Genomic DNA, 241,167 nt, shown 5'->3' on the forward strand with positions numbered 1-241,167 from the left:
ACAAATCTTTTACATTAAACAACTCTATGAAGTTTACTTTGAGTTGTATGATAGTAGCATTTTGGTAACAATGTTTAACATGAATTTAGAATATGAAATGGGTGAGACACGTTGTTACTTAATCACCATCACCTTTCAAAAGGGGAAAGCTATTTAATATAACGTGTCTAGGGAAACCCCAAGAGGGAGAACCAAGGTTTTCAAAGCATATATTTATGGACCTATAAAAAAATGTGCATATGTTTATTTTTTTAATACCAAACTGAGGAACCCGATGAACCATAGAACCAGACCAATTCCTATCGAATGTTCCAATGGATTGAAGACACATTAGATAATACTTTTAAATGCTTCAGAAATAATTTGTAATTAGTTTTGGTTAACCTAAAATTATGCTTAATGGATTTCATTATCAATCACGTCACCTTATCTTTACGCAAAATGGCTAAATAATTGTGCAAAAGTACGCACAAAGTGCCATAAAACTAGCTGTACTCGGATAATAAGACATTTATATAATGGTGTTTGGGATGGAACATGGAACTGTGATATTTATTTCATTTTTCTTAGTGGGAAAGTCTTTTGGAATTATGGTATTTCGTGGTAGTTTATAGAACCATAAATTAACTAGTTTAAGTTAGTTTTAGTTCTCATTTATCAATACAATATCCTTAAATGTATATACTTTTAGTGTCTAAGAGTTCATTGAATATTAAGATAGGCACACGTTTGGAAAACAAAATTTCCAATTTTACTTTATTATAATATCAAAAACCATGTTTGTGTTTAATCTTGTCACGATAAATTTATTTAGCATCTCCTTCCTTGATTGATATATGGTTTTCAAATATATTCTTTGTAAATTATATCGGTCGGTGTCAAAACATATTTTAAAGCACTTAATAAATGAAAACAACGATACTTATGAACAAAATTTATGAGACATAATCATGTCTCGGGTAATGCAGGTGACATCATCTTCGAGAGATCATATAAATAGTGATTTCAGTCAATTAGATTCTTAGAAATTCCCACTTACTCCTGTAAATGTAAAAACTTCTTCCCCCTCAAAATGCAATTCCACGGTAAGATGTTGGAGATATTTTCCAAATATCAAATATACATATATACCAATATGCTGATAAAAAAATACATATATACTAATATATCTTCCTATAAATCATAAATTATGCTACACATAAGTTAACAACTGATATTCGACTCATCACAACAAAAATCCATGACTGAACATTATAAATAAACCCTTGACAAAGGTGTAAGGTCAACCGACAACAAAAAGAAGAAACTTGAAAGAAGGAACGAAGAGGCAATCGGCACGTCAACAATTATACAATTAACACCAGATACTATCTAAGTCCACTTTACCTATACAGATACAAATGTTTAATTAATATGTAATTTATTTTAAAAAATAATTAAAACCAGCAAAATTCTTTTCAAGCAAATATTAAATGAAAAATAGTAAACTTACTTTGCGTGCTTTAAAAACTAGCTAAATCCTTTTTTTCTATAAATTTAATATTGTGTGATAGTAGTCAGAGGAAAATAGATTAAATTAATGAACTTAATTATCGTATACAGAAATTTTCCACACCAATATTTGGCCATAATTATATAGGTCATGATTATGTAGTATGATTTGTTGACTTTTGAAGAAATAGTTTAAGAAATGTATTTGACATAATTTGAAATTAATTAATAGTGTGAGCATTGATTAATTTATCAAAATAAATGCACTATCTAACTAGTACTTAAATTCAACTTAACCTAAATAAGCATAATTTCAATTGAGGTGGCAACTAATTTAAGATCTTGGTGTTACTTAGGAGTCAACACAAGTTATATATGTACCTGTATTATACGTATCTAACCTTTTAAATTTTGTTCTCCTCAATATATGTTCAAATTGAAAACGAGCCCTTACCAAATGACATCATTTTTATTCCAATTTGTTTCATTTTCTCAAATTTAATCATGAGATTAATTGTCAAGTCGGGAACAATAATTAGTAGATATTTTATTAAGGTACAGATTTTTAAAATTATATTTTCTTTATAAAATATCTATTATTTGCACATTTTTTAATTTAAAGTTTTATAAATAATATTACAATTAAAATATTACTGGCATACAAGGGATGAAGTTATATTTTTAATATTTTAAAGAAATACCTAAATATTTTAATTTTATTTCATTTAAAATAGGTTGACTGTGTTAAAAATGTCACATCAATTAGATATAAAATTATTTTGTAGTATATAAGTAGTTAAAAATTTTATTTTACAAATTGATCTTATAAGATTGAATTATACTTAAAATCCATTATGTGAAATACACATCCCTCGCACCAAGGCTACTAACTCGTGTGTGCAAATATATATTATGGGTGGTCTGGTAATAGTCCGATAACGAGTAACACGATAAGTCCAACAAACTCTCGTTAAGATAGACTTTAAATGACTCTGATACAATACTAATAGTGACTTTTAAGTTTACACTCACTTATAAAAAATAAATATCTTAATCGATGCAAGATCTCCAACATATACTTAAATACGATAATAATAAGATGTTATATTATCAATTATATATCACTAGGTTTTTGTTAGTTTATCTCATTGATTGTTACATGTTAGTTTGAATAAATGTATGATTTTGTTTATGTTTTTTTTTTTTTAAGATTATACACGAATCATAACATTTTTTTAATAAGATTTTAACCTTAAAACACTCCATAATTTATTATTAAAATTTTGCCAAACGAACTTGTGATTAAGGTTTGGGATTAGGTCTAACAAACACACATAGGAGAACAGCATATTATGGGTTGTGAATATAGAATGTGTGTTTCCAACTGTATTAACCCTGTTATCCATTTTTAAGACTTATTTTTCCCCAAGCAAAACCAAATACACAAACCATTAGTTTTTCTGAATAAACTATGTGAGAGGGATAAGAGAAGCCATTTTCTTGTTGAATGGTCCCAAAACAAATACAAATGATAATTTGGCAGAAGATCAAGATTTGGATATGATGTTGGTTTATTGGTTTGGGCAATTTTGTTGGGAACCCTAATTTGGATTGATGAATCCCAAGAACAAGGGTATTCATGTCCATATAATAATTAATTGCAAAATCTGTATAGAATATGTTTTGGGACATTAATAAAAAAAATAACAATAGTCACGAGACATTAATAAAACATTGAAAAATAAAATATGTTATGGGACAAAGTTTCCTAGTGCAGCCAAACAATCCACATTGAAAACCTTGCCTCTTTCTTCGGATTCCACATTTGTGTATGTTGTTGGAAGATGAAAACACATATAAGTCTCCATAGCAACTAAAAAGTAGAATTGCTTCAACTATTAAAAGGAAAAAAGAAAAATATATAAATCATAAATATAAAGGAATAGTGGACACAACTAAAATATCATTTTAATATATTTTTTTATATAGGTTAAATATGTTTTTCTCAATTTACTCTAACACAACATTAGTTTTAATTTTAACATTAGTTTTAATTTTAGTTTAAACTTTAGATCATTCAAATATTTATAGTATAAAAATAATTAAAAATAAATTATTATGTATATAAACTTGATTTAATTTGAGGTTCACTTAATTAGGATGACTACTTTCACATTTTATTTAGTTTTTATCATCCATTCCTGTTCAAAAAATTAAAAAAGAAAACAAAAATATCAAAAAATATATAACGAAGAAAAAAAACGAAAGAACTAATATCCAATACAAAATGTCAAAAATCTAATAGTGGAAATTTATTTTTGTTAACATGTGACATGTCTAGAAAAATTCTCATGTAAATTTTAAAGGGTTTTTGGTAGGATTAATATGTTCTTTAATTTTATTATTTTTAATTAATGTCGTATTTCGATTTATACTTAGATTCATACTCTTTTAATTTGATCACTAAGATATTAGAGACTTTGATCTCAACGTTGAATCTTTTAAAGAAGATTCATTTGAGAAATTTCAATTCCAACAAATCATGATTTCAACTCATATAAGATATATAAAGTCGTCTTCTATTTAAAACCTTAAATGATAAAATGAAAATTATTTTAATAAAAAATACTATAAATTAAATTTATACATGTATGGGTCGGGTCCGCACGACCGGGTGAAAGTCCAATATCCGGTCAAGATCGACCGACACTAACATATTAACAAGATTAATTAAAAATCAAAACTAGGTAATACATTCTTAATCACTATTCATATTCTTAATTCGATCCAATAACAAACGACTCATGATAATCATATAAATAGACACAGATTTTAAGAATCAAGTTCGTCATCATTTCGTACTAAATTCTCAAGTTTCTAACACCGAAATCTTATTTGAACGTCAGGTGTTTTTTGCAGATATCATCCGAATCCAGAATTCACAAAAACAATAAGCAAAAAGATTAAAGGAATACGAAGAGATCATTTAAGCAGAAAGAAGAAAAGATAGACCGACCAATTGACTAAAAATAAAGATAATCATCCTCTTAACTCCAACCCCAATCAAAAATCATACATGAATTAAATCAGTTTAACTCTAAATCGTAAACTCTAAACTTCCTTCGTATTTTAGTTTTATTTTATAAATGTTTGAAAAGAATTTGTAAAAGGAGGAAAATTAATGAAGGAGAAAAGGAATATTTATGAAGGAGTAAAGGTAGGTTGCAAAGGGGCATAGGGACACACGTGGTGATAGAGAGAGAGGGGACCAAACATAGGCTATAGATAGCACACGTGTCATCCCACACTCTCCTCTTTTCTCTCAAACCTCAAACCTCTTTCACTGCGTCGGCAGAGACACTGTACTTTCTTTAATCATTCTAAATAAAACTCCCTAACCAAAACTGCTTCATAACCATAACACCATAACTTCACCAGTAACTTTTCTTCTTCTTCTTCTCTCTCTCTCTCTGTCTCCTGTGCCCTACAAACCAACCCTTCTTTTTTACCACAACCACAAAAACACCATTCTCCAACCCCTCTCACTTTCTCTCTTTCCCTGCTACACTCCAAATCCAATAGAGACAAGTGTTGCACCTGCAAACAATACTCCTAGATCAAGTTAAAAAATTCAACAGTGCAGTGCTTCTTCATGTGGAATGCCTCATAATTTGGAAAAAAAAAACCACATTTTATCTAGGGTTTCTGCCTACTTTAGAGACAAAAGTGTCCACTGTAATCATGCCACTGGGAAACCATATAAGACAGATGGTGTCTACAAGAAAAAGAAAAGGAACAGTTCTCTTTTCTGTGCTTTTTTTCTTCTCACTTGAAAGGGAAAAAAAAAGTATGGGTGTAACTTTAATCTCTGGTAGATGCGCTCGAGGTATTTGTACTGGTACAAATAAATGTTTGGTCTTGAATTTTTGTAAAGTCCTGTTGTAATTCCTTTACATACTTCAACTGGATTTTGAACCCAGTAGATTGTATGAGGCTAGTTGTTTAATGTTTTCTTGAGTAGCTCTGGTTGTTCTTCATTTAGGTTGGAAGGTGTTCTTTGGTTGGAGGTTGATAAGACGCTAGTTATTTATGTATAAGCGTTAGACCATCCCTGAAGTAGTTCTCATTTATTTATTTTTTATTATTGATAAAAAAAAAACTAATATATTTTCTCATAATTTCTTTCAGTCTCCTTCAACCCTAGTTCTTACATACTAAATCTCATTTGGGTATCTATATGTACAATAAAACCATACTTTATCATCATATTAAATATTAAACATAGAATATTGAGATTGATTGACAAGTGAATTACTTCACAAGTTAATGAAGTTTTGATGCAACACCTATGTGGTTAATATATGTAAACCTTTTAGGTTTAGCACAGTTAATGTTTTGTACAGTTATTAAGAGACTACTTGAAATATGTTAAGGTGATACTTTTACATGGTGTATTTTTTTATTATGTAAGTTATAATGGGTTGAAACATTCTTAAATTATTTCATGTTATTTTATTGATAAAATTAATTATATTTTTTTAATAGTTTTTTTATATATTTTTAAAAACACTACAAGAAAATCATTAAATAGAAATTAGTTTTAGAGACTAAAAGTAGTTAGTTTGTTACATTGATAAAATTAGATACTCTTTTAGATACTAAATTTTTTTTTTATCTAAATTAGTTTTTATTATTAATAAATAATTTTAAATTTGTATTTAATTAACTACCTAAGTTTTAACTATCAATTATTTAGATTTTAAAGTTGGTATCCAAAATTTTGGTATCTATATTTATCAATAATAAAAATTAATTTAGATATCAATAATTTTTTAGTATCTAAAATAATATATAATTTATTAATATAATAATTAATTATTTTTTTCCTATAAAATTGATTTTTATTTAATAATTTCTACTGTACTGAATTTTTTTATATTAAAACAAAGTAAAACTAAACCAGTTTACCAATTGGATTTAATACAATCTAGGAACTCTCACCGTTTCTTAAAATTCACTATTTAGGCATTCTTCTTACCTAACACTTCTATACCAAACAAAATGTAAATACAATAAATACATTTTAACTAATTTTAGCAGTACTTTCTAAAACTAACTGTCAAAAAAGCACCTTTTGTCTTGTTGAGTGAGAGAGTGCAAGAGACAGTACCAAGAAAATGAAAGAAAAGATATCAGACAAAAATAAAATAAAAGACAAGATAATTTATTCATATTTTCCAAAAATACTACTTTATTTAATAGTTTTCTTAATTTCCGAGAAAAAAAAACACTCTTAATAGTATTGTATATGCAGTTTTTTTTATTTTTAGTGTTTCATCTCATTATGACACAAGAAATTGGTGAAGCATGTTCTCCTTATTTATTTTCTCTTGAAATGATGAAACAGACTTAGTCACAAACAAAACAGTGATGAGTCTTTTCATCACCATAAAGAAGCAGTAGATGGTAGATAATATATTATCAATGGATCTTTTAATTGTTAATGTCTCACCAATATTGGGTTTGCCAAACTTTATTTCTTCATTTTCTTGCATTTTTTTTCTATAATTTGTTAAGATGGGAATGGTCTAATATTTAGATAGTTTAGAATTTGGTATAGTTTTAAACACTATGAATTTTTTTCAAGCGATTATCTTTTATTAAATAATGTATAATATTTCAACCTTAAGTCCAAGAGATAACATTGTTAGTAGGTCAATCACCGCATTTTAGATATTATACGTTTTTTTAGTGATCTGTCATAGTTTTATCCTTAAAAGACGTATCGGTAAGTTAAAGAAGTAAAGTGTATTTAAACTGTTATTTTCATCAACTCTAAACAACGTGGGACTATATTGATCGTATTGAAACATATACCAAAGTTGTTTGAATAAGAAAATTTGTGTAAAAAAAAATATTTGTGCAAAAATATTATTAGACTTTAATGTAATTAAAAAAGAAAATAGCAACCATTGTGCTCATTTGTAAATAAAGTCATCATCTTATAATTACATTTTTCAAATTAATCAACCATTTTAAAATGTCTAATACACAATCTTCTATAATTAGGTTTAAGTCAATGTTTGTAAGGACTGTGTCTATTTATATATAAAATTAATGTATTTCAAACAAATAAAATGTTTATATTAGGTGATATTATAAAAGGAATATATATTATATGTGATATTCGTTATGTCACGTCTCTCTTTATTTGTAAGTTATAAAGAACAATGAATAATATTAGAAGTTTTCTCTGAATGAAAAATCAAGATAAAATAATTAATAGTAATCAGTGTATTTCCTAAAAAAAAAGTATTAAAAGAGAACTAAGAATAATTTAATAATTAGGATGGAGTAATATAAATATCTTGTGTCACGTTGTTGTATTTGTTAAAAGAAATTATGTTTGTTAGTGAATAATTTTTCTAGTTTTAATTTTTTTTAGAATAACATGTTCCTAGTTTATAAGTGCTAAATTATGTTTTAAAAGTTAGATTCGCATTTCAAATAATTAAAACACTGGTTTAAATTTTAATAATTGAATCGCAGTTATTCTTAAATAGATATTGAAAAAGTAACAATAACAAAAAAACACATAAAATAATATTAAAACTAAATAATACATTAACGATTTTTAACATCTAAAATACACCTAAAAGTTGAAATTAAATATATCATAACACTTTGGTCAAAGTTTCGACCGTATAAAATAATATTCTCCAACAATATAAACTTTAAATTAAATACTATAGATTATTTTTGTTTTTTTAAGAGAAAAAATAGCATTACACTAAGAACTTACATTAAAATTATTTTTATTAAGCCACTATGAACCCAATTTTTACCAGTTTTTTTTTTTATTATCACTTAACCAGTTGTAATTAAACTCTAAACCAGTTTTCTTGTTGAAATGGGTCACTAGTTTTTGGATTATACCTACTTCATTAAGTTTTATAACATAAATACTAAACAAATTTTAATGTTATAAAGTCGGCGCCCCTTGCTAATCTAATGTGAGTATAATTTTTATTATTATCTTAAACCTTTATTTATTCAATAAATTTTTTTATTATTCTTAATTGATTCCTTGAAGGAAGATAGACTCATATTTTTTATTATTATTGTTCAATGAATATATAGATGAGAAATCTAAACACTAATTTTTTATCACACAAGTATTAAGAAATGACTAGTGAAACAAACAAGCTAACCAACCTGATTAGAAGTGTATTATTATCCACTAACCACACAAAACCTAATCAAAGGACCTTCCAATAATATTCAAGCTAAATGGATATTATTTTCAAAGGAAAAAACATCAACCAAACTTTAAAGGAACAAAATATTATTAAAAATTTAACTTTAAATATAACTCAACCTTATAAAATCAGTTTGTAAAATAAAATTTACAACAACTTATATACAATGAAAAGTTTTAATCTCTAATCGATGTGGGATCTCCATCACTTATCATCTGATTAATTTTTTTTTTTGAGAATTTATTTCAGTTGAAAAATCCACCATGTATGGGTTGGTCCCAAGACTAAGAAGAGTTACACAAACTCCATATTTTAGGTCAAAAATATTACTATTTTCTCTTGATTTTACTTTGTCTTGTACCGTCATAAATCATGATCATTCATTATACATGGAAAGAAGAAGAGGACATTATCAAAACACTGTGCCTACCATAATTCCAAGACATCAACATCATGTCAACCACACACACTCTAATCATAATATAATTACATCTTTCACAATCATTAGACTGCAATTCAGATAAATGACCAGATGGTGACACTCATTAATACCAAAAACCTCCAACAAAATTAAATAAATTAAAAAAGGGGACCATTCATAATTTTCTCTAACTACAATCATCACTTATTTTCTGGTAAGTGTTGTATAATAGAAAAAAAAATGTTCAGATATATATACTATGAATCTCTCCTTGCTGCAAAATTTCATGTCAGACAAATGTTCTAATTTCTTATTATGTGTTGTCCATGCCTTTCTACACAGGAATCACCAAAGTTAGCACAATTATAGAAAACTCGTTTGTATACCAAATTAAGATTACTCGAATTTGATGATGATATTATTGGTTTAGTATCATTAATATAATTCTACATCAAGAATCGAGGTTAAAAATAATTTAAATACATAATTTTTTTTTAATTCATCGAAACTTTTTTTAAAAATTAAACTGTGATGAAATACTAACTTTCAAAATAAATAATATTTCAGATACGATGATTAATCCTAAGAATCCATTTGTTTTTTTAGCAGAGAAAGGAGAAATTATATTGTTTAAAAAAAATTGCAAAAACCAAAGTAATAAAATATATTAAAATATAGAAACTGAAAAAATTTTCACCTTCTAAACTTTCTTACGTTTGCGAAGAAAATTATATATATATATATATATATTTAATTAATTAATTATAAATTACTTTTTTATTTTTTTTTATTTTAAACTCAAATTATTTTTATTTTCATTTAAGTAGAATTATAATTTAAATATAAAAATATAATTAAAATTATAAAAAAATAATTATTATAAAACAAGATAATTAATTATATTATATATAATAAATTATAAATATATTTTTAAGAATAAAGAAATAAATTTATATAATAATTATTAATTACAAAAAATAAAGATAAAAATAATAATTTTTTTATTTAATTTAAAAAATGAGTTTTTATTAAATATTTATAATTATAAATTTTTTTAATATATTTTAATTAAAAATAATTATAATTTATAAATAAATAAATAAAATTAATTTTTTAACAAATTTTAAATATAAGGATAAATATGTAAAATTACATTTTTATCAATTAAAAAATATAATTTCAATCACACCCATCATATCACTCACAAACTTTCATAAACTTTTCTCACTTTTCACTCTATTTACCTTAATTCAAACACCATAACTTTCTTTACACTTTCCTCTTAAATCATCTTAAATTCACTCTTTTATTTTCACTCTCTAATACAAACAAAACATAAAAATGTTATCTATCAACTTGAGGTCAAAATAATTTGTAAAATTATAATTAAACAACACATAAATAACTCTTTCGGAGCATAATTACAAATTGAAAATATCATTTTGAAGATTTCCCAATTAGTTTTATGTTGTAACTTAAGAACTTTTACAATGTAACAAGTTTTTATCCAATAATAACATTTTATAAAATACAAACTTTTATATTTTGTTTATTTATTTATTTATACTTCAATTTAGTTATTTTCATAAGACCTTAAGATACTCTGGTGCATATGCAGAACTGACACCTACTTTAGACTTGAGTAATGATGATGTCATCATACAAAAAAAGTCAATAATGTTGATGTCAACGGTTCCAATCTCTGCCATCTTTTTCTCTTTTGTACTATTAATTTGTTTTTTAAGAAAAGAAAAGAAAACTATTAATTTTTATAGCATTATATAAAAAGGACAAGAAATATGGTGTCAGAAATTTAGCTTAAACATGCAATTAATTAACTTACACTAAAAAAAATTATGAAATAAAAACTAATTTTTAAAAATCAAAATAATTATTTATAATAAGAATTAAATTAGAAACTATTTTAAAAACTAAAAAAAATTAATTTCTAAATTAATTTTTATTATTATTAAATAGTCTTTAAATTAATATTTAATTAACAATTAAAGTTTTAATTATTAATTATTTAGTTTTTAAAATTAATAGCAAAAATATTGATTGCTAATTAGATACCAATTTAAAAATTATTTAATAATAATAAAATATAATAGATATTAATTTATAAATAAATTTATTTTTAGTTTCTAAAATAATCTTTAATTTAGTTACTATTGTAATTAATTATTTTAATTTTTACAAATTAAGTTTTATTTCATGATTTTTTTTTTGGCTAGTTTTAAGTATTAAATTTTATAGTGTTAATTCATTTGTCATTTTGTGACAAATAGATAGTAGTAGCTGAGAAATACTTAGAATAAAAGATCATATCATAAAGTAAAGAAAATATAATGTTGCAGTGTAGTGTCTATCTTGTATTGCCATGAATTAATTGGCCAGCTGGAACAACACCATCTGTCAATAAAAACAACAAATATATAGCCAAATTATTTTTAGACTATTTTTTTAAATTTTTATCTTATTTTTACTTAATGCTTTATTTTTTAAGATTTATTGAATTAAAAAAGTAAATAAAATAATCTTTAAAAAAATATTCTTGGAATGTTTCGTTTTTTACAGTATATAATATTTCTTTTAAATATATATATAATTAGTATGTTAATGTGAATGAAGAAACAATGTGGGGGTTCTCTCTTTATTGTTGGTTTGGTTGTGGTCACTCTTCAGTGTCCCACGTAATGTGTTGGCTCTAAATAAATAAATAAATATATATATATATATATATATATATATATATATATATTTCTGGTTACATGTAATGAAGGTATCTCTTGCTATAGAATTATTATCTTATTGTTTTTTATATAATAGTCTTTAGAGAGTTAGTTAAGTGTAGTTTAAGAATATAATAATAATAAATGGGGTATGATTGATTTTTTTTTGTTATTTTTTTGAATTGAGGTGCTTTTTTATTATTGTAGACAATTTATATGTATGATGAGTAATAAACAAACTTATTAAAAGATTTAGTTTTGTCTCTCATACGGATAACTGGCTTAAATAATTTATTCCCAAAATATATATATATAGATTGAAAGAATGAGATTCAGAATAAGACAAAAATAAATATTACTCAAATACAAACTACCAACACATAAATTACAGTTAAAATAGGGTTTACTCATATTTATACTTATTTATAAAGATGATTCTTGTTTATATATCAATATCTTAGATATATTTATTTTATAATTTTTAAATATATCTATTTTATAAAGAGAATTTTTTTTTGTAACTGATTTTTTTTCATACAAATCTTTTTTAATTTTATCATCGTTAATATATCATATTTTATTATTTTATTTTTCAAATTTAAAACTATGATATTTTGTTAATATGAATCACTTAAAAATAAAATTATTTTTAAACTAATGATAAGAAATAATATTTATATGCAAAGTAATTTCTCACTCTTTTCTTAACTACTTAACAAAGAAAATATTTTTGGGATAAGAAGAAGGCAAGACAAAAAAAAAAAAAATCGTTCTTTCTTTAGATCTATTATGTTTTGTTTTTTAATTTCGACTCATTTAAAAATATTTTTATCTATGCATCCTCAGGTCATTACAGTGGTTCTGAAAGTCCACATGCATTGTGAAGTTTATCGCAGAAAATCAAGAGACACATCAACAAAACGAAAGATTTGTGTAACATTTTCTATGTGACAATTTTACATTTTTGTCATCGTGAAAGTTCTTCGGGAGATAAATCTTTGGATTTATTTTGTAAATAAAATTAGAAAAATACAGATACTCACATGTATTTCCGCTACTATGTATAAAACAAATTAATAATTATTAAGAAGTAGTTTTGAAAAAAAGGGGAAATAGTGGTTATAATTAATAATTTAGTCATTTTGTATAGTAATTTTGTATGTTTTCAACCCTTTTACAAAAATGACATTTTCATTCATAAAGTAAGTCTCATGTATTTTTTAAAAATGGGATCCTCAAAACATGTGAAAAGATGAGTAAATTTGGCAGAGCAAGCACAACTAAGCATCTGATTTGCCAGTGTTTATTCATACAAAAGCTTCTCACAAGTTGCAGGCACATGCATGAACAAAAGTAACATCAAAATAAAATTATTCCCTAAAAAATTCTCCAGCTACAACATGCCAATAACTTATTCTCATCTTCATCTGTAAAGTTGCAAGACTGAGACCCTTATGACAATGCTGCCATAATCTATTTCTGCACACACTTCTTAATAAGGTAAGGAAAAAAAAACACTACAACAAATTATTAAATAAAACTTCATTTTAAATATAAAAAATTAATTATTATTTAATTAAATTAAAGATCATTTTATAAACTAGAAAATTATTAATATATAAAGTAGTCTCTATTGTTAATAAAGATTTATAAATTGGCTTTTTAATTGGTATTTAAATCATACAAGAAAATCATTACATAAAAATCAATTTTTAGAGACAAAAAATAATTAGTTGTCATAGTTACTAAATTAGAGACCATTTTGTAGACTAAAAAATTATTAGTTTATATTATTTATAAATAGTTTCTAAATCGGTATCTATTTAACTACCAAGATTTTAACTACCAATTATTTAAATTTTAAATTTTGTAGCAATAACTTTGGTAGCTAATTAGATACCAATTCAGAAACTATTTATCCATAATAGAAACTAATTTAGAAACCAATAATCTTGTTAGTCTTTAAAATGGTTTCTAATTTAGTCATTATAGCAACTAATTATTTTTTGTTTATAAAATTACTTTCTATTTAATGATTTTCTTGTAGTAAAATTATTAGCTACCAATTTAGCTACTTTCTATTTTATATTTTAAATTAATTTTTATTAGTCTTTAAATACAAATTTAGAAACTATTTCATAAATTTTTATCAATAATAGAAACCACTTTATATATGAATAAATTTTTAGTCTCTAGATTAATATTTGATTTAGTTAATATAATAATTTTTTTTATATTTAATTACTATCTATTTTTTTAAGTAGAAAGTGAAGAATTTGCACCCATTGAAGTAAAACAAATTAAAGGTGATTAGGTGAATTGGGTGAGTGATTCATTTGGCATCAATGGTGATCCAAAAAGAAAGGGGTAATTGAAAAATAAAAAGTTTAGAAGTAGTAAGTGGGTGTTAATTGATAGTAGATAGATCCTAGAATGTGACATGTGGTGTGGTGAATAAGTGCGTTTATAGACAGAAATGATGACCAAACACAGCACGTCATTTCTAATAATTGTGCACCCATGCGTTTTCATCTTTTTTGCACTCCATTTTTTCAACCTTGCTTTCTTCATACCAAACATTTTTTAACACTGTGTGCCTCAATAGGGTAATATAATCATCACATTATACACTCCATATCCATCAATGTATAATAATCTGAACTTCAGACTTTACTTATTTTTCCTTTTATTATATAAATCTCAATAAATAAATTCAGAACCACTAGATTATACCATATATATATATATATAATATTATTTTACAAATTGAAAAGATATCAATTTACAAGTGAATTAAATATATTTTTTATTTTATTTTTATAGATTTCTTGATTATTTGTAATAAGAAAAATATTGAACATGTAATAAGAAAAATATTGAAATTGTTCGTTATCAGTGTTTTTATTTACGCAACAAATGAAGTTTAGTTTGAATTTTATTATAATTGTTCTAGTCAAGAGAGATTTATCCTTACTAAAACATACAATTAAGTTAAAATGAGTGGTTTTTAATCCTAAAGAATACTGTCTTATGGATTCGTCTCCACAACCTTTTAACTTGGTCTCTCCCAATTCTATTTTCTAATTAACATAATAATAACTTTGATTTTGCATATTTGTCAACTTCCCACCCCATTTTTTATTTGGGATTAAATAGATCTCGTAAATGTCGTGATCGGGAGTGATTCATTCAAAGCACTACTAGATTCGGTCAATGACCACACAATTTCCCTATCTCTAACGTAAGACAATGAAGCTTAACAAACTTCTTGAAATTTTCCGAATACATTTCTCTTTCTAGATAGGATCGACCTATGACCACACAATTATATTATAACATCCACAGAGATAGATAAACATAAAATATTTTAACATTTTAGTTTCCATTAAAATTTGTTTATCACGAAAAAAACACTGATAATGACTCATTTCAATAGTTTTCTTACAACAAATATTCATAAAATCTAAACTTTGAACTAGAAATGAAAACCATCTTAAAAATACATAGTAAAAAAAGCATATTTAATCCATGTTAATACAATTTTAAAATTACTCATTTCAACAAGATATTATTATTTTCGAGAATTATAATCTAGTTAAGGTTGTGAAGATATCATCACTTATAAATTAATCAATAAGATTTTTTTTTTCAATATTTTTGTACCATTTATTTCTTGGGATTCGATTTGGCTTTGGTACTTGTACAGGCAAAAACTTTAGTGGGAAAGAATAAAGCAAAAAGTTGGTGTCTGCACTTTCTATTGTGCTTATGTTTTTTTATTTTCAGTCTCTGAATGCTAAATGAACTGTATTTTTGTGTATCCAATGATTAAGATTTCAGTCCATAACAACTTTAATCAAATTAATTATGACAAATTCAATTACTGGGCTATTCATAAGTACTCTATCTTTGTTTTAATTATTATTCATAGTGTCATAAATTTGTTGGTGTTTAAGACAAAGTGTAACAGTAATGGGATATAACCAATTAATTTTCTTTTCCCAAGAGAATTCAAACAATTAATTTTTTAGATAAATGTTCTAATTACTGAAGTTATGCTCCATAATTAATTTCCATAACATATATATGCACTTAAATTTTATTTTGAATGTATTATTTTTCATATTAGTTGTGTTTTTCTTTTCTCTACTTTCCATTACTTATGATTTTTAAGTCTCTCACATTATTTTTAACCATGCTCTTTTCTTTAATTTAAATACGAATGTTTATACTATATATTTATCATTACAAGAAAATCATTAGATAGAAATTAATTTTATAGACAGAATGTAATTAGTTTTTATCATTGAAAAATAGTTTTTAAATTGGTATTTAGTTAATTACCAAGTTTTTTCTATCAAATTTAGAATATAAATAATTAGTAATTAAAACCTTGGTAGCTAATTAAATACCAATATAAAAATTATCTGTAAAAAATAAAACTAATTTAAAAAACTAATAATTTTTTTATTCTTTAAAATAGTTTCTAATTTAATCAATATAATAACTAATTATTTTTAATCTCTAAAATTAATTTTTATTTAATGATTTTATAGTAATAAAAAGGGTAAATAGTTTAGGGTTTTGGAAGTTTGAAAATGGGACAATTTTAAAACATTATTTATGTTGAGTGAAAATTGATTTTTTTTTTATGTTGTGGAGTCTTCAAGACATAAACAAATTACTTTATATTGTTTTATTTTAAGACCACAATTAATATATATGTATATATATAATTAAAATTGTTTGAAGTAAGAGATACTAAGTAAAAAGTAAAAAAAGAAACATGCATAATTGAGATTGTTTGGAGTAAAAGGCACATAACCCAAAAAGTAAAAGAATAAGAATATAAGTGGGATATGAGGACTAATTTGCACTCTTGAAAGTAGTGCAGAAAAGATAATGGCATTGTCCTTCATGAGATGTTGCATCATATGAAGAGTTCTAAAACTAAACATCTTCAAATTGGATCTATAAGATAGGTTTCATTAACATACCCAAACTAATGTTATGTTCTCTTATGTTGTTTAGTTTTTGTGATCCTATGTGTGGAAGTGAAATAGGGTTTGGGTTTGGGTTTGCATTGTGATGTTCAGTGCAAAATGTTGGACAGACATGACAGTCTCTGAGGTACAGGCCTTAGTTTTCAAACTTCACATGTCAATCCATTCCAATTCCCAATTCCATTGGATTCTTCTCTCTCACATCGCCAAACTCTTTTTTTCTTCCAAATATTTCACAACTCAACACCTTTGACTTTCTGCACCTCACAATAAATTTCATCAATGAAAATGTAATCTCCTTACAAAATACAAATGAAATACATTTTAGAATATTTAAGGGTGTTGCAAACATTTATATTGTATAAGTGAGTACAAATCTTGTATTATAAATCGATTTTATGAAGTTGAGTTAGGTTTAAAGTTCATTTTTTAATATGATATCAGAACTATTTCAAATTGAAGTCTTTTCAGGCCACCTGTATCAGATCGTTATTGAACAATCCATAATATATAATATTACGCATGAATTGGTAGTTTCAACGTGATAGAAATGTGTTAAAGATCTTACATTAACGTTGAATTAGTCTTAAAGTCCACTTTTCAAAAGAGAAAATGTTTTTTCACACAAATTTATACAATTTTAAAGCTAGGTAACAAAATGATTTGGTGATGTTGCTATGCATTGCATGGCCTTGAAAATGAAGATATAAAAAATGTGCAATTGCAGGAGTAATGAAGACAAGCAACATTGGGATTTAGTCTTCTGAAACAACAGAGATGTGATTAATGCACCTTACCCCACTCCTTCAATTCTCTCCCACCCTTTCTTCATCATTGTTGCATCATATCATCTTCCATTTCTGGCTCATACTTCAATATTTCACCTCTTCTTTTCCACCATTAAAATTGTTTAATCAAATTCATTTTTCACTCAAATGGATTCCCACATACACATATACACACACACACACACACACATATATATATATATATATATATATATATATATATATATATTATGTTTAAACACACTTATATGTGTATAAGAGTAGAATAAATCCATTTTATATCACTACAAATAATTAATTAGTTACTACATTAATTAAATTAAATATAATTTTAAAAACTAAAATAATTATTAATTTTTAAATTAATTTAATAATTTTTAAATTGATATCTAATTAATTATCAATATTTTTTAATAAATATAAAATATAAATAATTAATAGTTAAAATCTCTATAGTTAATTAGATATTTATTTAAAAATTATTTATCAATAATAAAAATTAATTTAAAAAATAATAAATATTTTAATCTCTAAAATAGTATCTAATTTAGTTAATATAGTAATTAATTATTTTTAATTTTTTTTATTTAAGAACTTTTTAGTAGTGCATATTTTTATGTTTTTTTTTTCTTTTCTGTGCATAGGTATATGCATTTTTCAATCATTATCAGGAGCAGAAACTCTTGAAAAGGGGACCAAAACAATTTCTCATTTATTCAAAACAGAATATATTATTTGATAGAGTGAATGTTCTAATAATTCTAAATTTCTAATGAAGAATCATTTCAGCTGTTCTATTGTGGGCCAAAGTCAATGTTGCAGAGCCCAATTTATTGCATTATGGACCACTTGTTCATTGCTATTGGACTGTTGGGCCAAACAGTGTTGGGCTTCTATAACCATTTTAGGGTTTCTTTCTTCTTCTTTTTTATCCATCATTGTTACTAGTAGAATTAGATTCTTCTAAAAAAACTATGATTGATAATAGAGTTGAGATGCACAATGTTTTAAGACTTTTTTTGACAAATAAAGTTAAAACTCACAAACTCATAAAACAAATAAACTAATTTTGTTTAAAAGTCTAAAAAGGGCACTGCAATTGAAGAAGCTTGATGAGTGAAGAACATCCTTTGTGTATAAGGCAAAAAATAATAATAAGTGTTGTTTCTAAAGTAATAAAAAAAGGGAAAAAATCAGACAATAAATAAATACAAAACTTATTGTCTCAAGCAAAAACTTGAAAAGTAATTTTAGAAAAATAAATATTGAAAATAATTTTTTTTAAAAATCTAATAGTCTCTAGATACTAGAAAAAACATTAATATAATTCTATTGTATACAAAGTAATTTTGTCAATAAAAAAAACATGTGACATATTTCTTTTTCTATAAAAATTTTCATGTTAGGTATCATTATACAACTTGACATCTCAGCTAGACGAACACCTAATATAACAACAATTATCTGTTATCATATAAAAAAAATATTATTAAAAAAAATATGAAAGAATTAGATCAAAACTGATATATTAACAAAAATGATACATAGGTGAACTATATTTATTGATAATTTAAAAAAAATAAAAATTAGATAGAAACCTAGTATAACAATAAAATAATTGTTTATGAATAAATCTTAAATTAACCACTTATTAAAAAAACCCTAAATCTACTTTTACATAAATATTATGTTAAAAACATGAGTAGAATTTGAATTTTGATTAATGATAAAGATCTCGTGGGGTGTTGCAAATAAGAATGTGAAATTGGGTCACACCATATTGCATGATTGGTACGGTTCAGGCTTTTTCTCACATCACAAACTTATACGTGTCAATTTACAAATTAAATTTTTTCTGCTTTTCAAGGTAAATCAGTGATAAGATTTCCACTACAACTACCACGTATACTTTCCCACAGAATTTTTCTGCCACGACGAAACAAATTTGTCAAACGAAACCGAAAAATGAACAAAAGAAAAAAAAAAAAATGGCAAAATTGTGAAAGTGTTCTTTCCGTATATTAAGCACTTGATCTTAAAGCCTACAACATTGTTGAAAAGATATGATTGTGACACCAGTATTATTCTCTGGTTTGAGTTGGGTCATACATTTGGTCAAAGGATTCCAATGAACACAATGCTTCGAACATGCATGGTGGACACCCATGCGACTTCGTTTCTCACAAAGATGTTTCTTTTCTTCTAAATTGTACACATTCAATGAAAATAACACACAAAAGTTACCTTAATCTCTGTCATACATGTATCAACCTTCTCTCTCACCCTTCTTTTCCTTTAACCTTTTTAAGACTTAATTCACATTGCTCAGAAGTTGATAACATTATTCGGGAATTGATGTTAATGATAGTTTATAACCTTTTTCTTCCTTTAATTATTCGAAACACCTCTTAAGAAAAAAATTATGATTAATCTTCAAATACAGACAATATCTTAGATGCGATGATTGATATATCTCTTAGACTTGATGTGAGAACAATTAATTAAAATCTAGTGTATATAATTATTTTAAACTTTTTTCAATTAATAACCTTGTTAAGGGATACATTAATTGGAATTATTTACCTTACATTATAGGAATAATGAATATTGTCCTTAATTAGGTGAGGACTTAGCTGGCACAAAAGGCTCTCTCACTAATGAGAATAAAAACCCTTCTTTTGCATGATTGTGATCTGTGATCATGTTCACTTTCTTTTGGTCAATGATTTTTTTAAGAATTAAATTTCATTTCATAAAAATCACAACGAAAATGCAAGATCAGGTGAAAACATAGTGTGTTAGCGTTGTTACTTGCTTCTTCTTTCACGTGGTCTCTGTCATTATAACTCCCACAGCAGCTATGGTGATTGCAACCTCCACACATACCAACAAACTTTACACTATATTTAATACACTACTCACTTTACCAAGATGAAGAATTTGACTTAAAAAGTTAAACTATTTTTTTATGATAATTTGAAAATTCTCTACAACTTAATTTGCATTTGCATTGAAGGAATAAAATACATAAACATAAGTGCTTTACAACATGTTACTCATCACAGTTAGAGACTCATATCGCAGCCTTAAAAAACCATGAAATCACAGCCTCAACTCAACTCGGTTCCGAACCTGGGATGACTCGGTTGTGCCATCTCCTCCTTCGGCGATTCTCCGACCATTCTTCTACCACTGGTTTTTTTTCATATTTGTAACTCAAATAACAAACTCTCTCACTCTAAAAGTGAGATCTCAACTTAGTATTAAAATATAATAATTATCATAAACCTTCTCATCACTCAAATCTCAACCAAACAGGATCAAATGAAATTTCGAACATCTCCTTCGAGTCCTTCGGTTCGGTGGGTTCGGTCGGAGTGTTACCAAACGGTTTTGTCACTCGGACCGTGCAGGAGCGGTCTGGACTCTGGCCAGAAATCGAGGTTGTTGTTGAATCTTACGTGGCAGTGTCGTTTTAAGTCGTCAAGTTCGAGGTTCACGAACCGGTTCGGTTTTTCTGACTCGGACCAGGAGATGAACCGGAGAACCTCGTGGAAGAGAGTTTCGTCGCAGGGGATGACCAGTGGACCGGGGTTGGAGAAACCGTACTCTTCTTCAGCTTGAAGGAGGAGCTTCTTGAAGACGGGGTGGTTCAGGTACGTCGCGCGCACCACGAATCTGGTGAGGTTGGTGCCCACGCAGACGGCCACGTGTCCTGCAGGCACATCTGACGGTATGCGGTTGGCAGACATGCGAGCTTTGTTGCGCCAGCGCCGCAGCATCTGGCGGAGCCGAACGATGTGTCGGATTTGGCTGCATTTTGCGGACATTTTTTTTTTCTTGTACTGTGTTTTTTGTTGTGTCGTTGGTGTGGTTGTGTTGTTGGGTGAAGAAAGTTGCAGTGGAAGTGATGATGAAAATAAAGGTAGAGGGATTTGAAGAAGGTGTGAGGTTAAGGTTTTATAGTTGCAAGATTGGGAAAGTGCCCTTTGTGTTTTGAGTTATTTACGAACAAGACCTCTATCTCTGTCTCCGCTTCTTGTAGCAATACTTTTCAGGAATAGTACTGATTTTAATTAATTTAGCAAAGTCATTTTTAATTTGTTGCTAATATCCAAATCTAATGAAAGTTTTGATATTAAATATTTTTTTTTAATTTAAAAACTTATAGTAATTATGTTAAGAGTTATGGAGTTATTTATATATATTACATATTAACATGTAGCATAGGTTATCCTAAAATCTAAGTTAAATATTCATACAAGTTTGATCAATTGTAAGATGAAATTTTATAATTTTTTTTTCATTTCTTAAAAGTGTGTTTAGAATTTAGAGACCTGAGTTGAATTAAATTAAATTAATAATAAAAATATATTATAATTTTTAATTGAAGTTTAATTTATGGGAGTAGTGTAATAATTAGGATTGTTAAATAATTGCACTAAATTCTTTATTAATTTTTAATTTTTTTTATTATTAATGAACCTAAATTGAAATATAATTTATGATTTAAAAAATATATTTTAGTTCAATTTATGCATTTAAGTAACTTCTTTCCTTGATTTTCTTTGTGGAAGTCATTCTAGTTTTTGTGACTCCTACTTTCACTCTTTTATTCTAATAACACAAGGTTCATATAATCCACATTCTAATTAATATAATGTTTTCTTTGATTGTTAATAAAAATACATGTGTTCTAAGATAATTTTTTTTAATGATTTAAAATATAATATTTTATAATATGTTAATATATTTCAATGATAATATTTGAACCTTAAACTTAAGATGTATCATTCTAGATGATGAAAATATCCCTAATATATTTTTAAAAAATTATATAAAATTCAAAAAATATCCTAATATATTTCATTTGTTGGATTTGATAGGAACATTTATGATTCCAATGTTTATTTGATCATTTATGAACAGCGTGACAAGAGAGCAGTGAAAAGAATTAATGTAAGTGGTCATAACACCTAAAATTGCTAAAATTAACATGGGTAAATCATCTTCCTTCAATTCACAATTTCAATTTTACCCAAAATTTGATTTTCCCCGAAAGTGGACTATTGGAAAAAAAACAATATATAACTTTAAGAAAAACCAGCACGTAATCTATCATATATATATATATAAATAAATTAATTTTATAAATTAGTTCCATTGTTCTAGTAAATAAAAACACATGGTGTTTATGATAAGAAATAATGTTATTATTGATATATGAAAAGCTACATTAGTTTTGGATATAATCATCTATGATTATATGTCTACTATCTATAACATTACTTTAAGTGTTGATATAACTTGAATTACCTATGTACATATATGTACATTTTTTTATGTGTGACTAGAATATGATCTAATTGTAAAATAAAATTAAACATTATTATTTTTGAATAAGATTTGTTTAGTTGTTAAGAAAAATTTATCCACAATCAAACAATTATGATATAGTTCTGAAAACTTTTTATATTTTCAGCAATAAAAAGATATAATATAAGCAGCTAGCGGTGCAATTTGATTAAATTCAAAATGTAAATCAAATTATGAATTTATTTAATTACAATATTTTTTAACAGACAAAATAATCAATTCACTTTAAATAATATTTTTCTAATGACTATGTCTATCAATTTTAAATATTATCTATCCAAGGATTGAATAAATAAATTTTAAATTTTCGGTGTGAATTTATCAAGAAATTTTTCAAAAATAAATTAACAAAGAAATCATTTATTTAAATTTAACAATTTTGTTAACATAAGAAGAAATTCAGAAGAAAAAAACTATAATTAATATTTTAAATAAAAACATTAAATAAATATGATTTATTTATTTATTTATTTTCATACCATATAAGTGGGACCATGGTCTCTATCACATCTCTTGTAGCAATAGTACTTATCAGGAATAGTAAGTGATTTAGCAAAGGAGACTCTTTAGTTCATTTCTAACTATCCAAGTTTAATGAAAGTTTTAGTTCTAAGTATTTTTTTTTATTCTAATTAAGATTTATAACAATTGTTTTAAGAATGATGGAGTTAATTATCCACAACAGATTATATAAACTATTTAACCTATAAAACAAAGTAAACTAAAACCTAAGTTAAATATAGATACAATTTTGATTAATGGTAAGATTAACTAAAATTTAGATGTTATTCTTATGAATCTATACTCAAAATAATCTTAATCTATTTAGAAAAATAAAAATTATATAAAAATTGATAAATTTGATAAAAACATTTATAATATCAATGTAATTTTAATAATTTCTAGAAAAAGAGATAAGAACGCAGAACGAAATGAAAGAAAAATTGAAAAAATATAAAGATATTTAGAATTTGGTAAATGAAAGGTAAATGCAATATATTGATTGGATTCACAGATAGAATTTCACTCAAATTTTATGTTCTCAAAATTTGACTATCTAAATTTGCATATATCTTCAACCGAAATCACTTTTCTAGGAGAAAAAAATTCTCTCTTTCACAATATCATACTCCTATTATCTAATATACATATACTATAAATTGGTTTTACAAATTCTGAATAAAATAAAAACTAAATTTGGAAAATTTAAACTAAATCAAATTTACTTATTAACTTTTGAGTTTTTTAAACAAATGTATGGTTTAGTGGGAGAAGTTTCACACTCCTTGAAAAATAAAACATAATGAGATAGAGTGTTTGATGTTAGTGTTAGTACTGTTATTTTTATGGATTAAATATATAGATGAAATATAACTTTAATTACACCTATGAACAAGTACCTACATCTTTTATGTGTTTAAAATGTGATATAATTATAAAATAAAATTAAACATTAGTTATTTTATAATAATATTTGTTTAGCTTATTAAAAAATGATTATCCTCTGTCAAACCATTATTATTATAGTCTAGTAATTTTTTTTATATTATTTATGATAAAATAAATATTATACAAAGAGTTAATTGTGTAATTTGAAGAAAATATATTTTTATATAAACTATTATTATAATGATTGAATAAATAAATAGTAATATTCATGAAATATTATTAGTAGAGTTTAATTTTAATTATTTACATTAAAATTTGAGTTAATATATATATATATATATATATATATATATAAACAGTTTGAATAAAACATATTTCATAAAAACTATTATTACAATGACTGAATAAATGAATTTAATATTCATTAGAAATTATTAGTTAAGTCTATTTTTAATTATTTACATTAAAATTTTATTCAAAATATATATTATACTTCTAATCAATATATACATTTTTTTTTTATTTTTACTAAATTTTCATCTATATCAAATAAATATTATATATATAAGATAAATATAAGTAAATTTTTTAATCATGTTAATCTCAATATAAATTTTGTAGTGAGTTTTGTTGTAAATAACATCATTTGTTAAGTGTGACACAATAGGTTTAAGAAATCTCATTAGAATAGATTTATACTATATTAAAAGGTAAGTTTAATATTAATCCATCTTCACAAAACTAACTTGAAAATGATGATTACCCTTATATATTGTAAATTGATCTTAGTCGATATGACATCTTCAACACTTGGTTTAAATTTCCTAAAAAATAATTAAATTGGTAGAAAAAGATTTTGAAAACTAACAGTACATAATTATGGTTCTATTACATTTTTCACTTGAGAAAATATAAAACATAAAAGAGAAGACATACTCTTTATTGTTCTCTCATTCAAACGAGGGGGCTGATTCAAATGAGAACAAAACAAAGAATGAACCTTATTATCTATATCATTTTTTTCAAATAAAAAATATATAATTAAAGTTTATATGTATTAAGTATTGAGATATTCATATATGAAAATATGTGGTGAGAATACGAAGTTATCATGAATTTTATAGGTAAATTACTAGATATGGTAACTTTAATTAATTTGATCACATACATTATACATTAAGTTATCATGTGGGGAGAAGCAGAAAAAAAAGTCTTAAATCACACTTGATATATTATGCACATTGCACCATCTTAACACAAAGGAGTTAAGAATATATTTCAATATATATATACTCTTAATGTGCTAGTTTTGATTGTAACATACTTAATAACAATTTTCAATATAAATGAGTGTAAAAAATATATTGATGAATTGAGTTATAAATTAAAATAAATAAGAGTAATGAAGGCAAATAATTTCCACGGTAGTTGTGAGTTAAAATTGTAGAAAGACAATAAAATTGACTAATCTGCTTAAATAATTTTGTGCAAAGGATCAAAGAATAACCAAATAGTAGTGTGGTCTAAAGATATGGTCCCATATCTGTTTTCAGTAATAGTTTTAATAAACTTTGTTTTATTGTGTGCATGTTGTGTTGTTCTACTCAGTAAATGACGTATATAAATCTCATCAATTCCTAAAAAATCTCAATAAGACTACCTCAATAAATCTTCTTTCTTTTCTCATAGTTTCCAAGGAACAAAATAAGACTATTTTCAATGGCTTCCAGAAAAATTGAATTCTCTTATTTATTTATCTTCCTTCGTAATAATAAAAAAAAAAAACATTAGAATGTACCAACACAATGAATTTTTTTCTTTTCTTCCTAATCAACTAAACCAATGAATGTCTGAGTCTAGGCTGGCGCAACATTGAAAATGTTTTTTGTGGTGTTCATCTGTCGAAAAGGGACAATAAAATATTGAAAGAAACAAGAAACGTAAGTTTAGTACACATTCATCTCTTCTAAAAAGGCAGCATTTCACAAACCTCCAAATCTGACCACACCCCATGTGCAGGGTTACCCCATTGCTTTCTTTCTTTATATTTTTTCCAATGAAATGCCAAAAAACCCTTCTTATATCCACCCTCTTAAATCAGATTTCTATCTAATTCTCTTCTTATTTTATCATTATATTACTTCATCCACATTACCCTCAAAACTAATCATTTCAAATATTCTCAAATTAAAATCTTTCAGAATCTCCAATCTTATTATACCCTAATATTACAACATTCTTACTAAGAAGGAGATTTTAACATTAATTCAATGAAACCGATTTATAAAACGAGATTTGTACTTACATTAGTCGAGGTAAAATGTTTAACTCACCCACTTACAATTGTATGTGACATAACATATTATGGATGGTCTGATAACGGTCCAATAGCGGGTGACTTGATAAGTCCAACAAACTCTCATAAGGATAGACTTAATATATATGACTCTGATATCATATTAAGAAGTGAATTTTAAATCAAACTCAACCTCATAAAATTGACTTATAAGGTGGTGAGATTTGCACCCACTTATATACTATGAAATGTCTAATCTCTAGTCGATGTGAGATGTCCGACCTAATCTTTGAGTTAAAATGTTGTCCAATTCCGATTTATGGGTCCACTTTGCTAGCTTTGGCAAGAACTAATTAAAAACGGTGCATCCCCTTGAATGTTGTACATTTTGTTTGATTTGAGCATAGAAAACTCACATCTTACAACCTTTGGGTCATGCCATTTATTTGCCTTGTTCAATGTTTTTCAACAAGACACACTTCCTAGAAAATCTCCAAATCTAATTAAGAAACTTGACGGGACAAAAAGATGTGAATAATGTTGTTTGTAGGTTGCGAATTATGTTCCACCCGTGTAATTGGTTTGGTGTTTTGTTTTCGGGTTTTCATGAAATATTATTTAATTTAATTTGTTTCTTCTTGTGGTTACACACAAATTGTGAGGAAGATAGGAAGAATATGTGTTAGATTTGAAAAGGGGGTTTCCAAATATATAACCACAACCACTAGCACTTTATTTCCTAACATTTTCTCCCACCTTTCTTCAGAAATTAATCTTAATTCTTAGTTTTGTAGAAGATATTTTTTAATAAGTTAAGTTGAAATTAACTTATCATAAACTAATCAATATATCAAATTTTCTTATATAATATTAAAAAATGAATTTTAAACTGATCTCAATTTTATTAAATTGATTGATAGATCTCATTTATATATTATAATATATTTTTATTTATAATTGTTAATCTTATTAAAATGGTTCATAAACTTTACTTACATATTATATTATATATTATAGCACGTGCTTATCTATAATAGCTGTGTGATCTTTAATATATAATTTCTCTATTTTTTATTAAATTTATTTATTTTTAATTTTAATTTATGAGAAATTAATTACAATTTATATATTTTCTAACATGTTTAAAAAATGTTTGGTCAAAATATACTTTTTCAAACGTGACAACTTGAGTCCCCTTCATAACATTCGTTTAACTCGAATATAAATGAAAAAATATTTAAGTTTGACAAACAAAATATAAATAAATTTAATTAATTCTACCGGATAAATGATCGATTTCACGCTATTAATTTAGTCATTGAAAGAATGAAATACTTTTTAATATGTAAAATGTTTTATAATTATATCTATCTTTAACTTATTTTATTGTTCAAATTTAATTTAATTTTTATTATTAAATCATGATATTAAGACCAATTTGACTGCAACTACCTCACTTTTTTCATTATTAAGTTAGATGCAATAAACTCAACTTATTTTACTTCTTATACAACTTAATGTCATATCTTTAAACTTTTGTGGAAAACATGAAAAGTGAATTTAGGTTTATTTTTTACCAGCATATTTTATATTTTTAATATTATTTCAATAACAAAAAAAATCTTATAAATAAAAGTATTGTTGCGTGTGTGTATATAGATTTTAGTTAACGTACTTTTTTTGCGTTTAGAAAAAGCACTTCCAGGTTCGTATTCACGTACTCAAACAGTGTCACGGACGTAACGGACCCACACCTCCGTTGCTACTCTTCTGTACGGTAACAGTTAACTCATTATACATTTATATTAAAATTTGTTTAATAAAACAGTCCATTAAATAAATATTTTGATATATCGTTTTATAATTTGAATATAATACTAACATTATAAAAAAATATTGTTATCTATGGTAAATATTTCTTATATTAATACAATGTATAATAAATTATTATATATTGAACTTCATCAACAAAGCATTTATGGAGATGAATAAATTCATAGCTATGACTTTGTGATTTCTGCAGGAAAAAGGTAGATATTATTATTTTTATATATATCTTCAAATAAATTGGCTATGGAGATTGAGATATTATTATTTTGTATATATCTTCAAATAAATTGGCTATGGATGATGAAAATGCATTAATGAGCCATCAAATTTATACACAAGCATGTGCTTCACGTACTTAGATGGGACTATATTACTCAAATCAATAAAAAAAATTGCCAAACCAAAAACAATTAACAAATTCAAACTTTCAACAGTTTACATGTCGAATTATTTTCAGATTTGAATTTCAAAATTATATACACATATAAAATAGATAATCAAGTTATATTAATATAAATTTTACTAAATATTGTTATGAATAAATTTATATGGATAGTAATTTAATTATTGAATTGTTAAATTGTAATTTTATATTATTATGATTAACCATATTAAATTTAATTGAAATAAATAACAATATTAATGATAATAATTAAATAATGCATATGTTAGTATATTTTAAAATGTACATAATGTATTGAATTTAATTTATATAAACAAGATAAAATAAATTTAAATTAATATAAAATTTAAATCTTGTTCTGGTATGTAAAATAGTTTTATATTACTTAGAAGTTAAAGTTAATGACAATTTAAATACATTTTTTTTTTAACTTTTGAAGCGCATTTGAAGACAAAATCACGAAAAAACTCCAAAGTAATGCAATGAGTAACCCTAACAATGTTATCTTAAAGCACTTAAGGTTCAAACATTAATGTTAACTATGAGGATGGAAAAGTGGTTCTAATCGACAAATAGTCGTTCCCTTAGTTTTTAGTGAAAAACTTATTGTTATATGTCAAATAATTTCATATCGTTTAGTTCAGTTTGGTAAAATGTAGGTCTTCAAAATTTGAGGTCAAAGGTTCAAATCCCATATAGTTTGATTCAATTCTTATTAGATCAAGAATGACATTGAAATAATTGAACAATTTTTTTATCAGCAAAAAAAAATGAATAAATAGAATCACTTTAGGAGTGATCCAACCCTTATACATATCATGAAAATAAGACACACGTAGCTACCCACCCCAATGAAAGAAAAAAAGCCACCACAAAATTAAAAAACCCTTGTAATTAAACAATAGTTTTAAGATGAAATTTCCACTCTATTTCTTTCTTTTTCTACATCCTAATTCAAACACACATTAATTCTGTGTGGGCGAATTGATCCGAAAACAAATAGAGCATTACTCTTATTTCTTAAAAGAAAGGTATAAATAAAAATTGTGAGATTAGTGCATAGATGTCACATGGTATACGCCGTTTGAATCATACATAGCTGCTGGTATCCCCTATTATCTCCAAATTCCACTTTACAAGCTTTCGGTGCGTTCTAAACCATGATACACTGCCACGTTTTTTTGTTCCATTTCTGAATCTTGGCGCCAACATCACTCATAATATAAAAATATTATTTTCACAGCCACTTTTTTGCATTGTTCCAAATTTCACAGGTTATAAAATGTAAAAGGGTATTTTTGTCATTTAAAGAAGTATAATTTGGAGCAAGAGGTGTCAAATTATCATTATTCCTCATAATATAATATTTGTACCGGTACACACTACGGAGATCATAGTGAACCTAATCAACAATCAAAAGAGTTATGTAATACATCTCTAAACATGACTCAGTTTTCTAATCTGACTTAATAAGAAAGACCTGTCACAATCATATAAATAACACAGATTCTAAGGATCAGATACGTTATTATACAATACTGAGCATACCGAGTGTCAAATACTAAATCTGACTAGAGCATCGGAGTATCTTCTGCAAGTATGATTCGAGTCTGAATTACGTGAAGACCGATAAGTAGGGGTGAACATAGGAGAAGAAGGAGTTTGTTTAGAGAGAAACTAAAGTGCAAACCGACTGACCGACTAAAGAAGCATAGGAGTAGCTTGAAGTGTTCTCTAGACCCCAATCTTGTTTGAGAACAATATTTAATTAATTTTGTGATTGAAAAATATGTAATTAATTTAACTCCAGCATGCCCATGCTTAAGATGAACAGAAATGGAATTTGATTACTCTCCATGCGCTGGCTCTGCTGCTTCCAGAAATGGATTCTCGATTTGTAAAGTGAATGAACGGTTCTTTGGGGTTGATACAAAGAACTCATTATGTGTATATCTTCTATCTATCAATTTAATAAACACTTAAGGATAAGCTTTTTCATTATCACCTACAGCTACTACTGCTTATAATCTTCTGTCAGAAATCACACTCATCCATGCACATAAATAAGAGATAAAACAAACTAACATATTTAGTTTAGATTCTTCAACTTCATTCATATCAATGGTGCTACTACCAAACAAAATTTCATCAATCAATAAATCAAAGTTTCATGCATGCCATCATTACATGCGCCTTACAATAATATTTATTTTTTTTAAAAATATATATATATATATATATATATATATATATTTTAAATCCTACATAAACTAGAAATGAAGACTTTTCATACTATAAGGTTGAATACAAATCATTAAATTACAACTTATTGTAAAGATCAAAATAATTAATTATTATTAGACTAAATTAAAAATTATTTTAAAAATTAAAAAAATTATTGATATCTAAAGTAGTTTCTATTATTAATAAAATTTTATAAAGTAGTTTTTAAATTGATATCTAACCATAAGCTATCAAGGTTTTAACTGCTGATAAAAAAAAATAATCAAGGTTTTAACTACTAATATTTTAAATTCTAAATTAATCTCTAAAAGACTAATTGACCAATTTAAAATCTAAAATATTAGTAGTTAAAATCCTTGTAGCTAATAGTTATATACCAATTTAGAAACCATTTTATAAATTTTTATTAATAATAGAAACTACTTTAGATACCAATAATTGTTTAGTCTCTAAAATAATATCTAATTTAGTTAATATAGTGACTAATTATTTTTGTTTCTAATTTTGATTGCTATTTAATTAATTTCTTGTAGTGTAGGCTTAAAAATCTACTTTTTAATACAATATCAAAGTTATTTAAAGTTTATCCTAACGATATTTTGTTAATTTTATGAAGTCATCTTTATTGGACTACTATCGATCATCTATAAACTTATAATTTTATTAGGTATCGACGTGAGAGAGTGAAAGATACATTATTTAAAATAATAAATTTTTTTTATAGTATATAAGTGAATACAAACTTCATCAAAATTAAAATTTTATTTCTTTTCAAGTGATTTAAATAATGTTCTACAATTTAAAAAAAAAAAGCAATTCAAATAGAGTTAAAAAGACCTATGAAAATGTGTAAACTTCTTAGCAAAATTCTTAGTCACATTTTTGTTTCAACAATGAGAGGATTAGAATAGTAAATGTGCATTGACGTGGGCACTTGGTGTATGATTAACACTTTGACCCCTAAATATGTTAGGATTGGTTTTTGGGAATGCGCCAAAATCACAATCGGTTGTGTTGTTTGGTAGTTTCATAGAAAATAATATAAACATATCTAATTAATTTTGAAAAAGCAAAGTTGAGCAATAAAAGTTGATGATGATTCATGAATATTATTTGTTTATAGAAATAGCATAAGATGCATCTAATTAAAGAGTAAATTTATAGTACTACGGCTACTGCTGCCATTGCCAACCTCAGCTCTGTATCTCATCGATGTTGACCTATTCTTTTTTTTTTCTCTTTCTTTATTCTTCCACAAAAAAAAATTGACTTCTATAAATAATAAATAAAATATTAATTTGATATTTGTAAAATAAAATATATCAGTTTTACAATTATACTGTGATACAAATATAATTTTAAAATTATTTATTTTTATAAAGTAATTTTTTCCCTTTATAATTTGATGTGGACTGTAATGTAATCTGATGTAAAATTGTGAATATCATTCATTTAGTACAATTAAAACTTACTACTACAAGAAAATCATTAAATAGTAATCAAATTTTTTTTAAAAAAATAATTATTATATTGACTAAATTAGATATTAATTTAAAGATTAAAAAATTATTTATATTTAAAGTGATTTCTATGATTAGTAAAAAATTATAAAATAGTTTTCAAATTAGTATTGACTACCTAAGTTTTAGCTACTAATATTTTTTATTTTAAATTAGTGTCTATTTTTTAGAGACTAATTTAAAATATAAAATTATAAGTAACTAAATTTTTTGTAACAATAGTTAGATACCAATTTAAAAATTATTTTATCAATTTTTATTAATAATAGAAACTACTTTAAATACTAATAACTTTTTAATTTATAAAATGATCTCTAATTTAGTCAAATAATAATTAATTATTTTAGTCTTTAAAGTGTTAAGTTGAAAGAATCCATGGTATAGTAACTTGTGACATTTAAAATGAAAATTTATTTTCTGAAAATTGTGAAAACTCGTGTGCTTAAGATATTGCAATAGTAGCAAGGATTTTAGTTTTTAAATTTTCAATTGTATCATAATTTAATTTTACATCAACAAATTTAAACTAAATGCACAACTTATATTAAAATACCAAATCCAAAGCATGCCACAAATAAACACAATATAAAACCAAAAATTGGAGATCACATACATTCATTAATTATTTTTTCTTATTTGACTTTTTGATTCAAAGTTTAATTTCCATCACATTTATTTGCTGCTGCAAATTTATATAAAGAAAAAACATGCTGAATTCATCTGTGAAGGGTCTGCAAATTCCAAATCACAGTCAGAAGTCTCATGACAATATTTAATCATACAAACCCAGTTTTGGAGCATGCTTTTTTATTTCTGAACATGTAAAAAAAAGTATTAATTAATATAGTTAGTTGTGTTATTTAATTATAAAAATAGATGGGTGTAGGTGAAGTATTTGATCCGCGTCTCACGCCCCTGTCATTATCGAAACAGCACTTTGAGGGTAGCTACCAGAAAAATCGCGGTGGAAAAGGAATTAAAAAAAGTGGATTCTTACTTGAGAGATTGCAAACGCGCGTTCATACTACTTACATGATTCTTTTATTGCATGTAGAGTTTTATTATATTCATGATCATTGTATAAAATATTATAATCAATGATTAAAAGAGGTTATGCAGAGAGAGATTGTAGCTTGGTGTCGCTGTTGAACGCACTTTTGCAGCCACTTCTGCTCCCAAGCACAATGAACTGCAATGAAAGGAATAGGTCAACAACTGCTACATAATTCTAAACTTTTCTACTATCATTTCTTATTTATTCTTTTGATCTTTCCTTAACTAATCTTGGTACTCCATCTTGCAGACATTAACGGCAACAATAGTGATTGTAAGAAAAGATAGAATAAATGTGGTTTACTTTAAAGGTGGTTTAACCCTCTTACCGAGAGTTTTAAGTGTCTATTCTGTTACAATTAGTTAAAAAACGACTTAAAATTTAAAAACCAACTCTGTTATCCTATTAGCAACTATTGATTGAGTACATACATATTAGAGGTTCTAAGCATCAATCAAAAAAATGAGAAACTCGTTGATGATACCTTTGACGATATCCAAGACCAAACCTTAACCTATACTAAAGAGAAGACTTCAAAAGTTGGGCTCTCGACAATAATAAAATCAGAAAATCAAAATAAAATTGAAAAAAAAAACACTTGATAAGAGAAGGTTTATATAAACTTCTCCATGTCAAACTTGGTGGTCATTTCTTTATCTTCTTGACTTTCTTTTCTTGTCTTCACAGATGATGTCAATTGTTAGGTTCTCAACCTTAGTAAAACAAAAACAAGATTGAAGAAAACACTTTATTGATAACAAAAAGGTTTAGATGCATAGAACTCTTTCAAATTTGGTGTGTTGACTAAGTCCATAAAGACTTCATATCTATACCCTGTATAAAAGGAGTAACAAAAAATCATTCAAAAACAAAACCATTAAAGAAAGTTATAATAAACATGTATTAAATGGTTTAACAACACTATATACCACACTATACGATCTTTAGTAGATGATCTTCTTTTCCTTTACATAATAAACCATTTGACTAAACTCTTCACCAAAACAAATGATTTGTTATACATTATTTAAAGTCAATAATCAAAATGAAATTAGCTATTATAATTCAATGAATGTTAAATACATGGAAATTAAGTCCAAAAGTTATTATATAAATATATTTAAGTTCAAAAGTTTTCTCACTTAATAGATTAATCTTTTAGTATGTACTCTCCGATTATATTTAAAATCCTTACAAAATAAGGTATTGTTTGTTTAGATTTACAACATTATAGATTTTTTCAATGAATAACGACAGATGTATGCAAAGTTTTGCTATAAACAGTATAATTTCATATACATATTACTAGTAGTGAACTTGTCAGATGCATAACATGTTTTTCTAATGAATTTTGTAATGTTGTATTCTTATTTAGTAACAGTAAATATAGATTATTTTTTAATATAAAAAACTACTCCTACACATTTAAGTTAAATGTAATTAACTTTAATCATATAAAAAATCTTCCCATTTATTTATTCTTTCTATGCTGATAAATAAATAAATGCTTAAATCCAATTTTAGCTTGTGTAATTTTAAGAATGTGCATTCCTATGAAAAATTTTAACAACAAAATTGGTTTTTAATTTTCCAAAATTAATCAATTTTAGTCTACCATTTTAATATTATTAATAATAAATATTAACCTATCCAAGAATTAGAGATATTAAAGTTTGTTGTTATACCTTACTATTACATCAATCAATGATTGACATTACAAATCTGTATAGTTACCTTTTAAACATATTAACAATAAACTAAAATTGCTCAATTTTAGAAAAATGGAAGAACCAAAATTAAAATTTTATATAGGGAAAAATTACACATTCTCAATATAGTGAGTAATTATTTGATTCTTAAAATTAATTTTTATTTAATAATTTTATTGTAGTGTATATGTATTTTTGAAAAATAATTATGATAAGTTATTAACTTTTTGAGTCTTAATTTTTGCTCATTATACCAAAGAAAAACTTAAGTGAATATATATATATATATATATATATATATATATATATATATATATATATATATAAAGTGAGAATCCAGCACGCGCACATGGTTTATAAAGGGAGAAACATCTAGGTAGCTACTAATAATAATTTCGAACCATTTATGACATTATTTCTGAAAAAACATGCTACAATAACCCAAACAATAACTCATGCATTAGTACTAGTACTTGCAAACCTTCTCATTTATTTCTTTCTGCTTCTTCGGTGAGTCTCTCAAATTGTTCCAACATTTTTAATCATTTTGTTATGTGTTGCTACCTTGTTCTCATGTTTTCACTTTCTTGTCTTTTTCCATAACATTATCTATTCTGCCTAATTGTCTTTGGGAAAAAGGGTTCAATTTGGAGTGGTTTTTGTGGGATTTATTTGTGCATGAGGGATTTTGTTTTGTAATGTGTTTGTGGGCTTTTGTTTGTATTAGGAAATAGTTTGTGTATATTCTTTTGACTAAAAACTGGTTATAAGGATCCTGATAGGATAAATGATGATTTCTGTTGATGTGGTTTATCATGTCTTTCAGTTGAGAATTGATTCGGTGATTTTAGAGTTTGAAATATGTTTATAGGTCAAATGTTGAACAAGTTAGTCTTAGTTACTTTCTATATAAAGATTGAAACATCTCTAAAGTATTTATATTTAGGACACCCATAAAATATCTCATTTTATTCTACCTTCCCTTATTTTTATTTGGCTGGTGGATGGTGCAATTTTGTATTCACCTTAATGTTACTTTTAGTTAACTAACAACTCATTCACAGAATAAAGTAAACCTATCTGCGAATATAACCTAAAAGAAACCCTATATATGCTATGACCCTATGAGAATCTTTAACCCAAAACATTTCAAATTTTTGTTGTATATGTGAACACGAATGCATTATGCGTAATAAAGGGTAAAGATAAAGAAGCTTTTGACGCAAGCAATAATAAGATAATAGCTAGAGCCAGACTGCAACTCCAATAAAAAAACATTATTCTTGTATCTGGATAATGTAAAAAGTTTCCATTGGTTCATAAAAACATTTTCATGTTCCTTTTCTCATAATGATGCCTTAAAGTAACTTGATTAACTGTTTCCTATGCCACAAAAGAAGCAAAACCTTCCTGATTTTGGACGGTGATAGTCTGATAAACATGTTACTCTCAACCAACACCTATATTTGAAGTAAGTTAATTCAGATTCTTCGCGTAGAGATATATTACGAAATGGACTTTAAGTCTAACTCAACTCCATGAAACCGGTTTATGAGACTGAGGTTTACACCCACTTATATATAATGAAAGACTCTAATCACTAATCGATGTGAGATCTCCAACAAGATATCCAAACTATTAAGAACATAAAATATAATAAGTATATTATAAATTATGAGTTGAAAGTACTTTTTGTGTTGTTTTCATTATGAATTTTTTTTCTTTATATATATGCACTACAATAAAATCATGAAATAGAAACTAATATTTAGAAACCAAAATAATTAGTTCCAATAGTAATTAAATTAGAGATATTTTAGAAACTAAAAAAGAAATTGGTTTCTAAATTAGTTTCTATTATTGTTAAATAGTTTCTAAATTTGGTTTCTAAAACCTTGGTTGCTAATTAGATACTAATTTAGAAACTATTTAACAATAATAGAAACTAATTTCTTTTTTAATTTCTAAAATGGTCTCTAACTTAGTTATTATTGTAACTAATTATTTTGGTTTCTAAAAATTGATTTCTATTTCTTGATTTTCTTGTAGTGATGGTAGTGTTTTCTTTTTCTCTTTGTACATAATTTTATTATTGATAATTTAATAATAAATATTGTCTCCTCGTTGATTGATTAATTTGATTTTAACATCTTTAAATATAAATATCATAAACAATTTATTTACACGCAATATCATCATGTTTAGCTCCGTGATACTATAAAACCATATAAGAATATTTTCTTGTTATAGATCTATCAGTATGATGGATTACATGACAACTACAAAGACCAAAATATTCTTCTTAGACTTGAGTAGAGATACAGAAATATATAGAAAAATGTAATGTAATGTAGTCCATCTAGGGAAGCTCACTAAGGAGTGTGATTGGTTGGCAATGAAACTTAGAGAAAGTTTATATATTATTAATTTAGTATGATATAGTTGTACTACTATAGTTGATTATTATTCTGTGGGTAGAAAGTTTTTGGGGTGACACGAAACAATGGAAAACAAAATTTCCGTACCCAAAAGGAGTGCCTTTTAGTGATGAAGAATACCTGTTACCTAATTCCCTTTTACTCTTTGAAAATCCCAATTTAAATGAAGTGCCAGCACAGTTCTGTCCTCCACTCTCTCATCATCACACTCTGTTACTCACTATCTTTATCTTAGCTGCAGCCTTAGCACCAATATGGTTTGCATCCTCAGCTCAAACTTTTTCACTCCAACACGCCAACACTTTACATCGTCTTGTTGTTTTCCTGTATAAGGGTTGAACCATTGAAGTGTTTCCTATTTATTTATTTATTATTGTTGATAAAAAAAAAATTTTCAATCCAATTGATCGTAAATTTCATTTTATAAATCAATTTTATATAGTTGAGTTGAACGATGATTACTTAAGAAATAACTCAATCCTTATATAAAATAGAAAAAAAAGAGTTAAAATCACACACTTCTATCTGTCAAACATTCACTCAAAACAAAATACTATAGTCCAAAAGTATCATTATAAGAAAATCATGAAATAAAAACCAATTTTAGAGACTAAAAATAATTAGTTGCTATAGTGACTAAATTAGAGACTATTTTAAAAACTAAAAAAACTTTTAGTTTCTAAATTAGTTTCTATTATGGTTAAATGGTTTCTAAATTGGTATCTAATTAGCTACCAAAGTTTTTGCTACTAAATTTATAATATAAATAATAGTTAAAACTTTGGTTGCTAATTATATACAAATTTAGAAATTATTTAACAATAATATAAACTAATTTAGAAACCAATTTCTTTTTATTTATAGAATAATCTCTAATTTAATCTTTATAATAGCTAATTATTTTTAATCTCTAAAATTTGTTTGTTTCATATTTATTTTCTTATAGTGTACTATACCAAGAAACCCAAAACAACCAAATTTGTTAACCTTATTCGATCAACCCTACTTCATAATACTCGTTGGGTATGAAAATTTGTTAGCATTAACCTTTCATCTCACAATTAGAGTTCATAACAAATTTTATGAAGAATGAATTTCTAATATTAGGCCCCATTGTACTCTCAATATTGGTTGGAATGGTAGCAAGTTACATGTCATATCGTATGGTATATTTTACCTACAATATTCTAGTTGGAAACCATTTTTCTGTGCTTGATTTCCAATTTGTATTCTTCTCAGAAATTTGCATAATTTCTGGTACCCAAAAAGATAAATAAAGCACATGTAAGAAATAGGGTCGAATCGGTATATTTTTAGGCTTACAAAAAAGTTTTAGGTAGCAACTAAAGAAAATGAGGGATTATATATTTAAAAAAGTGGGTTTTTCAATTTTGTCATTAAGAAAAAAAAAATACACCAGTTACAATCATCAAGAAAATCATAAAATAGAAATAAATTTTTAAAGACCAAAATAATTAGTTGTAATAGTAACTAAATTAGAGACATTTTAAAAATGAAAACAAATTTTGGTTTCTAAATTAGTTTCTATTATTGTTAAATAGTTTCTAAATTTGTATCTAATTAGCAACCAAGGTTTTTGCTACCAAATTTAAAAATGAAACAATTGGTAGTTAAAACTTTGGTTGCTAATTAGATACCAATTTAGAAATTATTTAATAATAATAGAAATTAATTTAGAGAACTTTTTTTTAGTTTCTAAAATGGTTTCTAATTTAGTTACTATTACAACTAATTATTTTGGTATCTAAAAATTGGTTTCTATTTCATGATTTTCTTGTAGTATATATTATATATAATTTTTTTTTTGTCATGAGAAATAATTTAAATACCAAAACTTAAATATTTGTGTTAAATATTTAAATAATTTAATTTAATTTGAGTAAGATTATCTGAGTAGAAAAATAATCATAATCTTAAGAATATAACTGTAGGTAGCTGTCCAATCACATCCAGTTTTTAAAATGGGTTTTGTTGAAAAATGAAGGTTTAAAATGAAAATGAAGGAATATGCGTTGTGTTTTGACGTGAATAAGTTATGGTTGACGAAGTTAAGAAACATGATGATGCTAAGAGAAGATTAATGAGGCTGACAAATTTTGGTGGGTGGGGACATCTTCCCTTAATTACTCAATTCAATTCCCTAATCATATTCATTAACTGTTTTTATTTTTTTAGTACATCTAATCATTGAAAATGATTGACATGCACTAACCACTGCATCAATGAATCAACCATTAAACTACAAATTCCTCACCTTACTTACACACACACATTACCTCATTTTCCTTTTTACTTCACAATAACTTCTACAATGGAAGCTACATATATAGTACCTTAACAAATGATTCAATTGATTCTCTAAAAAATTCATCCAAAGTAAATCAAAATTTACAATTTTAGGTTTTCTCACATTTTTCGTGAAGATAAATTTATTAACGTAGACTTTATTCATATATATAGTATATTTTTATTGATAATCTTTTCTTAGAGTTCTTTATTAATAAGTATAAATTACCTATGTAATGTTTTTGTTAATATATGAGTTTTGGTCTAGTTCTTCCTATATTATCTTGTATTTTATTTATTTATTTTTTTTAATAATTTTTTTTCATGTGGTTACAGATGATTATTGTTATCAGCCTAGTTAAGATATCAAATTTAATAATAATGTCTAATATGATAGCTTTTTTATATATATATATATATATATATATATATATATATATATATATATATATATATATATAAAACTTACGGATACAATGACAAATGGTGGTTTTAAGAATTTTTAATACCCAGAAGAAATTTATGATTGAATGAAAAATTATAATCTAGGTTAATCTAAATAGTAGTATTTTCTACCTCACGTAGGAGTAGATGAATAATTTATATATATATATATATATATATATATATATATATATATTTATCTTAACTTTCAAAGATGTTTTTTAAACACAAATCATCCAAATGAAAAGTTAAGAATACAATAAAAAAGAAAGATTTTTTACAATTTTTAAAAGAAAAATTATGATTGCATTGAAGAATTATAACCTAAGTTGACCTAGTGGGGATTGAGTAGTTAACGTGATGTCTTAAGATTGTTTCCATTGTAAGAAAACAGATAAGAATAGTTCTTCCATGTATATAATTATTTAAGGTTTGAAATGCCTAAGTTCAACATTTTGAATTCGTTGGTCCAATGCCAACACAATGCCCTTAGAAGAGAAGCAATAATACAATTGTGTTAAGCTAATTTTCACAAATCACTCTTTGAAGAACCCTTTTCTATGAACATTTTCAGAAATCAGTAATCACTTGGTCACATGCAAGAATCACTTGGCATGAATGAGGATTCACTCTCTTATTATCATCCCTACCCAAATTATGATTATTTTTCTTCATAAATACGTAATAGTATCTCCATCGTTTTCATGATTTCCTCGTATAAAAAAAGCAAGTGATATGATAGCAAGTTGACAAGGTATTTGGCACCACTCATGTCCAATAGGGTCAAACAAAGAGCATATGCTCTTTGTATTTGAATTCATACAAAATATATACATAAGTAGAATGAGTACAAGTCATGTTCCATTGCCGGATTCTATGGGAGACTTTTGTCATTTTTGTGGTTATGTGGATTAAACAAGAAGCCCTCACATGGGAGTTGGATGCAACTCAGAATAATTCACCAACTCCAAACACCCCCTTCTTCTTCATAACTCCTCTGAATAAGTTAGCTCACCTTATAATATAATAGCTCATGCAATACAATACCATTTAAAACATCAATATATATACATTTTAGCTAGTTTGGTGTCTTTGATTCCCACTTCTAAATCTCTCTTTGTTTTTCTTTTTCTGATTGGTGTCTTGATCTTTCGGTCTGTCTTTCTTTGTTTTAGCTGGTTGACGATAGTTGTTTTTGGCAAGGTTAACTTTTTGAGTAGTTTTCTGGGAGAGTATGTATTGTTAAGTTGTTCTCGTTTCTTTGTATATAGGTTGGATCACCTCTAAAGTGGTCCATATGTATATATTGTTTATTTCTGATAAAAAAATACATTTTAGCTTTCTCAAAAATGCTTTTCTCTATTTCTAAACATCTATCGAAAGAAGTTGTTTTTTTAATAAAAAAAATTTGAATAAATAAATAAAATAGAAAATTTCAGAGATGTTTCAATCTTTATACAGAATTCACAGTGCACTTTACCAGATACATATTCACTGCTAAAGTTTAAGCTTTTCAGCTAAATCTAGACACCACAAGAAGTTCTTAAAACCAGATTGAAAGAAGTTGGTGGTGATATATATAGTAATCTAGGTTAAAAATAAAGAAATGGTGATGATTGTGTTAGAAGTTGAGAAATGCATAACAGAAGACAGATAGAAGCATCACACATGAGGTGCAGAAAGAAGGGAAATGATGATGAAATTTTGCAGGATCTCAAATCTTTTCATAAAATGATTGGCAAACGAATTGGATTTTATTCAATTCTGGACCCCTGTGGAGATATTCCCACCGTTGCTGTCTCATACAAAATTTGCAAATCCAACTTCCAAGCTGCAAGAGTCAGAGCAACAAATCATTTTTCAGAACCCAGATTATTATTTTAATTTCAGTGCAATGTACTTACATTTCCACCCTTCAATTGATTGAATTCGGTCCAAACATAGACATAGCAATATCTCATATAACTTTATTATCTCACTCTCTTTGCTTCTTTTTATGGCTTATCCTTGCAAATTTAGCTTAATATTATACACATATGTGTGTGTCCTGTGTAAGTGGTTGGCCTTTATTTTCACTTTTCTGTCACAAACATTATCGTATTGGACTAAATGCATGATCTGTTATGTTTAGTTTATTTCGAGAAAATAATTGTCTTTTTTTTTTATAAAATGATAACTTTTTTAATGTGAGTAATTCTTTCTTTTAAAAAAAGTTATGGCCATTGCTCTCACGTGTCGCTCAATTCAATATGTAGCACGAAAAGTTAGAACTCGTTTTAACTTGAAATTCTTTTTGGTGTACATTTGAAGGACCATGCATGGTGCAGAGGAAGAAAAGAAAAAGGTTTCTTTAAAGAGAAACTGTGTGCGAAGAAAACAAGAGCTGGTCATGAATCGTACAAAATTTTACCAAGAGATGAGAAAATTGGTTTGGTTTGATTATTTATCATGAATCACAGAACATTTTATGAAGTGATCAGAAAATAGGTTTGGTTGGATAAATGAAGTATGAGTAATTTATGAAATGAGTTGGAGTTTAACTAAAATGAGTTAATTTTAAACTGATTCATTTGTTGTAGTTCAACTTATATACATAGGTTAAAATTTATATATTAAATCACTAAATATAAAAATTAAAATCAATTTTTTTCATGTTATAGATATATTTTAGTCTTTATAAATAATACAAATCTCATCTTATAAATCGGTTTTATGATTTATGAGATTGAATTATGTTATAAAAGTCTATTTCTTAATATTCTATCAAAGTCATTTACAGTTTATCATAACAAAAGTTTGTTAGGTATATCGTGCTACAAAAATTGATAGTCTTGATTTCGTTTTTTGAGATTGAATTAGATTTAAAATTTACTTCTTAACATGTCATTTAAATTAAAATAATTTTTTATATTTATAATTTAAATACTTGTTAATCCTTTATAAAACTGAGCTAAACCAAAATTTCTTAATCCATATAAAATACGGGTAAAGTCTAATCAGAACAATTCATTTACTTGGTCCACTGGCCCAGTAACCACTTGTTTTCCCACTCATTTTATGCATTACACATTTCTAAAAGAATTCAAAAGTTGTAAACTGGTAACAAAATGAAAAAAAAAATCTTACATTGATCGATTTTGGATTTAAATGTTGAATACAATATTCTGTATATTAAAATATAAATTTTGAAATGCAAAATAAAAAAACATTTAAAAAATGTATTAGAATCTGAAAATGTGTATTACTTTAATAAATAAAAAATTCCATATCCAGATATACATAATAAAATGTGTAATTCGAATACATTAATACATTTTGGATAGAATGTATTCTTAATTCTAAAAATATATATTTATGCAATTTATAATGTATTAATAGAAAGGTATTTTCTAAATCCAAAAATATATACCAAAATATGCATTATGAAATACACTTTTAAGGGACAATTTTGTCATTTTATCTCTTCGTAGGATACACGTTTAAAAAACATGAGGTTGGAAAATGCTACAGTAAAGCCTTTGAACTGATTTATGTGCTTTTTACTAATTTAAAAATTATTTAAACCTATAAATATTATTTGAGAAACAGTTTTTTGAGTATATTGGAACCTTCTTTCATAAACATCAACTTACGATTTTTAAAATTTATATTTATGATATTTATTACGGAAAAAAGAAAAATACTTAAATAAATATTATATTTTTCTTACAGATCAACCTAATAAAAAAATATGGTGTATATTTAAGTGTTTTGTTTTTACTTTAAAAATTTACGAAAAATATTTTATATTGTTATATATAGGAAAATATACAATATGAAAAATGTAATAATTAAAATTCAACGTATAATTATAAGATTTCCAACATCAGCAAATGGTGCATGCGTTGTGTAAACCACAAGGGCCTCACCCAACAGTGCTCTTAATCATGGGCTTTGTTTGTTATTTGGCTGATCTGTTAAACGTTGTTGTAATTAGTTTTTTATTTTTGCCCTTCAGATTCCAACAAGGCTTCTTCTTCCTGCACCCCTACGTTTTTCTTCCTGCACCCCCACAATTTTCTAAATTCCGAAACTAATTTTATATGAAAAAGGACACCGTGGTTACTGGAAATAAGGATCTGGGAGTGTGCTACGGATTCATCAATCCGAAACTGAATCATTTTTTTTTTTCGGATGAGGGGGTGTTCTGGAAGCAATTTTGGCATAAATTATTGATTTATGGATTGCTGAATTTGGAAGCCTAATTCTGTTACGGATTGGTGGATCTGGATTGCGTTTTTTTTAGTTATGGATTTCTGAATCCGGAATGTATATTTCTGTTACGGATTGGTAGATCCGAAATATTTTTTTTGAATGATGGATTTTTTAATATGAAATGCATATTTTAAATTACGGATTGATGGATTTGAAATTTTACCGGAAGTGCCAATCCGAAGTTTTTCTGGATTTCATAATCCATAATGAAAAAAAATAAATACAGTTCAAATGCATTTTAGGGTTTTTAAAAAATAATAGGGACAGTTTGGTCTTTGCATAACATTATGGGGTGCAGGAAAAAAATGTAGGGGTGCAGGAAGAAATTGCCTTCCAACAAACAAGGTGAAGCACCTGAACTTCAAATAAAAATGAAACAAAATGGGACAAGGCCTTTTACGACTTTCGTTAGAGGAAAAATAAACTGGTGATATTTGATGTTGATTGAAGAAATTTTTGAGAATTAATAAAAGTAATTAAGGAAAATGAGATTTATTTTATTGATAAATCAATCAAACGAGAAGAAAAAAAGTATTGATTCGAGTTGGTATAAAAGTTCATATAGGACCAGTGACAACAATAAAGAAGACATCATATTATATAAGGAAAATAAGTTTATATTCTCTAATTTTCAAAATTAACGACTTAAATTTGTGATGAGCTTTTTAAGGAAAGTTATTAATGAAGTAAGGGTATTTAGAATGAGTTAACAATATAAGAAGCATGCAAATATGTATTATACTCTTTAACTTTAATTATTAAAAAAGATATTCTATTTTAAATAAAATCAGAAAACACACTCATAACTTTAAATATATATTAAGAAGTGAACTTTAAATTTAACTATATACTGGGTAGTCAACTTATTAGATACCACAGTCAAATGTATCTAATAAGTTCTAACTATACCTATTATTGGATTTGAACCAATGACTTCCTTCGCATGAAAGCAATACTCTAACCACCGAGTTAAGTAGGTAGTGGAATACTGCTCATTTAAGAGTACCCATTTATCATATCAACTTATTATAAATGTAATATTACATATAAGCAATATCAACGTCCATTCAAAAAATTCGATCATGTAATATTCATCTTGACAAACAATTATCTTCAAACTATGATAAAATATGTATAAAAAGCAGAAGGGTTGTAGCTCGGTTAAGTATAACACCTTGTTTACATGAGCGCTAATGTTTTTTTTAGAGAAATTTAGGTGATTTGATAAGTTCAACAAATTTTATTATGATAGATTTTAAAATGATTTTTATATCATATTAAGAATTGAACTTTAAGCTTAACTAAATGTTACGAAACCGAATTACAAGATAAAATTTACATTCACTTATATATTATCAAATTATCAAATGTACATAATAAAATGTTTTCATATGAAATCGATATAACATCTCCAACAATATAAATATATATAATTTATATTTAGGTTTACGTTTTAGTTTATCAATAGTTTATATAATTGGTAGGTTACAATCTTCATGGGCTTCATTGATCCTAACACTATTTGCAAACTACAACAATCATGATGATGAGTAGACTACCAAGTTGTGTTGCGTAGATGTTCAATTGCCTTTTTGACTCTTGTCACTAAAGCAAAATTTGCCAATTTCTATTTTCCACTCACCTTGCAGCTTTAGCAATTTCTTCTTTCTTTTTTGTTTTCTCTTCCACACCGAATAATGAGACACAAAAGGTTTGAGACCGAAACCTCATAGATAATATGGAGGATATAAGTCAATGGTGTTGGGTGGAACCAATGAGATTTATGAGATTGCTTTCATGCATGCTCAGTTTCAACTTTCTTCCACTTTATCTTATAACTTTTGATAAAAGTTAAAAGTGGAGATCTTCAATAATCCCATTCACATAAACAATAATAATCACAATGAATATGTATGCTAGTTGCCTTGCATATGCATAAACCCTTAACTACCACCAATCATAAACAACAAATTCTCTATAATATATATTCCAAATAATTATGATATTATATTAAAAAATAACTAAGTATAACTCTATTTTAAATTAATAATGTATCGGTTGGGTTCGTATGATCGATTTGAAACTCAACACCTGGTCAATACCGATCGAGATCATTACACTCAAGCAGAGAATTAACGAGATTAATTAAAGATCAAATATTAAATAGTGTATTCTTAATTACATACATATTAAATTCTTAATCAGACCCAATAATAAAGAGTCCATAATAATTATATAAATAAACACATATTCCAAAAGTTAAGTACCATCCGAGATCGAAATGCCTTTTGCAGGTACCATCCGAGATCGAAGTTTATTGAGACAAAGAGTGGAAGAGTGAGAGGTGCATAAGAAGTTCATTCGAGAGGAAACCGAGAAACAGTGAAATCGTTATTTTGATTTCTACTTAGTTCGAGAACAATTGGCGTCCACCTAAAAGAAAAATTGAAAAATGAAAAAATTAGATATTATCTACACCAAACATGATGAAGAAGAACAAATAATAAGGACCAAAATATATTTTGTAGGGTATAGTTGTTGACTTAACAAGATCGAAATCTAAGATGGTATAGAATATTGTGTGGAAAATGTCCATTTTTGTTTTGAAAAAGTAAAGGAATAGAGTAGAGGCAAATGAAGAATAGGCAAAGGCAACTTTTTGTCATTCTTTCACTGGAAAAGGGCTTTTAGGTTTGAAATGGCATTGGGTCTAAAAGAGGGGAAAGAAAGAAAAACAGTAGTAGTATAGTGCAGTGAGGCACTGAGGCTATTCAGTGGTTGGTCCCTCCTAATGGAAAAAAGAATTAGTAGTTAATTATGATTAGGGATAGAAGATTATGATGGTGATGAGGAAGAGGAAGAGGAAGAGAAAATGAAAATGGGTGTGATGAAAAGGTTGAGAAGGCAATGTTCCCTTAACTCCCAACAAGATAGAGTCTCTCAGACCACGCCACACTTCTTCTTCTGCTTCTTCTGCCTCTGTCTCTGCTTCTTCTGCCTTTGCTTCTTTGCTTAGGTTCCATCAAACTCACTTTTTGTTTGGACTCTGTGCACTCTCTATTCTATTATTCTATTCTTCTATTATTCTATTCTGAATAAGACTCAACCCTCTCTCACCTTACCCTCCCTAGGCAAAACCAAAACCAAAACCTTCACACCATTTAACATCTCTCTTCTCTCCACAAAACTATACCACTATTTTTTAAATTCATTCATTCTTTTTAATTTATCTTTAATTCATATTTGTTTTTTTAAAGAGTCCTGATATGGTTTAAGGTTTAGAGTTTAGGATTCACAACCCAATTTGTAGAATGATAATTATAATAATTAAAATTAAGATTTTTTTATTTAAATAAGTCTATTGAGAACCCAATTGTAAAATGATAATTATAGTAACTAAAATTAATATTTTATTCAGATGAATCCTATACTGTTTAGATTTAAGATTTAGAGCTTAGAGCTCAGAGTTAAGGTTGACAACCTAATTGTAAAATGATCATTACAATAGTAAAAAATAAGAAGAGAAATAGGAAAATTTTATTGACAATTAGACACTAAATATTAAAAATTATCAATTTACAATAAGTTGACACAATACAATTTCAAAATTACTCTATTTCTTCATTTGAGTTCACATTTAATAAAAAATTATTTTTTTAATTGTAATCGGGTAGAGAATTGATAATATATCAACACTTCAAAAAGTAATATTTTATTGAAATGTGGATAAATGTGAAAAGTTGACACTGCAAAAAAATCATGAAATAGAAACTAATTTTTAGAGACCAAAATAATTAGTTACAATAGAAACTAAAATATAGACTATTTTATAAACTAAAAAAATTTGATTTCTAAATTAGTTTCTATTATTTTTTATTATTGTTAAATAGTTTCTAAATTGGTATTTAATTAACAACTAAGGTTTTAACTACCAATTATTTAGTTTCTAAATCTGATAGCAAAAACCTTGGTTGCTAATTAGATACCAATTTAAAAACTATTTAACCATAATAGAACATAAAAACTAATTTAGAAACCAATTTTTTTTTTCTAAAATAGTCTCTAATTTAGGTACTATTTCAATTAATTATTTTGATTTTTACAAATTAATTTATATTTCATAATTTTATTTTTCTTAAAATATTACAAACTAGTGTATTCGAGTATTCATTTGTTAAAATGATAATTTTGTTTATTATTTACTAATGAGATTTTATCACTGTATATTCTATATTAATTGAATTACTAAATATATGAATAAAATAATGTAATTTTTTTTTTCTGATTCTTAACTTTTATTCAGATGTTACTTTTCCTGGCTAATCTTTTGAAAACCGAATCTGCTGAAATACCTAAAAATCTTATCCATAGGTTGAAGTTGGTAAAAATTGGTAGGAAAAAGTAAGAACAGTATCATGATTTTGTGCAAAGTTCTTGGCTATGAAGTTTTCTTTTATTTGTTCCATCATTTATTCTATTTTATTTTTGCAGGTAATTATTAGTCATGATTGAGACGCATGACATCTTCCCAATCATCATCATCTTCAAACCTCAAACTGAAAATTTTCAAACGTAAATGTATATATGGCTACATACTATATCATTTTCTTGGCTATTCAAAAGAAGAAGAAAAAAGTGTATATTGTTAAGTGTCTTTTTCTCCTCTTTCTTCACACACTTGAACACCATAGCAGAAAAGAAAAAGGTCAATTTAATACCTAATTGTTGGTTTAGTAAACCTCTAATTTTTTTTATTGAGTGTTGATTGTTTTACTCTTTAATTATATAAAATCTTTAAGATGTTGATGTTGTATAAAGATTTATCATGAGACTTAACATTCGTATTAAATAACGTGTCTGTATTTAACAAGTGTTTGTATTTAATTATCTCGTTCAATACATATTAATAAAATATTTAATTCAAAAAATATTTGTTATATTTATGATAAATTTTTTTATAAAAAAAAATCTAATGCTTTTAATTTTTTATTTTTTGGGTGCCATAGTAAAATTCCAGAAAAATAATATAAAGAAAAATCTTATATTTCAATTTGTTATTTTTTTTTCTGGGTGCCATTAGTAAAATATCAGAAAAATAAGTTATAGTCGAGTAACTCGTCTAATTATTCAGGCCTGAATTTTATGTGATTTGGTTAAATAAGAACTGGTTTCATATATTTTGGGAAATAGCTAGAAATAAAATACTCTTTTAAAATTGACCCTTATTCTCAAAGGACAAGGAACCCTTAGTTTAAGACCATGCCATGTCAATCAGATACGTATAGAATTTCATCATATACTTCAAAAGAGTACTTTCTGACTATTTTCTTGAGAGTACAATTTTCATAAAATAAAATAATTTATGAGAACATGGCACATAAATTAATCAATTTATCAAAACATATAAATACTTGAAGCATGGATATGTCTCCAACAATATTAGAAAGCTAAAACTGAAAACATTAATATTTTAGTTTATGACCATCAATAAATAAATTTTGTATATTCAAATAATAATAATAAATGTCAACTCAATTCAACATTTTAAATAAATTTGACTAAATGAAAATGAACCCATTTTATAATTCCAAAATGACGATTCTATAAAATAATTCTTAACAATTTTTTCAGGATAGGATTTCATCTACTGAAAAATATATAATATTGACTACACATTTATCTGAAGAATTTTGTTATAAACAGTCATACTAGAAAAAAAAAAAAAACTTCAAGACCTAAAATTAATTTATACATAACTAATTTATATAAAATGTTTCGTACTATCTTTACTGTACATTAATTTGTTAACTTCAAATTTTTTTATTTTTTTTACTGTGGACATTTCTTGCAAACATACTTTACACTGGTTTATCTACAAATACTTTGTTAAGTAATAATAAGTTAATGAGCTTTTAAAGGAATGAAAAAAAGAGAGAGATACAGTTACATATCTTTCATTTACTTATTTTTTAAAATTTCATATTTACTATTAAATTTAAAAACATTTCACTATATATATAAAGTAGGTGTAAATATCATCTTATTAATTGATTTTATAAACTTAAAGTCTCAATTCTAATATGATATCAGAGCCATTTAGAAATTATCATATTGAAAGTTTGTTAGACTTATCAAAATCAGTTATGTAACTGTAATCGAATCATTCGTAAATATAATATCGAGAGTGAAGAAGTCTCACATTGACTAAAAATAAAAAAAATTATAACACACAAGTGAATGCAATTTAATGAACTAGTTTTATAAGATTTAATTCATTTTTTATTAAATAGTTTTAAAGAACTTTGTCTCAATTTTTTTTTACTGTGTATTGTTCATTTATAGTAACTTTAAATCAAATTTTTAAGAGTGACATGGTTGCTTTACACTACATTATTTTTATTATCATTAACTTTGGGAATAAACATGGATGTGATGAAGGGAAAGAAAACTTTATTATTATCTTACCAATGTATATAAAAAACCTATTAAACAAAAGCAACCTAAGAGGGAGTTAATCTCCATATTAGGTAGGGAATAATATTGCTATGATGTTAGCTATAGATGAGTACCAATGGAAGAAGATAACACACCAATGGTTTTGTTATAGGATACTCAAAGAAGCAATGCATTTAGACATTTTTTTAATCACACAATAGTTGAAATTTGGAAAAACAGAAGCAAAAGCTATGGTAATTGGCGTAAAAGATGGACATAGTCCCAAATCTTAATTAAACACAAGTTGCATTACAAGATAACCAATACAATTCTTCATACACAACTCACTTAAAATAGCCTTCTAAGTATAAGGTCACTCTCAACAAAACCTACAAAAACTACATACTTAATTATTCCATTTTTCTTTACTAAATCTATGGATTAGATTTCAATTTGACTTCTAATCTATCTTAACAAAGAGAAGGAACACAAGTTATCTCTGTGTGTTTTTATTATTTTCTTGTTGTGTGGGTTGAATTAAAGAGAGAAAAAAGATAGAACACATTGAAACTTTTGATTTTTTTTTGGCTGTATTTGTCTGTGCAGAGATGTGAAAGAGTGTAACAGTGGACAAGAGAAGAGAATTGATTGATATGTACAAGAGAGAGAGATAAAGGGTGAAAAATAGTACAAAATCTACCAAAACTTTAGATATATTTTAAATATTTAAATTAACTTTTATAGAGTACACTTTAATTAATATTATGAGTTGCATATTTTTTAAATATAGATAAAAATATGTTGTATCTAAGAAAAAACTTAATTTTTCTTCTTCTACATCTTTTAATCTTCCATCTCTCCTATCCTAGTCTTTAGCATGGGATTCATATACCAAAAAAAAAAAACTGTTTTTTTATATGTTTTTCCTTTTACAGATTATGAATTTTTTTTCTTGTTCTTTGTTATAGTTTTTACTATAATAAGAAATAATTAGTATTAAAGTTAATCAATAAAATAATTAACAACAAATAAAATTGTCCTATTTTTAACTTTCTTTCAACTTATCAATATATATATATATATTTACATTTTCTCATTTTTTATCAATTTTTTCACACCATCCAAGAACAAAGACAAGTTAGAAAAAAAAATATTTTCGTGTAAAAAAGAACTGGTACAAGATTTAGTTTTACTTTTGGTTTTGAAAAAGTATTTTTTCTTCAAATTAAAAAAATAATTTTAGTTATTGAAAATTTAAATTTCTCTTGAAAAGATTTACACACTCGGAGTTAAAAAAATGGATAAATGCAACATCAAGGTGTTACTTCGGTTGATGCAGGTTAATATTCAAGAAATTAAAATAATAATTTATCAAAATCTCATAGATTATACGATTTTTTTTTAATTTAAAGGATAAAAAAATCATGTTAAATTTAAAAACTGCAAAAAAGGATTCATTCATTCTTAAAAAAAATACAAGTTTTTTTAAAGCACAAGTCCTTTTCTATATAAAATAAATAGTAATTTTTAAAAACATAAAAAGAAAAGCAGGTCAAAAGGAGAGGGAACGTAGAATGTCAAATGTGGAAAACGGCGCCGGATTAAATAGACAGCACATTGACACGTGTCACCCGAATATTGAAATTGTGTTTCACACTTTCACGTCATTGGTTTGTCGTGAATGGCACGCGTATGATCGGTCAAACATCAGGTGCTAACACTACTTTCTTCTCTCTCTCTATTTTTTTTCCTATTTTATTTTTTCTTTATTTTTTCCTATTTTATTTTCTCTCTCTTTTTTTTCTATTTTCTTCTCACCAAATTAAATATATTTTATCAATACAGTATAATAGACTGCACATCACTTCATTCTTAGAAAACCACACAAATTTTGTTTTTATGAACATCAATCAATCATATTCTAATATTTTTTTGGTGTGTCTTATTATTGATTATTTCCAAATAAAAAATTCTATGTATTTGGTTAAACATTTTTTGATAAAATTGGTTAAACATTGCACATGACTAATTATTAATTATTATCAATGAAAAAAAATCTAAACTAATGTGTCATTGGAATGATAAAAAGAAATTGTGATTAACTTTTAATGCATGAAAATTAGAATGATGTAATGTTAGGGCAGGTAAAGTGCACTCTATGATTTAGGTACCCAACACTTGGGAGAATATAAAAAGATTAAAGTACACAAGACATTTAGAATATAATATAACAGTTAATTCTTTTATGGGATAGTAATGAAATACAGGTAAAAGACAATAAGAGAAAGAAGTACAAAAATAATGAAAAGAAATATTTTTTATTTATAATAATAATATGTACCCTATAATCATATTTTCCATTTCTTTACTTTTTCATCTTTCTTTTCTTCAAGCACCCCAAATGGGACATTAATAAAAAAAAGTGTGTTTTACACAATATTTGTACGTAATTTTTGTTATTATTATTAATTTACAAATAAAAAACATAACTGAACTTGGTTTGTTCCAAAATAAATGTTTGCTGCATAACATTAAACCACAGAAGACAACACACACAAACGTTTCTGTCTGAATAACAAGGTAATAAAAGAGGTGTTTTGGCATAGATTGGTGGCGAAATAATGTGGTATTAATAGATAGATGGCTGAAAAACAAGGTGGAATGAAATGTTAAAGAATGTGAATAATAATGTAAAAGGTAGTGTGAGCTAAAGTGAGGGTGATAGTGTGTACTGTTTTGTTTTCGTGTTGATATAGACTAGCTTCACTTTTTCTGATTTTCATTGAATACAAGTATACTAGTTCTTTGTTTTGGTCTTAATTATTTAAATGATATAAATAGCTTAAAGCTGCAAAGGGTAGGACTTGGTAGCATGCACACTACTTGCTCTTTGAAGCAAGGAGAGAGAGTGAGAGTGAGAGAGTGAGAGAGAAGAGACAAGGAGGTTTTAGTTTTTGGCATTGGTGCCTGTGCTCGTGCTTGAGAAATGGAAAAGAGAGAAAGAAAGAAGGGAACAGTATCAGCGTCAGTGTTTTGAGTGGTTTCACTGAAAGGTTGGTTTCTTTTGAAGGTAGAAAGAAGGAAAAGAAAAGGCACGCACAAGTAGTACTCAAATCAAACCCAATAATACAAGCCACACTCATGCTTAGGTCCGCGTGCTTTCATGGCCTTTAATTTGCTTGCTTTGTGTCAAGCCCCACCCTTTGAAAGAAAGATCTGCACTGTGCCTTTTTCACAGGTTTTGGTCTGCTTTTTCAGCTTGCTTGGATTCTTTGTTTTCTCAGAGAACAACAACACATGAGATTCTTCTCATATTAGCAACGTGGACCCTTCTTCTCTTCTCTTCTGCTTCTTCTTCCTAATGGGATGGTGGTGAGTCAAGGAAGAGAAAGGAGAGTTTTTGTTTGGTGGGGATGCAACTTCTGAATTGAAGACGTAGAAACACAGGTTCCTCTTGTGGTTTAAGTTCAAAGCGTAGAGAGTGGTGCAGCATAGGAATACACCATGATGGCTTCCGTAGAAGAAAAGGTTAAAACTGGAGGAGTTGGAGTTGGAGCTGGAGCTGGAGCCGGAGGGGGAATGGTTGTTGGGGGTCAAACTTTGGTGGCTGAGATGAAACTGCTGAAAGAAATGCAGGAACATTCTGGTCTGTTTCATTTTTCTTTTTGGAAGATCATTTTTTTACCTTTTGGTTACATTTTAATGACATGCTTGTTTGATGCTATAAATTTTTCAGGGGTCAGAAAGAATTTGAATTCAGAGTTATGGCATGCTTGTGCAGGCCCTCTTGTTTCATTACCTCAGGTTGGAAGTCTTGTGTTTTACTTTCCTCAGGGACACAGTGAACAGGTGAATGAATCTCTTGTTTTCTTCTTAAGTGCTAATCTTTCTAACCTTTTTCTCTTATCTCTAACTCACTAGTTTCTTTTGTATATTGAGCCAAGATTGTGACTTCGTTTGTTTTGGTTGGCTGAAGCATGTGTGTGTCCCCTTTCTCTAAATATTTGAACAGGTGGCGGCTTCTACTAGAAGAACAGCAACGTCGCAGATTCCAAACTACCCCAATCTTCCATCTCAGTTGCTGTGTCAAGTCCAAAATGTCACACTTCATGTGAGTGTTGTGTGCTGGTTCACCACTTCCTGCATTAGTCCTCAAAAGCCTATTCCAAATTCAAATCATCATACCTCCAAACAAAGATTTTACCTTTTTTTTCTGTATTTTATGACAGGCAGACAAGGAGACAGATGAAATCTATGCTCAAATGAGTCTCCAGCCACTGAATTCTGTAAGTTTCAATCTTGGAATTTATTTTATTGAACATGAAAGTGTGAAGGTTGGTTGTGGTGTGTACATTCTTCCCAGTTTGAATTTGGATTTGGATTTCTCTGTGCCAGGAAAGAGAAGCCTTTCCCATATCTGATTTTGGGCTAAAGCACAGCAAACACCCCACTGAGTTCTTCTGCAAAACTTTGACTGCCAGTGACACGAGCACACACGGCGGCTTTTCGGTTCCACGCAGGGCAGCAGAGAAGCTATTTCCTCCATTGGTATGGTGTAGCACCAGCTGATTGCAAATCATGCTCTTCTTGTGCTTGCTAAGATTTGGCACCTGAATGTTCATTTTTTGATATTTTATGTCACTTCAGGATTACACAATTCAACCCCCAACTCAAGAACTTGTTGTTCGAGATTTGCATGATAATACCTGGACATTTAGACATATTTACAGGGGTGAGTATCTTTTGTTATTAATAAAATCTATCTCTTGCTTGGTCAGAAAATAGTAATGAATGTTAAGCGCTTGGTGCTTCTGTTTTGTTGCAAGTTATTGTTGGGTTTTGCAGCTTTCTGCTTAAGGAAATTCTGTTTTCATCATGGTAACCCTGAGTGGTTGTGTATGACACTGCATTTATTGTTTGCAAAGGCTCACTTTTATTTTTGGCAATTTTTATTAGGTCAACCAAAGAGACACCTTCTCACAACAGGATGGAGTTTGTTTGTAGGCTCAAAAAGACTCAGAGCTGGTGATTCTGTTCTTTTCATCAGGTAATTGTTGGCTACAAGCATCATTCTTTTTTTGCATGTTACCATATAGAAGACATGATTGTTTTCAAGGGAAAAACAACAGTGTTATACGAATTTTTTTGGGTTCTTGTAAAAACGTTCTCTTTTCTCCGTGGTGACATTGCCATATAACGGAACGAACCAAAATATTGTGAAAATTATTGAATTTAGTTTGTCATCAAAGATTTCAGTTATGACTACTTGTCTTTCATAACTTTGTTCATACTAAAAATGTTGTCATTGTTACTAGGGATGAAAAATCGCAATTGCGAGTTGGTGTGAGGCGTGTTAATCGTCAACAAACAACACTGCCATCATCTGTGCTTTCTGCTGATAGCATGCACATTGGTGTGCTTGCTGCTGCAGCTCATGCAGCTGCCAATCGAAGTCCATTCACTATTTTCTACAATCCAAGGTATCTATCTAACATGGTCATATAGCTTGTGTGCATTGTGTTGTGTATAATTTGCTTCTACTTCTCTGTAGGGCTTGTCCTTCAGAATTTGTTATTCCGCTGGCTAAATACAGAAAAGCTGTATTAGGGACTCAGGTCTCAGTTGGCATGAGATTTGGCATGATGTTTGAGACTGAAGAATCGGGTAAGCGCAGGTAATTTTCTGAAAGCTTGGATCGTGCTATTTCCAATATGGCTTCTCAGCTATTTTGTGATGGGTGTTAAATACCAAACAAGCACGAAAAGTTGACACATACTTCACCTTTCTGCAGATATATGGGTACAATAGTTGGCATCAGTGATGTGGATCCTCTGAGGTGGCCTGGTTCTAAATGGCGAAATATTCAGGTACAATCAGTTCTGCTCAAGTTCTATGAAGCATATTGCATATTGGAGCTCATGCTTGTTGGAAATAACTGGCATAATGATTTCTCTGCAAACAGGTGGAGTGGGATGAGCCAGGGTGTGTTGATAAACAGAATAGAGTTAGTGTTTGGGAGATTGAGACTCCTGAAAGCCTTTTTATCTTTCCTTCTTTGACTTCAAGTCTGAAACGGCCATTGCAATCTGGATTTTATGGCAAGTCTCTTTTCTTATATTTCTTTCCTTTTGTAAATGAAAATTTTCCAGTTGATGATTAGTTGTGTTTATTGGTGCAGAAAATGAGTGGGGAACTTTGTTAAGAAGACCTTTTATGAGAGCTCCAGATAATGGAACTATGGAGCTCTCAAACTCAATGCCAAATCTCTACTCAGACCACCTGATGAAAATGCTTTTCAAACCCCAGGTTATTAACAACAATGGAGCATTGTTATCCGCCATGCAACAAGAATCTGCTGCTACAAGAAGTCCCTTTCAAGAGATGAAGACAGCACTTGCAGTAGAGAACATGCCGCTTAGAAATCTACACACTCAATCTATCCCTGACCAACACAATCCCTTAAACATGCAATCTCTGTTGAGAAATGATCAACCTGAAAAGTTGCATACTCTTGCCAAAATTGAGCTGCCTTCTGGGATGGTTACTGACAAGCCTAAGTTGGAACCTGAGGTATTACCTGATCATATGCTTGACTATCCTTCCATGGAAGGGTCCAACATTGAAAAGATGGCAACAAATCCTGTTAACCAGCAAGGCCTAGCAAACCAGTTGACGTTCCATAATCAAAACCAGACTCCTCTCACTCAATCTAGTCCATGGCCTATGCAACCTCAGCTAGAATCATCCATGCCCCATCCTCAAATGATTGACATGACTCAAGCTGAAACTGCTATGGTGAATGGCCTGCTTCCTCAGCTAGACATTGATGAATGGATGGCTTATGCTTCCTCCCAACCTATTGCCATGCCAAACAGACCAACTGGACCTTTATCTGAGTTGCAAGAACACACTTCACTTCAACCTCAAGTAGTGAATCACAATCACCCTTTACCTAATCATGAAGTGTGGGATCATTATGTCAAGAGTTTGAAGTTTTTGTCTCAAACAGACCAGCTAACCTCCATCTGTCAGCCAGGGACTTATGGCCTCAATGGCATGCCAAGTCCAAACAGTCTGAGGGACCTTTCAGCTGAGAGCAACAACCAAAGTGAGATTTGTGTCAATGTTGATGTTAGCAACAGTGTAGGTACCACTGTGGTTGATCCTTCTACTTCAAGCACCATTTTGGATGAGTTTTGCGCAATGAAGGAGAGAGAGTTTCAGAATCCAAATGATTGCATGGTGGGCAACTTGAGTTCAAGCCAGGATGTGCAATCTCAAATAACCTCGGCAAGTCTAGCTGAGTCACACGCCTTTTCTCTCAGAGACATCCCTGACAACTCAGGTGGCACTTCTTCAAGCCATGTTGATTTTGATGAAAGCAGCTTTCTACAGAATAACTCGTGGCAGCAAGTACCTGCTCCCATCAGAACTTACACAAAGGTTTGTAAAAAAAAAAAAACTCTTCTCACATTTGCATTCATACTATATATGGTAGTGCTAATTGATTTTTAGTCACCTATATTATTTGGTTCAACATCTTAAATTATGAATGGGATGATGGTTTTTGGTTTCTGACAGGTGCAAAAGGCCGGTTCTGTTGGAAGATCAATTGATGTGACTACTTTCAAGAACTATGAGGAGTTGATCCGTGCAATTGAATGCATGTTTGGACTAGACGGTCTGCTGAATGACACTAAAGGTTCTGGATGGAAATTGGTGTATGTAGATTATGAGAGTGATGTTCTACTTGTTGGGGATGATCCTTGGGAGTAAGTTTCTTACTTACCTCTTGTAATGTGTGATGTTCAATACTTTCATTGGCTTAATATGCTTGCCATTCTTTTGAACCAATATAATGATTCTTCGTGTTTAAGAACCTTTGAAACAACTAGTTATCTTATGTGGCAATCTGAATTTGTGTGTAGGGAATTTGTGGGCTGTGTCCGATGCATCAGAATTTTATCACCTTCAGAAGTTCAGCAGATGAGTGAAGAGGGAATGAAGCTTCTGAACAGTGGAGCTTTACAAGGGATGAATGTTTGAACTTCATGTTATTGGAACATTTGTTGCTATGGAACAAACCTTGAAGATGGAATAGTTTTAGTTTATTATTACAGATCAAAAGTTGTAAGATGTTCCAATGAGTCAAGGGTGTTTACATACCTAATGTTGTAAGACATTCTTGGAGGCAAGTTCAAATATTATGCTTTTTACTATTATTATTATCATCATCACTCTCTGTTGGAACCTTTCCAAATGATGAAACCATTCTATGCTATTTGCATCTATTAACAAGGCAAAATTAAGTCAGTAAGGAGAAGAAAGAAAACGAAAAAACTAACAAACAATCGAAAACACAACAATGGCAATTCAATGGCACAAATACTAAAACAAATTTAAAGCAGGAAACCAATGAAGAGACCGTGACAATTAAAGCTAAAAACCACTATACCTAGTTATACTTGATGTTCTAGACTAAGAAACTTACCTTTTAAATAAGGTAGATGTTAGTATCTCTCTAATTGTTCAAAAGCAGTAATAATACTTCCTATTTCAAGATGTTCCATGGTTGTGCCATTATTGGTAATATAGCACACTGTAACCTTACAAAAGACAATTTTGAAAAGTTCAAGTAGAATTATTATGAACAAAGTAGTTAATAATAATAACAATCTGAAAACATTATTATTAGAGGAAAAAAAACTCAACAATACATTATTGTGATAAGAACAAATCATCCCAAATAGGGTCTAGTAAATGTAAGTTTCTAAGGTAAACATTACATGATAAAAAAGAATATAAACAGAGAACACCAAAATAACAAGTGCTTTCTATAAGTAAAAATAATAGTAAGAAGAGGGAAAGAGAGAAAATAATATATACTATCAACACTATCAAAATGTGAATATACTATTTTGATTAAGTAATCTATATACAAAATCTAATATAGTTGTTTGAGCAGTATATAAAATATTATAAATTTCCAAATGAGTTAAATTATATTATGAATAAAAAAAGTTCTAATTTAACAAAAACATATAAATATTTTTAATTTCCATTAAATTATAACATAAATATTCTATTGATACAATTTAAATTTTGTAAGATTACAGCACATGTATCTAACTTGACTAATACTTAATAGTTTTACGAAATATATATTTCATATTAATTCAATTAAAAAAAAAATATATTCACATAGTTATCTGTATCAATCTAAACCTACTTTTTTTAAAAACTTATTTCAATTATGACTTCATTTAAGTGTATTCTAGTTTTCGAGAATTTGACTTGTTGAGACTAGAGTTTCTTAAGCACGTGTTGGAGAATTATAGTGAAAAGGGTACACATTTTAAGTAACCGAACTTAGCTCCAATAAAATGATGTGAATGACAAAGAAACATTACTGCACCTTGGAGACTTCACAAAGTGATAAAACTAAATTCTCAATTAATTCATTTTGACAAACAATCTGACATTGTTCATCAGAAACTGTCGTGTTCACATTTATTGATGTGGCAAGCAATCTGTATCCCACAACGTTCGGTGTTGTTTTTGTTATAATTTTAATTAAATATAAAACTTCAACAACTTCAAAAAGTGTTCATCATTCAAAAGAAAACTTTAGCTTCAAGTTATATCTTATGTTATAGATATATAACTCAACACATGACAAAATTGACAAGTTGTAATCAAATTTAGAAGTTTCAATCATAACCTTAACATGCTCAATTTTTATTTTATTTCGTTACGTTAAAAGTTATTCAAAATGTACACTGACACTTAAAAAAGTTTCATGATTCCTCATAGACAAATTTTGTAAGCAATTATTAACCATCCAAGTTCCATGGTCCATTTAGGGCGCAAGAGAAAAGCTAGATACACTGAAGTAATTTGGGTTTGGGCCTAAAGAGTAAATTTAGGTACGTTTCTTTTGGGCTTGGGCCTAAAGAGTAAATTCAGGAACGTTTCTTGGTTTCCTCTTCCTGCACCCCCATAATTTTAAAAATCCCAAAATTGACCTTGACCTATTATTTAAAAAGGGACACTAGAGTTTCTTTGCCACTGTTCATCTTCTTCATGCATCTGAGGTGTTGGTGCAAAGTTTTTGTAGTTGTGCGGAGCAAGGTGGAGGAGTAGGTTACGTTGCTGAAGTGTTGTTTGAGTTATAGAGATAAGAATTAAGTTTTTTTAGAATCATTGGTGGTTATGAAGTTTTTGTGGTTACTGGAAAATCGGGATTGAGTAATGTGCTACAGATTCATCAATCCGAAATTGAATAATGTGCTACGGATTCATCAATCTAGAATATTACCATAAATAGCAATTCGAAATATTACCAAAACTACCAATCCAAAATTTTACCAGAAGCATCAATCCGTAATTTTTGCGGATCCCACAATTTGAAATGTGAAAAAACATATACAGATTCTTTATTCCATAGAACTACCGGATTACATTATCTGAAATAATATAGATAAAGTGTGGAAACGAAAATCCGAATAAAAAATTAAAGCACATATCCAAAAACCATAAATTTTACTTACCTTCAAGTTGTCAAGATCACCATAAAGCATCAAGAGATGTGGAATTCTGGAATGGTGCCACACGGAATGGAGATTTGGAGACTGAGAGTTACGGCTACCCTGGGAAGAAGAAAATGAAAGTGAGAGTTTTAGAGTTTTTAGGAATTAAGGGCATTTTAGAGTTTTAAAAAAATAATAAGGACAATTTAGTCTTTGCATAACATTGTGGGGTGCAGGAAGAAAAACATAGAGATGCAAGAAGAAACTGGCATGTTTCTTTTGCACTCTGTAGGTCTCTTACATCACTTCTCATTCATTATGAACTGAGGTTTTTGGAATGTTATTTTACATTATAAAAAGTCAATTTCCCAAAAAAATGGAATAAGTACAAAAGTTGTGTGAAAGTGTAAAAAGAAAAACTCATACATTCATAACAAATTTTTCAAACATCCATTCCTCTCTATTGTTTTTTCTTTTCACAGCATGTCACCTATGACATTTACAACGTTTTTCTTTCTATCTATTTCCAAGCCTCTATTTGAGTCCATTAGCGGATAGTGTGGTCTATTTGTGTTTGTATTGGGATGATTTGTGAGCAAGTAAAGACACAGATATGTGTGGGACAATCTGTTTGATTTTTTTCCTAGGTGAATACTCATCCGTTTGACTTGAAACTTACTGCGTTTTGTCCCAAATTCAGTTGAGATTCTTACGTGGAATTTTGACAAAAAGTTATTTCGGGAGAATTTTTCAGAAATTTTGTGCAAACCAAGGCTATCCTCTACTGAAATTTGTGAAATTTCACCCTGCTTTCTGCAATTTTATTCTGGGTCCATATTGTGTTGAAAAATTCCAAAAACATTCACACAAGTACTTTCAAATGTTTTTTTGCACCCTGCTAAGGAAGCACGTCCATAAAAAAATCACAAAAAAGAAGATATAGGGAAGAAACTCAATGACTTTTTGTTTTCGAAAAACCAGTTTTCTTCACTCTCGGTCTGAGACTTACTACGCCTTATTCCTTGGGTCTTTTGGTCTGAAATTTTTACCAGACATTCGTCATTGTGTGTATTGAGTTTTGGCTAAGATTTGAGCTCCAAATTCGTCCCATAAGATTGGCAATAAATTTTTATTCATACCTGCTAGGGCTGAAAATAAGGTTCTTTATGTGTGAAATTGTTTGATTTTTTTCCTAGGTGAATACTCATCCGTTTGACCTGAAACTTGTTGCGTTTTGCCCCAAATTCAGTCGAGATTCTTACGTGGAATTTTGACAAAAAGTTATTTTGGGAGATTTTTTTGGAAATTTTGTGCAAACCAAGGCTATCCTCTACCGAAATTTGTGAAATTTCGCCCTACTTTCTGCAATTTTATTCTGGGTTCATATTGTTTTGAAATTTTTTGAAAACATTCACACAAGTACTTTCATATGTTTTTTGTACGCTGCTAAGGAGGCACATCCATAAACAAATCACAAAAGAGGAGATATAGGGGAGAAACTAAAGGACTTTTTGTTTTCGGAAAACCGATTTTCTTCACTATCGGTCTGGGACTTATTACGCCTTATTCCTTGGGTCTTTTGGTCCAAAATTTTTACCAAACATTTGTCATTGTTTGTATTGAGTTTTGGTTGAGATTTTAGCCCCACTTTTTTCTCACAAGATTTGTAATAAATTTTTTATTCATCACTGCTAGAGCTGAAACTAAGGTTCGTTTGTGTGTGAAACTGTTTGATTTTTTTCCTAGAATACTTATCCGTTTGACCAGAAACTTGTTGCGTTTTGTCCCAAATTTAGTCGAGATTGTTACGTGGAATTTCAACAAAAACTTATTTGGGAGAATTTTTCAGAAATTTTGTGCAAACCAAGGCTATCCTCTACCAAAATTTATGAAATATTGCCCTACACTCTACAAATTTATTATGGGTCCATATTGCGTTGAAAATTTCCGAAAACATTAATACAAGTACCTTCATATGTTGCTTGCACCTTGCTAAGGAGGTACGTCTATAAACAAATCACAAAAAAAAAAACAGATATAGGGAAGAAAAGTAAGGACATTTATTTTTCGGAAAACGGTTTTCTTCACTCGGTCTGGAACTTACTACGCCTTATTCCTTGGGTCTTTTGGTCTGAAATTTTTATCAGAGATTCGTCATTGTGTGTATTGAGTTTTGGCTGAGATTTGAGCCCCAATTTCGTTCCACAAGATTTGCAATAAATTTTTTACTCATCACTACCAGAGCAGAAATGAAGGTTGGTTTGTGTGTGAAACTGTTTGATTTTTTTCCTAAGTGAATACTCATCCGTTTGACCTAAAACATGTTGCATTTTGTCCCAAATTCAGTCGAGATTCTTACGTGTAATTTCAACAAAAAGTTATTTTGGGAGAATTTTTCAGAAATTTTGTGCAAACCAAGGTTATCCTCTGCCGAAATTTGTGAAATTTCGACATACTTTATGCAATTTTATTATGGGTCCATATTGCATTGAAAATTTTCGAAAACAATCACACAATTACTTTCATATGTTGTTTGCACCCTGCTAAGGAGGCACGTCTGGAAAATAATCACAAAAATGGAGATATAGGGATGAAACGCCAGAACATTTTGTTTTCATAAAATTGATTTTCTTCACTCTCGGTCTGGGACTTACTACGCCTTATTCCTTGATTCTTTAGGTATGAAATTTTTACCAGACATTCGTCATTGTGTATATTGAATTTTGGCTCAGGTTTGAGCCCCAAATTCGTCCCACAAGATTTGCAATAAATTTTTTATTCATCATTGCCAGGGTTGAAACGAAGGTTTATTTTTGTGTGAATACTCATCTATTTGACTTGAAACTTGTTGCGTTTTGTCCCAAATTTAGTCGAGATTCTTACGTGGAATTTTGACAAAAAATTATTTTTAAAGAATTTTTCATAAATTTTGTATAAACCAAGCCTATCCCTCTATCGAAAATTGTGAAAATTCGCCATACTTTTTGCAATTTTATTATGGGTCCATATTGCGTTGAAATTTTTTGAAAACATTAACAAAAGTACTTTTATATGTTTTTTGCATCCTGCTAAGGAGGCACGCGCATAAATAAATCACAAAAGTGGAGATATAGGGAAGAAAAGCCAGGATGTTTTGTTTTCGGAAAACCGGTTTTCTTCACTCTCAGTATGTGACTTACTACACATTATTCCTTGGGTCTTTTGGTCTGAAATTTTTACCAAACATTTTTCATTGTGTGTATTGTATTTTGACTAAGATTTGAGCCCCAAATTTGTCCCAGAAGATTTGCAATAAATTTTTTATTCATCACTACCAGGGCTGAAAGGAAGGTTCGTTTGTGTGTGAAACAATTTGATTTTTTTCCTAGGTGAATACTCATCCGTTTAATCTGAAAGTTGTTGCGTTTTGTCCTAAATTAAGTCGAGATTCTTACGTGGAATTTCAGAAAGAGTTATTTCGGGAGAATTTTTCAGAAATTATGTGCAAACAAAGGCTATCATCTACCGATATTTGTGAAATTTCGCACTACTGTTTGCAATTTTATTCTGGGTCCATATTGCATTGAAAAATTCCAAAAACATTTAAACAATTACTTTCATATGTTGTTTGCACCCTGCTAAGGAGGCGCGTGCATAAACAAATCACAAAAAAGGAGATATAGGGAAGAAAAGCCAGAAAATTTTGTTTTCGGAAAACCGATTTTCTTCACTCTCGGTCTGGGACTTACTACGCCTTATTCCTTGTGTCTTTTGGTCTGAAATTTTTACCAGACATTTTTCATTGTGTGTATTGACTTTTGGCTGAGATTTGAGCCCCAAATTCATCCCACAAGATTTGCAATAAATTTTGTATTCATCACTGCCAGGGTTGAAAGTAAGTTTCTTTGTGTGTTCAACTGTTTGATATTTTTCCTAGGTAAATACTCATATGTTTGACTTGAAACTTGTTGCATTTTGTTCTAAATTCAGTGGAGATTCTTACGTGGAATTTTGACAAAAATTTATTTCGAGAGAATTTTTCAAAAATTTATCATCTACCGAAATTTGTGAAATATCTCCCTACTTTATGCAATTTTATTTTGGGTCAATATTGCGTTGAAAAATTCTGAAAACATTCACACAAGTACTTTCATATGTTGTTTACACCCTGCTAAGGAGGCATGTCCATAAACAAATCACAAAAAAGGAGATATAGGGAAGAAACTCCATGACTTTTTGTTTTCGGAAAACCGGTGTTCTTCTCTCTCTGTCCAGGATTTACTATACCTTATTCCTTGAGCCTCTCGGTATGAAATTTTTACCAGACATTCGTCATTGTGTATATTGAATTTTGGCTGAGATTTGAGTCCCAAATTCGTCGCACAAGATTTGCAATAAATTTTTTATTCATCACTGACAGAGCTGATAGGATTATTCGTTTGTGTGTGAAACTATTTGATTTTTTTCCTAGGTGAATACTCATCCATTTGACCTAAAACTTGTTGCGTTTTGTCCCAAATTCAGTCGAGATTCTTACGTGGAATTTTGTAAAAGAGTTATTTCGGGAGAATTTTTCAGAAATTATGTGCAAACCAAGGCTATGCTGTATCGAAATTTGTGAAATTTTGCCATACTCTCTGCAATTTTATTATGGGTCCATATTGCGTTGAAAATTTTGAAACAATTCACACAAGTACATTCATATGTTGTTTGTACCCTGCTAAGGAGGCACGTGCATAAAAAATTACAATGAAGAAGATATAGGGAAGAAAAGCCAACGCGTTTTGTTTTCGGAAATTCGGTTTTCTTCACTCTCGGTTTGGTATTTACTACGCCTGATTCCTTGTGTCTTTTGATCTGAAATTTTTACAAGACTTTCTTCATTGTGCTTATTGAGTTTTGGCAGAGATTTGAGCCCCAAATACGTCCCACAAGATTTGCAATAAATGTTTTATTCATTACTGCCAGGGCTGAAAGGAAGGTTCGTTTGTGTGCGAAACAGTTTGATTTTTTTCCTTGGGGAATACTTATCCGTCTGACCTGAAACTTGCTGTATTTTACACAAATTCAGTCAAGATTCTTACGTGGAATTTCAGGAAAAAAGTATTTCGGGACAATTTTTCAGAAATTTTGAGCAAACCAAGGCTATCCTCCACCAAAACTTGTGAGATTTCGCCCTACTTTCTACAATTTTATTCTGGGTCCGTATTGCGCGGAAAAAATTCAAACAAGCACTTTCCTATGTTGTTTGCACCCAGGTAAGGAGGCATCTCCTTAAACAAATCACAAAGAGAAGATACAGGGAAAAAAAGCCAGGACGTTTTGTTTTCGCAAATCCTATTTTATTCACTCTCGATCTGGGACTTACCACGCCTTACTCCTTGGGTATTTTGGTATGAAATTTTTACCAGACGTTCGTCACTGTGTTTGTTGAGTTTTGGCTGAGATTTAAGTCCCAGATTCGTCCCACAGTATTCGCAATAAAGTTTTTATTCATCACTGCTAGGGCCGAAAGGATGGTTCGTTTGTGTGCAAAACTGTTTGATTTTTTTCGTTGGTGAATACTCATCCGTTTGAACTGAAATTTGTCGCGTTTTCTCCCAAATTCAGTGCAGATTCTTACGTGGATTTTCAGGAAAAATCTATTTCGGGACAATTTTTCAAAAATTTTGTGCAAGCCAAGGCTATCCTCTACCAAAACTTGTAAAATTTCGCCTTACTTTCTGCAATTTTACTCCGGGTCCGTATTGCACTGAAAAAATTCACACATGTACTTTCATATGTTGTTTGCACCCAGGTGAGGAGGCACGTCCATAAACAAATCACAAAAAGAAGATACGGGGAAGAAAAGCCAGGACGTTTTGTTTTTGGAAAACCAGTTTTTTTCAGTCCCGGTCTGGGACTTACCACTCCTTACTCCTTGGGTATTTTGGTATGAAATTTTTACCAGACGTTCGTCACCGTGTCTGTTGAGTTTTGGCTGAGATTTGAGCCGCAGATTCGTCCCACGAGTTTGGCAATAAATTTTTTATTCATCACTGTCAGGGCCGAAAGGAAGGTTCGTTTGTGTGCGAAACTGTTTGATTCTTTTTGTGGGTGAATACCCATCCGTTTGACCTGAAATTTGTCGCTTTTTGTCACAAATTCAGTGCAGATTCTTACGTGGATTTTCAGCAAAAAAACTATTTCTGGACAATTTTTCAGAAATTTTGTGCAAACCAAGGCTATCCTCTACCAAAACTTGTGAAAATTTCGCCCTACTTTCTGCAATTTTACTCCGGGTCCGTATTCCGCTGAAAAAGTTCACACAAGTACTTCCACATGTTGTTTGAACCCAGGTGAGGAGGCACGTCCATAAACAAATCACAAAAAGAAGATACGGGGAAGAAAAGCGAGGACGTTTTGTTTTCGGAAAACCAGTTTTGTTCACTCTCGGTCTGGGACTTACCACGCTTTACTCCTTGGGTATTTTGGTCTGAAATGTGTACCAGACGTTCGTCACTGTGTCTGTTGAGTTTTGGCTGAGATTTGAGCCCCAGATTCGTTTCACGGGATTGGCAATAAATTTTTTATTCATCACTGCCAGGAACGAAAGGAAGGTTCGATTGTATGCGAAATTGTTTTATTTTTTTCGTGGGTGAATACCCATCCGTTTGACCTGAAATTTGTCGCGTTTTGTCCAAAATTCAGTGCAGATTCTTACGTGGATTTTCAGGAAAAAACTATTTCGGGACAATTTTTCAGAAATTTTGTGCAAACCAAGGCTATCCTCTACCAAAACTTGTGAAATTTCACCCTACTTTCTGCAATTTTACTCCGGGTCCGTATTGTGCTGAAAAAGTTCACACAAGTACTTCCACATGTTGTTTGCACCCAGGTGAGGAGGCACGTCCATAAACAAATCACAAAAAGAAGATACGGGGAAGAAAAGCTAGGACGTTTTGTTTTCGGAAAACCAGTTTTTTTCACTTTCGGTCTGGGACTTACCACGCCTTACTCCTTGGGTATTTTGGTCTGAAATTTTTACCAGACGTTCGTCACTGTGTCTGTTGAGTTTTGGCTGAGATTTGAGTCGCAGATTCGTCCCACGGGATTGGCAATAAATTTTTTATTCATCACTGCCAGGGCCGAAAGGAAGGTTCGTTTGTGTGCGAAACTGTTTGATTTTTATCGTGGGTGAATACCCATCCGTTTGACCTGAAATTTGTCGCGTTTTGTCCCAAATTCAGTGCAGATTCTTACATGGATTTTCAGGAAAAAACTATTTCTGGACAATTTTTCAGAAATTTTGTGCAAACCAAGGCTATCCTCTACCAAAACATGTGAAATTTCGCCCTACTTTCTGCAATTTTACTCCGGGTCCGTATTGCGCTGAAAAAGTTAACACAAGTACTTCCATATGTTGTTTGCACCCAGGTGAGGAGGCACGTCCATAAACAAATCACAAAAAGAAGATACGGGGAAGAAAAGCGAGGACGTTTTGTTTTCGGAAAACCAGTTTTGTTCACTCTCGGTCTGGGACTTACCACGCCTTACTCCTTGGGTATTTTGGTCTGAAATTTTTACCAGACGTTCGTCACTGTGTCTGTTGAGTTTTGGCTGAGATTTGAGCCACAGATTCGTCCCACGGGATTGGTAATAAATTTTTTATTCATCACTGCCAGGGCCGAAAGGAAGGTTCGTTTCTGGGCGAAACTGTTTAATTTTTTTCGTGGGTGAATACCCATCCGTTTGACCTGAAATTTGTCGCGTTTTGTCCCACATTCAGTGCAGATTCTTACGTGGATTTTCAGGAAAAAACTATTTCGGGACAATTTTTCAGAAATTTTGTGCAAACCAAGGCTATCCTCTACCAAAACTTGTGAAATTTCACCCTACTTTCTGCAATTTTACTCCGGGTCCGTATTGTGCTGAAAAAGTTCACACAAGTACTTCCACATGTTGTTTGCACCCAGGTGAGGAGGCACGTCCATAAACAAATCACAAAAAGAAGATACGGGGAAGAAAAGCTAGGACGTTTTGTTTTCGGAAAACCAGTTTTTTTCACTCTCGGTCTGGGACTTACCACGCCTTACTCCTTGGGTATTTTGGTCTGAAATTTTTACCAGACGTTCGTCACTGTGTCTGTTGAGTTTTGGCTGAGATTTGAGCCGCAGATTCGTCCCACGGGATTGGCAATAAATTTTTTATTCATCACTGCCAGGGCCGAAAGGAAGGTTCGTTTGTGTGCGAAACTGTTTGATTTTTATCGTGGGTGAATACCCATCCGTTTGACCTGAAATTTGTCGCGTTTTGTCCCAAATTCAGTGCAGATTCTTACGTGGATTTTCAGGAAAAAACTATTTCTGGACAATTTTTCAGAAATTTTGTGCAAACCAAGGCTATATCCTCTACCAAAACATGTGAAATTTCGCCCTACTTTCTGCAATTTTACTCCGGGTCCGTATTGCGCTGAAAAAGTTTACACAAGTACTTCCATATGTTGTTTGCACCCAGGTGAGGAGGCACGTCCATAAACAAATCACAAAAAGAAGATACGGGGAAGAAAAGCGAGGACGTTTTGTTTTCGGAAAACCAGTTTTGTTCACTCTCGGTCTGGGACTTACCACACCTTACTCCTTGGGTATTTTGGTCTGAAATTTGTACCAGACGTTCGTCACTGTGTCTGTTGAGTTTTGGCTAAGATTTGAGCCGCAGATTCGACCCACGGGATTAGCAATAAATTTTTTATTCATCACTGCCAGGGCCGAAAGGAAGGTTCGTTTCTGGGCGAAACTGTTTAATTTTTTTCGTGGGTGAATACAACCGTTTGACCTGAAATTTGTCGCGTTTTGTCCCACATTCAGTGCAGATTCTTACGTGGATTTTCAGGAAAAAACTATTTCTGGACAATTTTTCAGAAATTTTGTGCAAACCAAGGCTATCCTCTACCAAAACTTGTGAAATTTCGCCCTACTTTCTGCAATTTTACTCCGGGTCCGTATTGCACTAAAAAAGTTAACACAAGTACTTCCATATGTTGTTTGCACCCAGGTGAGGAGGCACGTCCGTAAACAAATCACAAAAAGAAGATACGGGGAAGAAAAGCCAGGACGTTTTGTATTCGGAAAACCAGTTTTTTTCACTCTCGGTCTGGGACTTGCCACGCCTTACTCCTTTGGTATTTTGGTCTGAAATTTTTACCAGACGTTCTTCACTGTGTCTGTTGAGTTTTGGCTGAGATTTGAGCCGCAGATTCGTCCCACGGAATTGGCAATAAATTTTTTATTCAACACTGCCAGGGCCGAAAGGAAGGTTCGTTTGTGTGCGAAACTGTTTGATTTTTATCGTGGGTGAATACCCATCCGTTTGACCTGAAATTTGTCGCGTTTTGTCCCAAATTCAGTGCAGATTCTTACGTGGATTTTCAGGAAAAAACTATTTCGGGACAATTTTTCAGAAATTTTGTGCAAACCAAGGCTATCCTCTACCAAAACTTGTGAAATTTCACCATACTTTCTGCAATTTTACTCCGGGTCCGTAATGCGCTGAAAAAATTCACACAAGTACTTTTATATGTTGTTTGCATCCGGGTAAGGAGGCATGTCCGTAAACAAATCATAAAAAGAAGATACGGGGAAGAAAACCGATGACGTTTTGTTTTCGGGAAACCAATTTTGTTCACTCTCGGTCTGGGACTTACGACGCCTTACTCCTTGGGTATTTTGGTCAAAATTTTTACCAGACGCTCGTCACTGTGTCTGTTGAGTTTTGGCTGAGATTTGAGCCGCAGATTCGTCCCACGAGATTGGCAATAAATTTTTTATTCATCACTGCCAGGGCCGAAAGGAAGGTTCGTTTGTGTGCGAAACTGTTTGATTTTTATCGTGGGTGAATACCCATCCGTTTGACCTGAAATTTGTCGCGTTTTGTCCCAAATTCAGTGCAGATTCTTACGTGGATTTTCAGGAAAAAACTATTTCTGGACAATTTTTCAGAAATTTTGTGCAAACCAAGGCTATCCTCTACCAAAACATGTGAAATTTCGCCCTACTTTCTGCAATTTTACTCCGGGTCCGTATTGCGCTGAAAAAGTTAACACAAGTACTTCCATATGTTGTTTGCACCCAGGTGAGGAGGCACGTCCATAAACAAATCACAAAAAGAAGATACGGGGAAGAAAAGCGAGGACGTTTTGTTTTCGGAAAACCAGTTTTGTTCACTCTCGGTCTGGGACTTACCACGCCTTACTCCTTGGGTATTTTGGTCTGAAATTTTTACCAGACGTTCGTCACTGTGTCTGTTGAGTTTTGGCTGAGATTTGATCCCCAGATTCGTCCCACGGGATTGGTAATAAATTTTTTATTCATCACTGCCAGGGACGAAAGGAAGGTTCGTTTGTGTGCGAAACTGTTTGATTTTTTTCGTGGGTGAATACCCATCCGTTTGACCTGAAATTCGTCGTGTTTTTTCCCAAATTCAGTGCAGATTCTTACGTGGATTTTCAAGAAAAAACTATTTCGGGAGAATTTTTCAGAAATTTTGTGCAAACCATGGCTATCCTCTACCAAAACTTGAGAAATTTCGCCCTACTTTCTGCCATTTTACTCTAGGTCCGTATTGCGCTGAAAAAGTTCACACAAGTACTTCCACATGTTGTTTGCACCCAGGTGAGGAGCCACGTCCATAAACAAATCACAAAAAGAAGATACGGGGAAGAAAAGCCAGGACGTTTTGTTTTTGGAAAACCAGTTTTGTTCACTCTCGGTCTGGGACTTACCACGCCTTACTCCTTGGGTATTTTGGTCTGAAATTTTTACCAGATGTTCGTCACTGTGTGTGTTGAGTTTTGGCTGAGATTTGAGCGGCAGATTCGTCCCACGGGATTGGCAATAATTTTTTATTCATCACTGCCAGGGCCGAAAGGAAGGTTCGTTTGTGTGCGAAACTGTTTGATTTTTTTCGTGGGTGAATACCCATCCGTTTGACCTGAAATTTGTCGCGTTTTGTCCCAAATTCAGTGCAGATTCTTACGTGGATTTTCAGGAAAAAACTATTTCGGGACAATTTTTCAGAAATTTTATGCAAACCAAGGCTATCCTCTACCAAAACTTGTGAAATTTCGCCCTACTTTCTGCAATTTTACTCCGGGTCCGTATTGCGCTGAAAAAGTTCACACAAGTACTTCCACATGTTTTTTGCACCCAGGTGAGGAGCCACGTCCATAAACAAATCACAAAAAGAAGATACGGGGAAGAAAAGTCAGGACGTTTTGTTTTCGGAAAACCAGTTTTGTTCACTCTCGGTCTGGGACTTATCACGCCTTACTCCTTTGGTATTTTGGTGTGAAATTTTTACCAGACGTTCGTCACTGTGTGTGTTGAGTTTTGGCTGGGATATGAGCCCCAGATTCGTCCCACGGGATTGGGAATAAATTTTTTATTCATCACTGCCAGGGGCGAAAGGAAGGTTCGTTTGTGTGCGAAACTGTTTGATTTTTTTCGTGGATGAATACCCATCCGTTTGACCTGAAATTTGTCGCGTTTTGTCCCAAATTCAGTGCAGATTCTTACGTGGATTTTTAGGAACAAACTATTTTGGGACAATTTTTCAGAAATTTTGTGCAAACCAAGGCTATCCTCTACCAAAACTTGTGAAATTTCGCCCTACTTTCTGCAATTTTATTCCGGGTCCGTATTGCGCTGAAAAAGTTCACACAAGTACTTCCACATGTTGTTTGCACCCAGGTGAGGAGGCACGTCCATAAACAAATCACAAAAAGAAGATACGGGGAAGAAAAGCCAGGACGTTTTGTTTTCGGAAAACCAGTTTTGTTCACTCTCGGTCTGGGACTTACCACACCTTACTCCTTGGGTATTTTGGTCTGAAATTTTTACCAGACGTTCGTCACTGTGTCTGTTGAGTTTTGGCTGAGATTTGAGCCGCAGATTCGTCCCACGGGATTGGCAATAATTTTTTATTCATCACTGCCAGGGCCGAAAAGAAGGTTCGTTTGTGTGCGAAACTGTTTGATTTTTTTCGTGCGTGAATACCCATCCGTTTGACCTGAAATTTGTCGCGTTTTGTCCCAAATTCAGTGCAGATTCTTACGTGGATTTTCAGGAAAAAAACTATTTCGGGACAATTTTTCAGAAATTTTGTGCAAACCAAGGCTATCCTCTACCAAAACTTGTGGAATTTCGCCCTACTTTCTGCAATTTTACTCTGGGTCCGTATTGCGCTTAAAAAATTCAGACAAGTACTTTCATATGTTGTTTGCACCCAGGAAAGAGGCATGTCTGTAAAAAAATCACAAAAAGAAGATACGGGGAAGAAAATTCATGACGTCTTGTTTTCGAAAAACCAGTTTTGTTCACTCTCGGTCTGGGAGTTTCTACGCCTTATTCCTTCGGTATTTTGGTCTGAAATTTTTACCAGACGCTCGTCATTTTGTCTGTTGAGTTTTTGCTGGGATTTAAGCCCCAAATTCGTCCCACTAGATTGGCAATAAATTTTTTATTCATCACTGTCAGGGCTGAAAGGAAGGCTCGGGTGTATGCGAAACTTTTTGAATTTTTTCGTGGGTGAATACTCGTCTGTTTGACCTGAAATTTGTCGCATTTTGTCCCAAATTCAGTGGAGATTCTTACTTGGAATATCAGGAAAAAACTATTTCGGGAGAATTTTTCAGAAATTTTGTGCAAACCGAGACTATCCTCTACCAAAACTTGTCATATTTCGCCCCACTTTCTGCAATATTATTTATGATCCGTAATGCGCTGAAAAAATTCACACAAGTACTTTTATATGTTGTTTGCATCCGGGTAAGGAGGCATGTCCGTAAACAAATCATAAAAAGAAGATACGGGGAAGAAAACCGATGACGTTTTGTTTTCGGGAAACCAATTTTGTTCACTCTCGGTCTGGGACTTACGACGCCTTACTCCTTGGGTATTTTGGTCAAAATTTTTACCAGACGCTCGTCACTGTGTCTGTTGAGTTTTGGGAGATTTGAGCACCAGATTCGTCCCACAAGATTGGCAATAAATTTTTTATTCCTCACTGCAAGGGCTGAAATGAAGGTTCATTTGTGTGCGAAACTGTTTGATTTTTTTCGTGGGTTTTGTCGTGTTTTTTCCCAAATGCAGTGGAGAATCTTGCGTGGAATTTCTGGAAAAAACTATTTCGGGAGAATTTTTCAGAAATTTTGTGCAAACCAAGGCTATCCTCTACCAAAATTTGTGAGATTTCGCCATACTTTCTACAATTTTATTCTGGATCCGTATTGCATTGAAAAAAATTCACACAAGTACTTTTATATGTTCTTTACACCCAGGTAAAGAAGCACGTCCATAAACAAATCACAAAAAGAAGATACGAGGAAGAAAAGCTAGGAAATTTTGTTTTTAGAAAACCAGTTTTGTTCACTCTCAGTCTGGGACTTACTATGCCTTATTCCTTCGGTATTTTGGTCTGAAATTTTTACCAGACGCTCATAACTGTGTTTGTTGAGTTTTGGCTGAGATTTGAGTCCCAGATTCGTCCCACAAGATTGACAATAATTTTTTTATTCATCACTGCCATCGTGAAAGGAAGGTTCGTTTGTGTGTGAAGTTGTTCGATTTTTTTTCGCAGGTGAATACTCACCCGTTTGACCTGAAATTTGTCGCGTTTTGTCCAAAATTCAGTGGAGATTCTTACATGGAATTTCAGAAAAAAACTATTTCGGGAGAAATTTTCAAAAATTTGTGCAAACCAAGAAATATCCTCAACCGAAATTTGTGAAATTTAGCCCTACTTTCTGAAATTTTATTCTTGGTTCATATTGCATTAAAAAATCCGAAAACATTCACACAAATACTTTTATATGTTGTTTGCGCCCTTCTAAGGAGGCACGTCCATTAAAAAATCACTAAAACAGAGATATAGGGAAGAAAAGCCAGGACATTTTGTCTTCGGAGAACCGATTTTCTTCACTCTCGGTCTGGGACTTACTACGCCTTATTCCTTGGGTCTTTTGGTATGAAATTTTTACCAGAAATTAGTCATTGTGAGTGTTGAGTTTGGGCTAAGATTTGAGCCCCATATTCGTTCCACAAGATTTGCAATAATTTTTTTATTCATCACTGTCAGTGCTGAAGGGAAGGTTCGTTTGTGTGTGAAGCAGTTTGATTTTTTTCCTAGATGAATACTCATCCGTTTGACCTGAAACTTGTTGCATTTTTTCCAAAATTCAGTCGAGATTTCTACGTGTAATTTCAACAAAAATTTATTTCGGAAGAATTTTTCAGAAATATTTTGCAAACCAAGGCTTTCCTTTACCGAAATTTGTGAAATTTCGCCCTACTTTTTGCAATTTTATTTTGGGTCCATATTGCGTTGAAAAATTTCGAAAACATTCATACAAGTACTTTCATATGTTGTTTTCGCCCTGCTAAGGAGGCACGTGCATAAACAAATCACAAAAAATGAGATATAGGGAAGAAAAACTATGACGTTTTGTTTTCAGAAAACTGGTTTTCTTCCCTCTCGGACTGGGACTTACTACACTTTATTCCTTGGGTCTTTTGGTCTGAAATTTTTACCAGACATTCGTTATTGTGTGTATTGAGTTTTGGCTGAGATTTGAGCCCCAATTTCATCCCACTAGATTTACAATAATTTTTTTATTCGTCACTGTCAGGGCTGAAAGGAATGTTCGTTTGTGTCTTTTTTTCCTAGGTGAATACTCATCCGTTTGACCTGAAACTTGTTGCGTTTTGTCCCAAATGCAGTCAAGATATTTACGTGGAATTTCATCAAAAAGTTATTTCTAGAGAATTTTTCAGAAATTTTGTGCAAACCAAGGCTATCATCTACCGAAATTTTTGAAATTTCGCCCTACTTTTTACAATTTTATTCTGGATCCATATTGCATTGAAAATTTCCAAAAACATTCACACAAGTTCTTTCATATGTTGTTTGCACCCTGCTAAGGAATAACTATTGGCAACAAGTACCTGCTCCCATCCGAACATACAGAAAGGTTTGTGAAAAAATACTCTTTCCACATTTGCATTCATACTATATATGCTAGTGCTAATTTGTTTTTAGTCACCTATATTATTTGGTTCAACATCTTAAATTATGAATAGCATGATGGTTTTTTTTGTTTCTGACATGTGCAAAAGGCTGGTTCTGTAGGAAGATCAATTGATGTCACTACTTTCAAGAACTATGAGGAGTTGATCCGTGCAATTGAATGCATGTTTGGACTAGACGGTCTGCTGAATGACACTTAAGGTTCTGGATGTATATTGGTGTGTGTAGATTATGAGAGTGATGTTCTACTTGTTGGGGATGATCCTTGGGAGTAAGTTTCTTACTTACCTCTTGTAATGTGTGATGTTCAACACTTTCATTGGCTTAATATGCTTGCCATTCTTTTGAGCCAATATAATGATTCTTCGTGTTTAAGAACCTTTGAAACAAATAGTTATCTTGTGTGGCAATCTGAATTTGTGTGTAGGGAATTTGTGAGCTGTGTTCGATGCATCAGAATTTTATCACCTTCAGAAGTTCAGCAGATGAGTGAAGAGGGAATGAAGCTTCTGAACAGTGGAGCTTTACAAGGGATGAATGTTTGAACATCATGTTATTGGAACATTTGTTGCTATGGAATAGTTTTAGTTTATTATTACAGATCAAAAGTTGTAAGATGTTCCAATGAGTGAAGGGTGTTTACATACCTAATGTTGTAAGACATTCTTGAGGCAAGTTCAAATATTATGCTTTTTTCTTATTATCATCATCACTCTCTGATGGAACCTTTCCAAATGAGGAACCATTCTATGCTATGTTATTTGCATCTATTAATAAGGCAAAATTATGTCAGTAAGGAGCAGAAAGAAAACGAAAAACTAAGAAACAATCGAAAACACAGTATGGTTCCTAGAAAGCATTGGTATATATATACATGGCAATTCAATGGCACAAATACTAAACAAAATATAATACAGGCCAATGTATTAATACAAAATTAGTATAATATTTTTGAGGTTATGGACCGATCTGCTAATTGGGTTTGTTAGTCTCATTGACGTATGTCTGAGGCTGAAGGACTGTTAGACTACTTCCGCTAATTGGACGAAACGGTTTGGTGGCCGATTTATGAAGTTAATGACGGAAATTTTTTTTTATGACATTTAAAGGAATAAAGATGTTAAAAAGAGTAATTGACTGGATATTTGGAATAAATAATAATGATAGAAGAATGGAAAAAAGGACCAAATTCCGGAGAATTAGTATAAAAGAGAAGAAAGACATTGAAGAGATACGGATAATTAGGATAATCACTATTTATAATTACACATGTTCTAGACTAAGAGACTTATCAAAAAATATTAATACTAAAGAAAATTTCAGAGAGTAATAATGTATTAAGAGTAGATGTTAAGGTACATGTTAGTATCTCTCTAATTGTTCAAAAGCAGTAATAGTACTTCCTATTTCAAGATGTTCCATGGTTATGTCATTGTTGATAATATAGCACACTGTAACCTTACAAAAGAAAATTTTGAAAAGTTCAAGTAGAATTATTGTGAACAAAGTAGTTAATAATAATAATAATATGAAAAACATTATTATCATAGGAAAAAAAAACTCAAAACAAAACATTATTGTCATAAGAACAAATCATCCCAAATAGGGTCTAGAAATAAAAGAACCACAGTTGAACTAATGTAAGTTTCTAAGGTAAACATTACATGATAAAAAAGAATATAGACAGAGAACACCAAAAATAACTAGTGCTTTCTATAAGTAAAAATAATAGTAAGAAGAGGGAAAAAGGAAAATAATATATGCCTGATAAGTCCAACAATTACTCGCTAGGATAGGCTTGAAAATGGCTCTGATACCATATTACAAAGAGCCTAACTCAATCCCATAAAATCGGCTCATGAGGTTGAGGTTTGCACCCATTTATATATAATGAAAGGCTCTAATCTCTAGTCGATGTGGGATCTCCAATAACACTATAAAACTTAAATAATACCGTTTTTCTTAATTTAGTTTTCAATCAAAATAACAAAAAGAAGGAATAATTCAATTAAAAAAATATATATATTCACATATTTATCTGTATCAATCTAAACCTACTTTTTTTTAAAATTTGTTTCAATTATGACTTCATTTAAGTGTATTCTGGTTTTCGAGAATTTGACTTGTTGAGACTAGAGTTCCTCAAGCACGTGTTGGAAGATTATAGTGAAAAGGGTACACAATTTAAGTAACCGAACTTAGCTCCGATAAAATGATGTGAATGACAAAGAAACATTACTGCACCTTGGAGACTTCACAAAGTGATAAAACTAAATTCTCAATTAATTCATTTTGACAAACAATCTGACATTGTTCATCAGAAACTGTTGTGTTCACATTTATTGATGTGGCAAGCAATCTGTATCCCACAACGTTCGGTGTTGTTTTTGTTATAACTTTAATTAAATATAAAACCTCAACAACTTCAAAAAGTGTTCATCATTCAAAAGAAAACTTTAGCTTCAAGTTATATCTTATGTTATAGTTATATAACTCAACCCATGACAAAATTGACAAGTTGTAATCAGATTTAGAAGTTTATATCATAACCTTAACATGCTCAATTTTTTTTTTTATTTCTTTATGTTAAAAATTATTAAAAATGTACACTGACACTTAAAAAAGTGCAATATGCCAAAGAAATAAGGTTCATGATTCCTCATAGACAAACAAAGGCAAAATTTTGTAAGCAATTAACCATCCAAGTTCCATGGTCCATTTAGAGCCCAAGAGAAAAGCTAGATACACTCAAGTAATTTGGGCTTGGGCCTAAAGAGTAAATTCAGGACTGTTTCTTCCTGCACCTCCGTATCTTCTTCCGCCACCTTCATACGCAACATGAAAATACATTTTTATCCTTTTAGTGTCACCTCATAGAGTAGTTTTCGGATTATATAATCCGAAAATTCATTTGAAAAAAGACTTCCGAATTACATAAAGCTAAATAAGACTTCTAGATTATGTAATCTGGAAAGTAATCATGCATCTGAAAAAAGACTTCTGGATTATGTAATCCAGCTAATTACAAATTTGAAATAATCTGAAATATTATAGAGGGACATTTATAGAAATTCGAAAATTTATGTAGGTGCAGGAAGAAACCATCTAAATTCAGGAACGTTTCTTTTGGGCTTGTGCCTAAAGAGTAAATTCAGCAACGTTTCTTTTGCACTCTGCAGGTCTCTTACATCACTTCATTCATTATGAATTGAGGTTTTTGGAATGTTATTTTAAATTCTAAAAAAGTTCATTACCCAAAAAAATGGAATCAGTACAAAAGTTGTGACTCATACATTCATAACACATACATTTTTCAAAATATCTATTCCTCTCTATCTCTAAGCCTTTGTTTGGATCTATTCACGGATGAAAGTGAGGATGAAAGAGTGTGATTCATTTATATTTGTATTAGAAAAAACCACAGTTAGTGTTGTTGTCCAACCAAATCTTCTTTCTTATCATATTCGTAGCTCATTTTTAACCATATTTGGTTTGAATCCACTTGACTGTTTCTTTACCAGGTTCACCTTTCCGCTTTGAAGCCATGTTAACTTGTGATTACACAATCACCACATTCAATGAGTTTATTCATAACTATTGAAGTGAAAGAGCACAAGAATCATTTTCATAGATTATCAAAACCCTATTAGCAAGTCACCAATATTCATCAACTACAAACCAAGGCATCAGTACTAGATCATATTCATGACTTTTTGCAAAATCTAATAAATGCACCTTGCCTTACGAGACAGGCAACATTCTTGTGAATTGAATTGACTCATTGGAATCTTTGGTTTAGAGCAATTAGAGGGATGAACAAGATGGTTATAGAACTAAATGACAGATTAAATAACAATTTTGTGTGCTACACTTGAGATCACACCTAGGTTCATGCCTTTACCACATATTAAAAGAGCATTGACAATGGTTGATTTCTTTTAAATGTGAAACAATCCATAATGATTGTGCTCAAGACTTCAAGCATATGATGCAGTTATCAGGTAGAGAAAATAAAAAAGCATATGAACACAACGACCAATTAATCCAGAAATATATGATTGGATCCTTCACATTCAAGAAAGTAAAATTATAGTCTTCAATATGAAGACTAAAGTTGACTTCCTAACTCTAAAAAATGTGATTCGTTTTTCATCTTTCAATAATTTATCAAAGTACAAAACAGTTAATACAGAATGAGATATAAAACAGAACTTGAAATACAAAATATATGCCACCTCAAAAAGCTGGTTTACAATTGGCAAGGAAACAATCTTGTACTTATTCCAGGTCTAATCGGATTTGATGACTATGGAAGCAATTCATTCACACAAATTATGTGTGAGAGAGAGATAGCAGAATCTAGATTATTCTTCCTTCTTGCAGTTTCATTGTATAAGCCTCTAAACTCTAACAGGTTTCTGAAGAACAGCAGATAACACAACTTCAGGTTTGCCAGACCCAACACTGTCAATCTTCTCTCCCACAACCCATTTCAACTTCTTATATCCAAACCTTTCAATCAACCGAGTCAAAGCTTGCTTGTTCTCTTCATTGGCACAAAAGAAGTTATCGAGCCAGAACAAACCACCTGCTCTCAAAACTCTGTCAATGTCAAACAACAAAAACTCCAATTTCTCACTCTTTCCTCCAACATCCAAGCCACTTGAAGCATGAACCAAGTCAAACACATTGTCATAGAAAGGAAACCTATGATCCAAGCTCAAGTAAAGAGGAAAAAGCCCTCTTGCAGCAATGAATTCACTGAATGGGGCATCAACATTGAGGGTGTTAGTAACCACAGTAACATTCCTATCAGCCATTCTAGCAGCAAAGGATCCAGACCCCCCACCAATGTCAAGCCCTATTCTAACCCCTCCACCTCCCAAGGCCAACACATCATCAACCAGAAAATCGTTCTTACTCTTACCCTTAACAAATCTAACATTCTCATTGCCATGGACCAAATCAAAGCAACCAATGCACTCCCTACTCAGCCTTTTACTATTCAAACACTCAAAATTCTTACAACCAAGACCACTCCAGTTAACAGTCTTATTACCAACAGGCTTCCAAAGAGAATCTGGAAAGGGGTACAAACCTACCTTGGAAACAGTCTTTGCAAAACACCTCCTCCTAGGCAAAGGCTCACACCCTTTTAAGATCAGCTTCTGTGCCACACTCCAATCATCAGGGCAAGCTCCAAAAACCTTGTAACTCATGAACTGAGACAGCAGGTCTGAATTTTTCTCACAGGTGTGACCCACAGATGGCACCATCTCAGTGATCCCAGTTCTTGAATCTTTCCCCAGAGGGAGCTCTTGGCGCTGGAGGAAGACCTTGAGCTCGGATGCAATGTTGGGCCTTGAAAGATCAATGCTTTCGTAGCCCAGAAGCTCTTTCTCCATCTGGGCCAGTTTCTTCTGGGACAAATCGATCTCTCTGAGAATGAGTGAGACCTGCTCCGAGATGAGAGAAATATTCTTGTGAGCATGATGGTGGAGAAGGTGATGGGGGTGTTTAGGGGAAGCAGTGAAGGCGTAGAGAGCAAAGAGGTTGGTGGTGATGACAGAGAAAATCATGAGAATGTTAACAGCTGAAGAACACAGTGTTGCTCTTTGGAATCTGGCTGTTCCATCTCCAATTTTCAGAGAAACTGAACCCATCTCAGTCCTTTCAGATAGAGAGAAAGACAGTCACTGAATCAGAGAGTGAGGTTTGGAAGTGAAGTGAATTATTTGTTTGGTTTGGAGTAAGTAAGAAGCTTAGTTTCAAAGATAACCAAATCCAAATGGAACCTTGTCGGTTGTGCTTGCTTGTGATGTTTTTTCCTTTTCATGTGTGGCTTGTGTCTCCATTCAGATCTTGCTAATTCTTTACAAAGATACTAAATCTAAACTAATATAACAATTTATTAAACAATTTTTGTGCACAAAGATTAAGAGATCTATTGTCAACATGCAATTTTTTATTCAAAAATAAAACAACATTTTCATGAACAAAAAAATTGTTCATAACTAGTTTGTTCAAACAAAGTGATATGCAATTTTTAATTTCACTTTCACTTATGTTTTCTTTTAATAAGATATGAACAAACCTATTTCAAATTTATTTTAAATAAACTATATCAAGTTTATCTATTTTTAGTTCTATGGCTATTAATTTTTCAACCATTATCATTAACCACTCAATAGTTATAAATAATGTATTTATTATTGAAAGTAAATATTTTAGTAAAAATAGAGGGAATTCTTTTTTGTAATTAATTTGAAAAAAACTTTCTATATATGTAAGAAATTGTTTCTTACCAAATACTTTGTTATGTTTTCTTTTTCTTTTCAAAAGAAGTGTTGATGTTAATGGTTTTTGCGAATCAAGAATATATAATTTTGATATTCGTTTTCGCATCGAATGTCTGATAAGAGAAAATATGGAAAGAAAATATGGCATTTATAAGTTCGTTTATATTAGTTTAATAAATTACTTAAAAGAGTGTTTTGCCAGCACAATTCGTAAAAATATTAATGGAAACAATTGAGCTAAAAGTTCAATTTGAATAAAAATAAATAAAACTATTTAAGTAAACGGTTTTATTTCAAAAAATTATAATACTTTTCCCTTATATTATGCATAATAATATTTAAATTTATAATTTATGGTATCCTTTTTCATTTTTATTAAATCTTTCATAAATATTATAATTTACTAATGTTTATTATAATATTTTAAAAACGTTACTTCTTATTTGAATTAAGACACAATCCATATAGTTTATTCTTAATTTTTAATAAAAAACATAATTATTTACATTATTAATGTGGATGGATTGTATTTTTTATATTAAAAATAAAATAAAAAATTATGTTGGAATCCGGTACATGCCTCAGAAAAAAATTATTCATTCTTCTCTCTTTCTCTCTTGAATCTCAAGCATATTCAATAAGCATAATTTATTTGAGTTACTTATTTGACTAAAAATAAACTTGTTTGGTGAAGAACAATTACAATTAATAGATCTAAGTGTGTTTTTACGTGCCTTTAAAAATATATTTGAGAAAACACTCTTATTTGTGTGTTGTGGTAGTTTTAATATTTGTACCTTTACATGCTCCTCAGTGTATCTAATCCTTAAAATCCTTTGAGACAAAAAATAAGTACATATATTACCAAAATAAAATTCTAATTTCAATTAGAGAAACACTAAAGGATCTTTGTCTAAATTTTCTCTTATCTAAATACTCATGCCTGTATATTTGTGTCGATTAAAACAGAACAATCAATCCGACCCAAATCATCTCATGCTCATTCTAATTGAAGGAACAAATTGCTTTCATAAAGGTTTGGATTTGGAATAAAACCGGCATGGAAAATGAATCCAAAAGCTATACCATCTAAAAGCTTTGTGTTAGATTTTCCAACAAAATAGAGTGCTGAAATCCAACCTGTCCATACACAAAAGAGACCCAAGTAAAATCCTTAAAATCCAGTGCTGAAATCAAGTGTTTCTTGCACTGCCTGTAATGAGGTAGATAGTAGAGGAGATATGATATGCAGATGAACCAACAGTCATGTTAACCTGTAAAACTTGAAACTGGCCAAATGGCAGAATGTCATATGCAAAACAAATTCAGGAGGCATAACAAGCTGGTAGGTAAAAAATTAGTACCCTCAAGTAAAAACTAACAATCTATGTTTTCCTTTTCAATTTAGCCACCCTCTAGCAACCCTCCTTTTCCTCCTTTGATGTATTGCACAGTGAATTCCACCGGCATAAGCATCTTTTCGCCTTAATTTATCCTTCATTAACAACAAATAGGAATGGACCCATTCCCACTACACATATCTTTGAACATAAAAAAACACAGATTTTGTGCCTCTGGCAATTTATAGAGAATAAAGCATTCTATCAAGTTAAGTTTCAGCAGAACTGACCTAATCAATCAAGATACAGACTCTTATAGATAATTTTAAGCAACCAGAGAGAGAGGACTCGGCAATTCTATTGTATATGGTATATTGTTAGTAATATATCAGAAACATAAATATATACAGAAATTAGTGATTAGGAATCTAGAAGACAGAAATAAGTCTAGAACACATACTCCTACTAATGAACCTAGAATTCTTAAAATTTAAGCCTTTCTAAGTAATAAAAATGAAAATATGTCTACATTTCCATTTAAATCATTGTCTAAGGAGAAAATATACATTTAAACTAAATGCAACATATGACAGTATCCAAGACATTGCATTGAGAAGAAATGGATGAATTACATATCATGCTCAGCGTTACTCAAACACCATGAATTTGGCTCGTGGTTCAATTCTCTCTTGAAGCTTACGCTTGCTCATCTTTATAGGATTTGCTACTTTGAAAAAATCTTAGAGCCAATTCAACAAGCCATTTGGTGTCTATGACAGTGACCTCACGAATATACTCCTTAGTTGTCATCACAAGCTCATGGTATATTACCCACTCTGGCTGCCTCTAAAACAAAAGCAGAACTTGGATGGATATACAAAAGTTGGTTCTCAACTAGGGTTCTGTAACCTTCCTGGGGATCATTTCTGGCAGCATGAAAGACAGATTCAATACTTACACACCCCCAATAGTGTATAACTAGATCAAAAGTATGGACCAAGATTAGTTTTACCAATCATATTCCAACAGTAAATCGAATCATCTCAATGATTCAGTCAAATAGAGGCACAAAGGTCGTTGGTTTAATTTTGACAATGCTGGGTGTTGTTTGAAAAATGGTGACTAAGTTTTAATACCTCAAACTTACCAAAACAACATTCAAACAAATCCATTGGGGAAAAATTGGTGCCAGGACAAAGAAAAAAGTAGGACAATATACAACAGTGGAGGTAAAAATAATAAGCAAGAAAAAAATACAGAGTAAACATTTCTCCCATCAGATTTCAAAAATGAACATAAACCCACCTTCCAAAGTTCATCACAGTACTATAAAATCAGGTCTTGTACGAATATAAATAACTAGCACAAAGAGAAAACCTAAAAATAACCATAAGGAAACTACAAAGTTAAAGAATCACAAAATTTGACATGATATCGAAAAAGTCCCTAATCGAACAAGCCGAATCCCATATCATCATCACTCTCTTCTTCAGGTTCTTCCTATAAAATTACAACAGATACAAATTAGACGGCCATAAGAAAACACAAAGGTTGAACAAAAATTGCAGGAACAACAATAATTTCAAAAGGGTTACCTTCTTTTTCTCCTCAGCAGCAGGGGCGGCGGCGGCGGCAGCAGCACCTCCACCTGCAGCACCCACCGGGGCAGCTGCAACAGCAACTGGTGCCCCACCACCCGCAGCATTTGCTATCAAGTCGCCAAGATTTTTCTTCTGGGCAAGTTTAGCAAACAGGGTAGGCCAAAAAGAATCGACTTGAACCTTCGCAGTTTTCAACAAGGTGACGATATTGTCTTCCTATTTATTACTTAAGGAACAACACAACATATCCAAGCAAATTCATCAGTGATTAAACGTTAAAACATATATTTATCTCTCAACTTAGACCCACACACAAAAGGATACACTGACGGAGATGCCTTCATCGTGAAGGATGAGAGATGCGTACGAACAAGCAGTTTCAGCCACCGACATTTTCACACTACAACGAAAAATAATTACAGAACACAATACAAATCAGAATGGCACAGTGAAGAAAGACATTCAAATGAAAAAGCGAAACATTGAAACAGAATCGTCAAAATTAAAAAAACAGCGAAAGAGGTTTCTACCTTCAGATATAACAAATCACAAATCAGAGACAAGCGAAAAACGAAGAATTGGAGAGGCGAAGAATGAAGCGGCGCGAAAGAAATGGCACCCTAAGAGGTGATAAACAGGTTCATGGGCCTCGTAATTTCGATTTCAGTTCTTCATTTTCTGTATTGTATATTCGTTTAAATTTTTAAATTTTCATTTTTTTTTCTAATTACTGTTTGGAGGCAAACTGAAAATTGTGACCTACAAATGATTTAGAATTTTGAAATTCTCCTTCTAGAATTGAAAATTTGGAATATAAACAATTATTTTGAAAAATATTTTTTTTCTAGAAATGAAATTCTAAAGTAGTATTGAAAAATAAAAATATAATTCTAGAAAAACATAGTAGAATACAAAATATAAGTTTCAAAAACAAAAAGTACAAACTTATTCCATGGAGAAATTCTGAAATTCAGAACAGATATTCAAATTCTGATAAGGGATTCTAAAATATTTCTCTTTATTTAAGAATATTTTTGTCATTATGTAAAATTGGGTAAAAGTAGGTGCAAGTCACAATTCCTCGGGTGGGGGAAGTAATTGCCAAATTTCATAATTGGTATGATGGGCCTTTTGAGCACTGTCAAATGCTCCTTCTGAGGCCTTGACTGGGCCTGCTGTACTATGTTTACCCAATAGGCTTTATGTGTTGATTTTGACTTGATTCTCCCCTGCAACGCAATCAAGGACGTAAAAATGTCCCTTTTATCTTTAATAATTTAAAAAAAATTATCTTCTGAATATTCATATTCCTAAATCAAATCACAAACTTCTTATATACAAGTCTAAAACTAATATTTCATTTTTGGATTTTGTCATCCAAAACCTTATGTGGACAACATAAATAACCTTCCGGATATCAAGATCCATAAACAAACATAAATAAGTTTCGAATTTCGATTCTCAACACCATTTACAACACATCATTCTGGATATGAAAATTCATAACTCATGACTCGAATGCAGTCATCCAAAAACTTAAATAAAATATAAAAATGACCTTCCAGATATCGAAATTTGGAGTATATAACAATCATTTCGAGATTTCTGCATCCACAATTAAATATAAAACGAAGAGCAATGATCAATTTTAAATTTTGTGTTAAGTATGTCTTACAAGATATGTTGTAGGGAGAAATTACCATTGATTTTCTTTATATTTTGAAAGGTTATTTGGGAATGGTATTTCTGTGGTAGTTGGTATCAAGAGTATCTGAATACTTTATTTATCATTTTTAATTCACCAAACTAAAACATTACGAAAAATAAATAAAAAATCATTTCTTACAACAATTTCAAAATAAAATAATATTATTAAATTTATAAAAAAAAAAGTCATAAAAATTAATTATAAAATAAATAATTTTAAAATTTTATCATAGGTATTTTTTTTATTATGAGTAATTAATTGTGTTTAAAAACGATTAACTGGAGAATTTAAAATATGGGTTCAGTTGACTTTATTTACTAAAGAGCATCATGAAGTAATAAACTATAATTTTTTAAATTAGTGTTATTAAAAAAAATTATCTTATCAACCTTTGGGAAAAAAAAACTAAAACTTTAAATCACATAGTAGTAATTCACCTTTTTTTTTATCGAAGTTGAGTTTACAGTATATTTGAATTCAAATCTATATTTACCAAGTTTAATATAAGAATGTACTAATTTCCAGTATAAATATGTACCATCAAAACAAGTTATATTTTTAATTAATTTATTTATAAATTTAGTTCTAAATAATTAATTTGACAAGCTAATTTATATAACAATTATAGCAACACATCCACTTTTAAACACAATACGAGAAGTGGAAGTTGATTTGCACCAGATTTAAACATTAACAGACGCTTCCACAAAAGTAATAGATTATAAACAGCAGAATAGAAAAAAAAAAAAATAATGCAGCAAAACAAAGAAACATCAGTACTAAATGTTGATAATTATTAACAAGCACCAAAATATTTTTTTATGCCATCAAGAAATCAAATTTGAGATATGAAGAATTCTCATTACAAAGTATATGAAAATTATATAATTTATTTTTATTTCTATGAGGATCAATTATTGATGATGTGCATGAGAGAGAATGCTTTGTTAAGAGTCAAACATAATTACATTTTGTTTGATATGCAAGTAATAATCATCATTCAATGGAGTTAAGTTGACGAAACAGTTCCAATAGAATTAGGCCACAGTTTTCTTCTACAATGTGTACCTCCATCGTGTCCCGAACTATGAACACACTTTGATTATTGTTTTTCAATAATACTTTAAATTGAAAAGTGATGTTGAAATTATTGTTTCTTGTCATCACGTCCAAGTCTAAAGCTTTTCATTGATAATCTTACTAATTATTATTAAATATAACATTGTCACAGCGTGTACCTAAATAGGCCATTTTTTAGCCCGTGATATTTTATAGCTCTTCCAAGTTCCAATACATAGCCTTCAAGTTTATCGGACTCGAGAAACTACTTAAAAACCTATCTCGTAGACTCGAAGAGTCTATGCAGAAAAATTTAATAAAAAATTAATTCTTCTACCAATTTCATAATATTGAAATAACAAGTTCATAAGCAACAAACTATTAATTTTCAAACTAATAAGATAACACAAATAAGATAACACAAATAAGATAATTAAATAACTAAGACAATACAAATCTTATCAAATTTAAAAATCCCCAATTTACCAAAAATCTCCAATCTGTCCAAAAATCTCCAAACCCAATCAGCTAAAAAGGTCCAACCCAATTTAAAAATCCCTAATTCTAAACCCAATATGTCCAAATTTCCCAAGGCAATTGCTTCCTACACTATATCACTACACCCGATCTCAGCGAAAAAGACGAAATTGTCCTTAAAAAAATTTCCAAAATATGTGTTTCAGATTTTTTTTTCCGAAACGAAATTTTATATTACGGAAAAAATCCAGAATGAGTTTTTCATTTTTGTTTCCAGATTTTCATTTCTGAAACACAATAATTTCTTTTCTGGATTTTTTTTTTCGGAATGTATTATTTTTCAATTCCAGATTTTTTTATCCAAAATAGAATTTTAATTTTTGTTTCCGAATTTTTATTTTCAGAACTCAATAATCACTTCCGAATTTATTTTTCGGAATATATTATTTTCAATTCTGGATTTTTATTTCCAGAATTAAGGGTATTTTTGGAAATTAAAAAAATATGTTGGGTGCAGATTAAAAATGATTGGGTGTAGGAAGCATTTGCCATTTCCCAACCCTAAAAAAGCCCAACAAAAACCCACAGCAACAACTACAACAAACCTGCTGTGGCACAGGCAGCGCGCAGCGCACCTGACTCGGCCTCAAACTCGAAAGTTTGCACCAAAATTCATAGAGTTTGATCGAATCTACTGTTTACTAAAAAACGAGTCTATTCACGAGTCAACTCATCACTTTAGACTCGTAAGGATTTCCGAGTTAATTTTGATAACCTTACTTTTATACGTTACAAACTTGTAGTTTAATTTTTCATCATTATTTTTATCAAACCACCATCAGCAAATACTGTGCTGTTAGTTTACACTACGATCACATAAAAGGAATAGATATCAACATTTAGAAAACATATTAACAACCCAAGTAGTAGTCTTTCTAATTTAACAGATATTAAAGGACAAAGAAAATAAATAACTAAAGCTGGACCAATTATCAAATACGTTCAAAATATAATTCCTTATAAATATTTTCATTACCCAATGGAACTAAAGCAGTCATGATTACTCATATCTTTGAACATAAAAAACAAATAGATTTTGTGCCTCTGGCAATTTATAGCATTCTATCAAGTGAAGTTTCAGCAGAACTAACCTAATCAATCAAGATACAGACTCTTATAGATAATTTTAAGCAACCAGAGAGAGAGGACTCGGTAGTTCTATTCTATATGGTATATTGTTAGTAATATATCGGGAACATAAATAAATACAGAAATTAGTGATTAGGAATCTAGAAGTCAGAAATAAGTCTAGAACTATACACTCCTACCAATGAACCTAGAATTCTTAAAATTTAAGCCTTCCTAAGTAACAAAAATGACAATATGTCTAAATTTTCATTTAATTCATCGTCTAAGGAGAAAATATACATTAACATATGACAGTATCCAAGACATTGCATTGAGAAGAAATGAATGAATTACATATCATGCACGGCGCTTACTCAAACGCCATGAATTTGGCTCGTGGTATCTATCATAGAGTGGTTCAATTCGCTCTTGACGCTTCCGCTTGCTCATCTTTGTAGGATCTGCCACTTTGAAAAATCTTGGAGCCAATTCAACAAGCCATTTGGGGTCTATGACAGTGACCTCACGCATATACTCCTTAGTTGTCATCACAAGCTCATGGTATATGACCCAGTCTGGCTGCCTCTGGAACAAAGCAGAACTTGGATGGATATACACAGGTTGGTTCTCAACTAGGGTTCTGTACCCTTCTTGGGGATCCTTTCTGGCAGCATGAAAAAAGAATCCAGCAGTGATAGCCTTCCTTACTTTGGTGAAGTTTTTTCCAGCACTTACAACATCCAATTTGTACCTGAATATCCATACAAGTGATTTAGAATGCAATTTAATATGATTATTAAATAATAAAGCAAAGAACTCTAGTCAACACAACAACTATCAACCACAACAAAATGTTGCTTACAAGAAAAACATGAAGCCTGAAGTCAAAATACTCGGGGGAATCCCTTATATAAATAAAGAGAAGAATTTGCAATTTTCACTATAAAAAGAATCTTAAACTAAAAGACAATAACATTTATAAAACCATTGGGAACCTGAATAATTCTGCATAGTAACATAAAGCAACATAGCAAGCAAACAAAATAGTTAAAAGAATAGATAGATATCATACTTATCCATAATGGTGAGAAGTTGTTTCCTGACATCCTGTGCTCTTCTCAATGATCTGGATTGCACGAAATTCTCAAAACACCAAGGCCCAGAAAAATTCTTGGCTTTCCAAGCCTCATAAACAGCAAGTAGTGTAAGATGATCACCCTCTGGCTGGAAAAACTTTGCCCTCTTCTGATCTGCTTGAGCTTGCTTTTCCCTTGGCCTGTAAAATATATTACCGGTCTGGATCATGGCAATTATGGTCAAAATTTCATCACTGCATCCAAGGTCCACACTGGCAAGCAACATCTTGGACAAAGGTGGATCCAAAGGAAATTCTGCCATTTTCCTCCCCAATTTGGTCAAAAGGCCCTCTTCATCCAATGCTCCAAGACTATAAAGCTGCTCCATGGCAGAAATCAGTGCTTGAGGTGATGGTGGATCCATAAAATCAAAGGACAGTAGATCATTTATCCCCATAGCTTTCATATTAAGTGTAGTCATCCCCAGATTTATCCTTTGAATCTCAGGAATTGTAGTTGGAGACATCTCATTCCTATATGCACTCTCGGTATAAAGGCGATAACACTTCCCAGGTCCAGTACGCCCTGCCCGTCCAGCTCTTTGTTTGGCTGATGCTTGTGAAATTGGAGTTATCACCAAAGAATCAAGACCTTGCTTTGGGTTATAAACATTTTGCTTAGCAAATCCAGGATCAATAACATAAAATATCCCATCAATAGTCAAAGAAGCCTCAGCAATGTTAGTAGCCACAACCACTTTCCTTTTCCCGGGAGGGGCAGGGTCAAATATCCTAGACTGCATTTCACTAGGAAGGGCACTATAAACCGGTAAAATGATCAGCTCTGGAACATTCTTACCTAATCCTTTCATTCTCTCATATAGAGATTGGCAAGCAAAATCAATCTCCTCTTGCCCAGTCAAAAAGAGAAGAACGTCTCCCTCGGGCTCCGTCAAGTGGATCTGAAGGACAGTTATTAAAGATGCATCTAAATAATCACTTTCGGGCTGTTTAGTATAAAGTATCTCTACAGGAAAAGTTCTACCGGGAATTGTAAAGATGTTACAGTTAAAGAAATATCCTGAAAATTTCTCAGCGTCCAGTGTAGCAGAGGTGACAATCAATCGCAATTCAGGTCTTCGCTTCACTAGCTGCTTGAGCAGTCCAAAAAGAACATCAGTATGAATAGTTCTTTCATGGGCTTCGTCAAGCATTATAACAGAATACTGTGACAGATTCTCATCGACCAATATCTCCCTAAGAAGCATACCATCTGTCATGTACTTGATAACAGTATCTGGTCCAGTGCAATCCTCAAACCGAATGGCATAACCTACTTCTTCTCCCAATCTACAACCAAACTCTTCTGCTACCCTCTTCGCAACTGACATTGCAGCCACCCTACGAGGTTGAGTACATCCAATTTTTCCTCTAGTGGTATAACCAGCTTCGGCAAGATACTGTGTAACCTGAGTAGTCTTACCTGAACCAGTTTCTCCAATAACTACCAACACCTGATTATCATGCACAGCCTGAATCAATTCTTTTTTTAACTTGTAAATTGGCAAACTCTGCCTCTGCTCCTGAATAGAAAGCTTTGACCTTTGCCCAAAGGTAATTGTTTTCCCATATGCATCCTTCTTCCATTCTGGCATATCATAGGCTGATAAGCCAACACCTCTAAGCTCCTGGGCAAGATGCCTTTCACCTGACTCTGGCATAGGGTCTTCCCAAGGCCGATTGAGATCCTTCGGAATTGAATCAAGCATTGTCCGTTGTTGTTGTTCTCGCACTTCCCTCCGCTCCTTTATAAGTGCAGACTGGAGTGCAGCAGCTCGACCCAGAGAACCTTCAGGATTCTTAAAAATCTTAACAGGAGACATATCCATTGAGTATCTGCTCTGCCCTTGCAAGAATGCGGGTTCATCCTCATTCAACTCAATCTCAAGCTCCTCCTCAGCACCTTCCTCTTGGTACAGCAATCCATCTCCCTCTTCATCATAAGTTGGGTACTCTGAAACACCCATCACACCTGACGCAATCAACTGTTTTGCTTCCCATTTCTCCGGTGAGCTCATTCTCTTCAGAGGTCTCCGCGAAGAACCAACATCATCTTCTTCTACAATCCTGATACCTGAAAGCCCTGTCCTGGAAACCGGCCCATCCCTTAAACCCTGCGGATTCATCCTCAAGGTATCATCCTCGGAGCTCTTCTTCAACGGAAGGAGATCCTTACCTGTGTGCTGATCAACGTCCCTCATGGAAAGAGACAACTTCTGTCCCGAAACTGAGATCACCTTTACATAAACCTCCTGGTCGCGCTTAATGACGTCTTTGGCATTTGTGATCCTCCGAGTGGCCATCTGTGACACATGGACCAACCCCTCCTTCCCTCTTATGTCTTCTAACTGGACAAAGCATCCAGTCTCCATTACCCTGGACACCCTCCCTTTGTAAACGGCATATAATTCAGGTTCACCAGAAACTTGCCGTGTACCCTTTCTGTTCCCCTCTCTATCCCCATTCTCCCTTCCGCGCCCATTCTCTTCATAATCATCTCTCCTGCGCCTCTCATACTTATCACCATCTTTATCTCTATCTCTATCTTTATCATACTTATCTCTTCCTCTTCTGCTGTAATCCCTCCTATCATCTTCATCGTCTCTATCTCTACCTCTTCTGCTGTAATCCCTTCTATCATCTTCATCATCTCTGTCTCTTCCTCTTCTGCGGTGATCCCTTCTATCATCTTCCTCATACCTATCTCTGCGCCTATCTCTTCGATCTCTGTCTCTGTACCCATCATCTTCCTCAATTTGCTCACTCAGCTTCTCCTTGGCCTCAGATTCCATCTCCTTCCGAAGCTCCTTGGCCCGGTCCCTATCGTCTGCGATGGCCAGAGCCTTGAACTTGGTCTTGCCGTTGCTACTCTCTTTCTCCTTCTTCAAATCCTTCGGCTTCGGAGGGAGAATCGCGTGAATAATAGTGAGGAGCGTTCGGACAAAGTAATCCGGCATCTCCGCACCATTCTCCTTCAACTTCGCGTCAAAATCCTCAACATTCTCCGACGATCGACCCAACTCAGTGATGAACTCCGCTAGAACTTTGTCGCCGGTGCCGGTGTGGGACTCCAACTCGGTGCACACCTTCGACACAAGCGACAAGTATTCCAGCTTCTTCAATCCATCCTCAGGATTATCTACCGCCATCTATCGAAACCCTAATTAAAAGAAAAAAAAAAAAAACACTCGTCAAAATTCCTTGAGTTCAAAACAAACAAACGCTGAAACGAAGGCTAAGTCTCTTTCACAGAAACAAAATTGATTACGATGAAAAACGTAGGGTTCATAAGCACGTGACAGTGTATGTACCTGCTGAATGGAAAAACAGGGGCGCGTGGGCTTCGCGTGGAGACGAATGAAGCGCGATTGAAGTGGGTAGTATCTTCTCAGAGCACGAAAAACCTTGTTCCTCGTCGATTGCTGGATTTCGCAGAGACCTAGTTACAGGGACGATTGGATTCGAAGGTATAAACCAGAACTAACCTAATGCAAAAGAAGCATTCATTCGAATGAAAATAAGATGAAAAGAAAAACAAGTGAAAAAAAAAATGTAGGCGTTTATGAATAAAATAATGGATTAGGGTGTGTTTGTTTCCATGGGAGAAGAGGGAGGAGGGAGGGGGTGTTTTTTGTGTTTGTTTCAAGGGTTTTTGAGGGTGGGGGAGAGGGTAAGTGCTTTTTTTCATTCTTCACAAAATGAAGAAATTTGTGGAGATTAAGTAGGATAGTTGTATTTTACCAAAATACCCTTAGACATGCATTTTATTAAAATATCAAAATTAAATATTACATAAATTTATTTATAATTTCAAAAATATTTAATTATACTATTAATAACAACATACAATTATAAATAATAAAAATACAAAAAATTATAATATTAACAAAATATATATAGTTATATAAAATAATAAATGAATATAATAATAAATATTATTTTCATAAATTTTAATATATTTAATAATTTTATTTCAATTTAACACAAAAATAATTTTTATTATATTTATTATAAAATATAAGTAATTATGAATATTATATATTAAAAAATTAATTAATTCAAACCTACACACAAAAAGAATCATAATTCATTATTTTAATAACAAGGACAAATTTGTAAACTTACAATAAACCATCCTTACAAATCCACTCTATCATCCTTCAATCCAAACAACCTCACATATCCTCACTCATCCTCTTTAGCAATAGTTTAAATAATGTGTACAATTAATCAATCTTCAAATTTCATTTTGTAGGGATAAATATGATAGTACAATTATATTTTATTCACAGACAATATTTATATGTACTTATTCCAACAAAGAGACCTATTTTTAATTGTTGCCGGGGAACAGGTTTGAATTGTTGAGTATAATTTCCTAAATATTGTAAATATTTTAATTGTTTTGATTTGTTTTGATTTTGTTTATTTTAGATTTGATTTTATTTTAATAGATTTGCTTTTTTAAAAAGAAAGTTGTTGTTTTTATTTGTTTATTTTCTTTACGTTATTTGTTTTAGTTTGTTTTTATTTTTATTTTTATCTTATTTTTATTTTATTTTAATTTTTCTTTTGAATTTCTTTTATTTTAGTTCTTTTTAGGTTTAGTTACGTAGTTTTATTTAGGTTTAGGTAGTTTTTATTTATTTGTTTTAATTATTTATCATTTCTAGTTTTAGTTTTTATTTTTACGTTAGGTAGTATCTTTTAAATAAGTTGGTTAGTTTTTTACAATTATAATCTTCTATTTTATTTTGTTTTATTTTATTTTATTTTTATTTTATTCATATTATTTATTTGTTATTTTAAGTACGTTAGTATATTGTATTTTTTAAGTTTTTATTTATTTTTGTTTTATATTTTTTATTTATTCATTTTCTTTTCTCTTTTTTTTTTTAGTTTTTATTTTATGTAAGTTTTTATTTATTTTTTTCTGTATGTTTTTGTTATTTTTCTCTTAGGGTTATTTTAGTGTTTTATTTTATTTTGTTTGTGTTATTTTTATTTTCTTTTGCAGATTTATTTTAATTTGTTTTTATTTTTATCTTCAAATTTATTTTCGTTTTTATTTTGATATTTTTTTTTTAAAAAAGAAAAAATATACTCTGTTTTTTTTTTCTTCACTAATATGTTTTAGGGTGAAAGCGAAGAACAAACACCACCTCCTAAGAGGACACTTGGAGATTATGTCATGTACCAAGGACCAAGGCATTATTCTAGTATCGCAATACCTGCTACCGCTAAGACCTTGAAAATAAATCCCAATTTTCTCACTCTCATCATTACCCATCAATTCAAAGCAATGGGGATCCATGTTCACATTTGTCTACATTTTATGAATTGGTGGGAACAATGGGCTTTCAATCAGGTGATCTTGAAAATGTTTATATGCGCTTGTTTTCTTTGTCATTGGCAGGAAAGGCTAAGGATTGGCTCAGATCACTTCCAAATCAGAGTCTCACTAGTTGGAAGGATGTAGAGGAAAAATTTCTACAAAGATTTTTTCCAATTTCTCGCTACATCAAAGCAAAGTCTGAAATTTCTCTGTTCAGACAGGGAGAAGATGAATCATTTGGTGAGACATGGGAAAGATTTAAAATGATGCTTAGAAAATGCCCAAATCATGGGTTTGAAGATATTGCTCAACTGAGCATATTTCTCACCGGTCTCAGATCTGACACAAAGATGCTCCTAGATGTTGCAGCTGGCGGCACAATGACGACTCTTGATTATCAAGCCCAACATGATAGACAAAATACTCAGAAGGAAGGGTCGTTAGAAGATGCACTCTTGGCTCAAAATAAAATTCTGACACAGCAGATTGGGCAACTAATCGCGCAAATGGCTAAATTACCCCAACAGTTATATGTTGTGCATTCATCTCAAAGCCATAGTCAATCAATCATGTGTGATTTTTGTGGAGGTTATCATCCTAATGGTCACTGTTCTTATCTAAACAATTCACCTGAAGTTGAGGATCCATTCATGCTTGAAAGAATGAGTAAAGTTGAAGAAGCCCTAACAAAGCTTGTGATAATGGAAGAAAATAGCATGGCAACGATCAGAAATATAGAGATCCAAATGGGAAAAGTGGCCAAACAATTTGAAGAAATACAAAGTGGTCAGTCTTCAGTTGACAACCAAACCAACCCAAAAGAGCATTGCAATAAGGTAATAGCTGAAAAAGAAGATGAGACTGAAGAGTTAGAGAGAGAAATGAAACAAAGTGAGGAAGAACAAAATAAAAATAAGGAAAGAAGTGTTCTTGAAAAAGATTTATCATATCCTCATCCTCCTTCAAAAATAGAGAAGGACATAAAATTCTTTGACAAATTGCTCCCTAGGAATTATTTTGCAGGAAATCTGAAGCAAGATTCAACATTTGAAAGATTTCTAAAGAATAGGAGCTATATTGAAGAGAGAAATAGAGAGATGGAGGCTAGATGCAGTGTCATGACTCAAAGGGACTTGCTTCAAAATACCAAGAACGTAGGAAGTTTTAATCTTCCCGTGTCTATAGTTTCTTAATTTGTGGACAAGGCTGCACTGTATTTAGGCGATTTGGAGGTTCAACCCACCAAGATGCAGTTGGCAAAAAGATCCATCAAAGATCCTTATGGTGTGGTTGAAGTTGTTTTTGTAACGAGGAAGAATGCATACAACATGATGCAACAAAGAAAGTTGTCCATCTTGAAATAAACAAGACGTTAAACGAGCACTTACTGGGAGGCAACCCAGTCCACACCTAATCATTTGCAGGTTATGTATTTTTGACCTGGGGACAGGTTCTATTATTCAGGGGGCAGATCCAGCAAATGAAGTTTTAACAAAAAGCTGGATGACTTCTTAAGAATAGAGAATTGAGCAAAAATATGGTTTTATCTTTCTAATTATCTTTTCTTTTCAATTATTTGAATTTTGTCTTATTTTATTTATTTTATTTTTCGGTTATTTTGTTTTTTTGTTTATTTGCTTATTTGTTAGTTTGTTTTTATTGCTTATTTTGAATAAATTTCATGTTTTGTTAGTTTGGTAATTTTAAGTCTTGAATTATCTTTCTTGACTAAATTTCAGTTTTAATTTGTTTGTTTTCTAGTTTATTTTTTTTTTCAAATAAAAAAGAACTAGAATATTAATTTTGAATTGTGGAAAAAAGAATTTGAGTTTAAATATTAAATAGTGAGATGAATTAGACACAGGTTAGAAAAGAAAATATGATTGAATCCCTATTCAAATGTAGTTAAAATTATGATACATGCAAATTTAACAGGATGATTGATTAGGACAAATAATGACAAGAAAAAAAGGAATGAGACCATTGAAACCAAGTGAGTGTGTGAACCTTAAACAATTTTGAGGGTTTTACTGATGAATTGACAGTTGTGGTTGCTTAATTTTTATTTTTGTTGCATCATAAAAGAGCATGAAGATGATTGAGGCATTTGTTTGTGTTAATTAGGAGCCAGGGCCAAAAAGCCAACCTTTATATTAGACTTCCATTTTTTTTATATCCCCTTTGGGCTAAGAAATTTTTTGTTAATATTGCACCTTAACCTTTATTGATATAATTTTTTACCCTTTAGCATGTCTAAGGAAGGAGAACATAGATGCAATACATATAGAAAAGGGAATGGTTGGTTCTGATTTTGAAAGTTCAAAAAGTTGAAAATAGGAAGAATCTTTTCCTATTATTGAAAAAAAAAACAGAAACAGAAGAAGAAAAAGAAATAAAAAAAAAGAAAGATAGAAAAAAATTTCATGAAAATCACTAAAAGAAAGAAAATGAGGAAAAAGATGACATCGAAAGAAAGTGGTAATTAGATAACATATATGTTCTCTATAATTGAATTGTAGGTATGTTCTTCTTCTTTAAGATGTGCATTTTGTTATCTAAGAAAAACCAATATTTTTTGGAAGCCCAGCCTCATTACAACCCTGTAAAAGACCTCAAGATTCATGTTTCTAATATGTTTGTGATTTGAAGATGAAATAAAAAGCAACTGTGATTTGTTATGATTCAGTGAAAATAGAGAGAAACACTTACCCGTGAGCATATGAGAAGATATTCCTTGATGAATTTTCATTTATTTGTTTTGATTTGATCCTGGAAATTGATTGTGTCTATAATTTTCTATATTTGAATTTGGAAGCATCATAAGTTTCTAATTTGATCTGTTGTTTAGTGAATTAAGCTGTTTGATATTTAAATTCAATATATATTCATTTACTTTGCTTGAGGACAAGCAACATTCCAAGTTGGGGAGAGTGATAAGTGTCTAATTTCAGTAATATTTCATATTAAAATATAGGCACTTATGAGGATTTATTGCTAATTTACATATAAATAATCCCTAATTTATGAATTTATACCTTTTTACATGATCTTTATTTGAATAAGAGTATTTTATTCCCAAATTTAGTGTTAATTGCAGATTTCTAAGGAAGATTGGAGATTTGGATGAAAGATGAATGATTTGAGTTAAAAAGATAAAAGATAGAAGGTCTCAGAATGGAAAAAGATGCAAAGAAAGATTGGGCCTTTTTTATGTTTTATCATTTAGCCCATTAGCGCGACATAGGAAACAACCTAACCCTAGAAAATTAGGATAAATAGAGGGCTAGAGGCTCAACCTTAAGGTGCCAGATTGAGAGGAAAACACCATAGAGTGAATTGTAACCCAATTGGGAGAATGGAAGGTGATAGAAGTATGCATGGCTAATTCTACCTTTGGGATTGGGAGTAATCTGCTCAAACTCTTATGTATTGAGGTGATATTTTATATATTAATATTCAGTTCTTGATTGATTATTGGTATTGTTGTTTTACTTTTAATTCTCCGTGACAAATTGAGAGTCTTAAATCTGACCGGGAGGTATTTTTAGGGTTCGGACCTAAACAACAATACTTAACATATTTGAGTGCTAGGAATAAACTTGAAATGTTAATTGCTATTAAACGTCTGAGATTCGTTCTAAGTTGTTCTTATAAGTATGCGAGGGATCGATAGTTAGGGAACATTCTTAAGGATTTTATATGCGAGGAATCGATATAAATGATTTTTATACGGGCATCAATTTCAATTAAAGAACTTAATATTAACATGCTAATCAAAATACATGAGAGTGAGAGAGATGAAACTTAATCCCAATTTTTCCAATTGAAGCAACTAATTCTTTGTTTGTTTTCTTATTGATCAGTGCCAACATAATCACTTCACACTCTTTTTTATTGTTCTGTTGTTATATTTAGCGAATATTGTACTCGATGATTCACTGTTCTTTGTGGGATCGATATCCGTCCTTAGGGACAATTATTACTTCTGACAAACGCGGTGCACTTGCCGTAAAAAGTCATCAGGTAACCTCTAGTAAACCTCATAATTTTATTTTTTTTAAAATTACTACTAAAGACATATATTATCAATCTCACATTTTAAATATACAACTATTTTATTAAAATAAACATATTATTGTATTGGTTGATTATTAAAAAACATCCTTGAAAACATATAAAAAAAACAAAACGGTACATGCGTAAATATATATTGAATACGTCACTGAATGCATATAATAAATAGTTCATTAAATGAATCTAATAAATATAATATTTTAAATCTGATTATTTTTCTTTTTTTAAGTGTCTTGAATTTTTAATTTTTTATTTCTATTAAACCGCTGAAAATTTGTAGAAGACCCCACATCAACGGGATATCACAGTATATAAGTGGATGTAAATTTTATCTTATGAAAAAAATTTATAAAGTTGAGTTAGTCTTAAATTACACTTCTTAACATGTGTCATAGTCATTTAGAGTCTATGGTAACGAGTGTATGTTGGACCTATCAGAATTCTGCTATTGGACCATCCATAAATATATAGTCTTACACATGAGTTGACAGGTCTCAGCGATGAAGTGTGTTAAAGATCTCACATTAACTAGAGATAAAGACTTTTCATAATATATAAATGGATGCAAAATTCATTTTATAACTCGATTTTATAAGATTGAGTTACGTTTAAAGTTTATTTCTTAATAATAATTATTTAGTTTTTGAATTTATTGTTATTATTTGAGTTGTTGAGTTACATGTAAAGAATAATACAATGAACAAGATAATAGGAAAGGAGTTTACAAAAGAGTTATTTATTGATTAAAGTTTTTCCAATACAGCAAATCATGGATATATTTTCTTGAAAAAACCTTTTCTTCATTGCAATGTGTTATTTCTTCTTCTCACATTCTTGCAAACAAAATTTCACCACAGAAGCAATAACATCACCATTATCTGCAAATGGAGTTCATCACAAAAAACCATTAAAATCATAATTTGACCCAATTTCACATAATAACTATGAAATCATAAGAAAAATGATTTTCTAAATAAATAAAATACCAGTGTTGATTAAGCCACAACTAGAATTGCAATCTGGCACAGCAACAACAGCAAAAGTGGACTCATCTTCACAATATTTCATGCAATCTCTCATACATAATTGATATAAAGTAGGAGATGATATCAAAGGTGCACACTCGAATACACATTTTGCCCTGCAACTGATATTATTTGACTCAACTTGAGCAAATGAAACACTGTAATCACCTCTTATGAAACCCAACATAATCATCATCATCATTAAAACTCTCATACTTTTCATCTTAATCTTTGTTTAAGTTCTTTTCTAAGCCTCCATCAACTATAACTTTCAAGAAAAAAGACACATCAATTTATAGTCACAACACAATTTAATTAACATAATATAACACTTAGCAAATTATTGTAGTCATGGTTGTTTGCCTTTCACTTATTTAGGAGTGCCTATCTTTGTTGGTGCTCCAAGGGGTCGTTTTCTTCAACCTTTGGCTGATAAAGTCAAATTGAAGTTAGCTTCTTGGAAAGGTAAATCTCTTAGCATGATGGGTCGAGTTCAGTTGGTCAATACGGTGATTACGGGTCTTCTAGCTTATAGTTTTAATTTGTATAAATGGCCTGTTTCTCTTAAGCAAGTTGAACAGTGGTGTCGAAATTTTATCTGGACTGGTGATATTCTGAAAAAAGGTATAGCTACTGTTAATTGGGATACGATTTGTTCTCCCCTTGAGAATAGAGATTTGAAAATTATTAACCTTCACCATGAAAATAATGCATATCTTCTTAAGCTTGCTTGGAACTTTGCTTATAGCAACAAGCTTTGGTCTCTGCTCTTGAAAGCTAGGGTCCTTAAATCAAAATATGAGTTTCGAATGGTTTATAGATCGTCATCTCTTTGGCCTGGAATTAAGCAATTTTATTCTACTATACTTGATTATACTTCTTGGACTGTTGGTACAGGTTCTCTTATTAATTTTTGGAATGATAAATGGTGTGCTACTACTTCTTTAGCAAATATTGCAGGATTATCTGATGGTGCTAGTATTCTGGATACAGTCTCTCAGTTTTTGACAGGTAGTGATTGGAATATTCCATTGTCTTTACAGCAGATGCCTCATCTTTTTAGTCATATCATGGTTAGGGCGGTACAGGATATTCCTAATTGGATTCTAGATGAGTCTGGTCGTCTCACTCTTAAATCACCTAGGACTTTTTTCTTGGATCCAGGGGTTTCCTGTGGTTGGGGTAAATTTATTTGGTCTTCATATATTCCGCCTTCCAAAACTCTTGTCCTTTGGAAAGTTTTTCATGGGCGGCTTCCTACAGATCAGCATATTCAAAATAAAGGTTTGCATATTTGTTATATGTGTACGCTTTGTGAAAAACACGAGAAATCTATTCAACATTTATTTTTTGAATGTGCTAATGCTTTGCGTATTTGGAGTTGGGTTCAACACATTTTTCATACTTATCATTTCTCTAATAAGGATGATCTTCTTTCTTTTATTAAGAGTGATGGTAGTCCGTTGGTTAAATTAATTAAGCTAGCTGTGATAACTTTTTCTATTTGGATGATATGGCGTATGAGGAATTACGCTCGCTTTCAGGATAAGATTGAGGTTTCTAGGGCTATTTTGGTTATTAAAGACTTAACTTGTCTAGTGGGTAATTCGTCTAAAGCTTCAATGAAGAATGATATTTGATTTCAATGTGCTGAAGTTTTTTGGTATTAACACTCGTACTGGTAAAGTTCTACGTCCTCTTCCTATTAGATGGGAGTTTCCTTCACTTGGCTGGGTAAAAATTAACACTGATGGGGCTGCTATGGGATATCCTGGTCTTGCTACTTGCGGAGGTATTTTTCATGGGAGTATGGGGGAATTTATTGGAGCTTTTTCTGCGTTCCTTGAAGTTCAGACTGCTCTGGTTGCTGAGTTTTATGGGGTTATACATGCTATGGAGGAAGCTCAAAAGATGGGGCTTACTAATGTCTGGCTGGAATGTGATTCTGCTTTGGTTTGTGCTGCGTTTACTGCTAGGACAAATGTTCCTTGGATGCTTCGTAATCGATGGAATGCCTGTCTTAATTACTGTGGGAAAATTAGGTTTACAGTTACTCATATTTTCGTGAAGGAAATGCGTGTGCTAATAAGTTGGCTAATTTAGGATTTTTTCATAGAGAACCTTTTCTTTGGTATAATAGGCTTCCACCTTGTCTGTTCTTAGAATTCTTTATGAATAGGTATAGTCTACCTATGTATCGTTTTTGTTAACATATGGGTTTTGGTCTAGTCCCCCCGTATTTTTGTATTTTTTTTTTTTCTTTTGTTTAATAATATTTTTTTCATGTGATGGTAAATGATTGTTGTTATTTGAGGTGTCAGCCTAGCTGAGATCTTAAGTGGCATAGTGATACCTAACATGAAAGCTTTTATTTAAAAAAAAAATTTATGATAAACTTTAATATCATCTTATTAAAATGTAAACTTTAGATCTAATTTAACTCATAAAATAACATTTATATCTTATTTTTAGTTGTTTTGTAATTTTTTACTAGATAAAATATTAATAAATCATTATTTATAATGTAACATATTTAACTTTCATTTTTTTTAATTAGGTATACATACACCACCAAGCTAAGTCTCAAGTCTCTTTTAACTTCTTACCATTTAGAATTTTATATATGTGACTGAACAAAAGTGATCTCAAGATATTTTTGTTACGCGAGTGTCACATTTATTACTGTTGTTCAAAATTTTATATCATCCTGAGTATCCTACACTAACCATAAAGGGTGATATACCATTGCTTCAAGGTCACCTTATTTAGGTCAAACCTTATACGCATATATATATATATATATATATATATATATATATATATATATCACTTCATATACATGTGTATAAGTAATTCAATTAGGACCCATCATCCACGAAGGGATACCTAAAAAGGCACATGTCATACATACATCTTAACATGAATTATATATCTACGAGAAGAATATATTATCAATCTCATAATTTATATATCTTATCATCATCATAAACATTTATAAAAACATACGTCACAATATGAATAAACAACCTCAAGCATGACAAAACATTGTCATTAGTATAATATGTTGTTTTTTAATATATCATATTATATTTGTTGATTCTTAAAAAAATATATCCAACTAGGATCAATCATCCACGAAGAACCACACAAAAAGGCACATGTTATGCATACACACCATATCATGTATCTTAACATCAATTATATCAACCAATAGCATATATTATCAATCTCAATTTATATATCTTGTCAATATGAATAAATAACCTCAAACGTGACCAAACATTGTCATTAATATAGCATGTTATCATTTGAGTGAGTTCGTCTTGCTTGAATGAGCTCATTTTGCTTGAACAAGTTTGTTTTGCATAAAAAAAAACTCTTATTATTTGAACAACATCATCTTTCATGAAACAACCTCTATTTTTTTAATAACACAACTATCACTAGAAAAATACAATTCGAAAACACAACTATATTTATCGGAAATGCTACATATATATTTAAAAAAAATTATATATAATAAGTATATGTAGAATTCAAATTCTTTAATATTTATCTTTACTCAATTTTATCAAACAATATTTTTTTAATATTTGAATTCCATATGTAAGCATATATATATAGAGAGAATTTGAATATAATATTTATTTTCAATTATACATTTAACTTTTAATATATTGTAAAAATATGACGATGTGTTTATTATGTTACATGAAAAAATAAATTGATAAAATATGAAATTATACAATTATTTTATTAAAATAAAATATTTATTATATTTGTTGATTCTTAAAAAATATCCTTGAAAACATATAAAAAACCAAAAGGGTATATGCGTAAATATAATATATTGAATACGTCACTAAATGCATATAATAAATACTTCATTTAATGCATCTAATAAATGTAATATTTAAATATATTTTTCCCGTTTCTTTTCACGTGTCTTGCATTTTTTTTTCTATTCAACTAATATTTTTAAAGTTTAAAATAATATTAATCACTATTTTATCAGTTATTACAAATATTTATTAAATTTATTAAATACACAGTTAAATACCGCGCCAATAATTTATGTATTGAGTAAATAACATTTAGAAAAATATGATTTTGCGATATTCACAATTTTATAAAAAACAAAAACACTACTTAAAATATACTATTTCTACACTTATTAAAAACAATAGCATAAATACCAACATTACTGTTTTATATACAATAAATAAATATATATTGACTTAATTATCTTCAATTATATCTATCGAGAATGATACTAAATGTAATGAAAAATTATATTTTTGAGACATTATAACGTTAAATAGGATTGAGATACTTAAAATTTATTTGTATTTTTAATTTAATAAAAACATTAGTGATTTTTTTTTGTTGTTGTTGTTAATTATGTGGTTTCTTCTGTTGCAACAATGGAAAAAATAATAGAAATAACAAAATAATAGAAAAGGAGTTTACAAAGAGTTATTTATTGATTAAAGTTTTTCCATTACAGCAAAGCATGAATATATTTGTTTCACTTTAATGTGTTATTTCTTCTTTCACATTCTTGCAAACAAGAATCCACCACAGAAGCCATAACATCACCATTATCTGCAATTGAAGTTCATCACAAAGAACATTTAGAATCATAATTTGACCCAAATTCACATAATAACTAAGAAATCATAAAAAAAAATGAATTTGTAAAGAAATAAAATACCAGTGTTGATCAAGCCACAGCTAGAATTGCAATCTGGCACACCAACAGCAGCAAAAGTGAATCCTTTTTCACATTTTTTGCTGCAATCTTGAATACATAATAAATATAAAGTAGTAAATGTTACCAAAGGAAAACACTCAAATACACATTTCCCATTGCAACTGAGTCTATTTGACTCAACTTGAGCAAATGAAACATTGAAATCACTTCCTATCAAACCCAACACAATCATCAACATCATCATTAAACCTCTCATAGTTTTCATTAATCTTTGTTTCAATTCTTGTCTAAGCCTCCACCAACTATAATGTTTCAAGAAAAAGACACACATCAATTTATAGACACAAAATTGCTACAAATTTGATTAAGATAGCATAATACACTTAGCAAATCATGATATGACAAACTTCAATATCATATTATTAAAATTGACATAAAATAAACCTTATATCTTATTTTTAGTTGTTTTGTAATTTTCAACTAGATAAAATATTAATAGTGTAACATATATTAACTTTCATTGTTTTTTACCTTCAAATGTGCTTAGTTATAATGATGAATAATACAAACAATGAGAATAAACAATTACGTATTATTTAAACAGAGTCTACTTTTTAGCATTTGTACACATTATACTATAACTTTCTTTAAGGATGTTAAAATCCACATAAATAAATAAGCTAAAAAATTATTATTAATTATTAAATACATTTTTTTTTCTTCTAATGGGTTCTTAATAAAATTTGAAGATAACACTATCTGTATAATTCTTTCATCGTTTTCATTACAACCATATATATAAGAAAGGAACATAAGAAGAAACAATGAAAAATAAAGGGAAGAAGTTAGCCATATGCTAAAATTTATTATGATATTGTTTTACTGAACAATTTTTTTTGCTGAACATTATTGAAATGAATTGTTATTTGTTCTTGCACTGTTCTAAGCAAGAATTACTATACTTGAAAAATCCGCAACTAGTGATACAATCATTAACCAAATCATTGAATATTTGATCACATTTTTTGCGACAATCAGTGAGACATTTTGAATAAATTGGTGGTTCTGGTAAATAAACTTCACATTTGAATGCACATTTAACTTTACATCCAACATTTGACTCAACTTCTCCAAAATGTGGTTTGTGATCAACTTGTGCAACACCCAACACAATCATAGCTAAAATCGCAACTCCCATTATTTTCATCTCATTCATTACCATAACTCTTTTTGGAATTTTTACAAATTATCCCAAAATTTTGTGTGTATATGTTTATTCTTGTTGTGGTATGTTATGCAAACTAAACACCAATTTATAGAAGAAAAAAACACACTAACATATGTAGAATAACTTTAACCTGTATAAAATAAGCATTAAGTATTTATATTAAATATGATTAAATATGATTAATTTTTTTCATTGTTTAAATTTTAAATCTTTTGGATACTTGTAATAAGAAAACTATTGAAATAAGTTTTTACCAGCGTTTTTGACATGGTAAAGGAATTTCTAATGTGGACTAGAATGTTAAAATATTTAATATTTATTAAATAATGTGGGTGTTATAAAATTATAATATATATTTCATGCTGAAAATTTATTTGTTATGTAAAACAAAAATATTATTAAGAATCAATTTCAATAGTTTTCTTACTACAAACATTTAGAAGGTCTAAAATTTGAATTAGAGACAAAAATTAATTTCGCATGTATAAGCCATGACAAACATATTTAATAAAATATAAAAGTTATGTAATTTTTACAAAATCTTAAACGAAACTAAAAAAAGAGAGGGGTAGACCGTATATTCATTAATTGCATTTAATATATTGCATTTATCATATGTATTATCTTATGGCATTTACACGTATTTAATAAATGTAATAAATGCTTTAATATAAATATTTAATACTACATTTATATGTATTGAATGCTGGTATATATGTATTTACTACGCGTATTTATTGTATAATATGTATTTAATTTATATATTAATTATACATGTATTTTGTTATTTCCTCTCAAACTTCTACACACTAAAAAAAAATATTAAATATCAATTAATTTATAAAAAAAATAAAAAATTAATTATTATATTAATTAAATTAAATAATATTTGATGAATTAAAAAATTATTGATATTTAAAGTAATTTATATTATTAATATAAATTTATATATTATTTTTAAATGGTTTGCATTAGTAACGATACTAATTTATAAAATATTTTATAATTTTTTATTAATAATAAAAACTATTTCATATTAATGATTTTTTTTTCTAAATTAATTTATATTTAATGACTTTTTTATAGTTATAATTATAATAATTTTTAAAAATATCAATTGAACGAAGTTATCAGTTTTTAAATGAAGTATTCTTATTTTTTAAATATTATCCTAATAGTATTTTTCTATATATTTATTTTATATTGTAATGTACATGATTAAACACCCTTTAGATATATAACATCCTCAATCACGTTAGACTAATAAAAATTATTAGCACTACATCTCTACTAATAGAGTCCAACAACTTCTAGGTGACTCTTTCTTCCTGCACCTCTATATGTTCTTCTGTCACTACATACAAAACGTGAAAATACTTTTTTATTCCTTTTGTGTCATCTCATAGATTAGCTTCTGGATTACATAATCTGGAAGCTGAAAAAAACTTCCATAAACTAATCATACATATGAAAAAAAGATTTCGGATTATGTAATTTAGAAGCTAATTACGAAATTGAAAAAAAAAAATTATTATGTAATCCAGAATATTACAAATGGATATTTTTATAAATATAAAAATTTATGAAGGTGAAAGAAAAACATACGGAGGTGCAGGAAGAAACAAGAAGAAACCATCCTTGTAGTTTCAGTTCATCCCTAAAAATAAGTTGACCTTATTTGAACTATGATATGTATTTTTAATAGCATTAACCAATTCAATCTCTAAATTCTGGAAGCTAACTTTACGTCATAGTACATTTCATAAGTATCCCAAACCCGACGAGTGAAAATCAAGGACCAAAAACCTATGAAGAACTTTTCAACCCTTATAAAAACATGTATATTTTCTTTTCTTATTGTTTTAGTTAATTTATTATAACAATAGATATATACATATATTTATATATAAAAGAAATCTGGTTAAATTCATTTAACGGGGATTTTTTTGAATAGTTTGATGAACAATTTGTGTCTATAGTCAAAACTATATTACATTTATTATTTCATGTTTATAAATTGATGTTATTTTTCTTTATATATCATGATAAGTTTATCATACATACACATTTTTTTAAAATAGTTTGATATTATTAGAAAATTCTTAAATAAAAACTAATTTAAAAAAATAGTAATTATATTATCTGAAAATTATATACTAATTTAGAGACTAAAAAAATTATTGATATATAAATTAGTTTTTATTACTGATAATCGATATCTAATTAGTTAATTAAGTTTTAGCTACTAATTATTTAAATTCTAAAGTTGGTAGATAAAACCTTACCTATCAATTTAACAATTATTTATCAATAATAAAAACTAATTTAGATACCAATAATTATTTTAATGTATAAAATAGTTTATAATTTAGTTAATATAACAACTAATTATTTTTTATTTATAAAATTGATATTATTTTCTTTTAATATTGACGAAGTTAAATATTATTTTATAAATTATAAAAATATTGATATAAAAAATATTTTTCATTATTAACAAAAATTTATAAAGTGATAAATTGGTAAGAAAAAAAGGGTATAGATAGATATTTATTACTTACATTTAATATATTGTATTTATCATATGTATTATCACTATGCCAATTACACATATTTAGTAAATGTAATAAATGCTCTAATATATATGTATTTTTTAATACATTCATATATTGAATACTAGTATACATTTATTTATTTATTTACTAAATGTATTTATTGTATAATGTGTATTTACTTTATATATTTAATTATGCATGAATTTGTTACTTCCTCCTAAACCCTCCACACACCACAAACAAAATTATTAAATATAAACTAATTTAGAGAAAAAAAAATATTGGATTAACTAAGTTAGATACTATCTTATAAAATAAAAAAAATATTTATATCTAATGAGTTTTTATATTAAAAATTATAAAATCGTTTCTAAATTGATATTTAACATTAGGTACTAATTTCTTAGTTTATAAATTTGGTAGTTAAAACTTTGGTAGCTAATTAGATATGAATTTAGGAAGTATTTATCAAAAATAGAAACTAATTTAAATACAACAATTTTGTAGTCTCCAACATAGTAATTAATTTAGTCGAAACTAATTATTTTTTGTTTCTAAAATTGATTTTTATTTAATGATTTTTTTAGTGTATATTGACTAAGTTAGATATTAGTTTATAAACTAAAAAAATTTTGGTATTTAAAATAGGTTTTATTATTAATAAAATTACAAAGTGATTTTTAAATTGATAAAAAAAATAGGGAGTAGATAGTATATTTATTTACTTGCATTTAATATATTATCATTATGCCATTTACACGTATTTAATAAATGCAATAAAAGCTCTAATTAATACTACATTCATATGTATTGAATAATATCAATAATCATGCTTATGTTTACATTTATATGCTTATGTTTAATCCATAGTCATGATTTTTGTTGTGTCCATACCAAACTTCTTCTATATCAGTCTTTCCATGTCCAAAGATTATGTTATTCCTATGTTTCTATATTTTTTTCGAATATTTCTAACCATTTATATTAAATATGATTTGTTGAGACTACAGAATTTCCCTCTCATTTTACAATTTATTTTATATTTTCATATTTAATAATTTAATTTATATTTTAACTATTCTAATTGGTATTGGACAAAATATATAACGGTTTCTATTCCCTGATTTTTAATTTTGGTAGTTAATTTAAATAATTTGGGTCTGAGAATGATTGGTTTCTTCTATCTAATTAAATAACTTAATTTCATATATTATTATTATTATTATTATTTATGGTTCTCTCTCTCTATATATATATATATATATATATATTTATATTTATAAACAGGATTCTTTTATTTTTTTTCCATGTACAATTTTTTTTTAAATTTTATTCTTTATGATTTGAAAATATAATAAATTTAAATTGAAAGAAAAAAAGAAAACACAAGTTTTAAATTTTAAACTAAAAATTTAAATTTGATTAAAAAATAGAAATTTTTTTTTTTAATACAAATGATGAAAAAGGAGAGTGAAATAATAATCCTAAGAATCTAAAACAAACACAATCCGTAATATTTCATTATGTTAAATGTTTTCTATGTTCTTTTTATCTTTTGGTAAATAACAAAATCTTGTAATTTTATTCTTTTGTATTGTATTGTGCATAATGGATATCTTGCAATTCAGATATTTACTTATGTAATTATTAATACATTTATATTGCATATATATAAGGAACTGAATTTGTAAAATAATTGACCAATATCATTAGTTAGGCCAGTTGATAACAAAGTATAACAATTTTAGATGATGAGAATCACTTATTTTATTCATATAGATTATATTCTTCATTTTAGGTTAATCATTGCAAATTTAGTTCATGGAATGAGATTTCATAGTAATAATAAATAAAAATTAACTTACAAATTTAGGAAAAAGAGAATTCATTTCTAAATTCCCTTCTCAGAAGATAAAGAATTTATATTTATAATATGTAATTACTTTCTAAATTCTTTTAATTGTTCAAATTCATATAATAATATATTTTTTCTTATTCATTCACTACTTTCCCACAAAATAATTTCATATATTCGTTATAGTAAGAATTTTTTTAAAACAAAATATTTGCATTTGTGAAGTTATTACAATCTATTCAATCTTATTATAAATCATATACTATTAATATGTCATATTAAACTACATTAGTTTATTTATATAATTTTTTTTTATAAATTATAAATAACACGCTTTTACATAGAATTAAGAAGGCTACTTTACTTTAATAGATAATTTATATTTTCTATTTAAATAATATAACTTTTACTCATGTTATAATTTAACAAATATAAATATATTTATTAACACATATATGACTTCAGAAAAATCTATAGTTGAAAATGGATGTGTTTGTTCTTCTCTCTTTACCTTCTGTCTTTATCTTCATCTTCTTCCTCTTCCGTATTCTCTCACACAGAACAAAGCTTGCAGCACCACCGTCTCCTCCGTCGCTTCCTCTCATCGGCAACCTTCACCAACTCGATCACTCATCCCCACATCGCTCTCTATGGCAACTCGCCAAACGCCACGGCCCTCTCATGTCGCTGCGTCTCGCCACCCTACAAACCGTCGTCGTTTCCTCGGCCCGACACGCCGAACAAATCCTCAAAACCCACGACCTCAACTTCGCAAACAGACCCGCCTTCGTGGGCCCCGCAAAGCTCTCTTACAACGGCCTCGACCTGGGCTTCGCGCCCTACGGCCCATGCTGGCGAGAGTTGAAGAAACTCTCCATGGTTCACCTCTTCAGCGCGCACCGCGTTCAGTCCTTTCGCTCCGTCCGAGAAGACGAGGTTGCGCAAATGGTTCGGAAGCTCTCGGAACGGGCAGCTTCGGGCACTGTCGTGAACCTGACCGAAATGCTGATGTCTTTCACGAGCTCTCTGATATGCAGAATCGCTTTGGGGAAAAGCTACGTCGGTGAGCTGGAGGAAGTTGTGGAGAAGAAAAAGCGGAGGAGCCGGTTGCAGGTTCTGCTGAACGAGGCGCAAGCGTTACTGGCTGAGTTTTTCGTTTCGGATTATTTTCCGATGATGGGTTGGGTTGATAGAGTGACCGGAAAAACGTGGCGGCTTGAGAAAACGTTCAAGGAGTTGGATGCGTTCTACGAACGAGTGATCTTTGAGCACATGGCTAAAAATGGTGATGATGATGATGAGAAAGAAGTGAAAGATATCATCGATATCCTTCTTCAGCTTCTTCCTAATCCTTCACTCTCGTTTCATCTCACTCTTGACCACATAAAAGCCCTTCTCATGGTAACTTCCTAACTCAATCTTCTCATATTCAAATGAGTGTTCGTGTTTATAAGTTCACATATGCATGCAGAACATCTTTATAGCGGGAACGGACCCTTCTTCGGCGACGATAGTGTGGGCGATGACAGCACTGTTGAAGGATCCGGAAGTGATGAGCATGGTTCAAGGAGAAGCGAGAAGTTTATTCGGGGACAAAGATTTCATAAACGAAGACGACATTGAAAGGCTTCCATATCTGAAAGCAGTGGTGAAGGAGACGCTGAGACTGTTCCCACCTTCGCCGCTTCTCTTGCCAAGGGAAGCGACGGAGCGTTGCAGCATCGATGGGTACGAAATCGAAGCCAAAACTGTGGTGTACGTTAACGCGTGGGCCATAGCAAGGGACCCCGAGAACTGGGAAAAGCCCGAGGAGTTTTGGCCCGAGAGGTTTATTGGGAGCGAGATGGAGCTGAAGGGGAAGGAGTTTGAGGTGCTTCCGTTTGGGAGCGGCCGGAGAATGTGTCCGGCGAAGCACATGGGCATGGTGAACGTTGAGCTTGGTCTTGCGAATCTGGTCCACAGTTTTGACTGGGAAGTGGGCGCAGGGTTTGACAGAGAGGAGATGTTGGACACGGAAGTGAAACCAGGAATAACGATGCACAAGAAAAGTGACCTTTACCTAGTTTGCAAGAAGAGGACAACTTAGCACATGTTGCTCCATTCAATATTCATCACCACAATAATAATAATAATAATAATAATAATAATAATAATAATAATAATAATAGATCAGCACCTCAAATATTACTTAAATTTGTGTTATTTTAATATTATATCAATTGATAATGACCTTTAATGGATGTATGCATGATCCTTTGCACGGAGATTTCCGTGCCATCAATTCTGTCATTTTGCACTTTATTATATGTATAATATTTTGGAAAAAAAATTGTATTTGCTGTTGGAACTGTTGCCATCAGAGACAGGGTAATACCACTTACGTGTGTTATGATGAATCAAATATTTGGTGTTGTTAAATATAGTTCATGCAACTAGAAAACTTGAAGTCTTTACTTTACTCATTTTTTGGGCCAGCTTTTTAAGGTTTTATTGAGATTCTTCTTGTCTTTGTGCTATTCCTTCGATTATCAGTTACGGGTAAATGCTAAATGAAGGATGTAGTTACAAAAGACACTCCGACACTCAAGTCAGTAAAAAAGAATATTCGACACTCCGGATGTGTATAGTAATAATGACGTATTTTATTCTTTATAATGTGTGTTATTTATATTATTTTAATAAGTTTATCTCATTGGTTCTGATTAGTGGAATGAATCACATTTATAGTTGTATTACCTAATTCTTAATGGTAGTTTAGTTACATTGACCTTAAACATTAATATTGAACGTGTCGGTCAATCTGATCATCCGAGGGTGTCTCGATTAACTCGGTCAGGGAGACCAAGTCACATCAGCATATACAATAGTATATATTTGTACAATTTTTTTTTAGTTTATTTGTTCAATATTTTCATTTATCAAGAGATATTTTATGCATATTCTGCAATTTTCTGAGTGTAATGTGGCAAAGAAGCTTTTGTTGTTCTTAGTTCTCAGGAAAGCAGAAAATTGTTGTGTCAACAGTCCTTGTTTTCAACGCTATATATAAAAGAGAACTTCGTGATAATGAAGAAAAAATAAAGAGAGAGATATAGAAGAACATGAGAAAAGTAGTGTAAGATAAGAAGAAAGTAGTATATATAGAAAATATTCTGGAAAAAGTTCCACCGCTTTGCCTCGGGACTTTTATGTTTATAATGTATATCTATATTGAATCAAACTTTAATATAAATATTTATATTTATTTAAATTAATATTAATCTACTTATTTTTTAATATTTATTAAAATCAGTGTTAACTAGATTAATGTTAATCTAATTGATTTCTAATATGGTAGAAGTTGATATTATTTCATTTTAATATTTCTATTTATTTAAGTTAATATATTAATCTAATTCATGATTTTTAATATGGTAGAATTTGATATTATTTAATTTTAATATTTCTATTTATTTAAATTATTTATTATTATTTATTTAAGTTGGTACAATTATAAGATGATGTTTATGTAATTTATTTTTAATATTTCCTAAAGTAATGTAATTTATTCTTATTTTTTTATATTTTTGTGTGTTTAAGTTAGATTTATTTTTACTGAGATTAATTTTATTTATTTTTAATATTCATTTAAGTTAATGTGAATCTAACTAATATTAATATAATTTTTTTAAATCTATATTTAAGTTAGTATCAGTTAAGTCGATTGTAGTTTTATAATTTGTGTTTCCGTAACATATAATAGAAATCGCAGATAAATCTTAATAAAAAAAAATTTACATTTAAATATGAGGAAATGTTTTGATTCATGTGAGCCTAATTTGCACAGATTGAAATCATAATTTTCATTTTCCATTTTATTATATATCCTCGTACTTAAATGTTTCTCATCACTTTTCTTTTTACCAAATAGAAGTTTCTCTCCAATATAGAATTTTTTTTTATCTTGAATTCAACCTTTTCTAACAAAGAAGATACACATAAACGTGTTGTAGTGCAACATGTTAGTTAACAATTACTGTTATATTATATTTAGCATAGAGTATAAAATAACTAATGTATAAATCTAAGTATATTATACATGACTTAATTGCAATTAGTTAACATATTTTAATTATATAAGATTAAGTACTGTCATGACAATAATCTTGAAAATTAAAATTAATTTAAAATTTAGAGACAAAATACTATAGACCTAAAGTTAACTTTGTTAATTCTACATTGAGTCGATTTTCAAAAGCCTATGTTAACTTAAAATTTTAACTTTGTGATAATAACTATTATAACTTTTAAGTTTAACAAGTTCTTCTAAAATTATTTTCAATGTAACATATTTTCAAATTAATTAATTTCAACTACATGCTTCTTTTCAGACAACAACACAACATGTAACATACAACACGCACTTAAAAACAAATATTCATTACGTTTTTTTGGCATGAAACATTCAACTTAAATCCCCGGCACTTTGAACAATAAAATACAATGAATTTTTATACACTAACATGGTCTAAGTAACAAGCTTCTATTTAAATTACATAAGCAATGCGAACGCTTATATTTCATTTATACTCAATCATTTTCAGTTAAATTTAAATATGTAAGAAAAAAAATAGAAAACAAATCGCAATTAATGATAGAATCTTCACCATAATAGAAGAAAGAAATTTTTAAAAGTAAATAAAACAAATCTTAATAAAATCAATCATAAATCCTAATGAAATAATCTGAAATCATCATAAAATTTACAGATAATAACTAAAAACTTGGGCGGTAAAATCAACAATTCTAAACTTTATTTTGATTCTGAGTGGAGTCTTTTTTTTACTTGAACTTGGTCATAAAGTATGCTCTGATTCACATCACAAGCATTGAGTATACATGGTTGCAGAGTTTTGTTGTGCAATGAAGATGATGATCAGTAGGCTGTTGCTTTGCCATTCTGGCGCTGTGACTGAGTCTGTGTCTGTTCCTGAGAATGGTTATTGTGCAGTTGAGCATGTCTAAGCTGGTTAGGGTGCTGCTGGTGCTGCTGTAATGGGAACATTTGTTGGCTAATAGCAAGCTGTTGAGCCATGCGACTCGAGAGGAGGGTCTCTCCGCCAAGTTCTGCAACCATGCGTCTTAAACGCCGCACTTCAGCATCCAATGTCTCATTCAGAGCTGCCAAAATAAGCATGCATAAGATGTTTTATTGCACAGCTAAAGTATTCATATCCACCACAAAAACAAGGCAGTAACAGTGCATTTGAAGAAGGGAGAGGATGATGAAATGGAGATGCATATTTCTGAATTACAAGTTCAAGATGCTAAAAAAATATTGCTTTGGTCTTAAGAGATAAAGTTTACACCATAACTGCATTAATCATGAAAGATTTAGAAAAGAAGTCATAGCTGATACAGTCATTAGGCATGAACACAACAGAAGTTGGGGTAATAATCATGGTTAGTGCAGTTTCTGACTATTAGTATTAAGTATCAAAGCATCAAACTTAGTATATACAAGAAAAAGAACATTTGAGCCTTGACTATCTGAGTTCCCTTTCCTTCCAAGTCTCTCTTTCTCTCTATCTTCTTTCTATTTGGCATTAAGGGTGTTTTAGTGACAGCAATATGTGGGCAAAATGACCCTGATATTTTTAGATATGCAGTTTTAAAGCGGGCGTGAAACAAGCGAGAAGTTCAGAAAAATCGTGGTGCTAGCTAGTGCAAAATGTACTTTACAAGCATTTGTGAAAATGAAATTAAATTCCAGCTAGACAGGTAGATTTCAAAGGTGAAGTGTGCAGATACCCTGAAATAATTGGATAGTAAATCACTCGAGTTTTAGTTAATTAACACCAGCCATTTACATGTTGAGAACCAGCACAAATTTGAATAACTTGTCTATACACATTCAAAAATTGTCATATAGTAAACCTTGTTAGCACATAAAATCCCTTTTCTAAATGAAAAGCAGACATCATTGAACCTGATCATATAAACAAGTGATTTGTGTACAAAAACAACAAAGTTCACACATTAAAGGTTCGAATAAGCTAAAGCAGATTTCAGGTAATACATTAAGTAGAAGGAAAATGTATATCCATACCATCTTTCAGTTGGGACTGCTGCTCGAAGGCTTGAATCCTCAATTTGTACTCATTATTCTCACTTTTAAGCTCTGAATTATCCATCTGCAGACAAGCACAGCAAAAGAAAAGGGGAGAAAAAGATAAAGGAAACATTTTATTTATCACAGTAATATAGATGACAACTTGAAGAAAATGGAATATCTGCTCAACTCAGAAGGCACGCACCTGTAATTTGGTAAATTGAGTAGACAATGTGGTTGTCTCTGTCTGAAGTGTTTGGACTTTCAGCTCCAATTCAGAAATGTATCGCATCTTCCGCTCTTTTGAGCGAGCAGCAGATAACCGATTCGCCAAAATCCTAGACAAATATTTTACAGCCTTAGTTTTTTTACAGCAAAAGAGAAAAGAACATAAAAAAACAGTCAAAGAGAAGACTATTGTTACCTTTTTGCACGTTTAGGATCAGCCATGGCAATTTCAGCAAGTTTATCATTCTCCTTTATTTTCTTTAGCTCCTCTGAGCTGAACTCACCATTTCCAAACTCGATGCTTGTTTCAGATGTCTTACCATCCATCGAATTGCTAGGAGAGTGTTGACCACCTCGGTTTTGCAAAGGAGGAAGCTTAGGTGATTCATCTCCAATGTGGAAATTTCCAATGGAGCTGTCCAATGAGAAACTTCTCCGGTGTCGGGAACCAGGTGCAATGTCTCCATCAGAGCTCCTCTTCACTCCTTCCCTTCTCTCCTCTGAACAGCTTGAACTAGCCCCTTGAGCACCGGTTGTTTTCCCATTTGCATGACTCTCAACTTCGTTGTCACTGCTTTCAACAGTCTTGGAACCACTGGTTCTGCTATCCAAATCCTTATCTTCCATACCAGAAAAATTCAGACCATCAATGTTGTCCAAATTCATGTATGCACTGAACAAATCATCCAGTGCATCATCCTCTTTCCTCCCAACCATAGGTTCCACACCAAAACCATCAGCACGGTCCATATCCTTAATCGGTTCCTTCAACACCAGCTGAATCGGTTTCTCATAACCCGAGTTCCCTCCCCTAGAACCATCACGATCACTCCAAGTCCTGGAGGGAACCAACTGAGGGGCAGACTGAATAAAATCAGAGATTCCCAAAGGGGAATCACTGCTGGATCGCCTGTGTCCTTTCCGAGGTGGAAGAGAATGGCCAAGCTGAAGTGCAGGACCACGATTAGGCAAAGGGGCATGTGGGTTAACCAAGCTTTCCTCAGCAGACACATCTGTTGAAATTGGGTCAGAAAGGGAGGGCTCTCTATAAGGAGAAGGACTCAATGGGGGCAAGGAATCCAGAGAGAAAAAAGGGGGCTGAGACAAAGACCTGGAATGGGATGAAGCAGAACTCAAATTGGGAGAACCCAAACGCTGAGAAACCGAATTGGAATGGGATTGAGAGCCAAAAAACTGAGGATAGGGTGAAGAAGGTGAAATATTTGTGTTAGGGTAAGAGGGTGGTATACCATAGGGTTTCTGATTCTCAGCAACACCCATTTGACTAATAGCCACAGCATTATTCAATCGATTTGGGGGTCTGAGATTTGCACCCGATGACGAACCAAATACACAACCATTTCGTTTCATATTACTCTGATCAACACCTTCCATTGACTCGACCCTTCTACCAAAAAATCACAACCTTCAACAATACTCACCAATCAACACACATAAAAACGACCGAAGCTTAAAAAATCCTCACACACAGTTCACCAAGGCTAGTCTACTGAAAATTTTGCTAATAATTGAAGAAAGTTCTAACTAACACAGTACTTTGTGTACCTGGTCATAGCTAGAGCTGATTAAAAAGTGCAAACCCTATCTTGTAAACGGCATGGTGACAGGGACAAGAGTAAGTTATATGACAAGCAGAGTGTGTTTTGTGTCACAGAAGCAGGAAAATTCCACGGTGGTGCGGAAGAGGTCTCCAGAGGAAGAACACGAGAAGTTGAAGTGTCGGAGGACGAAGATGACGATGTGGTTGTGTTGTGTGTGTTAGAAGGTAAATTTGTGAGTCTCTTTTTTCTACTCCGGTCGTGAAATAAATGGCATGCGCGTGTCAACTTCGCTGTAACGCGGATATTGTTTATTTTCCCTTCATTTCCGGATTCCGTTTTTTCTTTTTAGATTACAATTTCTTTAACTCTATATTTTAATTAAAAAAATATTATATTTTTTTATCAACAAGAAAAAAATAAATAAATATAACTCACTTTAGCTACATCAATCTATATATATAGCCATGATAATTTGACTTGCTCCAAATTACACCTCTTCAAATGATAAAAATCTTTTTACACTTCATAACCTCTGTCATTTGAAAGGTGTAATTTGGAGCAATGCACAAAGTGGGTGTCAAAATAAGGTTTTCCATATATATAACATACTGGAGGGTATACGGCACATTTCTCAAACACAAAAAAGACCTTAAATCAATCACAAACTTTTAATCGAAAACATAGATACCAAAGGTTCAAGACATCAATCAAAAAAGAAGAAACCTAACGAAGGAACTTTAGAAGACACTCAAGTTCAAAATAATAACCACTCCACCTTTTAAATATACATTTTCTTAATTATTTTGAACTTTATCACGGTTTTGTCTTTAAAAAATATCTCAATAAAACAGAAATAAGATGTATTTAAACTTAAATTAACCCGAATAGTAAGATATATAAAATCTTGAACATATTAAAACATTGTGTATATAATTAGTTAAAATTAATTTGAAAAAAAATTATATATATAGAAAAGAGGACAAGATTGTGGTTTGGTTTTTATTCGAATTTATTAGTAGGTGATGGTGGTGTATAGAAGTGTAGACTATTATTTATTTGTTATCTAAATGATTCGAAATCTATACGTAATAGGAAACTCCCCATTAGTCAATATGCTTAACAACTTTACATCTTGGTTTGATGTAGACACAACATACGCGTTTTCTTCAATGGTTGAATTAATTTTATGATTTTCTTTTACAAACTTTGCTATTTTATTTCCTTTTAACCCAAATACCAAAGGACCAATTCAAAATCAAATTTACAAATAAAAGTGTGTATAAAAGATCAATTATATTAATAATATTAAAAACAAATAAATTTGTATTTTTTTTATTTTATAGTCAAAACAAACGGTCAAGTAAAGATGTATTGAATCGATGGGACGTAAAATGTTGACTTAATGTGATATTACAAATAAAATAAAAATACCAAAAACAAGAAAATACCAATTATAGTAGTTTTAAAATTCTGCCACTTTAGTTGCCATGTGACAATTGCTTGTGATTATTGATTTCTAGAATTCATTTCATCAAATAACTCCGTTTACTTGGATTCTTTATCTATTTTTCCTTCAAATATATTTGTAATAACTTGTTAAAATTAAAGTATATTAATATATGTTAAATTTTATAACAAAATAGGTGATATAATTTTAATTATGATAATATTAATCTCAGTTTAACATAAATCGTATGAAAAATAATATAATATAATCTTAATTATTTTATAAATTTTAATCTTAGTTTAACAATACAATCTAAATAAACACAACAACGAAAGCAAATGTTATAACATATATTTCATTCTTATACCGAACATTTACTTAAACGTCAAATAATTTGTTGTAGGTAACTTTCGACCGAGAGTTGAGATCGAACACTGAAAAAAAAATTTAGAAGAAAAAAAAAATTACAATAGAAAAAATAACTTGTTAGTACAATAAAAAGTTTCATATTTATTTCAAGTATATTTAAGTGTTTTTTTTTGTCATTGTTTGTATTTTAAAACAAATGGCAATTTAAGTGTATGTTAAATTTTAATGAATTTAAATTACATGCAAGACTTAAATTGAGAGTTTCCTTTTCTTCTCAACCTAAATTTAATTACTCAAAAGTCTATTAAATCAAAGTTCAGATATTAGATTTCTAATTTAATTTTTTACTCGCTTGTGGCAATAAGACAAATAATTAAAAATGTGAGAGATTTATTAATTTTTCTTGCTTCATTTTTTCTTGTATTTTACAAAATTATCTCTCAGAAAATAATCACACTAAGTAACTTCTACATCGCTTTTAAATAAAGTAACTTTGTGGATGTTTTATATGAGGATTTTGTTTCTATGGATTTGAGGCTTAAGTCCTTTATTATAAGGAATGTAGGTAATGGAATTTAGGAGTGGTAACAAAGAAGATAAGAATGAAGAATGTAGAAGTTAAGAGAGAAAAAAGAAAAACAGATAATTGTAAGAAAAAAGGACAAAAAAACATCTTTTTAAAATCCATTATCATAGTACTTAATCAATTAATAGAATTTAACTAAATAGAAAAAAATTATAATCCCTTTACAAATTCAAAAGAGAATAAAATAATTAAAAAAACTTTTAAAAGAAATCATTTAATTTCTCTCTGGTTCATTAAAACAATTAAAAAAGAATGATTTTCTAGTCATCTCTCACAGTACCATCAACACTACTAATCATAAAAAAATATTTAAAAAAAAATTACAATAAATACAAATGAAATACCAAATTCTAAATGTGATCATTAATCATTGAGTTTATTTTTATTGAAGTTGACTGAAATTAAATATTTTAGAAGAAGACAAGTACACTTTGAAAGGATAAAGATGAAAATATTATCATTAAAAAAAATATAGAAAGAAAAGAAGTGTGATTTCGAATGATTACACATATATTTGAATTACAACTTTTATAATTTTTTCACAAAAAGAAAACTTAATGCAACTCTTGATTGATTAGTTGGGCACTTGCATGAATTTAATCATAAGATTTTAGTTCATACTTAAGAGTTGGTTGAGTTAGCCATTTCAATGGTTCAATACATGGTGTTGAAATTAAAATAAAGTTGTATTAGGTAATGTGTCTTAAACATATCATGTCAAGAGTTGTTGAAATGTTTTCCTGTCACATGGAATAAAGCTTAAGGTTGTGGCTACACTTGTGGATTATTTTCCCATCAGAAAAAACATCTATAATTTACAGTTTCTATTTTAATAGTTGATATTGATGGAACCCTCCTCTCTTAATCATCATTGTAGATGTTGAGCTTCTCACAGTAACTATGACGATTTCTTTTTGCTACTCTATTTGTGGTATGTGTTTATGTCTTTATTTTACTTACTTTTCAAAATCCTAAGCATCACCAAAGGAGAAAATAAAAATATTGAGTTTTCATAACTTTGCCCGAAAGAGAAAATAAAATTATTGAATTTTCATAACTTTGCTACTTGAAAATATCATCTTATAAATCGGTTTTATAAAGTTGAGTTAAATTTAAAATTTATTTCTAACGATTATTTGTTGAACTTATCAAATCACCCAATATAAGTCGTTATCGGATCACCCATAATATATAGTCTCACGCACTAGTTGATATTTTCGACATGAGGAGAGGTGTTTGAATTCTCTCAACGACTAAAGACCAGAACATTTCATAGTATATAAGTGAGTGCAAACCTCACCTTACAAACCGATTTTATAAGGTTGAGTTAGACTTAGGTTGAATTTCTTTTTATTGTGCTCACTCCTAGTTCAAGGTCTTTGATTTTTTTCAATCTTTGATATTTCGATTCTCTAGAGAGGATATCTCAATTACACTCTAACACTCAAGTTAGTTTGGGTTCGAGTGAGAGTACCACGATTAGAATTTTGTTACCTCTAACCGTAGAATGATCATCTATTTATAATGCTTGTGTTAGACTTTTGACGCTATAGATGACAAATATGTCTGGTCTATCTGACACTCAACCGTACAATTAGTATTTATAAAAAATACTTAAATGATAAAATTTTGGATTAATAACAAGTGGTTATCAAAACAAAACAAGATTAGTATTATTTTTAAAAGTTTCATCCATAGATTATTTTGTATGTTGTTGTGTGAGATATTGGTTGGTATTGGGTTCGTGAAAAATGGTGATTTTTTTTTTCTGTTTTATGAAAAGTGCACACTGTTACAAATTTAATTGTATGGGTAATTTGAGAGCTTCTTTATTTGCAGGTTGATAGGGGATATTTATATAGTTACTGTTGGTGTTTAATTTTTCTGATCATAACTTTTGACAATAAATAGAGTTGGTGGACCCATTGATGGCACACGTGGTTTTCCAAAGTTTGGCAGAGCCTTTTATGTGATGACTCATAATGTAAGTTACACATATGTGATGCATATTCATCTATAAAAAGCTATACTTATAATTGTTGCACTTTTAATTGGTAAGTAATTAGAAAAACTCAATTCTTATGTAGGGGTTCATTGGAAAATTTCATTTCTGTTTCTTTTCCTTTACGTTATACTTTTATGTTCTTATTTTCTACTTTCATGATTAAAGAAATCAGAAAAATTATGATTTACCAATTATATTTTTTAAATATTTTACTTTTTTTTGTATTTTATCTCGATTAACATGGTGGAGTGAGGTTTGCACCCACTTATATAAACAAATACTTATTAGGATATGATCGAAATGACTCTGATATCATTTATGAAATGAACTTTAAACTTAACTTAATCTCATAAAATCGATTATAAGATAAGGTTTGCACCCACTTATATACTCTAATCTCTAGTCGACGAGGATCTCCAACACTTTGTTAATTCAACATCAACAAATAATGAAAGTTTTTCATTCTCCAACCTTTTTAAGTAAGTGGTTTCTACTTCATCATTGTCACACGTAACAACAATTTTGATCCAAAACTTAAAATCGTTTTATTCAACTTGTTGGAGTCAGACTTTCAATATCCCACCTAATGTTATATACTATTTGATATTATGTTGTGTTTAAAATAAAATATTAGTCTCATAGGTATCTTATCAGTATATTATAACTATAATCTTATTTAAATTATTAATTATAAATAGAAAATATATTAAAAAAATCTTTCAATTGATCAAATAAATCCACTTCTCTTTTGTTTTCCATTTAACGTATCTATGTGATTAAAAATACATTTTCTACTTATTTTTTAAAGCTAATTTTAATTTTGTGTACATATTCAAAATATTTCCTACTTAATATTTTTTTTCTTTATAAACAAAGTTTATTAAGTTAAATTTTATTAAAACACCATCACCTTGTATACACAATTGCACCAGTGTAATAACTTTATTTCATATTTTTCAACATTAACCTGATCTCTTAATTTTGTTTACATATTTATAGTAATATCCACAAAAATATATGTATTATATTAAAAATATATTCAATTCAGGGTTTTTTTTATGTTAGGGTTTCTGATTTTAATATTTTTCAAATTCAATTACATAATATTGTTAATTAACAAAGGGGTTTTTTTTTGCAACTTTTTTCTTTGCACCCCATAACTTTCATCTACATCCCCTTAAAATTCAAAGGCAAGTTCTCCTACACCATATCAATTTGGAGTGCCACTCACCGTGTTGTAGTGAAAAGACCAAAACACACTTAATGAAGTAAAAATTAAGTTACACGTGCATCCAACCCAACAATCAAGCACCCTTTCGCATGTTGATGTTCGGAATGAACAATGAGAATTTTGGATAAAAATATTCGTAAAGAAGAAATCAAAGACTGAATTCTGGTCTTCCATATATGGAAGCAACCACTTCAATTTTGTATCTAATATCCATAAACAAATTGTGAATTTTGGATTTTCCCATCCGTAATTATCCATGATAGTGAAGGATCTTGACATCCGTAAGTACATATATGTTAGAATATATGACCTTAAACAAAAGGGATGGTGAATTGTTTAAGAGAGATTTTTGAAAACTTTTTCAGCTTGAACAAAATCTTTTGTGTCAATCATATCAAAATTTCAATTAGCCAAGAATTTAAGCACAAAATAGCAAAACACCAGAAAAACAATCAATTGTTTTTGCGAAACAATCACTTGTTTATACCAGTAAAGCAATAACAACTGAAATTAAAAGAGTTTAAGGAAAGAAACAGATACACCAACAGTTTATACTGGTTCACTCTTAAACCAAGAGCTACATCCAGTCCCCAAAAGTCATTGGGTAATCCACTGAGCAATCAAAACAGATTACACACAAACCACTAAAGTAGTGACTTTGAAACCTTCAAGAAACACACTCACTTTGGCACAACACACACCAAGAGTATTGATCTTGACCACCTCAAGAACACAAAACACTCCTTGGCAACAACACCAGAAAATACAAAAGATTAAGAAAAAATTACACTTGTTTACAAAACAATCTGAAATCAATACAGATGCAATCTTATTTCATTCTTTCTTGAGAAAACCCAAAGCTTGATTGAATGTTCAAAAACTTGAAAGCAATCTTTCTCACAACTAATAACTCAATTTTGTTTCACTTGTTTGTTTTAAAATATAAACAAATCATTTATACTTTACAAAGATTGGTCAAAACATTTAATAGAGAAGCGTATTCAGTTGGAAATCATTTAAAGCACATTCAACCATCAAAACAAATTTTGTTAGGATTTTTAAAGAAACAATCGGTTGAAACCACGAAACAACCGATTGTTTTGATTTGACAACAAGTCAACCAACCAAAACAGTTTTCAACCTTTTCAAAAACACCTAAGAGTAAAACAATGGGTTGTTTCGACAAAACAATAGGTTGTTTTTTCACTTAGTTTGAACAATACTTAAATTTAAAAAGGTTTTTAAAACACATTAGCTTTAGATTCAACAAATAGTGGATTACATTTTTAAACTACCCAGATCCCACCCTAAACACAACAGCAACTCCAGCCTTGCATCAAACACTTGAATTTGGACTCTTCAAAACCCTTAATCACTCTTCCATATCCATAAGCAAGGATGACTTTCATATCCATAAGCAAGGATTTGACTTTCAAACTTCCATTTCCAAAACCAAAGACTTGAATTCCGGTCTTCCATATCTGGAAGCAACCACTTCAATTTCAGCTATAATATCCATAAACAAATTGTGAATTTTGGATTTTCCCATCAGTAATTATACATGATAGTGAAGGATCTTGGCACCCGTAAGTACATATATGCATTAGAAATGTTAAGATTAAGTATCTATTACAAATGTTAAGACTAGAATTGTCATCTAATTGACATTATTTGTGTACAAACTTGTATTCGGCTAATGTAATATGTTGAGCAAGATTGGATCGTAGGATAACAATGTGATGCCCACAATATATATGTAGGTGGAATTGGACAACCATCTTCCAACTTCACCTTTGAAAGTTATAAATATAAGTTACATATAACACTATAATACGTACGTCATCCTTCCTCGTTTCCTCGTTCATGTATCTGACCTTAATATAACAATAACAAACTCATAACTATAGCCAACATTTCTCGCCCAATCTAACAACTCATCTTGATTACGAAATACCTACAATAACATATGCCAAATTGTAAAATAATTCATAAACTATAATTCACATGCCTAACACTCATTTGTAGTAAACGCCTTACTACACTCGTGTCATATGTTTATTATCTAATGCATTATAAGTTATTGACTGCTCAAGATCAAAATCATCTAATCCATCCCACACTTCAATCTCCCCTGAAATTGCTACGTATGAGTCTGGTGTATCCATTGACAATGCTAAAAAAACAACAAATCAGTTACCTTCTGGATATTAATATCCATAAGTCTTAAAAAAGTCTTCCCGATGAAGAAATCCATAAGACATATAACCATTCCGAATATTCATATCCAAAACTCAAATGCTACTTTATGATAAAGTTATCTAGAACTGAAATTTCACTTTACGGATATGTGAAGTTTAAACTGGAAATCCAATTTACTTACGAATTTGTATATTTGGAGTCAATGACAGGAGCAAAACGGAATTTTAAATGTTCTGTTGGGTGCGGATCCAAAATGATATGGTGGAAGGAGAAATTGTCAAATTCAAAATATCTGGTGCATGAAGTTAGGCCCAATTTAGGAGAGGCCTTTCTAGCCCAAATCCTTTCTATTGGGCTGGATGCTCATTAACTGGCCCATAAATTCTCCCAGAGCTTGCAAAATTGCAAATACTCACAGCAATCAATTAGGTTTCCGTATCAGCGTGCCCGTCCCATCCTATAAAGTGAAGCTGCTTCCCCTTGTGTCTGTAAAACCCTAGTTCTCATTCTGGCTTCCTCTTTCTTCCAACTTCCTCTATTTTTTTCTTTCTCTCTCAATCTTTTTTTTTTATCAGACGCCAATTGATGAATCTTTCGAAATGTTGAGTACTCAAACTTCGATTTGAGTGCGATGAATACTTTTCATTGAATAGGAAGATCTGATGCCGCATTCATACATTTTCAATTTTTCTTGCCGCTTCTTTTTAATATATTCTAGCATCGTAGATATCAAGTATATCGCTTCTGCAAGCTTCTTCCATTTCTTAATTTCTGTTTGAAATGTTGTGAATCATTGTTTTTTCCATTTTCAGAATATGCAAACTTTGTATTCGATTAATTGGTGCAGTGGCCAATGATGCTAATACTATTAGCTGAAATGCGATTATTCGTATTTTTGTTGAAAATTTTGAACTAGGACGGTCTGAGGCTACTGAATCTGATTTAAAATATTGTTTTCTATTTTTTAATTGAATTTTTTGTTTCAGAAGTTTATCGTTCCAATTATCTGTTACTGGTTATGTCAATGTTGATACGTTTGAACTGACTGAGCAGTCATGTGGATGATGAGATATAAATTTTACAGTTATCCCTGGCTGATACAGCAGGTGATGAAAATTTGTAATCTGACGCAGCGTATTTGTTTCCATACTAGTAATTCACATATTTGTTCCTGATTACAATTTTTTTAGGCCTTCGTTTTTGGTTATTATTGGTACCTAAACGTATGTGAGTATGAATGTTTATTTCGATTTAAATGCGTAGAAGATCGTTTTAATGTTTCAAAGCCTTGAATCTTCTAGAGTTTGTTGTAAAATGAATTGAAATATGTCATTAGAAATTGTCCATCATGAACAAGATTTGGTGGCAAGTTGCTTCCTAGGGGCCTTTCTGCTGGTGGACTATATGCTCGCTACGATCCATGGAAGAAGATTGTTGTGAGGCAGATAAAAAAGAAGAGGCAAAATTGATCTTTCGATCACGCGATCATAATGTAATTACAATTTTTTACCCTTACATCTTAATTGCTTACACGTGTGAAATTAGTTGAATGTTTAGATTGTGCCAATTTGTCACAATTTATAATTACACTATTATATAATTATAATTAAACGTTTTACCAATTGATTAATTTCTCATTAAATTTGTATTATGTTTATTGTTTTTATTTGTCTATTTAAATTATTGTTTTCGAGCTCCTTTTTACAATTTTCATTATGGCAAACTTTTCATAATTTTATACAATGAAATACAAGTAACTTGAATTAATAATACAACGAGTATTATTAATTCAAAATTAGTGATTTTTATGAAATTGAAAATAAAAAGTAATCTTAAATTATAAAATGAATAAAAGAAAAAAATTTGAATTACAAATATGACCAAAAACAATATTAAATTGTTAAAAATTTATCAAAATAATTTAATTAGTAGTCGTTACAATAGTTACTTAAATAAAATGACTTTTCCACATAAAATATTAAATGACTTTTAGAATTATTTTATGAACTCTGAAGTTTAACTAAATATTAATTACTTTTTAAAATGTCTAAAATTTAAAATACATAATAATATTTTTTAAATTAAATAACAATTTATTTATATTGTGCAATTTATATTTTTGATAAATAGGTTTGTCCAATATAAACTTGTAAACTATGAACTTCTTATTTTCAAACTGATTTAACAACATAAACTTTATTACTTTTGATAAACACTTATGGATTACATATTAAACTATTATACAGTGATAGTAATAATATTAAGTACACCTACATATTTTTTAAATACAATTATCAGAAGTATAAAAAATAAATTTAATTTACACCCACTTAAAATGCAAGTAAGTTTTTGGCATTTATACCAATGGATACTATACTGTAGAAAAGACGAACGGCCCATCATTTATACATGTCTCACCTTTTGTCTTTCTACACTAAGTTCATTGAATCAATTGTTTTTTTGTTTTGTAGTTTTGACTTTTGTTGATTTTCTTGATTTTTAATCATAAATCCTTTAAATTATTTTGAAAAACATAAAAATTGTGGTGAGAGAAGCTAGCATAATCTTATATTTGAAAAATAGTTGATAATTGCGATGAAGAATCTTTGAGAGAAGATTAAACCGTATGATGGATAATTATAAGTGGAATAGTGTGGTGTTGATTTATTTTTATTAAGAAATGAGTATTGTATCACCTCACAAATTTAAAGTATATTTATTATTTAATTAAAAATTGGAAGGAAATTGTGCATGTTGTAAAGATTTCTTTAAAAATAAAAAAGTTAATCCTAAAACAATCTGGTTGGTACATGTATACGTCAACATATACAATTTTTCTTACAATTTTAGAACTTCTTAAAGTATATATAAAAAAACATTTGAAATCAGAATAAACATTTAAAAAATTAAGGACCGAAATTGAGTTTTGACTTTTTTAATATAGGAAAGAAAGAACCAATTAAACCTTACTAACTTATTCTGATATTAAGAATTTTCAGCAGTGTACAACATTCAAGATATTGAATAGGGTAACTATAGAAACATTGTTTAGAACATTAAAAATAAGTACACAAATGTAATTAGTTTTTTATCATTAAAATATACAGACATAATTTTTACATATGATATTTTTGTAATTAAACTGTGTAATATCTAATAGTTAATATATTGTATAATACCTCAATATATTGTTAAAAGCTTAATAGTGTCTACGAGCTTAACAAACAATATAAAAATCTTATAAGTATAGAAAAAAAAGTGAGATGTCTAAGGTTTAGATAAATAAAATATTGAAAAAATAAAAATGTATTTAACTTAACTTAAATTATCCTTTCTCCATTTAACTTAATATTTATTCTTACATATATGTTTCATTATATAAAAAAATAACATATTGCAAGACAAGACATTAATTTGTAGTTGAATAAAAGTAATTACATCTCTTGTTTTTTAAGCACGAAAAAAACTTTTTATCATTTGAATAAAATAAATATGCAGAAGGAATATGGATAATGGGCCGTTAGTCTTTTCACCAGTAATAGTATCCACTGGTATAAATGTGAAAACTTACTTGCATTTTAAATGGGCTTAATTTAAAATGATTTCTTTTTATAAAAATGACAAGGCAAATGCTTCCTACACCCAATATTTTTAACTTGCACCCAACATATTTTTTAATTTCCAAAAATGCTCTTAATTTCAGAAATAAAAATCCAGAATTGAAAATAATATATTCTGGAAAAATAAATTCGGAATGTGATTATTGAGTTTCAGAAATAAAAATTCGAAAACAAAAATTAAAATTCTATTTCGGAAAAAAATTCCAGAATTAAAAAATAATACATTTTGAAAAAAAAAATCTGGAAAAGAAATTATTGTATTTCGGAAATGAAAATCCAGAAACAAAAATTGAAAAACCCATTATGAATAAAAAAATCCATAATATAAAATTTTGTTTCGGAAAAAAAAATCCAAAACACATATTTTTGAAAAAAATTTTAAGGACAGTTTCATCTTTTTCGCTGAAATCGAGTGCAGTAATATGGTGCAGGAAGCAATTGCCAAATGATAACTGTGTTGAAAAAAAGGATATATATATATATGATAAGTGGCAATTTTAAATATCACATTTGATTTAATTTATGGAAATATTTATAGGAATAGGAGTAATTATTATTATTATTATTATTATTATTATTATTATTACTGTATAATAGTTTAATGTATAATTCAAAATTCATAAGTGTGTTTGTCAAAAAGTAATATAGAAGTTATTTTTTGTTAATAAATCAGTTTGAAACTTACAAGTTTATAAGTTTAGATTTCACAAACTAATTTATTAAACTAAAAATGTTTGGTACAACTAGCTCGTATGGTAGATGAAAAATATAAAATAGCATAAAAAATTACAATACATAAATTTTACTATATAAATAAATTTATGTTTTTTTAAATAAAAATACATTATTATCTATGTATAATTTTAGACCTTTTTAAAGTAATTAGTTTTTTATTAAACTTTTGAGTGTTTATATTTCTTTTTTAAAAGTTATATATGTATTTTTTATATAGAGAAGTCATTTTGTTTGCAGTAACTAATTTAATGAGTGCAAATTAAAATATTTTCATAAATTTGTAATATTTTAATATATTTTTTGTCATCTTTATATTTTAATATATTTCTTTATTTATTTTCATTTTATTATTATTTATTTTCAATTTCATAATTATAATTAATTTTTTTATCATTATTAATAATTGTTGGGTACTTTTTAAGTTTTAATTTGATCCTATTTTTTAAAATATATTATAATCTAAGTTAAATAGACAATTTTTTTTTTATAAAATAAATTTATTCAGTACCTTTTAGACAAGCCAGTTTAAATAATTTCACATATCTTAATTAGAAACGTATATACGACTTAGAAAAAAATAAACAGACTGTTAAAAAATTTAAAATTGTATTTATATAATAGTATATTTTTTATAGAAAATATAATTTTTTTATATAATAAAATTTACGTAATATTTTATTTTTTATATTGTGTTATAGTTTCTGTTTTTTTAGTGTAAAGGTTACAAACATAAAACGATATGGGGCCCAATAGATTTAGTTGGTGGTGTAGGAGAAGTGAGGTTTTTAACAAAAGAAACACAAATGGTCCATGCTGGCAATCCTTCTCCTCGCCCTGGCCAATAAGAAACAAGCACACGGATCGCTATCATTAATAGTGAAATATTCAAAGTCCACGCTCGTTTATCTCTAATTAGACCGACCTAACCCTTGTATTACACACGCTTATATAAATACCTAAATCTGTTTTCTCTAGTTCGCATCTCAAACATTTTTCATTTGCGTATTTGAAATATCAATTTTCTCTCTTTTGAACAATCTTCTTCCATGGCTCGTACCAAGCAAACCGCTCGCAAATCCACCGGCGGAAAGGCCCCGAGGAAGCAGCTCGCCACCAAGGTACTCGATTTAGGGTTTTCTTATGATGCTAGGGTTTCTGATTACGACGTTTTTCGAAGTCAATTGCATGTTGTTGTTAATCTACAAAGGGCTTTTTAAATTCAATTGCATGTTTGGGTTTTCCTATGCTAGGGTTTCTGATTAGGACCTTTTTCGAAGTCAATTGCTAATATTTGTTGATTGACTATTGGATTTTAAAATTCAATTGTATATTAGGGTTTTCTTGTGCTAGGGTTTCTGATTATGACGTTTTTGAAAGTGAATTGCATATTCTTTTTTATTTACAAAGAGATTATGAAATTCGTTTGTAATTTAGGGTTTTCTCATGCTTAGTTTCCTGATCATGACGTTTTTTGGTTTCAATTGCATATTCTTGTTGATAGACATTGGGTTTTCTACAATTTGTTTTTCCAATTACCTATTTTGAAGCTAATTATTGTTTAATTCATGGTTTATCTGTAGGCTGCGAGAAAATCTGCACCCACAACCGGTGGAGTGAAGAAGCCCCATCGTTATCGCCCTGGAACCGTTGCTCTTCGGTAATTCTTTTTTCTTTAATCCGAATTTGTTGTGTTTCTCCTCGTTATCTCTCATTCTCTCAGTATTGATTTTTTTTTTCCGTTTATTTTCAGTGAGATCCGTAAATACCAGAAAAGTACTGAGCTTCTGATCCGCAAGCTTCCCTTCCAGCGTCTTGTTCGTGAAATCGCCCAAGATTTCAAGGTGTGTTGAAATTCGAAAACCCTAATTGTGTTTACCTATCCCCTTTTGCTTCTATATTCGTTGTATTGAATATTTTGTTTGTGTGTTGCAGACTGATTTGAGGTTCCAGAGTCACGCTGTTCTTGCCCTTCAGGAAGCTGCTGAGGCCTATTTGGTTGGTTTGTTTGAAGATACCAATTTGTGTGCGATCCACGCCAAGAGGGTTACCATCATGCCCAAAGATATTCAACTCGCTCGCCGGATCCGTGGAGAACGTGCTTAGGCCAATTCCATGATCTCATTTACCTATTTGTTTCGCAATATTTTTCTTGCTTTTAGGGTTTTAGTTCTCTTTGAGTTTGTTTTCTGTTGTACAGAAGATAGATATATGGACCAGTTTTTCTTTTCTAAATCGGAAAAGACTAATATTTGAATAAATAGATTGTAGCTATTATAAATCTCTGTTGTGAAAATTGAGTAGATTTTCATTTCATATCATAACGTATTCTTTATCTTCTGTGTGGAGATTGAAATTAAACTCTTTCGGCTCATTGTTTTTTGGTAACGTGTATGTAAATAATGCCGGAAAAACTCTGTTGATTGAACTCGATGATCAACTTGTGTGCTCATTTTCGTTTTTTTACCAACCCTAATCCATAATACGTACTATGTAAATTATTTATCATTTTTATTATAATCTTATTGATTGTATTATTTTTCAAGCAAATTCCAGATTTTTATCGTAATGGAATCGTTTTTTAGGTAGTTGTTTGAATTGGGGTGATGCACTTGTATAAGAGTTTAGAGAGAAGAGTGATTAGCAACCCACTCTTTTTACACAGTCTTATTATAATTTGTTGGAGATTCTCCATCTACACTCTACACAGTCTTATTATAATTTGTTGGATATTCTATAGAGTCTTTCAACCTACCACCTCCCTCTATAGAGGTTATCCTAGCGAGATCTACTAGAGTGTAGAGTCTTTCAACCTTTTTGTTTAAAGTTTACTTTATAATATAATTTGTACTTTATAATATAATCCCTATAATATTATTTTAATGTTTAGTTTAATATTTAGTTTAAAGTTTACTTTATAATATAATCCCAATAATATTATTTAATTAAAAATGTTTTTTATTATATATATTTGTTTCTAAATTTATATAATTGTAATTTGTTTTATCTTGTTTTACAATCCCATAATACTATATTATGTTGATAGATAGTAACTAGTTTGGGAATCTTATTACACGAGTTTTTGAAGTTTGGGAATCTAATTTTATAGTGATTTGGACATTATTTTGATTAGTTTAGACCATATTTTTGGTGGAGCTTAAAAGATGTCTTTTGGTTACTTTTAAATTTGAACTTCGTGATTACTAATAGAAATTTATGGGTAAAGTTTAGTAAAATTATAACAATGTAATTGTAATTATGTACGGGTTATCATTTAGGGTTATAATTATTGTCATGTAATCTTAAGATAACATAAAGCTGTCTGTTTTCGCGTGTTGCTTAAGGGAAAACATAATATTTTGAAAGTTTGGATGAAAATAAAGTGTTTGCAAATGTTTACATAAACTAAATCCATTTCATTATTTCTTATGCTTTTTTCTTGTTTTCTGCATTTCATCTTTTGCTTTATTTTTGTTTACCTAGTATTCTTCACATTCTAGTTCTTCTGTCATTTTTTGTTGAAAGAAATTTTGTAGATGAAAAAAAATTCTCTCAACTTTGCAACTGTTTTTTTTAATAAAACAATTATTTTTTTAGTTGTAGAATGAATTTAGAAAATTAAATCGGTGTTAATGTTGGTTTTTATTCAACCCTAAACCTTTAACCAAACAAATAATGCCTGATTCATTTCATTTAAAATCCCATGACCAATTTAACCTACAAATATTTTTATTTAAACGGTGTTTTATCCTTTTCAATACCTACTACTTAATTAATTATAATCTTATTGACTTTGTTATTTCCACTCAAAATCCAAAAGTTTATCCTAATGCTTTGCTTTTGGTCAACTTTTTTATAAACATATTTTTACATGAAGTGTAAAAGTCTTCATTTTTCATTAAAATGAAAATTTACTAAGCTGAAGTTCTATTACTATTATTAAATATTTTCCAAATTAGAGTTAGTTTCTAAAACACATTACTAGTAAAGATTTTTCCTTCTACACAATTTTTTTAAAAATTATCTGACTATTTTCTTAATTTCAAATAATCACTCAATATTAAAAAATTACTTATATAACAAAAAAAGTATATTTCAAAAATTGTTATTATAATAATTTTTTCGTCTAAATTATAATATGTTTTTTCGAAAGAAAACGCACTTGTTTTGTGAATATTCTTACTATTTTTCCTATGGACCAAATCTAATTTAACTTTCGGAAATCATCATTATCATGAAAAAGATTATCATTCAGTGAAAATCTCCTTGTAGTCAAACTCTTTAAATCCCTTATATTCCTAATTCTTTTGAACCATTTTATCTTTCATATGAACAACTATTAATTAGTGTTAAAGAAACACATTTACCTTTCTTAATCTAAAATTCAGGATTTAAACAATACCATTGAAAATCCTATATTAATATTCTTTTATTCTATTTAATTTTGAAACAGAAAAAGAATAAGAGTTTTTACATAATAAAAAGAGAGAAAATAGCTACACCCGTGAATGAAATGTGAATCTAACAAAAAGTGACCCGTGAAGTGAATCAGTGTTTATATGAGACACCCGTGAATCAAATTTCAGACATAATCACCCAAAAGCCACACACTCTATTTTTCAATTCCAATTCTAATTATAATACTTTCACATATCGTAGGAGCTAAAGAAGACTTTTAAATATATATTTCTTATTAAATTTTTAACCAATTTTTATGGGTAAAAAGAAATTTTGAATTTCAAATTTTCTGCACAATTAAATGTTTTAATTGTCTTGAATTTTTATGTAGAAATTTCTAAAAGGGTAACCAGTGATTTTTTTTTTCTTTTTCGAATCAATAGCATACATTTATAAACTTTATAAATGTTTGTTTTATACTATTTTTTTACCTAATACCTATAATGATATTTTCTACTATAATTTTCTCCATTTAGTTATTTTTTTTCCACCCTCTTGTTTTCCATCATCCAATCTAAATAAAGTCGAACTTAAACTTAATTAAAAGACAATCCTTGTAACATTTATGATATTATATTGTGGAACTTTATTTGTACAAAGACAAATGAGTGTGGCACTATTTTATTTATTGAATTGTGTACTGAGCTATCTATGAAATTTGGTGGTGGCAGTGTCTGTTTTTTTGGAATTTGGAATTGATTTTCTCACAAACTCCATGCAGTGAGATAAGGTTTTCTAATTATTGATGCTGTGATAATGCCAAAACAAACGCAAACATATAGTATTTGGAGATAGATGGTTTGGAATTTACATATTTTAAGCAAAAGTATAAAGGATTCATACACTTTTACAAACCATATAATATATGATACCACTTTTATTTTACGTTTGGAAACAAAGAAACTTCCATCAAGTGTATAAGGGACTTTGTGTACTTTTTATTCATGATCTTATCTGAACTAAACATAGAGATTTTTCACAGTAGATAAGTGTTGGAGATCCCACATCGATTAGAGATTAGAGCCTAGCAAACCTCATCTCATTGAACCGGTTTTATGGGGTTGAGTTAGGCTTAAAGTCCACACTTTCGTAATATGGTATCAGAGCCATTTCGAGCCTATCCTAGCGAGTGTTTGTGTTGGGCCTATCGTGCCACCCGCTATCGGGCCGCTATCGGACCACCCATAATATATAGTCCCACATCGACTAGAGATTAGAGCCTTTGATTGTATATAAGTGGGTTGAGTTAGGCTTAAAGTCCACTTTCGTAATAATAAGTGTGTGTAAATATTATCGTATAAATTCGTTTTATGAGGTTAAGTACTTCTTAATATGGTATAAGTCATGTAGAGTCTATCCTAACAAAAAAAAAATTGAACTTATGAGATCACCCGTCATTGGATTGTTATCGGATTATCCATAAATATATAATCATATGTGCAAATATCTCCTTATAAACTATTTTTATAAAGTTAAATTAGACTTTTCCTTCTCCATAGTTGTACATGAACTTTTGGGATAGATTATAAAATGAAAGATCGAATTAAAATTGGTTTATATTAATTATTTTATGAATTTCATAATTTTTTCATAGATTTATAAAACATTGTAAGCTTAGCTATTTGATTAAGTGTCTCTTTAGACACTAATATATTCAAAGGATTAAATCATTTCTTTACTCAAAATTTCATTATAAATCGCACTGAATAATATGCTTGAAAGATTGAACTATAACAAGTTTATCACAAATTGTCATTAATTGGTGTATGTGGCTCTTTCGTAGTTGGATATATGAGAAATAATAAAAGACAATTTTGATTAACCAAAATTACTAAATAAACATATTTGAATTTATTAGACGTGGTTATTGTAAATTAAAATTAATAACATTTTCAGTGTAAGAACAAAGAGGATTTTGTACATTTTCCTCATTCAGTTTGGCTATTTAATTTTGATTTAATCAAATTAAGCCTCTTTATATCACAAAATCCAAAATACAAGTCCAATTGGTCTAGTTTATTTAGATAAAAGATAATTATTATAGGCAGCAAAACTTTCCCAATATTAATAAAATACATTTTCATAAACTTGAATAAGAGATCAGTTTCACTTTTTTCGTGGTGTATTATTGAAATAGCACAATGGTGATGTTTAGGACTTAAAATATGTTAAACCTAATTTTAATACACTCTTTATTATAAGATACTTTTAATACAATTATAAAAAAAAATAGTTATATTTTTCAAAAGATGGCATCAACGTGCAAAATTAACTTTCATTGTTAATATTTATTACTATTAAACATAAATACTCTCATGTATAGTATTTAATGAGAATATATAAAAAAAAAAACTAAAATTGTACTGTCAGACCGAAGGACTCTTGTACAGATTCAATGTTCAATATTGATCCGGTCGAATAATACAAATTTAGATGTATTTACTAAAGTATGTATTATCGATAATTAACGATACGTGCTTTAATCAAGGCCTAACAGTGAAAAAACTGGATACTATGAATAGAAACTACAATCAACATACAATTGCTCTTGTTGTATGAGAATTTAAATTTTATTTGCACAATTAAATACACACAAAAATTGACAATTATGGAACACATGTAAATAAAAAATATCAATTTTAGTAAATCTCACTTATAAATTAAGAAAAAAAGTTAACTTATTTATAAATTAAGAAAAAGAGTTATTAAATGAAAAATTGATGTATTCAAATTGATAATTTCTTATGGATTTTAATCAACTGTTAGAAAAACTTAGAGAAAATAATGTATCATAAGCCAACATGCACCAAAGCATAGAATTTTTTTTTCATTTGGACTTTACATGTATGATATTCCATGCATTGAATAATAGTGTTTTTATTAAGCAACTACTAAATGTTTTGTAAAGTTAAGAACCTCAAAGTTAGGTGCATTTACGTGAAGAAATTCGTATTGCTATTATGTTGATAATTCCCTATTATTGCAACATATGCTTCTAACAACTTTGGTCGTGTCGCTTTTAAAGTTTCTGTTGACACCATCACATGACTCAAATTGTTTTTGTTCATACTAAAACGTACTTGGCGTGATCTTCGATGTGCATCATGCACAGGTCATAGATAATGTAATATTTTTGTCTTTTAAAATACCACAATACTGCACTTTAATTCTATTAAGTGGGTTTTATGGCCTCGTGAAAAAAATAATAATTACGTATACATAATTAAATAATACATTTATAATCATGTATATATATGATAATTTCAACGCTAATGAGACTTATCATAATTATATTAATAAACATAAGAGATAAAATATATTATTATTAAAATATTTTGTTTTCGAATGGGATTAAAAGCAAGAAAATTATTGTTTTTCTTCTTAGTCGATCTACTATTTCTCGTTTCTGTAAATTTTGGATTCGGATAGTACTTACAAAGATATTCTGACACTCAAGTAAAATTTTAGTATCTTGTATGCAATGTATTTGGTACTAAATAATGACGTATTTGATTATTTGAATCTGTGTCTATAGTATTGATGATTGACACTACAAGAAAATCATGAAATAGAAACCAATTTTTAGAAACCAAAATAATTACAATAGGAACTAAAATAGAGACCATTTTAGAAACTTAAAAAAAAAAAATTAATTTCTAAATTAGTTTCTATTATTTTCTATTATTGTTAAATAGTTTCTAAATTGGTATTTAATTAGCAACTAAGGTTTTAACTACCAATTATTTAGTTTATAAATTTGGTAGCAAAAACTTTGGTTGCTAATTAGATACCAATTAAAAACTATTTAACAATAATAGAAAATAATAGAAACTAATTTAGAAACCAAATTTTTTTTAGTTTCTAAATTGGTCTCTAACTTAGTTACTATTACAACTAATTATTTTAATTTTTATAAATTAGTTTCTATTTTATGATTTGATTTGCTTGTAGTAGTGATATGTAATAGTATTCTTTCAGATTAGATAATTGAAACCCGAATATTAGAAAGAAGAAGATGAATGGTTAAATAACAGTTATTATCTGAATGGCTTATATAATTTGAAACCCTCAAATAATAAGAGTACATTAAAAACAAGAATACTTTAATATTTAGTGATTAGACTGAAATTTAAAGAGAATCTTTATATTTAGTCACGGACATTCCAATGAGTACACCAAATCCCTGTATTCACATGCAACTAGGAGGTTATAGTTATATTATAAGAAACTATACACATGCAATATTTTCTACAATTGATGTTGCCATGCATCTATACTCCAACCCAATACTGATTAAGAATAACTAGTTATATACGTTGTTATTTTTTACACATTTATTTAAATCAGGGTTTTGTTTAGATAAAGATTAAAGTATTTGGATCCAAATACCCTCGCTTGGAATCTCTTGGTGGACCACAAACAGAAGATAAAAACCGGGTGGTGCAAGAATGGGCGAACCCGGTGCTGTAACCTCAAGTTCGAACGTTGTTGGTCCATCCACGTTCGTGACGTGGCTAGGTTCCAGAACCAGCATCCTCTGATTCATCGAAAACGAATGCGTGGCAAAAGGCGGCGCCAGCACCGTCACCCGAACCAAACTCCGAACCAAAGCAGCCGCCACGTCGACCCGAACCTTCACCTTCTGCCCATACGCGACCCTCGTGCCTGACTCCGGACCAACGATCCTCGGACGCACGTTACGAAACGCCGCTTCCAAATACGGCGGCGAAAACGCTTCCACGCTGAGGTCGGTGGGGAAAGTCACGTGCGAGAAATTGTACCCCACGTGAGGGTTACTCCCCGCCACCAGAACCCTCCCGTCACGAACCAAAACCGCACTTGAGTGGTACATTCGAGGAGTATTCGTGGCGTTAAGAATCTCGAACCTCGACCCGAATTCCTTATCCGGGTTATACACAAACGGAGCCAGAACCGGGTCGCGCCCGAATTCCCAGCCCGCGCTCCCTGAACCCGCACCGTTAACAATCAAAACGTTGCCGTTCGGAAGAAGAATCATGTCGCTCATGAGTCTGCCTTTGCCTCCGGGCATTGTCTCCATGACCCAGGTGGGATTCGGGTCGGTTATTTTAATCCGGGCACAGGTTCTCAAAGCTCCGATAAATGTACCCTTTTTGGCTTGTGTATAAGCCCCTCTCGGGGCTCCGCCACAGATTAAAACCTCAGCTTCTGGAGAAAAAAAGTTTGGGTTTTTACTACGTAAGGGCAAGAGAACGGCGGAACCGGTGCTGGGGTAACACCTGGGGTCGTTGCCGGGAATGTTGGGGAACGTTTTAACGACGGCGTTTTTGGTGTAGTCTAAGAGAATGGCTCTGTTGTTGGCGAAGATGAAGAGGGTGCCATCGACGTTGAGGAAAACGAAGGGATAGAGGTTGTTTTCTTCGGAAGGATCATTCGTTTGAACGAGGAAGGGTAATGAGTAGGTGTTTTTGGCTGTGGCGTCGCTTTTAGGGTAAAACTCGTAGTTGAATTGTCTTCTCCCGCCGATGATGATTTGGCGGCCGTCCGGGAGTTTTTGGTTTGTGGCGTACCAGCGGCGAACGGCGAGGCCGTCGGGGAATTCTCGCCAGTCGCAGGTGGCGCACGGTAAGAATGTGCGCACAGTTCTTTCGCCGTCATTGAAGCCGCCGGTTTGGACCAGCGTGCCGTCGGCGGCGACGGCGGCGGAGGAGCACCATATGTTGGTTTGGAGGAAGAGGGGGCGGAAGGTGTTTGAGGCGACGTCGTACTCGACGGAGTGGGCGGTGCAGTCTGTTTTGACGACCTTTTCATCTGGGTCGTGGCGGCAGCGGCCGCCGGCGAGGGAGAGATTGGAGAGGCCGAAGTCGGTGCGGTCGAAGATGACGACGGTGTCGGTGTGGAGGAGCTGCATGTGCATGGCGACAATGCCGATGGTTTTGTGGAGAAGCTGCCACTGACCGGCGGCGCTGGCGACGACGGAATACGGCGGCGGGAGTTTGACGGCGAGGAGGAGAGTTGTGATGAGGATAGAAAAAGTTAGTTTCATTTTGTTTACGTGGGAGGATGAGTGAAGAAAGAGTTGTGGTAAAGTGAGAATAAGTAGTGTAATGGTGAGATAATAAGGAGGAAGAATCACGATCATGAATGGTGAATGAAGAAGAATGATGATGATTGAAGTGAGATATGAGATGTGGTTTTTCAGCATTCTAACAGTAGAAACATTCAGTCTACACCTCATGTTTTTTCTTTATCCTCTTTTTCAGACATATGCTGTTCATTCGGAAAACAAATATGTGGTTTTCTTTTATGATTTTAAACACTTTTTTAACGTTACTATACCTGAAAGCTCGATAGGATCAAAATCATCACAAATAAAAATTAAGGAGAGTAATCAATAATTAAGATTTAGTTAATACATTCTTAATCCTAATTCAAAATTCTAATTCGAACAAATAACAATGAATACATCATAATCATATAAATAAACACAAATTTTAAAAATATAAACATAAATTTCAAGAATCAGGTATGTCATAATTTAGTACTAATAGCATCGAGTATAAATATTGAATACTCACTTGAACATCAATATACCTTTTGCAGGTACCTTTCGAATTTGGGATTCACGATATCGAAAAGTGGTGAGAGAAGAAAAGAGCAAAAATATAGTTTGAGAGGAGAAAAAGAAAAACGGACTTAATCGATAAGAAAATCAATGATTTTAATCCTATTCACAACACTTTTATTTAATTTTTACTTTATTTTGAAGGAAAATAATAAAATAAAACTGCTGTATCTGGAATAGAGTTTATGGTCCTGTGTTGTATAAGATAGTAAGAAAAAGATAGAGATAAAATGAGAAAATAAAGAAAAAATTTGAAAGTGGTGAAGGAAAATGTGGGGAAAATGGCATGAAGAATAGATGAAAGAGGAAGTATATGTAAGGACCATAATTCATATTTTTGTCACTTGTGTTTTGTGGACATTGTAATTTCATTTATTTTTATATTTTGGAATAAAAGTAAATAACGAGAAACAACAAAAGAAATAAAGCAATATTAAAGTAAAAATATATTTTTGTTTGGAAATATTTTTAATTTTTAATACACACAGATTGAAAAATATCTCCGTACTTATTTTTCTTTTAATATTTTTATTTCTTTATTTTTCTTATCTTCTTACTGTTTATAATGAGTGGAAAATAAAGAAAAAAATTGTTTTTTTTTCATGCTATTGAATGTTAGCTATTTTACTTTTTTTATTATAATTTTAGGTATTTACACAGAAATAAAGTAGAGGTGATATCTTATGTGGGTAGTGAGTTGAAAGAAAAATAAAATGCATATAAGACAAATATATTATATACTCTTGCTTGTACGTTTCAAATAGCGTACGCACGTCACGTTTTTTTTTAATAAAAACTTTAGACAAGCTTTTTTATGAGAGAAAATGTTTTTTATAATATTTTTTTTAAAAATTATTCTAATAAACAACAAATTTGTATTAAACATTATTTTTTACCTATGGCGGACAAATTGTAAATATCTAAATTTATTATTTTCGAATCCAATAACATCTGGATAAATAATTATTTTTTCAAATTCATTGCAATAAATTCTAATAAATTCAAGTTTATAGTATGTGTATTAAGATTATAATATGTGTAATAAGAGGATTACTTTAAAATAATAGTACACATCCATGATATATTTACCACTTATATTATTACACATCCATTTATTTGAGTCCATAAGTATTTACTTGAGATCTTCTAAGGCACACCATCTTTATTGATAACTCTTATAGAGGCCATGAGCTCCAACATATGTTAAGGAGAACAAAAATAAGTAACTAAATTTTAAAAGGGTTCACTTGACCTTATAGTGAGATTATTTGTTTTATTTTTTACTTTAAATTTAAAAAAAACTATATTTTGGATTTTTTGTTTTAAAAAAATAAATTATGTTCAATATAGTTTCACATTGCTCAGAAGTTTAAGTTAAGAACAATTTATACACTCTTTATCCTTAAACATACCAGTATGGGATGACCGACTGAGACTGTTGACCCGGTCAACCTACGCAACTAGACCCCACCTTAAGCTACGAGGTCGACCACGTGGCATATGTGGCTGACCGACATAAGATGCTCAAGTAAAAAGTTGACCCGATTAGCAAAGGCTAACCCATGGTTAGGGAACGACCTAATCCAACCCTAATCGCTAAGCAACCCCTAATCCGGCCCAACAGCAAGGGCCCATCAAGGTAATATAAATATCACGTATTCCAAGAAAAAAGGTACGTCATTATCAACAGTATTCTGACAGTCGAATACGATACCCCACTGACTTGAGCGTTGGAATGTCATCTGCAGGTACCCCGCCAATCTGGGGAGCCGTTTGGTGAGAAAGTTGGAAGGAGAAGCGTTGGACGTGGCTAAACCGACCGAGTAGCGCCTGAAGTCAATAGTCCTCCCAGTCTCCAAAACTAGTTCGAAAACAGTACCAAGATGTTTTCTTAAGAAGAAAACTGTGACAAAATACCAACTTAAAAACAAATAATAACTCGAATGCGGTAAACTACCAATAATCTCTTAAAGACTAATCATGGATGTTTGATAATAATTTTATAATAGTAAAAAAATATTTAAAAAAGTATTATTGAAATGAAAACTTGCACGCATGTGGCATGGGCAGTCTCCATCACCAACTTCATCTTGGTCCACCTGTTCAATCATAGAGCTTCTCTTATTAATGTCTTCCACTCTGTTCTTTGTTTGCATTTGTACTTTGATTATAGCAGCCACATCTCAATTCTCACATACCGTAGATACTTTCCACACTTTTCTGTTGGAACCTGGTCCTCACACAGAATGCAAAAATGGAATATTTTACATGCTGCACACTGAATTCAAAAACTGTTTATACTTTTCTGCTAAATGTTTTAAATGGATAATTTTTTTTTGACTTAACATTGTATCGAACTAAAGGATTATTTTGATTTAATTTAAAAGGGAATAAAAAATAAGAACAGATTTAAAATGAAAACATACTTATTTTTTAAGAATATAACTTAAATTAATTTTAAATTTAGATTTAATAGTTTGACAGATAAGTTTTAAAATAATAATAGTTTGACATTAAGATTACAATGTTAACTTGATAATTAAATATATTATTATTTTATTAAAAAACATAATATTTTATTGTTAAAAGAAGATGTAAAGTGGAAGTAAGAGAAAAAATAGTGTGAAATAATTTTTTCAAAATTTTAACATATATATGTGTTTTAATAAAATATTTTTTTTCTTCTTATAAATCAATCAAGTTTGGACAGTTTCCATGATTCAGTTTTTTCTAGAAATTTCTCACTCTAGTCTCATACATTCTCTCTATACTTCCATATTAATGAAAAATTGGTTTTAAGTTTTTTAGAAATCTTAAATAAGTATAAATAAAGTATAATGTTACTTTTTTTAAATAATATTAATTTCAAATCCATATCTCTCGTAGGTGCTGTTTACAAGATCATTACAAAGGTGTTGTCACTCCGTATGAAGGAAGTTATGTTTGATGTCATTGATGATTGTCAATCAGCTTTCCTTAGTAACAGAGGTCTTTTGGATAGTGTCGTTATGGCCAATGAAGCGCTGGAAGAGTGTACGAGGAATCATAGGAGTGGAGTATGCTTTAAGGTGGACTTTGAAAAGGCATATGACTCAGTTAGATGGAGTTTTCTATTTGATATGCTTCAGAGGTTGGCTTTTCATGAAAAATGGATTCTGTGGGTGAAAGGATGTTTGGCTTCGTCTTCAGTATCCGTTTTGGTCAATGGGAGTCCTACGGAGGAATTCAGACCGTCTAGGGGGTTAAGACAGGGAGATCCTTTGGCTCCATTCCTGTTCCTGGTGGTAGCTGAAGGACTAGCAGGGCTGGTGAGGTAAGCATTGAGTATGGAGGTGCTTAGGGGCATCAAGGTAGGGAGAAATGGCATTGAGTGTTGCTTATTACAGTTTGCTGATGACACACTTTTTCTGTGTGAGGACTCTTTCAACAATATCTTCGCTATTAAGGCCATCCTGCGATGCTATGAAATAGTATCAGGCTTGAAAGTTAATTTCCATAAATCAAAGTTGGTTGGTATAAGGGTTGACAGCTTCGTCCTGAATATCTATGCGAAGACGCTCAACTGCCACACATTGAGATTACCATTCCAATACTTGGGGGTAGAAGTTGGTGGTAATCCGAGGAAGAAGCAATTATGGGAGCCGGTTGTGACAAAATTAGAAGCTAAACTTAGCTCCTGGAAAAGAAGATTTCTATCTATGGCAGGTAGAATATGCCTGCTAAAATCGGTATTCACTACCATACCACTTTTCTATCTATCCATTTTTAAAGCCCCACTAGCAGTATGCAACAGGATAAAGAGTATACAAAGAAGATTTCTCTGGACGTGGGGAAGAGAGAACAAAATGATTTCTTGGGTAAGTTGGGACAACGTTTGCAAGCCCCCTGAGGAAGGTGGGTTAGGGATCAAAGAGATCAGAAGTTTTAATACTGCTCTACTGGCAAAGTGGAAATGGCGGTTTATGAGTAAAGAGGAAGGGAAATGGAAAGACATACTTAAATCAAAATATGTCGTAGGAACAGGAGGTCGACAGTTGGGGCTGAAATATCAATCGTGGTGGTGGAGGGATCTAATCAAAGTATGTGGCGAGAGTGAACATGAGGGATGGTTCCAAAAAGCTGTTGAGTGGAAAGTAGGGGATGGGGGCATAACTAGATTCTGGGAGGACGTGTGGCTTCAAAATATTTGCCTCAAAAATTTATATCCTAGACTATACGTTGTGTCATTAGATCAAGGTAAAATGGTGGGAGAGGTTGGAAGATGGGAGGGTGATATATGGCGGTGGCGGTTAAACTGGAAAAGAGAAAGATTTGTATGGGAGGTGAACATGGAAGAAGAGTTATTATCAAGCTTGACAACAGGTATCATACGCCAGGATGCTCAAGATAACCTTGTATGGAGGGGAGACCCAAAAGGGGTGTTCTCGATGAAATCAACATACTCCACCTTGAGCCATCATCAAACCATTGGAGCAGAGGATAATGTTTTTGGGATTCTATGGCAGCTGAAAGCCATGCCCAAAGTACTTATCACTGCCTGTAGAGTCCTTCTTGACAGACTCCCAACCACTGACAATCTCATAAGAAGAGTAGTTTTCGTGGACTCACCTTTATGTGTTATGTGCAGATTGTTTGAGGAATCATCTCAACATCTCTTCCTTGAATGCGAACATGCGCAACGTGTTTGGTCCCGCTGTTATCGCTGGATTGGTATTTTGGGGGTCCACAACAAATACATTAGGAATCACTTGGAAAATTTTTACTTAATCCACTTATCAAGTGCGCAAAATCAGGTGTGGAGAGGTTTATGGACAACAATTATTAGATGTATGTGGGAGCAACGAAACCAAGTTGTCTTTAAAGGAGGGGTCCCCGATGCAGATGAAGCTTTCCAAAATGCTCAGTTACTGTCATGGCTGTGGTTAAAACACAAGGCACTTGGATTCTCATATGCTTTTTCCGACTGGCTTTTGAATCCCATCCCGTGCCTTACTGCTGTTAGCTGATATATCACTTCTTCATGCTGCAAAGGTGCCATGCTGCTTCGTGTTATTGGTTTCTGGTTTTCGGTTTGTTGATACAGGGGGGATTTAAGGGATACAAGTGTTACACAATACAATCTCTAATGAAGGCTTCTATGTTAGCAAAAGGATCACGGGGAAGGTAGATTCAGGGTTGGAAAAGCAATGGCAGCGGGTTAAAGTAGTGGAAAAGTTATCAGTTACAAGGGTTAGAATGGCAGTGAATGCTTATGCCAGTAGAGGTTTCTTCCTACTGAGTATAAATAACAATCATAATGTGGCTTACCAAGAGTTGAAATGGAGGGTTTGCCTCGGAATATGTCAAAGAAGGGTTAGAATATGCTTGGTCCAATGCAATACTAAGTGAGGCAAGTTCCAATCCTACTATGCAGCTGGTGTTGGGCTTGTCCAGTTATGTAGCAGGAGCACCTACACAACACGTTCAGAATAGTAATAATGGGTGGCGATAGGAATTTTGAAGAGGTCTGTTACGAGTTTAGAGCATTAGAACACTGAATTTGGTAGTCTTTTCAGCAGAGTGCTGCAGAGGTGAGAATATAGATTGGTGCAGAGTTTATTGTAAGCCCATTGAGTATGTAGGGTATTGGTAATGCTAGTATAAGGAGTTGTTAGGCAACCTAGCTGCTAAATTGGTGGCTGCCACAATCTGTGCCAAAGGTGCACCTGTAGGATGCTGCTATTAAAGACTTAGGCACATACACTGACTAACTGTTTCAGGAGCTCACCAAGTGAAGTATTGTGTTAGCCAGTGATTGTTTACTGGTGACCAAGCTTTGACAGCTTGCCATGTTGCTAGCCAAGTTCACTTTATAACAAAACCTGCATTAATCCTTGGACCAACATAAAGTGTTGGATATGAGAGAAGATTGGAGGCACAAATACGAAGATGTCACGATATTAAGGTGAAAGGAATGAACAATAGGGTGTTGGCGTGGGTTAGGTACTTGGATGCAGGGGAAGCCTAAGTTTGTTTAGCGATTATGGAAGCCAAGGGATAGGTGTGATTATTGCTGGAATGCTGGAGGAGTTTCTGTTGGCCTTAAAGTGACGTAGAAAATAATTCCTGACACGGTTGCTGTTTTTCTTTTTGGGTCCTACCAAAATTGGTTTAGTTCTCTCGTCATGATTGATGTACTTTTGCTTGCTATTCCTTGTTCTATCTTATGGCCTTATGCCCCTGGGACTAGGTGCCAACTAAGTGCTGTTATTATTCAGTTTCAGTTTTTTCAGTTCTTTTTCAGTTCTTTGCAGTTTTTGTGTGTTTTAGTCTTTTTTGGGTGAGTTTTTGTAGGTTAAGCCACATATTGGGTGTTTTCTCTAAGCTTTTTGGAGAAGTAACAATGTGGTTGATGTATACGGGTTGGGATACCCCTGAAGTATTCCATTTAATTTAATTTATTTTATTGCTGATAAAAAAAAATTAACTGCATCCCATTTTTTTAGTAGTAATATTTTAATTTTTAGATAGTTATAGAGTTGAGATAGTAGTTTCGTCATTTGCAAAGGGTTGATGAGAAAATTTTGTTGTATTTGATATCTTTCAATATATATATATATATTTTTTCTTGAGTTTTGTACTCAATTTTTGCATCTCGCTAGTAATTTTTTGGAATTTGTGCATTCTAAAAAATGAAATAAAAAAGAGAGTAAAAACATAATCACCATCAATAAAAACACTACAAAACTTACTTCAAGTACTTATATCCACCATTAGTCACAATCGTTAAAAACACCACAAAACTTAATTCAACCATAAATGTTTATCACCAACAATCATAGACAACCACAACCACTTAAAAATGAAGAATAATACATCATACTCTCCACTATATTCAGAAAGGTATTCTTGAAATTAAAAAAAACTATGGAGGTGCAACTAAAAGGTATGAAAGTGGAGGAAGAAATTGTCATTTTTCTTCTCAGCTTTTGCTTCTTGCACCTTCATAATCAGTACTTGCACTTTTGTACTAACAACATAAAGACTGAATTATCCTAGAGATATAATTTAATCTCCAAATCTATTTCTTTCCTATCTCTATTCTAGGTCTCTTTTCTCTTCTCTTTTACAACCATCAAATCACTTTTGGAGGTAATTTGTTTTTTTTTTAACTTTTTAGATTCTGCAATGTTTTTGAATTACATGATTCATTGGAAGCTGAGTGCTTTGACAATGTTTTGTATCGGTAATTCCAAAACATTTTTTTTCAGATGATTATTCCTAAATAATGTAATATATATATATATATATATATATATATATATATATATTTTTTGAAAAACTTCTTCTGCAAATTTTTTGGAATAGGTATTCCAAAAGAATGTTATGTCTAGTTGGATGAAATAAACCATGAATGGTAGAATAGTCATTTTAAAATTCATGGGATTGCATGTAGTATTTATGGGGGTGAAGGAAGCAAAAAGGCTCTCTGTTTTGCAAGTGATTGGGCTTTAGCTCGTTTGCTCAACTTGTGAAGCTCAAGCCCAATGCCATTTTGGGTTTAACTTATTTTTTAGGGATAGTTGTATCTAAGTTAGATTAAGAATTAGGAATAGGAATAATGAAACACTGTTCGGGAATAGGAATAATGACTACAATTTTAAGCCGAAGAAGACAATTTTTTTCGTTGAAATTTCTAGTTATGTAGAATTTGTTGAAATGTGTTATTTTATCTCATTAGCTCAAAATTATAATTTCTTACAAATAAACAAAATCAATTTGCAAACAATTAAACAAGACAGTGAAAATAATCCTAAACCCTAAATCCAAAATCAAAATTTGAATTATAATGAAAAGCTCATGTTCTTGAGATAACTAGATGTAAATCTCAAATATTAAATTATAATAAAATCATTGTGCAATTTGATATTTTAGTATTTCATAATTTGTAGCCAAAGACAGATTTTTATATTACTAACCATTTGTTACAATTTTTTATTTATAATTTTTAAACATAAAATCATTAGAGTGAAGATGCTAAATCTAAATATATGAACCCTACCAAACTAATATTCTCTTAATAAACCTAATAATTATTCTTTTATTTTTTGTTATCAAACGTAGTTTATTTTGACAAATGCTTTTTAATATTTGAAATAAAAAGGCATAATTTTCGAAGTATTTGTGCCAATCTTAAATAATAATAATAATATTATTATTATTATTATTATTATTATTCTTCTGCTCAGTGGTCACGGTTAAGGTCATGAACGTTTTTCCCTTGCCGTGAGAAGCCGTTACTCTGTTACCGTGCGCAGTTCACAGAGAGACACCATAGTCTCTTTCTCTGTCTACGATTGAAGAGAGAACGTAAGATAATAGCAATTGCAGAACACAGGTGCGAGAACCTCACTATTTTACCTCTTTTTTATTTTTATACATTTATATGCATTTACCTTTCCCTATCCATTTAAGTGTGCTGTGTGATTTTTCTTAATTTTTTTTATTCAGCTTCTGTTTCTTCACTATCTATCTATGTTATTATATTGCTCGATTTTCTTCAATTAGGATTTGGATTATGTTCATTGAAGCGCGAGGGGTGTTAATCTGGTGATGGAGAAGTGGAGGAAAGCGACGGCGTAAAGGAATCGTTCTGAAATTGTTGTTTGGAAAACCTAGGGTTGCGAATGGAGGGAGAGGATGTTAGGTCTGGGACCAGGAAGAAGCGATCCAAGAAGGAAATTGGTTTTGACTCTGACGACGACGAGCCCATTGGGTCAATCTTCAAGCTGAAGAGGGCCAAGAGGAAGGGTAGTGGCAGTGGTGAGGCTGTTAGGGAGAAGGAGGATTTGGGGGGTATGGATGATAATGATACCTTGGCTAGCTTTAGGAAGAGATTGAAGGGTCCTAAGAGAGATCAGGGATCTGGGGTTGCAAGAGGACCAAGTTCTGCTTTGCATGTGTCTGATGAAGATTTGGTTGGATTGGGAGCTAAGGGTAAGGATGAGAAAGGGGTGGCCTTGGTGCCTGGTGGTGTGGACATGCAGATGCAGATGCAGGATTCTTCTGATCAACACATGGAGGATTCGTTGTCTGCGATTTTTCACAAGGCACAGTCTAGTTCTGCTAGGAAATCTCGTGTGGGTTCGAGACAGAAAAGGGGGATTCAGAAGGTGGATGGTGGGTTGAGCCCTGGTGGTTTTGTGGAAGCTGTGGATTCTGTGGTTGAAAGTAGATCCGGATCTGCTTCTGGCTCGAAATTGGTTGGGGGGAATGCCATGTCTGATGATGCTTTACCTCAAGCGTCTGAACCGGTTGTAACATCTGTGGTGGAGGATCAGAAGTGTGTTAATGACTGTTTTCAAGAGGAAATTGCGAAGGGTGAATGTGATTTGGACATTCCAGATGGATTGAATCAGCCAAAAGATGTCTATCATGATGATGGGAAGCAATTTTCTTGTGCTCTAAAAGCTGAAGATATTTCTTGTGATTCTGACCAGAAGGTTGCATTGCAGGAAAGCGTTGTTATCAGTGGTGGTTTACATAAGTTATCTTCCATGTTACTCGATGAAATAGTTGATACTGCCTATCTCTCAAAAGTGGGGGAAGGGGAAAGCCAACTTACAGAGGTCGGAGAGCCTGAGAATAGATTGACTGATGAACTAGTACAGGCATGCAACAGTGCTTCAGAACATGATGTTTCTACTTCTGCTGGAAAAGGAAATGTCTTGACATCTTGGCACACTGAACCCTTGATTAAATCAACAGAAAATGTATTGAAAGAGAATGATGATATGGTTTCTGGAAAAGGTTTTCAGGAATCCTCAAGGAATGGAGCTCTAAAGTTATCTGGATGCCACTTGGAAGTAGATGGAGGTGGAAAATCAGAAACCGAGTTTGTTTCTGATGGAAATTTATGTGATTATAGTAATTTAGATACAAAAGCTGAAGTGCAAGATTTTGTTCTAGGTTTTTCACCTAAGAGAAATGATGTAACTGTCAGTGGTTCTTCTATGGTGTCGAATGAAGCTGAATTGGATGCTCGCTCAAATCACCCAGAGAAACCTATAGAAGCTTGCAATATTCCAAAAGGCCCCACTGTTTCAATTCTGAAATGTAGCTCAGTTTTAGATCCAGTTCATTCGGATGGATCCTCTCTTCAATCTTCAATTCCAGATGAAAATGGGAACTCTGCAGAATACCATACCTCTGTCTCTGATTTTGTTGATAACGATGGTAAGATATCAGGCATTACACGGGTGGTGCGAAAGACCAAAATGCGTAAGCATGGAGACATGACATATGAGGGGGATGCTGATTGGGAGGTTTTAATTAATGATCAAACTCTAAATGAAAGTCAAGTTATGACAGATGTTGACCGCACTCTTAGGACAAGAATGAAGCATGATACCTCTTTGAATACCGGTGAAGAATCTGAAAACGTTGCAGTAGTAGCGGTATCAGCTGGGCTGAAAGCCCGTAAAGCAGGTCCAATCGAGAAAATAAAGTTTAAAGAGATCTTGAAGCGAAAAGGTGGTCTCAAGGAATATTTGGATTGCAGGTAATTAAGTTTTCAAACAGGTCTTTTTCATTTGCTTTGCTTGCAATTGTTTTTTCCTAGTGTTCAGAAAGTTTGCAGTTTTCCTTTTTCAGCACAGTTGTTCTTTCTTCAATATTTTTGGGTTTTTGTTGTCCTGTGCTTGAAATACAGAGAATACTTTTTCATTCTTTGTGACTGATGATCAATTGTGTTATTTGTTTTAGTTACTTAAACATGAAAATTAACTGTCATGAGTGATGATTGAACGTGTTGTTCATTTTAGCTGCTTAAGCATGAAATTTGGATATTGAACTCTTGCTGTATGTGGCTATGTTTCTGGTTAATGATTCACATGTATAGTTAGTTGGGTTGGGAGGTGAACAACTTTTTAGTGAACATTTACAAAGAAACTCGTAAATTTGGTGAGATGCCTGTTTGTTGGTTCAATTTTGTTCTCCTTGTTGGCCATTGTTTCTGATTTGATATTTGTTTGTGTCTGGTTAAGAAAGGCCTTCCTCCTGTATTTGCTGGAACAGGAAAAGTTTACCATGCCTACTTCCTATATTCTACGGAATTTCCCTCCCTCTTTTTTCCGTTTATGTGGAAATTCATGTTTAGTTGTATATTCTGTGGTTGTGTGTTCCTCTTTATAATATATTTATTGCTTATTGGTCATAACATCACCCTCCTTCTCTCCTCTTCTATCTCTTTTAAAAGTTTATTTGCAATATCTTTTCATAGACAGATTTAAGTATATGTTTTCATAACTACTTGTCTTCTACATTTTCAACATGATTTGCTAGTGGTGAGTTGGGAATACTTCTGTTGTTACACATACACATTCTGCTAACCTTAACTACGGTTAATTTATTATATTCAGAAGTTTTCTATTATTTTGTTTAATATTTTACTAGTTGTACAATATAATGCTATCATCATCAATCTATTTCTTTGATAAAATGCCTTGTACTGATTTCGTTTTTAACTGATGGGAATCACGGGATTTAGTTTTTTATCCCTATTGTTTTAGGATTTGGAATCTCTTTCAAAAATCTGTAAAGTGGTCTTGTAAACTCGAATGAGCATATTGCAGCAGCTTATTAGGTTATATTTACTTTACTTTTTGAATTAGGATTATGCTGTTTATTGGGGTTGCTTCTAAACAGGTTTTGGCTCAAACTAGATTGGTGTGTGATATAGATTGAACTGTTTAGTTTCATTATTTTATTTATGGTATTTAATTTTGTTTATCTGGATTTTTTTTGTAACTAATTTTTGTTGTGTAGGTATTTTATTCTGTTTGGGATTATCTTATTCCTGCTGAGAATAGGAATAACTTTTGAGGGTGTTTGGTAATGCTGGGCTGGGTCATTAAATATTAAGTGTAAACACTTGAGATATTTTTTATGATTATATAATCTTGGATTTCCTTTATTCAAGTAGCATATGATATTTGATCTGTAGAAGCACCTTGTCATAGACGAGTACTCTAAACTTCTCATTGAATATCATGCTGAGAGGAGTAATCTGGGACTGTTCAACGTCTCTTTGACGCTTATTTTGAACTAGGTAACCTGTTGTAATGAGTTTCACCTCATTTTTATTCATCGCAGAAATCAAATTTTAAGTCTTTGGAGCCGAGATGTCACACGGATATTGCCTCTTGCTGAATGTGGAGTTAGTGATACTGATTATGAGGATGGAAGTCCTCGTTCTTCTCTTATTAGGGAGGTCTATGCATTTCTCGATCAATATGTAAGTTTGTTCGTTGTTTTGGTTGGCCTTCAGTTTTGTTTCCTTTGCTTCTTCACTAGAAGAATATATGGATGGATATTTATTTTGTTTGCTTCAGCTTTTAGTGAAATACTTACTTCTATTTGGCTATCTTTTTGAGAGGTTTTGAAAGAAAAAATGGTTAGTTTATGAAAGTAGTTTGTTACCAAACATAGGCTAATTGAGCCTTTTCTTTTAAATGCTTTTTTTGGCTGAAAATTACAGCATATTGGTGTTTATTTTCTGGTAATTGAAACTTAAACATGGTAATATCATTTTGGCAGGGTTATATAAATGTTGGAATTGCCTCCCAGAAGGAGAATGTTGGAAGTAGTGCCAGGCACTGTTATAAACTGGTAAAAGAAAAAGGTTTTGAGGAAAGTCTCGCAGCTTCAATGGCTGACTCTGAAGATGGAGTTTCCTTTCTTGTTGGGCAGACGAAAATGTCAGATACTTTCAATGAGATTAACAATGGTCTACCTAAGGATTGCAATGACCTAACAACTGAAGCTACAGAAGGCATGGGGCACAGTAATGAAGTGAAGTTGGATTTACCAAACATATCACAACAGGCAGAAGGAAAAAAAATTGATTACCAGGAAAATGATGGGTTTCAGGATGGAACTATTGACAGTTCCGTTCCTTCTTCCAACTTTGCTGATTGCAGATTAACGTCTCTGGTAGCTAAAGAGAAAAGCAATGACTCTACCTGCATTAAATCTGTCTGGGGTGGTCAGGTAGGTGACAATCTGCAGTCTGATTTAGATCCTAGAAAGAGAGTAATTGTGATTGGAGCTGGGCCTGCCGGGCTAACTGCTGCTCGCCACTTGCAACGTCAGGGATTTCCTGTAACTGTTCTTGAGGCTAGGGGTAGGATAGGAGGTCGTGTGTTTACTGATCACTCCTCACTTTCTGTCCCTGTTGATCTTGGTGCTAGCATTATAACTGGTGTTGAGGCTGATGTGGCCACTGAGAGAAGACCAGATCCTTCCTCGTTGATTTGTGCTCAGTTGGGCCTTGAGTTGACGGTGTTGAACAGTGATTGCCCTCTTTATGACATAGTGACAGAACAAAAAGTTCCTGCAGATATGGATGAAGCACTTGAAGCTGAATATAATACCCTTATAGATGACATGGTATTGGTTGTCGCTCAGAAAGGTGAACAAGCAATGAGAATGTCTCTTGAAGATGGTTTAGAATATGCCCTCAAGATTCGGCGTATGGCACGCTCTGAAAGCAGTGAAGAAACTGAACAAAATAATTCTGCAGATAGACCATTTGATTCCAAAAGGGACAGTTCTGTTGAAAAAAAGCTTGATGAGGAGATTTTGAGTCCTCAGGAGAGAAGGGTTATGGATTGGCACTTTGCTCATTTGGAATATGGTTGTGCTGCTTCACTTAATGATGTTTCTCTTCCCTACTGGAATCAAGATGACGTGTATGGAGGTTTTGGGGGAGCTCATTGTATGATTAAAGGGGGTTACAGTTCTGTTGTTGAGTCTCTGGGAGAAGGAAATACAATTCACTTGAATCATGTTGTAACAAATGTGTCATATGGGATCAGGGAGCCTGGTCAGAGTTATAAAGTCAAAGTTTCTACATCAAATGGCAATGAGTTCTTTGGTGATGCTGTCCTTGTTACTGTTCCACTTGGCTGTTTGAAGGCTGAAACTATACAATTCTCCCCACCTTTGCCACAGTGGAAATGTTCTTCTGTTCAGCGTCTTGGTTATGGAGTTCTAAATAAAGTGGCTTTGGAATTTCCTAGTGTATTTTGGGATGATGCTGTGGACTACTTTGGAGCAACAGCTGAAGAGAGAAACAGTAGAGGTCACTGCTTTATGTTCTGGAATGTCAGGAAAACAGTAGGGGCTCCTGTCCTTATTGCATTAGTGGTTGGTAAGGCAGCCATAGATGGTCAAAGCTTGAGCTCTTCCGATCATGTTAAACATGCATTGAAGGTTCTCCGAAAACTTTTTGGGCAGGATTCAGTTCCAGATCCCGTTGCCTATGTTGTGACTGATTGGGGTAGGGATCCTTTTAGCTATGGTGCTTATTCTTACGTTAAGGTTGGAGCCTCAGGAGAAGACTATGATATATTAGGGAGACCAGTTGATAACTGCTTGTTTTTTGCTGGTGAAGCTACCTGCAAAGAGCACCCAGATACTGTTGGTGGTGCAATGATGAGTGGCCTAAGAGAGTCTGTTCGCATAATTGACATATTGAGCACTGGAAATGATTATATTGCCGAGGTGGAGGCATTAGAAGCTGCACGGGGACAGTTAGATCCTGAAAGGGATGAAGTGAGGGATATAATAAAGAGACTTGATGCAGTAGAACTTTCTAACATAATGTACAAGAACTCTTTAGATGGTGCTCAAATTTTAACCCGGGAAGCTTTGTTAAGGGAAATGTTCTTTAATACGAAAACCACTGGTGGACGCTTGCATGTAGCCAAACAATTGTTAACTCTTTCTGTTGGAAACTTGAAGTCTTTTGCTGGAAGTAAAGAGGGGCTAGCCATTCTCAATTCATGGATACTGGTATTATTATATCACTTGCAATTTTCAGACTTCGTTGTAATCTATTTTTGATTGACAGTACATCCAATTTTCATTATTACAAGTAAAACTTGTTAGTGTGTTTGGTTCAGCTTATTTTGAAGAAATAGTAACTTATTTCTGGTCAGTTTTGTGAGGGTTTTTGAAAAAACTAGCTGTTTATTCCCTAAAAATAAGCTAGACTTAACATGCTATTGATCTTATGGTTATGAAATTTCTTAGCTTATGGGCTTCAAATCTCAATGCAGGACTCAATGGGAAAGGATGGGACCCAACTCTTGAGGCACTGTTTGCGACTTCTTGTCCGTGTTTCAACTGATCTTCTTGCTGTACGATTATCAGGTAGTTATTTATTTCTTTCATTAATTTACGGTAGTCTTTGCATGTGGGTTTCTTTATTTACTTATGTGCTATACCTTTCTATACTACTTTTGAGGGAGAAATAGTTGCCAAGTGGTTTGAACTTGGTTTGGGTGAGACGAAAATAATTTTTCTTGTACCATATTATGAGATATACGTTTAGATTGATGTCAAACCTAGTTTGTGTCTTTACTTACTATTATCGATTCCTATCTAGTAATCATCCTAATGAAACTAGGAATTATAGTGGAAGATATATTTATGGTCCTGTAGATGATTCTGGTTGGATGAAGTCACATGGAAATACATTGTCTGCTGTTTCCCCTGTATTTGTGTTTATTTATTTTTTATTATTGGGTGTAGGAATGGGAAAAACAGTGAAGGAAAAAGTTTGTGTGCATACTAGCCGTGATATTCGTGCTATAGCAAGCCAGTTGGTCAATGTATGGCTTGAAGTTTTTCGCAAGGAAAAAGCTTCTAATGGTGGATTGAAGTTACCAAAACAAACAACTGTCTTAGATTTATCTAAGAGAAAATCTGCAAAAGATTCAGCTTTGGGAAAACCACCTCTGGGCACATATCATGGTACCATTGAGAATAAAGGAGGCTTGCTAAATCCTACCTCTGCTGGAAGCAATTCACCTTCCCATGCCCATATGAAGAAATTGCAAAGCAAACAAGGAAGACAACCAGCAGCATATGACTCAAGGCATGAAGTCAGTTCTTCCAAATCTAAAGGTTCAATAGACAGAGTAGCTACAGAGAAGGAGGATAGCCACTGTGCTATATCTGAAGAAGAACAGGCTGCTATAGCTGCTGCAGAGGCTGCCCGTGCTAAAGCTCTTGCTGCTGCTGAGGTTTGTTTCTCTTGGAGCTTTAGTTTTAATGTCACGAGTCTATTGTTATAGTGCTTATTCTGAAGATCAGTTGATAGTTTCAAGCTAAATTGGTTATATTTTATAATATGATGAGTTTTTAGGTGCAAAATTATAATATGTGCCTGATGCCCCCTTATTTTTAAGCAGATAGGATAATTGGAAAAATGTGGATTTTGCCTAGGTCTTTAACTAAGAAGTTGTCATTTTCCAGGATTATATTTTTTGTCTGAAATATTTGTTTTCCGGGAAGTGCATCGGGTACTACAAAATATCCAATGATTATTGTAATACCTCTTGATAGATCCCGTGGTTGTCATATTTGCTGAAAAAATCTATGGTTCTTCTTTGCAGGCATATGCCTCTGCAGAAGCCAGATGCAATTCGCTGTTACAGCTTCCTAAGATACCCTCATTCCACAAATTTGCTAGACGTGAGCAGTCTTCACAAAATGATGAGTGTGATAGTAAAAAAAGATGGTCAGGTGGTGTTTTTGGAAGGCAAGATTGTATTTCAGAGATTGATTCTAGGAATTGCAGAGTTAGGGATTGGTCTGTTGATTTCTCCGCTGCTTGTGTCAATCTTGATAATTCCAGAATGCCTGTTGATAACCTTTCACAGAGGAGTCATTCAAATGAGATTGCCAGCCATTTGAATTTCAGAGAGCACTCAGGAGAAAGTGTTGCTGGGGACAGCAGTATATATACAAAAGCTTGGATTGACACAGCTGGTGGTGTTGCAATTAAAGATCATCATGCCATAGAGAGATGGCAATCTCAAGCAGCTGCAGCTGATTCTTATTTTTCTAACCCAACTATTCACTTGAAGGACGAGGAGGACTCAAATGCCTGTTCAAAGCTACCGAGTTGGAAGCGTGATGGTGTTGCAAATGAGAGCTCTATTTCACAGGTTACTGTAAATAAGGATGCCCTAAAGAGTCATTCCCGCGCAGCAGATCATATTAAACAGGCTGTTGTGGACTATGTTGCATCACTGCTTATGCCCCTTTATAAGGCAAGAAAACTAGACAAGGATGGATACAAGGCTATAATGAAGAAAAGTGCAACAAAGGTAATTTTAACCGACATTTTGATTCTTTCTGTTGAAATTATGTTGTTTAAGTATAGACGGAGCCAGAGAGGTAAAAGAGTTGAAATGCTATTTGATATTAAGTGAGATGTATTACAATGTATGTATTGATATGTTTGATAGATTCATAATTAAGAAAACAAGTCATGATAGGTTAAGAAATGTGGTAATTAATCGTAAGAGAATGTAACTGGATGGAGGATAAACTAAGGTTTGGTGAGATATGAAAAAGGTATTTTTGAATATTTCCATATATTCTAACTGTTTATTTGCTAAATTAAGCAAATGTTACTGTGATGTGGTTGCTAGGAGGTTATAGGGATTAATTGATCTAGAATATTATCTTCAGTGAAATACGCTCCTCTTTATCCTTTTTCTAACTTTGGGGGTACAAGTTTCAGGTAATGGAGCAAGCCACAGATGCAGAAAAAGCCATGACTGTTCGTGAGTTTCTAGATTTTAAGCGAAAGAATAAGGTAATTTTTTGTTACTTCCTCTGTCATAGTTTTATCTTCTAGTACTAATCATTCCATACTTCTGCAGAATACTCGTTTCTCTAGAAAATGTTATTTATGTTACTTATGTTGGCATGATTTACTGATTGGACTCCAGCTTCTTGAGGGGTGGAGTGGGATTGGGTTAGCTGCGTTATGGTGTGTTTGATTGCATTTTTGTTTTTGAGTTTTTAAAATCTATTTTAGAAAACTATTGTTTAGAGTGTGGAAGTGGAGGAAGATGTTTAAGGTAGAATATGAGTAATAGAAAACTAATAGTAGTAAACCTAAACAAGATGTTCTGATTTTTTTATTTTAAAATCTGAAAAAAAAACTTTTTAATATATTTTTTCTAAAACTACTGTTGTAAAAAGTTTTTCAAATATGCCCATAATCATTTTTTATTTTCTTATTTTACTTTTTAATTTGTATGCACTTCTGACATCCCCCTTTAAGTATATTCTTTCTCACTGACTTTCATTGGATGCCTAACATGCAGATTCGCTCCTTTGTGGATATATTGATTGAGAGGCACATGACAATGAAATCAGATATGAAATCTTAATGTTCTTTGGATGGGAATTGTTTGTACTTTGTTGTACGTCTTTGTAACAGTTGCCAAAGTCTGGTTCTTCTTCCTACTTCAGTTTTCACAGTTTTGATGGCCATGGGCATGATCTCATATGAGCATCTCAGTCTGCCTATGTAAATGATCTAGAAGGTATAATTAAAACGACACAACTTGATCGATTCAAATCAAGTGGGTTATGTGGAATTCCTTCCTAGCAAAACCTTGAACGGCATACCAAATACTGCTGGTAGATTGCCAGTAAAAGACTTCTCTACCCAAGCAGACCCATTGCAAATATCAGTTGGATGTTCAGGGTGGTGGGCATTGGCAGGTTTGAAGATGACGGCAGGTTGCATTCATCTGTTGATTAATATCATCTTTCATTGAGGTTTATACCTTCGAGGATTGAAAACCTAGACCCCATTTTTATTGAAGGGGTTTCTGAAGGGCAAGACATTAAATGACCTTATCAATTTCTTTAATTTGTACAGCTTAGCATTGTTCTAGTGATGACAAGCATGCATATCCATTTTCTATGTCCTACTAGAAACATTTTTCTTATTTAAGTTTAACATCAATTACTAACTTTTTTTCTTTATTCTCCAAAGTGGGGAAAGAATTATTCCAACTTTTGTAAGATACTTGGTTACTCCAATTCTTCTTCTTCCTTTGTCTCATTTCTTGTACGTCTGTGTTGCACATGTGCGAATACCCTGTTTACTTATAATTTAGTCAGCCTCCTCATGTGTGGTTAACATAATTAAATAGATACATCGCCTCCTTGCAAAACAAGCTCGTCAATCTAACTATAATTATGATTCAAAGGGACTGCGCCATGGGATGCCCAGCAGCCCAAGTCTTTTATATGGTTTTGTACTATGTGTGTAATTATTGGGCTGCTGTTCTATCATGGTCGTTCTCCTGTACTAATTATGCTTACAGCTCTTCCTATGGTTTCTAGGCCGAGAAAGATATCAATCACTAATGGGAGGAACTAGGTATTCTGTATTTTCCTTCGATTTATACATATTTTGGATTTATTACCTTCTTCAGAACCAATTTTCAGGTCTCTTCTGTTTTCTTAACTGTATGTATCATTGTAAATGTTGAGGTGGATGGCCTTGTTATGATTCTATTGCTTTTCTTTCTGCTGCAGACTATCTTCAAGCCACCAGTATGTGATATTGGATTAAAAAATGTCGTTGCTGGGGAAATTAAATTCCACTGGGTGTATCTAGGGGTGAGTACATTTCTGTCTTTGCATTGCAGCAGTCTCCCCCTCCTCCCCCGTCTCAATAGGTCAAACCTGTGAATTCTCCTCATATTGGTTGCACCTATTATGAACATTGGTTGCCAAGAATATCTATGATGTTTGCTTGGTTGTACTTTTTTTTTCACTAAGGGAATGACCCTAATATCTAGTTTCATTTTCATTTTCATTTGGCTGCATACCCCAATGGAAAATTTATCCTCAGACTTTGATTTTGAACGCATTTCTGGTATGATTCGGTGTCGTTTAAAACTGTGCCATTTGCTGGGCACAGTATTGTATAATACACATTTTTGTTGTATGATCTTGTTAACCATTTTGGCTTTATGTTTCTAGGTTTGATGTTGGATTTTGAATTCTCATTCTACAGAGGTCACAAAAAATATGATAAAAAAGCTACAATACAGTATAATGCATAGATGGCAGCATACTTTATCTTTGGAGTTGCTTGTGTAAAAAATATTACGTTCTCAGTACTGATCTCTGTGCTTCCCTGCTTCTGATATCTCTTAATCATTAGTGCTGTGTCTCTAATTACTCTTATAGACGAATCGCAAGTTTATTGCAATTTATTTGTTTTCATATTTAGTTGGATTGCAAACCATTGCACGTTGAGATCACACTCCAGATAATAGTTTTGCATCGGCCAAGTGCAGGTTGTGGTGCTTTGAAATCTATATGAAACTATGGCATCTGTTTTTGAATACTATATATTTTTAGGGTATTTGCTTTAACTTTAGGGTTTCCATCTGTTTTTGAATACTAGATTTTTTTATGCTGAATGAATGAATTACCAATCATTATCTTCCAAAGGTTTGTATAATATATTCTTCATATATGTTTTCTTAGTTTAACAACTAACATTATCAAACACTGTTAATCAAACGAGTTAGTTTAAAGTTTTAATTAGCGTATAAACTCTTAGCAAAAATTTGAGTATAAGTAATTAATATTTGAGAAAAGAATTATATAAAAATTTAGGTGTTTTGGTTTTAGAAAGTTAAGATTTAAAGCAACAAAAATTAGTCATAGTGATGAAATTACTAATCACATGGTGATACAAACTACTTAAGAGTATCTCCATTAAATTGGTTATACATAAGATCATAAGTTTAAAACCTGAGTTTTGTAAGTACTGAAATGTGTTCATATAATGAAAATTTAAAATCTAAGTTTGCTCAAAATAAATTATTTTTTATCTTGAAAAATATTTTTTTTCAATAAGTAAATGAAATATTAGCGTTCAAGTCTAATAGAAATTAACGTTGTATAGTAAAATTCATAAAATGTAAATTAAGATAGTATAAAATGAAAATCACCTTAGTATTCTAAAATTGTATTTTTATATCAATTTACTTTCTTTTTTTGAAAATTCTGGTCTAAAATGAATTCCTGAAATAATATTAAAATGCCATTCTATTAAGTTGCCACAAATGAATACCACTTTGAAACCCCTAATGTCAATATTTCGTAAATATTTCACTAAAAGTAAATTTGAATTAAATTCTAATAATTAAATTTCCTAATATCAATTGCTTCATTAAAACTTGTCATCACGTTAAATAAAATAACGCTCCCTCTTTCTAAACAATCAATTAAAAATAATGTATTTCATATGGCATTAACTTTAAAATAACATATATAATTCATTTTGTTAACAACATTATTATTATAAATCAAATTTGAATATATTATTACTATGCTTATAAAATTAAATTAAAATAGTATTCGAATATTTTTTTAATTAAAACTCTATAAAGTTGAAATATGTTTCTTATCATTAGCAGCCAAAATAATTTAAAATGAATGAAAAGTCAAATTAACGAACGACTTTATGACTCACATGGAGCCTTTGTGTGCGGGGCAAGTCACCCTTGGTTCAGAATTTATACCAATGAATTTTTTTAAAACAGAACTTCCACGTTTTAATTTTTAAACAAAGTAAAAAAATTAATATTAAATGTATAGTTTTTGTATGATATTATTTATACATTTATTATAGTAAAGTATTTTTTCTAACCAATATATGTATATTGCAGCAATAAATTTTTTTATTTCAGTGCAAATTATTTGTTTCTTATTGCTATTTGCTTAAGAATTATAGAAATTTCTAAAATGTCTAAAAAGTTAAAAAATACTAGAAGTATTTCTGATTAAAATCTCAGAAGTAAATAAATTATTCTCATGATTAAAATTTTATTTTCTTAAAATTATTTATCCAAATAATATATAGTTTTATAAAATATTTGAAATTCTATATAAAAATAGTTACGTTTATCCTCCAAAGATACTATTACTTGACTTAATACTCTTTATTAAATTAAAATTTCCTTTATACATATTATCATCTTTGTGAAACTAATATTATCCAAAAATAACTATTGACATTATATATTAAAAAATATACACAAATATAAATATCTTTATTATCCTCTTAATATTATTTCTAATAAGTAAAAACTATATATTACCGATTAAATAAACACAATGACATCTAATATAAAAGTATTAATAACATACTAATTTAAGTAAGTTACATTACAGTGGCAAAATTAATATTTCTCTTGGTTTATTTTCTATCATTTATACTAAAATCTAGATATTCATAACAACAAACCACTTCTCAGTGAGTAGATTATTTATCACATGCCAAAAAAAGATTACACAGTAGATCACATAAACAATAATTAAACATATAAATATTAATTAAATTACAACTATATTTTGGAAAATTTGCTTTACATATAAAATATTTAATTATTATTTTTTTACTTTAAATAATAACCCCCATCGCAAAAATCCCTAAAATCAAAGAATTCTATTGAAACGGTTATTCCTTATATTTTCGTTTAAGCGTTTTTCTCGAAGAAGATATTTGTGGAAATTCGGCTTGATCTGTTCGAATAAATATTCTTTCTGAACCAATTTAATTATTTCAATATTAAATCAAATAATTAACTGACCTAAATAGACGGTATAATACATAATTATAAAATTTAATAATGACTCAATTTAAATTTACTGTTTAAAATTTTAAAAAATACTAACATTTTTCTTGTCAGTAATTAATAAATTATTTTATCGTTATTATGAAAAGAAAAGTAAAATTTGAGGTCCTTATGCGTCATTGCGCGCGTAAGCGTTTTCTCGCATCTTCTCGTTTTTCTTTTATCTCTGCTCCGTTTGTTCCTTTCAGTATCAGTAATTTCACTGTTCTTCTCTTCTTTTTCTGCTCAAAACCCTTTTCTTCTTCTTCTTCTTCTTCTTCTTCTTCTTCTCTTCTGCTTCAAATCTTCCTCAATTTTTTCACAATCATATCTCACTTTTCAACTACTCTGATACCAAACAGAGTCACCGTTTCAGTTAGTGTTTTTGTTGTTTGATGAACGCAATTCGTTCTCGTTGGTTCATGAGAATGGCAGAAAACATCGGAAAGAGCAACCTCGAATCCTCTGCAGCTGCTTCTTCTGCTTCGACAACGACGTCGCGAGGCTTCTGGCCTTCCGTCTTACGGTGGATTCCCACCTCCACCGACCACATCATCAATGCCGAGAAGCGCCTTCTCTCTCTTGTCAAGTAAGTTTTTCACTAAACCTAAATTATTCTTTTCTCTTTCTGCAATTGCTACCTGTTTTACTCATCGTTGACGATTTTTTGATGAACTGATTGTTTACTTCTGTTTTCCTCTTCGGACGATGGATGTAACTTGTTTCTGTGTTTTTTTTTTAAATCTCTGAATATTGTTATTCGTGATACAATTGTAGAAATCAGGATGCTTCTTATTGGATTAATAGAGAAATACTAACAACATATTCTTAAGTACGATTTTATGAAACAAACCCTGGTCAAAGCTTATTAGAATTTAGAAATCACAAAAACTTATGGGTTTTACTTATCTAATTAATCTCACTCGTGATTTTTGTGATTTTCAATTAATTTTAACTAATAAGAAAGAATATGTTGTGTTGGAAGAAATATTTTGTTATCACTCCTATTGTTATATTTGTTGTTTTGGTAGTCCTGACCAATCTCCATGCGGCATGTATGTAGCAGAGTTTTTATTGATTCTTTTCTGTGAATTGAATGATTCTGGTTGTAACTTGGAGATAGGTGGGAACCATGGACATAGGATGGTTCCGGATCATACAGCAATTTCTTCTACATGAGATAGGTAGCTCTAAGTTTAACTAACTAAATAACTATGGTAACTTCATCTTAAATAACTGCTGGGGCATCAGCAAGATGAGCTTGATTCTTTTACTCCTCGTGTAACAGTTACAATAGAGGGTGTTTTGTCCGAAATTGTGAATTTAAGTTGTATATATCTAGGATTGTGATGTTTTTGTTTTGGTTTTTGGCAGGACACCATATGTTCAAGAACAGATTAATATAGGTTCTGGTCCACCAGATTCCAGAGTTAGATGGTTCCGTTCATCGAGCAATGAACCACGGTTTATTAACACCGTCACGTTTGACAGTAAGGATGATTCTCCTACGTTGGTGATGGTTCATGGATATGCGGCGTCACAGGGTTTCTTTTTTCGTAATTTTGATGCACTTGCCACTCGTTTCAGAGTTATTGCTATCGATCAACTTGGGTCAGCTTTGGCTTTACTTCATCATCCATGACTCCAAAATAGTGTTCTTTGCTACCTGATTATTCAATTAGTCACATTTTTTTGCAGTTGGGGTGGTTCTAGCAGGCCTGACTTTTCATGCAGAAGCACTGAAGGTCAGTGCTAGAGTTGATTTGGAATTGGGAATGTTTAATGCTGTTGTTTAATTTGAAAGTTACTGTGACAAAATGCTAAACTTCTTGATACAACAGAAACCGAGGCGTGGTTCATTGATTCTTTTGAGGAATGGAGAAAAGCCAAAAACCTGAGCAATTTTATACTACTAGGGCATTCTTTTGGTGGTTATGTTGCTTCCAAATACGCACTTAAGGTGAGTTTCTTTCTACATTGCATTAAAGTGGGTTGTTTGGTTTTCTTCTTTTTAGATTGTTGTTCTGATATATATATATATATATATATATATATATATATATATATATATATAAACTTATATATAGCACCCCGAACATGTAAAACACTTGATTCTGGTGGGACCTGCTGGATTTTCGTCGGAATCAGAGAGAATTACAAAGTTCATATCTACATGGAAGGGATCAATCCTGAATCAAATATGGGAATCTAATTTTACGCCTCAGAAAATCATCAGGTAGAATTACTAGGTCCCTGTTTTTTTCATACTATTCTATGTATACTTTATCATTTTTATTAATCTATAGCTATGAAGGAAATATCATTCAGAAAATGTAAAATATAGACACTAGAAATAAAAGTCACTCCTTTATTATTTCAGTTCTTTTTCACCTTGGTGGTGTACTGCATGCTTACTGATTGGGTTTCAATTGTTTGTTTAATTACTGCGTCTGAAATTTAATTATAATAATGTGGTGATAACTAGTTGCATGCATGGACACGAAAATCTTTAAAATATTTTCAAATAAGTTGTTATTGAAATTGAATTTTATATCTGATGATAGTATGCACCATATATTTATCCACATTTTCACGTCAGTACTTTTTCTGATTCTTTGTTATCTTTTCTAATGGCATTATTACTGAAGTAGACAAATATATGGATTTAAATTCACATTGTCTCTTTATTGAGTGATTGGTGGCGTGAAATATAATCCGTAAATACTTCTAGAACATTTTTTGCTTGGTCTAGTCTGTCATATGGAACCTAACTTCTGGTGTAGCAAATTGTTGCATCATAATATTCCTATCAAATATATTGAGAGTTGGTTGTAGATGAAAGGGGTTGATTAAAGAAAAAGTTAAGTATTGATGATAGGAATACAAATGATATATAGAAATATATAACTTTTCAAGAGTTCTTAAGAAAAGAATGTGTGACCGTGTTTTTTTTTTTATGTTTTTTCTTTTCATGTGTTAACATTTGTTTGTATAGTGTTATCTCTGCTTAATATTTTTTTTTCTCATATTTTTTGGCAGGGGTTTAGGTCCTTGGGGTCCTGATATGGTCCGCAAGTATACCAGTGCCAGGTTTGTTACAAATACAACTGGGGAAATGCTGACAGAATCTGAATCAAGATTACTGACAGGTATGCTGACATATAGATAACCATCAATACATGGTTTAGTTGTGAGAGTATATATCTTTTCTTTTCCCTTCTTTTTTGGAGTACTCATATAAGAGTATATTTCTATGTGGTGTTATTTTGCTATTGCAGATTATGTTTACCATACTTTAGCAGCCAAAGCTAGTGGCGAGCTGTGCTTAAAATATCTATTTTCATTTGGAGCACTGCCGAGGTCGCCTCTTCTTGAGAGGTTTGATGATCCTCCTCCTGTTATATTGATTATTGAATTAGCATTTCATTTCTGCATTTCTACATCAGAATACAATGTCTTCAATTGAATGGTTGTTATTAGTAAAACAATGTTATTCAGATTCCAGATGGTAGTTACTTTATCCTATGAAACGAGACTGAGACAAATTGAAGCTTTCTATGGTTTAAAAATCCTGTGAATTTCCATAGGTTTCTACTGCTGTGCCATATGACCATTGGCTTTAGCCGAGGTTGTGTCAACTTTATTACACTATTGCATCAAATTAGCCACTCCACTTATACCTGATGTACTACATGTTTTCGCGGCATGTGTGATGTTCTTAACCTCCATTTCTCTTGTTTCACAGGGCATCAGAGTGGAAGGTGCCCACCACTTTCATATATGGTTTTCAGGACTGGATGAATTATGAAGGGGCCCAAGAAGCTCGCAAACATATGAAGGTTCCCTGTGAAATCCTTAGGGTTCCTCAGGTATCTCACTTTCTCCATATTCCCAAATAGTGAAATTTCTTCAATCTTATTTATTTGGATTAACAAACTTCATTCAATGGTAACAGGCTGGGCACTTTGTGTTCATTGACAACCCAAGTGGCTTCCATTCAGCTGTGGTTTACGCTTGCCGAAGGTTTCTAAGTTCTGATCCAGACAGTGAATCCCTTCCTCAATGGCTAACCACAGCATAGGGTATAATCTTGTTCCTGTGCAGTGCTGTCTATGATTATTTACTATTTTACAAATTAAATTCCTTAATTTATTCAAGCCATGCCTGTTCATGCTTAAATGGAATTTTCATTTGCAAGGGCATTTTAAAAAATAATGCTCTGTAATATAAATTTCATTACTAAAATGTGTTCATTATAGTTTGTTATTAGGTTGTTTATTTATTGTGTTGTGAATGAAAATTCATAATCAACTACAAGTCTACAACTATAATGTAAATACGATCTCTGTTTACATATATACAATTATTTCTTCTTATAATCTCAATTGTTTGGTTGAAGAATAAGAAAAAAAATGACGTTTAAATTTAGATAATGTAATATATTTGAGTGAAGAGAATATTTGTATCTCTTCTCTTTCAGACTTTTCTTGGCTGTTTTGAAGAGGCAACACATTTGCCCCCGTTTTTCTTCCCTTTGAAGTGTTCCAAATGAAAAAAAAAAGTGTCTTGAATCAGTTAAAATAATCAGGAATGTATTATCTTGGTTGATTTTTTTTTAATTAAGGATCAAATATTGGTGATTACCCCCAACACATTGATACAACTTTTTAATTAATATACAAAAGAATATTAGTCAAGCTTTTTCCTGCACTTTTTACCTTCATACGGAAGGAGGGTTTAACCCATTTTAGAACATTAAGTTCATCTTTTATGTTATAAATGTGACTTAAGATAAGCAACATTTCTTAATATAACTTATATGATTGAATTAAAAATTAAATATTAATTGTGAGATTAGGATCCTTAAAATTAAATTAAGCATCCAATTTGAAATCTTAGTATTAAATAAATAACTTAAACAGTTTTACACAGTAATAAACAAATCTAATTACACATATCCAATAATTTTCCTATAAACAATTCAATCCGCTAAAATATTCTATTAATGTAAATTTTCTTAAATTATAAATGTCTCAATTTCTTCAATATTTTACATTTCTCTCTTACATTTTATGCAAATACTAAACATTTTAAAAAAAATGCTTAAACAACTCAATTATATATTATGAAAAAACAATATTTTATTAATACGTGCATATTATAAGGCAACATTGTTGAAAAATAAAGGAGAATGGAATAGGTCAAATTGGCCACTTTTTTTTATCTAATCCCATTCACATTTATTTTATTAAATTTGCAATTTGTGTAAAAATATAAAATAGTTGAAAACCTTTTTCATTGTCACATGCGATACGGTAGAGACTAGAGTGTAGCAACAACAGGGTTTTAAGTTCAATAATGGAAACGCTGCTCCCTCGCGTTGGCCTCGCTCTCGGCACTCCGCACCCAACGATTAACCGTTTTACAAAACCTAACAAGCTCCGTTCCTCCTCCTCCGTCACCGGCCGCGGCGGAGGTTCCCTCTCCGCCACCTGCGCCACCAGCAGATGGGCGGAGCGCCTCATTGCCGATTTCCAATTCCTCGGCGACGCCTCATCGAGCGCCACCGCCACTCTGAGCCCCTCCTCCGTCCCTCCGCTACTGGACCCTCCCGAGCGCTACGTGTCCATCCCGCTCGACCTGTACCGCGTTCTCGGCGCGGAGTCGCATTTTCTCGGCGACGGCATTCGCAGAGCCTACGAAACGAAGTTCTCGAAGCCTCCTCAGTACGCATTCAGCAACGACGCGTTAATTAGCCGCCGTCAAATCCTCCAAGCCGCGTGCGAAACCCTAGCGGATCCTACTTCCAGAAGAGAGTACAATCAAGGCCTCGTCGACGACGAAGACGCCGCCATTCTCACTCAAATCCCTTTCGACAAAGTAATTCACTCTATTTAGCTTAGTTGAAATTTTGATTGTCATGCTATAGTCATTTTTCGTGAATTTGATGCCTCCGTTTTGTTTTTCTCTTCAGCGAATTTAATATTACTATTTTAATTGTGGAATTTGTGTCGTTAAGAGAAATGTTGATTTGGCGATGCATGGAGTTTCTGATGAGTGTTTCCGTTGAATGTAAAATTGTACAATTGAACTTGTGCAAGGCGAAGAAAAAATAACATGTCTATTGCAGGGACCAATACTGTAACCAAGGCTTCTTTTTTTTAACGTAATGTAGTTTGATTTTTGGTTGGTTCACTGACAGTGAAATGGTTGGTTGGTAGGTTCCTGGAGCGTTGTGCGTGTTGCAGGAAGCTGGAGAGCAAGAGCTTGTGCTTGAGATTGGGCAGGGTTTGCTTAGGGAGAGGTTGCCGAAGACGTTTAAGCAGGATGTTGTGTTGGCTATGGCGCTCGCTTTTGTTGACTTCTCAAGGGATGCCATGGCTTTGCCCCAACCGGATTTCATTGCAGCTTGTGAGATGCTTGAGAGGGCATTGAAGCTTTTGCAGGTGATTCACTCTCATAGAATAAATAACACATGCACTGATGGTATAAAGGTTCTTCGCACTGTTTTTGAATCACAAATTGTCTTGTATATATGGTATCTATCGAATCACCAACTCTGTTGCAATTTAGCTTCTTGATATGACACTATAAGGCAATGATAACTTATATTCACCATTGAAATTGTGTTTTAAATTCCATATATCCTCTAGTTAATTTATTTCTCTCTCGTTAGTTATGTTAGCGTTTTCTCCATCATTTTTTTCTCATTTACTGCAATTGTATAAATTATTCAAGAATTAGATTAATGAAGGGTATAATAGACAAAATATTTGTTAATATTATACTTGACTTTGAAAATGACAGACAAATAAGAACAAAAATCATTTTCCAAAATGACGATGAAAAAGGAATGGAGGGGAGTAACACATTAAGTTCTAGAGGAATGTTAGCTAGCTATAGAGCATGTGCATTTTAAATTTGGTCCATTCTTTCATCATAACTTTATGAGAGCAAGTGTTGTTGCAAATGTCCAATGGTAAGGTTCACTTGTGGTTCAGAAATAGACTCTAGTGGTGGCAAGACTTAGTTCTTGTACATCCACCCTTCAAGGCACCACTATCTGGAGCGTCATCTACTGTGTCTCTTGTTTATTCTTCCAATACAATTTTGAACCTCCAATATAAAAAACTTTTGTCAAGTTGATGCATTCATAGATTGCTTGTCATATCAAAGCAAGTCACTCTGCTTTTGTATAGACAATAATGGTCTTCGATGTTGAAATGTGTGAATGAAAAGCATTAAGTATATAATTTCTCTTGAAGCTTTGTAATATTACATTTATAAAATTTCTTGTATTTAATGTGCTATAACATAATTTGCATATACTAATGTATCTTGAAGATTTCTATGTTGTAGTTGCATTGCTATATACTGCACAATAACCTCTCGGATCATGTAGGAAGAAGGGGCAACTAGCCTAGCACCTGATTTGCAAACTCAAATAGATGAGACGCTAGAAGAGATAACCCCACATTGTGTTTTGGAACTTTTAGCCTTGCCACTTGATGATGAACATCTAACACGGAGAGAGGAAGGTCTTCTTGGTGTGCGTAACATTTTGTGGGCAGTTGGAGGAGGGGGTGCAGCAGCCATTGCTGGGGGTTACACCCGTGAAGACTTCATGAATGAGGCATTCTTACACATGACAGCAGCTGAACAGGTTTTCCTAAATAAATTTTTGAACTTTTATTTCTAATTTTCTTTGTTTACTTGTAAAGAATTTACATTTATCTTTTTCTTACCCTGAAATCTTCTTTTGAAGGTTGAACTTTTTGTTGCCACACCAAGTAATATTCCAGCTGAAAGTTTTGAAGCTTACGGAGTGGCACTTGCACTTGTAGCACAAGCCTTTGTGGGTAAAAAGCCGCATCTTATCCAAGATGCTGATAATTTGTTCCAACAACTTCAACAGACTAAGGTTACAACTTTGAGGAATGCTCCCTCTGTTTATACTCCCAGCGAGAAGAGAGAGATTGATTTTGCTTTAGAAAGGGGTCTTTGTGCACTGCTTGTTGGGGAGCTTGATGAATGTCGGTCATGGTTGGGACTAGATACCGATAACTCTCCTTATAGAAACCCATCTATTATAGAATTTATCATGGAAAATGCAAAGGGGGATGAAGACAGTGATCTTCCTGGACTCTGTAAATTGTTGGAAACATGGCTGATGGAGGTGGTTTTTCCTAGGTTTAGAGATACAAAAGAAACAAGTTTCAAGCTTGGAGATTATTATGATGACCCTACAGTGCTGAGATATCTAGAAAGGCTGGAGGGTGTTGGCCATTCACCCTTAGCTGCTGCTGCAGCCATAGTAAAAATCGGAGCTGAGGCCACTGCTGTCATTACCCAGGTTCAGGCTAGTGTAATAAATGCTTTGAAAAAGGTTTTTCCTGTAGGTTCTGAAGATCAAATTGTGAAACATCTAGAAAGCGGTGAGAAAGATAATTTTAGCTTTTCTGAAAGTGAGAATCCTCTGATATTATCAGAAGGGGATTCTTCAGTCAATGTTGATGTTTCTGGAATAAAAGATACTGCTGAGGCTAGTGAAGGTGAATTTATTACGGATGAAATTAAAAATGCAAGTGTGCAGATCATGTGTGCTGGTGTTGTAATTGGACTTGTAACTTTGGTTGGCTTGAAGTTTTTACCTACTAGGAATGGCTCGCCCATGCTTCATAAAATAACTGGTTCAGCAATGGCATCGGATACTATCAACTTAGGTATGATATTTGGAGACAACTGCAATTTGGAAGATTAATACATGAATGATTTAATTGCTGCATATCCAAAACTAGCATAGAGTAAACTTCATGGCTTCATGCATTGATTGCTTATTATTGCACAGATTCATTGGGAGATGATGAAAAAGGAGTTCAGTTACCAAAAATGGATGCAAGGGTTGCAGAAGCTCTAGTTCGCAAGTGGCAAAGTATAAAATCCCAAGCTTTTGGACCTGACCATTGCCTAGGAAGATTGCATGAGGTATAATATTGTGACTGATCTGCATATTTAAGTGAGGGTATGATCTTTGTAAACTGGCAATTATGCAATCACACCTGTGTGCAATTATGCATCTTTAGCTTGTTTACTGTATTTTCAATGGATCCAGTATCTGGTATTATGCAATATCATGTAGGCCATGCTTTTGGAGTTCTGAAAAGCATGGGAATGGTTGGGCTCATAGATTGAAAAACTGGACTGGGATTTTGAGAGCAGGAACCACTTTATATTTTGTTTTACAGATATTAAAAACTGATAACTACACAATGTTTATAATAAACCAACTCCTCCATCACATGATAGGGCCTCCATCCCCCTCCACTGAAAAGTCCCCTAAAGTTATAAACTAGGGTTATTGTCGACTGGTCTAAATGATTTTTGGACCACCCGGTTGTCCATAGACCTATTATTGTTAATATAGGTAAGTGCATTTAAACTTTTAATATTTATTTTTATGTTTTTGAACGGACTGGGTTGCTTGGTTCACTGATGGCTGTTTATGAGCAGAGCACCTTATACAAACCCAACAAACAATTTATTTTCCCTTCAAAATCTACTCCCTTTGCTATCCATCCATCCATCACACTGATCTTTATGGTTATTGCATTTCCATCATTTTAATCTTTGAGAGAGGAACCTAATTAATTTTTATTTCAGATTAGAAAATCCAAATCAGGTCAAATACCATTAACTACAACATGAACCCTTAGACGCGATTAAGCGGATCATCAGTACATTTTGGCAAAGTCCCATGTTATGGGATATTGAGAGGAAACTTCAGAATGTACTTTATTATTTGTAGGATTTTCTTTTTCCTGGACCAGTAAAAAGCTTCTGTTGATTTTGTTGCTAGCAACAGTCTTGAGGCAATTATATTTTTTGTGTATGAAGTTTTGCTGAAAGTTATGAGCTGACAGGTTTTGGACGGTGAGATGTTGAAGGTATGGACTGATCGTGCAGCTGAGATTGCAGAGCGTGGGTGGTCCTATGACTACATCTTGGAGGACCTCAACATCGATAGTGTGACCATATCACAGAATGGGCAGCGTGCAGTGGTGGAAACAACTCTCACAGAGTCTACTCACCTAAATGCCGTAGGCCATCCACAACATGATGCTTCTAACAGCAGAACCTACACAACAAGATATGAGATGTCTTTTTCAGATCCAGGATGGAAAATTGTTGAAGGATCTGTCCTTGAGTCGTAAGTATATTATTCTTGTGTAACTCGTTTGTATATCTATCAGGTAATCACACTTCAATTTCAATCGATCACCCTTTATCCACTACGTTTACGTTTTACTTGCATTTGTTTGGAAACGGATGATGAAATGAAAAAGGAAACTGTCTTATGTTCATGTTTAGATAATTAGGAATTGAATAAATCTAAAGCTTGAGATTGAAATGAATCACTTTAGTATCTAATTTCATTCAAATTTTACATTAGCTCCTATCATTTCAGTTCCTTACTCACTATGTCAATCGATAATTACTCGAGAGCTTGAACGAATGTTGGACAAAAACGAACTTGGACAAATGTGTAACTTCACAAAAGAAAAACTGTAATCCTTAACACTCAAAAACCATCTGGATGTTTGATTTTATATTTTATGGGTCCTGGAATTAATTTATGAATGTAACAATAATTAAACCAAGCCTTATACTTTTTAATCACTAGTTACAATTTGACTTTGCGAGATAGTGACTTCAATTCATACTTGAAATTAAAATAAACCAATATTTTTTTATACATGGAAAAAATAAAAATTAACAAAGGAACATGTGCCTATTGCATCAGCAAGCAAACTGTTATGACGAGCTTGTCTGCAACTGCTATTTCCTTCGTTAAGAGTGTGCTGGAAGGTAATGTTTTAATCACGAGTGGTGCAAATAATTCATCTAGGATATCTTAAGATTCCTAAATGAACAAAGTGGGGATACAAGTAAACATATATTTACGCATATTATTTTATGTTCTTTTAGATGGATTATTCAGTCTGGTACACGATAACTTTGTTATGATTTGTGTTAATAAGATATTAGAATGTGAAAAAGGAAAAGAGTATTATTAAATTTTCATTATTCTGTAAAGTAGAAGTGAGACTTAATGCTCTACTGAAACTTCTTTTAACTAATAATAGGTTATGTCTAAAGAGTCCCAAAAGAAAATAAAAAAAGAAAATGGTTAACATATGTTGATACTATAATACTTATCTTTTATAGTTATTTTTTGAATTCTCAAAGATAGGATGTAGAGTCATGATATGTAGCCACTACGTTATGAAATTGTATCTTCTTAAGATATCAATCATCAACGATTACTTTTCTTTATCTTCTTAATCGCTCTTTTTAACGGCAGATTATAAGGAGTGTGAGTGATATAGTTCTTTGTAGCAAAAAGAATTGATGATGTAGTTGGTTGGCTTGATATAATAATACATATCACGTGGATGGTGGGAGGCATGAAGCATGTATTTTGTAATAATGTTGAAGTATGGTATATGCACAATATCTTTTAATATACGTTCTCGGAGTCGTAGACTTAAAGCATAAGCAATAGCAGTAGGACGTATGTTAATGGTGCATGATATGCTGATGAGAGGGTCCATTGTTTGCTCCATTGTTATCCAAATGCTTTTTGCACATTATGCATGCCTCTCGATTCTTCTATTTGCCAAATTATATTCCTTAATGCATGGACAATTATATAAAAAGTTTCATATCTTAAACATTATTAGACAACTTGACATCTCATTTAGGTTACACCAAATTGTGATTACATAAAAAAATATTATTAAAAAATACATAAAATATGAAAAGATTAAAACAAAATTCATATATTAACAAAAACGATACTTAGGTAGTTTATACATATTCATAAAAAACATAAAAAATTCTAAAAGTAAAATAGATGTAAGGATATTATCTCTTAATCCTAGCCGTCTGCATCACTAACCAAGACAAGACAGAATCACATTCAAACATATTAGTAAAATTCATAATGATATTAAAATTGTATTAATTAAATTATAATTATAAATTGGTATCTTTCAATTTATAATAAAACTCATAATATTGAAATTATATTAATTAAATTATAATTATAAATTGGTGTCTTAATTTGTAATAGTGAAATTAATATTTTTTTAATTTATATGGTTCAGATTGGCAAGACTGAGAATCAATTTATGTTTTTGGTTCCATTACTTCTTTATCATCACACATATCCCATTAAATTATTTGGTTGAATGAACTGAATAATGATTTTGGAACATTCTCTATTGAAGTCTTTTGGAGTAACCGATAAATTCTTGCAGTATAATTTTGATCATTGGAAGGAAACTTTACCATCAAAGGGCACAATTTGTAAAAAGGAAAAGTAACAACAGTATGCTAAAGGTGCCACTTTATTTTAATTTTGAACTTCCCTTTTTATTAAACCAGAAAGATCGTTTTCACAGTATTACTGCAGAATTATGCTAACGAAACGAACAATCTAGTTCTGCATGCCCCTTCTCTGTCAGGTATTCTTTTTCCTGATAATAATTGCACTAGTTTTAGAAAATCTAAACGGCTACAATTATTACTGTGAAGTTTTTGTTATTATACATTTGACCAAACTTTCAAAAGTGCCTTCTTAAAGCTGTTAACAAAGATATGTTAAGCATTTTGCAGTGCAACTTTTGAGGGAATTCGAAATATGTCTACTCCATTGGAGAATGGGGCAAAGGTGGCAGAATATGATTAGAGAAACAAGCCCAAGCAAAGAGACCAAGTTTTTGAACAACTCAATGCTACCATATTTAGCAGTGGGGACAAAGTGAAGCCTAAGTCATCTCAATTTTTACTACCTAAAGTGTTTTCGAAGGAAAATAATGATTTTAGAACTCGAGAGTTGGATACAATTTATTCTTGTTATAACTGATTTATATATAAATATATATAATAAAAGATAAATTTATAATTAAATAATATGAAAAATATTAAAATATGTTTTTTTTTATAGTTGCAAGTGGGGGAGTGGGGAACTTTTGATGGCACAACATATATTGAATGGTGACAACTACTACAAATTCATATAACGTTCCCTTTTCTTTCTCTACATCGTGTCAAAAGAAAAGATGGCAACAAACTTGAGAAGTTTTGGGGTTCTCTTACTCTTTGTGGTGACAATGGTTGGTCATAGAGGTGAAGAGGTAAAAAATGGCACTTCTCATCATACGCAAGGCAATGCCACTTTAGCAACTCTCTCACATCAAGGTGAGAACCATGAACTAAAAGGAAAACACAACGCTTCCTCGAATGAAGTTTTGTTCAACACAAGCAAGGATAGTTGGTATTATAAAGGTGGGGGTGGAGGTGGAGGAGGAGGAGGAGGTGGAGGTGGTGGTGGTGGAGGGTTTAGATGGGGATGGGGTGGTGGGGGAGGTGGTGGTGGTGGAGGAGGAGGAGGGAGTGGATGGGGGTGGGGTGGTGGAGGAGGTGGATGGTGGAAATGGGGTTGTGGAGGGGAAGCAAGACATGGTAAAGGGAAACATAGACACCATCACACATCCAACAAGGAAGAGTATAGAATAGGGGAGTTTGCACAATGCATGGCAAGAACAAGATGCCATGGCATGAGGTTGGATTGTCCTCTTCATTGTGGTGGACCTTGTTTTTATGATTGCCTTCATATGTGCAAGTCTCATTGTCGTCGACCTTGATACATGTACATATACGATACTTTTACAATCTGCTCCAATCTACAATATTTCAATAATGATATTTTGACAACCTGCTTCAATATACAATTTCTGATTGATAATACGAAGAAAGTTTATTTTCGTCATTTCATAAATTAGTGAAAGTTTTAAACAGAAAAATTGAATTATAAATTGTTGTGAGTTGTCAATATATCACTTCTATATATATATAACAATTTTGTAGATGTTGTATCTCTCCCACATTACATATATATTCAATGATAAAATTTGAGTATATGTGAGGTAGAGATTATTTTGGAGCACATGATCTAAGATTACCCCATAGTTAGTTCCTCTTGAAAGCTAATTCCTCATTTGTAATTTGTTGAATGATGTTGATGAAGATTAGAAGTATATGCATTGCATTTGTAAGGGAGTGTGGTTTGTACTACTCACATTTCATTGTTTGTTGCATTTTCCATTCTTGTCAATCAACAATGTTTGTTATTATGGATTTTACCCTTATACAGTTTATTAAATAAATTGTTATTTTATGTGATGTGTTTGATAACTTATAAGAAAGTGAGTATTATTGAAGTTTAAAAATCTAGAACATATATTGTTTGAGCACTACTAATTAATATTAATTAAAAGAGAAGTTGTGAATTAATAAAAGTTGATAAATTTGGTTTGGGCACTGAGCATAGAGTAATGATTGTCCTGATGGTAGGAGCACAGCAGATACAATAACTCACACTGTGTCCACTTGCAGGGATTTTAATCTTCTCAAATATTTTTAGAAAAAAAATATAACTCATAACACTTTTTTTATTTATTATCACAAAAATAAACCCTACACAGCCTTTGAATATTGAAACTATTTAAGCATTTAATATACAATGATCTCTAATTAGATGAGAGTCACATCTTAATTGATTGTATTATATATGTTCATTATTTATAAAAATAATACTTTTTTTTTCTTATTCTGCTTTATTTTTTTCTCTATATGGATAGAACTATGTTTTAATCCAAAGAGAATTATTCTAACTTTGATCAAACAGTTTGGATCGGGTAATAAGATTTATTATTAAAATAGTATAAAAAGAACTATCTGTGAAATTTCAAACAGAAAATAGAGAAAATAAATAGATTGAACTAAAGCATGAAAGTTAGATTTAAAGATTGATAAAAATATTATAAATTAAGATGCTCAGATCTGTTTATGTTTTTAATAATTTGATAATCAAACAGAACTAATCTGATTTTTTTTAATAAGTTTGTTCCTCTATTTTCACATAAAATTATTTTTTTCCAATTATTTTTATACGAAATTAATTTTTTTATTTAGTCCAAACTCTACACTTTATACATGTTTGTATAATAAAAAAATTATTAAAATGTGATTTTGTCATATTCTTTTTATCACAAATAAATTTTCAGTATGAAAAAATTATGATAAGAATTCATTTTAATAATTTCTTTATTCCAAGTACCTCTGATTTAAAATTTAAATTAAAAAAAATTAAAATTTTATGTTATAATAGAGAAAAATATATAATTTATAGATGAATAGTTGAATTCCATTGACTTTGGGTTTGTAAAAATAAAAAATGAGAATAGAAAGTGAGAAGAAAGGTGGTTGGAGATGTTACAGTGGACTTTAAACCTAACTCAACTCCATAAAACTGACTCATAAGGTTGAGGTTTGTACCCACTTATATATAATGAAAGGCTCTAATCTCTAGTCAACTTGGATCTCCAACCTTGCTCTACTGAAATTTCATATGTTAAGTGCCTCCATTCAAACCCTTTTCACCAAACCCATCACCATCATCATCAAATTCATCCCTTCAATCATCTTCAACACTGATATCTGTGTTATATAGCTCAAAACATAATTTCCCTACTCAAAAGACACTCTTGTTCATTGCCACTCATTTCAAACAACAAAACCCTCAAATAACTAATATGTCCACCAACTTTCCAAAGATAGTTACCACTGTCTTATAAATATCTTCAGTGGCTATTTATGATTCTCCAAATATTTGGTATATTGTCATTTAATTATACAGTAGTAGGTAAAACAAATTTATTAGCTTTTTTTACCTATTGTCTTGAAATGTATGATAGTGATGTCTTTTATACTCTGCATAACACACTTTTTTTCTGTTCTAAACATGTGTCAAAAGTAACATTCATTTGGAAAAGTTTATATTTACAGTCAGTAGCAGAAAGGTACACAAATTTATCAAAACAAAGCCCAACAGGGAAAGATGAAGGAGGAGGAGACAACAAAAAAAGGTCAAACAAAACAGGACTACATTAAAAACATCGACAGAGGTAACAAAAAAAGAGAGAGGAAGGGACAAATGAAAAGAAACTGAGGCTTGTTTGTTTCTACCATAGAAACCTTCCTCTCTTGGAATTGGACTGAGGACTAATCTGTGGCACAGTGAAATTATCATCCTTCAACCTCGATCTGCTACCTTTCATGTTGCTCTCGCTTTGACCAATTCCTTTATCCATCTGTGAATAACTCAGAAGAGGTGGTGGCGCTTGAGGAACCCATATCCCCATGTTCTCTGTTGAGAAGGACCCCAGATGAGCCTCCGTCTCACCATCAAACCGTGGCAACACTTCATCACTCTGCAGCTCATCAAATCTCAGATCCAACAACAAACAACACAAAAAAAACAAATTTTTTCATGCAGTTTCATAAGGGCTTTTACTGCTGTTTACTTAGTTTCATTCTGCATAACAGTTTTAGATATGCTTTCAGAATCGAAATTTTTCATCCGATAACATATGCAATATCACATCAAAGATCAACTATGAATTTAGATAATTACCCAGATGATCCATAGAAAATCTACCATCTTTATGTTTTCAATGTGAAAGAATGGAAGAATCAATTGATTTCAATGATTGATTGAAAGAAGAAAGTGCAAACCTTGGAGAAACCAAAGGGGACAGAATATGAATCGAGAAAGTCTTCAACCTGCCACCCAGGAAGAGTCTCTATCAAATACTCTGATATGCTGCTAGCACTTGTGGAAGGCGCTGCTTCAACACCAATCTTGCTCAGGGTGGAAGAAGATAAAGGTGTTGTTTTTTGATGCGAAACTTGAAGAAGAGAATCAGGGGCTGAGTTTGAAGTGGAGGTAGTTTCTTGTGATGAAGAAGAAGCAGAAAGTTTGAGACCAGTGAGAAGGAACCTATCATGCTTAAGGGTGAGTTCGTTGGCAGAGTGAATCGACACGTCACACTCCCTGCACAGAATCGCCCTGTCTTGCTGACAGAACGTGAAGGCTCTTCTCTCCTACAACACAAAAAAGAATCCATCTTCAGCAGATTCAAAACAAATTCAAATATCTGAAAAAAGTTTGTTTTTTCTATCAGTTACTAATTAACCTGACAAATATCGCAGAGAGGGTGTTGTTTAGGCCGAAGAAGAGAGAATCGTTGGTGTTTGGAGGCTAGTTTGTTGGCGTGGTGGATGCGGTGGTCGCAGCCGTCACAGAGGGCGGCTTCATCGGCGGTGCAAAAGACCGATGCATCGTGTTTGTTACAGACGTCGCATTGGATCTTCATGGTTTGAAGTTGAAGGTTTTGTGTGAGAAGGAAGTGAAGTTTTGAGAAGAAGGAGAATAAAGGAAGCGTGGGGTTTAGTTGTGTAATGGTTATGAAAAGTGCCAAGTGATTGAGATGCATAAATATGGTCAAAATGGTCAAAACATGTACAACTCACAATTTTTCTACAATTATCTTATAATTCTCAAATACCCCTCATCGATATTATGGATAATTCGATAACGGTATGACAGTGGGTGATCTGATAAGCCCATCAAACAATCGATAAAATAGACTTGAAAATGACTCTGATTCTATATTACGAAGTGAACTTTAAGCTTAACTCAACCCCATAAAACTGGTTCATGAGGTGAGGTTTGCACCCATTTATATACCATGAAAAACTCTAATTTCTAGTCGATACAAATCTTTAACATTTTAAAAATATATTTTATTATATATATTTATTTTTAAATTTATCTTGAAGAAGAGTTGTATATGATTCTCGGACTCATTCACTCACCGTCCAAGATCTTCTTTTTCTTTCTTCTTCATGCTTATGATTTTTTTTCTCAAAAGAGAAAGAAAACACTACTTTTGTTGGAAATAACATCATGGTTTTTTAAGATTTGAGTGTTGTTGATTTTTAGACACCTAAACAGTCTAAGATTGGAATTTTTATCCTCGATCCTTGTCTCTCCAATCAATGAGTGTCACGTTTCAAATAAAAATTTCACCTCACTTTCCTAAATCCGTGAGGCAAATCAAATTAGCACTAGTATTATTTAATTTGATCTTAAACTTTTTAATAATATGAGCACAGTGAATGGTAGGTACACTATGATAATTATTTGGGTTTGCTGTCATAATCCCATTTGATATGTTTCCTTCTGAACGTGGGTTAGCTTTATATTAATGTAGAATTTCAGTGATCGTTTTGTTTTCATGTTATCAAGCTGTTCACCTTGACTTTCCCAAAAATGTCTATGATTATCAATAATGTCGAGCTTCAACTTGGAACTATTCTCTTATGTGCTGTCATTTGCGACCCTTTAACTCTATTCTACAAGAATTATGACTTTTTTTTGTCAACAGGTTTTTAGTCTTAATAAATAAGTAAACCTTCTTATTTCAATTATTTCAATTAAGATGGTTGTTTAGTTCAATTAAGATGGTTGTTTAGCTAGTAATACTCATAGTCAGCTAAGAGTAATACTCATAGTCAGCTAAGAGCGATGAGAAGGTTAGTTAGGAGTAACTCCAATATGAAAGAGTACTTAGTTATAGTAAGAGCGATGAGAAGGTTAGTTAGGAGTAACTCCAATATGAAAGAGTACTTAGTTATAGCTAGACACAATTTAGATTTAATTAGGAGAGATTTAAGCAAAAAATATTCAGTTGAGCTAAGAGTGATTATTGTCAAGAATACTCAGTTAAGTTAGGAGTGACTAAAGATAAATAATATTCAGATTTAGGTAGAAGTGACTTGATCAAAGAATACTTAGGTTGAGCCATGAGTGACTTAAACAAAGAATATTCAGCTTAAACTTCTCAAATTTGGAGAAGGCGGAATTTCCTTTAGACAAACTATTCGACCTAGTAAGGAGGTTTATGTTATGGAATAGTTGGAGTCATCAAGCTTGTAGTTGGTTTTGCGCAAACACACAATCCCCTAAAGATCCGCTATGGCTCTTTGTTATTTTCTCGTGCAAGGGGTTCTCTAGAAGGAGGGAAGGAAGATTAGATAGATTGTCTAACATGGTAATAGGTATATGTATTTGCTTTGCCTTTGTTTTATCTCTTTCGAGATAGGTTTTGTCTTTTGTGTAAACTGGTTGAAAATTTCTATTGTTGAAGGAGTTGGTGGGTCTGTATCAATAGGGTTATAAAAACAAGTATGTGTGCAATACTATGGGTAGTGAGAGTAGGAATAGACATATTGATGTAAGGATAGAAGTTTTTGATGTAATGTTATACCTTGATTAGGGTAAACCTCTTTGATTGTTTATGGAGTATGGATTCGTGGGTAGTTTTTATTGAAAGTTTGAGATAAAATGAAAAGTAAAGTCATTTTTTTTTTATAAAAGTTAGGTCATCCCTTAAATAATTCATATTTATTTATTATTTCTTACTGATAAAAAAATGTTAAAAAATTTATTAAAATGTATATGTCTTGTGTTGTTTTTAGTTCTCTATATAAAAAAATAGAATATCCCTTAAATATTCTATTTATTGTTAATTTTTGTTAATTAAAACAACATAAACCATATCAAATGATCATAATCATCAAATTGTGATAATCATTAATAGTATATTAGGATCTTTACATGATTCTCAAGAAGATGAAGGGATCCTTTAGTAGGAAATGTTACTTGTATTTGAAAAACTAAGACATTAATTTTTAACTTTTGTGGAAGAAAAAATCAAGTAATTAATATGTTGAGACAAAAGTAGTGTCACTATGGTTCAAATATTAGGAATGTTGATATCATAATTTTCTTTTTCTAAGTTTTGCCAAACCAACCCAATAAATTTTGTAAACCTAGCTCTATCAAAATAAATACTCTAAACCAAACTCAGCGTTATTGTTGTTGGGACCAATTTCTATCAATTCCGATATGATTGCAACAATTATTTTTGTAATTTATATTTTTACAGAACCCATTAAAATATATATAAAAAATCATAATAAGAGTGTAGAAAAAGAAAAAAAAAGGAAAAAAAAGAGAAAAGTGTTGTGAATATTCTCTCCTTTATACCCCAAAGCATGTAAATGAATGGTTTATATAGAAGTGACGGAGGCTTAAGGGCACGTCCTTGTCTTAATTCATCCCTTCGTAGTTAGGGTTAGGTTTGAAGATCCACATTATGCGTACGTGTTATATATGCAATTATTAATAATAAACAAAGCAGTTGAAAGAATCTTCTATTGCTCTACTTTATTATTAAAAGCAATTTTTAACAAAGTTTTATAGGTAGCTTAGTCTACACTACTTATATTAGATGTTATTTTTTATATATCAAATTATTATTTAATATATTTAACCATTATTTGAATACGATTATAATATAATTTTACTATCATGTAACATAAACTAAATAAAAAATTAAACATGATTATAAGATGATATTTTACTATTAAATTATCATTTAATAAAAAATATACATTAAAATATAACAATAAAAAATCATTAAATAAAAAATAATTAATTATTATATTAAGTAAATATTATTTTAGAAATTAAAAAAAAATATTGGTATATAAAATAGTTTTCATTATTAATAAAATTATAAAATAATTTTTAAATTGGTATTTAGTTAATTGTTAAAATTTTAATTATTAATTAATTTAAATTATAAAGTTGATTTTGTAAGTTTAAATATTTGTGATGTGAAAAGAAGAATTACATGATAAGTAACTTTGCAAATATAGGCAAGTGGTGGTGATTATAAAAGTGTTATAATTGATTACGAACTAAATCCTCAATTGACTTGAGTGAGAATGACACAAGATATAGTTATTATTTAATTGGTTAACATGATACATATGTACAAATATTTATAGTTATACTATATGATGATTGTACTTTTTGTATGTTTTATTTTTAGTTTTTATTTTATTTAATTAGATTCATTGTACATATTTATTTTAATTATGTATTTTTAGATTACTTCACCTTTGTTCACTAGTTTTATCATAATTTTATATATATATATATATATAATTGGGACGATTTGTGCATATGAAGTCGTGCCGAATTGATACGATTTGCCTAAATTTGTATTTTTTTCTTAAACAAATCCTATTTTAGTAAAAAAACAAAAAAAATAACCTCATAGTAAAAACTCCGAAATATCCGTCTAATTAGGATGTTAAGTTGCATAATAATTAACATAAAAATAAACTTACATACCTACATATATGAGAAAATGATTAACTTAGGAATAATAAAACAAACAATATTCTTTGATGAAATGGACTAGACTAGCAAGCTTCTTCAGTGGTTGCAATGTTGAATGAATAGGTTCTTCCTAGTTTATACCAATTCCATTGTTCTGGTTCTTCCATCACTATCGTTTATGTACATTCTTCAATCTTAAAATTCAAACATCAGACACTATACTATGCCATGGATAATGTTTTTTCTTACACTTTACGACATATACAAAAAGGGTTATTATCTTCAGACAAAGCATCCCCCAACTTGCCCACCTTTGCCAGTGTCTGTGTCTCTCTTCAGGCCTTCTCAAATAATCCTCTTTTTAGACTTTCCATAAAAACTAACTATAAAAACCCACCACCATTACTTTTAATTATAATATAATCTTTTTACTTAGAGTAACAAATTTTTTTAACATATTTTTGCATCATTCTCTTCTCCTTTCAATCGTTGATTTTGTTCTTGATTACCGAAATTGAACCCTTTAAGGCACAAATTTGTCTAGCAATAATTGAGTGGTTGGCACAAACAAAAAGGGTTGACTAAGGAAAATGATCCCTCTTAAATTTTTGTGATAGCAACAACTAATGATTGTATATACCAATAATCAATAGGTGGTGAAATGAAAATAAGAAGTTGAATAAGAAGTATACCTAGTTAATGAGCAAGGTCAAGTAGTTCAATATTCCTTCTTCAATGGTGGGGTTTACTTTTCTTTCCCTTTCAAATTTCATCTCTTGCATATTGGAATATTAGCTACAAACCAACTTGGATTGTTCGGGTTCATCCAGAATCTTTATTTCATGGGTTCACATTTTCTCCTATTCATTACATGACATTTTAACCATTAAAATTATGTGATTTGTTCTATAAAAGCTTCAAAGTCATGGATTTTGTTATCCAAAAAATAAATAAATAAATATAGTTATGTCTATTTTATTCTGGTTGTTACGTTGTAAGGTTTGTTGGAATCTCAATTGGTTAAGTGTTATGAAAGTTGGTCTGAATTCTTTTTATAAGGGTTTGAACATTCTTGAAGTATCTTATTTTATTTTATTTATTAAAGAAAACATTTAAGAGTGTTTCAACGGTGATACAGAGAATGTTCAACGAAAAGGATTTTCAACCAAATTTGTAAAACTCAAGAGAACTATGTACCCTTTATTCTAAAAGAGAACTACGTACCCTTTATTCTAAAATAGAACTACATACCCTTTATTTCAAAACCAACATCATTTGAACCGTTACTCAAAAACCTTGTTTCACTATAACTACAAGAATAACTAACTACTAAGAAGTTTTATTTCATATATACTTAACTGCAAAAACTAAAACGTAGAAGTAATTGATGACAAAAACCAGCATTTATATTGTTTAGGGTTTATGATTTATATATCACCGAAACATTTTTATTTTCTAACTATGCCCTTGCACTTATTGGTTCAAAACATTGAGTGCACACTCTCATAATACATTTGATGGAGGAATGGGAAGACATGCTTTTGCATGAAGGTCAGTGAAGAAAATATCTAATCTTCTCCCCACCATACATACCCTTATGTAGTAGATAGATAGATCATTGGAGGGTCACCCTACCCTACACTGTTTTCTCATTATGATTAGGGTTTCATACTTACATTTGTGGGGTCTTGATATAATTACTGGTTAAAAATGATAACTGTTGTATAAACTTTCAACTTAAATCTCCTTTGCTATATCAGGGCTTATGGATGGTTTAAGGCAATGATAACCTTAAATTTAAGGACAAATTTATAAAGGTAATGATTAAAGCTATATTTGTAGGTGTAGATTATTTTGATAAGTAGAGATATATATTGAGGGCAATTTTTTTGTATCAAAGCTAAATTTGTAATGCAGAAAATAAACTTGGGACATCACTAACTAAGGAACATTTTTTTTTGTAATATAGTTAGCACCCATGATTGGGCCCTAAATTTAGTGAATTCTGATATGTGTGTAAGGTCCAAAAGATTGGTCTTTGTTATGGCAGGACCATCACCCACAAATTCAAAACGTGTTTGTTACCTTCAATTTTGGACAAATGTGAGTAATTACAGAAGATGCTCATGCTTTCTGCAACCATGCCCAATTACAAGAACTCTAAACTTTTTTGGCACTTACCAAACTCAGTAATTAATCTGGTTTTGAATAAACCTCAACTAAAAAGTGTTTTTCTTTTTTATTTTCTTTCCAATTAATAAATTTTTTTCACTTGTTTCATTTTTTTTTATGAAAAATAACATAAAATTAAAAAAAAAGCAAGGGATGTTGTACCAAACCCATGTGGGAAAAAAATAAAGAAATTTCTAAGAGTAGTGTAAACAACTACATTTAGAATTTAAACTAAAAAATAAATAAAGATAATAAAGCAAATAAAATAACATTATCTAATATGTTGCTTTCCTAAAGACAACAAATAAAAATGGTTAAATTCCGAAATTCCAATTAAATCAATTCTCATTTGTATTCACCACAAAAAAGAAATTATAGTATTTTGGGTTGACTTGTTTTGATTATTTCATTGACTTTTAAATCCAACTAGTTTTGATCTTTTGAAAGATTTAAACTAGTTCATTGTGAGACATCAAAATTCTCTTTTTATTTGTTTTTTTTACTCTTTTAGTTCATGGAAAGCTTCACTCATGTTATTATGTTAATGATAAATTGGCAACAAATCCATGTGTGGCTATGGGCTTAAAATCTCTTCAATTTTCTTTTGAAATGGTTCAAGCCACTTAAATTAAATATATAGGAGACATTTGAATTTCCTAGATAATAAAATATATATATATATATATATATATATATACCAATTCGTAACTTGTGTGCAGAGCACCTAAACATAAATCAAAAGGGAGAAAAAAAAATATTTGATTTTATTCTTCTTTCTTCTTCTGTCGTAAATCATAAGGTAAAGAAGACACAAGAAAAGATTTATTTTGTGAATTTTTAACTGAAAAATATAAAAAAGGAAAAGGAAAAAGTGAGAAAAGACATTGTGAGTAAAGTTTTGTGTTACCTTGGTTGAGACATGATGACAAGTTAACGGCTGAGAGGCCAACGCTCGTACACTTTCAATAATATTCTTATTTTTCTTTCACTTTTTTCCCCTTTAATTACATCACATCACATCATAATATTATCCTATTATTTATTCATTTACTCTAAAAAATTAGTGTGTGACAATAATTTTGCTATAATCTATGTTCTCATGTACCATCATTTGAGTCACATGCAAGGTCATTTGCATTTTGGACCAACCCTATAACATAACTATAACTATATCTATTCCAACATGGGGACCATCCAACGTCAAATTTCTATATAACATTACATATATTAAATCAAAATTACTTTTCTTAACTTATAAGTTTATACGTTTATGTAAATTTGATTATTTTTGATCATATTACTAAGCGGACTGATTTATGAGATGAGGTTTGTATCCAATGACAGCTTGTGTGTGGGATAACATATTATAGGTGGTCCGATAACGGTCTGATAGCGGGTGACCTGATAAGCCTCACAAATACTTGTTAGGAAGACTCGAAATGACTCTGATACCATATTACGAGGTGAACTTCAAGTCTAACTCAATCTCATAAAATCGACTCATGAGATGAGGTTTGCACTCACTTGTATAGAATGAAATGTCATAATCTCTAGTCGATGTGGAATCTCCAACAGATCACGTTTTAAAATGAGTTTTTTTATAAAAAAAAAAAAAAGCAAAACATGTGATAAAATATGAGTGATGCATGGATGTAATAAAGTTGGCGCATAGAATTTGAAGTTTGAATGGAAGAAAATAAGCGCAAGGCTCGAGAGAGAGGAAAACGGGATTCTGCGATGCGATGCGACGCGTTTGGATTCGTCAAAAGGATAACATTACTACAAATCGTAAGGATAACGTTACTACTTCAAAATACTAATATTAATGAAAAATAAACACAAAATTATTTATTACTTTTTCATTTCAAATAGATCAAAGCCGTCAATAAAACAATGTCAAAAAATTAGTTTGGAAAACTCTTTTCAAGAATAATTTTGTTTTTAGTTTTTTAAATTTAAAGTTGTAAACGTTTTAAAAATAGCTTAGTTTATGTATGATGTTTTGGTTTTAGTCTTTATCTTACTCTTTTGTTTGATTTACCTTTTTATTGAGTTTGTTTTTAGTTGTTAATTATCTTCATTACATTAACTCTAATAACATGACAATTTTATATGATATGTTAATAAAATTGTGAACCAATCAACAATACTGCCATAGAAAAAATGCCACGTCAATATATGATGTCATTAAAAGTAAAAAAATAAATTTTAAAGACTAAAATATAAAAATATATTATTTATGAATATTATGATTAAAAAATGTTTGTTAAACCTTTTAAAATTAAAATATCTCCAGCTTATATTTAAAATTTTATCAAATTATTTTGTATTTAACTGGTCATTATGATTTTTTTAATCTTGTATGAAATTTTACTTAATTTAATTGCTTATATTTTTCAATTAATTAATTATATTGGATAATGTTATATATATATATATATATATATATATATATATATATATCACTTGTAAAACTACTTGTCTCCTCGAACCTCCTTTTTTTTTCAATTTTCTGCAGATTCACTTTCATTGAAATATTTTCTTTTTGTAAGGTAGTAGATTTTATTTTCCTAACATGCACTTTATATATCTTCTTATATTTTTAATATCAACTAAATTGGTTAATAAATTGAAACTGAATATAAAAAACCTACTTCAAATATATTTTTATATTTAAAAAATTCAAATATGTTACTAATTAAATATGCATCTTATATGGTTTCTTGCATTTTTAATATTATCTAGGCAATTAAATAAACATCAGAAAGTGATTCGGAAAACACATTTTTTCTTCTTCTATATTCATTATTTCTAACACGCATACGATATATCATCTAATACTTTTATTATCAGTTAAACGATTGAACTTAACTGTTTACATATTTCAATATTTTTTATTTTAATATTATTTAAAGTAGACAAATAATAATTAAAATATAAATCACTTACCAGTAATCTAAAATATAATATATGTATATATATACATATGTTCAAAAATATTTATTTGATATAGATTTTAATTGCAATATAACTTATATATTTAAAAAAAATATTTAATGAAAATTTTAATTTATTAAATAAATAATTATTTTTTTCCAATGTAGACACTAAAGTGATAATTACAATTAACTAAGAACATATTTAATGGTCGATCTTAAAAATAATATCTATTACTTATTATTTATAAGATGTTGATTAGAGTCACGATAGGTAATACGCTTTTCTACAAAAAATAATCAAAATTTCTAAAATAACAATAAAAATTACATTTCAAAATTTTCTCCTATTAAATAAATATTTTAACATCTAAAAAATTCACTTAAAATATTAGGATTAAATCTATCATTAAAATAAAAATATTAAAAGATTTTATATTTTATACTTTATATAACATAGACGAACGGTAATATCTTGAAGTAAAAAATTCTATAACAAAGTGAAAAATACTACCTTAAATTTTTTGATCAATTATATAACACTATATAAACTCGAGCTTTATTTATTTTTTCGTTAATAGACCATGTGATCAATTGCTTTATCAACTCTTTGTCAACAAAGTTTTCAGAATAAATAAATGAAAAAAGTGACATATAAGCAAATGAAAGAGATAATAAAACCCTTTATGAAAATTAAGATGCTAAACACAGGAAACTAGCTAGGGTGAGTAACTAGACTTGTTAGGTATAGTCATCCCTTATGAGTAATTCACAAGTTAAATATATGCCTCTTAAAAAAATAAAACCATCCAATAAAAAAAATGAAATAACACTAATAAAATTATAATTTTTTTCTTTAATTGGTATTAAGTAGTAGATTTTAAATCTTATTCAACCTTATAAAATCGACTTAAAATGTGATATTTACACTAATTTATATACTATGAAATCTAGTCAATGTGAAATTTTCAACACATATTTTTTGCGTCGAGACTATGCCGAGACTACTAACTTGTGTGTGTGACTATGTATTTATGGTGGTCTGATAACGACCGATAACGGATGACACAGTAGACCCAACAAACTCTTGTTATAATATATTCGGATACCACATTAAGAAGTGAATTTTAAGTTTATATATGGACTTAATATATATATGAATGTAATTTTTAAAGGTTTAAGTAATATTTACATTTTTCAAAAACACATGATAATATATTTGTATTATAATTGTAACTATTAGATTATGGATTTTATTTATGAATATGAGAGAAAATTAAAATCATGAATATCAAAATAATTATAAAAAATAGAATAAATTTATTATTTTATTTCATATTTTTTTTTATAAAATATTTAACATTTTTAAAAAAAGTGTAGTGATTGTATCATAATAGAAATTGATTCAAACAGAATTAAAATAAATTAGTTTGGTTTTCTATTAAACAAAATATAACTAAATATAACTGCATTTGGTTTATATATATTTTTGAATTAAAAATTAAACCAAGTTGAATGATGAAGAACAAAAGACATGAAGAATGATGGGTACTTAAATAAGTTATCTTAAGTTATCTTGTTGGGCCAGCCCAAACCGACCTTGAAAATGGTCTATAATTCAATCATGATATAGACTAAATCGGGAAGAGGAAATTTGCAACACACAAAAAGGAGGAAAGTTTCACTCTCTATTTTGAAACCCTAAAAAAACGTCTTTTCAATTCTTTAAACATCTTATCTGCTTTTTCTACTTACTTGTAATGTCTCTCCTTCGGGGAGTTAGATATATCTAACAAATCTCCTTTTCTTAGATATGATATTATATTACAAAACATTTTAATTTATTTTATTTTTATAAAACCAACTTTGAAAGATTTAATATTCACTTATAGAATAAAATAATAAATGTATTATATATAAAATATAATTTATGCATTGTTAGAAATGTTATTTCAGTCACTATATTTTAGGGTTTAGGGTAGATATTGTTTCTTTTGAAGTTCATAATTTTTTCATGATATTCTCTTAGGACAAAGTTTCAAATTTTAAAATGAACAATATATATATATCAATTACTATTAGTGATCATAATAATTTAATTTTAATATATAATTATTGTATACATTATTGTTATGAACTCAAGTTTTTGACATTATTGTATCATTGACTTCAATAATCATATTTTAAGATATTGTTGAGATTGTCCGCTAATGATTTTATATATTTTTTAAAAAAAAATTGTAATAGGGTTTCGAGCTTCAAAATAATTAATATTTCAGATACAATGATTGACTTTGGTAATACCCTTTCAATTTACTTAAAATCAGAACAAACTATAACAAAACTCTGAACTCCAAAACAAATAATACTTCAAATACGATAATTGACTATAATTATACTATCTCACAGCAAACTTAACAACAGTTATATAGTTTGGTTTTTATAATCCAACAATTGAAATAATAGAGATTAGTTAGAGGGAGTCATGTGATATAAGTTTATTATATTAGTATGAGTGATTGGGATTAATTAAGTGTGATAAGTGAGTGGTGCCTAGGCGTTGAGCTAAGGCAGTTTGTTTAGAGGGTAGATTTTGCATAGTATTATGTGGTCTTTCGAAAAAGGTATTGTTGACCTGTTTGAGACTCATGCACCATCAAGATTGAGAGCATCATTTTCAATTGGGCCACTAATTGGTCTAATCATAATTATATTGATTCAAGAGTCTTTAATGCCGCAGAGAGAAGAAAGAAACAAAAACAAAAGAACCAAAAGTTAGTAAAAGAAAAAAGGGAAAAAAAAATGAATCAATCATGGTTGAAAGAAACACTAGAAAGTTACTTGAGAGTGCGAGAATGTGACATAGTGGACAAAGGGGGCGGCCAAATAATGGTAGTAGTAATAGTTGGTGAAACAAAGATCATTTCTCTCCTCGGGCCCCTAATAACATTTCAATTTATAATGCAAACTTTGCTTTCGGAATCATATATAATACTAAATGTCGTACACATCTTAGTGTTTTAACATGATAAGTGTGTCCGATACAAACACGTGAATTTGAAGAAGTGTGTTCAAACTAACATATTTGATATGTGTGTCCGATACAAACATGTGAATGTGAAGAAGTGTGTTCGAATTAACATGTTTGATACGTGTGTTTGACACAAATAGTGTGTTTGAGCTAACATGTTTGATACGTGTGTCCGAGACAAACACGTTAACGTGAAGAAGTGTGTTCGAACTTCTACATGTTTAGCATGTTTCACCAAGGAATGATGTGTTGTCACTAATTAAGCTTCTTCAACGTTCGAAAACCCTGCCATTGAATATGAATAGTGAATCTTATAACGATGAACATGATAAGGTTTTATGTATTGTTTAATTTTAAACTGAAATTTGATGTGAAAAGGAATTAGCGTACGGCAGTGCAACGCAGACACTGTCCTTTGTTGTTACATAGTCCAGTTATATAATGTTATATAATTGAATGCAATTATTAGTGGTCTTAAATTAATTACACTTTGGGGTGGTTCACGTGCTAGTGAATCATTTGAAAGAGGATTTTAATTTTCATTTGATTTTTGAGACCGTGGACAACTCTCACACACTGTTAATTACTGCTACTATTAATTAATCCCTCCTCTTCTAGCTACTTCCCTTTCTCTCTAATAAACACACATTTTGAACTGTTATTTTTATTTTTTATCAGAAAAATAAAATTTAGAAATACTTTAACTCTTAAACAAGAAAGCATAACTAAATCTCCTTATATTCAAGAGACAAGTTTCTAAAGAAAAACAGCACAATTTTTAAAAAAAAAACTACTCTACTATAGTTTCTACGTTTACAAAACACACAACATTAAAACCCTACAACAATGGATTTTGAACTGTTATTGTGAATATGTTTTGTTTTGTGTTGTGTTGTGGTGTTAGTGCCTCTCACTTTCTGCAAATGACAACTAGCTTAGCTTAGGTAGCTGAGCATGAAGCTGCTTCATCCTTACAAATTGACCAATTCCAAATTTTGTTTCATCTCAATCTTTCTGTTACCTTCTTTGCTTTACAACTATTGCACCATTTCTTTCTAGAAATTCGGTGAGAAACTATATGTGACCAGCTATGATCACTGTAGGGTGTGTGACCAAAGACTCATGCCACATCACATCACCATGCAAATTCATGCTGTTCAATTGGAAAAGGGAAAGTCCGCAACAATTTTCTCCCCATTATGTTCTTTTGCTAATAACACAGAAAAGTTGGCACATGAAACTGCATAATTTGAATTCTTGAACAAACTATTAATGAGTCTTGGAATAGGTCAAAGAGAATTTCCCTCATGAAATGACACAATTATTGTTAAAATATAAATTTCAAACAGTTGCAAATGGATTTTATTTTTATTTTTGTTTCGGACAAAACATTTGGTAAACTTTCAGTCTTGGAACATCCAGTATAGTCAATAATAAGTGTATTCCTAACCAGATGTAAATCTATCTTTGTTTCTCGTGTCTTCTCTGATATATACTAAAATCTCCTCTTATACATGATGAAGTGAATGTTAGAGACACGTAGATCTCTAAAGAACTCAGAGACACTGCTAAAAGGGCTGACGAAAAGTATCTGGTTCTTGCTGTCAGTCTTTTTCAATAATAAATGTCATTACCCATTTACATCTGACAATTCATAATTCTCTGATATGTGCTGATACGATATAAAAAAAATTAACAAACGATCTGTGTATATATATTACATCGAGTTCAGCCAACGACATACAACTTTAGCTGAGTCTTAGAATGGAAAGGAAATTATGGTAGCTAGGAGTTTAGCAATCTTTTATTGGCATTTACTTAGATGCATGTATGTCAACCCACATGAAATGACAAATTCTGCATTATTTAAACACATTAAAGTTTGTTTAAGATGTGTGATAGCATTGAAAAAGCCATTGCATTTAACTTTTTCTTGCCCTTTAAAATGTAGGCAGAGTCTTGGCATAACGCGTCAAGTAACGTGTGTTACGTTACTCTTGTTTCCATCTATCCATCACTCTCATAATGATCATGGGTGATACTTTAAAAGACAAATAAATAGGAATGGAAAACCATGAATTTACCCGAGTTGTGGAAGTGATGGAAGCAACAACAATGTCAATGAGATTCCTCAAAACAAGAAAAAACAATGTCTTGGAGAAATATATTCACCGTCCAATGTATGTGGTAATCATCAAACTTGAAAAAAAAATATAATCATATTGTTCCAGGTTTATGCGTGATGCATCTTCCACAATGGAAGGCCTATAATTGAAGTCTCAGTTTAACTAAAGCAGATTAGGTTTTCCAAAGTACACTGAAAAAAGTGGAATCTTTAGTAATTTTAACTTAAATTATCCTATATAGATATATTAACATTATTTTTCACTTAAAAACAACATCTTTTTTATTAGTAAAAGAATGTATTAAAATATAGATTATATAAAAGAAAAAAGAAAAAAAAATGATAATTAACCCTAAAATCTTTAGAATTTCAAAATTTTAGAATATAAAGTAATTAATAGCTAAAATCTTAATATCTAATTAGATATCAATTTAAAAACTAATTTATAAATTTTATGGATAATATAAACTATTTAAATGTCAATAATTTTTTTGTCTTTAAAATAATATTTAATTTAGTTATTATATTAACTATTTTTTTTCTAAAATTGGTTTGTATGATTTTATTGTAATAATTATTTTAAAATAAACTTATAACTAATTTTTCTATATATATACAATTTTTATTTTATTAATAAAATATATAAGTATTATTAAAACTATTTTCTAACTCCTTACTTACAACTACGTATTTAATTCACATTATATGTTATTTAAGTTTTCTTATAATTTTTTAAATTAATTGTCATTTATTTTTCAAATGCAATAATTATAATTTTATTTCAATATTTTTTAATAAATATTAATTTAAACTACTTCAACATTGGTTACAAACGTGTGAGGTGGAAGAGAATAGTGTTCAACAATCATTTACATTGCAAGCTACAAACCACTAAATTAAATGAGAAAACAACCCTTAATTAATATCTTATGTATTTATAAAAAGAAATCCAGTGAAAAGTGTATTTATAGAATGTAGTTATCATATCTTCAATAATGACACAACTATTATGAATAACAAAATAAAGAAAAATGTAACGCAAAATCTCTATAAGTAAAATGTGAGAACATTTTAGTAATTTAATTAATCAATTAGCTTTTTCTTAATATGTGTGTGAAAGCCGTGAATTATTATTATTGTGTGAAATTGAGCGTCAATCATATCATGATTACGCCAAGAATTTTGAGTTGAAAACGAGGTTTGATTTGAAATAATTTTCTTTATTTTATGGTATTAATTGGTTTTAGAATTTAAACAAAAAAGTACACAAGAAATTAGTGACATCACATATAAACTTTTTAAAGTTTTTTATTTATTTTTCACTTAAGTCAATGATAATATTCCCTTTTAAATCCTTGGCTCATTGCGTTTTTTCTTCCAATTATCTTTTAATTTGTCTCTTAGTTTTTAATATATTGTTGTTTTTGTCATACACTTTTACCATGTATGACAAATTTTAATATTTGAGATATAATGAAAAGGACAAAATTGGCGATATTTTAAAACTGAGGGATAATATGCATGGAAAAATTGGAAATTAAATTCACAAAAGATATTAAATTAAGACAAAAAGTGCAATTATATTTTTTAAATTTGAGTTTGAAAAGAATGCTCCATACTCAATAAAATTAGTCTACTTATATATTGGCTGGAATTAGATGACCATCAAAGTTTTGGTACACGAGTATAAAATTATGAAGTTCAAATGGAAGATTAATAAAGTTTATAAAGAAAATTAATACGATTAAATAGTGATTAAGCATTAGATAATATATTTTTAATTATGATTAGAAAATTTAATCTACTTCAATAATAAAAAAAATTATAATAATCATATAAATAATCATAATTTTAAAAAAAATGTAGGTCATCATCATACATTAATTACATAGAATATCGAAATTTTATTTAAGCGTTGGAATAACTTTTACAAGTATCATTCAGACCAAAAAATTTGCGAAAGAAATTTAGTGATAATTACATTTCAAAATAAAATTTATAATAATTATATAATTTTTTTTAGCTAATTAAAGGAAATAAAATCAATCGAAACCTCTTTAATTTGACCGGTTCACTACATCTTAAGTTTAAATTCAAAATAATTGACTTGGAATAGTTGAATATAATTATAATTTATGTTAAATTCATTTTATTTCATTAATTATATATGCACACACATTATTGAAAATTAGAAAATTATTTTTCCAACTTTAAAACAGGGACTTAATTGATCATAAAGTTGTTGTTTTACTTATAAAACTTTTTATATGGCTAACAACATCATCTCATACAATTCAAATACGCTTTTAGTTAATTTACTTTTAGACTCAATATTTTAACTATATATGAGATTTCATTCCTTATAATGCTAAATATTTGTATTTAATAACCATAATTTTCAACTGAAATAATGTTTTGGTGGATGAACTTGTTACCTATTTGGATTCCGACAACTTTATCATGAAGAAATTCGCAGGTGCATGTTACTTTACGTGATCAAATTCACAATTTCACAAAGGTTAAAAGCAATTTATTAAAAGTGGGTGGTATCGTGCATCAACGTCTCATCTATTATCAACAACCAAAATAGTTACTACATAATAATATTGTCTCTTAAATATTATAGTTATGATTTTATTTTTAGACGGCGTCAATTAAAAAATATTGAGTAAATGGTGTAAAAATATAAATTGGTCATTAAACTTTATACCTGAATATCAAATTGACAATATAATTTAGTATAAAATATTACAACTAATAACAAAATGATTTTATTCAACTTAAATGTAGAATGCAATTGTCACAATTTCTTACTTAAAATAACAAATTGTCACTAATTTCTTACTTAAAATAACAAATTGTCACTAATTTATACATTCGAATAATTTACAGAGTAAACTCGTTGAAAATTCAGCATTAAAAAATAATTTTATATTTTAACACTTGATTACTTATTTTTGAAAAAAAAAATATCATTATTTAATTTTCATATTTTCACGAATGTGGAGGCCAAAATATGGAGATGAAAGAAAGAGATAGAGAGTGTGTGGAAAGAGAAAAATGGGAAAGGGAGTTATTAAAAAGGTAAAGAAGATATATTATCATTTTCTTCATTTGGTTTAATGGTCGATGTGATGAAAATGATTTGTGGAAAGTTTTTCACAAATGGAGGAGAGTTTTTGAAGTTTATACAAGAGAAAAAAACTAATAAGGTAATAGGTTCAAATTCTTTAGGTTCATGTAAATTAAAGATGAAAGATGGTTAGAGGAAGAGTGTGCAAGGGAACATGGAACATAGACAACACCAAAAGTATGAAACCTAAAGAAGTTAGGGTTCATACTAAAGTTTTTGGCCACCAATTTTCATATGAACCTTAAAAAGTTGAAATGATTTTGATCAACTTAGGAGATATAAGTACCATTCAACTATGAGAAAATAAGAAATCATTGGTGGAAGCTATGACATTTATGGTTAAAGCTTGCAACGATTTTAATAGAAAATGAGTTAAAATTTATAAATGAAAAAAAACACATCACTTTTGTGATGAATCCCAAATGATAAGGTAAGAAGTTCACCACTTAAGAAAACTTCTAAAATATGAACCAAGATAAGAGTAGAGAGTTTTTCAATACTCTTTAAAAATGAGTTCAAAAGAGAGTTGACTTTTTTTCTTAAAAAGTATTCCACTATTTTTTAAGAGAAAAAGACACATCTCAAGTGTTTATTAGAAAAATCAAATGTAAACATATTACTTAAACTATAGTTAACTCACTAATTATATATTTTAACACTTAATTCACTTGTAATTAGTGATTCATTGAAATTAGAAAGAAAAAGACATATGATAGTTTCTAAAATTAAGAAACACGTGTAAGGCATAAAATACTCAAAAATTACGTGAAGTAATTACAATTATAATTATACTCATGAAAATGGTATGAATTGGTTATAAACTTTTCATATAATTTTTCTATAAGCATATGCAAAGCATAATATTCTAATTTCTAAAATTAAATTATTTTTTAATATTTTATTCACATAATGCAAGTAGTAATATCTTTGCTATGAAATTCTTTAAAATCTTGTTATTAATAAACAATTTTTTAAGTAATTAAACGAGATACCTATAAGAAAATCGCTAAATAACAACTAATTTTAAAATTTAGAATTAATTATTTACTATATTGACTAAATTAAAAATTATTTTACAAACTAAAAAAATATTTGTATCTAAATAGTTTTTAAATTTGTATTAGTAACAAAAATTATTTTAAATATCAATAATTTTTCAATTTATAAAATAATATTTAACTCAATCAATATAATGACTAATTATTGTTTATTTCTACATTAATTGTTATTTATTGATTTTCTTTGTATGTTTCACAAATATACCATGAAATGTAAATAATCAATTTGATCAATGAATGTGAATATATTATTTCAGAAAAAATGAAAATTTTGATTTAATTATTGTGTATATATAAAAAACGAATTAATCCATAAACATTATAACTTAATAAAAGAGATGAATCCTTAAAAGTACATTAGAATGAAAAACTAATTGTGTAAAACCGAGTAATATAATATAATTGGGAAATTTGTTTAGAGATGAAAGATAAAAGGAATATTAGGGATCGAAAAAAGATTTATGGAGGATGGAAAGTGATATGAATTGAGGAAATGATGAGAAGGAGAGGTGATTTTGGAAAAAGAATATGATGTGGGAGAGGCGTCTGATGGGGAAGAATTGAACGGTGATGGGGACGTGTGAGGGAAGGTAAGTGCATGTGCGTGACGCAGCGTATTGGGTTTCCTCTGCTGTCCTGTGTAGAATATCATATGTGGTCGCTTCACACCATAAATATCGCAAGAAAACAATCTTAATTATGGCCACGCTCAGACAAAGTACCACCGGGTTTTCCGCTGCAAGGACGAATAACCAAAACCCAGTGACGCGACACGTGGACCCTCCTCCACCCTCCGATCCTCAAAATTCACGCAGATCTATCCAATTCCAAACACAGAACTTGCCAGTGGCAGATTTTGTTGTTCCCTCGTCTCACATCACACAACACACAACACACAACCTCAACAACACAAACACTCTCAGTTTGAGTCTGAGTCTGCGAACCACAACACCCACCACACCCACCCACTCTCTGTTCTAATTCTTCCACTTCTCATGGCGGCGTAGCAGTCACTCTAATTCCCTGCCATAATTGCGCCACACAAACACCAACCAATAACACTTTTCCTCAAAACCTGCAAACACACAACCCTATTAATCACTCACTCTCTCTTTCAAAAGGGTTTTCAATTCTATAAACATATAATTTAAAGTTTACTGCTTCATGTCACTTTAGTTGTGTGTTGCGGGTTAAGAAAAGCATGAAAAAGAAACGAAATTTAAGAGGAGGAGGTGGTTATTTTTGCTGAATTAATGGGAATTTAGAAAATTGAGATATATACCTAATTTCTGATTTAGTCAGAAAAAAAGGGTAGGAGATCAGAAGATCATGGTTGAGACGCCCCCACACGGTCTGGGCACAGTGACAGAGTGAGAGTCAACAAGACCCACAGAAGAAAAAAGAGAAAAAAAAGGTTTGAGTGGGTGGAAAATTAATAAGTAAAATTTATTAAAGATGCACTTTATATGTAACCCAAAAATATTAGTATTACAGTTGCGGGGTGTGTGTCTGATAATATATAAGCCTCTGAAGAACTGTTTCAAGATTCGCGAAGCTTCTTCTTTCTGATATGGATATTATCTCTGAATTGGGGATCGTAGAGTGCAACAGAGCATGGCTGGGTTCTTCTCTCTAGGAGGAAGGCATAACAAAGCAGAACAAGAGGAGGATCAGAGAGAGGACAACAACACCAACAACACCAACCACAACAACAGTCAATTTTTGTTCAGAAACGTTAACGAGGAGATCTACAACACCAACAAGGGCTTCGAGATATGGCCGCAATCCTCGTACCACCACAACTTCACCAACTACTACTCCTTCGGAGTGGGCCCTAGTCGCAGGAACAACGCCAACACCAACAACAGCTCCTCCAACAACGTAAACGACGACGTCTCTGTCTCTTTCTCGGATGACTCCAACCGCTTCGGCTTCACGGTCATGAGGTCCGCTGGCGGCGTGGGTGGCGGCGGAGGCGGCGGCATGAACTGTCAGGACTGCGGGAACCAAGCTAAGAAAGACTGCTCGCACCTCAGATGCAGAACCTGCTGCAAGAGTCGAGGGTTTCAGTGCCAAACTCACGTTAAGAGCACTTGGGTTCCCGCCGCCAAGCGCCGTGAACGACAGCAGCAACTAGCTACGTTGCAGCAACAAAATCAACCACCGCAGTTTCGCGGAGATCACTCTAAAAGACACAGAGAAAGTATCGAAGGTGCTGCAGCTGGTGGTTCTCTCGCTTGCGCTCCACTTCCTATCACCACCACAGGTATAAAAAAGAAAGAAAATTTATGACAAAGCACCATATATACACCATGACATACACTGAAAAAAGTTCATAAAATGAGAATCCTTCTTCATATTGTTCAACTATATAGGTATTCGAGTCTATTAGATGAGATATTATTGCTAGAGAGATCAAGATACAGTGAGATCTCAAGGAAGTGTAGCCTTCTATGTCTGATACCTAACATCTAAAATGAAATTCTCTTCCATAGTTACCCATCATCACCTTGCTTTTTTTTAATCAGCAGTAAAAGTTAAATAAATATAGAATCATTTCACCAGTGATCCAACCATGCTTTCTCTTTTTGTCATTCCATTACCGTTAACAAGTTAATCTAATTCCATGTGAGAAGAAATTGGAGGTAGCTAGCCAGATAGCTTCTTTGATTTACATGAATGGTCTAATTTAATTTGTGGTTTTGATGGATTTGGTTAGGGTTGGAGGTGGGTCAATTTCCACCGGAGCTAAACTCTCCGGCGGTGTTCCGGTGTGTGAAAGTGAGTGCAATGGATGCACCGGACGAGCGTTACGCGTACCAAACAGCAGTGAACATAGGAGGGCACGTGTTCAAGGGAATTCTCTACGATCAAGGAATGGACGGTCCTTACGCCAGTGCAGGTTGCGAGGGTTCCTCCGGTGGCGGCGGTGAAGCTCGGGCACTCACTCTCATGGCCGCCACAACCACCGCCACAACAGCTGGAAACCCTTTTGACGCATCACTCTACACTGCTCCGATGAATGCTTTCATGGCTGGTACGCAATTCTTCCCACCCCCAAGATCCTAAGGACGCTTCTCTCTCTCTCTCTCTCTCTCTTCTCTTTCTCTCTAGCTAATAATGATTGAAAGTTGAAACCGGGGTATTTGTTTTTCATGGACTCTTATAATTAAGGTTAAGGTTGTTGGGTGTTATATGTGCATCGATCTTAAGTTCTTAACATCATCAGCTGAAGTAGCTGCTACTAGCTAGCTAGTTAAGAGTTCGTCACAAATGATTACGTCGAAGATGATGATTCACGAAATTAAAGGGAACCTGTTTGTTTTGTTTAGTTTTGTCCGAATCTCAGTTCAGATTTTCATGTTGTTTCGTTGTTATCGAAATACTCACTTCTCATTCTCGATCAATTCTTGTGCACATCATACACTCTAATCTAATCTATTACATACTACTATTTGTTTTCTTTCGAGCAGCCAGCCAGCATTTCTATTTGGATGTGTTTTTCTAACAATATATAAATAAGAATCATTTTAGTAACACCAAACATCATTTGGATGTGTGCTTGCTTATTATTAATATGAGATTAATTTGATTTGATTTGTTTATAGTATTTTGTTGGTGTGGATTAATAATAAGAGTGAGGGTTTGTAGATGGTGCTGAACTCGAAGCTGCTTTTCTTTTCCCCCGTTTATCCGTTGGTTTGCCGGATCAAAATGGAACGAAATAGGTTTCGTGTTTGGTTAAGCATAGAATTTAAAAAGCATATATTCTTTTTAACTCTTGGCACGATTTCTGGGAGAAACAGGTGCGTCTTTTCTTTGTCTCCCATGCATTGGCCATTCGAAAACCAGTCCCAAAAGTGAAACCACTCGGATATGCAGTTCACTCACTTTTTTTTTTCTTTCTATTATACCCTTTTTCTTCTCTTATATTTATATATATATCTGGTTGAGTAAATGCATTATTACGTATAAATGGAGAATTAGAAGTAGCATTTACACCAACTACTTCTCTGAACACACAATAAAATTGGGCACTGGAATAGACATCCATCATCCATGGACGTCTATTCCTTATGCTAGAGATGGAAAAGCATTCTTCTTTGGCACAAAATGTTTAATGCTTCTCAAAGTATGTGCATGTGAGGTGTGTTCATATTGCATACAAGTGGCTACTGCCACCAATGATATAGGTCAAGGTACATATGATATGATAGGGTTAATGATACTTCCGTAGACTGCTGGTTTTAGTTGATAAGGAAGAACCAGAAAACTTTACGAAAATTTCCCTTGTTTTGTAATAACTGACCCATAACATGTGCTGCACAACCTTCAGCTGATTGAGACCATAGCGGTCTCTTTCTTCTTCATCTACACTTTTGTTCTTTTGTATTTATAATAACCAACCTCTTTCTTTCAATGCCTTCCAGATTCTTTTTATCACTCTTCATCGTCTTCATCTATTCCCCATCTCTTCTTCTCACCCCTTCTTCCATTTCTGGGAATTCAAATCAAATTTTTGTTCTCTTCTGCTCATATAACTTTCTGAGGAGACATACAGCAAAAGGGTATAAAAAAGAGTTAAGCTTTATTTCTTGTGACCACTCCCAAAGAAGAAGAGAAAGAAAATCATACAAAAATTGTTAAATTGCAATGTTTGTGAAGGTAAATGGTATAAACAGTGTATTTTCGATCGCAATCCAATAGCAAGAAGCATCCAAATATATAAATCCTCTCAAAACACTAACTAATTAATAACCTGAAAGATGAGAATGAGTTTAATAACAAAATCGTTGTTACTGAATAGTGAAACAGTTTATGTAATGCAATTAAAAGCTTATGATAGTTGTTTGTTGATTTGGATGATTGTTAATTTCCTCAAGCAAGTAACAAGAATGCTTGATCGTGCCTTTTTCAACTTATTCTGAGTGAAAACATCATGTTATTTATTATTATTATTACTATCTCTGTGCGTGTTGAGATCTCGTAGTTGCTATGATGTTAGAACATTTCTGTCTCAGAAACTTCTTCACTCCATTGTAAACATTTAAGAGAAAGCCGAATGATGTTAAGTGTGCCATGATGCATTATATCTGGTAAATAACAAAACATTGTTATGCAATTTTTAATTTTAGTTCTTCATAAGAAGTTTTCCTCGATAAATGCATATGCCAATATGCGAGACAAGAATGGTATGAGCTAGTGTGTGTTTTACGTATTTAACATGGTAAGATTTTATATTTAAACTAATTAGAAGAGATAGAACTGATGCTTATTATATATATACATACTTATTTTCAACCAAGTGAGTGGTCCATTAATTCATGGTGGGTTTATTTATTTAACTTGTATTTGTTATTGAAAGTATAATAAACAATATATATATGATGTGTTAATTGTGTGGAAAATAATGAATACAAAAGGTTTGTTGTGGTTGGAGAGAGGAGTGTTAGTTTTTATATTTATAGAAAGATTGTATAATTTTTAAGTGGGTAATATTTATTTATTTTTGTTGATAAATAAAATAATTTAAGATGATGTTTTATTAGGAAATTGTTTTATAGTTATGAAAGGATTATTGATTGTTCTGAGAGTAGCTAGGGCAAAGATTTAGTTTGTGATTGCGGTGATAAATAGGAACCTTTTCATGGCTAGACGACATGCTGTCGAGTCAAATGCCTAGTCATACAATTGTATATTCCTTTCTTTTTTGGGTGCAAAATCCTGTGCTTCGAAAAATATAGTTCCCCATGCCTGCTACGCTTTATACCCTCATTTAATTTATGTAAAAGGAAATTCGTGACTCCTTATTCATCACGGCCAAAAAGGAAATTTAATCATATATATGCATATTCTCCCTTTATACTTTCTAAAATTGATTTTCTTCAACAATAAACTCGCAATGATCCGATAAACGTTCATCCACTTATATACTATGAAATGTTTTAATATCTAACTGATCGACGTTGATCCACTTATATACTATGAAATGTTTTAATATTTAATTGACCGAGACATCTACTAGATTACAAAACCAGAATTAACAAGGAGAAGGGAAATATAAAGGTAAAAAAATAACACTATTTTGAGTTTTTTTTGTTGGATCTGCAATGCAGAGAAAGAGGGTGGTTTTGAAATGAAAGAATGTGATTAAGTTGTTTGAATGTGTGCTTTGCTGTCTTTGAGTTGGGGTGAACAATTATTTGATAGGACACGACCTACCATTGTCCACAAGAAATTGACTTTTAAATGCAGTTGGGAATATTAATTATTATGCAGCAATGACAAGAAATGATAGATATTATATGTCCTAAGATTGCGCTTAGCAGTGATAAACAAATCAATCACTGTTGACGTGAATTAAGGTTTATTCAAGATTCAACCCGAGCAAAGGAACAAGCCAAATTAAGGTTGTTGCTAATTTCAGCACCTCAGAAAAAGATGATTATAGTTCACGGGGCATTTTGATTTGAATGTGGAGGAGAATGCATGTCGAAGAAGAAGAAGAAGAAGAAGAAGAAGAAGAAGAAGAAGAAGAAGAAGAAGAAGAAGAAGAAGAAGAAGAAGAAGAAGAAGAAGAAGAAGAAGAAGAAGAAGAAGAAGAAGGGTTATTGGTGTTGGTGGTGGAATTTTAGAGGAAGAGAAGTAGCTAGGGTTTGATATGATGGTCACAGGCTAGGGTTTGTGCAATGAATAGAAGGGAATATAGGTCATAGCGCGGGGCATAGCAGCGAGGTGTTTTTCCCTCTGTTTGATATCTGTTCAGCTACACAGTGGTCCAACACATACTCAGCTACACTGCACCAAGCTTCTTGCATGTGACATGTGAATATGGGAGAGATGCAAATCTTCAACAACTCCTTCTTCCTTCTGGAAAAACAATACCCCTACCTATTCAAACTTTGCATTTACATCATCTTCATATATTCACAAAATACCATACACATCCACCAACAATAATCATACACCTATATACTCAAAAGACTAACTATCAATATAAGAAAATCATTAAATAGAAACTAATTTTAAAGACAAAAAATTAGAATGTAAATAATTGGTAGTTAAAACCTTGGTAGTTAATGAGATATTAATTTAGAAACTATTTATCAATAATTGAAACTAATTTAGAAATCAATAATTTTTTTAGTCTCTAAAATAATATCTAATTTAGTCATTGTAACAACTAATTATTTTTTGTGTCTAAAATTAGTTTTTATTTAGTGATTTTCTTGTAGTGTAGATACGGACACAAATATGATAGGAGAAACACTAAAAAAATTATTGATTAAATTAAATATTATTTTAGAGACTAAAAAAATTATTGATTTCTAAATTAGTTTTTATTATTGATAAATAGTTTTTAAATTAGTATCTAATTAGTTATCAAGATTTTTACAACCAAATTTAGAATGTAAATAATTAGTAGTTAAAACTTTGGTAGCTAATTAGATACCAATGTAAAAATCATTTATCAATAATAGAAACTAACTTAAAAATCAATAATTTTTTAGTCTCTAAAATAGTATTTAATTTAGTCAATATAATAACTAATTGTTTTTAATCTCATTTCTATTTAATAATCCAATAACAAATTATTTTAGAATCAATTTCCTCACTTTTACATTCTTATATTTCTATATTTCTTGATTTATTATTATTATTATTATTTGAATAGGTGAGTGATTGGAGTGGACAGTGCTAGGTATCTGTCACCCACGCTGATGAGTTTGGCAAAAACTATACTTTGACTCAACTGTTACAGAAAATAGTTTTGTTAATGGGCGATAGAACGAGTCAGCAATAAAAATATATAACTAATAAATATATAAACATTACTTTTATATTATATTTTTATAAATACGTATGCTTTAAAATTATTCAAAAAATATCTAATACAATTATTTAAAAAAACTAAAATTACAAATATCATTTTGTATGCTATTAATGTTTCAAGAAAATATCGCATTCGAACCTAATGGATGAAAATGTGTGTTTGTCTCTATATAAATATATATCTTCAACATAAAAGACAAATTAAATATTTGTTTAAAGTAAGAAATAATATTTTATAATTAATACTGCAAAAGAAAGATAAATATTTCATAAAAGAAATAAACAATCATTATATGTTCACAGTTAATAGGCTACATAAAATAATTTAATTAAAGGCTGTTCGTGGTATTGATAATTCATTTTTTCTAGAATATTAAACTTTTATACAGAAGTGAAGATGAAAGTAATTCATCAAAACAAATAAGAGACTAAGAAAAAATACCCAGAAACAATGTCGTTAAAATGATAAAAAAAATATTTTTAATCTAGAAAAAATATTATAATTTATGTAAAGAGAATAAATTTTAAAAAAATTAATTAAAACTTCAATACCTCTATAAGATATAATTATACTTTTTCTAATATAGATGTTTTAACTTATATTCTTAGCTATTTTTAAAAAATATTACTACAGTTTTTAAAATTAACTTTACATTCAGAAATCCTTATTTGTGGTCGCTATTATATATAAATCATAACTCGAATACAAATATTAATAAAATATTTAACATTATTAATGTAGTTTTGGTATATAAACATATTAAATTAGTATTTAAAATAATAAGTAATTAAAAATTTGGTAGATAATCTTAAATATAAGTTTAAAAATTATTTTATAATTTTTTATTGATGATAAAAACTATTTTAAATACTAGTAATCTTTTAGTTTATAAAATAATATATAATTTAATCAATATAGCAAAATAATTATTTTTATCTTTAATAAAAAAAAGGAAGATATAAAAAATAGAAAGAAAGTAAGAGGATTAGGAAGATAATATTGTAAGAAGATTTAGTTATTTTTTTAAAATATACTGCACTTAATGATGTATAACTATTGTTTTCACCTATATAATATTTTTCCACTATATTTTTTCACAATCTCATGCTTTTCTTTGATCATATTATTATCTATTTGCGTGTTAGTGAGGGCATGTTGACATTAGGACATGAAATTTTAATCTTTTCTGTCGGTGGAATTTCTAATTAAATGTTTTAACAAGCCAACTCATCAAGTCTACACAGGCAGAAACATTATTTTGACTTTTTATCTCTAATTTAAGATTATTGTGTAGAAACTGATAAACAACAGTAAGTTTTCTAGATTTTAATAAAATAATTATAACATTTTGTTTATATTTTTAGATTACAATAAATGCATACATATATAAATTATTTAAAGATTAGATAAAAATAAGAATGTAAATAATGTTGTCTTAAAATTAAAAAATAAAATAAAATTACAATTAAAAAAATACTACTCCTAAAAAATAGAGGGAGTAGTCTCTAATGTTTGTTGAAATTTTTAGATGGTATGTGTTTGGGTATGACAAAAATATACTCTCACATCATTTAGGAATCGAGATCAATGACACTTTAAATATATTTTTCTTTTTTAACTTATTGAGACATCTTTTTAGGACAAAACTGTAATAGAGTTTAAAAACTCCAAAATGTTAAGTTATATATCTTCTTATAGGATTGCAATCTCTATGTATCTATGTATCCCCTAATTTTATGGCTAAGCCAGACTTATATTAATATTGAAGTGATGGCGTTTATATTATTAGAATGATTTAATTATAAAAAAATAATAAAATTCAATACATTTTTTTATCCAACGGAAAAAAACAAATCACTTATTTGTTTCAACTCAGAATCAAATTTTCAATTTTGAGTGACATAAGAATTGTGTTTGTTGATTACCTCCAAGCATTAGCATTGATTATCTACATTTCTTGCTTGTTTCAGTCATCATTCATATTTGTCAAATATTTTGTTTGACAAAGTGCTACTTGTATTACAAAAAGTTTTTCTGACTTTTATAGATGGGCCTTGAAGTCATATCTTTCCTCCTACAAATTCATTGTCTAGATGCATCATCTTTACTTGCAATTTCTACTTCACCTTTTCCTCTTTCATTGCTTGTTAAGATTTGTCCAGTGTTTTCTTTGACAAAAGAGCTACTATTTAATTAGTTTATTCAGTGTAGTTCATTAAGATTTGCTAATGTTTTCTTTGACAGAGAGTACCACTCATTTGATATGTTTCAGTTCAGACTTTTATAGATGGGCCTTCAAGTAAGGCCTTTTCTTTTAGAAGTGTATTATAGGGAACTGCATTCTCCACCCCCATATTTTAAACATGTACCCCTGTATAATTTTAAATCATAACTTTGCCCTTCTCGAAATAAGTGGAGAGATGAGTACTAATGTGTTTCTTTGGAGGGTTAGTAGTGTGTGTGGTGGTTGGTGGTGGTGATTTCTGTGTTTGGTGGTTGTTAATGGTGGTTGACGGTGGTGGTGGTGTTGGTTTAGGCACCTCACATTCAATCTTTCAACTAGTTTCTACTCTCATATATGATTAACCCAGAAATTATTTTATAATCTCATTCTCAACTACTGTCTTCAGCTAGTTTTCACAGTCCAAATATACACAGCAAATTAGTAGAAAGTAATAAAGTTTTACACTGAAGTAAGTATTTTTCCAATTCATTTACTCTGCCAGTTGCCATAACAAAGAACAAAGGCACTTCACTGACAAGCATACATACAGAATTACATACTACATAAACAACATGATCTTAGAAGTTTACTGATCCTATAAGGAGATAATTTTAGCAGTACCAAACGATACAGTTCATTCATAATATAAAATATTTATACAAACTATCCTAGTTCAGTATCACATCACACAACCACAGTGAGATATATCCTTGTGTTTATTGGGTGGATGCATGTATAGCACCTACAGTTGAGACCATGGAATCCACTCCACATACATTTCGACCTCTGCAGATCTTGTAGTATCCATTCTCTCCCCAGTTCTCCCCCCACGAGTTCTTGATGATCCAGTAAGGCTTTTCCTTAAAACGAATGGGAGCATATGCACCTTCACCATAACCCACTAAAAGAACCCCATGATCCAAATGCTTCCCACAGATGTATGGACAAGAGACACCACCTACGTATGTCTGCATATAAACTGCATTGATAGCAACTGTACCAAGCAAAGCAAAGATCAGTATTTATATAATTCACCACTAAAGTTCTTTCACCAAAAAAGGAAAGATCAAACAGATATCTCTATATAATTCCTTTTGTGGAGGGGGAAGGGGACAAGTAAGGTACCTGCAAGAGGGCCATTCTTCACAAGATTTGCAGCAATTTGTTCTTCGTCAAGGGAAATCACACTGTAATTAGATACAGAAGCTGCAATTTTGCTTTTATCAAATTTGCAGGTGCCATCTCTTCCAGTGTACGGATAATCCTTTTCTCTCTGTACTCCCCCAGACCCAATTAGGTACTCAAATGCGTTGTTCATCAAACCGCCATTACAGCCTGAGTCACACGATCCGTATTCTTCTGGATCACACTGTGAGATTCATAGCCATATTAAATCATCGTTAAATATCAGGGTGGTTTGGTGGCTAATTATAGCACTTTACTGTCTTGTCAACTACAAGGTACACATGATCTAGACACAAATGACATATTACACAAACAAAGGATTCCAACAAACTTTAAGATTGTAGAGTATAAGGGGATAGCATAGTTACATAGTTACATAACAAGTTCTAAAATCACCGTAAAATTAACAAGAAAAAAAATACAAAACATAATCTAGAAACGAATATCGATGTTCGAAAGGTTAGAATACATATCACATTCATCAATGTTCCATCAGATAACACCATTACATAAATATAATAGAATTTTCATTTGTATTAATATAACAGTTGAAAGTAAAGTAAAAGAGCAAAACACAGTATAAATTATCTGAAATGTCCAATCTGGAATCATGTCTAACATGGATATGAATATTATTTCGAAGTGTGTTAGCTTACGGTCCGGCACATCATGTCTTCATCGTATTAATGTGCATTCAGATTATCTTACTGTGATAAAAAACAGTTTAAAACAATCATTTACTATAAGTTATGATTTACCTTCCCAATCGTACACTCTATAATAACATATCATAAACACACTTAAATCACATACAACAATGTTCGCATTCAATTTAAATTATACAAAATCACGTTGAAATATCAGTTAACTCGACTTTAAATGTTCACAAGTGTTTGATGCATTCAAGACCAAAATTAATTTTGACTTGAAACAATCTCAGACAACTTTTTTTAAATTAGAAGAAATTTTCTTGCAAACACAAGACACCTCACTTTTCAAAATTAATCTGAACCCCATCAATCTTACAAACACTATGCGATCACACTGCAAAAACCAAAAGGTAAGGTCGAAATCCAAAAGGGGCTAAACTTAAAAAAAAAAAAAAAGGCATAAAGAGAGAGAAACGAACCACGTGGTCGCAATCCACAAGCTGTTGCTCACTAAGGCTCACGAGCTCACCAGTAGCCAAAAAGTGAGCTCCTTCCAACGCCCCCGTGGTACTGAAAGACCAACACGAACCACACGAACCCTAAAGACAAAAACAAATTCAATTTCACGCCAAATAAAAATAAAAAAAAGCTTCAAATAATAATAACTAATTTATTATTATTATTGTTATGATAATTACTTGGTCCTTGACGTTAGTGACGGCTCCTTTGTCTCTCCAATCGAAATCTTTGGGGAGATTGTTGGTGGGGAGGATGGGGGCCTTCTGCGCGTGCGCTGGCAAGCGGAGCGGTTTCAGGCCGAGGAACTTGCGGTGGAACTCCGCCGGAGTGAGATCGGAGAATTTAGTGACGCCGTGGACGGCGGAGGGGTCGAGTTGCGCGTGAAGCCTAGCCCTGCGCATGTTTGACTTGAATACGCCGAAGCGATGATCGTGCTCCTCCTTCGTCGCGTAGGTTTTCCCGAACTTCGACTTGAAGGTCGAGAAGTGGTGCTCCGCGTTCAGCAGGTGGTCCTCCACCTCGCCCTCCGGCACCACCTGACGGATCAGGATGTCGTCGGCGTCGGTGCTGGCCCCACCTGCGGCGGCGGCCACGGCGGCGAAGAGGAGGAGAGCGCAGAGGGTGTAGCGAGCCATGGGGAAGTCAAAGGGAAATGGATTGGGAGAAGATGGAATTGGTGGAAATTTAACAGCAGCTTGGCCAATGAAATTTTGACACGTGTCAACGACGTCGTTTTCTAAAATTTGGGAGTGCACTCCTCAGCTAACACTATCCCCTAACAATAAACTAATAACGTGTTCGTGTGATGTACGCAAAACGTATAACTTTTCTTTTGTTTATAATAACATTAATTTAGTTTATATATATATATATATATTATATTCTACAATTATTAATAATATCTTTTTTCAATAATGTCTCTTCCCTTTAATTTGATTCTCCATGACAAAAACTAAAAGGACCATTTTATTCAAAGTTTTTGTAATTTTTTTCCTTTTATTTTTCTTTCAACTTCCATGTCACTTTCACCCACTTAAATAATTTACTCCATTTTTCAAAACAAACAAGCAATTTCATCACTTTCCTTGCCACTTTGATCACTTTTATATTATATTATTTATCGATGGTATTAAGAATGCAATTTAATCATATACTTTTAACAGATTAAGCAAATAAAAAGTGTCCAAGTTATAATAGATGTACTTAATTGACTAACACTAAATATGTTTTCTTACTTTATACTTCATTATTTATCAATAAAAAAATTTATGAATAACAATATCTAAACACCTCTTAAAACAATATATAAACAAATTAAAATTTAGGGGTGTGTTTATTTGTTCAAAGGACTTTTTAAAATTTAATTAAAATAAAAAAAATCAGGGTTCTATAGTTTAATTGATTGAATACAATTCGAAATTAGTGTAAGATACGTGCAGAAACAGGGTTCTACAGTAATCAAGACAAAATGAAACAAACAAAATTGGTATCGGAATTTTAAGTGGATAACGAAACGACTATGTTCGTGTTCCTCTCTCTGTAAAAATCTAGGTTTGAAATTTGTGGACATTATTTTTGGATATTAAAAATCTTATATCTCATTTTCAAACCAACCAATATTTTTTTAGTATAAACTATAAATATTTCTCATGAAAGTTAATATTGTTATGGAGAAGAGTAATGGCAATCTTAAAGTTTAGAATATTGAGTACGATGTATTCTTAGTTGAATGTGTGATGTGTCTCTCTTATGATTTATGTGGTATATATATTATTCTTTATTATTTGTTTTATGTTGTATGTGACCTTATTTCTAACTTTCTTCAATAATAAAGGACGAAATTTCATAAATTTTGGTAGATGATAGTTTTGGTTTGTATAAAATTTCTGAAAAAAATTTTCGAAATAGTTTTTTCCTGAAAATCCACGTAAGAATCTCCATTGAATTTGGAACAAAACACGAAAAATTTCAGGTCAAACGAATGAGTATTCACCCACGAAAAAAATCAAACAGTTTCGCATACAAATAAACCTTCCTTTCCGTCCTGCTAGTGATGAATAAAAAATTTATTGTCATTCTTGTGGGACGAATCTGGGGCTCAAATCTCAGCCAAAACTTAACAGACACAGTCACAAACATCTCGTAAAAATTTCAGACCAAAATACCCAAGGAGTAAGGCTTGGTAAGTCCCAGACCGAGAGTGAACAACACTGGTTTTCCGAAAACAAAACGTCATGACTTTTCTTCCCCGTATCTTCTTTTTGTGATTTATTTATGGACGTGCCTCCTTACCAGGGTGCAAACAACATATGAAAGTACTTGTGTGAATTTTTTAAGCGCAATACGGACCCAGAATAAAATTGCAGAAAGTAGGGAGAAATTTCACAAGTTTTGGTAGCCTTGGTTTGCAAAAAATTTCTAAGAAATTCTCCCGAAATAGTTTTTTCTTGAAAATTTACGTAATAATATCCACTGAATTTGGGAAAAACGCAAAAAATTTCAGGTCAAACGGATGAGTATTCACCCACGAAAAAAATAAAACAGTTTCGCACACAAACAAACCTTCCTTTCAGTCCAGACAATGATGAATAAAAAATTTATTGCCAATCATATGGGACAAATCCGGGGCTCAAATCCCAGCCAAAACTCAACAGACACAGTGATGAACGTCTGGTAAAAATTTCATACCAAAATACCCAAGGAGTAAGGTGTGGTAAGTCCCAGACAGAGAGTCAACAAAACTAGTTTTCCTAAAACAAAACGTCCTGTTTTTTTTTCACCGTATCTTCTTTTTGTGATTTGTTTATGGACGTGCCTCCTTACCTGGGTGCAAACAACATATGACAATACTTGTGTGAATTTTTTCAGTGCAATACGAACCCAGAATAATATTGCAGAAAGTAGGGCGAAATTTCAAAAGCTTTGGTAAATGATAGCCTTGGTTTGCACAAAAATTCTGAAAAATTCTCCAGAAATAGTTTTTTCCTTAAAATCTACGTAAGAATCTCCTATGAAATTGAAAAAAGAAGCGACAAATTTAAGGTAAAACGGATGAGTATTCACCCACAAAAAAAATCAAACAGTTTCGCACACAAACGAACCTTCCTTTCAGACATGGCAGTGATGAATACAAAATTTATTGCCAATCTTGTGGAACAAATCTGGGGCTAACATCTCAGCTAAAACATAACAGACACAGTGACGAACGTCTGGTAAAAATTTCAGACCAAAATACCCAAGGAGTAAGGCGTGGTAAATCCCAGACAGAGAGTAAACAAAACTGGTTTTCCAAAAACAAAACGTCATGGGTTTCCTTCCCCGTATCTTCGTTTTGTGATTTGTTTATGGACGTGCCTCCTTACCTGGGTGCAACAAACATATGAAAGTACTTGTGTGAATTTTTTCAGCGCAATACGGACCCGGAATAAAATTGCAGAAAGTAGGGCGAAATTTCACAAGTTTTGGTACATGATAGCCTTGGTTTGCTCAAAATTTCTGAAAAATTGTCCCGGAATAGTTTTTTCCTGAAAATCCACGTAAGAATCTCCACCGAATTTGGGACACAATGCGACAGATTTCAGGTCAAATGGATGAGTATTCACCCACGAAAAAAATCAAACAGTTTGGCACAGGAACGAACCTTCCTTTCAGCCCTGGCAGTGATAAATAAAAAATTTATTGCCAATCTTGTGGGACGAATCTGAGGCTCAAATCTCAGCCGAAACTCAGCAGACACAGTGACGAGCGTCTGGTAAAACTTTCAGACTGAAATACCCAAGGAGTAATGCGTGGTAAGTCCCAGAACGAGAGTGAACAAAACTGGTTTTCCGAAAACAAAACGCCATGTCTTTCCTTCCCCGTATCTTCGTTTTGTGATTTGTTTATGGAAGTGTCTCCTTACCTGGGTGAAACCAACATATGAAAGTACTTGTGTGAATTTTTTCAGCGCAATACGAACCCGGAATGAAATTGCAGAAAGTAGGGCGAAATTTCACAAGTTTTGGTAGACGATAGCCTTGGTTTGCACAAAATTTCTGAAAAATTGTCCCAAAAATAGTTTTTTTCCTGAAAATCCACGTAAGAATCTCCACCGAATTTGGGACAAAACACGATAGATTTAAGGTCAAACGGATGAGTATTCACCCACGAAAAAAATCAAACAGTTTCGCACACGAACGAACCTTCCTTTCCGCCCGGGCAGTGATGAATAAAAAATTTATTGCCAATCTTGTGGGACGAATCTGAGGCTCATATCTCAGCCGAAACTCAGCAGACACAGTGACGAACGTCTGGTAAAAATTTCAGACCGAAATATCCAAGGAGTAAGGCGTGGTAAGTCCCAGACCGACAGTGAACAAAACTAGTTTTCCGAAAACAAAACGTCATGGCTTTCCTTCCCCGTATCTTCGTTTTGTGATTTGTTTATGGACGTGCCTCCTTACCTGGGTGCAACCAACATATGAAAGTACTTGTGTGAATTTTTTCAGCGCAATATGGACCCGGCATAAAATTGCGGAAAGTATGGCGAAATTTCACAAGTTTTGGTAGATGATATAGCCTTGGTTTGCTCAAAATTTCTGAAAAATTGTCCCGGAATAGTTTTTTCCTAAAAATCCACGTAAGAATCTCCACCGAATTTGGGACAAAACGCGACAGATTTCAGGTCAAACGGATGAGTATTCACCCACGAAAAAAATCAAACAGTTTCGCACACGAACGAACCTTCCTTTCAGCCCTGGCAGTGATGAATACAAAATTTTATTGCCAATCTTGTGGGACGAATCTGGGGCTCAAATCTCGGCCGAAGCTCAGCAGACACAGTGACGAAGTTCTGGTAAAAATTTCAGACCGAAATACCCAAGGAGTAAGGCGTGGTAAGTCCCAGACCGAGAGTGAACAAAACTGGTTTTCCGAAAACAAAACGTCATGGCTTTCCTTCCCCGTATCTTCGTTTTGTGATTTGTTTATGGACGTGCCTCCTTAACTGGGTGCAACCCACATATGAAAGTACTCTTTTGAATTTTTTCAGCGCAATACGGACCCGGAATAAAATTGCAGAAACTAGGGCGAAATTTCACAAGTTTTAGTAGAGGATAGCCTTGTTTTGCACAAAATTTCTGAAAAATTGTCCCGGAATAGTTTTTTTCCTGAAATCCACAAAAGAATCTCCACTGAATTTGGGACAAAACGCGACAGATTTCAGGTCAAACGGATGAGTATTCACCCACGAAAAAAGTCAAACAGTTTCGCACACGAACGAACCTTCCTTTCAGCACTGGCAGTGATGAATAAAAAATTTATTGCCAATCTTGTGGGACGAATCTGGGGCTCAAATCTCAGCCCAAACTCACCAGACATAGTGACGAACGTCTGGTAAAAATTTCAGACCGAAATACCCAAGGAGTAAGGCGTGGTATGTCCCAGACCGAGAGTGAACAAAACTGGTTTTCCGAAAACAAAACGTCATGGCTTTCCTTCCCCGTATATTCCTTTTGTGATTTGTTTATGGACGTGCCTCCTTACCTGGGTGCAACCAACATATGCAAGTACTTGTGTGAATTTTTTCAGCGCAATACGGACCCGGAATAAAATTGCAGAAAGTATGGCGAAATTTCACAAGTTTTGGTGGAGGATAGCCTTGGTTTGCACAAAATTTCTGAAAAATTGTCCTGGAATAGTTTTTTCCTGAAAATCCACGTAAGAATCTCAACTGAATTTGGAACAAAACGCGACAGATTTCATATCAAACGGATGAGTATTCAGCCACGAAAAAAATAAAACAGTTTCGCACACAAACAAACCTTCCTTTCAGCCCAGACAATGATGAATAAAAAATTTATTGCCAATCTTCTGCGACGAATCTGGGGCTCAAATCTTAGCAGAAACTCAGCAGACACAGTGACGAACGTCTGGTAAAAATTTCAGACCGAAATACCCAAGGAGTAAGGCGTGGTAAGTCCTAGATCGACAGTGAACTAAACTGGTTTTCCGAAAACAAAACGTCATGGGTTTCCTTCCCCGTATCTTCGTTTTGTGATTTGTTTATGGATGTGCCTCCTTACCTGGGTGCAACCAACATATGAAAGTACTTGTGTGAATTTTTTCAGCGCAATACGGACCCAGAATAAAATTGCAGAAACTAGGACGAAATTTCACAAGTTTGGGTAGAGGATAGCCTTGGTTTGCACAAAATTTTTGAAAAATTGTCCCAGAATAGTTTTTTCCTGAAAATCCACGTAAGAATCTCCACCGAATTTGGGACAAAAGGCGACAAATTTCAGGTCAAACGGATGAGTATTCACCCACGAAAAAAATCAAACAGTTTCGCACACGAACGAACCTTCCTTTCAGCCCTGGCAGTGATGAATAAAATTTTTATTGCCAATCTTGTGGGACGAATTTAGGGCTCAAATCTCAGCCCAAACTCACCAGACACAGTGACGAACGTCTGGTAAAAATTTCATACCGAAATACCCAAGGAGTAAGGCGTGGTAAGTTCCAGACCGAGAGTGAACAAAACTGGTTTTCCGAAAACAAAACGTCATGGGTTTCCTTCCCCGTATCTTCGTTTTGTGATTTGTTTATGGACGTGCCTCCTTACCTGGGTGCAACCAACATATGAAAGTACTTGTGTGAATTTTTTCAGCGCAATACGACCCGGAATAAAATTGCATAAAGTAGGGCGAAATTTCACAAGTTTTGGTAGAGGATAGCCTTGGTTTGCACAAAATTTCTGAAAAATTGTCCCGGAATAGTTTTTTCCTGAAAATCCACGGAAGAATCTCCAGTGAATTTGGGACAAAAGGCGACAAATTTCAGGTCAAACGGAAGAGTATTCACCCACGAAAAAAGTCAAACAGTTTCGCACACAAACGAACCTTCCTTTCAGCCCTGGCAGTGATGAATAAAAAATTTATTGCCAATCTTGTGGAACGAGTTTGGGGCTCAAATCTCATCCGCAACTCAGCAGACACAGTGACGAACCTCTGGTAAAAATTTCAGACTGAAATACCCAAGGAGTAAGGCGTGGTAAGTCCCAGACCGAGAGTGAACAAAACTGGTTTTCCGAAAACAAAACGTCATGGCTTTCCTTCCCCGTATCTTCGTTTTGTGATTTGTTTATGGACGTGCCTCCTTAGCTGGGTGCAACCAACATATGAAAGTACTTGTGTGAAGTTTTTCAGCGCAACACGGACCCGGGATAAAATTGCAGAAAGTAGGGCGAAATTTCACAAGTTTTGGTGGAGGATAGCCTTGGTTTGCACAAAATTTCTGAGAAATTGTCCCGGAATAGTTTTTTCCTGAAAATCCACGTAAGAATCTCCACTGAATTTGGGACAAAACGCGGCAGATTTCAGGTCAAACGGATGAGTATTCACTCACGAAAAAAATCAAACAGTTGGGCACAGGAACGAACCTTCCTTTCAGCCCTGGCTGTGATGAATAAAAAATTTATTGTCAATCTTGTGGGACGAATCTGGGGCTGAAATCTCAGCAGAAACTCAGAAGACACAGTGACGAGCGTCTGGTAAAAATTTCAGACCGAAATACCCAAGGAGTAAGGCGTGGTAAGTCCCAGACCGAGAGTGAACAAAACTTGTTTTCCGAAAACAAAACGTCTTGGCTTTTCTTCCCCGTATCTTCGTTTTGTGATTTGTTTATGGACGTGCCTCCTTACCTGGGTGCAACCAACATATGAAAGTACTTGTGTGAATTTTTTCAGCGCAATACTACCCGGAATAAAATTGCATAAAGTAGGGCGAAATTTCACAAGTTTTGGTAGAGGATAGCCTTGGTTTGCACAAAATTTCTGAAAAATTGTCCCGGAATAGATTTTTCCTGAAAATTCACGTAAGAATCTCCACTAAATTTGGGACAAAATGCGAAAGATTTCAGGTCAAACGAATGAGTATTCACCCACGAAAAAAATCAAACAGTTTTGCACACGAACGAACCTTCCTTTCAGCACTGGCAGTGATGAATAAAAAAATTATTGCCAATCTTGTGGGACGAATCTGGGGCTCAAATCTCAGCCAAAACTCAGCAGACACAGTGACGAACCTCTGGTAAAAATTTCAGACTGAAACCCAAGGAGTAAGGCGTGGTAAGTTCCAGACCGAGAGTGAACAAAACTGGTTTTCCGAAAACAAAACGTCATGGCTTTCCTTCCCCGTATCTTCGTTTTGTGATTTGTTTATGGACGTGCCTCCTTAGCTGGGTGCAACCAACATATGAAAGTACTTGTGTGAATTTTTTCAGCGCAATACAGACCCGGAATAAAATTGCAGAGAGTAGGGCAAAATTTCACAAGTTTTGGTGGAGGATAGCCTTGATTTGCACAAAATTTCTGAAAAATTGTCCCGGAATAGTTTTTTCCTGAAAATCCACGTAAGAATCTCCACTGAATTTGGGACAAAACGCGACAGATTTCAGGTCAAACGGATGAGTATTCACCCACGAAAAAAATCAAACAGTTGGGCACAGGAACGAACCTTCCTTTCAGCCCTGGCTGTGATGAATAAAAAATTTATTGCCAATCTTGTGGGACGAATCTGGGGCTCAAATCTCAGCAGAAACTCAGCAGACACAGTGACGAGCGTCTGGTAAAAATTTCAGACCGAAATACCCAAGGAGTAAGGCGTGGTAAGTCCCAGACCGAGAGTGAACAAAACTTGTTTTCCGAAAACAAAACGTCCTGGCTTTTCTTCCCCGTATCTTCCTTTTGTGATTTGTTTATGGACGTGTCTCCTTACCTGGGTGCAACCAACATATGAAAGTACTTGTGTGAATTTTTTCAGCGCAATACAGACCCGGAATAAAATTGCAGAAAGTAGGGCAAAATTTCACAAGTTTTGGTGGAGGATAGCCTTGATTTGCACAAAATTTCTGAAAAATTGTCCCGGAATAGTTTTTTCCTGAAAATCCACGTAAGAATCTCCACTGAATTTGGGACAAAACGCGGCAGATTTCAGGTCAAACGGATGAGTATTCACTCACGAAAAAAATCAAACAGTTGGGCACAGGAACGAACCTTCCTTTCAGCCCTGGCTGTGATGAATAAAAAATTTATTGTCAATCTTGTGGGACGAATCTGGGGCTGAAATCTCAGCAGAAACTCAGCAGACACAGTGACGAGCGTCTGGTAAAAATTTCATACCGAAATACCCAAGGAGTAAGGCGTGGTAAGTTCCAGACCGAGAGTGAACAAAACTGGTTTTCCGAAAACAAAACGTCATGGGTTTCCTTCCCCGTATCTTCGTTTTGTGATTTGTTTATGGACGTGCCTCCTTACCTGGGTGCAACCAACATATGAAAGTACTTGTGTGAATTTTTTCAGCGCAATACGACCCGGAATAAAATTGCATAAAGTAGGGCGAAATTTCACAAGTTTTGGTAGAGGATAGCCTTGGTTTGCACAAAATTTCTGAAAAATTGTCCCGGAATAGATTTTTCCTGAAAATTCACGTAAGAATCTCCACTAAATTTGGGACAAAATGCGAAAGATTTCAGGTCAAACGAATGAGTATTCACCCACGAAAAAAATCAAACAGTTTCGCACACGAACGAACCTTCCTTTCAGCACTGGCAGTGATGAATAAAAAAATTATTGCCAATCTTATGGGACGAATCTGGGGCTCAAATCTCAGCCAAAACTCAGTAGACACAGTGACGAACCTCTGGTAAAAATTTCAGACTGAAACCCAAGGAGTAAGGCGTGGTAAGTTCCAGACCGAGAGTGAACAAAACTGGTTTTCCGAAAACAAAACGTCATGGCTTTCCTTCCCCGTATCTTCGTTTTGTGATTTGTTTATGGACGTGCCTCCTTACCTGGGTGCAACCAACATATGAAAGTACTTGTGTGAATTTTTTCAGCGCAATACAGACCCGGAATAAAATTGCAGAAAGTAGGGCAAAATTTCACAAGTTTTGGTGGAGGATAGCCTTGATTTGCACAAAATTTCTGAAAAATTGTCCCGGAATAGTTTTTTCCTGAAAATCCACGTAAGAATCTCCACTGAATTTGGGACAAAACGCGTCAGATTTCAGGTCAAACGGATGAGTATTCACCCACGAAAAAAATCAAACAGTTGGGCACAGGAACGAACCTTCCTTTCAGCCCTGGCTGTGATGAATAAAGAATTTATTGCCAATCTTGTGGGACGAATCTGGGGCTCAAATCTCAGCAGAAACTCAGCAGACACAGTGACGAGCGTCTAATAAAAATTTCAGACCGAAATACCCAAGGAGTAAGGCGTGGTAAGTCCCAGACCGAGAGTGAACAAAACTTGTTTTCCGAAAACAAAACGTCCTGGCTTTTCTTCCCCGTATCTTCCTTTTGTGATTTGTTTATGGACGTGTCTCCTTACCTGGGTGCAACCAACATATGAAAGTACTTGTGTGAATTTTTTCAGCGCAATACGACCCGGAATAAAATTGAAGAAAGTAGGGCGAAATTTCACAAGTTTTGGTAGAGGATAGCCTTGGTTTGCACAAAATTTCTGAAAAATTGTCCCGGAATAGTTTTTTCCTGAAAATCCACGTAAGAATCTCCATTGAATTTGGGACAAAACACGACAGATTTCAGGTCAAACGAATGAGTATTCACCCACGAAAAAATCAAACAGTTTCGCACACGAACGAACCTTCCTTTCAGCACTGGCAGTGGTGAATAAAAAAATTATTGCCAATCTTGTGCTACGAATCTGGGGCTCAAATCTCAGCCGAAACTCCGCAGACACAGTGACGAACCTCTGGTAAAAATTTCAGACTAAAATACCCAAGGAGTAAGGCGTGGTAAGTCCCAGACCGAGAGTGAACAAAACTGGTTTTCCGAAAACAAAACGTCATGGCTTTCCTTCCCCGTATCTTCGTTTTGTGATTTGTTTATGGACGTGCCTCCTTACCTGGGAGCAACCAACATATGAAAGTACTTGTGTGAATTTTTTCAGAGCAATACGGACCCAGAATAAAATTGCAGAAAGTAGCGCGAAATTTCACAAGTTTTGGTGGGGGAAAGCCTTGGTTTGCACAAAATTTCTGAAAAATTGTCCCGGAATAGTTTTTTCCTGAAAATCCACGTAAGAATCTCCACCGAATTTGCGACAAAACACGACAGATTTCAGGTCAAACGGATGAGTATTCACCCACGAAAAATATCAAACAGTTTCGCACAGGAACGAACCTTCCTTTCAGCCCTGGCAGTGATGAATAAAAAATTTATTGTCAATCTTGTGGGATGAATCTGGGGCTCAAATCTCAGCCAAAACTCAGCAGACACAGTGACGAACGTCTGGTAAAAATTTCAGACCCAAATACCCAAGAAGTAAGGCGTGGTAAGTCCCAGACCGAGAGTGATCAAAACTGGTTTTCCGAAAACAAAACATCCTGGCTTTTCTTTCCCGTCTCTTCCTATTGTTATTTTTTTATGGACGTGCCTGATAACCTGGGTGCAAACAACATATGAAAGTAGTTGTGTGAATTTTTTCAGCGCAATACGGACCTGGAATAAAATTGCAGAAAGTAGGGCGAAATTTCTCAAATTTTGGTAGAGATAGCCTTGGTTTGCACAAAATTTCTGAAAAATTGTCCTGGAATAGTTTTTTCCTGAAAATCCACGTAAGAATCTCCACTAAATTTGGGACAAAACGCGATAAATTTGAGGTCAAACAGATGAGTATTCACCCACGAAAAAAATCAAACAGTTTCGCACAGGAACGAACCTTCCTTTCAGCCCTGGCTGTGATGAATAAAAAATTTATTGCCAATCTTGTGGGACGAATTTGGGACTCAAATCTCAGCCAAAACTCAGCAGACACAGTGACGAACGTCTGGTAAAAATTTCAGACAAAAATACCCAAGGAGTAAGGTGTGGTAAGTCCCAGACCGAGAGTGAACAAAACTGGTTTTCCGAATACAAAACGTCTTGGCTTTTCTTCCCCGTATCTTCCTTCTGTGATTTGTTTATGGACGTGCCTCCTTACCTGGGTGCAACCAACATATGAAAGTACTTGTGTGAATTTATTCAGCGCAATACGGACCCGGAATAAAATTGCAGAAAGTAGGGCGAAATTTCACAAGTTTTGGTAGAGGATAGCCTTGGTTTGCACAAAATTTCTGAAAAATTGTCCCGGAATAGTTTTTTCCTGAAAATACACGTATGAATCTCCACTAAATTTGGGACAAAACGCGACAGATGTCAGGTCGAACAAATGAGTATTCACCCACGAAAAAAATCAAACAGTTTCACACACGAACGAACCTTCCTTTCAGCCCTGGCAGTGATGAATAAAAAATTTATTGCCAATCTTGTGGGACGAATCTGGGGCTCAAATCTCAGCCAAAACTTAGCAGACACAGTGACGAACGTCTGGTAAAAATTTCAGACCAAAATACCCAAGGAGTAATGGTATGTCCCAGACCGAGAGTAAACAAAACTGGTTTTCCAAAAACAAAACGTCCTGGCTTTTCTTCCCCGTATCTTCCTATTGTGATTTTTTTATGGACGTGCCTGCTTACCTGGGTGCAAAAAACATATGAAAGTACTTGTGTGAACTTTTTCAGCGCAATACGGACCCGGAATAAAATTGCGGAAAGTAGGGCGAAATTTCACAAGTTTTGGTAGAGGATAACCTTGGTTTGCACAAAATTTCTGAAAAATTGTCCCGAAATAGTTTTTTCCTGAAATTGTTTGCAAGAATGTGAGAAGAAGAAATAACACATTGCAATGAAGAAATGGTTTTTTCAAGAAAATATATCCATGATTTGTTGTATTGGAAAAACTTTAATCAATAAATAACTCTATTGTAAACCCCTTTCCTATTATATTGTTCATTGTATTATTCTCTACATGTAACTCAAGAATCCAAATAATAACAATAAATTAAAAAATAAATAATTATTATTAATAAATAAACTTTAAACGTAACTCAATCTTATAAAATCGAGTTATAAAATAAATTTTGTATCCATTTATATATTATGAAAAATCTCTATCTGTAGTAAATGTGAGATCCGTCAATTCGTGCGTAAGACTATATATTTATGGCTGGTCCAATAACAGAGTTATGATAGGTCCAACATACACTCGCTACCATAGACTCTAAATGACTATGATGCATGTTAAGAAGTGTAATTTAAGACTAACTCAACCTTATAAAATTTTCTTACAAGATAAAATTTGCACTCACTTATATATTATGATATCTAATTGATGTGCGGTCTTCTACAAATTTTTAGCAGTTTAATAGAAATAAAAAATAAAAAATTCAATACACTTAAAAAAACGAAAAATAATAATATTTAAAATATTGTATTTATTAGATGCATTTAATGAACTATTTATTATATGCATTTAGTGACGTATTCAGTATATATTTACGTATGTAGCGTTTTGTTTTTTTTATATGTTTTCAAGGATGTTTTTTAAGAATCAACCAATATAATAATATGTTTATTTTAATAAAATAGTTGTATATTTAAAACGTGAGATTGATAATATATGTCTCTAGTGGTAATTTTTTTAATTTTTTTTATGGGTTTACTAGACGTTACCACATGCTTATCGAAAGTTTTTGTATTTTGATTTCCCAATTTATTTTTTCACTTTTTGCGTTTTTTATATATTGAGTTTAGGAGGCACAGTACATTCCTTTTCAGAAAATTTTCTTTTAATGTAGGCCTAAAAAACATATCTATTTAGAATTCAAAACAACTCTTCACATTTTTTTTTTCAATCTAAATTCAGATTTTTTTTATTTTATTTTTTGGCACACAAAGATTTTTAGGACTTCCAATTGGTATTTCTCTCTCTTTTTGTCCTAATTGATTTCTCAACATTGACTTTTTTCCTATTTCTCACGTCCTAAATTGTTGCCTACTTTTTAGTGGTGTGTTTTTCTTTTGACGCGTTTAGTGGTGAGTTTTCCTTTCGACAATGTATTTTGTGGGTTTGGAACCATCTCTTAGAACACTTTATTGGATTCGTTACTCTTTTCACTTTTCTTTAGTTTTATAGTTTTTGCTCTTCTTTAATTTTCTAATTTTCGTTCTTATTTATGTATTAGCATAAGATAATTTTAATAAAAATTGTGTGACTATAGAGGGAATGATCATTTTCTCATTAAAAAAACTAAGAAAATAGAAGAATAGACGTGTTATTTAAAATCATGCGTGGAGGATTTTGTCTTATTAGATTTCAAATTAATTTTATAAAAGTTGTTAAAACTACAACCCTTAAGTAGTTCTGATTTGTAAAAAAATAAAAAATAAAATAAAATAAAATAAAGGTTGTTTGAGATAACAAAGTTTGGTTTTTTATCTTTTCACTTTAATCTATCAAACAAATGTTTTTAATCAATTACAATAACTAAAATGTGGATTTTAAAGTGTTTTAAAAAATCAAACAAAATATAGATAAATCATCAACACTTACATAATCATTAAATATCAAAGCATAAGTGTACCGGTATGGCCGAGACGGCCGAGGGGCCGAGACCTTAGAAGACTTGGCCGGGAGGCCGATACCTTGGAAGGCTTGGCCGAGACGACCGAGAGCCCGAGACCTCAGAAGACTTGGCCGAGAGACCGAGACCTTGGAAAGCTTGGCCGAGACGGCCGAGGGGTCGAGACCTTAGAAGACTTTGCCGAGAGGCCGAGACCTTGGAAGGCTTGGCCGAGACGACCGAGACTACTGGAATATGGCCGATGGCCGACCCATGCCATGATGATTTGGCAGACGACCGACCCCTATTACAGTAATATAAAATACATATAAAAATGTGTTGATGTGTTTTTCTATACAAGATATTCAAGAGGAAGATTACTCATGTATTTTTCTATACATTTGAACTATAGTAACTATTTCTGTTTAAAGGTAAAACTATAAAAATGTGTCTCTTTGTTGGAATAAATACATATAAATATTGTTTGTGAATAAAAAATAATTGTACTCTCATATTTATCCCTACAAAATGAATTTTGAAGATTGATTAATTGTACACATTATTTAATCTTCTAAGGTCTCGGCCTCTCGGTCGTCTCGGCCAAGCATTCCAAGGTCTCGACCTCTCGGTAAAGTCTTCTAAGGTCTCGGCCTCTCGGTCGTCTCGACCAAGCCTTCCAAGGTATCGGCCTCTCGTCCAAGTCTTCTAAGGTCTCGGCCCCTCGGCCGTCTCGGCCAAGCCTTCCAAGGTCTCGGCCTCTCGGTCAAGTCTTCTAGTCTCTCGGTCGTCTCGCCCATACCGGTACACTTAATTTGATTAATAATTATAATTGCAGGTAATAAGCCCAATTAATAAGCCCATTCGAAAAAAGAAACCCCAAAAAATACAATAATTCCATTATCACCCCTCTACGTTGCTATTTTCCCAACCTACCCCTTCTTCTTCACACTTCACTGCTTCATCCTCCATAGCCGAACCAGCAAAACCCTAAACCCCAAAATGCGAGTCTTCGCTTCTCGAACCTCCAACTTCTTCAAGCGCAATCTCGAGAATTTCCCATACAATTTCAACTTCTTCAGAGAATTCGCGCAATCCACTGCAATCCCCAAAAAGCAACTTAGGGTTCGCGACCACGGCTACGACAACTACATGGAAGTGGAGAAGAAAACGCGCAAGGTCCTCAAATTTCAGAGCATCATCCTCTCCGAGCCCAGCCAATCGCTCCCAATCTCGCGCCTCGAAACCCTCGCGCGCCGCTTCGGCTTCACGCGCTACGAGGCGGGTGCGTTCATCCTCAAGTTCCCACACGTCTTCGAAATCTTTGAGCACCCCGTCCAGCGCATCCTCTTCTGCCGCCTCACCCGCAAGGCCATCCTCCAGATCCAGCAGGAGCGCCACGCGCTCTTGGAGCAGATAGCACGCGCCGTCACGCGACTTCGGAAGCTTCTCATGATGTCGAATGAAGGCAGGCTCCGCCTCGAGCACGTACGCATCGCACGCGCCGCCTTAGGGCTTCCCGACGACTTCGAAAACGCGGTGGTTCTGAGGTACCCTGAGTTTTTCCGTTTGATTGATGCCAATGAAACTAGGATGAAGTACATTGAGGTTGTGGAGAGAGACCCTAGGTTAGGGACTTGTGCGATTGAGGAGGCTAGGGAGAGGGAGTATAGAGAGAGAGGTGGTGATGCTGAGGATATTAGGTTTTCTTTTGTGATTGATTTTCCACCTGGTTTTAAGATAGGTAAATATTTTAGGATTGCAATGTGGAAGTGGCAGAGGGTTCCTTATTGGTCCCCTTATGAGAATGTTTCTGGGTATGATTTGAGGTCCATTGAGGCCCAGAAGAGGACGGAGAAGAGAGCTGTCGCCACCATTCATGAGTTGTTGTCGTTGACTGTGGAGAAGAAGATTACATTGGAGCGGATCGCACATTTCCGGATGGCGATGAACCTGCCCAAGAGGTTGAAGGATTTCCTGCTCCAGCACCAAGGTATTTTCTATGTCTCCACCAGAGGGAATCAGGGGAAGCTTCACACTGTTTTCCTTAGGGAGGCGTATAGGAAAGGCGAGCTGATTGAGCCGAATGAGTTGTATTTGGCACGGAGGAAGCTGGCTGAGCTTGTGCTGTTGAGTCCTCGGAAAGCCAAGGTTAATCAGGAGTTGGTTGGGTACAGGAGAAGCAGATTAGAGGACGAAATGGGGCAGGTAACGAGGACGTATGTGGAGGATGCTTGTGAAGATTTTAAGGGGGAAGATGGTAATGATCTGGATAAGGATGCAGAGGATGATTTGACGTCAGATATAGGTTCTGATGTTGATTTGGGAGATGAGGGTGACGATTTTGTGGATATGGGAGATGAGGGTGATGATTCTCTGGATAGTGTCTCATTACAAAGGACATCATAGCTGAGTATTTGGGAACCTATTTGAGCTACATTTCCTTCAATTTTGCAAATGAGAGAAAGTCTCTTGATATAGTTCTGAATTCTAACTACTGAATTTTTTGAAGCAGTATAAAATGAGGAGTTAAGATTCCTGTTTTTGCTTCATCTTAACTGAAGTAATATGATTTGTAGTGATTATTAACCCAGTCTGATCTACAGTGATTTAGTCCGACCGACTGGGTTCCTTATGAAAAGTTTTGACTCTCCTGTAATGGAGGAGGGGAGCAATACTGGTCCTATGTAATACTGGTAAAAACATACATGTAATACTGGTAAAAACATACTGGTAAAAAAATACGGCCAAATTTCGGTCGACCAAATTTTATAGGAAGAACCTGAAGAAGAGAGTGATGATGATATGGGATTCGGCTTGTTCGATTAGGGACTTTTTCGATATCATGTCAAATTTTGTGATTCTTTAACTTTGTAGTTTCCGTATGGTTATTTTTAGGTTTTCTCTTTGTGCTAGTTATTTATATTTGTACAAGACCTGATTTAATAGTACTGTGATGAACTTTGGAAGGTGGGTTTATGTTCATTTTTGAAATCTGATGGGAGAAATGTTTACTCTATTTTTTTCTTGCTTATTATTTTTACCTCCACTGTTGTATATTGTCCTACTTTTTTCTTTGTCCTGGCACCAATTTTTCCCCAATGGATTTGTTTGAATGTTGTTTTGGTAAGTTTGAGGTATTAAAACTTAGTCACCATTTTTCAAACAACACCCAGCATTGTCAAAATTAAACCAACGACCTTTGTGCCTGTATTTGACTGAATCATTGAGATGATTCGATTTACAGTTGGAATATGATTGGTAAAACTAATCTTGGTCCATACTTTTGATCTAGTTATACACTATTGGGGGTGTGTAAGTATTGAATCTGTCTTTCATGCTGCCAGAAATGATCCCCAGGAAGGTTACAGAACCCTAGTTGAGAGCCAACTTTTGTATATCCATCGAAGTTCTGCTTTTGTTTTAGAGGCAGCCAGAGTGGGTAATATACCATGAGCTTGTGATGACAACTAAGGAGTATACTCGTGAGGTCACTGTCATAGACACCAAATGGCTTGTTGAATTGGCTCTAAGATTTTTTCAAAGTAGCAGATCCTATAAAGATGAGCAAGCGTAAGCTTCAAGAGAGAATTGAACCACGAGCCAAATTCATGGTGTTTGAGTAACGCTGAGCATGTTATGTAATTCATCCATTTCTTCTCAATGCAATGTCTTGGATACTGTCATATGTTGCATTTAGTTTAAATGTATATTTTCTCCTTAGTCAATGATTTAAATGGAAATGTAGACATATTTTCATTTTTATTACTTAGAAAGGCTTAAATTTTAAGAATTCTAGGTTCATTAGTAGGAGTATGTGTTCTAGACTTATTTCTGTCTTCTAGATTCCTAATCACTAATTTCTGTATATATTTATGTTTCTGATATATTACTAACAATATACCATATACAATAGAACTACCGAGTCCTCTCTCTCTGGTTGCTTAAAATTATCTATAAGAGTCTGTATCTTGATTGATTAGGTTAGTTCTGCTGAAACTTAACTTGATAGAATGCTTTATTCTCTATAAATTGCCAGAGGCACAAAATCTGTGTTTTTTTATGTTCAAAGATATGTGTAATGGGAATGGGTCCATTCCTATTTGTTGTTAACGAAGGATAAATTAAGGCGAAAAGATGCTTATGCCGGTGGAATTCACTGTGCAATACTTCAAAGAAGGAAAAGGAGGGTTGCTAGAGGGTGGCTAAATGGAAAAGGAAAACATAGATTGTTAGTTTTTACTTGAGGGTACTAATTTTCTACCTACCAGCTTGTTATGCCTGAATTTGTTTTGCATATGACATTCTGCCATTTGGCCAGTTTCAAGTTTTACAGGTTAACATGACTGTTGGTTCATCTGCATATCATATCTCCTCTACTATCTACCTCATTACAGGCAGTGCAAGAAACACTTGATTTCAGCACTGGGTTTTAAGGATTTTACTTGGGTCTCTTTTGTGTATGGACAGGTTGGATTTCAGCACTCTGTTTTGTTGGAAAATCTAACACAGCTTTTAGATGGTATAGCTTTTGGATTCATTTTCCATGCCGGTTTTATTCCAAATCCAAACCTTTATGAAAGCAATTTGTTCCTTCAATTAGAATGAGCATGAGATGATTTGGGTCGGATTGATTGTTCTGTTTTAATCGACACAAATATACAGGCATGAGTATTTAGACGTAAAAACACACTTAGATCTATTAATTGTAATTGTTCTTCACCAAACAAGTTTATTTTTAGTCAAATAAGTAACTCAAATAAATTATGCTCATTGATTATGCTTGAGATTCAAGAGAGAAAGAGAGAAGAATGAATAAATTTTTTCTGAGGCATGTACCGGATTCCAACATAATTTTTAATATAAAAAATACAATCCATCCACATTAATAATGTAAATAATTATGTTTTTTTATTAAAAATTAAGAATAAACTATATAGATTGTGTCTTAATTCAAATAAGAAGTAAATTATAATTTTTATGAAAAATTTAATAAAAATGAAAAAGGATACCATAAATTATAAATTTAAATATTATTATGCTTAAAGATTAAAGTGGTTCTTTACTACAAATTTGATGTATTTATACACTAATTGTACACTAATTTTGAATAGACACATTTTCCATTATTTTATTCATAAACGCCTACATTTTTTTTTTCACTTGTTTTCTTTTTTCATCTTATTTTCATTCGAATGAATGCTTCTTTTGCATTAGGTTAGTTTTGGTTTATACCTTCGAATCCAATCGTCCCTGTAACTAGGTCTCTGAGAAATCCAGCAATCGACGAGGAACAAGGTTTTTCGTGCTCTGCGAAGATAATACCCACTTCATTCGTTTCCACGCGAAGCCCACACACCCCTGTTTTTCCATTCAGCAGGTACATACACTGTCACGTGCTTATTAATTTTTGGATTATATAATCCAGAAACTACTCAATGAGGTGACACTAAAAAGATAAAAATGTATTTTCATGTTGTGTATGAAAGCGGCAGAAGAAATATGGAGGTGCTGGAAGAAACAGTCATGAATTTACTCTTTAGGCCCAAGCCCAAATTACTTTAGTGTATCTAGCTTTTCTCTTGGGCTCTAAATGGACCATGGAACTTGGATGGTTAATTGCTTACAAAATTTTGCCTTTTTTTTGTCTATGAGGAATCATGAACCTTATTTCTTTGACATATTGCACTTTTTTAAGTGTCAGTGTACATTTTTAATAATTTTTAACATAAAGAAATAAAAAAAAATGAGCATGTTAAGGTCATGATATAAACTTCTAAATCTGATTACAACTTGTCAATTTTGTCATGGGTTGAGTTATATAACTATAACATAAGATATAACTTGAAGCTAAAGTTTTCTTTTGAATGATGAACACTTTTTGAAGTTGTTGAGGTTTTATATTTAATTAAAGTTATAACAAAAACAACACCGAACGTTGTGGGATACAGATTGCTTGCCACATCAATAAATGTGAACACAACAGTTTCTGATGAACAATGTCAGATTGTTTGTCAAAATGAATTAATTGAGAATTTAGTTTTATCACTTTGTGAAGTCTCCAAGGTGCAGTAATGTTTCTTTGTCATTCACATCATTTTATTGGAGCTAAGTTCGGTTACTTAAATTGTGTACCCTTTTCACTATAATCTTCCAACACGTGCTTGAGGAACTCTAGTCTCAACAAGTCAAATTCTCGAAAACCAGAATACACTTAAATGAAGTCATAATTGAAACAAATTTTAAAAAAAAGTAGGTTTAGATTGATACAGATAAATATGTGAATATATATATTTTTTTAATTGAATTATTCCTTCTTTTTGTTATTTTGATTGAAAACTAAATTAAGAAAAACGAATTATTTAAGTTTTATAGTGTTGATAGTACATTATTTTCCTCATTCCCTCTTCTTACTATTATTTTTACTTATAGAAAGCACTAGTTATTTTTGGTGTTCTCTGTCTATATTCTTTCTTATCATGTAATGTTTACCTTAGAAACTTACATTAGTTCAACTGTGGTTCTTTTATTTCTAGACCCTATTTGGGATGATTTGTTCTTATCACAATAATGTTATTGCCAATCTTGTGGGACGAATCTGTGGCTCAAATCTCAGCATAAACTCAAAAGACACAGTGACGAACGTCTGGTAACAATTTTAGACCAAAATATCCAAGGAGTAGGGCGTGGTACGTCCCACACCGAGAGTGAATAAAACTGGTTTTTCAAAAACAAAACGTCCTGTCTTTTCTTCCCGTATCTTTTTTTTGTGATTTGTTTATGGACGTGCCTTCTTAGCTTGGTGCAAAAAACATATGAAAGTACTTGTGTGAATTTTTCAGCATAATACGGACCCGGAATAAAATTGCAGAAAGTAGGGCGAAATTTCACAAGTTTTGGTAGAGGATACCCTTGGTTTGCACAAAATTTCTGAAAAATTGTCCCGAAATAGTTTTTTCCTGAAAGTCCACATAAGAATATGCACTGAATTTGGGACAAAACGCGACAAATTTCAGGTCAAACGAATGAGTATTCACCAACGAAAAAAAACAAAAAGTTTCGCACACAAACGAACCTTCCTTTCAGCTCTGGCAGTGGTGAATAAAAAATTTATTGCCAATCTTGTGAAAAGAATCTGGTGCTAAAATCTCAGCCTAAACTCAACAGACACAGTGACGAACGTCTGGTAAAAATTTCAGACCAAAATACCCAAGGAGTAGGGCCTGGTAAGTCCCAAACCGAGACTGAACAAAACTGGTTTTCCGAAAACAAAACGTCCTGGCTTTTCTTCCCCGTATCTTCTTTTTGTGATTTGTTTATGGAAGTCCCTCCTTACCTAGGTGCAAACAACATATGAAAGTACTATTGTGAATTTTTTCAACGCAATACGGACCCGGAATAAAATTGCAGAAAGTAGGGCAAAATTTCACAAGTTTTGGTAGAGGATAGCCTTGGTTTGCACAAAATTTCTGAAAAATTGTCCCGAAATAGTTTTTTCCTGAAAGTCCACTTAAGAATTTGCACTTAATTTGGGACAAAACGCGACAAATTTCAGGTCAAACGGATGAGTATTCACCCACGAAAAAGATCAAACAGTTTCGCACACAAATGAACCTTCGTTTCACCCTTGGCAGTGATGAATAAAAAATTTATTGTCAATCTTGTGGGACGAATCTGTGGCTCAAATCACAGCCTAAACTTAAAAGACACAGTGACGAACGTCTGGTAAAATTTTTAGACCAAATACCCAAGGAGTAGGGCGTGGTACGTCCCACACAAAATTAAACGGATTATTATTCACACAAAAAAAAAACAAACAGTTTCGCACACAAAAGAACCTTCCTTTCAGCTCTGGCAGTGATGAATAAAATATTTATTGCGAATCTTGTGGGAAGAATCTAGTACTCAAATCTCAGCCTAAACTCAACAGACACAGTGACGAACGTCTGGTAAAATTTTCAGACCAAAATACCCAAGGAGAAGGGCCTGGTAAGTCCCAGACCGAGACTGAACAAAACCGTTTTACCGAAAACAAAACGTCCTGGCTTTTCTTCCCCGTATCCTCTTTTTGTGATTTGTTTATGGAGGTTCCTCCTCACCTGAGTGCAAACAACAATCTGAAAGTACTTGTGTGAATTTTTTCAACGCAATACGGACTCGAAATAAAATTGCAGAAAGTAGGGCGAAATTTTACAATGTTTGGTAGAGGATAGCCTTGGTTTGCACAAAATTTCTGAAAAATTATCCCGAAATAGTTTTTTCCTGAACATCCCCCTAAGAATTTGCACCTAATTTGGGACAAAACACGACAAATTTCAGGTCAAACGGATGAGTATTCACCAACGAAAAAATTCAAATAGTTTCGCACACAAACGAACCTTCCTTTCATTCCTTGCAGTGATGAATAAAAAATTTATTGTCAATCTTGTGGGAAGAATCTGGTGCTCAAATCTAAGCCTAAACTCAACGGACATAGTGACGAACGTCTGGTAAAAATTTCAGACCAAAATACCCAAGGAGTAGGGCCTGGTAAGTCGCAGACCGAGACTGAACAAAACTGGTTTTCCGAAAACAAAATGTCCTGGCTTTTCTTCCCCGTATCTTCTTTTTGTGATTTATTTATGGAAGTGCCTCCTCACCTGGGTGCAAACAACATATGAAAAGACTTCTGTGAATTTTTTCAGCGCAATACGGACCCGGAATAAAATTGAAGAAAGTAGGGCAAAATTTCACAAGTTTTGGTAGAGGATAGCCTTGGTTTGGACAAAATTTCTGAAAAATTGTCCCAAAATAGTTTTTTCTTTAAAATCCACCTAAGAATCTGCACTGAATTTGGGACAAAACGCGACAAATTTCAGGTCAAACAGATGAGTATTCACCCACGAAAAAAACAAACAGTTTCGCACACAAACGAACCTTCCTTTCAGCCCTGGCAGTGATGAATAAAAAAATTATTGAAAATCTTGTGAAAAGAATTTGGTGCTCAAATCTCAGCCTAAACACAACAGACACACTGACGAACGTTTGGTAAAAATTTCAGACCAAAATACCCAAGGAGTAGGGCCTGGTAAGTCCCAGACCGAGACTGAACAAAACTGGTTTTCCGAAAACAAAACGTCCTGGCTTTTCTTCCCCGTATCTTCTTTTTGTGATTTTGTTTATGGAAGTGCCACTTTACCTATGTGCAAACAACATATGAAAGTACTTGTGTGAATTTTTTCAACGCAATACGGACCCGGAATAAAATTGCAGAAAGTAGGGCGAAATTTCACAAGGTTTGGTAGAGGATAGCCTTGGTTTGCACAAAATTTCTGAAAATTGTCCCGAAATAGTTTTTTCCTAAACATCCACCTAGGAATCTGCACTTAATTTGGGACAAAATGCGACAAATTTTAGGTTAAACGGATTATTATTCACACAAAAAAAAAACAAACAGTTTCGCACACAAAAGAACCTTCCTTTCAGCTCTGGCAGTGATAAATAAAATATTTATTGCGAATCTTGTGGGAAGAATCTAGTACTCAAATCTCAGCCTAAACTCAACAGACACAGTGACGAACGTCTGGTAAAATTTTCAGACCAAAATACCCAAGGAGAAGGGCCTGGTAAGTCCCAGACCGAGACTGAACAAAACCGTTTTACCGAAAACAAAACGTCCTGGCTTTTCTTCCCCGTATCCTCTTTTTGTGATTTGTTTATGGAGGTTCCTCCTCACCTGAGTGCAAACAACAATCTGAAAGTACTTGTGTGAATTTTTTCAATGCAATACGGACTCGAAATAAAATTGCAGAAAGTAGGGCGAAATTTTACAATGTTTGGTAGAGGATAGCCTTGGTTTGCACAAAATTTCTGAAAAATTATCCCGAAATAGTTTTTTCCTGAACATCCCCCTAAGAATTTGCACCTAATTTGGGACAAAACACGACAAATTTCAGGTCAAACGGATGAGTATTCACCAACGAAAAAATTCAAATAGTTTCGCACACAAACGAACCTTCCTTTCATTCCTTGCAGTGATGAATAAAAAATTTATTGTCAATCTTGTGGGAAGAATCTGGTGCTCAAATCTAAGCCTAAACTCAACGGACATAGTGACGAACGTCTGGTAAAAATTTCAGACCAAAATACCCAAGGAGTAGGGCCTGGTAAGTCGCAGACCGAGACTGAACAAAACTGGTTTTCCGAAAACAAAATGTCCTGGCTTTTCTTCCCCGTATCTTCTTTTTGTGATTTATTTATGGAAGTGCCTCCTCACCTGGGTGCAAACAACATATGAAAAGACTTCTGTGAATTTTTTCAGCGCAATACGGACCCGGAATAAAATTGAAGAAAGTAGGGCAAAATTTCACAAGTTTTGGTAGAGGATAGCCTTGGTTTGGACAAAATTTCTGAAAAATTGTCCCAAAATAGTTTTTTCTTTAAAATCCACCTAAGAATCTGCACTGAATTTGGGACAAAACGCGACAAATTTCAGGTCAAACAGATGAGTATTCACCCACGAAAAAAACAAACAGTTTCGCACACAAACGAACCTTCCTTTCAGCCCTGGCAGTGATGAATAAAAAAATTATTGAAAATCTTGTGAAAAGAATTTGGTGCTCAAATCTCAGCCTAAACACAACAGACACACTGACGAACGTTTGGTAAAAATTTCAGACCAAAATACCCAAGGAGTAGGGCCTGATAAGTCCCAGACCGAGACTGAACAAAACTGGTTTTCCGAAAACAAAACGTCCTGGCTTTTCTTCCCCGTATCTTCTTTTTGTGATTTTGTTTATGGAAGTGCCACTTTACCTATGTGCAAACAACATATGAAAGTACTTGTGTGAATTTTTTCAACGCAATACGGACCCGGAATAAAATTGCAGAAAGTAGGGCGAAATTTCACAAGGTTTGGTAGAGGATAGCCTTGGTTTGCACAAAATTTCTGAAAATTGTCCCGAAATAGTTTTTTCCTAAACATCCACCTAGGAATCTGCACTTAATTTGGGACAAAATGCGACAAATTTTAGGTTAAACGGATTATTATTCACACAAAAAAAAAACAAACAGTTTCGCACACAAAAGAACCTTCCTTTCAGCTCTGGCAGTGATGAATAAAATATTTATTGCGAATCTTGTGGGAAGAATCTAGTACTCAAATCTCAGCCTAAACTCAACAGACACAGTGACGAACGTCTGGTAAAATTTTCAGACCAAAATACCCAAGGAGAAGGGCCTGGTAAGTCCCAGACCGAGACTGAACAAAACCGTTTTACCGAAAACAAAACGTCCTGGCTTTTCTTCCCCGTATCCTCTTTTTGTGATTTGTTTATGGAGGTTCCTCCTCACCTGAGTGCAAACAACAATCTGAAAGTACTTGTGTGAATTTTTTCAACGCAATACGGACTCGAAATAAAATTGCAGAAAGTAGGGCGAAATTTTACAATGTTTGGTAGAGGATAGCCTTGGTTTGCACAAAATTTCTGAAAAATTATCCCGAAATAGTTTTTTCCTGAACATCCCCCTAAGAATTTGCACCTAATTTGGGACAAAACACGACAAATTTCAGGTCAAACGGATGAGTATTCACCAACGAAAAAATTCAAATAGTTTCGCACACAAACGAACCTTCCTTTCATTCCTTGCAGTGATGAATAAAAAATTTATTGTCAATCTTGTGGGAAGAATCTGGTGCTCAAATCTAAGCCTAAACTCAACGGACATAGTGACGAACGTCTGGTAAAAATTTCAGACCAAAATACCCAAGGAGTAGGGCCTGGTAAGTCGCAGACCGAGACTGAACAAAACTGGTTTTCCGAAAACAAAATGTCCTGGCTTTTCTTCCCCGTATCTTCTTTTTGTGATTTATTTATGGAAGTGCCTCCTCACCTGGGTGCAAACAACATATGAAAAGACTTCTGTGAATTTTTTCAGCGCAATACGGACCCGGAATAAAATTGAAGAAAGTAGGGCAAAATTTCACAAGTTTTGGTAGAGGATAGCCTTGGTTTGGACAAAATTTCTGAAAAATTGTCCCAAAATAGTTTTTTCTTTAAAATCCACCTAAGAATCTGCACTGAATTTGGGACAAAACGCGACAAATTTCAGGTCAAACAGATGAGTATTCACCCACGAAAAAAACAAACAGTTTCGCACACAAACGAACCTTCCTTTCAGCCCTGGCAGTGATGAATAAAAAAATTATTGAAAATCTTGTGAAAAGAATTTGGTGCTCAAATCTCTGCCTAAACTCAACAGACTCACTGACGAACGTTTGGTAAAAATTTCAGACCAAAATACCCAAGGAGTAGGGCCTGGTAAGTCCCAGACCGAGACTAAACAAAACTGGTTTTCCGAAAACAAAACGTCCTAGCTTTTCTTCCCCGTATCTTCTTTTTGTGATTTTGTTTATGGACGTGCCTCCTCACCTGGGTGCAAACAACATATGAAAGTACTTGTGTGAATTTTTTCAACGCAATACGAACCCGGAATAAAATTGAAGAAAGTAGGGCGAAATTTCACATATTTTGGTAGTGGTTTGCACAAAATTTCTGATAAATTGTCCCCAAATATTTTTTTCCTGAACATCCAC

The 241,167-nt window shown here is 31.5% G+C and overlaps 18 protein-coding genes, 2 long non-coding RNA genes and 3 other non-coding genes across 27 annotated transcripts; 14 read left to right on the forward strand and 9 right to left on the reverse strand.

Moving 5' to 3' along the window:
- Positions 1 to 20,633: 20,633 nt before the first annotated feature.
- On the reverse strand, positions 20,634 to 21,612 carry LOC137816349 (SAUR-like auxin-responsive protein family). Its single transcript, XM_068619450.2, has one exon. The coding sequence runs from the start codon at positions 21,522 to 21,524 to the stop codon at positions 21,075 to 21,077; it is 450 nt and encodes a 149-aa protein (XP_068475551.1). The 5' UTR covers positions 21,525 to 21,612; the 3' UTR covers positions 20,634 to 21,074.
- A 32,645-nt stretch (positions 21,613 to 54,257) lies between these two features.
- Positions 54,258 to 59,624, forward strand: MP (Transcriptional factor B3 family protein / auxin-responsive factor AUX/IAA-like protein). 2 transcript variants are annotated; one of them, XM_068619451.2, is made up of 15 exons: positions 54,258 to 54,542; positions 54,632 to 55,039; positions 55,130 to 55,242; positions 55,406 to 55,504; positions 55,623 to 55,679; positions 55,789 to 55,941; positions 56,041 to 56,125; positions 56,350 to 56,440; positions 56,709 to 56,873; positions 56,945 to 57,067; positions 57,185 to 57,260; positions 57,356 to 57,491; positions 57,572 to 58,836; positions 58,975 to 59,165; positions 59,322 to 59,624. In XM_068619451.2, the coding sequence occupies exons 2-15, from the start codon at positions 54,898 to 54,900 to the stop codon at positions 59,437 to 59,439; spliced, it is 2,814 nt and encodes a 937-aa protein (XP_068475552.1). In that variant the 5' UTR covers positions 54,258 to 54,542; positions 54,632 to 54,897; the 3' UTR covers positions 59,440 to 59,624. The 2 variants fall into 2 exon arrangements, with proteins under 2 accessions (XP_068475552.1, XP_068475553.1); XM_068619452.2 differs by having other exon boundaries at positions 54,260 to 54,542; positions 54,652 to 55,039.
- A 21,376-nt stretch (positions 59,625 to 81,000) lies between these two features.
- On the reverse strand, positions 81,001 to 82,822 carry LOC137816351 (putative methyltransferase At1g29790). Its single transcript, XM_068619453.2, has one exon. The coding sequence runs from the start codon at positions 82,622 to 82,624 to the stop codon at positions 81,362 to 81,364; it is 1,263 nt and encodes a 420-aa protein (XP_068475554.2). The 5' UTR covers positions 82,625 to 82,822; the 3' UTR covers positions 81,001 to 81,361.
- Positions 82,823 to 85,854: 3,032 nt separating this feature from the next.
- On the reverse strand, positions 85,855 to 86,988 carry LOC137816363 (large ribosomal subunit protein P1). The gene is made up of 4 exons (XM_068619467.1): positions 86,732 to 86,988; positions 86,526 to 86,601; positions 86,196 to 86,417; positions 85,855 to 86,100 (listed from the first exon to the last, which is right to left on the reverse strand). The coding sequence occupies exons 2-4, from the start codon at positions 86,592 to 86,594 to the stop codon at positions 86,047 to 86,049; spliced, it is 345 nt and encodes a 114-aa protein (XP_068475568.1). The 5' UTR covers positions 86,595 to 86,601; positions 86,732 to 86,988; the 3' UTR covers positions 85,855 to 86,046.
- Positions 86,989 to 90,812: 3,824 nt separating this feature from the next.
- LOC137816364 (ATP-dependent RNA helicase) lies at positions 90,813 to 95,405 on the reverse strand. Its single transcript, XM_068619468.2, has 3 exons — positions 95,020 to 95,405; positions 91,646 to 94,868; positions 90,813 to 91,324 (listed from the first exon to the last, which is right to left on the reverse strand). The coding sequence occupies exons 2-3, from the start codon at positions 94,855 to 94,857 to the stop codon at positions 90,931 to 90,933; spliced, it is 3,606 nt and encodes a 1,201-aa protein (XP_068475569.1). The 5' UTR covers positions 94,858 to 94,868; positions 95,020 to 95,405; the 3' UTR covers positions 90,813 to 90,930.
- An 11,202-nt stretch (positions 95,406 to 106,607) lies between these two features.
- LOC137815399 (uncharacterized) lies at positions 106,608 to 107,154 on the reverse strand. Its single transcript, XR_011081730.2, has 2 exons — positions 106,857 to 107,154; positions 106,608 to 106,747 (listed from the first exon to the last, which is right to left on the reverse strand). It is a non-coding gene; the product is annotated as an uncharacterized LOC137815399 (long non-coding RNA).
- A 5,729-nt stretch (positions 107,155 to 112,883) lies between these two features.
- LOC137816352 (cytochrome P450 71A9) lies at positions 112,884 to 114,895 on the forward strand. Its single transcript, XM_068619454.2, has 2 exons — positions 112,884 to 113,895; positions 113,966 to 114,895. Exons 1-2 carry the CDS (start codon positions 112,978 to 112,980, stop codon positions 114,578 to 114,580), a joined length of 1,533 nt encoding a protein of 510 aa, XP_068475555.1. The 5' UTR covers positions 112,884 to 112,977; the 3' UTR covers positions 114,581 to 114,895.
- A 2,226-nt stretch (positions 114,896 to 117,121) lies between these two features.
- On the reverse strand, positions 117,122 to 120,706 carry LOC137816353 (bZIP transcription factor 29). 3 transcript variants are annotated; one of them, XM_068619457.2, is made up of 5 exons: positions 120,380 to 120,706; positions 119,010 to 120,239; positions 118,791 to 118,923; positions 118,583 to 118,667; positions 117,122 to 117,654 (listed from the first exon to the last, which is right to left on the reverse strand). In XM_068619457.2, exons 2-5 carry the CDS (start codon positions 120,206 to 120,208, stop codon positions 117,410 to 117,412), a joined length of 1,662 nt encoding a protein of 553 aa, XP_068475558.1. In that variant the 5' UTR covers positions 120,209 to 120,239; positions 120,380 to 120,706; the 3' UTR covers positions 117,122 to 117,409. The 3 variants fall into 3 exon arrangements, with proteins under 3 accessions (XP_068475558.1, XP_068475557.1, XP_068475556.1); XM_068619456.2 differs by having other exon boundaries at positions 119,010 to 120,218; positions 120,380 to 120,658; XM_068619455.2 differs by having other exon boundaries at positions 119,010 to 120,221; positions 120,380 to 120,653.
- Positions 120,707 to 128,798: 8,092 nt separating this feature from the next.
- On the forward strand, positions 128,799 to 128,878 carry LOC137816757 (small nucleolar RNA snoR64a). The gene has a single exon (XR_011081871.2). It is a non-coding gene; the product is annotated as a small nucleolar RNA snoR64a (small nucleolar RNA).
- A 183-nt stretch (positions 128,879 to 129,061) lies between these two features.
- LOC137816758 (small nucleolar RNA snoR20a) lies at positions 129,062 to 129,141 on the forward strand. The gene has a single exon (XR_011081872.1). It is a non-coding gene; the product is annotated as a small nucleolar RNA snoR20a (small nucleolar RNA).
- Positions 129,142 to 129,265: 124 nt separating this feature from the next.
- On the forward strand, positions 129,266 to 129,347 carry LOC137816811 (small nucleolar RNA R38). The gene has a single exon (XR_011081895.1). It is a non-coding gene; the product is annotated as a small nucleolar RNA R38 (small nucleolar RNA).
- A 4,144-nt stretch (positions 129,348 to 133,491) lies between these two features.
- On the forward strand, positions 133,492 to 134,845 carry LOC137816359 (histone H3.3). Its single transcript, XM_068619462.1, has 4 exons — positions 133,492 to 133,685; positions 134,148 to 134,224; positions 134,318 to 134,408; positions 134,500 to 134,845. Exons 1-4 carry the CDS (start codon positions 133,614 to 133,616, stop codon positions 134,668 to 134,670), a joined length of 411 nt encoding a protein of 136 aa, XP_068475563.1. The 5' UTR covers positions 133,492 to 133,613; the 3' UTR covers positions 134,671 to 134,845.
- A 6,449-nt stretch (positions 134,846 to 141,294) lies between these two features.
- On the reverse strand, positions 141,295 to 143,283 carry LOC137816354 (aldehyde oxidase GLOX). The gene has a single exon (XM_068619458.2). It carries the CDS (start codon positions 143,237 to 143,239, stop codon positions 141,389 to 141,391), a length of 1,851 nt encoding a protein of 616 aa, XP_068475559.1. The 5' UTR covers positions 143,240 to 143,283; the 3' UTR covers positions 141,295 to 141,388.
- Positions 143,284 to 146,553: 3,270 nt separating this feature from the next.
- Positions 146,554 to 146,943, forward strand: LOC137815337 (secreted RxLR effector protein 78-like). Its single transcript, XM_068618482.2, has one exon. The coding sequence runs from the start codon at positions 146,554 to 146,556 to the stop codon at positions 146,941 to 146,943; it is 390 nt and encodes a 129-aa protein (XP_068474583.2).
- A 4,910-nt stretch (positions 146,944 to 151,853) lies between these two features.
- LDL3 (LSD1-like 3) lies at positions 151,854 to 162,545 on the forward strand. 2 transcript variants are annotated; one of them, XM_068619459.1, is made up of 9 exons: positions 151,854 to 152,003; positions 152,174 to 154,166; positions 155,759 to 155,900; positions 156,203 to 158,461; positions 158,728 to 158,821; positions 159,203 to 159,696; positions 160,069 to 160,785; positions 161,199 to 161,279; positions 161,797 to 162,545. In XM_068619459.1, exons 2-9 carry the CDS (start codon positions 152,293 to 152,295, stop codon positions 161,860 to 161,862), a joined length of 5,727 nt encoding a protein of 1,908 aa, XP_068475560.1. In that variant the 5' UTR covers positions 151,854 to 152,003; positions 152,174 to 152,292; the 3' UTR covers positions 161,863 to 162,545. The 2 variants fall into 2 exon arrangements, with proteins under 2 accessions (XP_068475560.1, XP_068475561.1); XM_068619460.1 differs by having other exon boundaries at positions 161,205 to 161,279.
- Positions 162,546 to 162,727: 182 nt separating this feature from the next.
- On the forward strand, positions 162,728 to 163,865 carry LOC137816356 (uncharacterized). The gene is made up of 3 exons (XR_011081791.2): positions 162,728 to 162,866; positions 163,025 to 163,108; positions 163,475 to 163,865. It is a non-coding gene; the product is annotated as an uncharacterized LOC137816356 (long non-coding RNA).
- A 2,392-nt stretch (positions 163,866 to 166,257) lies between these two features.
- LOC137816361 (putative 1-acylglycerol-3-phosphate O-acyltransferase) lies at positions 166,258 to 170,504 on the forward strand. The gene is made up of 9 exons (XM_068619465.1): positions 166,258 to 166,714; positions 167,500 to 167,736; positions 167,824 to 167,870; positions 167,967 to 168,085; positions 168,213 to 168,361; positions 169,165 to 169,274; positions 169,404 to 169,503; positions 169,871 to 169,994; positions 170,081 to 170,504. The coding sequence occupies exons 1-9, from the start codon at positions 166,521 to 166,523 to the stop codon at positions 170,204 to 170,206; spliced, it is 1,206 nt and encodes a 401-aa protein (XP_068475566.1). The 5' UTR covers positions 166,258 to 166,520; the 3' UTR covers positions 170,207 to 170,504.
- A 902-nt stretch (positions 170,505 to 171,406) lies between these two features.
- ARC6 (Chaperone DnaJ-domain superfamily protein) lies at positions 171,407 to 176,417 on the forward strand. The gene is made up of 6 exons (XM_068619463.2): positions 171,407 to 172,005; positions 172,347 to 172,571; positions 173,528 to 173,788; positions 173,891 to 174,848; positions 174,974 to 175,110; positions 176,046 to 176,417. The coding sequence occupies exons 1-6, from the start codon at positions 171,484 to 171,486 to the stop codon at positions 176,334 to 176,336; spliced, it is 2,394 nt and encodes a 797-aa protein (XP_068475564.1). The 5' UTR covers positions 171,407 to 171,483; the 3' UTR covers positions 176,337 to 176,417.
- A 2,795-nt stretch (positions 176,418 to 179,212) lies between these two features.
- On the forward strand, positions 179,213 to 180,327 carry LOC137815400 (uncharacterized). The gene has a single exon (XM_068618541.2). It carries the CDS (start codon positions 179,250 to 179,252, stop codon positions 179,832 to 179,834), a length of 585 nt encoding a protein of 194 aa, XP_068474642.2. The 5' UTR covers positions 179,213 to 179,249; the 3' UTR covers positions 179,835 to 180,327.
- A 1,791-nt stretch (positions 180,328 to 182,118) lies between these two features.
- Positions 182,119 to 183,494, reverse strand: LOC137816358 (B-box zinc finger protein 21). The gene is made up of 3 exons (XM_068619461.2): positions 183,228 to 183,494; positions 182,767 to 183,135; positions 182,119 to 182,462 (listed from the first exon to the last, which is right to left on the reverse strand). Exons 1-3 carry the CDS (start codon positions 183,405 to 183,407, stop codon positions 182,214 to 182,216), a joined length of 798 nt encoding a protein of 265 aa, XP_068475562.1. The 5' UTR covers positions 183,408 to 183,494; the 3' UTR covers positions 182,119 to 182,213.
- An 18,948-nt stretch (positions 183,495 to 202,442) lies between these two features.
- Positions 202,443 to 205,150, forward strand: LOC137816365 (protein SHI RELATED SEQUENCE 7). Its single transcript, XM_068619469.2, has 2 exons — positions 202,443 to 204,009; positions 204,463 to 205,150. Exons 1-2 carry the CDS (start codon positions 203,358 to 203,360, stop codon positions 204,810 to 204,812), a joined length of 1,002 nt encoding a protein of 333 aa, XP_068475570.1. The 5' UTR covers positions 202,443 to 203,357; the 3' UTR covers positions 204,813 to 205,150.
- Positions 205,151 to 212,258: 7,108 nt separating this feature from the next.
- On the reverse strand, positions 212,259 to 214,814 carry LOC137816366 (cysteine proteinase 15A). The gene is made up of 4 exons (XM_068619470.2): positions 214,335 to 214,814; positions 214,116 to 214,235; positions 212,927 to 213,170; positions 212,259 to 212,795 (listed from the first exon to the last, which is right to left on the reverse strand). The coding sequence occupies exons 1-4, from the start codon at positions 214,788 to 214,790 to the stop codon at positions 212,518 to 212,520; spliced, it is 1,098 nt and encodes a 365-aa protein (XP_068475571.2). The 5' UTR covers positions 214,791 to 214,814; the 3' UTR covers positions 212,259 to 212,517.
- Positions 214,815 to 229,053: 14,239 nt separating this feature from the next.
- LOC137816367 (protein ROOT PRIMORDIUM DEFECTIVE 1) lies at positions 229,054 to 231,578 on the forward strand. Its single transcript, XM_068619471.2, has one exon. It carries the CDS (start codon positions 229,596 to 229,598, stop codon positions 231,000 to 231,002), a length of 1,407 nt encoding a protein of 468 aa, XP_068475572.1. The 5' UTR covers positions 229,054 to 229,595; the 3' UTR covers positions 231,003 to 231,578.
- Positions 231,579 to 241,167: the final 9,589 nt, after the last annotated feature.

The sequence above is a fragment of the Phaseolus vulgaris genome, chromosome 1, assembly GCF_051622355.1.
Source record: "Phaseolus vulgaris cultivar YP4 chromosome 1, ASM5162235v1, whole genome shotgun sequence".
In the NCBI taxonomy this organism is placed as follows: Eukaryota; Viridiplantae; Streptophyta; class Magnoliopsida; order Fabales; family Fabaceae; genus Phaseolus; species Phaseolus vulgaris.

What these genes read in the sequence shown, in the direction of transcription:
- LOC137816363 (XM_068619467.1), bottom strand. Translation starts at nt 86,594, where the DNA reads ATGTCGGTGGCTGAAACTGCTTGTTCGTACGCATCTCTCATCCTTCAC. An exon ending in ATGAAGGCATCTCCGTCAGT is followed by an intron (nt 86,418 to 86,525) that starts GTATCCTTTTGT and finishes AGTAATAAATAG; the next exon opens with GAAGACAATATCGTCACCTT. An exon ending in CTGCTGAGGAGAAAAAGAAG is followed by an intron (nt 86,101 to 86,195) that starts GTAACCCTTTTG and finishes GTAATTTTATAG; the next exon opens with GAAGAACCTGAAGAAGAGAG.
- LOC137816354 (XM_068619458.2), bottom strand. Translation starts at nt 143,239, where the DNA reads ATGAGGTGTAGACTGAATGTTTCTACTGTTAGAATGCTGAAAAACCAC.
- LOC137816349 (XM_068619450.2), bottom strand. Translation starts at nt 21,524, where the DNA reads ATGTCCGCAAAATGCAGCCAAATCCGACACATCGTTCGGCTCCGCCAG.
- LOC137816365 (XM_068619469.2), top strand. Translation starts at nt 203,358, where the DNA reads ATGGCTGGGTTCTTCTCTCTAGGAGGAAGGCATAACAAAGCAGAACAA. An exon ending in ACTTCCTATCACCACCACAG is followed by an intron (nt 204,010 to 204,462) that starts GTATAAAAAAGA and finishes GGATTTGGTTAG; the next exon opens with GGTTGGAGGTGGGTCAATTT.
- LOC137816367 (XM_068619471.2), top strand. Translation starts at nt 229,596, where the DNA reads ATGCGAGTCTTCGCTTCTCGAACCTCCAACTTCTTCAAGCGCAATCTC.
- LOC137816351 (XM_068619453.2), bottom strand. Translation starts at nt 82,624, where the DNA reads ATGGGTTCAGTTTCTCTGAAAATTGGAGATGGAACAGCCAGATTCCAA.
- LOC137816366 (XM_068619470.2), bottom strand. Translation starts at nt 214,790, where the DNA reads ATGGCTCGCTACACCCTCTGCGCTCTCCTCCTCTTCGCCGCCGTGGCC. An exon ending in TCACTAACGTCAAGGACCAA is followed by an intron (nt 214,236 to 214,334) that starts GTAATTATCATA and finishes TTTTGTCTTTAG; the next exon opens with GGTTCGTGTGGTTCGTGTTG. An exon ending in TTGTGGATTGCGACCACGTG is followed by an intron (nt 213,171 to 214,115) that starts GTTCGTTTCTCT and finishes TGAATCTCACAG; the next exon opens with TGTGATCCAGAAGAATACGG.
- LOC137816364 (XM_068619468.2), bottom strand. Translation starts at nt 94,857, where the DNA reads ATGGCGGTAGATAATCCTGAGGATGGATTGAAGAAGCTGGAATACTTG. An exon ending in CTTCTCACCATTATGGATAA is followed by an intron (nt 91,325 to 91,645) that starts GTATGATATCTA and finishes ATGGATATTCAG; the next exon opens with GTACAAATTGGATGTTGTAA.
- LOC137816352 (XM_068619454.2), top strand. Translation starts at nt 112,978, where the DNA reads ATGGATGTGTTTGTTCTTCTCTCTTTACCTTCTGTCTTTATCTTCATC. An exon ending in ACATAAAAGCCCTTCTCATG is followed by an intron (nt 113,896 to 113,965) that starts GTAACTTCCTAA and finishes ATATGCATGCAG; the next exon opens with AACATCTTTATAGCGGGAAC.
- LOC137816361 (XM_068619465.1), top strand. Translation starts at nt 166,521, where the DNA reads ATGAACGCAATTCGTTCTCGTTGGTTCATGAGAATGGCAGAAAACATC. An exon ending in TTCATGCAGAAGCACTGAAG is followed by an intron (nt 167,871 to 167,966) that starts GTCAGTGCTAGA and finishes TTGATACAACAG; the next exon opens with AAACCGAGGCGTGGTTCATT. An exon ending in TGAATCAAGATTACTGACAG is followed by an intron (nt 169,275 to 169,403) that starts GTATGCTGACAT and finishes TTGCTATTGCAG; the next exon opens with ATTATGTTTACCATACTTTA.
- ARC6 (XM_068619463.2), top strand. Translation starts at nt 171,484, where the DNA reads ATGGAAACGCTGCTCCCTCGCGTTGGCCTCGCTCTCGGCACTCCGCAC. An exon ending in GGGCATTGAAGCTTTTGCAG is followed by an intron (nt 172,572 to 173,527) that starts GTGATTCACTCT and finishes CGGATCATGTAG; the next exon opens with GAAGAAGGGGCAACTAGCCT. An exon ending in ATCGGATACTATCAACTTAG is followed by an intron (nt 174,849 to 174,973) that starts GTATGATATTTG and finishes ATTATTGCACAG; the next exon opens with ATTCATTGGGAGATGATGAA.
- LOC137816359 (XM_068619462.1), top strand. Translation starts at nt 133,614, where the DNA reads ATGGCTCGTACCAAGCAAACCGCTCGCAAATCCACCGGCGGAAAGGCC. An exon ending in GGAAGCAGCTCGCCACCAAG is followed by an intron (nt 133,686 to 134,147) that starts GTACTCGATTTA and finishes GTTTATCTGTAG; the next exon opens with GCTGCGAGAAAATCTGCACC. An exon ending in CCTGGAACCGTTGCTCTTCG is followed by an intron (nt 134,225 to 134,317) that starts GTAATTCTTTTT and finishes GTTTATTTTCAG; the next exon opens with TGAGATCCGTAAATACCAGA.
- LOC137815400 (XM_068618541.2), top strand. Translation starts at nt 179,250, where the DNA reads ATGGCAACAAACTTGAGAAGTTTTGGGGTTCTCTTACTCTTTGTGGTG.
- LOC137815337 (XM_068618482.2), top strand. Translation starts at nt 146,554, where the DNA reads ATGAAGGAAGTTATGTTTGATGTCATTGATGATTGTCAATCAGCTTTC.
- LOC137816353 (XM_068619455.2), bottom strand. An exon ending in GATCCTAAACGTGCAAAAAG is followed by an intron (nt 118,924 to 119,009) that starts GTAACAATAGTC and finishes ATATTTGTCTAG; the next exon opens with GATTTTGGCGAATCGGTTAT. An exon ending in GCAGTCCCAACTGAAAGATG is followed by an intron (nt 117,655 to 118,582) that starts GTATGGATATAC and finishes TTATTTTGGCAG; the next exon opens with CTCTGAATGAGACATTGGAT.
- MP (XM_068619451.2), top strand. Translation starts at nt 54,898, where the DNA reads ATGATGGCTTCCGTAGAAGAAAAGGTTAAAACTGGAGGAGTTGGAGTT. An exon ending in ATTGCAATCTGGATTTTATG is followed by an intron (nt 57,492 to 57,571) that starts GCAAGTCTCTTT and finishes TTATTGGTGCAG; the next exon opens with AAAATGAGTGGGGAACTTTG. An exon ending in CCATCAGAACTTACACAAAG is followed by an intron (nt 58,837 to 58,974) that starts GTTTGTAAAAAA and finishes GGTTTCTGACAG; the next exon opens with GTGCAAAAGGCCGGTTCTGT.
- LOC137816358 (XM_068619461.2), bottom strand. Translation starts at nt 183,407, where the DNA reads ATGAAGATCCAATGCGACGTCTGTAACAAACACGATGCATCGGTCTTT. An exon ending in CTCTCTGCGATATTTGTCAG is followed by an intron (nt 183,136 to 183,227) that starts GTTAATTAGTAA and finishes TTTGTGTTGTAG; the next exon opens with GAGAGAAGAGCCTTCACGTT. An exon ending in TCCCCTTTGGTTTCTCCAAG is followed by an intron (nt 182,463 to 182,766) that starts GTTTGCACTTTC and finishes GATGAGCTGCAG; the next exon opens with AGTGATGAAGTGTTGCCACG.
- LDL3 (XM_068619459.1), top strand. Translation starts at nt 152,293, where the DNA reads ATGGAGGGAGAGGATGTTAGGTCTGGGACCAGGAAGAAGCGATCCAAG. An exon ending in AAGGAATATTTGGATTGCAG is followed by an intron (nt 154,167 to 155,758) that starts GTAATTAAGTTT and finishes TATTCATCGCAG; the next exon opens with AAATCAAATTTTAAGTCTTT. An exon ending in ATTTTAAGCGAAAGAATAAG is followed by an intron (nt 161,280 to 161,796) that starts GTAATTTTTTGT and finishes CCTAACATGCAG; the next exon opens with ATTCGCTCCTTTGTGGATAT.